Source organism: Pinus tabuliformis, chromosome 4_2 (assembly GCF_031772625.1).
Source record: "Pinus tabuliformis cultivar Carrire ecotype Pingquan chromosome 4_2, CPIR1, whole genome shotgun sequence".
Taxonomy (NCBI): Eukaryota; Viridiplantae; Streptophyta; class Pinopsida; order Pinales; family Pinaceae; genus Pinus; species Pinus tabuliformis.
Window position 1 is genome coordinate 815,563,507 of NC_142304.1, and position 288,358 is coordinate 815,851,864.

Consider the following 288,358-nt stretch of genomic DNA (forward strand, 5'->3'; position numbering starts at 1 on the left):
AGGCCCCTACAAGGGAACCTCAGTTTGACTTGGAACGCGCAAAGGAGACATTTATGGAAGCTAAGAAGAGCTTCGCAGAGGCCTCTACTTCAGGTAGTAAGGACCAACCAGAGCCAGGAATGGATCCTTCTATGCTTACTACCTTTCTAGAGATATGCATGAAATTGTTGCGCAATAATAAGGCGGTTAAAGGATTACAGGAGTTGATAACTAGGTGTACAGGATCAGGGGAACAATGTGTAGTCAAGAAACTAGGAAAGCATACACTGTGCACTGGGAGGGAGATGAGATTAACAGCGCAGATTGGTGAATATGAAATGGATCAGGTAATTCTAGACCTGGGTTCCGACGCGAATGTGTTACCAAAGCAGACATGGGAACACATCGGTAGGCCCGAATTGCAGTGGTCCCCTATTCAATTACGGATGGTGAACCAACAAAAGATCTTGCCCATGGGGAGGTTGCAAGGGGTGACAGTGGATATCGAGGGTTCAAGCACACAGATGAACTTTGAAGTGATAGAGATTGTCGATGACAACAATCCTTATCCTGCATTGCTAGGAATAGACTAGGCCACTAATGTGAATGGAGTCATCAATCTGAAGAAGCAGAAGATGATATTCGAGAAAAAGTCCCTTCGTGTAGTTGTTCCGCTAGATCCAGCCGAAGGTGCGTGCTGCATCGAACCTGTACGCGATGAGGACAATGACAATGAGATGGATTGCATTTACCAGATAACGGTGCAAGACCAGGGTTGGGTAAACCTGACTGCGGATGGGAGAATCTCATGGGAGTGTGATAGTTCTTGTACTTCAGATTCACATGAGGAGATAGAACGCTGGCATAATCGGTTGCATGAAGTGACAACAGTGAATTGCAACATGATGATTAGATCACTATGGTGCGTGACGACCGAATCAAGGGAACTACCAACATATGATTGGATAACAGGAGTGGATGAATTCTTAGACAAATTTGAAATTGCAGTACCGGAACAGAAACAGTATGATGCATTGGAATGGGATTTGCACGCGACACCCGCACGATGGTGGGGTACACATCAGAAGACTATGGGGAATTGGCGCAAATATAGAAGATGGATGCACTTATAGTTTGGAAGTTCCCAACATCGAACGCAAGACAGACAGCTAAGACAAAGCAGTTTGTGTGCCCACCTGTGTCGATGGGTACAGATCTGTGTTGTGCAAACACCTCCCAGGCTAAGGATCGAAAATCAGAACCCAGTGCGGCAGTAGGGAAGGCAACGCACTCCCCAAACAGTCTGCGATGGAGCAGTCAAAAAGCTCTGCAGAGTCATGAACATAGTTCACCAGGTGAGCTGAACCGATTGGGACCTGCGCGTACCAGTGGTTCGATGGGCCTATAGGACCATAAGAAAAAACCGGAGCATGAAAATGACCCCAACATTGACAAGACAAGATGAAACCAGGAGGGCAGAGAAGAATCCCCTAACTACAGCTCACGCAGTTGGGATGGGGCGCGAGGACCTGGGTAAAGGAATTAGGCAGTTACAGGAAGCCATCTGGTGAGGGAGCTTGAAACTTCGTGAACTCGATGAAGAGGGAGCATCGCTAAGGAAGAAAAGCGTGACATTGGACGAAGAAATTAGCGAACTGGAAATCGAAGTCGCACAAGCAGGCCACTAGAAACTAAGCATGATGGGATGAAGTCTAGCCGGCCCTACTAATGCATTAGAAAGAGTTGCGACCCTTCTATCATGGCTGTGACTGCACCTTACTAAATAGGGGAGCATACCATACAAAGAAGAACATGATGCATTATTGGACGCAAGGGTATTTGAAGGGTGCCTGTAGCTCGAGCTAGCAGAAAAATTGAAGCCTTGCATCAGGGGTGCGACCACCTGACTATTTGTAGGAAGCATAGTCTCAGCACTCCAGACAGTTGAAAGAGAGTGTGGGACTATAAAACAGTCTGTTAGGGAGTTGCGCGACAATAGGGGTGCGCGCAAGATCAATATGTCACAAGGGTTGTGGCTGCGTAGAAGGAGCTGCACCGTTTGCAGATAAACAAGGAAGTGGTTGTTGATGTCACTGTTCATGACAAGAGGTTAATTTAAGGCCGAAAGGAGTAGGTGGTGGGCCATTAAGACAGGAATTAAGAGCTAGATTCGAGATGATTTGTCGCCAAGAAGGTATTAATGACTCAAAATTGGAGGGAATGGGCGAATTCAAATTCAAACGTTACTATAAAATCCCTTGGGGTAGCCTCGAAGCAACACTTGGTTGTTTGAGATTTGAGCCAGTACCGAGCATTGAGCACCAAGCTACCTTTCCACCCATGAATACGCGACCGAACAAATCCAGTGTAGAAACAGTGACGCTACGAGGACCAGAGTGCGATTCGCAGAAGTAACCCCAGAACCTCGTGTGACCCAAGAGGAGCCGAGAGAGGCAGCAATTGCACCAGAGGTTCCCAAGTCCCCATGCACGTTGTGACTACAGAAAAACAAGCAGCCCATGGGGCCAGTCCGAGTGTCACCATGGAACCCACGATTTAGTCAATTATCAATGACAGAGAAGGGAAAGCTGTTTTCGTCGAAACAGAGGAGGAGGAGGAAGATTTGCAAGCCCTAATCACCCAAATTGAAGCATAGGATGATGAGGTGGAGAATGTTTCCCACATACCTTCAGTGATAAAGTTACCCCCCTACATCCCCCCATGGAAAGGGACAACCAAGATACCGAAGGACCTGGAGGCCACAAAGAGTGCGCTCCAGACCCCGCTTCTTCCGGACGAAATAAGGTTTGACAGTCCGCCGCTGGGATGGGTACCTAATATAAAGTTCGAAGATTGGGACCTCGTGGACAGCGAGAAGTTCCCACAGCTGGCCATGGAGCAATTATTGCAGCAAAAATGGTTACACGGTGTGGAGAAGGCCGGGTTACTACATTTGTAGTGGATACCCCACTACCACCGCACGTCCATCACGATCTTTGTCATTCGGAAGCTATTGTGTCTAGTACATGATGGGTATCTCTGGTTGGAGGAGCCGATTCCCATCACGGTCGACTTAATTCACTGGATTTCTTGGTTGCCCATCAAAGGAAACAATCCCGCAGCCATAGCAGGAAAGAGCGACGACTTGGCCCTCACAGAAGCGATGAAGGCCAAATATAAGTTGGAGAAGAGGAAGCGAGGGTATGTAATAGCAAGCATCAAGGACAAAGGGGTGCGCGTCGCCACCCAGCTGCTGGCTAGAAAGCTCATGAGGAAATGTCACGCAGATGAGGTGCCAGCATCTGTGATTGCATTGGCGAAGCAGTGTGCAGAGGGGTCCAATTCAACTGGGCGCAGTTTCTGCTGATGAATTTCTGAAAAATTGTCAGGCACGAAAGGATCTAGCCCAAACGTGGGTGAAGCTTCCCTTCATTGCAATGGACGATGCAATCTTTGATGTAATGGTGGCATGGTCTCTGGAGTGGTGCGCTCCAGACTTGGCAGAACTAGAAAAGATCGCAGCACAACAGCGAAAGAGGGAGACCAAGCTGCGCATCCCAAAGCTGGCAGAGAGAAAACACCAAGAACAGAAAGTGGCCACACATCGGAAGGTGGATGAGGCAACAACGACAGTGCAGATGGCAGAACCCACAACCGTGCCCACCAAGGAGACCGAGGAAGGTCAGGATATGTCGACGGAGGAGGACATACACGGGGAGGATGAGGCAGAGGAACGTACAACAATATTGACCCAACTTAAAATGTGAAAATTTAAAAAAAATGAAAAATGAATAAGGTGAAAGAAGAGAAAGGCTTCCCGTGCAGAGAGGTGATGCAAGTAACCCCGCCGAGGTACTGACTAGGCTCACTAGTAGAGGAGCGATGCTTGTGTTCCTGTGTGACTCCATCGGGGTACTGTCGTGGCCTGCTGGCAACAAAGCAACACCATAGATGAAACTTAAACTCTGACTATCATAATTCTTATGTACCAATAAACCCATCATCCCCAATCGAAACAACTATGTTGACTTGGCTTGGAATGTGTGTTGACCGACCAAGAGCATGGCAGATGCTACATCTTTCAATCAAGCTAGTGTGGAAACCAAGATGATCTAAGAACTGAACAATACTTCCGGAGGAGTTAGAATTGCTTTTCATGAAACAAGGTCCATTCAGAGAGCTGGAGTTCTACCAGTGTGTTGCCAAGTGTTGTAGCAGCTACAACCACCCTCCAAAATTTTGCCTTAGCTTCATTTTGGAGCCTCCCTACAAATTAGAAGCATGTCTTGCATTGTCCAAGTACATAGGCTTCAATTGAGTTTCAGTGGCCTGTCAGCCTGTGAATGTCAACTTGTTTTCCTCCCACCCACAGGCTATCATTCCAGACTTAGAATTTTTTTCTGGCTGAGATGCTCACCTTGAAGATTGTGTAATTCTAGAGGGGAACCAGCCTTCCCTCCAGAAATTACACAATCCTGCTGGGCTCCATAAATGCGCAATCCAGCAAGGTAGCCTTCCCTCTGGACACTGTGCAATCCAGCCCAACATTGGGCTTCAACTTAGAAATTGCGCAATTCTGACTAAAAACCAGGGCTTCAGTCCAGAAATTGCACAATGCATGAGGGACAACCAGTCTTGCTCAACCCAGAAACTACGCAAATCTCATCCCCAGGCTTGTAGACTGTTGCATGTGCTTTCAGGTTGACTAGTTCCCCCTAGGACTAAGCAATCCTAATTTGCATGCATGGGTTGCTTTTCCCAAAAAAGAAAAAATAAAAAAGCAAAAGAATCCCTAGATTTTAGGGATCCATTTTTAGCAGCTGGAGGTTACATGCAAAAGCCATTTTAGAAACCTCCCACCAAGTGTCGCTTTTTCCTAGATTTGTGGCATGCACATCATAAGCCTCAATATTATCAAAACTTATGTACCCGCTGCTACAGAGCTCATTCCTCAAATCAATATTGGAGCTTTAACATCCCACATCACATCTACGAGTCTTTGAAACATTTAGCTCAAATTTTTCGAGGTAAGTCTGCTTTTCATGTATTTTGTTATGTTTCTGTTGTTTTTTGTATTTCACTTTGTGTAAGTGTTGTCTACTTGGTTTCAATGAATGCTTATTGTCATTTTGATGCATGCTAGCTTGTAGAAGCATTGTTTCAGTTTTTCATTGCATCTCGCTACTGTCGCATGCATGACACTATTTTTTCACCGACGGTCGCCATTTCGGCGACCTGCTTCACACACATGCTTGTTTTCCCATTTTCTAAATATTTCACTCACTATTTGCATGCATGATCATTCACTCTCATTTGCATTCATCTTCACCATGCATTCAGACTTCTCATGTTTTCAGTTGCCCGTCAGTGGGTCTGGGTTTCCTTGGCCCAGACCTTGCCCTGGCTGACTAGCAAATGCACATTTCTAGAAGTGAAGGTTCTGCATTCCCTCTAGAAACTGTGCAAATCTGGCCCAACACTGGCCTCTAGGATTGCATTGCGCAATTCTAGGAGGCAATGTCTTTGCTAGCCCCAGAAATTGTGCAATGCAGTTAGCTAGTTTGCATGTCATTGCTCACTACAATTACTCATTGCGTAATTTCAATCCTCAACAGGCCAGGCTGGACTGTGCATTACACAGTTCCAGCAGTCAATCAGCCTCCTGACAGCCCAGACTGTGCCTTGCACAGTTTTGGTAGTCAGTCTCCCAGCCTCTCGGTGAAAATTGCGCAATCTTCACAATCAATCACAGAAGTATGTTGCATGTCAATCCTCCAATGTGTTTGGTTTTCAACTGACATATTTCTTGCCATGAGTGTTTCTATGTCTCCAGGTATCATAGGTGTTCATCTGCTACAGTTACATTGGCCTCCCAGAGAGCAGGGTCAAAGGACACCGTTGAGAGCGCAACCGGAGATGCAGTTGAGCGAGTGTCTATGAGCTTGCCTATCTATGAAGACACCAAGCTATTCATAGACAAGGATATCAAGATGAAATGGAAATGGCATCACAGAGAGCAACACCATCAACAACAGTAGAGGGTAGAAGATCTGCACATGACTAAGGAAGGAGGAATGTTGTGGACAACACAGACGCGAAGAAAAGCTAGAAGTGCAAAGCAGATCCACTTGTGATGAAAGCAGCTTTGGAGATTTAGGTTAAGAGGCGACAGCATGACAAGAGGATCACGCAAAGGAAAAGAGAGAAATAGAGGATGGAGGAAACAAAGAAGGAGTTGCAGGAGTTGAAGCGGTAACTCAGGGAAGAATAAGAGCTGCATAGAGGAGAGAAGGAAGCGCAACAGGAACAGGTATAGCAGGAGGCGCAACATGCACAAATTGATGAAACTATGCCCATACAGGTTATAGACCCATCCCAATAGTTGGCACAAGGCAGACAAGGTTAGCAGTTTTTTCGATCACATGCACAGGTGTTCAGTAGCATGGATGTCATTGTGCACACATATGTAATCCCATCCATTGGCACACTCACCGAAGCGAAGACAAAGAACCAAGTCCGATTGGAGCTAGACATGTACTTCGGCGAGTTGATGCACATAACCACCAGCACAAACTTGGAGATCAGTGCAGACACTATGCATCAATATGTTGATGGTCGACTGCACTCAAGACTATGATGCACATGTTATCAAATGAGTTGGACAAAGGAGCCAAATCAGTGTACCCAGATGCAATGGAGGCAAGAGTTTGCTTCCAAAAGGATGTCACCACAGAGTACATGAACACCATCATGGACTACCAAGCTTGGCATCAGTTCACCACCATTGACCATCACGGGGATGTCAAAGAGTTGGTCTTCCACAACTGTCTGAGCCTTAGTGATGTATTGCATGACTTACTCAAGCCTATTTTGTCTCACATGGGTACATGTGTAGATTGTAATGTAACATTTTGTAAAAGTGAAAGAACAAGTGTCAATAGTAGTTGAAGAGTCATGAGGGTAGGTGAAGAGTCACAAAGGGGAATGTCAAGGGTCACCCCACCCTTTTCTATCTATAGAACCTCATAACTCATTGTAGAGGATTTTGGGAGCCAAGCTTCCTATAGGTCTATCTTAGAGAAATCTTGGAGTGTATTATAATGAGCCTTGGCTTCTCCATAGTGCAAAGCTAGTATATCTCTTTGGAGGAGCAGGCGAAAGTGACTGTAATGTTCCATTATCGGGGCTAGTGGTGGTCATAGTTGTATGTATGATTGTAGCTTTCACTTCCTTAATATAATAGAGCCAACACATTTCATGCATATGTTGTTATTGTATTTTAGCTCTCTTGGTTACTCTAATGATATATGTATTTGTTGTTTACGCATGTATGTACAAACTTTTCTATATATGTTTGTATGAATCTTATCGAGATGTGATGTTGGTTTAACCATCACTTTGGATCGATGGTAACCTTCTTTCTAGCTTGTGATGTATCTCTCTCGTGTGTTCCCTTTCAAGCCACGTGTTGTCACAGGTTTCTAAGGGGTGCACTCATACCCCCAGTACGTGTGCTAGACCCATTTATGCACCTTCCTTGACTTATTGTGCATGTCACACCCTTGCTACCAACATGGACATCTTACTCACCTTTGCGCAAAATAGCAGTCAAGGTGATATCGTACTACCCCACTGCTGGGACTCCTACACCAAATGGTCTGAGATCTAGTTGGGACTTCTTACCAGGTAGATCCCCTAACATGTTGGCGGGTCCAACACCGTCAATAGGTGTATATGGTGGCTATTTCATTGATATTTTTGTCCCTATTATGTTGGTTATGTATGTGTTTTATGACAACAACCATGTGTGGCTCTCATCATGTTTTTACTTGTAATTGAAAGATCAATGTATCTATGACCTAATGGATGGAATGAAAGTTGATGTGTTGGGGCATCAATGGTTCTTAGCGATTCTTAGCTAAGTATGAGACCCCTATGCTCAGAACTATTATTTACACTTGTAGATTACGTATTCGCGATATGTTTGACGAAATGCCTGTCCTGGCTAGTAGGGGTCCAATCAAGGTCTTGAACAAGTATTTTCTTTAGTACTGTCATTCCCATGTTATTTTACTGATTTGAAGAGATGGTTCAATTATGGGAAATTACTTGGGCTCTAGGCTTGAAAAAGTGGCTCAAATACTGGAGTCATTAGCACAACACTAACAGATTTGGTCTCTCGTCACTAGCATTCAAGCCTGTGAGAGCAACTTTGGGTTTCTGGTCGCCCTCATGCCTATAGCATGGGAGTGACTAAGGCTTGAGTTGTCCAAAAGTTTAGTGGGAACCCAAGGCAAGTTGTCTAAAGTATTGGATTGGTTCATAAGGGTCATGTAGCTAGTGATTAATGTCTACATGGTGTGTTTCTGTTGTTTCCACTTCCTTAATGTGACTTAGGAGGTTGAATCATATCATAGTGGCCTCTTGTTGCATGTTAACCCCGGCTGGCCAGTTTCTTGGGGAGATGTGGGAGGAGTGTGTTACAAAACTATCCATTAATAAGTGCATGGAACATTTCATTCATTTAAGAAGGAACATGGTGAAGTGTAGGGTATTATCCATTATATGATGGTTTTGTTAATGTGAACAAAGCTCTTCCTTCTATTCACATGCCTCAACACTTAGCTTCACGTGATTTTGTATTCATGAGAGGTATTCCTCCTCAACACTATGGGATAATGGATATGAAACTTCGCTTTCCAATGTGGAGGTTTTAGAATGTAAGTTTGAATTAAATCCTAATGAATACTGGAAATTTGATATGGCTAATGTTCATGGTTATGTTTCTCTTTTGTAGCTCTAATAATTTTTTACCCTCATCTTTCATTTCATCAGATAAGAGAATTAACTTTTGGATTGCTGCAAGTTTTTATTCTTGGGATTTTAATTTGGTTCTAATCTATTTTACTAGGGGACCTATTCTATTCTTGTTTTGATCCTTCTTTTCACTCTCCTATTCTTTTGGGAATTTGTCTATGAGAATCTTGACCAATACTATGTAGAGACATTTTGGGATCAAGAGGCATTACCTCTTTATTATCTTGACTGACATAGCTATTCATGGCACCCTTCAAAACATGCCACTTTATCCCTAAACCCTTTGTGGTATATTCTATTTTTTCGACAATAGGTAACTTCCAATTATGTTTGCATGGACTGCTCAAGGAATGATTAGCACCTATTTTAGGCTCCAAGGATCTCAATAGAAATACAAGGGATAACTTATCTAGGGAACATTGAATATTCTATACTATAATTGTTCTTGCAATGTATGAATTTTAAGATGGATTACACAAAGCGACAAGAGATTCAACAAGGGATGAGAAGTCATGAAAATTCTATTCAAGTCAATGAATGCTCAATTATGGCTACTAGGTAGAACTCAAGAACAAAAAATGTTAGGCAATTTCTAAAATTGCTATTTATGGGCATTATAGTTGAATTAAAGTTTTAAGTTTTAGTATTGGAAGTTAAATGTAGCATGCTACAAAACATCGTAATCAATCTATTTAAAGAAGAACATTATGGAGAATCCAACTAGGTGCAATCCATTAATTCAAAATTTGAGGCTCTTAGGGAAGATGAAATATTTCACCAATTTCTAAAGAATGTGGAAATTGTTAAACTAGATTTAGTCTTAGCTAAAGTATCACTTGAAGAAGCTACCAATAGGAATGCCTTTTGTTAATCTTGCATGTTTTTAAAAGTATTTATATGTCTAGGCCTTTTTTGTATAATCTACAATATGACTGATAATAGAAGGTGTTTTCTCAACATTGCATGGATTTATCTATATGCTAGTAGAAAAAATTATGTTGTAATTTTCATTTAAAGTCTTTTAAAGCATACTATTGATGTAGATTTGATGTGATCTTTGTTGCATTTTTTGCATAATATAAATATTTCCTAGTTATGATTTAAAGACAAATTATGATTTAGGAAAGTTCTTGACATGTATAGATAAAATAATTGTAAGATATGAAGCATAACTAGAGGATGTGAAGTAGATATTTTGTTAAATTACATTAGTAGAGAAGAAAAATTTATTGAATGTGTGCAATCAACTAAATCAATGAAAATATATAGATATTATTTGTAGAAAATGGTGTTTTTCCTCAATTATTGAGGTTTCTCCCACTATAAGGAATAGCGTTAAGTGACTAGGATGTGTTCTTGTCTTGCATGAATAATAAATATATCTTATTACTGTGAGTTGTTCCCTTTTTTTCCAGTTGATATTGCTATGATCAATGGATTTTTAGTTAGTTTATTCTATTTAAGAGTTTGTGACTAAATTAGTATCCAACACAACCTATGCACCTAAATCCTAAAATATCATCAATCTAATAGCACATACAAACTTAGTTCTCTCATCAAGTATAGCTAAATTGGAGGAAAAAAGAGAGAATCTATTCCAAAAACCATATGTGGGTACAACAACATTCTCTCCAATTTTTATTGTTCACAACATTAGTTAGAGGACTCTAATTTTTATGCTATTTGTATAAGGACACAAGCCAGTAAGTCAACCCCATTTGTGACCTTACAACATCAAATGTTTCTAGTTTTAGAAGAAAATGCACCTTACCAAACAATTATGCATTCCAATATACTATATATCCATAGAAAGATTAAGTGACATGTAAGGCCACATCTTTGGAGGTATACAATTTTTTTTTTTTTTTTGTTAAACTACCGAGAGGGATAAATTTACTAGCAACAAAAAACACACATAAATACAATTTTTATCCTTGAAAACCCTAATCTAGGGAAGAACTATCTAACATAATATTCTATTAGTGTCCCTTGGCCAGTCTTCCAAGTAAGCTTTGACCGCTCACATCCTTGGCACATTACAAGATCAAGGATAAACTATTTTTCATTCTAGTTTTAAAACTATGAATATTTCTTTGGTTTCAACTACATAATGAGACAAGTTATTTATTTACAAACAAAAATATCTTTTCTTGACTTTACAACTGGTCATTCATATTAGACAATTATGATTGGACCACTATCCATTACATGTACTATAAGTCTATCACATTTCTTGTGGTTTCATTCTAATAGTTTGCATGAACCTTTAATAGTTCCTAAGAAAAAAAAACCTTATTTGCAATAGATCTATATTGTTTTCATCACATCCATATATATTTCTTTATCCTTAAATGGACCCATAATCTAGTGGGTTGCATGGAACTATTTTTGCCTATGATACATTCTTATCAACTTTTCACTAGTGTGGTCACATAATCATCCAATGTCATATACCCTCACAATTCGTTTTACATGTGCAACCTTGCCATGTGTATACATCTTGTAGAACACTCTAGAAATGGTATGTAAAATTTGTATTCATATAGACCAAGCTTGAAGTTTGGGATAGATTCAAACATAAGCATTCAATGTTCAATTATTACAACCTTATATTGCCCCTTTTCTTAATAAAGCATCACATGGTTGGATCTTGTAGTTAATATTGATCCTAAAGGCTCATTTTAGTACATTGGCTCCTTCATACCAAGCTATTATTTGGATGACTTCGTGTACCTACAATAAGGATCTAAAAATCCTTTATATTATTAAATCATGTTAGCTCCATACCTATGTATTTTTTACTTGAGCAAGTGTGAGATAATTATGTTAGTTAATGGACAATAATCTAATTTAGATGACTTGGTGTACCTACAATAAGAATATAATAATTCTTCACATTATTGACGTAGGTTAGTTCCATGCTAGCTAGGTATTTTATACTTAAGAAAGTGTGACATAATTTCCTTAGTTAGTGGACAATAATCTTTTTTTTTGCAACAACATCTAGTTCCATTACTTGTATGACTACTACTTCTACCTCTAACACAATGTGAATATTTTCTAGTCAAGGGGAAATGTTAATGTATGCATAGATATGGTTATGGATGACAATTTTTCATTCTTAGCCTTAGAGGGAGTTGAAGCATGCTTCCATTTGCCATCACAACCACTTCAATTGCAAATTGCAATTGATATCCAACATGGCACAAACCCTTTTTTAAAAATTATTGATATGGTATCCTTGATAAATCTATGAGAATATTATCACACCATATTAGACCCAATTTTCCTGTCATCATCAATAATATCTCTCATTTCTCTCAATCAACATACTTGTGACCTCTAGTAATCAAATTTGACTGTCTATTCTAATGCACTTGAAATTGACATGTTTCTAGAAATATCAAGAGTGGTGTATTCTATTTGTTCACTTGTATAAATATATATAACTTCCATATTTAAAGGAGAAGATGCATCAAACAATATAGTTCCATGCCCGTGTATCTATCAAATCAAAATCTCAAACTTTATTACAATTATTTCATAATTAAGAATTGCAACATTTCTTTACATCACTTCAACCCATATCGCTATTATAGCTCATTTGTGTACCAAAATGTGTATATTTGAGTCAATCTTTATGATGATTTGCATTATCCCTTTTAGTCCTATTACCTCCTTGTTTTCATGTATGTTTGAGTTTCTACAATGCATTTACTATCTAGCTAAATAACATAACTCTACAATCTCCATTGATATTCTTCCACAATGTTAATATCCTTCCACAATGTTAGTATCCTTCCAAACTCTTATCACTTTCACTTGGTCAAGTTTCTCTTTACAAAGACTCACCCATTGTGATCAAGAGCATTTTGGCTTGCTTGGTAGTTTTGTGTAAAGCAGCATAGTCACAATTTTTATCAACACCCTCATAGTTTAAGAGACTATGCACCTAGGATTAGTATTCCCATCCCAAGTGAATCATTGACAAATAGATAGAAGTGGTGAAATATATGTATATTTTCTTTGGATGTTTAATCACAAGCACCCATATGTTTAAGACAAAAACATTCCTTTCATGTAATATTTGACTATGATCAACACATGACTCATTATAGGCCATTTTAAGTCTTCTTTGGATTTCAACTTGTAGTGCCCATATAGATCACTAATCCAACTCCTTTAAAGATAAGAATTGTTCACTCTACATGTAGGAAGATCAGCAAAGCAATATGCTTCATGAAAAGAAAAAGAATCTTCAATACAAAGTTGATGACATTTTGCAATAAACCTCAAAGTATAAATAATAGCATGATAAACACCATGTCTTACACCATAAAAACAAAATTCAGTGCAAAAAAAACAAAAAACTCCATATACATATTGTGAGATCAGATTAGTACAATAAAATCCTATAATATCACCGAGCATCATAGAAAAAGTATGTTTAACCTTCACTAACTAATTATATATATATATATATAATATCCAAAGTTACACTCCTAAAATCTTAAAATTTTCTAATATTTAAATACAATGTATTACAATGCAAACATTACCTCTTATCAACATTAAACCAAAACAATATTTTTTATATATATATATAGATAGATAGATAGATAGATATTATTTTCTTAATTATTTCGAAAGTTGTGATTAGATGACACTTTTATGGTCAACTTGAGGGTGTGTGAAAGCCTAGTATCTACATAGTTTATAATACTTTCATGAGAAGTCAAGATCAATTTAAAGACTAGATTTCAAATTGGATAGAAATAAGAAGCATTTGAGTGGGCAGTACATTAAAAACTAATGAAACATGGGCCCAACTTTTTGTTTGCTCTTAAGGGTACCACATGTCTTATAACCATTGAATCCTATCATCACAACATTCCTTTAGTAGTGCAAATATGAGACTGTGATGACCCTAGTAAACTGCCAAATACAATTTCTTTTTATATTGAAGTGTCATGGCTTCTTATAAAGTCTTTATATATAATACTTCTTAGAAAGTCTTTATTTATAATACGAATGAAAGAAACTTTTATAATATAACTTATCACTTACTTAGGTTATCTTGTCTTTTTAATACTAGTGGTAAGAATTATTTAGATAGTTAAATATCTTAGATATGGTTCCCAAATTAATTATACTTAACCAGCATAACAATGCTGTTGATATGTGTTATGGGTACAAGGTTTTTTTTAACATACCTATCACAATTATTTCTATTTTTTTCTCCTTTGAAATCTAATTCTTAACATGATGTTGATAGTTAATATTTATTTTTGGCGTAAAGATTCCATGGCACATAGATATACATATTCTTTTTGAATTCCCAAAACGCACATTTTCCTCTTATTTTATTCTCGAGTCTACCAACATCTAAGAGTTGCCTAGGTGCAGGCCCTCACAACTAGCTTTGCAAATCACTCTCAATAATAATAATCTGAGTTTACATGGTGCAGCTTCTTTTCTTTAAAAAATACTATAAAAATAACTTGTTATTAAACACCTTGAGGGGATTAAGGTAATTAATAACTAATATAATTTAAAAAATTAAAAAATTTGGTTTGTAATAATAATTGATAATAGTTAGAAAAGGTTAATTAAGTTAATAGAAATAATTATTTTAATATTAACATAAATAAATAAATATTAAATTTAAATTTTTTATTATTATTAAAGATAAATGATAAATATAAATGTAAAAAGAAATTGTATTTAATTTTTTTAATATTTAAAATTAATTAAGAAAGAAAATTAGATTTATAATATTTAATTATTAAATAAATTATTATTATTTATTTTACATTTGAAACTAAGAATTAATTTTAAAAAATTACAGATAAGAATTTGATGATATGTTTGTTGAGTATATTTATCTTTATTTAATGTCGATGATGATGATGATGGTGGTGGTTAACGTCCGCTGAGACCAAACATTGGTCTATCGGACCTAAAGAAACAAATTATTTATTTGATTTAAGATTTTATTCCTATGCTCAAAAAGCTTGGAGAGAAGCCTCCCGAGCTCACTATAATTTTGACATTGTAAAAGGCTAGGAAGGTCAGTATTGTAACAAAGATTGTGAAACTGAGATCTAATGTGGTTGTACGCGGGGCACTCTAAGAGGAAGTGGTTTTCATCCTTGGTGTTCCTATTCTCACATATATGGCAAATCCTTTCCATCCATGGTGTTTTAGGAACTGCCCAACGACCTGTTTCACTATGGAGCTCATGAGAATTCGTTCTCATCTTTGCTATATTAATTTTCTTCTTTGAGCCAGTTAAAATAGAGAGATACTTTTAATCTTCTAGTGTGGGGTTGATGACCTTCTTATAATAACTTAATTTTCTTTTAGCCGCTAAATCTTTCTCACACCACATTTTTTCTTTGAATTTACAAGTAATAATATCTTTAATGTTATTAATATTTTGCAATGCATCATTCTCGTTGATCTCCCAATAGTTTAACCAGGCCCTTGTGTCTTTATGCCACCCTCGATTGAGCCTTAGGTGGTTTTGGTTGGAATTTAAAGCTAGCTTAGGAAGTCTTTGATCGTCTATGTTATTGAGTTTGTGCTTGTACAGTAGAAACCTAATCATAGCTAGGCGCTCAATAGGGGAAAGACCTGCTTTTATAAGGAGAATAGGATAGGGTGTATTACTTTTAATTTTCAGGTTATAAGTTATAAAACACTTCTGGATTTGCTCAATCTTTCTCCATGATTCTCTGGAGATGCTGTAACCCCAAACCTCACAGCCATATAAGATAACAGGAGTGACTAAAGTTTCAAAGAGGAACTTCTTCTTATCCCACATTACGAGGTTTGTTGTTTTACAATTATTTTCAAGACCAAAATAAGCTTTCCACCCCCCGTTAATCCTTTTCTCAATGCTATGGTTCTAGTTGAGCTTGTGATGAATATCAATTCCTAGGTACTTTTAAGAATACACTTCCTCCAAGTTATTATTGTCCTACATAAAATTAGCGTAAGTGTCCTTCTTGGATTTGATAATCATAACTTTTGTTTTGTTAGTGTTAGCAGTCATACCCATGGTAGAACAAGAATCCTTAAGAAGCTTGAGTTGCTTAATGATATTGTTCTTTTTGCAAGGTGCCCATAAAATAACTCTATAGAGATTAGTAATTAGTAAAATTAATTTTAATATATTAAAATTAGAAATTTAAATTAATTATGTTTTCTTATTAAATTAGTTATATTAAAAAAATTACAAATAATAATTTTTATGATATGTTTGTTGAGTATATTTATCTTTATTTAATGTTTATAATAACTTTATAGAGATTAGTAAGATTAATTTTAATATATTAAAATTCGAAATTTAAATTAATTATATTTTTTATTAAATTAGTTATATTAAATTCCAGTAAATTTGCATGATTGAATAATCTAGAAACGAAATTGTTATTATTATTTTTATTTTTATATATAATTGTTGGTATAGATTAAATGTTTAATTTATTAAAAAATATTTAATTATAAAATATGAGTTTTTAATTTTTTTATTTTAATCAAATAAATTTTAATATGATGATGATGATTAACATCTATTAAGACCAATGCAATTTACTAGACCTTAAGAAAAGAAAAAGAATCAAATTATGATTCTTTAAAATCTTGTTTCTCTGAGCAAAATGAAGGGAAAGAAGCGCTCCAAGATCACTATAGTTGGGCTCACTTAATAAGTCAAGGAAATTGAAAGTGTCGCAGATGTTAATGAATTGAGAGTGGATGTGAGTAAGAGCCGAGCAATCTAAAATGAAGTGTTTTTCATCTTCCACCTTCTTAGTATCGCAAATCTGACAGATTCTATCATCCTAGGGAGTCTTGGGAGTAGACCACCACTCAGTTTCACTTCGAAGCTTATGAGAATTAGTTCTTAACCTAGCGATGTTCATTTTTTTCTTAGTGCTAGTCAACACAGAGAGATAATTCTAGTTATGGGTTGATCACCTCCTTATAGTATCTTAGCTTCCTTTTACCCTCCAACTCCTTATCATCCCACAACTTGTCCTTAAAATTGGAGGTAATAGTATCTTTGACACTATCTTTGCTTCCCATGATGATCTCCTCCTTAATTCCCCAATGGTTGAGCCAAGACTGGGCATCCTTATGCCACCTGCGCTTGAGGTGAAGGTGGGGGTTTTGACTAAAGTTAGAAGCAATTTTTGGGAGCCTCTTAGATTCCATGTTGTAAAGCTTCTTCTTATACATTAGATATCTAAACATAGTCGTACTTTCAATGGGGGACATGCTAGCTTTGATCAAGAGGACATGATAGGGAGCATTTCTCTTGATCTTTAGGTTGTAGGTTATGAATTGCTTTTGAATCATCTAATTTTTCTCCATAACTCTCTGGATATACTGCAATCCCAAACTTTACATCTGTATAAGACAACAGGGGTGATGGGAGTCTTAAAGAGGAACCTTTTTATACTCCAAATGCAAAGATCGACTGGCTTACAATTGTTTTCAAGCTCATAATAAGCTTTCCAACCTCCAATAATCATTTTCTCGATGCTATAATTCTAGTTGAGCTAATGAATAAAGTCAATACCCAAATATTTGTAAGAAGAAACCTACTCTAAACAATAGTTATCATAGACGAAACTAGTGTGGGTGGTCTTTTTTGATTTAATGATCATGACTTCAGTCTTGTCGGTATTAACTATCATACCCATCTTGAAGCAGTAGACATGAAGAGTCTTAAGCTACCTGTCTAGGTCATTATGGATTTTTGCAAGAAGAATGATATCATCAGCATAAAGGAGAAGAGTAATTATTATACCACCAAGCTCGGTGCCCTTGCAACCTGCAGTTTCCAGACACTCCTCAAGCTTATCGATGTAAATGCCAAAAAGGGTAGGGGATAGGGGACACCCTTGCTTAACCCCGATATTGCATTTAATATCTTTAGACCACCCTTCGTTGGTCTTAAGCTTGGCAATGATAGTCTTGTAGAGGCGGATCACAACAATCCTCAGTTCAGGAGGAACCATGATCTCTTCAAGTCTCTCCCAGAGCTTATCTTGAGGAATAATGTGGACAACTTTTCCAAAGTCCACAAAACAACATAAGAGATCGACTTTACTATTGTGACATTCCTTTGTAATGATCCTGAGAGTAACAAGATGGTCGATAGTCGGGCGATGTCTCCTAAAACCAGCTTGCCCTTTAGCCCTTTTACCATGGGTTATGGGTTTCAAGCCAAAAACTAACTTTCTTTTCCAAAATGAGACCATATAGCTTGGCTAGGATGTGGCTAATCATAATGGTTCTATAGTTAGAGGGAACACTTTTGTCCCCATATATATATATATATATATATATATATATATATATATATATTAAATTTTGTAAATATGTTTTTTATATTTTAAATTTAAATTGAAAAAATTATAATAAGATTAATAATTTTATATATTGTCTATGAAGTTTTGGATAGACGGTGATTGGTTGCTTTTTTAAAACACTCCATGATGTGAAGTCATTGGTTCTTCAATCCTCCACCTCATTCAAGTAATATATTGGACATGATTGAGTTGTAGACCCACCAAGCTCACAAAAAATCGAATAATATATTAAACATGATTAAGATATAGTCCCACTAAACTTATATATATATATATATATATAAACATATTTGAAGAGTCCATTCAAATTATTGTTCAAAATAAAAATTGAAAATTACACCACCTTGTTAAATTTATTTTATAATAAATAAATAAAAACAAAACAAAACAAAATAAAATTAATAATTATACATTAAACATTCAAACTTTAGTCCTAATAATACCCCTATTTAAAAAACTACGTTTTAGAGACTAAAATGCTAAATTCAAAATACATTTTTATATTTAGTTGAATATTTTCCATGTTCCAGGTCAATGGTGAACTTGAAAAATCGAATAATATATTAAACATGATTAAAATACAGTCTCACTGAACTTTTATATATATATATATTTCTAAACATATTTAAAAAGTCCATTCAAATTATTGTTCAGAATAAAAATTGAAAATTGCACCGCATTGTTAAATTTATTTTATAATAAATAAATAAAACAAAACAAAATAAAATTAATAATTATACATTAAACATTCAAACTTTAGTCCTAATAATAGCCCTTATTAAAAAAACGACGTTTTAGAGACTAAAATGTAAATTCAAAATACATTTTTATATTTAGTTGAATATTTTCCATGTTCCACGTCAATGGTGAACTTGAAATTAAAATACTTTACAAAAGGATTAAGCCTAATTTAAACATGCACGTCAATGGTAGAATGAAATTAATGCCAAAAACAAAAGTGAATTTAGTCTAAACTTTCTACATAGTAGATTTATATATAAAATTAATAAGTTTATAACATTATAATCACATTAATATCAAATAAAATTTCTAAATTAACATTATAATTATATTAATATTAATTAATTATTTCTTTAACATATTGCTTATCTCATTGTAATATTTAAAAATAATATTATAACACAATCTTATTCATGTAAATGTAATAATTAAAAACTAGTATAACACAGTCCTAATCACGCAAATGTAATAACTAAAAAATAGTATAACATAATTGCGATCAAGTTAATTTAAGGAAAATAAATGTACTAAGGAAAAACACAATTTTATTAAGTTATTTAATTTTTTAAAAGTAAATAATATAAAAATTTAAATAATAGAATAATTAATTGTAAAAATTTATATATTTAAATAATTTTATTAATTTTAAATATATAATTTAAAGAAAAATTACATAATAATTTTTTTTTTATAATATTAAATTTCTTCTCATAAAAATAAAATCAAATTAAAATTTATAAATTATTAATATAAATAACACAAACTCTATTTCCAAAATTATAAATTATAAAGGATAACTTCTTATCTGTTTATTTAAGTTTCCTTCTTGTTTTTTTTGTTTTTGTGTTTTTTTTTTGTTAAAAAAACTTAAATAAACAGATAAGAATGGGTCATAGTCAATTCAAAATTTACTCAGTCAATTCAAACATTTAATTCAATATTTATTTAGTCAATTTAAACATTTAATACTGATATGAATTTGAAGAAAGATTTGGAGGTGGAGGAATTGCTCTGTCGAAAGTGGTCAGAATTTAGGTAAAAAAACTTCAAAAAAACTTGCAGTGATAGTAATTCAAAATTTATTTAGTCAATTTAAATATTTAATACTGACATGAATTTGAAGAAAGATATGGAGGTGGAGGAATTGTTCTGTCAAAAGTGGTCAGAATTTAGGTAAACAAACTTCAAAAAAACTTGCAGTAATAGTGTTTGAATCATGTTTTTATGGTGAAAATGGATTCAGCATCATCAAAAATTTGTGGGCACCCAAAATCTTGAAGTTTGACAGTTGTAACCTAGATTTAAATCTTGCTGAAATTTCTACAGCAGTGTCTGAATTATGCTTTTATCGTGAAAATAGATTTAACACAATAAAAAACAGCTAAGCAACCAAAATCTTGAAATTTAACGATTGTAACCTGAATTTACAAAAACCCCTACCAAATTTTATCGAAATCTTGCTAAATTTTTTATGATTTTCACATAAAAACAATCTATTTAAACTACTATATTTGGCCAAATAAATAAATATCAGAAAATACTAATTTAATAAAAATTGCATGTGCAAACTAAGAAAGTTAATACATATTTGATTATGTTATTTTATTTTAAATAAAACATAAATACATTATTATAATGCTCGAGAAAAATTATAAACAATTTATGCACCTCCCAGATTGGAGGGAGATTCCTTTACTCAAATCACAAGATTGAGCTATGGAATTATAACCACGTGGTTGCAGAACAAACAAATAGGACCACGCAACTTCGCCAGCTCAAACTTTGTTTGGGCAGGTCCAAATTTGTTTGGCCAGCTCAAACATTAATTTGAATTTGGACATGGTTCCTGGAAAATGATACTTTAGCAGAGAGATTGGCCTCGAAAAAAACGCCAAATTTGGCGGATATTTGGTCGTGGCCTTTCCCTTAAAGGCCCAACCTACGAGATGGCAATGACAGGAGCGGGGTGTCCGGACTAATATTTTGTTTTTACATGGGATTTTGGAGCTTGAGCATGGGGAATTGAACAATGTATCTGTAAAAGGCCCTGCTCCCGAGGACTGGTTCTGAGCAGCTTGTTTTTTCTATTATATTGAAAGGATGGGAGGGAGAGCAGTTTCAGGCCTGCGAGCCTATTCAAATAGTAGTAGAATTATTTTGAATAACGCGAAATCATCATCTTCATATAACTGTTTTTGAACATAGGTCTGCAAGGTTCAGCTTGGTGAGCATTTTCAGGATCGGGCAATGCTGCAAGGAAGCTCATAAGGTAAGGAGAACCAGATTTGAGTATTAAGATATTCATAAACAATAAGAACTGATTTGGGTATTGTGAAAAACATACAGTGAGTATTGAGTATGGTCTGGTATGTAGAATATAGTATGAGGCATGTAATTATTCATTGGTTCAGAGGTATTGATTGATCTATCATCTGTAATAGATCCATTCAGGCTTTTTCTACATGGACAGTGCAGAAAAGTCCCAGTCACAGGCACCATCCTCTGCTATTCATATTGGTCTTGACACTTCTCCTGCTGTTGTACTTGGCGGTGTTCAAATTTGTTCTCCTTCTAAAACCAAGCCTAGATTGAAGCCATTAACAGTGAGATTCTCAGATTTCCATCCCAAGAATTCATCAATCTCCCCACCCACGGCTTCATCTCCATTGCCTCCAAACTTATCAGATTCATCCCTATACAACTCCCCCACAAACTTCTCCCCTGCCTCATCAGCCTTCGTTTCGGCCTCACAGTCCCCATTCTTATCCCCAAGGCTTCTGCAATTGCCCAATGATTCTCAGTCACCCTTGCTATCACCAAATGCAGCAGGCCTATTATTGCAATTTCCCCATGGTTCTGCCTCTGAGTCCCCCTACTTGTCCCCTAATTCATCAGGCTTTCTGCAGTTGCGCAATGATGTTGAGCAGCAACAGCAGATGCAGCAACAACAGCAGCATCAGCAAGAACTAGAGTATTCCCCATTTTCACAGTCAGGTTCACATTCAGATGATATCCCAAGTTCTTCTTATACCCCCCCAGTAGAAAATGATAGTATCCATCTGGCAAGCTGTGTTCAAAATCACAGTATCCATCTAACAAACTATGTCTCTGAGGATTTCTCGGACGACATCCAGAGGTCTAAATCACAGGCAGCCTCTGATCATGCCCCTCCCCGTGTGTCATTTTCATTCCCTGTGCCTCGGATGTCCTTTGCCAAAGGGCCCATGTCTCCTCCTTCATCAAGCAAGCTAAGAAGCTGTGATGTTTACATTGGAATTCATGGGCAGAACTCGAAGTTGCTTCGGTTTTCAAAATGGCTTCATGCCGAACTCGAGCTTCAAGGCATAGCCTGCTTTGCAGCAGACAGGGCCCGGTATTCTGACAGTCAGAGCCATGACATCACCGATAGAATCATCTCATCTGCAACTTTTGGTGTTGTGATTGTAACCAGGAGTACATTCTTCAATCCTTTTGGAATTGAGGAAATCAGGGTGTTTTTGCAGAGGAAGAACCTAGTCCCAATATTTTTTGACCTTGCACAGTCAGATTGCTCCGCAAATGATATCATTGAGAAGAAGGGGGAGTTTTGGGAGAAGCACGGAGGTGAACTATGGAGGATCTGTGGAGTGCAGGAAAAGGAATGGAGGGAAGCTATTGAAGGACTTGGGAGAATCCAGGAATGGAAATTGGAGGCTAATAAGGTCAATTGGAGGAACTGCATTTTGAGAGCTGTTAGTTTGTTGGGTAGTAGGCTAGGGAGGAGATCAGTTGCAGAGAGGGAGAGGGTAAAGAAGGAAAGTGTAGACGGGGAAGAATTTCCTTTCCTGCGAAATACTGGGTTTGTAGGAAGGGAGAAGGAACTGATTGAGATTGAGAACATTTTGTTTGGAAGACATGATGATGAAGAGGACTTTCAATTGTCCTGTTTTGGAGGATACGAGAAGGATAGAGGGCAAGAAAGTGTGGAATGCTTCATGCCAAGAAGAAAAAGTGATGTGGATATGTGGACTAATATGAAGGGACTGGGCTTTACAGAGGGTTTTGTGGAGCGGAGAAAAAGTGATGCAGATCGATGTGCTTGGCTGGAAGGAAAGAAGGAGGCAGATACGTTAAAACATAAAAGTAGAGGGCATTTGGAAACAAAAAGATGCAAAGAGCCCACCTTAGAAGCTTGGATTGAGCCACCTCTAGAGCTAGTAAACAGAGGAAGAAGTCCCCAGAAATCACGTATTAAAGCAAAGTCAGCACACAGGTCAAGACATTGTCATAAGCACAAGGATGACAATACTAGAGCAGAATCTCGAAATCTGTCTTATGGCAGTGGGATTGCCTGCATCCATGGACTTTCGGGAATAGGAAAGACTGAACTGGCTCTGGAATTTGCTTACAGGAACTCACAGCAGTACAGGATGGTGTTATGGGTGGGGGGAGAAGCCAGGTACATTCGGCAAAATTTTCTGAATTTGTCTTTGCTTTTAGGCTTGGATGTTAGTACAGAGACCCAAATGTGTCCTGAAAAAGGCCGGATTAGGACTTTTGAGGAACAGGAACACGAGGCCTTACAGAGAATCAGGAGGGAATTGTTAAGAGATGTACCTTATTTGCTTATTATTGACAATTTGGAAAGTGAGATGGATTGGTGGGATGGCAGAGACATTTTGGAGTTGCTTCCTCGTACTAATGCAGCTACCCATGTGATAATCACTACTCGGCTTCCACATGTAATGAATTTTAAGCCTCTAGAGTTATCGTCTCTCTCTGGAGTTCAGGCAATGCTTCTGATGAAGGGGAAAAAGGATTTTCCTTCTCAGGAGTTGGATGCATTGAGAACCATAGAGGAGAAGTTGGGTCGGTTGACTTTTGGTTTGGGGGTTGTTGGAACACTCATTTCAGAGCTTTCAATTACTCCCTCTGCACTGTTGGAGGCTATCAACAAGGTACCCTTACGAGAACTAACATGGACCGTGAGGGATGATCCAACATTGAAGAATAATCCATTCCTTGTGCAACTTTTAGGGGTGATTTTCTCTATTCTTAACCATGCAAATAGACCACGGAGTCTGGCTTCTAGAATGGTTTGGGTTGGTGGGTGGTTTGCACCTGCTCCAATTCCAGTCTCCCTACTAGCCTCTGCAGCCCACAAGGTTTCTGCCAACGGAAGTGGGATGTATTTGCCAAAGAAATGCCTCAGACTCTTGTGTTGCTGCTTTTTAGCTTCTCAAACTAAGAGATGGGAGGCAGATGCTGTTGCTTTGTTACTTCGATTTGGCATTGCAAAGAAAACAAGCAGGCAGGGATGGATTCATTTTCATGAAATAATTCAGCTATATGCTCGGAAGAAAGGAGGTGTTCCAGCTGCCAAAGCTATGGTCCAAGGAATCAGGAAGAAGGCAATTGTTTCTGTTCACCCCGAACATTTTTGGGCAGCCTGCTTCCTTTTATTTTCTTTTGGGAATGATCCAGTGATTGTAGAATTCAAAGTGATGGACTTGATTTTGTTCATAAAGAGAGGAGTTCTTCCACTTGCAGTTCGTGCCTTTACAGTATTTTCTCGATGCCATGCTTCCATGGAACTCCTAAAGCTGTGCACCAGTGCACTGGAGGAAGTGGAGAAAACCTTTGTGTCACAGATTGAGGGTTGGTGTGACAGATCTTTGTGTTGTAAAAAAGGGGCTAATTCTGGTTATCATGTGGATGAGTATGTCTGGCAGGATGTCACGTTGTTGAAGGCCTTACTTCTGGAAACCCGAGCAAAGTTAATGCTAAGGGGAGGAAAATTTGATGCGGGTGAAGAATTATGCAGGACCTGTATCAGTATCAGGACAGTGATGTTGGGACATGATCATCCCCAAACACTTGCAGCCCAAGAGACACTGGCCAAGGTAGTGAGGTACAGAAGTAAAATTTAAGAATAGCCACACTGATTACTTCACTCGATATTGTACACATTTGTTGAGTAGTTTCTTCTAGACCTACGTAACTGTAACTTTGTTAATTTTTTGAGAGTGCTTGATGCATCAGCAGCCACATGGTTCAAATGTTTTTCCAATGTGGTCATACAGCATCCTTACCTATTGAATAACCTGTTATGGCTATTGAGAGGTTTCAGATAACTTTTCAAGTCACGAACTGAAGGTATTTTATTCATTGTCTCGGATCTGCTGTTGAGAAAAGTTCTACAGTGTAAACCTTCCATGTATCATTGTTCTGTTCTGTCAAAAATTAGTTCTTGTATAGGCAAAGTATTCACGTGTTACCAAGAAAACCCCATGAAGATACAGAGCAATTGACCAATTCTTGCTAATTTGATGATATGTTTTAACTGTTGATTGCTTTAGTTTATTTCATTGTTGACATGGTATCCATAGCACTTGTAACTCTGTAAGTTAAAGTGCTAAAGATTAATTCAATTGTTTTCATCCATGGTTTGGCATGAATTTGTGTTCATCCTTCTGTGATCTCATGTGATTTCCTCAGCTAGGGGTGACCAGAGTCTTCTGTTTCTTTGTTCATGGTCCTATGTTCATCTGTTTCACAAAAATGTTCTTGGAAGTTAACATTGTTGTCTACCTCTCTTCTGTGCTCAATTCTATCAATTAGCATGTATTGCAGTTCACACTTTTGAATGGGCTTATTCCCTCGTTTGAAATGGATGCATTCTTCAAATACCATTACGCTTAAGAAAGTGCATATCATTTTGTGGCACCTGACCTGTGCATGTAATAGGTAGACCTGTTCACTTGAACTCGCGTATGATGTTTATCCAACATGCTTGGACAAAATATCACCTATGGCATCAACTGAAGTTGTTTACTCGATTAGCATGGTCACACCTGAACCAGGTCTTAACATAAGGAATTGTGTCCCACAATCATATATTGTGCTGGAGGTTAGGCATCCCGCACAGATGGACTCAACAATCAACATCTTTGTAACCAGTCTGTGTGGACCTACCAGGGTAACCGACTAATGAAGACTTCCCAAACCACTGTGAGGCTGTGGGTGCTTAATATGCATGGAGTTATGTTTGAACTCCGAACCTCAACAACTCAATAAAATCTGTGGAAATGGTGTTCAGCAATCTGAAAATTCTAGAGCAGTGTCAAGTTTAGGTATTTGCCTTGCAGTGATAATGGCACCAATTCATAATTTCATTGACAGTTAAAGTTCAAGGTACATCCTGTCAGGAAATTCAGGTTTCTTGTGCCCATTGAAGCAGCTACCCCATGCATATTAAATGTACATGTGGTACTATTATTTGCATAACATAGTAAAGACCTAACCCACAAATGTCTCCCCTGTGGCCAGAGAAGATGATATAAACATTGGCTACCATATCACAAGCTAACTCGATCTATAAAGTTCCAAGCTTTTCCATCAAACTGGGGTGTTTCAAATCATTTTCTGTTACTTGTTAGAAAGCTCTCAGATGATTGTTAATAACTTGCAACACCATGCCAAAAGGGCATCCACCTGTTGTTAGAAATTGTAATTTTTAATAAATGCATCAATAAAATCCAACTGCATTCAACATTTTAATATAGATATATATAATATGACTTTGATCGAAATGAAAGTTGAAATATGCCATGTATAGGTGAACAAACAAAATCCTATTATAATAATAGAAATGAAAACATTAAAAAAATATACTATAATAATTAAAAAAATATAAGAAAAAAATAAGCTATTGTAAATTCATCTTAACCCAATCTATTAAGTATTAAAAAGTTTAAAGCTCCACTTTCTTTTGATCCTTCTATAAAACTAAGATTGAGATGAATTTAAGATAATGAAAGAATTTCAATTTAGAACACGAGTATGGTAAGAATTGACATTCAACCAAGAACAAAAATAGACATTAAACCTTATTTGTAGAGCTTTTCACGTCATGAAATGATTTCATTCTGGTATTATGGGTCTATGAATGAAATGTGTAAGGCAATTTAAGATAAAGCAGTAAGTTGGTTTGAGCATGAGTATCGGGGTCACTCCATATACCCAAACTATATACGTATGGATCAACTGCTTCCAATGAGTAAAATTATTTTCCTAAATGGTACATAATAAATATCATTATCTTTGGCCTTTTTAGACATTACCCATTTGACTTCTCTGCAGAGACATTGAATTTGCAATATGTTTATTGAAAAATATGGAATCTGGCAATGCCAACCTGGCATTTTGTTTCACTGTTGAGGTACAGAGCGTTAATCTGTCCACTTAGCTGTGGCTTGTCTCATCAGCATGGTATAAGTTTGAAAGGAACGAGGTCAGTGAGAATGGGTCTAAGTCCTGGGGAAATTTAGGTACCACAGAAATTTTGGTGGAATAGATACCTTTCCTTTAAGCCAAAGGAAGCATGCTCCATAAATCCACATCTCCATAGCAAAGGATCAACTGTGTCCAATGGCTAAAATTGCATTGCTGGAAAGATGGTACATAATAAGTATCTTTAATCTTTGGCACTTTCGTAGGTGCCCATTTTGTTTCTCTACTTTCCTGCATACCTTGAATTTGCATTATGTCATTGAAGAAGAAGGCATAGGCCAAGACAATCAATGAAGTTCCACTGTTGAGGTTGACAAATTGTCAAGTTGTCCACTAGTTATTATTTTCTCTGAGTCTCTGTTGTGTACGTCATCCATGTGGCATGGTTTTAAAGGAAAAAGGCTGATAAGGGTTGGTACAAGTCCCAGGAAATTTTGGTGTGTAATACCTAACACTTAAGCTAAGGAAGTATGCTCTTTGCAATGGAAACCCTCTGGGCACGTTTCTTGAGGCATTTCTAGGACGAGAGGAACGGGGAGGGGCAAGGAGGGCTGATATGAAAAGGATCACCTATTCTTGGAAACTGAAAAGAATTTCAGACCAAACAATGACATTTATCTGCAAACAGGGAACAGGGAACAGGGACTGTTCAGGCTTCACAATACCATTTCGGGACCTGTACCAGAGAAAGTCATTTTCAAATAATCATCAGATATTGCAACGAAAACAGCCTGTGGTTTAAGGTCATTGTCTACAATATAATTTCATGTGATGCCCCAGAAAAGAATTTAGGACCAGGCTTGAAAGGATAAGGTGAGGAGCAGGATATCGGATATCCAACCAGATTCAAACTTCGGCATTATGACCAAAAAGGTGCAGTCTTCTATGATATGTTGGCTCTGGCCTCTGGAGCCCATGTCAGTGTTCCCATGTTCGAGGAATCATGCAAGGTAGAGGACCCACACAAATCAGGTGAGTGTACTTGATTTTGAGAACATGTCCATTTTGGACAGAATAATGAAACTAATGTCAGTCAAAGTGGACAGTCTGAGTAGTTAAGCACCAACTACCATGGGTCCAACTAGTCTTAGTCAAATACCCAAAACCAATGGAGGCAGGTTATTCACGAGGTAGTCATTGCTGCATGGGGTCTCTGTATTTCAGTGAATTCCCCAAAAAGAGCACTCAAGGGAAGAGACACGGGAAGAGATTCAAAATTCAATTCTGCCGGGAGATGTTTTCTCCTCGAAAACAATGAAAATTCTGAAAATTCAGGTGTAATTTTGATTAAATCTGACTAAAGTTTTAGAAATCTAGGTTATAGTTGTTAATCTTCGGAATTTTGGATGTGGCCAGAGTTTTCAGAATTTTGGGTCATTTTAAGTGTGGCTTGAGTTTTGATGGAGTTGAATCCATTTCCACCATTAAAAAAATATAAAATATTGACAAGATTTAAATGAAACACAGTATTCATAGTGTTGAATCAATTTCCACCATTAAAAAACTATAAAATATTGACAAGATTTAAATGAAAAAACAATTAAAAAAATATAAAATATTGACAAGATTTAAATGAAAAACAGTGTGATGGTGTTGAATCAATTTCCACCATTAAAAAACTATAAAATATTGACAAGATTTAAATGAAAAAACAATATTAATAATGTTGAATCTATTTCCACCATTAAAAAAACTATAGAATATTGATAATATTTAAATACAAAAATTAGTTCCCACAAAATATTTTGCTTAATAATATTATTTTTAATAGAATAAAAGTTAAAATTTCAATGCATTTTATTGTCATTAATAAAAATAAATAAAAACAGTTTATATATTTAAAAAATATTTCAAACTCATAAAAATAATAATTTCATCTAAAATTATATTATAAAATTTTGATTTTAAAAAAATAATTAAACTTCTTCTCTTAACGTTTTGAAAAAACATCTTTATAGGACCAAACATATAATCAATTTCAAAGAAAAAATAAAATGGTGGTGTAGTTAATTTTATGTTTATCATTAGGATGAGGTGATATAATTTTTAGTGAATTATATATATATATATTAAGAATCCTGAAATATTTTAAGAAACTAATAAATTCAAAACCCTAAAATTTTTTAAACACTTAATAAATTTTGAAATTCTTAATTTATACAGATTTAAGAATTCAAATTTTCCATTCCACTTATTATTAAACAATTAAACAAACACTCATCAGACAAATATATTAAAAAAACATTTGAATTACACTCAATAAAATATGTTAACTAATTTGCCATTCCACTTATTATTAAACAATGAAACAAAAGCTCATCAGAAAAATATATAAAAAAAAAACATTTAAATTACACCCAATAAAATATCTTAACTTACAAGAGTGTATATACACAAACTTTTCAAATACAAAAATGTATATACACAAACTTTTCAAACAACAAAGTTAAACGTGATTGCCTAATAAAAATTACATTCCTTGCAACCATGACCCTGACTGAACTCGAGTAGGAGAGAATTTGGGTACAGTATAAGTAAATGAATTACATTTTGGATTATTTTATGACCCCAAAAGGACATAATAGGCATTGTCTGATACAGGGAGAATTTCTGCAGTGCGGAGTTCTTTATTTGTAAAAGCACATCTTTTGAAAGTGCATGGCCCTACTCTCACTTCACAAGTGAAATGGTTTGTCACAAGTCACTTCAATCAGAATACAACATTGCATAGGACTATTTATGTAATCATTACCAAAAGTGCACCAATAATTTGATAGTAAGGTTACATATTACTACATATAGTAGTTGTATGGTGGTAAATGAGTGAAATTTTATCCTAATTTGTTAGGAACAGAAAAATTTGTATATTTTTTTGTGGGCATTTTGTCACATTAGTGAATGGTATTTTGTATTACGATATTGAATATAAATGGGTCAACATGGATTACAATTAATTTAGTAGATATATCAAATGTAATATGTACTAAAAATATTTTATTTGCAATATATATATATATATATAATATATTATATATATATTATGTTTTTTTTTTAATATTTAATTATTTGAATTAATTTATTTAACTAAAATTTTAATTATTTTGATAGGTGTGTTTATTTGGAATAAGGTTTTTGTAATTTTATTTTAATTATCACTAATTATTAAGTAGATGATAAAGATTTAATTTTTATAAAAAATTTAAGGTTGGTATTTATCTCAAAAATAGTTATGTCATTTTTGGTTTTTAATTAAATTGATTAATTATGGTGTCATTTTTGGTTTTTAATTAAATTGATTAATTATGCAACCATATAAATTAAATGGTTAATAAATATGGATAACATCAATCCATAATAAGCATCAAAACACTTACTTCATGATGTTTTAAATAGTGTAGCATGGGAGGTATTCCCACAAGACTTGGGTACTAGGTTTGTGTGGAGAAAACCCACTTTGTGGGCAAAGTACCCAAACCATGGGTTTTGGACCCAAAGTCGTGGGCTTAGAACCCAAATATATCATCTGTTTATTCTAATTGTTGTGGAGGACACCTTTGATGAAAAAAGGGGCTCCTAAGGCAACATTAGAGACCCTATATATTGGAGAGACCATGGACGTCATTTGCAAGAGCAAGTGTGTGTCGTGTGAGCATGATTAGTCCATCTAAAGAAGTTGTAGTACCTCCAAGAGAAGGTCGAGTAGATATATGAAGGAAGACACATTTGTTAAAGTTTGTTTATGAGTGACATGGTTGGTAATTTGGAGTAGTTGTTATGCAACCAGATCACAAAACAGAAGAAAAGATAGATCAACGACTTGAAAATTAGTCTCTTAGAGGGGGGAACCTCCTTTATATCACATAAATGAACAATTATTTGATAACACAAATGACAAGACCTCCTTAATATATATAGAAGTCTAAGGGGTCACAATATAATCAGAACCTACATAACAATAATAATGTAAGGGCACAACAATAACAATAGTGGGCTTCTATAGGGCAAACTAATAACAATATGGGGGCTACATTGGCACAACAATAACAATAAGGGGGGTACACTAGTATTATAGGGACCTAACATGCCCCTCCTTAAAAAAGCATTTTCTTCAATGCTTGAGTAGTTATGGAAGCTTATGTATAAAATTCTCATCCTCCCATGTGGAATCTTCAGCAAATAAGTTCTTCCACTTAATAAGATACTCTGAAATTGATCGATTTCGTAGATATTGGGTTTTTCTTTCTGTGACTGCTTCAGGCTCTAATATGATTTTCCCTTCTTCATCAAGTTTTGGCAATAATGTTTGAACTAGGAGCTTGTCACCAATAACCTTCTTTAAGCATGAAACATGGAAAACTTGGTGTACCTGGGAAGATGCATGTAGCGCTAATTTGTATGCCATAGTACCAATCTTTTGCAACACTTTGTAAGGACCATAATAATTGGGTGATAATTTATTATCCTTCTTAGCTTGCTTGAGGGATATTTGTTGGTATGGTTGTAGCCTTAAAAATACCCAGTCGCCTACATCAAAACTTCTTTCACTGCAATGTTGATTTGCCTGTTGTTTCATTTGATTCAGTGCCAGAGTGAGGTTATCCTTTAAGAATTGGGGAACTTGTTGTTGATGCTCAATGTAATCTTCCACTGCTTGAACATTATAATTTTCTCTTAAAGATGATGTGATGGACGGTGTATGATATCCATAAAGTGTCATAAATGGGGTCATTTTTGCTACAATATGGAAGGAAGTGTTATACCACCATTCAGCCAGAGGTAACCACTTCACCCATTGTGTTTATTTATAAGATAAAAAGCAACGAAGATATCATTCCAAACAATTGTTCTATATCTCAATTTGCTCGTCAAATTGAGGTTGATAAGATGAGTTATGAGCCAATTGAGTACCACGACAAGAAAATAATTTTGTCCAAAAATTTCTAGTGAAAATGAGATCTATTTCACTTACAATAATCTTTGGGTTTCCATGTAGTTTTTGAATTATTTCCACAAATGCAATAGCAATTATATTGGCTTTAAAAGGATGAGATAATGCACAAAAGTGTGCATATTTAGTAACTCTGTCAACTACCACCATGATGACACTTTTTCCTTCAGACTTGGGTAAATCTGTGATAAAATCCATTAAGACCTCCTCCCAACATTGACTTGGAATGACTAAAGGTTGTAATAGACCCATGGTATTAATTGTCTTAAATTTATTTTGGTGGCAAACCAAACATTCTGCCACAAAATCTTGAATATCAGATTTAAGGTCATCCCAAAAACTTACTTTGTGGTAATGATCCGAATAGAAAATGGCATCCATGCATGGAATTTACTCATGGTATTGTAAGTGACATCCACCCATGGTATTCATTCACCCATGGTATTTTCCTATGGTATTGTAAGTGGCATCCACTCTTAGTATTCATTCTCCCATGGTATTTATCCGCTCATGGAATTTACCCATGGTATTGTAAGTGATATCCACCCATGGTATTTACCCACCCATGGAATTTACCTATGGTATTGTAACCAAAAAAGGATATAAGTAACAAGTCGCATTTTGTAAAAGGACATATTATCCACCACAATGTAAAATTTATGGTTATTATTTGTTTTAATACAAAAAAAAGTCTCTTTATGCTTTTGTTATTGTGTGCTCTCCTCTTTTCTTTTGACATTTCAATTTTTTTTAGATCTTGGGGGCCTTCCCCCAAGATATGGATCAGTGGTATCAGATTCAGGTTACTACTTCATGGGAATGAGGGTTTGACGCATATTTCAGTTTCAAAGTTTTGCAGGAATCTTCAAAAAACTTCATGCACATGCTACGACCTCCGCAAAGCACTTTCTTGGGCAAAGTAGGAAGTTTTTTTTTTTTTTCATTTTTTTGCAGGATTTTTTTGGGCAGCGAGTTTGCAGATCATATCTGAAACTTTTGGTGCAAAATTTATAAACACAAAAGTGATAGATCTGGATTCCTTGATAAAAAATACCCAAATTCAAAAAAGAAATCGGCTAAATCAGAGTCCAGATGAGGGAGATATCGTCGATTTAAAATCAGTTGTGTTGCAGAAAATTTTCGGACAATAATTCGTGGACGACGACTCTCCTATCATTTTTTGCAGTTTTTGTGCAGAATTTCAAAAACAAGTGTAGATCTGAGCTCCTCTTGAAAAATCACCCAACTTAAAATAAAAATTTGGTCAAATCGAAGTTCGGACGAGGGAGATATCGCTGATTTAAAATCAACTATTTTTTTAGAATTTTTGTGATGGCGAGACAATTGCAACACAAATATGAGTTTCCAGAGTGTTCAGATAGGGATTTCAATCACACGAGACGATGCAAAATGATCATTCTATTTCCAAAAACAAGTTACAATAAATATTTTGAGTTACATTCACTAAGTTATGCCCATTTTAAATTAGTTTTTATATCTGGAGCAGCATTCAGAGTAGGCTCCCCTTGGAGACATGTCCTCCCACCCCGCTTTATTAGGCACCTGCTTCACATTCATTAGTTTTAGTATAACAACATCCGACTTGGGTTCTTTGGAGACGTGCCCTCCCACCTTAGGTTATGTAGGCACCTGCTACTTTATCAACATTCAACATCACGGTTATGGGTCAACTGCACAAAATCCTTGTCATCAGAGTCCATTTTCTAGGCCGCACATTGTTAGTATCACAGTTGGTCACAAGCATTACAGGTTATCTCTATTCTCGGATCTTCGTTTGTCATGGTTATGGGTCATCCACAAGCCCCCACTTCATCGAAGTCCATTTTCTAAGCTGCACAATGTCAGTATCACAATTGGTCATAAGAATTACAAGGTATCTCTATCCTTGGATCTTCGTTCATCACAGTTATGGGTTAACCACACAAAACCCTTCTCTTTAGTGGCTCTTCATATTCAACATAGGCTTCTTAGGAGGGAACTTCACGCAATGTGGACCATTTTTTCTTAAGAAGGGAGGAATTATTTGAATAGAAAATGACATCCACCCATAGTATTCATTCACCTATGATATTTTCCCATGGTATTTTAAGTGGCATCCACCTTAGTATTCGTCTTCCCATGGTATTTATCAACTCATGGAATTTACCTATGGTATTGTGAGTGACATCCACCCATGGAATTTACCTGTGGTATTGTAACCAAAAAATGCTATAAGTAACAAGTCACATTTTGTAAAAGGACAGATTGTCCACCACAATGTAGTCTTTAGAGTTATTATCTATTTTAATAAAAAAAAAAGTTTCTTTGTGGTCTTGTTATTGTGTGTTCTCCTCTTTTCTTTTGATATTTCAATTTATTTTAGATCTTGGGGGACTCCTTCCAAGATTCGAATCAGGTAAGTTTTAAAAACCCTGAGTGTCCTCCTAAGGGGGAGGTGTGCAATTCCAAAAAAATATTTTATTTAAGTTGGGAATTCTTACAGAGTATAAGCGATCTTTGTACCATAATGAATCATTTTTCCAAATAAATGTATCATATGTGTTGGGATCTTGATGCAACTTTTGAATGAGTGTTAACACCTCTTTGCCCTTCTTCCATTCATCGCTTGCTTCAATTATCTAATCAAGTTGGATAATAGAAATGGCACAGATCAATGCTTCGACATCCTCATCCTTTCTTGAGAGTGCATCTACAACAACAATTTGCTTCCCTTTTTTGTAGATGATTTCAAAGTCATAACCCAACATCTTTGTGATCACTCTTTTTTGCTACTCTTTTAAAAATAATTTTATGTTCCAAAAAGTATTTAAGACTTTTGTGATTTGTTTTTACCTTTAAGTGTCTTCCCATTAGGTAAGGTCATCATTGCTTTAGTGGATGTAGTATTGCCAACATTTCCTTCTCATAAATAGGTTTGTGTAAATACTTTCCTTTGATTGGACAACTTTCAAAAGCAATGGGTTTTCCTTCTTGCATTAAAACAACACCAATTCCATTTCCTGAGGCATCACATTCCACAATAAAGGTTTTTGTGAAGTCTGGTGTAGCTAAGACCGGTGCTTGGCACATTGCCTTTTTAAGATGTTCAAAGGCCTTAGTTGCTTCTAGAGTCCAAGAAAATGCATTTTTTTTTTTTCTTCAGTAATGTTGTTAGAGACACTATTATTCTCCCATAATTCTTAACAAACTTGTGATATTACCCTGTCAACCTGAGAAATCCTCAAAGATGCTTTAGGTTTGTGGGGATTTTCCATTCCTTAATGACTTTAAAGGGTCTACCTTAACGCCCTCATGAGATACAATATGACCCAAATATTGCACCTCCTTTGCTCCAAATAAACATTTGGAGGTTTTTTATTTCTCCTCCAATAGATTGAGCACCCTGTCAACATGTTGAACATGTTCCTTCCAAGAATTTTTGTAGATTAGTATATCATCAAAAAATACTAACAATTTTTCTAAGAAAGGGATTGAAAATGACATTCATCAAACCTTGAAATGTGGAAGGTGCATCAGTAAGGCCAAAAGGCATGACCAAAAAATCATAATGACTTTCATGAGTTCTGAATGTTGTTTTTGGAATGTCTTCAGTCTTGATTCTAATTTAATGATATCCTGAATGAAGATCCAACTTGGTGAAGTAAATTTCTCCATGTAATTCATACAATGATTCATCAATGACAGGAATGGGAAAGTTATATTTAATAGTGAGCTTGTGTTGCTCCCTATTATCTGAACACATACACCATGATCCATCCTTCTTGTGCACCAATACTACTTGAGCAGAGAAAGAACTTTGACTAGGTTGAATTATACCCACCTCTAGTATTTCTGCAACCATACGTTCAATTTATCTCTTTTGGGCATAGGGATATTTGTAAGGCCTGATGTTTGGAGGAACACTTCCTGGAATCAAGTGAATAACATGATCATAATCACAAATAGGTGGGAGGCCTTTGAGAGTCTCAAATACATTGGAATGATTGTCCAATACTTTTTGGAGATCTGGAGAAATAGATGAAATCAATGTTTGAACCTCTAGTGAGCATAATTGTGCAATTACAACCCATTGTTTTTTCTTCAAAAGATTTGTCATTCCATTAGAGTTGATTATCTTCTTTGGTTTCCCTGCATTACCCCTTAATTCAATTTCCTTTCCTTCCCAAAAAAATTTCAAGAAAAGTTCTTGAAAATTAAAAGATATCGTCCCCAAAGATTGTAACCATTGGACTCCTAGTACAACATCAACACCACCCATTGGAATGGAAATCATTGGGATATTCAATGCATATTCCCCCATGGTTAGCTTGATATTGTGACACTTTCCAGAGAAATTTATAGTTCCTCCATGTGCAACCATCAATTCACACTCTAGCACCGGATATAGAAAGCAATTCAATTCCTTGGCTATCTTACAATGAATAAAATTATGGGTACTAACTAAATCAATCAACAATATTACCTTTTTCTTCTTGATATATCCTTCTATCTTGAGAGTTTGAGGAGTGGTAATTCCCACCAATGCATTACAAGATATGGTCAGATTCATTTCTTCTTTCTTTGGGTTTGGTTTCTGGTGTATATCCTCTTCTTTTGATATTTCTTTTTCTTTTCTTCCTCCTCTTCACAATCTATGTAAATTAATTTCTTCTTGGCACACTTATGACCTTTAGTGTATTTTCTATCACAGCTGTAACAAAGCTCTTTTTCTATTTTTTCCTCTAATTGTTGTGGTGTCAACCTTGTAGGTTGTGGAAGACTAGGAGAAACAACACGTCCATATTTATAGTTGTGAGTGGTAGACTTCCTTATTGCCATAATTTTGCTTTCAACTTTTCTCTCCACCATGTTGACAATGATGGACCCACCAACATTTAGGGGATCTTCCCGATATGAAGTCCCAACTAGACCTTACATTGTTTGGTGTAGGAGTCACATCTCGTATGATGGATTGGTTTCCATTATCTTAAAGATATGCCTTAGCTCTTGCTTGTCAACACGTGAGAGTGGTTTAATTTGTCTTCAAACAACGAGGTTCGTGTGCCTGGTGAGTGCTTAGTGCTGCTTGTGTCAAAGTTCTTTCACTGCAGAGGGAGAGGGTGGAAGTGAGTCTCAGGTTGAAAGGGAATAGTCCCAACTCTGCTAGAGGCACACAACACAATAGGACACGCACAACTTCTGGTGGAGTAGTCCTCACGGATGCGGCAGTAAAAAACACAGGGTGAACAGATAGCACATATAACACCCAACAAAATAGTCCACATGAGTGTGATAAGCGTTATAACAAGTTTACAAGAATGAATCTGTCGAGTGTCCAGTGGGATAGCCCACACGGGTGAGACATCGTTAGCAACTGGTACAACACATTTCCAATAGCATATCTACTAAAACAACCGAAATAGTTCAACTATCTTAGTACAGGTTAAAACAACATGCATTACAAGCATCCAAAGAATAGTCTTACAAATGAATACAATACATGTGTTAAAATGTGATGGCCTATTAACAGGCTTCTGAATTAAGCAAAAGTTCCAAGACACATCCATACACCATTACATCACTAACCCTGATAGCGGGGCGTTAGAGCCACTGCTCGCTCCTCAAAGGAAAGATTACAGACTCTTAAGGCTATGTGGGAGGAGTCAAGGTGAAAAAGTCTTTTGCATGCACAAATGAGGGGTATTTATAGCCAAAGGTAAAACTGGCCCTTGTGACTGTTCGACTTCCCTCATGACTGTTTGAATTACATGACTCTTCAACTTTACATGACTCTTCAGATTTACATGTGGGTCTCTTGGACTTCCACATTACATTACATTGATTACAACAGTGTGGCCCACAATAGTGATGTGGCTGAGATGACTCATGACATGACTCGACATGACAGTGCTGGTATGTTCATGTTGCTGGTGGCGTGCATGTCGAGCTACAGTGCTGCTGAGTGATGGATGTCCTCTTGGTGTATCATAGCTTCACCTCCGCATGGCAAGGTGTGCGGAGTCTTCGATGGTCTTGGTGTTGCATGTGCACATCGCTCCTTCATTTGTACTTTGGTAGCTTCATGTGTTTGTCCGTTCATGAACAAATCTCCTCGCATGCTTTCTTGGTTTGTTTATTCATGAAACAATCTCCTCGCATGCATTCCTCATTCATCTGTTCGCGAACGAATCTCCTCGCATGCATTCCTGGTTCGTCTGTTCATGAAACAATCTCTTCGCATGCATTCCTCGTTTGTCCATTCGTGAACGAATCTCCTCACATGCCCTCCTTGTTCATCCCATTCGTCGTTGCGTCATGTATCATCCATGTACCTATATTTGCAATCACTCATGACGAGACAACATCAAATCTAGAAATATCCTAGTCTACCATGATGCAATCTCATTCGCTTTTGGATGCAGGTGAACGTGAGAGAGGACAAGGCTTTGAAACTGTGCAAGGCGTATTTCAAGCCAGGATGCGTGCTCTGGGAATTACTGGTGAAAATTGCGCAGAGGTCATTGGGAGACTGAGATGGACAATCCGGATTAACAGTGACTGTCTAGGGGGATCTGGCTCGGCTGGAGGGCAGATCTGTGGAATTTTTTTAGGGAAGAAATGTAGGCAGCAGAGGGGGACTGGCAGCAAAAACAACACAATTTCTCTAGGCAGGTAGCAGTGGGATGTAGGAGGTTTCTTAGTAAAATTGCACAATTTTTCTAGGGAGTTGGTTGGGGGTTGTAGGAGTGATGTTGACAAAATCTGCGTAATTTTTCTGGGGAGTTGGTAGCAGGTTGCATGAGTGCTACTGGAAAATATTGTGCAATGCTGGGAGGCTAGCCTGTTGGTCATCCTTGCGCAGTTTCTAAGTTGAGTGGGATGCTGGGCAGTTGGGGAACTGCTCATGAAAACTACACAGTTTTCAGGGCTAGCAGTAGGCCAACTGACTTGGTGACTAGCTGGAAAAATTGCGTAACTTTTTTAGGGAGATAGTGACGGCCACAGGGTGTCTACCTGGCATGTCTGTACAGTTTATTTAGTCAACAGAGCGGGCATTCTTTGTAGATTTTTCATAATATTTTGGGGGAGTGAGTCTCGGGGTCACTTCCCAGTCAAACTCTCTGGTTAACTAGCTAGAGGCTCGGTTGATGTGCTTGCGGGAAACACAGATTGAAACGGCTTGCTAGGAAACTTTTGTGCTATTCTGGGTGACAGTTGATCAAGTCGATTCTAGGGTTGCACAGTGCAGACTGCCTAGGAGGAAACCTCAATCTCTGCGCAATTTTGGGTAGAAGTAGATAATCATTGAGAGCTGAAACTGCACAATGCATCTCAATGGATGTCCGGCTATTGGAGGATGGCCCAGTCGAAAAAGCTTCAACAAAATGACCAAGTGTGTGAATGATTGACTTTATACATGCATGACCTCGCGAACACACACTCAACATGACTTGACGACAAGACACCTCGAACCAATAAGACAACATACACTCAGTGTGACTGACCGATGATGTGAGCGACAAGCGCGACACTTGTGATAGATCATTGAATGACTGTGATGACGCTTGCGTGACAATGCATACAACTTCGTGTGTGAGTGTGATGAATGTTTACATAGCGGACACAACTTGAACACATGAAGGCAAACCTTTTGCATGGCTAGAACATGACTGCAAGCATGAAATTGTGACCAACATGCAAAAAGATGTCTGTTGAACAATCAAGAGAGGAGGGTGAAAAGACTCAACACGAGCTCACGGGATGAGCCCGAGTGCTTGCAAAAATCAAGGGAAAACCCAAGGAAGGCTCCAAAATTGGATGCAGGCCAAAATTTTGGAGGGTGTTGCAACTGCTACAGCACACCCTGAATGCCTTCTCTAATGAATCAAGTTCCCAAAGGAAAACCTCATGTTGGATGTTATCGTTTAAAGTCCCTATGAAGACATCAATCCTATGCTCCTTTGGAATATCAGTTATCCTGATATTTAATTTTTGGAAATCCTTAATGTACTCTACTACTGAACCATTTTGTTTGAGATTTATCAATTGGATAAAGAAGGTGTTTCTCTTTGTCTTTTCACAATGTGCTATCATTTCTTCCGTAAAAATTGACCAAGTGACAAGCAGTTTACGAGAACAATTCTATCAACACCATAGAAACTGATTGGGTTCTAAATACAAAGATGTAATATGTACCTTTTGTGTGTGTTGCACATTATGTAGATCAAAATATTGCTCCATCTGTAGTATCCATGTTATCGGATCCTTGCCATCAGACTTCTTCATATCGATCTTTGGAATGTGGTTGGTCTTCAATACAAAGTTAGAGTCTCTAAAATCATGATTAACATTCATTTTGTTCTCATCATGAGTTTCATGGAATACATTTTCGCCATTAGGAACCATTTCTTGTAACAACTTTGTCAAACCTTCCTTCAATCCTTCCATGTCTTCTTTTAATCCATCCTTCAAACCTTCAATTTCTTCTTTTAAACCATCCATCTTAGCTTTCGTTTCATTTTTGTTACTCTTTACGAGAGCGAATTTGTTGCACTTGGTCCATAATTTTGATATATCATGTTGCATTTGTTCCTCTTCTTCATGTGTCATAGTAGAGATTTATGGTTGCTTTTTGGGAGTATCCATTTTTTGTTTCAAGGAATATTGGAACCAAATCATGATATATATGCTTTACTATGCACTTTGAATTACTTCATATTGAATTTTTAAACAAAACTTATGCAAATTTAAAAAAATACACACATTTTTCTTCTTACTTTTTGGAGATTGATATCTAAACTGTTGTATCTCTGAAATTTTGGCCTCCCAAGGCCCAAAATTCTATCTTATTTTAACACACTAAGTCCACTTTAAAACGATACAAGTCAGACAAAGATCGGATTCTTCAATATAAATTTATGTCAAATCTCCCACGATGACCTGATTATGGATTAGTTCAATAGATCGAACCTGTACGAGATTCCACGCATCACTGTTTCAACCATCAGATCTGAAATTGATACACGAGAAGCTACAATTTGTACCCTTTCATTCACCTTTTACGAAATTCAATTCTTACGCTTGAGAAGAAAGTTATGACAATTTTCCCTAGGTCACTTGATTGATACTGAATTCTGGAGCATGCAAAAACCCTAACTTCTTCAGACCATATCTGAGAAAATATAGTGAGCCAAGATCTGGAATTTCTACACGAAGTTCATCAAGATTTTTCTCCATGTGGTCAAAATTGAATAATTTGAAGCTTTGTAGAAAAAACTTTATAGCGAAAACTCCAAGATGACCTGATTTAAGAAATGAAACCCTAGAATCCAAAGCTCTGATACCAAATGTTATGCAACCATATCACAAAACAAAAGAAAATGTAGATCAATGACTGGAGAATTAACCTTTTCGAAGGGTAACCCTCGTTTACATAACATAAATGAATAATTCTTGGATGATACAAATGACAATACCTCCTTGGTATATATAAGAGTCTAAGGGGTCACAATATAATCAGAGTGTACATAACAATAATAATGTAAGGTAACAATAATAACAATAGTGGGTTTCTATGGGGAAAAACAATAACAACATGGGGGCTACATGGGCACAAAAATAACAATAGGGGGCTACACTAACGATAAAAATAAGGGGGCTACATTAATAATAACAATAAGTGGGATAAACTAGTATTATAGGGACCTAACACAACAAAAGTCCAGTGAGGAGGTCAAGTCTGGTATTGAGCAGAGGGAGGGTCATAGTAAAGGGACAAAAGGTTCCAGGTTACTTCTTAGATAGGTTGAAGAACAATAGAGATAATTTGAGGTGACTCAGCCAGGTCGCGGGAGAGTGTACCCCAGTTGAGAGACCTCAGGGTCTAGGACAAAAAACTTGATGTTATGCAACCAACTCACAAATAGATAGAACAACGACTTAAAAAATATCTTCTTTGAGGGGGAAACCTCCTTTACATTAAATAAATAAACAATTCTTGGATGATTCAAATGAAAAAACCTTCTTTCTATATATAGGATTCTAAGGGGTCACAATATAATCAGAGCCAACATAACACTAATAATGTAAGGGCACAACAATAACAATAATGGGTTTCTATGGGGCACAATAATAACAATATTGGGACTGCATGGGAACAATAATAAAACTAAGGGGGATACACTAACAATAACAATAAGGGGCTACTCTAGTATTATAAGGACCTAACATGCCCCTCTCCTTCAAAAAAGTGTTGTCCTCAACGCTTGAGTAGTTTTGGATGTTTCTGTATAAAATTCTCATCCTCCCATGTGGAATCTTCAATGGGTAAGTTCTTCGACTTGATGAGATACTCTGAAATTGATCAATTTAGCAGCTGTCGAGTTCTTGTTTCCATGACTGCTTCAAATTCCAATATGATTTTTACTTCCTCGTCAAGTTCTGGCAATATTGTTGAACTAGGAGCTTGTCACCTATAATCTTTTTTAAGCATGAAACATGGAAAACTTGGTGCACTCGAGAAGATGCATGAAGCTCCAATTTTTATGCCATAGTACCAATGTTTTGTAACACCTTGTAAGGACCATAGTACCGTGGTGATAGTTTATTATCCTTCTTAGCTTTCTTGAGTGACATTTGTTTGTATGGTTGTAACCGTAAAAATACCTAGTCACCTATATCAAAACTTGTTTCGCTGCAATATTGATCTTCCTGTTGTTTCATTCGATTCTGTGCCAAAGTGAGGTTATCCTTTAAGAATTGGAGAACTTGTTGTTGATGCTCGATGTGATATTCCACTGCTTAAACCTTAGAATTTTCTCTTAAATATGATGTGATGGACAGTGAATGATATCCATAAAGTGCCATAAATGGAGTCATTTTTGTTGCGGTATGGAAGGAAGGTCATCATTGCTTTAGTGAATGTAGTATTTCCGACATTTACTTCTCATAAATAGGTTTGTGTAAATACTTTCCTTTGATTGGATGACTTTCAAAATAAATGGGTCTTCCTTCTTACATTAAAACAACATCAATTCCATTTCCTGAGACATCAGATTCCACAATAAAAGTTTTTGTGAAGTCTGGTGTAGCTAAGACAAACTTGCGATAATACCTTGTCAACCCAAGAAATCCTTGCAGATACTTTATGGTTGTGGGGATTTTCCATTCCTTAATGGATTTAATTTTGTTAGTGTTTACCTTAACACCCTCATGAGATAAAATATAACATAGATATTCCACCTGCTGTACTCCAAAGCAACATTTGGAGGTTTTTGCATATAATTCTTTCTCCTCCAACAATTTGAGCACCAAGTCAACATGATCCTTCCAAGACTTGCTGTAGATTAGTATATCATCAAAAAATAATAACACAAATTTTCTAAGGAAGGGTTTGAAAATGGAATTCACCAAACCTTGAAATGTAGAGGGTGCATTGGTAGGGCTAAAAGGCATGACCAAAAATTCATAATGACCCTCGTGAGTTCTAAATGTTGTTTTCGGAATGTCTTCAGTCTTCATTCTAATTTTATGATATCCTAAATGAAGATCCAACTTGGTGAAGTAAATTGCTCCATGTAATCCATCCAATAATTCATCAATGATAAGAATGGGGAATTTATCTTAATAGTGAGCTTGTTCAACTTGCTATAATCCGGACACATGCGCCATGATCCATCCTTCTTGTGCACCAATACTACTGGAGTGGAAAAAGAACTCCGACTAGGTTGAATTATAATGGCCTCTAACATTTCTGCAACCATTTGTTCAATTTCACTCTTTTGGACATAGGGATATTTGTAAGACCAAATGTTTGGAGGAACACTTCCTGGAATCAAATGAATAGCATGATCATGATCACGAATAGGTGGGAGGCATTTGGGAGTCTCAAATACCTTAGAATAATTGTCCAAGACTTTTTGGAGATATGGAGAAATAGATGATTTCGATGTTTGGACCTCTGGTGAGCATAATTGTGAAATTACGCCCCGTTGTATTTCTTTAGAATATTTGTCATGCCATTAGAGCTAATTATCTTTCCTGGTTTCCCTATGATACCCATAAATTCAACTTCCTTTCCTTCCCAAAAGGTTTTCAAGGAAAGTTCTTGAAAATTAAAAGCTATCATACCCAAAGATTGTAGCCATTGGACTCCTAGTACAACATCAACACCACTCATTGGAATATTCAACACATAATCCCCATGGTTATATTGATATTATGGCACTTTCCAGAGAAATTTACAGTTTCTCCATTTGCAACCATCACTTGACACTCTGGTGCTAGGTATAGGAAGAAATTCAATTCCTTGGCTATCTTACAATGAATAAAATTATGGGTACTACCCGAATCAATCAACACTATTAAATTTTTCTTCTTGATATGTCCTTCTCTCTTGAGAGTTTGAGGAGTGGTAATTCTTGTCAATGCATTACAAGATATGGTCGGACTCATTTCTTCTTTATCTAGGGTTGGTTCACAATGTATATCCTCTTCTTTTGAAGTTTCTTATTCCTTTTCTTCCTCCTCTTCACAATCTATGTAAAATAATTTCTTCTCATCACACTTATGACCTTTAGTGTTTCTATCACAACTGTAACAATGCCCTTTTTCTCTTTTTTCTTTCAATTGTTGTGGTGTCAACCTTATAGGTTGTGGAAGGCTAGGAGTAGAAACACTTCCATATTTATAGTTGTGAGTGTGTTGACGGTGATGGGCCCACCAACATGCAGGGGATCTCCCTAATATGAAGTCCCAACTAGATCTCAAACAGTTTGGAGTAGGAGTCCCAGTAGTGGGTGGTAGTGTAATGCCTTGACCACGGTGGTGCTTAGAGGTAAGTATGAAAACTTTGGGAGTGTGACCCTGTAGAGAATCAAGTGTGATGCATGCAGGTTCTAACACATGAAGGGGGAGAGGAATTGTGCCCTTTAGAAGCCTATAGTACTGTTGGGTTGTGTTATATTATTTCCATGATTAGCTTCCCTAGCTAAACTGGGGGGTTAGAGTGGGGGCAAAGCCCCCCTTTCGTTGTGTCAACTGCGTAGCAGGGGGGGGGGGGGGGGTGGATTTGAGGGGGGAAGTTAGCCCACCTCTACGGGGTCCGAGGCAATGCCCCGAGGAAATTGTTTTTGGACCCTAAATTAGGTGGGCAGACCTACCTATGGTTTTGTACATGGTTTTCGCACATGGTTTTCGGTGTGATGGTTTTTGGTCCATGTTATTGGATGTTTTGGCATGTATATATATGTATTGTAACATTGAAAGGAACATAATGAAAAATCAATTTGGTAGTTCGGGTTTTGGGATTTTGGGGGAAAATCTCTGTGTATATTTATTTTATGTGTTATGTTTTCACTATTGTTTATTTTTTGTGTTTTAGAATTCGTATGCAAGTAATTTCTGTATGGGGTTAAAACCTACATTTGGTATCAGAGTTGTTTTGGCTTCAAGGGGACACCTTTGTTGCTGAGGGGTTTCGCTCAGGCTTGTGGTAGACCCTGTTTAGTGGGAGATCTGCGGGATCTATTTTGGTGGTGAAAGAAGATGGCGAGCAGTGGAAAGATAGAGACCAAGAAATTTAATCAGAGTTTTGAGTTATGGAAACTAAATATGGAGGATCTGTTGGTAGATAAAGATCAGTGGATTACGGTAGATCTGGGTACTAAACCACCGAGAGTGTCCGATGAAGAATGGAAGAAGTTGGATCAAAGGCAAAGATCACAATAGATTGTGTATCTCAGATTCATTATTGTTGAATGTATCAGGGGAAGCTACGACTAAGGCTTTGTGGGACAAGTTAGGGACTTTGTACCAATCTAACTCTCTGGTGAATAAACTGTTCCTACAGAAAAAGTTGTATAACCTGAGGATGAAAGATGGAGACTCGGTGACACAGCATTTGAATGCATTTAATATTGTGGTAAGTCAGTTATTATCTGTTGATATTAAAATTTCATATGAAGATAAGTGCATAAGTTTGTTGTGTTCTATACAAGATTCATGGGATAGTTTGGTTATTGCAATAGGTAGCAATGCAACTGCCTTGCAGTTTGATGAAATAGTCTCACCCTTACTGACAGAGGAGATGAGACGGAAAAATATGGAGAGTGAAAATGGTGATGCCTTGTTTGTATGAGGAAGGTCCCATAACAGAAACAAAAATAGGTCATCGAGTGGGAGATCTAAATCTAGAGGGAGATCTAAATCTCCAGGAAAACTTGTAAAGGTGTGCTAGAAATGCAGAAAGGAAGGGCACTACAAAAGGGACTATAAATCTAAAGCTCCTGACAAAGGAAAGGGACTTGATGATGCTCCTTTTGCAGAGGCAAAAACCACCTCAGATGAAGGTGGGGATGTGTACTTGGCTTCTTCAAGTACACATGTAGATCATGAGACATGGTTGATTGACTCAGGTGCATCCTTTCACTTCACTCCCCATAGAGAGTGGTTCTACGAGTATGAGAAATATGATGGTGGTGATGTATTCTTGGGGGATGAAAGGAAGGCTAAAATCATTGGTCACAGAAAAGTTAAGTTGAATTTGTAAGGTGGAAGGATTAGAACACTTCAGAGTGTTCTGCGTATTCTTGCATTGGCCAGAAATCTGATTTCTGTAAGCAAGATGGATGATGCAGGTGTAAAAATAGTGTTCGAGAAGGATACATGCAAGATGGTTCAGGGAGCACTGGTATTGATGCGGGGAGTTCGGAACCCAATAATAAGGAAGTTTTGTACATCTGAGATGTGGTGTTCAGAGAGGTGAAATATGTTATTAAACATGAAGTCCAACCAAAGGAACCTGAGAAGATAGAGTTTGAGCTAAAGGGGGAAGAATCAGACTCTACAACAGAAGAGGAATTAGAAGATGAACATCCACAAACTCCGGTTGTGAGAAGATCAGTTCGAGAAAGAAGGCATCCAGATAGGTATAGTCCATCTGCTTTCTCTTCAAATTTTGCTTTATCTATTACTGATGATGATCCCAGAACTGTGAAGGAAGCAGTATATTCAGAGGATGAAAAACTTTGGAAAGAGGCCATGGTTGATGAAATGACATCTTTGCACAAAAATGAGGCTTGGGATCTGGTGGAGTTGCTGGTTGGAAGGAAACCCATTGGTAGAAAATTGGTGTTCAAGAAGAAGACAAATGCAAAAGGAAAGGTGGAGAAATACAAATATCAGTTGGTAGCAAAAGGTTATTCCCAGGTGTCGGGAATTGATTTTGGTGATATTTTTTCTTGAGTTGCCAAGGTGGCTTTTATTAGATTACTTTTATCTGTTGCTACTGCTTTTGATTTTGAGGTAGAACAGATGGATGTGAAGACAACATTTCTTCACAAGGATCTAGAAGAGATCTACATGAAGCAACCTGAAGGCTTTGTGGTGAAGGGTAAGAAAGAACTGGTATGCAAGTTAAAAAAGTCTCTGTATGGGTTAAAATAATCACCAAGAATGTGGTATCATCAATTTGATACATTTATATGAGGACTTGGCTTCACCAGAAGAAAAGCAACTCACTGTGTGTATTTTAAATTAATTGGTGACCATGTTATTTATTTGGTCTTGTATGTGGATGATATGTTGCTGGTTGGAAATGACAAAGAAATTATCCAGGATTTGAAGACCCAATTGTTCTCCAAATTCGACATGAAAGATCTTGGTGCTGCAAACTATATTTTGGGCATGGAAATTAAAAGAGATCGGGCAAAGAGGAAGCTCTGGTTAAACTAGAGGAAGTATGTTGAGACAATACTGCAGAGGTTTAATATGAAGGATAGTAAACCAGTGAAGGTTCCTATTCCTGTAGGTGTGAAGTTATTCACTGAACAGTGTCCCAAGACAAAAGAAGAGGAAGAGGACATGTCTCGTGTTCCATATGCAAGTGCAGTCAGTAGCCTGATGTATGCAATGGTCTGTACTAGACCAGACATTGCATATGCAGTGGGAGTATTGACCAGGTTTATGTCAAAACCAAGGAAGGAGCATTGGACAACAGTGAAGCGGGTTTTCAGGTATTTGCGTGGCACTAGTGATTATGGTTTGTGCTACCAAGGAAGACTAGGATTGGACAGAGTGGTGGATATTCATGGCTTTGTTGATGCAGATTGGGCTAGAGATCCAGATCAAAGAAGATCTACAAGTGGGTATGTGTTTAACCTATTTGGAGGTGCAGTCAGTTGGATGAGTAAGAAACAATCTGTAGTGACACTATCAACTATAGAGGCAAAATAAATGGCAGCCACTCATGTAAGCAAGGAAGCAGTTTGGTTGTAGATATTGTCTTCAAGTATGGGGTTAGTACATGGAGATATAAGGATAGACTGTGACAGCCAAAGTGCAATTTTCTTGGCAAAGAACCCTGCTTATCATTCAAAGACAAAGCACATTGATGTTCAGTATCACTTTGTGAGGGATATGATAGAAGGCAAAAAGGTGTTGCCGGTAAAGGTGGACACTTTGAAGAATACTACAGATTCATTGACAAAATATGTGAGCTCTGAGAAGTTCTCTTGGTGTAGAGAAACAATGGGCATTGTAGGGCTGGATAAATGACTAAGCTCTCTTGTGGTCCCCTGTGGAAAGAAAACAACAAGTGGGAGAATATTGGGTTGTGTTATATTCTTTCCACGACTAGCTTCCCTAGTTAAACTGGGGGGTTAGAGGGGGGTAGAGCCCCCCCTTCGTTGCGTTGATTGCGTAGTGGGGGGGGGGGGGGGGGTGTTTCAGGGGGGTAGTTAGTCCCCCTCTATGAGATCCGGGGCAACACCTTGGGGAATTTTTTTTGGGACCCTATATTAGGTGGGTGGACCTACCTATGGTTTTGTGCATGGTTTTCGCACATGGTTTTGGGCGCGATGGTTTTCAGTCCATGGTATTGGATGTTTTAGCATGTATATATACGTATTGTAACATTGAAAGGAACATAATGAAAAATCAATCTGGTAGTCCCGGTTTTGGTATCCAGGGCAAAAACTCTGTGTATATTTGTTTTATGTGTTATGCTTTTGCTCTTGTTTATTTTCTGTGTTTTAGAATTCATATGTAGGTAATTTTTGTATGGGGTTAAAACCTACAAGTACGCAACTTGAAAGGAACACACAAGTGGAATGACATCATAGGATAAAATTCAGAATAGTACATAAATTAAAGTGATGATTTAATCCAACAACACGCATTCAATAAGATTCGTATAATTTCATACAAAGTAGTTCATAAGAAAATGTGTAAGTTAAACAACATACATTGCTAAAGCAACTATAATAGTCCAACTATATTAACAAAATATGCATGAAAGCGTGTTGGCTCTGATATTATTATTATAAGTGAAATTTCCATCCATACATACACCATTGACGACCACTAGCCCCAATAGTGGAACATTACAATCAAGAACACCTACTCCTCCAAAGAAGTATACTCGCTCTATGCTATGGAGAAGCCAAGGTTCTTCAAAATACTCCCAAGCCTTTTCTAAGCCTAAGCCTAGCTAAAATCTTGGCTCCCAAAAGCCCCATCTATGAGTTATGAGGTTCTATTTATAACAAAGGGTGGGGTGACCCTTGACATTCCCCTTTGTGACTCTTTGACTACCCTCATGACTCTTCAACTTATTTACAAGTAACTCATTACATAACATGATGACCTTTCACATTCCACTAATGACACTTGGAATTTCACTTAAAACATATTTACAAATAATATTACATTTTCCACATGTACCCATGTGAGAAAAAATAGGCTAGAGAAAGCCTAACAAGACAAAACACTACGATTTTGAAGTTCGGGGAAAGACCAAATCGATAACCTCCACTTGGTGCTTCTCGTTCACATATTGATCCCAAGCTTGGTACTACATGATGGTGTCCCCAAACTATTTAATAGTGTCTTTCTGAAAGTGGACACTTGCCTCCATGGCATCCGAGTATATGGTCTTAGAACCCATATCCAGTTTGTTCTAAAGCATGTGCGTCATGGCGTTGACCTTGAAAGGACCACTAATGTACTTCTGCCTATTGTGTGCGTTCATCTCCAAGTCTTCCTTGGTGGCCTCTCATCTTATCTTCTCCATGTACTCATCGATCTCTAGCCAGACTTCATTCTTGGGTCTAGCATGGGTGAGGGAATCAATTGATGGAATCTTGTGCTTCCTCACCATGAAATCCAAACTATTGTACAACAACGCATATGAGGCCTATATGCTGTTGATGAATGGGGCGAGCTGCTCATAGTTCTAGTTCAACATCCATACCTTCTCTTTCTCTAGCTCTGCTTGTGGCTTCATCTTCTTTACTAAGTCAAGCGAGGTCGCTTTGTACCTCATTTTCCACTCCTGTACATGGGAGATGGTAGCATGTATGTTCTTGAGAGTTTGAACAAACTCTTTGCTCCACTACTGTAGGCCATGTACACATACAATTATTTTATGCACGGTGAAAAATCCATCAGAGAGCTTCTGCATGGTAACCTCAAGTGTTGATACTTCAGTGAGTATCACTTTCCTCATCTCTCCCAATGCAGAAAATGCATTATGCATTGATTCTCGAAGCTTTTCTACCTCTTACTTAGAAGCCTGCAAGTTCTTTGTTAGTTTTTCATTCTCGGTTGCCGGGTACTTAAAATTTGAGCTTGTTGCTCCTGTATAGGCCAATATGGGCTTCAGCAAGGGTAGTTGGATGCTTCTTGGTGTCTGAAACTATCACCCTTTCCTGAAAGTGATTCTTCCATGGATGTACAATCGTCTTCTACAGCTTGTCAAATGATAGATTGTACACATCCATGACCAGAACATCATCAAGGAGAATGGTATCTCCTCGCTCACTCGAGATTGGTTCTGACACTAGAGGTGGTGGATACTAAGAGATAACCTCTACTGCTCTCAGCATAAGGTCAGTATCTTCATTCTATGGCTCCCGTTCCAACTCCAAGTTTGTCACTTCAATCAATTGCTCAATCTACTGAGAAAGCTTTGCATCTAGTCACCCTCTTCCTCAGTAGCTAGTTGTTTCGACTCATCAACCTATATGGATGTTGTTTTCTCTATCATAGTGTCTAGCCTTTGTTCCTATTCTTGATTCTTCTTCTCTTCTTTTTCTCTCTTCCTCAACTCTTGTTCTTATTTCAACTTCTTTTTCGTCTCTTGCAACTTCAATGATGCTTCCTGCAACCTCTTCTTTTCTCTCTTTCTTCACTCTGCTCTCTTTATCTGTTGCTCCCTCTTTTCTTCCACTGCCAAGGCTGCCTTATCCAAGATAGGATCTGCCTTCAATTTACAACTTTTCTCTCCCTCTGGGTTCTCAGCAATCTTCCTCTTTCCCTTGTCCTGCACTGGATTGCTACCTATTGCTGCTATTGTTGTTTCTTCCTGGGCTGCTTCTGTCTACATAGCAACCTTCCAAGTTGTTTCTATATTGACCAGATCTTGGAGTTTAGAGTCATTGTAACAGTACCTCCAAGGGTCCTCCTTTGGCTAATAACATGTCCCATGGATCCATGGAAAATACATCCTCGCATAGTGGTCCTTACAAATACCATATGGATAATATGGATTAAAGTCTTTAGTGCCCAAATAAAATTTCACTATCTCCTTAGCCTCGACATCTGCATCCTTCAATATCTTAATCTCGTATAATATGATCTGCAAAGGAAGAGCGAGCCATGGTGCTTTCTTATTCCTATGTAGTCCTACTGACAACCCTGCAGAGAGGTGATATGAAACCTCTTGCATGATCATCTTGTTAGTGACATACCTTGGTAGATCATGTAAAGGCTTCTCTATTCCAAACACTCTGATGAAGGTTCCACCTGGTGAGGAATACCAATATGCAATGTTTACTATTTCCTCCACTGCTTCTTGGGACATGTAAGGTGGATCTTGCTCAAAGATAATCTTGTACAACAGGATGATAAAATGGTCAATTATCCTTGCCATCACTCCTCGATAGCTGCAGTCGGAAAGAAACTTGCAATAGATGTTGACGTCAGTCTCTTTCGGTGTCCATGTCTAGCTCATGCCAGGGAACTGCTGCTGGGCACATATTGCATCCAGTAAGTATGCAGACATGTAAAACCTTGCTTGCTCATTATTGGGCAGATTTTGAGTGTCAGTCACATGGATCTTCAACCGATGAGCCAACAAATTTGATTAGTTGAATAGCCTCCCATCACTCACCAACTGTTCTAGTACGACTACCCACCCTTCAGGAAAGGTTTTTGTGTTCTATTGACCATATATTCTGCAGGAAAAAGTTGATCAAGAATTGATAAGCCTTCCTGAGGGATTTTTTCTTGTAAACATGAGTGGGTGTTTGTATAAACTTTGACGACTCTTTCACCCAGCGCTTGAAGATATCTCTAGTGTTCAGAAAGCTATGGGTGGCATCGAAAAATGAGTCTAGGCACTTCACCAACTCAGGTAAATGATACATCTGTTGAAATTTCTCTGCCCTAAAGGTGGAAATATCTCTCCCTCTGGCACTGCTCAGTGTCATAGTCTTTTCATTTGTGTGTGAGATAATCTAGCCGATACTGTCCGCACATGGGAAGGTCGAGCCCCTGCATGCAACCTTGCATAAGCATTACCACTAAATACTAAGATAAATCAGCTGGTCCTCTAAATCTTCCTTGAAGTTCTCTGTGAAGGTATCTTTGATTTGTTGCCATGTCATAGTTCTACCCTTCTCAATGAACAACTGAGTATCTGCATAAACTAGTAGATCAACTGATATCTTATAAAAGGCTTCCCCAGTACTGCTCTTGATGGTTTCCTTTGATGCAACTCTCTTGGATGCCATGTTAACTATAACTGCTAGAGAGATGCTCAACAACTGCTGTATCTGCAGGACAAAGAGGACACTCATGGCGAGAAAATTTCAGCATAAAAAATAAAGCAACTTCAAGACAAGATCAAGCAACAAGGCATGCTCATGATGTGAATAATTGTGCAATTATGGTTGACGGAGGCCACTGGCTAACTATGGGAACTGCGCATTGCGCAGTCCCAACAGTCAGTTGGGAATCTTGATGACTGGAACTGCAATGGGAAGTTTAGTCTTGGACCAAGGCTAGGAGAGACTCTACATTGCGCAGTCTCAGTGGCCAAGTTGGGAAGCTAGCTCCTGGAACTGCATAGTGCACAGTTGTAGCCAACCTAGGATAAGCTGTGTGTAATTCCATAAGCCAAGGTAGAGGCCTTGAGCTCCCAGACTGCATAGTGCATGCAGTGAAGTGTGAGATCCAGGCAAGGGGAGCCCAACTCTGCACATGGGGAGTGTGAAAACAAGCTTATCTGAGGGATGGTGTGATGCTGAGTGCATATATGACTAATTTTTAATGCATGCATGTGAAACAAGTGCATGAATAAACCAAACTGAAGGAAAATGAAGCATGTGAAGAGAGTAGCCACAACGGTGACCGCTGGTGCAAATACAGGAAAACACATGCGACACTTGGGAAAGGCAATCTAAAACTTGAAACAACACTTCTACAAGCTATAAAAAGTTAAAATGCCGGAATTCATTCAAGGAAACAAGTGAAACAACACTCTCACAAGCTAAACAACAAAAAGCGACAGAAAAAGTGACAAAAGGCTAGAAAAGAAAAACTCACTGGGGAAAACGACTACGATCGCACCGAAGGTTACTTGATCTCCTCAGGAATTCCATAGCTCCAAGGCCAAATGTGCAAATGAGATCTACCAACGTTGATTAAATAGATTTGGTCAAGTTAGGGTTTATGATGTACATGCCAAAAATCAAGGAAAAAGCGACACTTGGCAACAACTTCCAAAATAACTCAAGTTCCTCCTTTGGGTTGCCAAAAAATAGATCCTTTTTTTTTTTTTTTTTTTTTTTTTTTTCCAGGAAAAACTACCATGCATTGCTCGGAAAGATTATGCATTTTGGGGTAGGACTATGTGACTCTCTAACTCATGTATTGCATAGTTTGTGAGCACAATGGGTTCTATGTAATTTTTGGCTGAGTGGCTCTAGGACGCCTCTTATGTTTGTGCCATTTCGCAGCTCAAGGTTGGTTTCCATCCAATAATGTGTATTTCCTGATCACAGGGCTCACTGGCAGTCTGGACTGTGTTATTCCCAAAATCAAGGCCAGTTACCCCCAAGAATTGCGTAGTTCTCTAAGGCAATCCCAAAATTGTCAAAGGACCAAGTCAATAGATCGACTTGTGGGTTATAAAATGAACTAAGTGAGAAACACAAGCTAGGATGAAAAGAATAAAGCTCAATCGAAGCATAAGTACCTGGATTAGTGCAAGTGAGCTATTGTGGTTTAGAAGGGAGGCTCCAAAATGAAGCATAGAATTTTTTTTGGAGGTTGGTTGTAGCCACTACAACATTGGCAACGCATTGGTAGAACTCCATCTCTTTGTATGCACCTTGTCTCATGGAAAGCGAGTCTAACTCTTCTGAAAGTATTGTTCAATTTTTCAATTGTCATAGTTTCTTCACTTAGATTGAGTTAAATATGTATCCCCTACCATTCTCTTTATCAGAAGCACACATACCAAGCCAAGTCAAAATGAGTTGTTTCGATTGGGAATGAGGGATATATAGATGCACAAGCAATATAGACTGCCAGAGTTTTAATTTTATCTCTAGAGTTTCTTTGCTGCTAGCAGGCCTGGACAGTACCCCGATGGAGTCACTTCAGGAATACAAGCATTTCTCCACTGGAAGCAAGCCTGGACAGTATCTCGGAAGAGTTACTTGCTTCACCTCTCTATGTAGGAAGCCTCTCTTTTTTTCCTTTTATTTTATTTTTCATTTTTTCATTTGTTCAAAGAACTGTGCATAGGCACTTATTTATTTCATGAGGCAAAAGATGGATCCTAACATATTGAGAGAAGAAGAGGTTATCCCTTCAGAGAAGGATATTTATACATACCTTTGACATACTTGTTAAGGTTTTCCCCCTCTCCTTACTCTACTTGAATGAGTTGACAAGGGTTAACTCAAAATAGAAAACCAATTAGAGTAGGTGGTACTATTTAAGAGTGAAAACATCGTGATTTCACCATGACTCTCTCTGAAAGGAACATTTTTTCCATCAGGCTATCATTGGCTAGAAGAAATGCAAGATTCACATAAAGAGAGGGAATATATAGATATCCTAGTGTTTATAGTTGTACAAGTTACTCTTAGATTTCACCTTGCATGTCTAAGAAGCCAAACATGGTTTCATGAGAAAACTAACCTACAGGTCCAAAACCAAACAAACAAAGGGAAGAAGAAAGACAAAGAAAAATAAAGTAAGCAAATCAGGAAACAAACTAGAAAAGCAAACACTACTCCTACTCCTAACCTAAGATGAGCATAGTCCAACTCACGTAAAGTGATACTTCCAATGTAACCATCAGCACATTGGTTGGCCCATGTAGGTAAGATCATGGTTGACAAGAAAGATACAACAATGTAAACCAATACGTTCCAAGCTTTAATGAATCCACAGAAAAGTAAAGATGGAAAGCACATGAAAGGCACTCTATGGACATATCATGGTGTCCTATCACATTGTGTGTGGAAGACAAGAATGTACACACCTTTGAACTTGAAAAATGTGCAAACATAAAGAAAGAAGAAAACTTCCATTTCGCAACAATGATTGCTATGTATGCCTCCTCCAATGCTTGAGCAATAGGATCGTGTGATTCCAGTGGAGGATGAAAAAAATGTGAAATAGATTGGTTTTCAGTGTGATCAACAAAGTGATGAGGATCATGGAGAGATTCAATAGATTTTTTATCAAAAGTGGAACTAACCTCAAGGCTAACAAGAACCTGGCATAACCATCAGCTCAGGTTAAAGTGCCTCGATAGCTTGAGGACTTTCCAATTCATTAGAAGATGGATCATCAAATACTGGTGGCATAGAAAGATCAACAATAGGAAAATCAAAATTGCGATTAGATGAATGAATGAAAAGATCATGACAAACATGATTAGAAAATTCAAGATGATGGATAACGATATCCTCATGGTCTGACGAATCGTACAAAGGGGATGATGGAAAATGAGAAATTTCACCGTCTATGTTTCCGGCAAGGTAAGGTGAGAGATTAGGAAGAACAGAGAAGATAAATTTGTCCTCTCCGCAATCCAATTAAAAACTGGCATTGCACATGTTCTGTGAATGATCATAGAGAGAGAGACATCCGAAAATTAATTTTCACAAGATGGAACAAAAATGGTAGAATCGTGGAAGATGTTAGGATAAAGTGAACGAGGTACAAACAAAAGGAGGTCATCCTTCAAATTCGGAGGATCAAAGGGACTGAAGGATGGAGGATGAGGAGATAAGACCACATGAAAACCATTGGGTTACAATCCAAATCTGTGTAGAAATCCTGAGATGGTGGGGTAGGAGGAGATGGTGACAGATCAATACGTGGATTCTCAAATTCTCCCACCTCGACCTGTGGAGCTAGAGTTGTTTGATGAGAAGGGGACATAGGGTGACTTGGGATAACAACCTTTTCCATCTCAAATTTAGAAGCTCTAACGCCAAGGTATGTTGGGATAGGTTCAAAAGATTATAACTCATGCAAATTCTGAGAAACGTGAACAAGATATTGAAATATTTCCTCCAAAAATTCCTACTCAACTTCATGTTAAGGAAATTCATAACAGTAGTGAAGAAAACGATCGTGAAAATCTTGAAGAGATTCATCAAGTGATTTTTGCAATTTTAACTTTTTTATTATTAAGGACTTTATGGTCATAAATAACGAAAGCACGACAAAACTCTCTAAACAAGTGATCAAAAGAGTGTATAGAGGCAGCGTGAAATGTGTGAAACCATTGCTTTGCACTCCCTTCAAACGTGAAAGAAAACAACCCACAAGAAATATCATTAGTAGGTACATCATACCAGTCATAGAAGCCAACAAACACAACTATGTGCCTGAACAAGGTTGTTCCATTCTAGCCATTGAACTTATATCTGGACAAGTCATCTATGGTGCTTGCCAACACTTCAAATAAGAAAAGTTAGAGAAACATGTCGAGGTTATGATTTGGACAAAAGTAATGAAATATGTGGAGGAATTCAAAACAGAATTCAAGGGATCAACTTGTCATCTAGAACTCCTTCTAGTGCAAAAAATATTGACGGTGTTAGACCTGCCAACATTCAGGGGATCTCCCCGATATGAAGTCCCAACTAGACCTCAAACTATTTGGAGTAGGAGTCTTAGCAGTGGGTGGTAGTGTAATGCCTTGATCATGGTAGCACACAAAGGTAGGTATGATAACTTTGGGTGAGAGAAAGTGTGTGACCCAACGAAGAGTCAAGTGCAATGCATGAAGTTTCTAACACACGGATGGGGAAAGGAAATGCGCCCCTTAGAAGCCAAGAATAGTACAAAAATTGAAAGGAACACACGAGGGGAATGACATCACAGGATAAAATGCAGAATAGTCCACAAATCAAAGTGATGAGTTAATCCAACAACACACATTCAACAAGATTCATACATTTGCATACAACATATTTCATAAGCAAATGCGTAAGTTAAAAAATATACATTGATAAAGAAACCAGAATAGTCCAATTACATTAACAACATATGCATGAAAGAGTGTTGGATTTGACATTATTATTATAAGTGAAAGTTCCATCCATACATACACCATCAACAACCACTAGCCCCAAGAGTGGAACATTACAATCAAGAACACCTACTCTTCCAAAGGAGTAAGTTAAAAAACATACATTGATAAAGAAACTAGAATAGTCCAACTACATTAACGACATATGCATGAAAGCATGTTGGCTTTGATATTATTATTATAAGTGAAAGTTCCATCCATACATACGCCATTGACAACCACTAGCACCAATAGTGGAACATTACAGTCAAGAATACCTACTCCTCCAAAGGAGTATACTCGCTCTATGCTATGGAGAAGCCAAGGCTCTTCATAATACTTCCAAGCCTTTTCTAAGCCTAAGCTTAGGAAACAACTTGTCTCCCAAAAGCCCCTTCTATGAGTTATGAGGTTCTATTTATAACAAAGGGTGGGGTGACCCTTGACATTCCCCTTTGTGACTTTTTGACTACCCTCATGACTCTTCAACTTATTTATAAGTAACTCATTACATAAGATGATCACCTTTCACATTCCACTAATGACATGGAATTTCACTTCCAACATATTTACAAATAATATTACATTTTCCGGATGTACCCATGTGAGACAAAATAGGATAGAGACAACCTAACAAGACAAAACACTATGATTCTAAAGTTTGGGGAAATACAAACTCGAAAATTGATGAGCCCCATAAATGGGTAATTATATGGGCTCATTTTTCCTCCTAACATAGTTTAATCAACCATTCTCTTAGCTTATTGCATGTTTTTTGGATTATATTTATGCTTATCGAGTGAGTTGGGTTGGCTATGTTGCCATGGAGTCTAATATGTGTTTAATGCAGATTTTTGTTGAATTTTGAAGACAAAGTCAAAGATTTAATGGACAATTGGCAGCAATAATTCGAAGTGGACAAGGAAGAGGATTTATAGGAGGCTATTCCCCTCATTTATGACTCCCCACTTCGAATTCTCCTTCATACAGCTCGGAGCACAAACAACCAAATCAATGCACTAGGAGGTAGCCGAGCAAGTGGAGGATAACTTATGTTTATCTCGAGTTTTGGGAGCCAAGCCTCCCTGATTTTAAGGAAGCTGTTGGGAGCTTCAATTGTATAAGTAGAAAGGCCTAGGGCCTCATTAGGAAGTTAGTCAAATTTTCAAATTTTTGTTGCAGCTTTGCTTTGCTCAACTTCGAGCTTACTTTTGTTGACAGTTTCATGTAATCCTATTATTATTTTGATAATAAAGATGAGATCCTTTTTGAGCTAGCATTGAGTTACCTCAGAGGGTTGAAGCTCTTGGGTTAGGGCTCAATCCAAGCAGCCAAGCTCCTCTTTTTTGTATTTATATGCTTTGTTTTAGTTTATGGTGATGAGCCCCAATTTTGGTACAATTTGGGCTCATTTTGGCCTATTCTACTTGCTCAAACCATTCATTTTTTATTGCTTATGCATGCATTTCTTAGTTTATTCATGTTGTTTGTAGGAAGAAGGGTAGGCACTTTATCTACGTGACTAATGCATTATGATTCCAGGTTTTGGCATTAAAAGGGAGCAAGAGACAGCGAAAAAGGAGATAAAGAGACAATGAGGTGGCACTGCTGGTTTTTAGGAGAGGATGTCCACGGTCTTGGGACATTCCTCGTGATTCCCACCAAGAACTCCGAGCTTCAATCCATCTCCCCTCCGAGCTTAAGAAGCAGCCAGCTATCCTACAGGAACAACAGTTATAACTGTTCTACAGGAACAGTAGTTATGACTGTCCTACAGGATCAGCAGTTAAACTCGAAGTTGGACAACCGAGCTCCTAAAATCAAGGATACTTGTTGGATCATCGTTTTTGTATAAGTATAGAGGCCTTAGCCTTGGATAGGTTGTTGAAACTCTCGTATTGCTATTGTAATTTTGGAGCACAGTTCAGTTTTCGTTCCTTTTTGTAAGCCAATTTGGCATGACATCAGATTATGAATAAAGAAGGCAGTTTGTGATCTAGTTCTGAGTTTCTTAAGGAGACTATAGCTCTCAGGTTAGGGCCCAACCTGAGAGCCATAGATCCCCTCTGCTGTAGTGTTGTTTCCATTTCATTTCAGCACTTTGAGCTTTTCATTTGCACATGCAATTCGAATTACAGGTTGTTAAGGTGGTCTTTTTCATGAGTTAGATAGGATTTGCTTATGGTGAGTTTGTTTACAGTTGTTTAGTGTAGCAGAGGATAGATATAGTCCATTGGAGCTCCAACAAAAAGGGTTGTTAAGGCTCACTGCCATCTCATTTGGGATTGGGGTGCAGTCCATGACTAACCACCAAAAACACGCATTTCTTTATCTCATGATTACTGCAAACACAGTCACGTTATGTTAGATGCTTCCTTGTCATTCACACCTGCACCACACTCCTTTACCACAGCTTCATGCACATTCTCCTTCGCGTTTTGGATTGCTGTTCATTGAATTTACAAGCACAGGTAGTTTAGGTTAATACATTTTCGGTTTGGTAACAGTCACAAGCATTTGTTTCACTTGCACTGCCCTCTCTCGTCCATTACTTCATTCTCCATCTTGATCACGCATGCAACACATCTCCTCGACCTTTACCCCGCTCTGTTATCTCCCAAAGTCTTCCACTCCTCACGTAACTTCATTTCCTAGCCTTTTGTTGACCTAGCCCTCTATCTTCCAACCTACTCCCTACACTCATTTCTCATCTCATTCCTCCACTTCTAGAGCCATCACCAGCCTCATTCCCACCTTGCACATCTCCCCCTACCATTCCATCACTCCTCCATCTCTTCAAACACTCACGGTAGGTCATCCTGTAGCAGTTTATAGACATCCTGTAGAAACCTCTAAGTATCCTGTAGGATCCCCTGCAGACATCCTGTAGGAGGCCACTCACTCGGTTGCTGAGCTCCTGAATGTGAGGAACCTCTGTGGATGGATGCTAAGGATCCCTAAGGACCTCTCCTAGCCTTCCCAACCTGTCCCACGTTCTCCTTCCTTCTCCATCCCATCTGCACAACCAAACCCTAATTAGCACACAATCACAATCATTCCCCACACCTAAAGGAAAAATACAAAAACATGTCTTTTATGATGCAAGCAGCTTAGATCCATGCATTTTCACTTATTAGAGGTAACAGCAGCATTGGTAGAAGTTTCCTTCACATTCTTTGCATTATAGAGGTTAGACTAGTTAAATTAGGGTTTCCTAGGTTTACATGCTTTGATTTGCTTTCAGTTCGTTTTTGTCAAGTAGATTAGTCTCCTTTGAGCTAGCTTTCGTCCATCATTGATAAAGCTTCTTCTGTGAGCCTATAGAAGTTGGCTTGAGCCCTAGCGGACTTGTGCCAGCTGACCAAGTGACAGCTGCGACAAGAGCTAGTACTTGTGCATACAACACCGTCGCTTCCAAGTTTGTACGAACTACCGGGTTGATAAAATGAGAGACAGGAAGCCCCAGGAGTTGTAGCATTATTGCTACAATACTAGAGCTCACCATATGGATTAGTTGTTGTTAGATAAATTTCTTTTTTGGTTAAGAATGGGTTGCTTTTGGTAATTTAGAAGGTTGTTTCCATTTGAGTTTTCTATAGCAGGTTGAACAGTGATAGAAAGAAAATACAAAAAGGCCATCAACAGAGCCTTGGCCTCCTTTCCTCCCTTTGGGACCATGAACTGAGGCCAAGACCCTCTTGCTGCCACAAAAACACAGATTTTCCTTCTCCATAGGATTTCTAGTGTTGTAGTTTGTTAAAAGGTTAATGCTTTGCTTTAGATCTATTTCACCATGCTCATTTCTATCTTTGCAATAAGTTTCCTTCCATGCTTTCTTTCCTTGTAGCATTTCTCAGCATTTACTTTCATAGATCAGAGTTTAGACTAGCTTGATGCAAAATTCCATTTTGGATGTACCTAGTTTCCTTGCTTGCTTAATCTCATTGTTTGATTTTTAGTTCTCTTGCAGCAAATCTCTTCTCACAACAAGTCAGCCAATCAACCATCACAATCTCTCTTTGATCTATGCCCCACAGGTTGCCCAAAGTTCCTCACAAACCTGCCTCAGTTTTCTGCACTTTTCCCATAGACTTTCCTCTCTTTCCTTGAACAATTCCAACCATCTTTCCCTCTCCCAACAATTCTTGGTGAACCTTAGACACCTTAACACATCATCCTAGCCTTCAACTACCCTTTCCACCCACTTTCCCACCTTCAAAACCTTCAAAACTGCTCTCGGCATCCTCCTATAGACCTCTTGTAGATCCCTTGCAACCTCCTGTAGATTTTCCTGTAGGCTTCTTTTTGAAGTCTGATTGCGGGAAAAGCCTCCAGAAGGCCACCCGAGACCTCCTAGGACCCATCCAAACCATCCTACATCTTCTCAAGTCCCAAAACCACCCTCCGTCGTCACCTAATTTGTGCCATATTCACAAACAAATAAATTATATGCATGACAATTTCACATAAAAATACATAAAAATCCAAAAGGATGTTTTTTTTCCTCATTTCCTTCTAGAAATAGTTTGAGTAGATGTTGTTTACTTCCTTGAGTAGGTAATGGCATTTATTTCATAGTTTTCATCTTTCTTTCTGCAAAAGTAGGATTAGTTGGTTAAGTAGGGTTTGCTAGGTTTACTTTACATTTCAGTCTTCTTTTCCTTTCTGCAAGTAGAGTAGCCTCTGTAGAGTAAGCTTTCCTTTCTTTCATCACATATAGAGCTTCTTTTGGAATTCATAGAAGTTGGCTTGAGCTCCTAGTGATCTTGCGCCAGCTGACCAAGTGACAGCTTGCAGTAAGAACTAGTACTTGTGCATACAACACCATCGCTTCCAAGTTTGTTATGAACTACCGAGTTGATAAGAGTAAAGTAGGAAGCCCAGGAGTTGCAGCATTATTGCTGCAATACTGGTGCTCACAACTTTTTGGCACCATTTCCAGGGAAGCGTCAGAGTATTTTGTGATTACTACTTTCTTCTATTTTCTATTGCAACATTCTGCTAAGTAGTTTATTTCAACAAAAGTAGAGTAGTTGTTTCTTTCAGTTTCCGCATTTCCCTGCTTTCATTTTCAATTTTGCAATTTCCATTTCAGCAAAAGTAGATTAGTCATTTCCTTGCTTTTAGTTCTACATTTCATTTGCTTTCCTTTTCAGTTCTGCAATTTCATTTCCCCAACTTCATTTTAGTAGAAGTAGATTAGTCATTTCCTTGCTTTTAGTTCTGCATTTCATTTGCTTTCCTTTTCAGTTCTGCAATTTCATTTCAGCAAGTTCATTTTAGTTAGTTGCAATTTGTTTGTTCAATCAATTTCAGTTTTGCAGGTACAAGCAGTGAAAAAACAAAAACCAACCAAAAAGATTTCCTTTCATGCCTCGTAGGAATAGAGATAATTCAGGAAAATTCTTGCCCAACACCCCCACTACATCACATAGCCAACCTTCTCTCTTCTTCGGTGGCAGTGATCAAGAAGAACCTTTAGGTGAACAACTAGAGATATTTGAAGAACCTATAGGGGAAGAAGAAGAAGAAAACATCCCTCCTGAGACAATGGCTGAAAACATAAATGCTAGGGGGAATGGAGAAAGAATAGAGGGTACCTTTCCCATTCGGGAGACCAATGGGGACACCAAAATGAAGAATATAAGTCCCTCAGCCCTACCTCACTTCCATGGTTTGACTACAGAAGATCCTGACACCTTCTTGTTTGAGTTTGCTGTCATCTGTTGAACCTATGACTATGCAGAAGATGAGAAAAAGTTGAAACTATTCCCTTCTACTCTCAAGGATGCAACATTGAGTTGGTTCATGGGGTTACCTGGAAATAACATCACAAATTGGGCTCAGATGCAACAGGCCTTTAATAGCAAATATTGAGACTACTGTAGGTCAAAAGATACCAAGGAAGAAATCTTCCGAATGACCATGGGAAGTGATGAATCCCTGGAAGATTATGAAGAGCAGTTCCAACTCAGTTACAAAAGGGCCAGGTGCACACTTGACCCTGAATCTCTGAAGTTGGTCCTGCTCAGGGGAATTCCAGAAGACCTCCTAGACACCCTCCATTTACTAGCTGGGGGAGACATCTACCAACTACCTTATGAGGACATAAAGACTGTTTTTAGAAACCATTATAGAGCAGCCAGAAAAAGAGGTAGGGGGAGTCAACCCATAGCTAGTACCTCCTCATCCAATTCATCCATCAAAGGTGAACTTGGAAACATGCTGGAAGACTTCAGGAGTGAGATGCTGTAGACTATTGCCATGCAAATGGATACCTTGCATATCAAAATGAAACAAGAGGAAGCAGAGAGGGCTTTGGCCATTTTTTTATCCTAGGTGTACTAGGAGGCATCCTAGGAATGAATGTCCATTGAACTCTTAGAGGTTTGTTTAGTCTGTGAAGAAGATCATTCTACAGATAAGTGCCCTTCCTTGCCTGGACTTAAAGCTATATACCAAGGGGCTGAAGAAGCCACTGAACCACTCTATTTCATGAACCAAAGGAGACTGCATGGAACTAGACCATACCAGTAGGGGATGCAAGGGACATCTCAGGCATAATACAACCCCAACCAAGTCACTTCCATACCTTCTTGGGGCCCTCCTGCTCATCCTTCTTGGTCCACGCCTCCTCCTTGGTCCTATCCATCTCAATATCATGCCCAACCAGCCGCTCATTCATTTCAATCCTATGCTCAGCCACAACCTCAGTGGAATGCATCTCATCAGAGGTGGAGGCCCCAGTACAACTCTCCTCCCACTCTTTTTCCTCCACCACCTGCTCAGCCATAACCATTGCCTCCTACTCCTCCAAGGCAATTAGGGTGAAAACCTCCTTGAGGCACCCTAGTTGTCTTTTCAAAAAAAAAAAAAAAAATAGAGAAAAGAAGAAAAAAAAATTTGAATTTTAATGTGCATTGTAGGTTACAAGAGGACCACAGGGAGAAGGAGAAGATGCCACAAAGTCTATTTCATCTCCTCCATACTCTTCTCCATCATTTCTGACCTTTCTTCCACCCCACTGTGTTCTTTTTTCAGAAACTGTGTGTTCTACAGGAGGCCCTGTGTTTTCTACAGGAGGTTCCTATAGAAATCACAAAGAGCCAGAAATGGTTCCAAGAAGCAGCTTGAGGGGCTGGGAAGTTTCATGAGGAGCATGTGGACCCTCCTACAGCTATCCACCCTCCTTGCCATCCATCCCACACCTGCACCACCTCATCATCATCATATTTTTTTCCTTCTTGTCGAAAAAAACAGAAAACAATTTTTAGAAAAAAATAAAAAATAAAGGGAGCAGCACCTCAAATCTCACCTACAGCTTACCAAGTACCTCTCCATCTCCATCAACATCTCTGGCATCATCCTCACTGCTCCCAGCACAAAAATCAACTAAAATTTTTAAAGGGAGAAGCAACTACATGAGCTCCTATAGGAATTCCTGTAGTAGTTGATCCCATTAAAATCAAGCCACAACAACAAAAGAAGTGCAACCAGGGGATTGAAGGAGACATCTGAAGCTAGATCCAGCTAGAGGATACCTACACAAAACAAACAACCACACATCAGAAAGAAGAGAGCATACAACAAAGTGAATACAGGCATGCAGCAGCAAAAGAAACCAAAATACCTCACAGCACATACATTCGACTCACAGGTAAGTGACTAACCCTCTCCTCTGTTGCATCTGTGTAATTGAAAAATATGCATAAGCGAATGAGATGGTTAGGGTTGAATGAGAAAAGGTGGCCAGTTAACTGGCCACCCTCATCCAGTTGACTGCGCTCATCCGGAGATGCCACCACACGTGTGCCTAGTCAACTCAGAGAAAAATCTAAAGGACAGGTAGTGGAGGGTATGCAAACTCCGATGCAATGATGGGAAGTGATTGTAGGAAAGATCCATGATGAAAAGGAAAGTGGGGACCAACGGTCCAAATATGGCAACATACATTTTTTCCAGCTCACCCCATCACCGGAAATATCTAAAAGAAGAAATAAGTACTCCTCCTCGAAACTCCTTCACCACATTTTCTTTCATTTCATCCTCGTCCACTTAGCTATAGCAAGATATTTGTCACCCCCATAGCCTCAAAACCATCATTTTCCATCACTTTCATCCATCCTACTGCTATCGGCGTTCTATAGGAGCACTTACAGGTTCTACAGGAGCACCTACCGGCAGTTCTATAGGAGGGGCAGTAAGCTGTTTTTAAGAAGAAAACACGGGGTTTTTTCTCGATTGATGGCTTGAGGAGGTAGGTTCTGTGCATACCCACCTTTATTATCAATATGTGCAAGGAATGATATAATTTTAAGGAGGAATTGAGTCCATAAAAGAAGAGGAATTCCATAAAAATTTTCTGTCTTTTTAAAAAAAAAAACACAGTTTTTCTCTGTTTTCCTGTTTTCTTCAAAATTCTTGTCTCCATCTCTACCTTGGGTGTTCAAAAGGGGTATAAGCACAATGATAGGGGGATTCATGAGGAAGGAGCCCACAAATTCAACCAGGCTCCATGAACATCCCGAAGTAGTAGCCATATTCACCAGAGAAAATTGGATGCCATTTTTTGAGAAATTCCGAGGGTTCGATGAAGAAGTGGCTCAGGAGTTTTCCCTTTCTTTAGTCCCTCACTCAAGGACCCATGCCACTATTACTTTTAGAGGTCTCTCCATGGAAATCACCCCAAAATTTATTAGTAGGGTCACCACCCTTCCTCTTGGATTACCTTAGAGCAAAGATGAAAAGCCAATTGGACAGTTTGCTAAGAAAAACTTCTTGCAAAACAATGAACATCTTGTAGAAGACAAAAATGGCATTAGAAGGACAAGCATACCTTACCCTTGGGATGAGGTTAGTTACCAAATTATCAAATATATTTCCTGTGAAGGGAGGTATAGCATAGTTTATGGCTACCATTTTAGACTTCTCCATGAGCTAAGATATGGCATGGACACTCCAACACCCCAGAAACTTAGCATTCCCTATTTTCTCCCGCAGTACCTTATAGATTCCAGCATTAAGTTGAAGGCAGGAGGTCTAGATCAGCTGGCTCACCATGGGTTAATTAAACTGTTAGTGGAAGAAGCCCTCCACACCTTCACAATCCCCATAGCATGGGAAATCTTCCGAAACATGACAACAGAAGATGATATAAAGGCCCTCACATATGATCACAGTCCTTATGATAGTGAGGAGGAAGAGTAGCAAGGGGGAGAAGGGGAGGAAATTGAGGAACAAGGAGGGAAGAAGGAAGAAACCAAAACAAAGAAGGAAGAAACCAAAACAGAATAGGAGGAAACAAAACCAACAGAGACAAAGAAAAAGATAGAAGGAGGAGAAAAAGGGGTAGAAAAGACAGAGGTGTCTCCTGAGACCCTAGAAAGAGAGGCAACAACTGCTCTCACTACCCTCAGCACCCCAATTAAACCAAAACAAAAGAGGAAGAGGTAGACCTCAATGTATTTCAGGGCTAGGAAGAGCACAAGGATTAAACAAGGGAAACCCCAACCTTCTTCTAAAATTCCCATTGTTATTGAAGGTTCACCCTCTACCCAAGGGAAGGAGTCCCCTTCCAAGGCACCTATCACTTATGAAAGGGGGACTCCTAGATCTCCCACATGGAAGGAAAAAGTAGAACTATAGGACTCAAAAACAGTCCTACAAGAGGCACAGACTGTTCTATAGGAGACCCTGTCAAGACTACAGGAGACAGAAAAACTTGAAAAAAGACTAGAAGGATAGTCACAGGGAAAGGAGGAAGCAACAAAGGCTCAAGAACTTGACCCCCAGCCTAGTTTGGGCTCTTACTACAATCTTCTTGAGGGGGGAAGAATCATTCCACAGAAATTTGCAATCCCACTTTTCTTTGAGTTGGAGAAAGAAAGAATAAGAAGCCATAGGTGGATGCAAATCGCCAAATCCAAGGGAGTTGAGGATATTGGCCATATGGAGAATCAACTCAGAGAAATGGGCAGAGAACTAAGTGCTGTCAGACATAGAGAAGCAATCACAAGAACTCACCTTCAAATAGAAAATGAATTGCTAAAAATATAGCTACAAGAAAAAGAGGCACACTTGGCATGCATGGCCAGCTGGTCCATAGAGGCACTACAATGCAGAACACCAGCAAAATCATATGGACTATACCTCAAGCACCAATGGCTACAGTTTCAGATAAAGACTTTGGCACAGAGAAGCACAATGCCTTTCCAAGATTACAGACAATTTATGGACCTATGTGACCAAATTTATTTAGAAGACAAGGCAAAAATAGCAGAATTCTATTTGCATAACATGGCCCTCACAGACATGAATGTGTGGGACCCCAATGCTAGGCTAGGGGACCTGCAACTAATGGCCATGGAATCATGAGGAATTAAGGGTAGCAGAGATAAGGAAGTTGGTGATAAAGGAGCAAAATGAGCCCCTAATGATCAGAGCAGAGCCATCAGATCCCATGGCTCTCATTAGCACACACTAGCTAATTGAAAATAATGCCCAAATTTCCCCTAAGTATATCAATGAACAGGCTTAGGCCATTGCACATTTTGAGGACATGGAAAGGTTACTTAGGGATGAATGTATTCATGCTTGTATGAGGAGGTGGAACACCCTACCACACAGTTTGCAGATCAGGGAGTATCACTCCCCAACAAGGATGAAAGAAGCATTAAGGAGAGTGCCACTGTACAAGCGCTCTATGCAGAATTTGAAGGTCAATTGGATTGGCCTCAAATTGAGTCCCCCACTGCTGCTAGGCATGCTAGAAGGCAGAAAAGAGGAAGAAGAGCAACAACAGTGGGAAGAGGTGGATAGAAAGGCAGGATTCCATGACAGAGAAGAGGACCTCACATCAGAAGCATGGGATGTCAGGGAGGCCACCAGGGCCATCAAAGATGAGGAGATGGACTAAGTTGCTCAGAGGATGAGCAACACCTTCAGTAGGGGGTGATGATGAGCCCCATAAATAGGTAGTTATATGGGCTCATTTTGCCTCCTAATATAGTTTAATCAACCATTCTCTTAGCTTATTGCATGTTTTTTTGATTATATTTATGCTTATGGAGTGAGTTGGGTTGGTTATGTTGCCATGGAGTCTAATATGTGTTTAATGCAGATTTTTGTTGAATTTTGAAGACAAAGTCAAAGATTTAATGGACAATTGGCAACAATAATTTGAAGTGGACAAAGGAGAGGATTTATAGGAGGGTATCCCCCTCATTTGTGACTCCCCACTTCGAATTCTCCTTCATATAGCTCGGAGCACAAACAACCAAATCAATGCGCTAGGAGGCAGCCGAGCAAGTGGAGGATAACTTATGTTTATCTAGAGTTTTGGGAGCAAAGCCTCCCTGATTTTAAGGAAGCTGTTGGGAGCTTCAGTTGTATAAGTAGAAAGGCCTAGGGACTCATTAGGAAGTTATTCAAATTTTCGAATTTTTGTTACAGCTTTGCTCTACTCAACTTTGAGCTTACTTTTGTTGACAGTTTCATGTAATCCTATTATTATTTTGATAATAAAGATGAGATCCTTTTTGAGCTAGCACTGAGTTACCTTAGAGGGCTGAAGCTCTTGGGTTAGGGCGAATCCAAGCAGCCAAGCTCCTCTTTTTTGTATTTATATGCTTTGTTTCAGTTTATGGATTAGTTGCTGTTAGATAAATTTATTTTTTGGTTAAGAATAAGTTGCTTTTGGTAATTTAGAAGGTTGTTTCCATTTGAGTTTTCTATAGCAGGTTGAATAGTGATAGAAAGAAAATACAAAAAGGCCATCAACAGAGCCTTGGCCTCCTTTCCTCCCTTTGGGACCATGAACTAAGGCCAAGACCCTTTTGTTGCCACAAAAACACAAATTTTCCTTCTCCATAGGATTTCTAGTGTTGTAGTTTGTTAAAAGGTTAATGCTTTTCTTTAGATCTATTTCACCATGCTCATTTCTATATTTGCAATAAGTTTCCTTCCATGCTTTCTTTCCTTGTAGCATTTCTCAACATTTACTTTCATAGATCATAGTTTAGACTAGCTTGATGCAAAATTCTGTTTTTGATGTACCTAGTTTCCTTGCTTGCTTAATCTCATTGTTTGATTTTCAATTCTCTTGCAGAAAATCTCTTCTCACAACAAGTCAGCCAATCAGCCATCACAATCTCTCTTTGATCTATGCCCCACAGGTCGCCCAAAGTTCCTCACAAACTTGCCTGAGTTTTCTACACTTTTCCCATAGAATTTCCTCTCTTTCCTTGAACAATTCCAACCATATTTCCCTCTCCCAACAATTCTTGGTGAACCTTAGACACTTTAACACATCATCCTAGCCTTCAGCTACCCTTTCCACCCACTTTCCCACCTTCACAACCTTCAAAACTTCTCTCGGCATCCTCTTGTAGATCTCCTGTAGACTTCCTGTAGATCCCCTGCAGCCTCTTGTAGATTTTCTTGTAGGCTTATTTTTGAAGTCCGATTGCAGGAAAAGCCTTCATAAGGCCACTTAAGACCTCCTAGGATCCATCCACACCATCCTACATCTTCTCAAGTCCCAAAAACTCCCTCCATCGCCACCTAATCGCTGCCACATTCACAAATAAATAAATTACATGCATGACAATTTCACATAAAAATACATAAAAATCCAAAAAGATGTTTTTTTCCTCATTTCCTTCTAGAAATAGTTTGAGTAGATGTTGTTTACTTCCTTCAGTAGGTAATGGCATTTATTTCATAGTTTTCATCTTTCTTTCTGCAAAAGTAGGATTAGTTGGTTAAGTAGGGTTTGCTAGGTTTACTTTACATTTCAGTCTTCTTTTCCTTTCTGCAAGTAAAGTAGCCTCTGTAGAGTAAGCTTTCCTTTCTTTCATCACATATAGAGCTTCTTCTGGAATTCATAGAATTTGGCTTGAGCTTATAGTGATCTTGCGCTAGCTGACCAAGTGACAGCCTGCAGTAAGAACTAGTACTTGTGCATACAACACCGTTGCTTGCAAGTTTTTTACGAACTACCGGGTTGATAAGAGTAAAGTAGGAAGCTTAGGAGTTGCAACATTATTGCTGCAATACTGGTGCTCACCAACAACCTCTACTTGGTGCTTCTCGGTCACATATTGATTCCAAGTTTGGTACTACATGATGGTGTCTTTCTGAAAGCAGACTCTTGCCTCCATGGAATCCGGGTATATGGTCTTGGAACCTGTATCCAACTCATTCTGAAGCATTTGCAGCATGGTTTTGACCTTGACAGGACCACCAATGTACTTCTACATGTTGTGTGCATTCAACTCCAAGTCTTACCTGGTGGCCTCTCATCTTAGCTGCTCCATGTACTTATCGATCTCTAGGCAAACTTGGTTCTTGGGTCTAGCATCAATGAGGGAACCGATTGATGGGATCCTATTCTTTCTCACCATGACATCCAAACTATTGTACAACTGTGCATATGCGACTTTATGTTTTTGATGAACGATGCGAGTTGCTCATAGATTTGGATCAACATCTGGACCTTTTCTTTCTCCAGCTCTTCCTGTGGCTTCATATTGTTTACTAAGTCAAGTGAGGCCCCTTTGTACCGCATTTTTAACTCTTGTACATGGGTGTTGACAGCATGTATGCTCTTGAGAGTTTGAACAAACCCTTTGCTCTGCTATTGTAGGCCATGCACAGGGACAATTTCTTTATACACAGTGACAAATATGTCATATAGCTTCTACATGGTACCCTCAAGTGTTGATACTTTAGTGAGTATCGCTTTCCTCATCTCCCCCAATACATAAATTGCATTCTGCGTTGAGCTTAAAGTTGTTATGCCTCTTTCCTGGTAGCCTGCAAGTTCTTTTCCAGTTGTTCATTCTCAATCGTTAGGTACTTAACATTTGAACTTGTTTCTCTTGCATAGGCCAAACTGGCTTCAGCAAGGGCAGTTGGATGCTTCCTGGTGTTTGACATTATTACCCTTTACTTGATGAATGCAAGTGATGCTTGATCATTTAGAGCTTCTCAGTACATGCAAGGTGGATCCTGCTCAAAGATAAGCTTGTACAACGGGATGATAAAATGGTCATTTAGCCTTTCCATCACTCCTTGATAGTTGTAGTTGGAAAGAAACTTTCAATAGATGTTGATGACAATATCTTTTGGTGTCCATGTCCAGCTCATGCCAGGGAACTGATGTTGGGCACAGATTGCATCCAGTAAGTATGCAGACATGTAAAACCTTGCTTTCTCATTCTTTTGTTAATTCCAAGCACTAGTCACATGGATCTTCAACTGATGAGCCAACAAATATGACCAGCTGAATGGCTTCCCATCACTCACCAACTAGTATAGTAAGACTAGCCACCCTTCAGGAAAGGTTTCTGTGCTGTCTTGACCATATATTCTACAGGAAAATATGATCAAGAATTGATAAGCCTTCTCGAGGGACTTTGTCTTGTAAACATGAGTGGGTGTTTGTCTAAAATTTCACGTCTCTTTCACCCAATGCTTAACTATATCTATAGTTTTCACAAAGCTATGGGTGGCATAAAAAAATGAATCCATGTGCTTCACCGACTCGGGTAAATGATACATCTGTTGAAAGTTCTCTTCCCTAAAGGTGGTAAGCTCTCTCTCGTTGGCACTTCTTAGTGTCATAGTCTGTTCATATGTGTGTGAGACAATCCAATTGAAAATGTATGAACATGGGAAGGTTGGGTACCTACAGGAAACCTATTATAAGACTAACCAATGGATACTAAGATAAACTTGTCTGTCCTCCAAGTCTTCCTTAAAGTTCTTTCGAAAGTATCTTTTATTTGTTGCCATGTCACTGTTGTACCCTTCTCAATGAACAAACGAGTATCTGCATAAACTGGTAGATCAATTGATATTTTCTCAACTGCTTCCCCAAGAATGCTCTCGACATTTTCCTTTGATGCAACTCTCTTGGATGCCATGTTAACTGTAACTGCTAGAGAGATGCTCAACAAGTGATGTACCTGTGGGATAGAGAGGACCCTCATGGCGAGAAAATGTCAGCTTAAAAACAAGAGAAACTTCAAGACACGATCAAGCAACAATCCGGGCTCATGATGGGAAGAATTGTGTAATTCTGGCCTACAGAGGCCACTGGTTAATTGTGGGAACTTCACATTGCATTGTCTCAGTAGTCAGTTGGGAAGCTTAATGACTGGAACTGTGCAATGCGCAATTCAGTCTTGGGCCAAGGCTGAGAGAGATTGCACATAACGCAGTCTCGGTGGCCAAGCTTGGAGGATAACTCCTGGAAATACACAATGCGTAGTTGGAGCCAACCCAAGACAGTATCTACGCAATTCCATAAGCCAAGGTAGAGGCCTTGAGCTACCAGATAATGTAGTGCATGCAGTGAAGCGTTAGATCCGTACAAGGGGAGCTCAGATCTTCTCATGGGGAGTGTGAAAACAAGAATATCTAAGGGATGGTGTGATGTTGAGTGCAAATTTGACTAAATGTTGATGCATGCATGTGAAACAAGTGCACAGATCAACCAAAGTGAAGGAAAATGAAGCATGTGAAGAGAGTAGTCGCAACAATGACCGTTGGTGAAAAAATAGGAAAACACATGCGACACTTGGGAAAGGAAATCTAAAACTCCAAACAACACTTCTACAAGCTAAACCAAGTTAAAATTACAACAGTCATTTAAAGAAATAAGTGAAACAATGCTCTCGTAAGCTAAACAAAAAAAAGCGACAGAAAAAATAAGAAAAGACTAGAAAAATAAAACTCACCAAGAAAAGCAACGATGATCGCACCAAAGGTTCCTTGATCTCCTCGGGAATTCCATAGCTCCAAGGTTGAATGCTTAGATGAGCTCTAGAAATGTCGATTAAATAGATTTGGTCAAGTTAGGGTTTACGATGCTCATGCCAAAAATCATTGAAAAAGCAACACTTGGCAACAATTTCCAAAATAACTCAAGTGCCTCCTTTAGGTTGCCAAAAATAGATCCCTATTTTTTAGGGACTCTTTTTGTTTTGTTTTTTTTTTTTTTCTTTTTTTCAGGAAAAACTTCCATGCATTGCCCAAAAAGATTGCACAGTTCTGGGAATGACTGGGCAACTCTCTAGCTCCTTCAATGTGCAGTTTCTGAGCACAATGAGTTCTACGCAATTTCTAGGTTGAGTGGCTCTGGGCTGCCTCTCATGTCTGCGCAATTTCCCAGATCAAGGTTAATGAGAATCCAGTACTACATATTCCTGAGCATAAGGTTCATTGGCAGTTAGGATTGCGTAATTACCTAGAGCAAGGCCAACTTCCCTCGAGAATTGCACAGTTCTCTAAGGAAAGCCTAGAACTGGAAAAGGACCAAGTCAAGGGATCAGATTGTGGGTTAGAAAATTAATTAAGTGAGAAACAAAAGCTAGGATGAAAAGAATAAAGCTTAGTCGAAGCACAAGTACCAGAATCAATGCAAGATGAGGTTTTGTGGTTTAGAAGGGAGGCTCCAAAACGAAGCATAGGAAAAATTTTGGAGGGTGGTTGTAACTGCTACAACAAAGTGGTAGGATTCCTTGTTGCCATAATTTTTCTTTCAATTTTTCTTGCCAACCTAAATGACTTCTCTAATGAATCAGGTTCCTAAAGGCGAACCTCATGTTGGATGTTCTCCTTTAAAGTTCCTATGAAGACATCAATCCTATGCTCCTCTAGAATATCATTTACCCTTATATTCAATTTTTGGAAGTCCTCAATGTTCTCCACCATTGAACTCTTTTGTTTGAGATTTATCAATTGGCTAAATAGGTTGTTTCTCTTTGTATCCTCATAATTTTCTATCATTTCCTCTATAAAAATTGACCAAGTGAAAAGTGGTTTACAAGAAAAAATCCATCGATACCATTCAAAATGATTGGAATCTAAATATAAAGTTGAAATGCATACCTTTTGTGTGTGTTTCACATTATGGAGATCAAAATATTGCTCCATCTGTAGTATCCATGTTACCAGGTCCTTGCCATCAAACTTCCTCATAGTGATCTTTCTAATATGGTGGGTGTTCAATCCAACGTTGGAGTCTATGAAATCTTGATTACCATTTATTTTTTTCTCATCATGAATTTCATCTAATACCTTTTCTCCATTATGAAGCATTTCTTGTAGCAACTTTGTCAAACCTTCCTTCAAACCTTCCATGTCTGCTTTTAAACCATTCTTCAAATCTTCCATGTTTCCTTTCATTTTTGCTTCTATACTATCCATATTAGCTCTAATTCCATCCCTAAAATCTTCCATGTATGATTTTAAAATATTCTTCAAACTATCCATCTTAGATTCCATTTCATTTTTGGTTACTCTTTGTGAGAGCGAAATTTGTTGCACTTGATCTCGCAAATTTGATATATCATGTTGCATTTCTTCCTCGTCTTCATGTATCATAGAAGATATTTTTGGTTTCTTACTAAGTGTGTCCATTTTTTTTGTTTTGAGGAATTTTAAAATCAAATAATGATATATATGCTTAACTATTCCCTTTGAATCACTTCAAACTGATTTTTCAAACAAAAGTTATGCAAAATTTAAAAAATACACACCTTTTTCTTTCTTTTTAGGAGTTAGATATTGCAACTATTGTATATGCATAATTTAGAATCTTCAAGGTCTTAAATTATGTCCTGTAGTAGCCCTCTGGGTCTTCTTTTCAACCCAACAAGTCATACAAATATTTTATTCTTCAAGAAAGAGTTATGCCCAATCTCCCACGATGACCTAATTATATACTAGTTCAATAGAATGGACTTGTATGGAGTGTGACATGTCATTGTTGTGACCTTTGGCCCTAAATATGATATTCAAAATACTATAGTCTGTCCTCTTTCTGTCAGTTTTTACAAAATTTAAATTCGATGCTCAGATATAAAGTTATGATGATTTTCCCTAGGTCACCTGTTTGAGATGGAACTCTGGAGCCTGCAAAAACCCTAACTTCCTCGGATCATATCTCCAAAAATGTAGTGAGACAAGATATGAAATGTGTACAAGAAGTTCATCAATATTGAAAATCCACATGGTTGCAATTTCATATTTTGAAGCTTTGTATAAAAAAAGTTATAGAGAAAATTCTACGATGTTAGGGTTGAAGCAGTGAAACCCTAGAATCCAAAGCTCTGATACCAAATGTTATGCAACCAGCTCACAAATAGATAGATCAACGACTTAAAAAGTATACTATTTGAGGGCGAAACCTCCTTTACATTACATAAATGAAAAATTATTGGACGATTCAAATGAAAAAAACTTGTTTTCTATATATAGGAGTCTAACGGGTCACAATATATCAGAGCCTACATAACAATAATAATGTAAGGGCACAACAATAACAATAGTGAGCTTCTATGGGGCACAATAATAACAATATGGGGACTACATGGGCACAACAATAACAATAAGGGTGCTACACTAAAAATAAAAATAAGGGGCTACAATAGTATTATAGGGACCTAACATCCGAAAACTATTCTAAGGTAGGTTGAGGATTTCTATAGGAGGCCAAGGGATATTTGACCTGTTGTAAGGATGGAAGAAATTACTTTTGTTGATTTTGGTGAACAACAATAAATCTGTGTGAAGTGGGTTGATGAAAGAAGTTTTCTAGATAAAATGAGTAATCTAACGACAAGTAGACTTAAAGGTTGATGTGTGCAGTTAATTGAAGGGTAGATTTACTATGAGTAGTGATTTGTATAGGGGACTATAAGAAGACATTCCTTGTGGTTTAAGGAGGTAAAGTAAATCCAAGACATAGATCAAAAGGGAGTTGATATTATGTGGACAATAGGATTAAAGGGTTGATTTCAAAGGGGTGACAACCAGTAAGTAAGTTGAGTGTTTGTCCTTGATTTGTTGAGAAGATTGAGAGTCTTAGAGAGAAAACCTCAAGCCCTAGTTTTATATTGTTTTATATTGTGTCTTGTCATCAGGTTTCATAAAGGGCCATGATCTCTAGTATGGGAGCCTTATGATTTTTTATTGAAAGACTAATAAAACAAGATTTGGGCCATCTATAAATCTGTGTACTTCATTATTTCACTATTGTTATATTTCCATTGTGTAAAGTTGTTTTGGTTGAACATGCTATTGGGTTTGTGTGTTAAGTTTAGCCATAGACCAGACCTAGGGTGTAACAAAAATTCAATATGGTTTCAGAGCTTCTTTGATGGGACAACTAAATAAAAGTGTGGACAGGAAGAAGCCTAAGAGGGAGTGAGTTGATTTTTTGTTGAAGGACTAACAACATGAAAAAGTTGATTGCTAGCCTGAGGTATGAGGACATGTTGGATGGGTTGTCCAAATATAGTCCTTGGAAAGAAAGGACCAGACTAATCTTGTTGGTGAATAAGACATGGGAGTTTGCTGACAAGGAGATTTCTCTTGCCAATATCTCCTAAAGAGTTGGATGAGTTTGAAGAGTTGGATGCGAAGGCAAAGCTGATCATCCTAGATGGAGTAAAGGATCACTTGATACCTCATCTTACTAGGAAGAACATTGCACATGATATGTGGAAGGTGCTTTAGGATTTGTTCTAAAATAAGAAAAAGAACCAATTGATGGTATTAAGAGAGAAGATCAAGAACACCAAGATGTTGGATGGCAAGAATGTGGCTTCGTATTTGATATGGGTTTCTTAATTTCACCATTATCTTAGTGCCATTGGTGATAAACTTCCAGAGTCAGCATTAGTGAGGATTGCCTTGAAGGGCTTTATCAAGGAATGGAAACCATTTATCAAAGGAATAGTTGTTTGTGACAAATTTCTAGATTGGAACAGGTTATGGGATGACTTCAACCAAGAGGAATTGCAAGACAAGGATCTTCATAAGAAGAATTTTGATGGAGAGAATGTGGCATTTGCTAATACGATGAAGGGCAAGGCAAAGTTAGACAATGGAAAGAAGGAGAAGGACTTTAACAAGGTGAAGTGTTTCACATGTTGCAAGCATGCTCGTTATGCGACTAAGTGTCTGCATCAAAAGAAAGGAGACAATGAGAAGAAGAAAGAGATTGTAATGACTGCTACATCTACATCTAAGAAGGATGACTTCGCAAGAAGGTTTGAAGAGGATTTTTCTCTAGTCTCTCATTTATTTGAGGGAACCATTGATGAGGGTGCATGGTTTTTTGATAATGGAGTATTGAGGCATAGGACATGATTATGGGAAGTATTTGAGACTAACCAAATGGGACTCTAAATTACATATGGAGGTTGGCAATCAGAGTTAAAAGGTTGTCAAAGGGTTATGTATGGTTCCATTCAGGATGGAGTCAGGAGGGCTGCTATGGGTCGAGGATGTATTGTAGGTACCAGAGCTCAAGAGTAACATGTTGTTAGTCTTAAGGATTGAGGCTAAGGGGTTTGAAGTAACGTTCCATGATGGAAAGGTGATGATTAAGCTGAGAGGTGCTAACTCCCTAGGAGTATTTATTGGAGTTAGGGAGAGTGATCTATACAAGTTGAAGGGAAAGCCTATAAATAAAGGGAAGAAGAAGGTTTCTGAGACACATAGGGAGTCGAGTGAGAGTGAGAGTTTGCAAAGTCAACGGGGGATTCTGCAACCCAAGAAGAGTGCAATATGGTCAGTGGGAAGTAAGGAGAATTATACAGTTGGCAAGAAGAAACCTTGGAATGGTTGAATGCCTATAAAGAGAATAAGAAGCAAGAGGCTTCTATTAGCAAGGACACTTCTGATGAAAGTGTTATTCATACTTTAGGTTATGCAACAATGATGGATGTCATGAATGGAGATTATGCTCTTGATGAGTTGCTTCCATGGAATGGAAGTGCCTCCCTTAGTAAGAGGGAATGTTGAAAATAGTGTAGCTTGAGAGGTACCCCCACAAGCCTTGGGTACTAGGTTTGTGTGGAGAAAACCCACTTTGTGGTAAAATTACCCAAGCCATGGGTTTTGGACACAAAGTCGTGGGATTAGAACCCAAAGATATCATTTATTTATTCTAATTATTTTGGAGGAAACATTTTTTGGACAAAAGGGGCGCCTAAGGAAACATTAGAGAGCCTATATATTGGAGAGACCATGGAGATCATTTTTAAGAGCAAGTGTGTGTCTTGTGAGCAATATTAGCCCATGTAAATAAGTCGTAGTACCTCCAAGACAAGGCTGAGTAGATTTGTGAAGGAAGACACCTATGTTGAAGTATCTGATATGGTTGGTAATGTGGTGCAACAAAAATCTATCAAGGAGGTTAAGTTTGGTTCTGAGTAGAGGGAGGGTCGTAGCCCTACTAAAGGGCTAACATTAGAGATTTTTTTAGGTAAAAAATGGGCCTCAAAACAAAAAATGTACAACCAAATCAACTTTATAAGAACCAATAGGATTCAATATGATGATGTCAACCATGGGGAATGAATCACCATTTTTGGATTAAAAAGGTAAAAAGATAAAAATAAAAACTTAAAAAAATAAAAATAAAAACTACTTTTTCAACTCAAATTTTCAACTTATCTCCCTACGATTTTACTTAAATTTCGAGTGGGAGCACTTGTTGGATGTATATTTTAATTTTTCATATAAGGAGTACCCATGTTGCAAAGTTTCAATAGACCCTACTACATGAAAAATGTGATATACATGAAAAAATGTGATCACAATCACATTTTTTCATGTATTTCAAATTTTTTGTGTGGTAGGGTCTATTTAAAGTATGCAACATGGGTACTCCTTGGATTCAAAATTAAATTCCGCATCCAATGAGTGCTCCCACTCGAAATTTGAGTAAAATCGTAGGGAGATAAGTTGAAAATACGAGTTGAAAAAGTAGTTTTTTCTTTTTTCCCTCCAAAACTTGGTGAAGTTATCTAATTTTATTTTATTATTTCCACTATTATTTTATAATATTCCTTAGGAGGTCCATTTTAGACCTCAAAATTTCTCTAATTAATGCCTCAATTTACTACTCAGATAGGCCAAAGAACAACAAAGGTAATATGAGGTGACTCAGCCAGGCCACAAGAGAGTATATCCTAGCCTAGAAACCTCAAGGTCTAGGAAAGAAGGTCTGAAAACTATTCTAAGGAAAGACGAGGATTTATATAGTAGATTGAGGGATATTTGACCTATTTTAAGGTTGGAAAAAATGGCTTTTTTTTACTCTGGTAAACAACAATAAAGCTATGCGAAATGGGTTGATGGAATAATTATGCTAGATAAAAGGAGTAATCTAACAACAAGCAGACTTAAAGGTTGATGTGTGTAGTTAACTGAAGGATATTTTTTTTGTGAGAAACTATTTGTATAGGGGACTATAAGAAGACATTCCATGTGGATTTAGGAGGAAAAGGATAGTCAGAACAAAGATCAAAAGGGAGCTAATCTTCTGATGACAACATGACTGAAAGGGTTGATTGCAAAGGGGTGACAACCAACAAGTAAGTTGAGTGCTTGTATTTGATTTTTTTGGCAGATTGAGAGTCTAACGAAGCAAACCTCAAGCCCTAGTTGTATATTGTGTCTTGTATTAGGTTTCATAAAGGTTCATGATCCCTGGTACGGGAGCCCTATGATTGTTTATTGAAGAACTCATAAAACAAGGTTTGGGCCATGTATAAATCTATGTACTTTATTGTTTCAATGTTGTTATATTTATGATATGCAAAGTTGTTTTGGTTGAACACTGCTAGTTTGTTTGTGTGCTAAGTCTAGCCATAGACTAGACCTAAGGTGTAAGGAAAATTCAACACATGATACATCTCACATTGTTAAAAAATTACAAATTCATAAAAACTAGCTAAATTATAACTTTATTTTAAATTATTATTTTTATTAATTATAAATGAATTAATATATAAGTTAAGCATATATATAGATGTAACAATAGTATTGACCATGGAGATTTAACCCCACTTTTCTATGGATAATCTTAATTTGTAAATAGGATTTGTTACAATACCATGTGCTAATACCATGGATTATAAATACCATATGCCTAAAAACCCATAACTAACTTTCCATATGACATTTTTTTTTAATTACTCTAGATGGGGTGACCAACACGATGGAGGGAGGGTGCAAGATATCGCCACCCCTCCTGGAAAAATGTGAGGGGACGTGGCATTGGCCCCCAAGGAGGTGTAATGACGAGTATGCACGAACCAATGGTTATGTCTATCTACGATTTAATTAGGTTGTTAATGGAGAATAGTGTGTAGGTAATGGATGGAGAGTTGATCTGGTGCACTTGTGTGGAATTGAAGAACATAATCATGGTGAAAATCATGTTAACTCCTTGGAAGAAGAGGGGGATCGATCAGTCTATGGGAAATTAGAAATCCGTGGAGAACCTTAGCACCCTCCTGGAAGTAGAAAGTCTAGTTGTTGGGGATCTAGGAAGGGAGGATACCTTTGAGGTACATGCGACTTCATATCCATGGCCTTGGATTGTGCGTGGTTAGAGAATTATGTTCTAGAAGAAGGGGGACTACAAGATTTTGGTAAATTCAGAGTTAAAGATTTTCAGAATGATTTTTTCTCCTAAGTTTCAGGAGATGATCTAGTAGGTGGGAAATTCTCTTGTGTGCTTTCTTGTGGGCCTTAAACTCTTCCCTCTCCCTTCTCGCAAGTCAACTAGGACCAACTGGATAGGTGGATGACTCGTGGTCTTGGTTTGGAGCAGAGATGCGAGTGGTCGAAGGTTGCATGGATGTTTCATTGTTACTAAGAATTGAGTTGAGAACCTGCAAGGTCATTTCTCCCTCTCTGTTTGTATATCCTCTGTGTTTGATATTCAACAAAAAATTATCCCCCCAGAACTGATGGGGCTTGTCTCAGTGACTTTTGAATGTAAGTAGTGGTATGGAAATGCTGGGAAATATGAGGGGGTGAGGAGTTTGAATTATGTTGTCTTATTTCAATAATCATTAGTGTATGTTTGTAAGAGTGGGGGGTACTTTATTTTTGGTCTTCATATCCTCCAGTATTTTAATAGTAGAGGGAGGGATTTTTCTCTAGTAGGTTGCATTTTTATTCAATTCTACGGTCTCAGTTTTTTTTGCATAATGTAGGAGTGAATTTATATGTATTGACCTTGGGTAGGGGGAATTGTATCTATATTGGTTAAATCCTGTAGCCATATAAGCAGTAAGAAGGAAGGGAAAGACTCCCATTTCTAGGGTGGGGAAGACCAGTTTTATGTTTTGGTGGTAAGGTCCAAGCTTTTTGGATTTTTTTTTGACTCTGTAGACAAAGATTTTGGAGATAGGGGAGGCCTCAATGTTGGTTCATTTGGTTTAATTTTACTTTAGGTGGAAGATAGAAGTTGGGTTATACAACTGATACACTTTTGTGCTAGCAGACTTAATTGTCATTTAGCAATCACTCACACCTACAATGCCTTAAATTGGATAAGTTTCACAGGCAACTCTCATAATCAACTCACTCGCATTATGGGATTATTTTGGATCTTAGATCACTCTTTGTTGGATGGGAGTAGAGATGGAATTGTTATCCATGACTAGTGAGTGGATTGGAAGCACATACGTCCCTTGCCTAATTGGCAGAGGGAGATTCAAATTCGTTTTGTGGAGCCTTTTTTCTGAAACAAGACATTTCTAAGGGGATTTTAGGGGCTAAGGGAATTAGGAAGACGAATCTTCATACATTGCAACAAATTTGGGACCAATCTACTTTAGTCAAGATGCCACATCAGTTGGCTAGAGTCCGTATGGGGGTTGCTTACTATCAGGAGAGAGCCCAAAGGGGAAAAACTCATAGAAACCATCAGTTCAAGACTTTGAAGGGCACTACAGGGATCTTACTATTGATCATATTCAGGAATAAATCACTAAAGTTGAGAGTAAATCACCCCTCAAACAGATCCTCCCTCTCTTGAATAAAAGTACTTGTGGAATGGGTTGACTGAATCCTTGATACAAGACACACTAGAGGGAAATTCAACTAATACATGCAAACCATTTATTTGCACTATCGGATGAGGTTTATTCTGGTGTTCACACTAGTAGACATATATGAGCATAAGGATGATGTGTTTCATTCTTTGGAGTGCCTCCATAGCCACTTAAACACCATGGATCACAAATTGGATCAAATAGAACAACACCTTGGTTTACGTCCTAAGGTCAACACTACTCACGAGAAGGGAAAAGAACCTATTTGGATTGTTGTTTATGATTCAGAGCCCTTAGAATAACTTCTCATGTCTTTGATTTACATGTTTTATGTTTTTCCTCTTTTTTGTTAGATCATCTCAAGTCTGAACTACGGGTATAATGTGTTTTTTGTATGCTCGTTTTGTTTTCTAGCATTTCAGTCCTCTCTTTGGAGGATTCTTTTCTTGTTATGGTCAAGAATCCACAGTGAGAGAATGACATCAGATATTAATTTTATGATGTAAATTGTTAGTTAGTATAATATTCACATTACAAAAAAAATAATTAAATTAAATTAATCAATTTGATTAAAAGGGCCAAAAGGGCATAAGTACTTTGGAGATAAATCTCAACCTTTGATTTGTGTATACTACTATGAATATTCTAGTATATTTTGTGGAAGTTAAATCCATACCATCCCCCTAATAATTATTGATAATTAAATTAGAATTCTAGAAGCCCCATTCCAAAATAGATAAGCCTATTGACGTAACTAAAAAAAATCCATATGAGCATATGCCATATAAACATGAATTATGGTTTTTTTGGGCATGCGGTATTAGTAAGCCATGATATTGGCCCATGATCTCATAAAAAATCCTATTTACAAATTAAAAATATCTTTGGTGAAGTTGGGGTGAGCCTCTATGGTTAAGAATCTTGTCACATGTGTTTTTTTAAATGTATATATGTTTATTAAGTGTGTCTATTTTAGAATAGGATTTCCAGAATTTTAATATCTATCTATCTATCTATCTATATATATATATATATATATATATATATATATATATATATATATATATATATATATATATATATATATATATATATAATGTAAACATATATAAATTTTAAAAGGCATGCAACTAAATTCTTAGCCATGGAGATTCATCACCACTTTACTATGGAGATTATTAATCTGTAAATAGGCTCTATTACAATACCATGGGAAAATACCATGGCTTATCAATATCATATTCCCAAAAAACCATACCTCGTTTCATATGACATTGTTTATAATGAATCAATTTAATTTAAAGAGAAATAATTACATAAATACATTGGAGATAAATCTCAACCTCCGATTTGTGAATACTACTATGAATATTGGAGAATATCTCATGGAGGTTAAATCCCTACCATCCACCTAATAATTATTGATAATTAAATTAAAATTCTAGAATCTCTATTCAAAACATACACACCTATCCACATAATTATTATGGCATTGTCTATACATTTTGGAGTTTTTAGTCGTAATTAAAAGACACATATTTTGGTGAAATGGTAGTATTTTTTTGTTGGGGCCACTCAGATTGTGAATAATTCACAAATCAAAATTGTGCTTCCAACAAATCCCTACTAGATTCTAGGATAATTCGACCAAAAAATATGCTAAAAAATGATTATTAGATGGATGGTAGAGATTTAACCTCCATGGAATAGTTTATAATATACTTAGTTTTAACCATACCTAAGGTTGAGATTTATCTCAAAAATATTTATGCCCTTTATGGCCTTTTAATTAAATTGATTAATTAAAAAGATATGAGCATGAGTTATGGTTTTTTGGGTCTGATGTATTGTTAAGCCATGTAATTGCTCCTAATTTATATGCTTTATAAATTTTTGAAGCATTATGCTTGTAGAATTTTATGCTGGTCTTTTGCAAAAACATTTCTAAAAAAAGAGGTAAAGCATGGAGCATCATGTCTATAAATATAATGTCCATTTAAGTTAAACCTAGCACAACCATATAAATTAAATGACTAGTGAACCCAATAAAAATCAAAACACTTGCCTCATGATACATCTCACATTGCCAAGATTAAAAAAATCATAAAAAATAACATCATCATTATGATATATATATATAGATATATATATATATATATATATATATATATATATATATATATATATATATATATATATATATAGAGAGAGAGAGAGAGAGAGAGAGAGAGAGAGAGATATATATAACAAAATTCTTAACCATGAATATTATATTTACCCTCAATTTATCATGGAGACTCCAAACAAGTAAATATGTTGTGTTACAATACCAAAAACCAATACCATGGCTTACTAATACCACATACCCAAAAATCCATAACTCATATCCATATGATTTTTTTTTAATTAATCAATTTAATTAAAAAGAAAGAAAGGGAATAACAATTTTGAGATAAATCTCAACCACTGATTCATCATTATTACTAATATTCCGCGAAGGTTAAATCCCTACTGTCCACTTAATAATTATTGATAATTAAATTAAAATTATGAAAGTCTTACTCCAAAATAAACATGTCTATAAAAATAAAAATAAAATTGTGCACTTTAAAAATAAGTAAGAGTGATTTATTTATTATTAAATATAAGTAATTTACATATTTATAGCCCCAAGGGTTAGCTCAATTGGTCTAGAGCTAGAAGTAAAGTTCTTTGATATTGTTGATGGTTGTTGTTGATCATAAATATCCATTTTCATATATGAAATATAACAGTAATTTTATGGATTAATGAAAATGGCACCATTTAGATGTGAGATTTCTTTTCTTTGTGTCAGAGAGATTATGAGTTTAACTATTTTGATATTCTCAAGGTGAGATACTTTATTACTTTATGTTAAAATTAGTTTATTTATATTTATTAATTTACTAATATTATCGTAATTGCTAATAATAAGATTTCATTCCTCGAGAGATCGATCCCTCCAGATATCAAAGACATATATTCCCTGCTTGTTCTGAATACTACCTTTTGTATGAGTATGTATGACAAGTTTCCATGGTTCAATCAATACAAGAAAATCGTAGACATATTTATTCCTAGGGACATGAGAACAACTAAACCGTGAGGCTTTGCATTTGTTTGCTACAAATTTGTAGATGATGCTTAGAATATTGTTGAAAGGCTTAATGGAAAGATCATTGATGGGAGCTATATTTTGGTCCAATTCATATAATTCGGTCCAAATGCAGAAAGAATGTGACCTGAAAATTATAGGGTTTTCAACATGACGGTGGATCTTGTTCTAGGCCCATGAGTCCAACTCTTGTTGTAGGCCCATGATTCTAGATTCCAAAGGAGCGTTTGGAGAAACAAGATCTAATTCCAGATCTTTGGTAATTTAGGGGAAATAATTCTAAAGGATTTATCTCCCAAGATACCCCAAGATGAAATTTCATATTTGTGGGACTCTCTGCATCATAGTGAAAGTTACAGATCTAGTATCTACACTCACTGCCATAATTCAAGAATGGATAGGAATCCCTATCAGTTTTATGTGGATTCTTCATAGAGGATGGAAACTTCAGGAGGGGAATTTACTCAATGGATGTGGCATTACCAAAGATGCTTCAATATCTCTCGTGGCTAGTTTAAATGGTGGTGACATGGGAAGGGGGGCACCTGTTTCCTCTAAGCCCAAGTGCTTTAAGGATTCCCTCAAGCCAAGACCCAGTCCTTCAATACATAAATATATCTCAAGGCCTGATTTCATTGTGGATCAAATAGATGATATCCTAAATATTAAAGCAAATATTCATGTCTCCTATGAATATAGCATGGATTTTGGGTTGCATGGTGTTATATGTCGATTCAACAGGTTCTAGACATCAACAACTGCACTTTGGAATTGGGTTTATCAAACCTAGACAATGAATGTAGATTTGTTATTTTCTTCAAAAGGTTTCTTTGTGGTGAAATTTAAGAATTTGTAGGATCGTGAAATGGATTTTAATGAAGGACCCTAGTTTTGGGGTTGAGTTGGGCTTTGCATGAAGCCTTATTTTAACTATTTTAACCCTATTTATACGCCTTCTTTTCCCATTCTTGTTTGGTTTAGGCTACCAAATATACCCCTTCATCCTAATATTTTGGCTGATATGGGTAACTCAATCAGCCACTTCATTAAGGCAGACACAAATAGGCTGGAAAAGGGTACTATTACATTTGCTTGCATATGTGTGGAAGTAAATTTCAGTTGTGTTGTTGGATAAAATCCTTCTTCACTAGAAGGTCATGAATTTTACGTAGCCATTGGATTATCAAAATACAATGTTCCATTGCATTCTTTGTCAATATCCAGGTCATCTACAAAATGTATTCCCTTTTTGTCAAGAGCGCTCCCCCCCTTTGACTTCTAGGAATAAACCTGGAGGATGGAATGACCCAAATTTTTTGAAGGATTCTAATAAATCTACAACGAACTAGCCAGATAACCCTCAGCACCAAAAATATTCTTTAGATAAATCGAGCCCTTCAGCTTCATCTCAGCCACATGCAACGCCATCACAACCTTCAAATGTTGGGGTCCACCCCTCGAAGAGAGCCATAAGATACCCAAATATGTTTTTAACTTTGTCAATAAGAGGACATAAATGATTCCATGAATCAAATCACTCAAATAGTGATCAATATGAAACTAAAAAGGAAAATCCCCTTAATTGGATATGACTCAAGAAAACACAATTATTGTACCATCTTCATTAGTTCCTGATAAATCCCTAGTTTGGATAAATGTCCATAAAAAAAAGGGAAAAATGGATCCTGAGATGGATCCATGATCATTCCTGAGTTCATCACCCACGATAGAAGTAATGTATGGGTTAGATAGTAAGACCATGGAGGTATTTAATGTATTACTATCTATTGTGCTTATTAGTGATGGAAAGCTTGATGTAATTGATATTTTGAGCTATTATATATATATATATATATATATATATATATATATATATATATATATAGTGGGTAATTTAAACCATATGAAAATCAAAAAAATATATTATAAAATTTCATAAATTATAATAATAATGATTAACTATGTATATCTTCAATTTCAAAATTCAATTTTTTTTGTGATCGATTTAAAATAATATTTAAAATAGCGTCTTCTTCTTTTTAAGAGACTACAAGAAACATAGGATGAATTAAACTAAAAAGAACATTTAGGGAGCCTTTTTCAAACCAATATACTTGATTATGCAAAAAGAGGTATCATAAGGCACAAAATGTCAATAGAATTTAAATAATTCATTTGAAGGTGGTAAGAATTATTATAATTCAATTGTACCATAAGTGAGGGAAACTATTAGTGGTTTTCATCTGCAAATGTGGGTTGACTCATTATTTCTATTCAAGGAAAACCATATCATCTGAAATGACCCACTAATGGTTCATGAGAGGGCAAACTATCATTCCTACTATATGCCTTTGGATTTTAGGTTTTCTTAATTTGTTTCCTTGTGTCTAAGGAAGAAAATATCTTAATTCATAAAAAAGTAGTGTTAGGTATTACTCTAGGACCACAAGTCATTTCAACGTAAATAATATTTGAAATAAGACTAGTGTTCCTTATGGTCATTGCTATTGTTGCCTTTAATTGAGTCACGTGCTTTCTAGTAGCATTTAAACTTAGTCCCATACATGAGGTTAGATACTATGTTTGACCTCTTTCTTTGGATTCTTACACACCTTGGGGATCTTTATATAAGATGGTTTTAATGTTTGAATTTCTAAGCCTCTAGTTCATTAAGTTGCTTGTCTATTCTTTGCTACATTTAAATAGTGGCCAATTCCTTACGGTATCTCACCTTACTTAGGGGAATTCCACTTATTCTCAGTTAAAGAGATACAATGATGTGCCAATGCATCCAAATATGTGATAGTGCCTTGGAATATGTGAGATGATCCAAATAAGGCTAAAAGAAGAGGCTTGGGAAGGAGGTACGTCTGGTGATTTCTTATAAGTAGGGTAGCCATTTTTAGAGAGGACATTGTGCCTTTAGAAGGCTTTTATCATATATATATTTTTAATTAGATAAAAATGGAAAAGGAAGTACCCAATAAAGGACCACCTTATGGAGGTTAGTGCGAATTGGTAAATCATAAAATCTTAACCCACTCCCCTTTATTGAGATCTTTATCCCTAGGGGTAGAAGGGCCTCGTTTCCAAAATATGGCCATTGTTTAATAATGATATTTGATTGAAAGATATATGAGCAGGCTTCCACTCATGCTAGATTACATGGAACTAAACGTGTTGTGCTAACAACCCATGTTGATCATAGTTTTAGTTAACTAACTAGAAGGTTATTCCTTGTCCATTTTTTTTTAATTATTTATATATTTTATAAATATGTTTTTGTAATATAACAAATAAAATATATATGAAAAATTATCCACATGGGACCATTAGTTTGATTGGTAAATACTTTTAATGAAATTTCAAGAAGATATCAGGATCAAATTGTCCCTTCAGGTGACTTTTGAAAGAAACAAGGTTTGGTCGGACATGAAGGCTCTTGTGGACATCTAAAACAATTTGATGCAAGATGTCCAAGGACACATGAATCTTTGCAATAACATTGGGAGTTCTCAATTTTCTTATATCAGTGGATAGGTAAGAAAACTATTATATCTTGCAGATATATGACATAACCTCTTGTAGACCCATTATATAGGGTTGAAAACACATCTAAGGAGAGATACCTAAGGGTTAGTTCAAATGGTTTGAGTCATCATGCCAAGAAGTATTGGTCAAGAAGTTCATAACTTTGAATCCAACTAGTTAGTCTCTTAGGGTGAGGAATACATGTTCTATGTTAGTGATATTTACCCCAACTCAATTCACAAAATTAAAGGAAGTTCTTGTAGAGTTTCCATTAGGAAGTTAACAAAAATGGGAAAATAATGTATGTTTTAACCTTGTATAATTAATTGTTGCAAACATATTCTTAATAGAATGGAAACGATGTAATGGTTCACACAAATTAACATGGAGATTTTACCCTGGAAACCCAAACAAATGAAACCAAAAAGAATTTTAATATATATTTCTTTATATTATTACAATAGAATATGTAGATCCCATAGCATCCATAAATCATCAATCCATTTATCTTGGATTATAATACAATTGTATTTCCTTAACTGAAATTATAAAATCATGGAAGGAATCACCATGTGCCATAAAACTACTAATAGGAAAAATTATGTGCCAAAAACTGCCAAAAATGGATGCAAAGTAAACACCCAATGTTTTTCGTGGGTGTTACTCTTGAACCCATGCATAGGGGGGTTTATGTCCCCATAAAATCCCCTGAGCAAGGGGGCATTCACCACCCTACGACCTCCCTATTGCACCCAACACAACATATGACATGTGTAGGTACTCATGCAAAGAATATAGAACATGCACAACATTTTCCCAGTTTCTTTTTTCTTTGCATACAAGAGGTCGCAGGAGTACATGTGTTGGGAATGGAATCCCCCAAGAATAGTTTTGGGGCTAAAAGCCCATGTTTTGGGTCAAATTTTGTAATAAAGTTGTAAAGTCTCCGCATTTTGTGGTCGCAGAACGCAAAGGTGTCATGAGTCATAAAGGGTTGTCCGCCCTTAATTTTGTAAAGTAGAGTCAGTTGTAAAGATCTACCCATGGTCTGCAGACTATGGGATTGTATAAAAAGAGCTAAGTAAGTAAGCTCTAAGTAGTCTTAATGAGTCATGAATTGTAGTAAGAAGTCTTGAGCGATAAGGAAAGAAGTCTAAGTTCAGGTCGTGGTGTAGGTAGAGGCTCTACAGCTGAGTGCATAGAGGCCTAGGGTAGAAGTCCGCAACTGAGTGCGTGGAAAAAAATAGAGTCTGTAATTGTCTGAAGATATCAATAAAGAGAAGTATTCTACAAATTCTGTATCTTTGTTTCCTGTTAATGCATCTTGTCATATTGTGTATGAATTTCATTTATAATACTTATGTGATGCGTGAATGTATGTAATTATGTTGGACAGGGAAAATTTTAAGAACCCCCCCAAATTTACATGTATAATAAATGGGCGAATCTCCATGGTATATAGGAAAAATGGAAGGTGATTTTATCAATAATATGATATGTATATATAATTTTTTGGCGAATCTCTCACCAGGCATGGCGAATATTTTACTCAATTATAAAATCTTATGTTTATTGAATACACAAATGAAATCATTGCATTTCTTTAAAATATCTTTTGAAATCAAAATTACCTAAATTACATATCGATAACCTAGTGGGTGTAGGATAAAATTCACCCATGCCATTCACAGAAAGCATGAGAAAACACCTAATACTATATATAAAACCAAGAAAAATTCAAATTCATCACTTCTAGGGACCTTGTAACCACCCTGCCAATACACAAGTATGTTCCTGTTTGCAATTAGAAAAATTACCCAAATTGCAATATGTTTACTCCACTTCTAGGGACCTCGTAACCACCTTGCCAATACACAAGTATGTTCCCGTTTGCAATTAGAAAAATTACCCAAATTACAATCTGTTTACTCCAGCATATGTGGGAAAGTTATAGAAGGATGACTAGTGCAATCAATCCATTCCTTTTAGCCCTTGATTTGTTTCAGTTTAAAACAGAAGTATACAAATATACTTGTCCAATGTCTATGCTTTAACCATTCACCTTAAGATGTTTTTACAATATAATTTCCTAAGTCTATTTAATATCTTCATTATCATAAAAACCAACCTATATCCATCTTAACTCCACATCTACCACTCTTAGGGGGATGAAATCTATTTATCCCTCTGAGCACTTGGTAGACCCAGAATTAAGATGGATCTAAGATATAATTTCCCCTTTAAATAGTCTATGCTCACATGAATACCATGGGTCAATACCATGGGTTATCATAAACCTAGAGCTTAAAAATTACTAATAGTAATTTATAAAAATTAATAAAATTAATAGTTGATTTTTATTTTATTTTTTATTTTAACCAAGCTAAAATGTTTAACATACATTAAATTACAACATCCATTTTTACTCTTGATCGGATCAAATATTTTTTCACTCTATGCTAGTTTGCATATCACGATATTTGATACCTCTCAGGGGTTAGTAGATCCAGAGTAAAGATGGATCTATGCTGGTTTAATTCCCCCATTTAAATAGGCTACATTCCAAGTGAATACCATGGGTCAATACCATGTGCCATTTTGGTGAATACCATGGGTCAATACCATGTGCCATTTTTATTTTTATTAATACTAATATTAGGGTTAATAACGTTTTTTTGCATGGTATTAATAACAATCTAGTCCATGGTATTTGTCCCATAGTATAAATATGAGGTGACTTATGGAGTAAATATAAAAAAATGTTTTATTTGTTTTCCATACCTCTCGTTTATTTATATTTTTATTAATTTACCATACCATTCATAAATACAAGGTGACTTATGGAGTAAATATAAAAAAATGTTTTATTTGTTTACCATACCTCTTGCTTATTTATATTTTTATTAATTTACCATATCTCTTTTACAAATATGGTATTTGGCCCATAGGATTCACTTAAATAAAACCTCTTTCTTGAGCCTTCATAAATAGAATGAGGGTTATGGACTAAATATAAAAAGAAGTTTTATTTATTTACCATGTGTCTAGTTTATTTATATTTTTATTTATTTACCATACCTTTTCAGTAAGTATAAAAAGACGTTTTATTTATTTACCATACCTCCACTTTACTTATATTTTTATTTGTTTACACCCTTGCATGTATATAAGGTGACTTATGGAGTAAATACAAAAAATGCTTTATTTATTTACCATACCTCTCATTTATTTATATTTTTATTAATTTACCATACCTCTTTTATAAATATGGTATTTGGGCCTTTGGCCCATAGGATTCACTTAAATAAAACCTATTCTTGAAAATGGGCGAATGGATTCACTTAAATAAAACCTATTCTTGAAAATGGGCGAATGGAAGGTTGTAACTCCTAATTTCAAGGGCTAAATTTACCTTTTTTACCCTCTCCCTTAAAATAAGGTGGGCTATTTGAGGTGATTTGTAAAAATGTACTATGATACAAAATATTCGCCCACTAAAAATTTAAAACCCTTTAATTTCGCCAAAGGGCGAACATTCGCCCCTAAAATCACCCCTAATGTTGGATAATTGAACGCAAATAAGGATATCTGTTTACGTGGTGCTAAGTATGATTATCTAATAAGATAAGTAAGATTCTTAAGATAACTTGGGAATATATGCAATACACTACCTTAGCAGTGCGAAAGTATCTGAACCGAAGGTTAGGGCTGCGTAAAGGTCACTCATACCCCTTCGCGGAGGTATTGAAGGGAGGAATAAGGGGCTAGGCAGATAAAGCCCTAGAACTTAACGACCTATGTGAAAGTAGGAATAGAAGGAATAAACCGACATCACGACCATCTCAGGGTGCAGAAACTTGGTTCCATCATACCCCCATACTACTTCAGGTGAGACTTCGGTCTGTGCTCCGTGGGCTGATGAAGAAAGGGCCAGTAGTGTAGGGATTTTTTTGGCTAACTGACGTTGAACTTGGGTTAGGCCCCACCAAGCCAAAAACATGATAAACAATCCAAGGTAGTAATGCCCATTGTTTCTCTACATAATTATAAATTCTTAGTGCTCACAATTTTTATTAATGAATATGCATCATTCTTCAAAGTGTCCACCTTTACTAGTAGCACCTTCTTGTCTTCAATCATATCTTACACAACGTGATACTAAACATCAATATGATTTGTTTTAGAATGATAAGATAGGTTCTTCACTAGGAATATTGCACTCTAGTTCTTGCAATATATATTTATATATTACTATATCAACATAATACTTGAACACGATCTTTATAATCATATTTCTTCCTTGCTTGCATGGGTGGTTTCCATATGATTCATATTTTGAAGTTGAGAGTGACAATATAGAATATATCTTACTTATCCAACTGATTTCTCCTCCAAATAGGTTATACACATAACCCACTTGTAGATCTTATGTAATCTAGATCTCCATCTCGATATGCATCAATAAATCCATGTAGGTCCAACACTCTATCCTATCCTAGTCTTCCTTAGTAGAATCATACAAAACTAGTAGTTCCCTATAAATACATGAAAACCCTCTTTACTGTTGTCCAATGTTCCTTCCCCAGTTTTGACATATACTTATTCAAGATTCCCACTGCATGTGCAATGTCAGGTCTAGTAAAGACCATTGCATGCATCAAACTTCCAACTACACCAACATATGGAACACAGGATACGTCCATGTCCTCTTTTATTTATTGGTACATTGATATAAAAATATATTTACACCTATAAGAATAGGGACCTTTATCTATTTACATTCCCTCATATTAAACCTTAGTAATATTGTCTCAACATACTTTGTCTAATTTAACCATAGTTTCCTATTTGCACAATCTTTTAATTTCCATGCTCAAATGAAATTTAGAACACCAATATCCTTCATGTCAAATTTATAGGACAACTAAGATTTCACTTTTTGGACGACTTCCTTTTCATTTCTAATCAACAACATATCATCCTCAGACGTGACCAAATAAATTGTTGGAAAATGTAACTAGTTTCGGTCTTCATAATTGTCATTGTACTCATGCCATTATGTATATATTATGTAACGAATTAAAGAATAATTTATTATTATTATTTTCAAGCATGGGTTTCATGCTTCTTTTAATTGATCAACTAGGTTAAGCATGCTTTTCATGCTTATAGGGTTTTTCATGTCATAAGAATAATTATCATGAGTCAAGAGAGGCAATATCATTTTTATAAGACTCATTAGGGCAAGTTGTAACATGAAAAAAAGTTATTTTTGTGTCAAATTTGTCAAAGTTAACCTCCAATACCAAGTTGTCTCTTCCCGTCAAAGTCGATCTAGAGAGGCCTAAATCGACCTCATGAGAAACATATATATAAGAAGACTTCGACTCATTTGAAGACATATATTCTAAAGTCCAATCTACAATAGAATAAGAAGGAAAACAAGAGAGAGGAGATTAGAAGACAAGAAGAAAAACCCTAGTGAAGGAAATAGGTTGAAATCTTAATTTTTTTTTTTCTCACATGTGTGAGGATTAGGGTTTTTGTTATGTTATATGGGGCCAAGAGTTGCAGGCCAAATTTTATGAAATTGCTGCAGGTCCGAAGTTCTAAAATTGGGATAAAAAATCTACGTTTTGAGCAAGTTTGAATAAGGTTCAACTCTTGTTTATTAGAGTTGACCTTGACATATTGGAAGGGCTTTGAAAAGGGGTTTACTTGGTGCTTGGAGGGGGTCTTTGTCAAAGTGTTTGGGTGTTGTAATTCTCATTTGATAAGATTATATAAGAAGAGAAGAGATTCTTTTAGGTTTTCCCCTTAGAGGGGTTTTTTCTTGGCTTGGAGCCTATATTTTGTGTTCTCTAACTTTTATGATCTTTATGGTTTATGCTCTTGATATTTATTTGATGAAGAAGATTTAATAAAGAACACGAAAAAGATAAATAAAGTCCACAAGTAATTATTAAGGATAAGGAGAAATAGTTGTCATACTTAATTCTCCAACATGTTATTAGAGCTAAGGTGAGGAAGGGAATGCAACTAGAAGAATCATTTGCAAAAGGACAAAAGGAAAGAATAAGAATACCTATTGAACTAGAAAGAAGATTACTACATAAAGCTTTCATTGAAGACCTCATCATCTTAAGAGATCAAGATCTCGTTAAAGGAAGGAAGGATGATCTCTTGTTGAAGGCTCTCTTGTGCACTACATCATCTTGAACAAGAACAATCAATCTTTCTCTCTTGAAAGATTTTAATCTCTCTTTGAAGGCTATCAGTTTTGAAGGATCATTTGAAGATGTCCATGGAGAAAGCATCATACAAGGTCAAGAAAAACAAGGAAGACAAAAATATTGGGAACATCATCCACTCTTTGAAGCAGCTTCAAGCTTGTCGAAGGCATCCTATAAGTCATTGCTCTAGGGAATATTTGAAGCCTTTTGAAGATTCTTGAAAACATACAAGTGCAAACACATCAATAAGTTTTTTATAATTTGGTCGTAGATATGAAGGACCTAAGCAAAAGGAGAAAAGAAGTAAACTTGTGTGACTTTTCATGACTGTTTGGAGGGCCGAGTTTCATAGTTTGTAGGTCGATGTCTGCGAGGATAAGTATGGGTGTTTTTTGTGCATATATGAGGTGTGTTTAGGCCTCAAACCTTTTTTTGTATTTCATATAGAAGAACACTCTCTTAAGAAGGGAAGAGAGGCCTAGAAAATCTCTGAAATCTAGGTTGCATACATAGAAGTGTCAGTGCAGTTGATTGGAGGAGAACATAGGTCTGTAAGGAGTGTTTTCACCAAAGTATTAGGGTTGACGTGTGCCCTAACCAGATTTGACAGAACTGAATGAAAATACGTTAGATTAGAAAATATCCTTGAAGAATAAAATATATAGAACACAGAAGTTAAATGATGAATATATTGCCACTTATATTATGAATATATTAGAAATAAGGGACCAGTTGCAAGGGCTTGGGGAAGTCATTTCTAATTCGGAGAGGACTACATGAGTGCTAAATTATTTTCCATCTGAATGGATTTTTTTTGTGACTAGTGCCTACTCAAGAAAAGATACTACTCCAATTGATGAACTATGGGCTCAATGTATCTTGGAATGAACTAGAATAAAGTTAAAGGATGACAGTGAATCAAATGAGAAGTCTCAAGCTTTTGTTGTAAATTCCAAGAATAATACGAAAGGGAAGTTTCGAAAGTCCAAAGGAAAACAAGTTATGTCCAAGATACAATGCCTTGGATGCAATGAGTATGGACATTTCAATAGGGGTTGTCCAAACAAGAAAAACAAAAAAAGGAAGGAAAGGAGTGAAGCTTACATAACTACAGGAAAAGGAGAAGCTAAGAAGAAGCCAAAAGGAGATCCCAAGGATATTTACTATTGTAGGAATCTTCGTCTCTATCAGGTGCATTTGTAATTTTTCTTTCCTTTATCATAAAGTAGAAGTTAGAGTAAGCATGCATAGTTGCATTCTTTAGAAGAAATCTTGACTTTTGTGAAGCGTGGCATCATAAAAGGAAGCATATCATGGTAGAAGAATTAGAGTCTACATGATCAATTTTCTTTGAAAAAATTCATCTAGCTAACAAGAATGAGAAGTTTTAGACCATCTTGCACATCATAGTTCATCCAAGTATTTTCTAACATAATGTTAGAGGTAGTCATCTTGCAGAAAGGATCATCAATATCCTACTATGAGAACCATCATTTAGGGAAGGTTCTTTAACTTAGAAGCATCATGACATAACTGGTATATATTCCATCTAGTATGGAAACAATAGTCTTGAAGGATGAAGGGATGATGATGGTCAAGTTGCAATTTGAGAGGAATAATTAAAGTCTTTCTCCTCTTAAGGGAAACTTATCTTCGATAAGGAAAGAAACAAGCTCATTCAAAAAAATGATGTCTAGATGGTCAAAAGTATAAAATCCTACAAGAATGTGCTCAATAACGTGAGCATGAGAAGGATTCCATGTAATTATGCAAGGAGATTGGCATGATTTTGAATGGTTAAGGACCAAGGCTCTTCCGCAAGATTATATGACTTAGAAATGATAATATTGATCAACATTGAATATGGTTTCCTGAAGGAAGAAAGAGAGTTGATAATGACAACTCCAAGGAAAATAAATTGCAACTTGTTGGTCTACTTGTTCCATGGGCACTTTGATTACAAGTGATTAGCATGGAGAAGGATGTTTGGTAAACGATGAAGATACACCATGTGAAAGGATGTTGATCTCAAAAAGGGGCATATTATTAAGTAATTTTGATATTGATGTTTTGTTTTTGGTTATCAAGTCGATATATGATTTTGCTATCTGGAAGGATATTCCAAGTATATCTACACCTGTTGGTTTTGGACTCAATTCAATAAATACATGGATGGAGTGAATGGTTTTGGTAATCCTTGAAGGATTGTATGGTCAATATGTTTACATCATCTTGGGAGGTCTCAGTATAAAGAGATAACTCGATGTTCAAATAAATGATGAATATTACGTTCATGTCTAAAGGGAGCTATGCCTAAGATTTACTTTGGTTTGGCTAAATATAATGCCTTTGTTGATGATGACTAGAGGAAAGTGATATGAAAGGTTGATGGCATGAATCCTGTCACAGTTTGGCTCTAGTATATTTAGGAAGATGAAATCTCAATTTCATGAAGATACGAAGAAGAGGAGGAGCCATGTAGCTACTTGAAGATCTCCATGAAGGACTAGTAGTTGATGTATTGATGAAGACACACTAGAAAGCTTCCCAATTGAAAGGAAGTAAAATAATCTCCTCTATGCTTTAGAGGGAGTAATAAGCCTCCTTAAATGTTTAAGAATGAGAAATAACCTATTACTCAGTCAATAGGGAATGAGGATCTCCTCTCTAGGTTCAAATGGTGTGATGTTAAAGACATTATATTCTCCATGTGTCATGCACTAGACTAAGACTAACAGTCGTAAGTCTTAGTGAAGGCACTAGGAAGGAGAATGGAGGATTGGATAAGAATCTAAGATTAATACTCCTTGAGGATATAGAATCCAAGATAGGAAGTAGTATTATTGACCTACGCTCTTTGAGGATTGGACTGGTATCCAAGATAAGAGTGGTCAAAGAGGATCAATATTCTTTGAGGATTGGGAATCCAAGATAAGAATAGTCCTAAAAGGACATACCTAGTGAACATTCAGATGGGGTATGTACCTTGAGAGGTAATGTGGTGTCTCACGTAAAGCCTCCTAGCATTATGATCTAATATAAATAGAGTTTGTCAAGTTAAGGACTTATTATGTTGAAAATGTCGGTTATTATGTTAATGGTTAATATGGCTTATCAATCCAACTCTTCTTATGAGAACTTTTTAGTTTGTGAAAATCCTTGTACCAGTGGCACATTTATGAATACCTCCCTATTTAAGAGGGAGTGTTGGAAAATGTAACTAGTTTTGGTTTTCACAAATGTCATTGTACTCATGTCATTATGTATATCTTATGTAACGAACAAAATACGAAAGAAACAATATTATTTTGAAGCATGGGTTTCATGCTTCTTTTGATTGGTCAAATAGGTTAAGAATGTTCTTCATGCTTCTAGGTTTTTTCATGTCATAAGAATAATTTTCATGAGTCAAGAGAGTCAATATCATTTATATAAGACAAATTTGGTCAAGTTGTAACATGAAAAAATAATTTATTTTTGTGTCAAAATTGTCAAAGTTAACCTCCAAGACCAAGTCGGCCTTACCTGTCAAAGTTGGTCTAGAAGGCTAATTTGACCTCATTAGAAACATATATATATAAGAAGACTTTAACTCATTTGAAGAAATACATTCTCAAGTTCTATCTATAATAGAATAAGAAGGAAAAAAGGAGCGAGGAGACTAGAAGACAAGAAGAAAAACCCTAACGAAGGAAATAGGTTGAAATATTTGTTTTTTGCTCACACATGTGAGGATTAGGGTTTTTGTTATGCTATATGGGGCTGAGAGTTGTAGGTCAAATTTTCTAAAATCATTGCAGGTCCAAAGTTCTAAAATTGGGAGTCGAAATATATGTTTGGCACAACTTTGAATAAGGTTTGACTCTTGTTGATTAGATTTGACCATGACTTCTTGGAAGGGATTTGGTGGGCTGACTTGATGCTTGGAGGGGGTCTTGGTCAAAGTGTTTGGGCCTTGGAATTTTCATTTGATTGGATTCTATAAGAAGAGAAGAGATTCTTTTGGGTTTTCCCCTTGGAGGGATTTTTCCTTGGCTTGGAGCCTATATTTTCTATTCTCCATCTTTTACGATATTTATGGTTTATGCTCTTGATAATTATTTGATGAAGGAAATTTAGTAAAGAACATGAAGAAGCTAACTAAATTTCACAAGTAATTATTAAGGATTAGGAGAATTGTTTAAATAGTTTCCATACTTAATTCTCCAACTTAAATAAGATGATCACCAACTGCGTTGAAATACACATAGTGATATGAGTTACTCCTTATGAATCCAAGTCACAATATAAATCAAATGTTTGATACCACATCATTGGTGATTTCTCTACACCATATAGGAAATTATTTATGTTGGCATTGATGTTAACAAGGTCATGGTCATGACGTTGCTTGTTATGTGTGATGGTTGGCCTTGATGTATGATAGTGAGATGGATTTGTTGGCATTGATGTCAACTATTGAGGTCATACACTTATGTAAACCTCATGTTGCAGATTGATGGACCATGGTGTGTGTTAGTATGTGTTTATATTGATGTTGATCTTATTGATGGTGACTCACTTGTTGGCATGATTGATCATGTGATGGCATTGATGGCCATTGTGGTAGCATGTTGGTCTTGGGGGAGTTGGAATTTTCATTGATGGACATGTCATTATGGTTTTTTGATGCTTCTTTAGGTTGAGGAGGTCGCTACATGTGATGATTAGAGAGCCATATGATGGAGATGGTTCATGGCACACTAGTTGAGGTTGTCAAATAGGTCTTCATTATTCATGTCTATGCCTATGAGGAGACTTGTTGTAGTGATGTGATGGCTTAACGATGATTCTATATAGGTTGCATAGGTGCTTGAGATGTGTCGCAGCTTGGTCAGAGGTCTGATGGATAGTGGAGGACTTGTTGGCAAAGTTGCAGAGGTCAACTTGGCAGTGACACTTGGGAGGCTTGTTTCATTTACTTTCAGAGGTGTCAGAGGCTATGATAGAGGTCTAGAGGCTAGTATAGATGTAGGGGAAGGTGATCCAATAAATGGAAGAGGTTATTGACTGAAGAATAGATTATTTACTTCAGTTTTATGCCCAGTTGTTTAGTATGGTGTTAGGATAGAAGTGACGGTTTTGGATTGGATTTTTTGGGAAAATGAATATGAATCTCAAAATTATGAGACATGGGTTTTGTGCAGAACGGACCAGATTATATTTTAGATGGGAATTTTTTCAAAATTAGGTCTAGATTGAGAGAAACCAAAGGTTCTTTTCCCAGCCACATGCGTAGAATCCTATGGGAGCGACTGGGAGGCTCTAGATGCTAGCTTGTAGGTTTGTGGGAGTATCTATAGCTCCATGAGGCTAGATTCTCATGTAGAGCAGTGCTAAGGGAGTGACTATGGGTTTTGGAAAGAAAATATTTGCATTCCTGACGTTGTTTGGAAGTTAATTAGCATGGAAATTCCCAGAGGCTTCCAAAATTAGTGAAAAAGGTCACAAATGTTTTGAAAATGTCCTCTCATGATGTGAATGCATTTAGTGCACTAGTAGTGACCATAGCAGATTTATTTGGTCCAATTTATGCACTCTTGATCTAGATCCAAGATCAATTTCTCCCTACGTGTTTTATATGCTTAATCTTGGAGCTATGTGATGGTTTATTGTGAGTTATTTGTGTTGATGAAGTTAGAGGTTCAATGTATGTGTGAAGAGAAGGTCGCATTGAGTGTTGATGCTTCAAATCTTCTGTAGATCCTAGATGCTTCGGTCTATGAGTGTTTATTACTGAGTAATGTCCAAATATGAAGAATATGTTCAGAGTAGATCAAATTTGTAGCTGCTGGTGAAGAGTTTGGTTTGATTAGTTATGTATGATGTTGGTGGAGTTTATGTTGGTGATTATCACACTTGTTCTTGCAGGAGTTGTTGATGCATTTAGCACATGGCCATGTGTCTTATGATGTTATTTGTATTATGCAGTATCATATTGTTGTGAGGGTTTGATCTATTCATAATTATGTGGCCACAATTTTGCTATTAGAGGGCACATATTTTGTGCATTTTCTTTACCTTGATTTGATTATGAGATCTTGCTACTGAGAGCATGTATGAAAAGTTGATTTCTTGTTGAGAATAATGTCTTGGGATCCAGTTTGAAAATACATGAAAGGAGGTTTGCATAGTGGAGAGGAGTAGTGACTTCATGAGAGAGGAGCAGTGATGGCGAAGCTTCAGCGAAAGGAGGAAGTTTCTCAATCCAATGGTGGTTGGATAGTCCAATGGTAGTTGGGAAAGGATCGATTGATCATGGTGGCCTTTAGTGGATGGTAGTCCATAGAGATCCGTATAAAACAGAGTATTCCAAGATGATCTAGTAGTGTCGAGTCTCCTAGTCAATTGAAGTTGGCGTTATGTATATGAGGTCGAGTCTCCATGCTGATGGGAGTCAGCACACTATTTAAAATATCAATTGCTTGACATAATATAAATTCAGAGTAGAGTAGCAACAACAAGGGTGGTTTTTCTCCCAGAAGGGTTTCCACCAGAAATCTTGTGTCTCATGTGTGATTGATGTGATGTGCATGTTTATTGTTTTGTAGTTGCTTATGGTTTCTAGTTATGTTTATGTTATGCACATGCTATGATGTTTATGAGTTGTTGCTAATATATGTGTGATTCAGTAATTGAAGTTAATAAAAGGAAAAAATCATATATAGATCACACTATTGATTCACCCCCTCCCTCTCAGCAGTAAATATATTTCCAACAATTTAGCCTGCATAGTTTCTCTTTCTTTCCCTTCATCACAAATCCTTCTTCATACTTCGTGTAGATTTCTTCTTCCATATCCCCCTATAGAAATTTTTTCCTTGTGCCGATATATTCTACTTCAAAATAAAAATAAATAGCAACAAATAAAAGAAATATAATAGAAGTTAACTTGGAAACAAGAGAAGAATTCTACTTTGGAATGTGTACATAAGAATGATAGCAAAATACCATGAGATTATCAAGAGAGGATTTATTACCAGTCCATACCTTATGTGGAGTCTTGTCAACCTACATTGATGAGGATGATTTATTTACCAGTTAAAACACAATGTCCATTTCCTTTCTGCAGAATTTGTATCCTAACCCAACACCATTGAACATGGTTCTTTCTATTTCTATCAGCATCATGTTCATCCTTTTAGCAACTCCATTATACTAAGGTGTGTATAGGGTAGTATTCTACCTTGGTATACCACACTTCTTATATAATTATTTTAATTATTTCTTGTAAAATTCTCCACCATCATCTATCCTTAACACCCTAATTTTCTTCTTTGTCTGATTTTCCACAAGAGCCTTAAACTCTTTAATTTTTTTCAAAGACTTTATATTTTTCCTTGAGGAAATAAGTCCATGTATTCCTTGAGGAGTCATCTATACATGATACATATTATATATATCTACCTTGTGATGGAACCAACATAGGCCCAAACACATTATTGTGCACTAGTTGTAATATTCCCTCTACCCTCATAGCACCAATGGAGAATCTTACCCAATTCTGCTTCCCATATAAGAAATGTTCATAGAAATCAAAATCCAGAGAGAAATTAGATATACCTTCTACCATACCATTACTGTGTAGTATGTAAAGGCCCTTCTCTCTAATACGTGTCTATATTTGATGCCACAATATAGTATTTTCTCCAGAGAGTAGGAGTTTTTCCTTCTTTAGGTCTACTCTCAGGAGAAATAGAACTATTGCACCCATTACTAACAATGATTCCTAGTAGCTTATATAAAGTTTTATTCTAAACTCCCCTCAACAATACAATTACTTCAAAACCATATTGCATATAACCTTTTCAAACATTATTTCTACACCTATATCACTTGTATTGCTTACAGGAATCACATTTATGGGCAATATTATGACGTGGACAACATTGAGTGTTCTAGCCCTTTCACCCATGATAATAAAATTTATTTCTCCTCATCCTATGGTTATGGTTGTCAAATATTCTACTATGAAAACACCACTACCATCATATATTTCATACTCACAAAACATTGTTATAGCCTTAAAAACAAGCCCTATTATCCTTTGAGGATCCACTCATATGAGATACTAAGAAACCACAACCTTTTACCTTGTCAGTTGAATTTTGAGCATGGTCACACCCATCCTTCATAGTAAAATGTGACCACTTGTAGACCACAAACACCTTCTCAACCTTCATAATTGATAATCCTGAGAAGAATGTGTGTGGGATAATAACCATACCTTGTGCACATCAACATGAACTTTCCTTCTAATTATGGCTTCATTCAATTCACTCAAGCCTTTAATCTCATCCATTCATCCAAAAATAGACCATCCTCCATCTATATAATGAAGGTCATACCAAGGGAAGATGAAGGAAGAAATATAGTAAGTTAATGTTGTCAATATTTATATAGAGGTTCAAGGAAAGGATCAAGATAAGAGGTCTTATAAAACATCAATTGTGTTAAGGTATAAAGTGGTTTATTGTACTATTGTCATCTTTATAATCAATATAAATGGATATGTACAATTTATCCCTCATCATTATATGTTAATTTCATGTATCATATATGATTTAAAAGATTAGATTTGTTTAGCTAACGATTTATTGTTCGAAGGAAGTTTGGATAATCATCTTTGTTATTTTGTGTCTAGGAAATGAGTCGAACAAGCCAAAGCCGATATCTCGAGAGTTGCTTCAATTCAAGCCATGCTAAAATGAATGATGATAAAAAGGTGCACCCCCTAATCTTCTCTACTTTAATGCATTTGAATGATTGTTTCTTTAAATATAAGATACCTCAGTATAATGTACTAAACCTCTGTCTATCTTGTGTTTGGACTCTCCAGAGGGAAAGTTCTCATGTCTGCAAATGATTTTTCTATTAGAAGAATTGAACTCCACTAGGGAGAGAAAATAAATTTTCTTTCCCTAAGATCTTGTTTCTTGGTTCCTTATTTTCCTAAGTTTTTGTTCTTGCTTTAGCCTGTTGTTTATATTGTATGGGTTAATAGTCTCACATTTTAAGTATGAACTTTTCCTATAAAATCACATAGTCACGGGTTGCATTCTCACACTAGTGCAATCGATTTGTGCCACATTTCTCAAGTGTGACCACCCCTATAGTTCATTGTTTAGGATTTTTCCTTCCTTAGGTTTGTTTTTTGTATTTTGAGCTTTTGTTGGCCCTCCCCTTCCAGGTTTTTGAGATGCTATGATTGTCCCATTGTAGATATTCTTCCCTTGCTTCTAAATATTTGAGTGAAAACACATGAATTCATATTTATGTTTTATAAGTTGATGATTTCTTTAGTTTGTGACTTTAGTTGATATTACTGTGAAACGGTCTTGTGTTTTCCCATTCTGAAAAGTCCTTTGCTTCTTTAGTGGTTTTTCTTTTCAAATCAATTTTTACGTTTTAGATCTCTTTCTATTTTATTTTTGTTGGATTCATTGAGTTTGATCTTGCATACACATAATGAAAATTTATATTATTTCAACTTTATCATCATGGTAAAATATTTTGGAGTGTTTTCCTTATTTAAATGTTATTTGAAATTTGTTTAGTTGCATAGTTAACAAAGATAGTTTTTTTTATCATTTCCTACAAGAAATTTTATTTTAGTTATTGGAAAAAGAAACAAAATAAATCATCCATTTTTTTAGCATCATTGGGATAGTTGCATTTAGATTGGTTGTGCATACATAGATTTTTGCATTGAAGGAAAAAATGATTTTTTCTATGTTTGTTTGACAAGAAAAAAAGAGAGACTATTCCTTACTTTGGATGGAGTTCATCGAATAAAAAAACTTGAATAGTTTCCATTCTTTGAATTCTTCTATTGTAAATTTATGAGTCATAACAACATTGATTTGCATGCCACTACCCTTTTCTGAGTAAGAAAAAACCACTAAAATTAACATTAATAAAATTTATCAAACATATTATTATTTTATTGGTAGCAGACCAACATTAACTTAGGATTTAAGCGTATTATATTAGGCTAGAAAGGAAACTCTCCAAGACCATAAATTAAATAATGGAATCTTGATTTATGGAGTGCAAATCCATTTATAGTTAGGCATTTCCAAGGAATCCAATCTTACATAAGGCTTAAACACTTTGTCATGTTGGAATTAGTGGAGCGATAATCCCACTTCATCTAATATGGTGCGGTCTATGCACATACAAGGGTATCTTTTGAGAGGTTGTAGTATCGATACCATACCTTTGTGTGTGGATCTGGCCCATCACTATTCCATGAGGTCATTTGGTTGTAGGTGGTAAACATAGTGGCCATAATCTTAGGGACCCTACATAGGTAAGAACAAGTGGTGCGACCCTTGGGAGAAATGTTGGTCAATACTCACTTGAAGCTCCCAAATAGTGCCCAATTTTTATGATGGATAATTGCACTAGGTGTTGAATTGTTGAGCAAGAGAGAAGCACAATCGTCCCTTCAAAATCTTCATGTTTGACTTGGGCCCTCATCACCTAAGCTCAAACTAAGAGAAGACCATTCTGATACATTTAGTTTTCTTGTTATATTTTTAGTTTTTTTTTTTAGTGTGTTCTCTTTGGTTTTGCATTTGCATTGGATTTAGCTTTCAAATTTTTTTTGGATCATACTCCAACTTTTACATCATGGTCAAACAAGCATCTTGTTGGTTGTGAAGACAATGTGGTCTCTCTCTCATTTTGGAAGAGCCAGTGGTTGTTTGATGGAGAGTGTTTCCACCAGAGCACACTCCCTTGGACCACTTTGGTTCCACACTACTAATTTAGGATGAATTCATAAAATTGATACAATTAAAGACATCTCTTCACCAAATTTTAACCCTCCTTTGAAAGACCCTTTTGGACATGTTTTACAAGTCAACTTGACCATGCCATGATATTTTTATTTCTTTCATCGCTACCCCATAATTTCAATAATGATCCAAACTTTACATTTAGGGATTTCCCCTCCCTCATTGGATAATAATATGGGAGAAGCTATGTTTCTCTCTCCTTTAGCATCACTCGGTGGGATTAGTGCTACTTCCACATTACCAAGTACTCCTAGATTTTATATTTGGGGGTAAACATAATTTTTGTCATTCCTAGCTATGAATATTCCTCTTACTTATACCTCGATGTCATCCATGGCATACACTTCCATGACTCTAGAGGATTTCCCTTTTTTACACCCATCAGAAGTGAACCCTTCACCTTCACTAATCCATTCATTGGGATATCATTTATTTTTCTTGGTCTTCCCCCAACCTCGTAGAATCACTTAATGGGATTAGGACCTATCCCTTAGGCAGATGGGGGAAACAAAAACTATTAAGGGTGTAACAACCCTTTTTTCTACCCCTCTTGTAAATTTCACTATGAACTATAAATCATGTAAATATTGAGGAAATGTAACACAATGACTGGGCTAGAGGAGTGGAAATAGATTCAGAGGTCTGAGGAGGAGGATTTCTAAGGTTGAGTGTAAATCCAAGCCACTACATTTATTTCATCCCCTTCCACCCTAATGAATTAATGGCCTTTCTGGTCCAAGCATAGAAGTGAAGTATGAGTTTCTTGATTAAAGTAGGATCCCATGCAACCCTTGTCTCACAAAACATGTTGAGAAAGTTAAAACACAAGGTTTAAATGGGAAGGACAAAAGGAAGATGTATGTGGAGATCATACATGCAAACAATGATATGAGAGGAGATAGACTCTAAGATATGTAGATATTTGGATAGATGGGAGAATATAGTTAGTTGTGTGTGGGGATCATGCCTGATAGAAATGTGGTGATTGTCAGAGAACTAGTGGAAAAAGAAGAATGAGGCTCAATGTAGGCACAAAAGCAGAAGCATAGAAGGGTGTGTGGCTTGAAGGAAAAGGAAACAAAATATTACGTGGAGACACAATGTATTCTTGATACCTGTAGGTTTAGTGGGTGGAAGCAATATGTGTTATGGATCCCTATGTAGCAGAGTGGTAACTCTATGTGTTTTGGATACCTATAGGGCTCAACACGTGGAACCACGTCTGTATGCCTGAGAGTAGATGGAGACATTGTGGGTTATGATGTACTATGATATTTAGCAGGTGGAGACAATGGGTGCTCTAGAATCCTCTAAATAGGTGGAAAAATTGTGATTTATGGATGCATATGTGAACTGGTTTATTGGAATTGGTGTGAATTCCCTTGAGCACTCCTCAAAATTTGAATCTAGCTCAAGCATGGTCAACTGCAAAAAATATTGTAGTGCAATGGGTCTATGCTTGGGTGAAGTGTTGAAGTCCCTCTCTCAATTGCCAATCATTTAAGTTAAGTAGATAAGTATACTTACTTGTACATACGTTGCACTATGAATGGCGAATGGTATTTTGATGTATTATAACAATGTATCTATCAATGTTATTTGTAAAGGAATGTGTTATTCTTGGTTGTCTTTAATGGGATGGTTATGTGAATGATTCTCATGGTTAAGATGGACTTGTTGACCCATGTGATTGTTGATATATTCCTTAGTTCTAGATATATATTTACATGGTATTTTATGAATGATTGATGTGCTTAGTTAACTCTTAGAGTGTGTGGACTCCATTGTTTGGCACGACCATGGATATGTGATTGCTTAAGATTATTGAATGTTTTTCCTAGTAAAGGATTAATGATGTAGCAATGTATGTGTTAGGTCCCTATACTACTAGTGTAGCCCATTATTGTTATTAATGAAACCCCCTTATTGTATTTTTGTGCCCATGTAGTCCCCATATTGTTATTATTGTGCCCCATAGAAGCCCACTATTGTTATTGTTGCAACCTTAGAATATTATTGTTATGTCGGATTTAATTATATTGTGACCCCTTAGAGTCCTATATATAGAAAGGAGGACTTGTCATTTGTATCATTCAAGAATTGTTCATATGTGTAATGTAAAGGAGGTTTCCCCTTGAAGAGGCTGATTTTGAAGTCGTTGAGCTATCTTTTCTTCTCTTTTGTGAGCTGGTTACATAACATTTGGTATCAGAGGTTTGGATTCTAGGGTTTCGCTGCTCCAAACAGGTCATCGTGGAATTTTCACTATAACTTTTGTTCTACGATGTTTCGGAAGTTGAAGTTAAAACCCATTTGATCCAAAATCTTGAGTAACCTCAGGTCCAACTTTAAGTTATTTTATTGCTATATTGTCAGAGATATGATCCAAGGAAATTAGGGTTTTTGCAGGCTCTCGAATTACATCTCAAACAGGTGACCTTGGGAACATCGTCATAATTGTCTCTCTGAGCATTAGATTGAAATTTCATAAGAAGTTAAAGAAAGAGGACGAAATTTAGTTTTATTTATTTATATGTTTAGGTCCGAAGGTCGACACAGTGACACGTGGCATGTCGTACAAGTCTGCTCTACTGAACCAGTCTATAATCAAGTCATCGTGGAAGATTTGGCATAACTCTTTCTTGAAGAATCAAACATTGATTAGACTAGTGGGGTTAGAAATATGACTTAGAGGGATACCACAAGACGCAATTTAAGACCTTGGAGATCTGAAATTACAAAGATACAACATATTCAATATCGATTTCCTACAAAGTGAAAATAGGTGTGTAGTTTTTTTTTTTTATAATTTGCATAAGTTTGGTTTGAAAAATTAGTTTGAAGTGATTCAAAGGGCATAATGAAGCATAATTATCATTAATTGATTCCCCTAAGAAATAAAATGGAAACACCTCGTAAGCAACCTGAAATCTCTACCATGACTCATGAAGAAGAGGAAGAAATTCAACATGATATATCAAAATTACGAGACCAAGTGCAACAAATTTCACTCTCACAAAAAGTAACATAAGCTAAGATGGATAGTTTAAAGAAAGGCATGGAAGCTAATATGGATGGTTTAAATAAAGGCATGGAAGCTAATATGGATGGAGTGGAAGCTAATATGGAAGCTAAGATGGATGGTTTAGAATAAAAACTAAAAGAAAACATTGAAGATTTGAAGAAAGACATGGAATGTTTGAAAGGAGTTTTGGAAAAATTGCTACACGAAATGCTTCCAAATGGTGAAAAGGTAGTAGAGTAAACTCACGATGAGAACAAAAGTAATGTTAATTATGATTTCATAGAATCTAATGTTGGATTGAAGACTCATCGTGTTCCAAAGATCTGTTGGGTGTGGAGCCTGATTATCTTCTTTATTAAGAGGTATTGCCACATTGGACCCCATTTCGTAATGTGGCGGCAACACCGCCTGTTTATGTACGCCGGCAGTGGGGTTCGGGGGGCGATGGCGGAAGTTATGTTTAATTTAGGGTTTTTTTTCCCTAGAAGACAACCCCTCGCTATATATGAGGGAATTGTATTGTGCCTATGTAGGTGTGTATTCTGAGTGAGAAAGAGAGAGGAGATTGTGTGAGAGCGAAGAGGGAATTACAACGGATCTACTGTAGGTTTTATCTCTTCTTTTTGCTGGATAATATAAAAGGAAGGACTATCTGTTTCTCGGTGGATGTAGCCCAAATTGGGTGAACCACATGTGACATATATCTATGTCTCTCTTGTTTTAATGTGTTTATATTTCTGCAATAATTTTATATGTTCCATTTCTCCGTAATATGTAATTTCTAACAAGATCGATATGAGGAATTTTGATGGCAAGGATCCCATAACATGAATACTGTAGATGGAGCAATATTTCGATCTCCATATTGTGCAAAACACACAAAAGGTATGCATTACAACTTTATATTTGGAACCCAATTAGTTTGTATGATATCGATGGATTTTCTCTCGTAAAAAAATTGTCACTTGATAAATTTTTGTGGAGGAAATTGTATCACATTATGAGGATACAAAAAGAAACACCTTCTTTAGCCAATTGATAAATCTCAAACAAAAGGGTTCAATGGTTGAGCACATTGAGGAATTCCAAAAACTGAATATAAGGGTAAAAGATATTCTAGAGGAGTATAGGATTGATATGTTCATAGGGACATTAAAGGATGACATCAAACATGAAGTTTGCCTTTGGGAACCTGATTCATTGGAGAAGGAATTTAGGTTGGCAAGAAAAATTGAAAGCAAACTTATGGCAACAAGGAAGTCTACCACTCACAACTATAAAGATGTAAGTGTTGTTGCCCCCTAGCCTTCCACAACCTACAAGGTTGACACCACAACAATTGGAAGAAAAAATAGCAAAATGGATTTGTTACAGTTGTGATAGAAAATGCACTAAAGGTCATAAGTGTGCCGAGAAGAAATTATTTTACATAGATTGTGAAGAGGAGGAAGAAAAGGAATAAGAAACGTCAAAAGAGGAGGATATACACCAGGAACCAAACCTAAAGAAAGAAGAAATGAATCCGACCATATCTTGTAATGGATTGGTAGGAATTATCACTCCTCAAACCCTCAATATAGAAGGACATATCAAGAAGAAAAAGGTAATAGTGTTTATTGATTCGGGTAGTACCCATAATTTTATTAAATGTAAGATAGCCAAGGAATTGAATTGCTTCCTATATCCAGCACCAGAGTGTCAAGTGATGGTTTCAAATGGAGGAACCATAAATTTCTCTAGAAAGTGCCATAATATAAAGCTATCCATGGGAGAATATGTATTTAATAGTTCAATGCTTTCCATTCCAATGGGTGGTGTTGATATTGTACTAGGAGTCCAATGGCTACAATCTTTGGGTACAATAGCTTTTAATTTTCAAGAATTTTTCTTGAAATTTTTTTGGGAAGGAAAGGAAGTTGAATTAAGGGGTATCACAAGGAAACCGGGAAAGATAATAAGCTCTAACAACATGACAAAGATTCTAAATAAATAACAATGGGGTGTAATTGCACAATTATGTTCACTAGAGGTTCCCACATCGAAATCATCTATTTCTCGAGATCTCCAAAAAGTTTTGGGCAATAATTCCAAGATATTTGAGACTCCCAAAGGCATCCCACCTATTCATGATCATGATCATGCTATTCATTTGATTCCAGGAAGTGTCCCTCCAAACATCAGGCCTTACAAATATCCATATGCCCAAAAGCGTGAAATTGAATGTATGGTTGCTAAAATGCTAGAGGCTAGTATAATTCAACCTAATAAAAGTTCTTTCTCTGCTCTAGTAGTATTGGTGCACAAGAAGGATGGATCATGGCGCATGTGTTCGGATTATAGGGAGCTCAACAAGCTCACTATTAAAGACAAATTTCCTATTCCTGTCATTGATGAATTACATGGAGAAATTTGCTTCACCAAGTTAGATTTCGTTTAGGATATCATCAAATCAGAATGAAGACCGAAGACATTATGAAAACAACATCTAGAACTCATGAGGGTCATTATGAATTTTTGGTGATGCCTTTTTTCCTTACCAATGCACCTTCTACATTTCAAGGTTTGATTAATTCCATTTTCAAACCCTTCCTTAGAAAATTTGTGTTAGTAGTTTTTTATGATATACTAATCTACAGTAAGTCTTGGAAGGATCATGTTCAACATGTTGACAATGTGCTCAAACTATTGGAGGAGAAAAAATTATATGAAAAAGCCTCTAAATGTTTCTTTGGAGTACAAGAGGTGGAATATCTGGGTCATATTGTATCCCATGAAGGTGTTAAGGTAGACCATAGCAAAATTAAATCCATTAAGGAATGGAAAATCCACACATCCATAAAGCATCTGCGAGGATTTATCGGGTTGATAGGGTATTATCGCAAGTTTGTTAAGAATTATGGGAGAATAGAAACACCTCTAATAACATTACTGAAGAAAGATGCATTTTCTTGGACTCTAGAAGCAACAAAGGCCTCTGAACACCTTAAAGAGATAATGTGCCAAGCACTGGTCTTAGCTATGCCAGATTTCACAAAAACCTTTATTGTGGAATGTGATGCCTCAGGAAATCGAATTGGTGTTTTTTAATGCAAGAAGGAAGACCCATTTCTTTCGAAAGTCGTCCAATAAAAGGAAAGTATTTACACAAAGCTATTTATGAGAAGGAAATGTTGGCAATACTACATGCACTTAAGAAACGGTGACCTTACTTGATGGGAAGACACTTCAAGGTAAAAATGGATCATGATAGTCTTAAATACTTTTTAGAATAAATATTATCTTCAGAAGAGCAACAAAAATGGGTCACAAAGATGTTGGGTTATGACTTTGAAATCATTTACAAAAAAGGGAAGAAAAATGTTGTTGCAGATGCACTCTCAAGAAAGGATGAGGATGTGGAAGCATTGTTTTGTTCCATTTCTATTATCCAACTAGATTGGATAAACGAAGCAAGGGATGAATGGAAGAATGACGAAGAAGTGTGGGAACACATTCAAAAATTGTAGTAAGATCCTAGTACATCTGATACATTTAGCTAGAAAAATGATTCTTTATGGTACAAAGATCACTTATATCCCTGTAAGAATTCTCAACTCAAACAAAATATTCTTCTAGAATTGCACACCTCTACCTTAGGAGGGCACTCAGGATTTTTAAAAAATTTACCACAGGGTTAAGAAGGAATTTTTTTGGGATGGCCTTAAATATGACATACAAAAATTTGTGGCGGAATGTTTTGTTTTCCAAAAAAATAAAGTTGAGACAATTAAGACCTCAAATCTGTTACAACCTTTATCCATTCCAAGTCAACGTTGGGAGGAGGTTTCAATGGATTTTATCACAGGTTTACCCAAGTCCGAAGGAAAGAGTGTCATCATGGTGGTAGTTGACAAACTTATCAAGTATGCACACTTTTGTGCATTATCTCATCCATTTAAAGCCAGCATAGTTGCTACTGCATTTATGGGAACAATTCAAAAACTACATGGAAACCCAAAGATTAATGTAAGTGACAAAGATCCCATTTTCATTGGAAATTTTTGGACAAAAATATTTTCTTGTTTGGGTACTCAGTTAGCTCATAGATCATCTTATCATCCCCAATCTGATGGGAAAACTGAGATAGTGAATAGATATTTGGAAGGATATCTTCATTTCTTTGTATCTGATAAACATACACAATGGGTCAAGTGGTTGCCTCTGGCTGAATGGTGGTATAACAGTTCCTTCCATACTGCAGCAAAAATGACCCCATTTATGACACTTTATGGATATCATCCACCATCGGTCAGATCATATTTAAGAGAAAATTTGAAGGTTCAAGCAGTGGAAGATCACATTGAGCATCAAAAACAAGTTCTCCAACTCTTAAAGGATAACCTCACTTTGGCACATAATAGAATGAAACAACAGGTAGATGAACATTGCAATGAAAGAAGTTTTGATGTAGGTTGCTAGGTATTTCTACACCTACAACCATACAAACAAATGTCCATCCAACAAGCTAAGAAAGATAATAAATTATCACCAAAGTATTATGGTCCATAGAAGGTGTTACAAAATATTGGTACTATGGCATACAAATTGGAGCTTCGTGCATCTTCACGAGTGCACCTAGTTTTCCACATGTCATGCTTAAAGAAGCTTATAGGTGACAAGCTCCCAGTTCAAACAATATTGCCAAACTTGATAAGGAAGGAAAAATAATATTGTAACCCGAAGTAGTAACAGAAAGAATAAATCGACAACTACAAAATCGATCAATTTCAAAGTATCTCATCAAGTGGAAGAACTTACCCACTGAGGATTCCACATGGGAGGATGAGAATTCTATACAGAAGCATCCAGAACTACTCAATCATTGAAGACAAAATTTTTTTGAAGGAGAGGGGCATGTTAGGTCCCTATATTACTATTGTAGCCCATTATTGTTATTAGTGCAACCCCCTTATTGTATTGTTGGGCCCATGTAGTCCCCATATTGTTATTATTGTGCCCCATAGAAGCCCACTATTGTTATTGTTGTGCCCTTAGAATATTATTGTTATGTCGTCTCTGATTATATTGTGACCCCTTAGATTCCTATATATAGAAAGGATGTCTTGTCATTTGTATCATCCAAGAATTTTTCATTTGTGTAATGTAAAGGAGTTTGCCCCCTCAAAGAGTCTGATGTTGAAGTTGTTGAACTATCTTTTCTTCTATTTTGTGAGCTAGTTGCATAAAAATATGTTTAATCATTGGACCTGATAGCATTGTGTGGGATCCATTCTAGGGTACTATATGTTGTTGTTGTACCTAAGTTGCAGAGTAGTGTTAGCCATGGCTTGGCTGTTTCAGTGCCTACCTATATGCACGTTGATCGATTTATTTATTGTATGATGATTATGAAATAAATCAAGATTATTAGTATTGGAATGAGGGTTTCATTCATGTAGGAGTCATTGTTCTGAGAAACACCTTGCTTCAAATAAGGTTTTGGAAAAGTCCCTAGAAATCACATATAATTCCTAAATCTATGTATTGTAAAGATCCAGACTTATATTCGAAGTTGAATGAGGCTTTAGTGCTAGTTTGTATTTGGGTCAGATACATTGTGGGGTTGGTGGATGTATTTGGGAATCCAAGCATCTGGGTCGTTAGCCCATTTTCATTTAAGAAAAGGTATGAGATTCAAATTGGTCTAAATATATCACAAAAAAGTTAGGACAAGTTATATCTGGGGTGGGGCCCATTTTAAGAGCCAAAGGAAAGGAACTGAATATGTACACATGATGGATTTCGAATGAATTATGGGGTGGGGCTTGTTATCACAATAAACATTTTTCATTTTTTATTTTTTTTTGGAAAATGCTAACAATTGTAGTGTCAGTATTTAAAATTGTAATAAACAGGGAAAATTTCTTGATAGCAGGGTTGTCAACATTTTTTGGAAATCTGAGTAAATAAGTAGATAAGTTTGTAGTCATTTTCCAAGCATAAAAAGAATTGAAATTCTACATTGGACCCTCTCCATTGGAAAGTTCTCTGAACAAGATTTCCAACAGTATGTGGAAGTCCAAAAATGGACTCCTGGATCAAAAGATATGGCCTATTGAAGTTTAAGGGTTTGAAAGCCTTTGAAAGGAAGGAATATCAGAGGCCCAGGGCACATTGGCGATCCATAGCATATCAAAGGTCCATGGAAAATTAGAAAATCGATGATCGGCACATCGGTGGATCTTGTATATCAACGATCACACATTGCACATCGACGATCACATATCTATGGCATATGGCATATCGACAATCAACAATCAACAATTGATGAATCAGAGAACGTGAAAACCTTTAAAAAGTTGGGATATGTGAGTGCCAATAGTTTTCAAACTACCAAGAAAGCATTGATAGTGTTAAACCATCAAGGAAAGCTGAAATAGGTTAACAAAGGATTTTCATCACAAAACCAAAGGTGGACGGGCCTTTTCTCTCTCCCCTAGTGGGATGCATGGAAAAATATGATTGGTTTCGATAAAGCTACATGGCATCTAATGTCAACATGACGTGGTAGTACAAAAGTACATGTGGTAGCCAATTTTGGCATTTTGAGGGGTCCTAATAGGGGAAATCAGGGTGACACATGTCACCACTCATGAGGTGCCATGTGGCAGTGATGACATAATATTGGAGGTCGGCATATCGGAGGTTGAGGATATTGGAGCTTTGTAACAGTTGCCACTTAAAACATTTCCAATTAGAGGGGGATCTAATATTAGGGATAGCGCAAAGTCATTAAGACTTAAAGAACTAAGAGATTAAAGCATTTAACAAAGGAAAATAGCCCCTCAAAACTAACTAAAATGCCTTGCACCTCAAGGTTAAGTCGATGGTCATTGCCCTCAGTCTAATGATAAAAAGTGTAGGCAGGGCTAAAGCAAAAGCAGCTAGGATAAAATCAGAATTCGTCTAAGTTACATTATAAAGGGGCTCTTATGGCATTAAGCCAATAATCATTGGCCCGATTATATAACAAAATAAATGCCAAAGGAGAAATCACAAGGGGCTAAAGAGTATCAATGAAACAATAAGGCAAAAATTTCTCCAATATCACCATACAGAGAATTGACGTATGAGTCGGCAACTGTTAAATCGTAGGAAAAGAGGGGAATGGTAGTTTGAAATGGACAGTAAAAAAGTTTCTGGGAAAACAACTACAACCACTCCAGATTCCAAGGTAAAAGATCAACATTAATGAACCAATTTCCATATTTGAAGTCTAAAGATTTTCCAGTAGAATTGAAGAAGAACGAAGGGGTAGTTTTGATGGATTATTATAGAGGGACCTGTTATGATAACAAAAATGATAAAATACAGTTTAGGGACCTGTTCTACTTTCAAGGGAGGCAGTTGACAAATATTTATTTTTTCCTAAATACAAATATATTTTCCTATAGTTATTCTAGGAAAGACAAAATATTTTAAGTTTATCTTTGCATACAGGGACTTGAGAGATATTTAAAATATATATGTTTAAGTAATTATGTGATGACTATTATTTTGCGAAATTTTATGTAAAGCACTATAAAAACAATTTATGAATATGTAAACAATGTTGTCTTTTATTGGAAAAACACTTGTAGCCTAAATATATTTGAGCAATCTTGAATGTATTCACAATGTTTAATGAGAAAGTAGTAGGAAATTCATGTGTTACATCTCCCTGTCATTATTTCTTTGTTATATAATTGTTTTATTCCATGTCTGAGAATGTTAGTTTATGAGATTGGATTTATTTGATGCTCCTCTCTTGAAATTATCAGTTAATAATATTTGTTATTCTAGCCATCTATAAACTTTGTTTTCCTTCAACCCTCTTTCTTCCAAACCTCCAAACAATCAAAGGACTTGTGACTTGTCATGCTTTGTACAACTTGCTCATTGGAGTTGTGATCTCATTTGTTTAATAGATGGACTCCAAGCCCAATGGTTTGGAAGATCACCCAACCAATTTCATCCATAGATATAAATATGGCCATTTGAACTCAATTGCACAAAACCTTATACTACAATGACCATAGGGTAGTTGAGTTTTATGGAGAGATCCCTCATCCGGTTGAAGAGCCAGCTTCAACCTAAAATAGGTTCAGAGGTTACCTTAGGGTTTTTCCCTGTAGCCAAGGTTTTCCTTGAGTGATAACCTTTTGGTGCCATTGTCGGGGAACGAAGGTGATATCATCCCTGGGAGAAAGATAAAGATCAAATTTGCTCTCTGATGGTGAATAGAGGAAAGACATGAAAAGGTTGTGCATCATTCGCTTGGCAACACCATTTTCAAAAATCTAGAGTTAGAAGCTTCCATGGTGACTCCATTGTCAGAAGGATTCATAGTTTAGATGATTTAAGGGTTATTTCACTAGGACAATGACTAACTCAGACGCTACTACTACTGTTTCAAGGTATGCAAGTTTATATTTTATAGTTATTCTTGGTTTTCCTAATCATCTACCCAAACATGAATATTTTCTAAGAAATGAACCAAAATTTCGTGGTGATGATTTGAGCTTGACTTTGAAACATATTGCAAATTTTCGTGACTTTAGTGATCTTCTTAAAGTCAAGTGTGAATACATGAGGTTATTTTATGACTCACTCAAGGGGAAGTACAAAAATTGGATTGAATATTTGTCTGTGAAGTCCATAACATCGATAACAAGCTTTTGGGTTAATATTTTCTTGGAAACATGGATGGAGAAAGAATAATCTGTAGTAGACCATGTTTCCATTCAAGGTTTTAAAGAATGGAATGATATGTACACTAATGAAGAAGTGGATGAAAACTTTTCTTCATTTTTGTATTCTTATTTAAAGTCATGAAAATGTAGCTCGAAAGATAAAATTTATTTTTTAGAAGAGTTGGCCAATGACATTGAAATGAGGGTTGGAGATTTAGAAGGTCAAAATTTGCAATAGATTTTTCCATTTCAGGATCTTTCTTTTGAAGTTTCATTTCAATAGAAGCAATGAGTTATATTTCCACCTCTTGGTTTTGAGAATGGAAAATATTATGACTTTAATCATGAGCTTGATAGTTCAAAGCTGAAGAAAAAGGAACAATTAGATCATCAGACAAGATGTGATTTTCATGTTTTCCAAGACCCCGTGGCTAGTCTGCTAGAATCATCTGTGATGGTAGAGTTTGTTTTGTTCATCAATAGAGGAATTGGATTCAGATTCCAGTTTGAGTTGCCATTTCTTAAATTTTTCTTTCTGCTTAAAGAAAATGTGAGAAAAAATTAGTTAAGTAACCATTTACTTGCATGGTTGCATTGGGTTTTTTATTTCACCTGATTGAGCAGATACTTTTAGTAGGTTAGAGTAGGAAATGTCATGTAATAAGTGTGGATTTTCAGTAGTGAGTTTTTCAATTTCCATTTTCAATTTGTAGTGTGTAATAGTGTGTGGATGAATTTTCTAAAGGAACTGAAGCCTGAAGAAAAGGCCCTAAGGTTCTACTGATATTCATTAGAAAAATAAGAAGTTTTTTAGAAATAGTTGTATATTCTACTTTCAAGTTCAGATTTTGTAATCATCTCTTAAAAATATGAAGTTCTATTTCTAAGTCAGTTATTCTTTTAACCAAATTTTGTAATGGATGAGGCAATTGGTCTATGGGGGGTTCTTGCTGCCATAATTGATCGACAACATCCCCGTGGAGCCAACTATTATCACAATAAAAATTTCGCATTTTTTAATCTTTTTTTGGAAAATGTTAACAATGTTAGTTTCAATATTTAAAATTGTAATAAACAAGGAAAATTTCTTGATAGAAGGGCTATCAACATTTTTTGGAAATCCGAGTAAATAAGAAGAGAATTTTGTGGTAATTTTCTAAGCAGTAGAAGGACTCAAAGTCTACATTGGATGTTCTCCATTCGAAATTTCTCTGAACAAGCTTTCCAACAGTATGTGGAAGTCCAAAAATGGACTCCTGGATCAAAAGATATGGCTTATTGAAGTTTAAGGGTTTGAAAGCCTTTAAAAGGAAGGAATATAGGAGGTTTGGGGCATATCGACGAACTAGAGCATATCGGAGGTCCATGGAAAATCAGTGAATCAACGATTGGCACATCAATGGGTCCTATATATCAGCAATCACACATCACATATCGGCAATCGCATATCCATGGCATATGACATATTGGCAATTGACAATAAGAAATTGGCAAGTCAGAGAATGTGACAACCTTTAAAAAGTTGCGATATGTGAGTGCCGATAGTGTTAAAACTGTCAGGAAAGCACTGATAGTGTTAAATCATCAAGGAACACTGAAACATGTTAACAAAGGATTTTATTGCAAAACCAGAGGTAGACGGGCCTTTTTTCTCTCCTCTAGTGGGATGTGTGGTGGAATATGATTATTTCCGATAAAGCTATGTGGCATTTGATATCACCATGACGTGGCAGTACGGAAGGACATCTGGCAGGAAGTTTTGGCATTTTGAGGGGTCCTAAGGGGGGAAATTAGTGTGGCACATGTCACCACTCATGAGGCACCACGTGGCATGGATGACGTGATATCAGAGGTTGGCGTATCAGATGTTGAGGATATTATAACTTTGTAACACTTGCCACTTAAAACATTCTTTATCAGAGGGGGCTCTAATATTGGGGCTGGTGCATTGTCGTTAATAATTAAAGAACTAAGAGCTTAAAGCATTTAACAAAGGAAAATAGCCCTCAGAAATGAATAAAATGCCTAGCACCTCAAGGTGAAGTTGATGGTCACTGCCCTTGGTCCTATGGTAAACAATGCAGGAAGGGCTAAAGAAAAAGGAGCTATGAAAAAATCAGAATTTGCGTAAGTTATGTTATAAAGGGGATCTTATGGAATTAAGCCGATAATCACTGGCCCGGTCATATAAAAAAATAAAGGCCAAAGGAGCAAGCGCAAGGGGCTGAAGAGTATTAGTGAAACTATAAGGTGAAAATTTCTCCAATAACACCATACAAAGAATTGAAAGTGTACGAGTCGGGAGTTGTTGAATTGCGGGAAAAGAGGAGATGGTAGTTTGAAATGGATAGTCAACAAGTTTCTATGAAAACAACTACATCCACTCTAAATTCCAGATTTTAAGGCTCAAGATTAATGAGCCAATTTCCAGATTTTAAGGCTCAAGATTTTCCAGCAGAATTGAAGAAGAACGAAGGAGAATTTTTGATGGATTGTTGCAAAGGGACCTATTGTGATAGCAGAAATGCTAAAATACAGTTTAGGGACATATTCTACTATCAAGGGAGGTAGTTGACAAATATTTGTTTTTTCTTAAATACAAATATATTTTCCTATAGTTATTCTAGGAAAGGAAGAATATTTTTAAGTTTATCTTTGCATACATGAACTTGAGAGGTATTTAAAATATATTTCTTTCTATAATTATGTGATGACTATTATTTTGCAAATTGTTATGTAAAGCACTATAAAAACAATTTATGAATATGTAAACGAGGTTGCTTTTATTGGAAAAACACTTGTAGTCTAAATATATTTGAGCAATCTTGAATGTATTCACAGTGTTTAATGAGCAACTAGTAGGAAATTCATGTGTTACGTCTCCTTGTCAGTATTTCTTTGTTATACAATTGTTTTATTCCATCTATGAGAATGTTAGTTTATGAGATTGGATTTATTTGATGCTCCTCTCTTGAAATTATCAATCAATAATATTTGTTATTCTAGTCATCTATAAAGTTTGTTTTCCTTCAGCCCTCTTTCTTCCAAATCTCCTAAACAGACAAAGGACTTGTGAATTGTCATGATTTGTACAGCCTGCTCATTGGAGTTGTGATCTCATTTGTTTAATAGATGGACTCCATGCCTAATGGTTTGGAAGATCACCCAACTAATTTCATCCATAGATCTAAATATGTCCATCTAAACTCAATTGCATAAAACCTTCTACTACAATGACCATAGGGTAGTTGAGTTTTATGGAGAGATCCATCTCACAGTGAAGGGATAGCTTCAACCTAAAAGAGGTTCTGAGGTTTCCTTAGGGTTTTTCCCTGTAGCCAGGGTTTTTCTTGAGTGATAATAGGGCCCTTGGTGATAGTTTGGAACAAATTTGGATGCTTTGTTAAGCAGTGGATGTGTCTAGGAATCTGGGTGATCCGGGGGTGATGTCAATGTGTGGTTGCATAAAGTATCAAATGTGGACTAGCATTAGATGTGGGCCAAGTCTGGATGTGCACGAAGAAACATGGAAATCAGTGGGTCTAGGGGTATAGAAGGTTTTTCAAGGTGAAAACTTTGTGTGCACTTGCATATGTGTTGTGGTTGGATATAAACGAAATTCATTGTAGAAAATCCTTGAAACCTTGTAACTAATATTAAGAGTAAATTGATATGCAAAATACACAAGATTTCTCTGACAAAATTCTATAGAAAGAAAAAAATGAATAAAAACATAATGGCACACACAGATCAATCACACAAGAAATTTGTCTGGGGAACCCAACTGGGAAAAACTCCTCTTGCTTGTATTATCAACTGAGAAATCTTATCTATTACAAATAATATGCTTCAAGCCTAAAGTCCCTACAATACTGATCAACTCCACTCAATAACTTCCCAACTCTTAGCCAAGTAAATCTAGTAGGAAGCTCCTATTTCATAGCACAATTCAGCCCCTAAAAATAGGAATTTCTCCTATTTCCTTACACAATTCCCAAGAGAAATAGGTCTACTCAATTCTCAAGCTTGTACAAAAAACCTATTGTATAATAATGAATTACAATTTTTCTTTCATCCAATCTCAATAGGAAATTCGAATTGCATGGCCTACTAGTGTTAATTTTAGCAGCTCCAACTAGTTAAGTGAGAGTAAGTTGAGTTAACAAAAAGTTAAATACCCAACTAATTCATAACTATCTCTATTCTAGAACTAGATATAAATTAACTGATAGATGCTAGAGATAACTCCACTAGTTAGCTAATTGTAGCCATCAACTGGTCCACAACTCACTAAGATCTATTTAACTCGAATTAACTAGCAATAAACTAGTGATAGGCCACATCACACATGTTAACTAGTAGCTAACTCAAATTTCTGAAAAATATTGAATTTGAATTTTCTTCTTTGAATAAGGCACAAGTCAAAAGAAGCCCTTCCTTGCTACAATTTTAGCACTCCCTCTTAGAGAGGAAGGGATTATGGACAACCCCAATCCTGCCTTTGTGAAACTTAAACTTGCCCCTTCATAGGGACTTGGTCAAGAAGCATGCATCCTTCTGCTCTGTAGGAATGTATTGTAGCATCAAAATCCTCCTATGCACTTAATATCTAAGATGATGGTAATTGATGTCTATATGCTTGGACCTATCATGAAACAATAGATTCACAGAGAGTTTTATGCAACTCTGATTATCATAGTGGATCAATGTAGGATCCATCCCTTGACTGAAGATTCCTACTAGGATTTTTCTCATCCAAATAGCCTTGCATGTTTCCAGACTAGCAACCATATAATTGGCCTCTGTTGAAGTGAGTACAACTGATCCCTTCTTCCTATTGTACCAAGAAACTACAACTGACCCAATACTGAAAACTACTCCTGAAGTGCTTTTCCTATTTGAGGGACTCCCTGCCCAATCTGCATATGTGAACCCTTGAAGCCTCACTCCATCAGTCTATCTGTACCACAATCCAAAATCTATTGTGCCTCTGAGGTATCTCAAAACATGTTTTGTAGCTCTCCAATGGACCTTGGAAGGATCCACCATGGACTGAATCAACTAGTTCACTACAAAACAAATATCAGGCCTTGTGTTCACCAAGTACATCAAGGACCCAATCAACTATTTGTAGATTGTACCATCTACTGCATTTGTTGTGGAGGCATCCTCCTTCCTCTATTTATTTTCTAGAGTAGTAGCCATAGGTTTGCTATCCTGAATGTGGAATCTCTAAAGTATCTTAGAGGTGTACTTTCCTTGTCCATGAAATATCTCTCCATCACTTTGCCAAACATCCAATCCAAGGAAATAGTGCATCACCCCCATATCCTTTCTCTCAAACTCTCGTGCAAGGTCCTCCTTGCAATCATGGATCAAACTTTCATCTCATGTCAGAATCAAATCATCCACATAGAGAACTAAGATGAGCAGACTACCATATACCATAATTTTGTATAGACTGGCATCTGCCTCACACTTAGTGAAGCCCAATCCTATGAGATAAGTATTAATGCAAGTGTACCATGCACGGGGTGCCTTCTTGAGCCCATAAAGAGCTCTCTTCAGCCTACACACATGCGTCTCTCTACTAGAGGTCTTGAATCCCTCTAGATACTCTATGTAGATCTCCTCCTCAACCACTCCATTGAGGAAAGTTGTCTTGACATCCATCGTGTTGTAGTGTTTTCTTCTCAATGATGTACGAAAAGAACCCACTTAAGATTGTGGATGACAAATAATCTGACCAATAGAAATGACTGCTGAATGTTGTAGATCTACAACTATTGATAGAAACAAAACCTGCCAAAATTCTGTTCTATGCTACGATCATAGTTAAACAATGAAAGAAAGAGTAAAAACCCAAAACATCCAATGGAAACTAGATATGTAAAGAATAATTTAATAATAACACCTGTGAAGAGAACATATAAATGTTACCAGTCCCCCTCTATGGGATGGGTTCTTCGCTATCCTCAAACGTCTTTAGCTTGTGTAGATTCTCTCTCCTCTATAATGTGAAAACCCAACAAAAATATGGTGTGCGACAATGAAAATAATAAGAGTTACAGGAATGAGTGAAACAATGAAAATAATCAAAAGTGAATAATGATTGGAAAACCCTTCTATTTATAAAAAAATATTGAGTTATTCTCGAATAATGAGCAATAATAAAATATTATTGATCCCATTCTTGGAATAACCACTTGGAATATTTTATTATATTTGTTTAGGAGGGAAAAAGTATTTAAACTTTTATTTAGAAACAATAAATAAGTAAATGATTTATTTATCATCTCAATGAATTAGTTAAGGAATAATAAACAAATAAGGATTTATTTAATTATTCCTATGGGATTTAGTCAAATTTAACAAAGAATAATAATTAATTAGTGATTATTTAATTATTCTTAGAAAAAATAAGATAAATAATGATTTATCTATTTATTTTTCATGATTGGGCCAAATTTGACAATGAATAATAATAAAAGAATGGTTCAATTAATTATTCCTAGAAGAAAATCAATAAATCATGATTTATTTAATTATTCTTCATCGGTTTAACTATAAATTACTTGACAAAGGTGGTTTATTAAGTAATTTCTCACAACGAAAGCAAGTTTACTATGGTAAAATTGGCTTTACATGGTGTACTTTGATCCATCTAGTAAATTAGTCTAGATCAATTTTTTGGTGATAATAGATTCCCCCCCAACGTACGAGTGTTAGGAGCAAAATGTATGACCGAAGTACGTTGTAAATACACAATCACTTAGACAACAAAGGGGAGTCAAGGAGAGAGATAGAGACCAGTGAAGTTGAATTTGAAAGAGGACAGGGACAGAGGGGGCGAGACTAATGCAAGTATCCTTTTAAGTTGTGGTACCAGACCTCAATAAGGTAGGGGAGGCATACCCATATACACCGAGATAACTTAGTGCAAAAATAATGGTTCGCTGAGAAATATAAAACTGAGCAATGAAGTACATGTTGAATGGTACATGACATGTTGGCATAACAGAGCTAGAAAATAATACAATGTGTCCCATATACATAATGCACTTGGAAAAAACATGAGCAAGGACTGAATACAATAATATTTAAGTACATGAGATACAAAGTCCCTTCCCTTAAGAAATGGGTGGGAGGGATGGTAGAACAACCGGAGAAGCCCTGTTGAACAGGAAAGGGCTTCGCAAAACTGAATTGATCATCTGAAGGAGACGTGCATGCTATGGACACTACAATCGGTAGGAACCGAACCCATCAAATCTACGGAATTTCATCTAAGGTTGTATCATAGTAGGTGTGCATCTGTGTAATGTGGAATTTTGCATCTACGGATAAACACAATTTCCCTAGGTGGGTAGCTACACCTAGAACAAAAGATTTAAAGTGATTAACCTTTTTCTATAGAAGATAAATAAGACAAGGGACCTACTTGTTATCTTTTTCTTTCCCTTTGTCTCCTTTGTTTGATTCCCATCGCTCCTTCTCGAACTTAATCCGCTCGACAAGTACCTGCAATCATAAACAGAGGACAAAAAACAATCAAAGCAAGAGATCTATCTACTATAAGAAAATGGAATTGAAAGAATTTACACATATAATCATCATACATAAAGACAAGAATATGGGAAAAGGTGTAAACAACTTTATTAAGTAGAAGGAATAATTACAACCATGAAGTCCGATCCATTATCACTCTTCCAGCTTGGGTTCCAACCAACATCACATCAAAATCACAATGCTTCGGTAGCATAACAATACTTTCTTACAATCTCAAACCTCACACCAGCAATATCTCCTTACAAATTCTCAAAGTCCAGCCCCTGATCCCTTAGGTGAGTGCTCAATTTATAGGAAAATGATGGTGGTTTGGTCATAAATGAGGGTATTGAATGACCTTCCAAACTTAGAGTTAGTTTCCATGGAGGAAGGGATGAGAGGATAGGAGGTTACTTAACTCATTCCCTATCCAATTTAAAGCTCATAGGAGATGATAAGTGTGGGAATCTTCTAGATGGCTCGAGAATATAAGAATATTCCCAAAACCCTATGATGGTTTCGCTCAATCTCGCCCAGTGCAGGTCAAAGAGGGCCTAAGTGCTCTCCAAAGCACCCTAACGTGGGCCTACCTGCACTGAAGTGCACTTACCCTTAACCAAGGTTGCGCTGGTCCCTCAAGGAGGCATTTCTGGAGGGCTTCAGGCCAAGAAACTCTCAGGCAAGGAGAAATTCAAAGTGTTGATTTTTCTAGGGCATGTAGCAACTGAATTAGGGTTTGATGAGCCCCAAAAGTACTGATCTAAATGATGGGACTAATGTGCCCAAATGGATCTATAACAGTTGCCCCCTAAAGCATGAAGTCGAAAAATGTTAATGTCTAGTGATATGCTTTACAATGTGATGAGGAGGTTGATGAGCCCCAGAAATGGGTAACTATATGGGCTCATTCTGCCTATTATTTTCATTTAATCCACCATTATCCATAGTTTTGTGCATGTTTTTGAATATATTTATGTCAATTGAGTGAATGGGGATAGTCACTTTACCACAAAGTCTAATGAGTGTTTATTGCAGATTTTTGGACATTTTTGGACCAAGACCATGCATTTATGAGCAAATTGGCAGCCAAAATCGAAGAAATGGAGCTGAGGACTTATAGTAGGGGTGTCTCCTACATTAAATGACTCCTTCCTCGAGTTGTCCATCAACAGCTCGGAGTACAACAACCCACAAATGATGATTTCAAGGGGCAGCCGAGCAGGTCTAGTGAAGTTGCTATTATCTGCAGTTTTAGGCAGCCGAGTTCCTAAAGTTTAGGAGGACTGTTGGGAGTCCTCACTTGTATAAATAAGAAGGCTTCAAGCCTCAGTAGGTTAGCCATTTGATAGTCTATTTTCGCACTTTAGTGCAGCCTTGTACTCAACTCATTTTCGAGCTCTTTTTGCAGACAATTTTGTGATGTAACTATTATTTTTTTGATCAATGAAGATGAATCCAGCTTTGAACCAACACTGATCTTTCCTAGGGGGCTGTAGCTCTTGGGGTTGGGCCCAACCCAAGTTCCCAGCACCTCCTTTGTGTATTTATATGTTTTTTTCTTGCATTCATGAAATAATTTCTGTTGTTTAGGTTAAATCTTGCTTTGTTACTTAGGTTGTTTTTGATGATTAGAATAGTTGTTCTTGCTTCAGGTTGATTAGATAGTTTGCTGCAATAATAGAAAAAGATCCACAAAAAGGCTACCAATTAGGCCTTGATCTCCTTTCTCCCTCCTTGGGACCATGAATTGAGACCAAGGCACTCTTACTGCCACCAAAACACTGTTTTTGCTTTCCAATGCAATTGCTAGTGTGAGATTTCGAGTTGGAGAAGTTGATATCAGTTGTATTTACATGCTTAGATATGTTCTTGTTTAGTTTCCATGGCTTTCTTACATAACTTCCTGTCCATAAAGTTCTGTTCAGCACTTTTCTGGTTTTTAGGTTAGAATTAGGTTAAAATAGGTAAAACTCTGTTTTTTTAGTTCTTGCTTGGGACAGTTTTGAAAAGTAAGTGTGCAGCTCACTTGTAGAACACTCTAGCTTATCATTCTTCCATCACACAACCTAATCCTGTCCATCTCTCAAGATTTCCTCCACTCATTCACCATACTTTCCCAAACTGCCCTAGTTTCTATGTTCTTGTGCAAGATTGCTTCCTTGACCTTTGAACAAATCCAACCATATCTTTCATGTCTGATCTTCATTGACAGAGTCCTAGACCCTTTGACACCTCCATCCAGCCTTCATTTCCATTTTCCCACTATTTTTCCACCTTCAAACCTCCAAAAACCACTTTCGGCCTCCTCCTGTAGAACCTCCTGTAGAACTTCCTGTAGATCCCCTGCAGCCTCCTGTAGAAGTTCATGCGAGTGATTTTTCGAAGTCTGATCATAGTGGAAGTCTCCAGAAGGGTACTAGGGACTCCTTAGGTCCTCTCCACACCTTCCCAACCTCCTGCAAAAGCCAACTCCATCTCCCTTCGCCACCAAACCTCTGCACAGTCACAAATAGTTAAAACACAAGCATAATAATTCTGCATAAAATTGCTCAAAAGTACAAAAAGATGATTTTTCCATATTTTCCTTCAGAAGTAGCTTGAATACATGCATTTTACCTTTTCAGTAGTCAATGGCATCCATTTCAGTAGTTTCATCTCTTTTCTTGCAAAAGTAGGGTTAGTGGGTAAAATTAGGGTTTGCTAGGGTTTGTGTTTCCTTTCAGTTTTCATCTTCTTTCTGCAAATAGACTAGCCTCTTTTGAGTTAGATTTCTTCCATCATAGTTAAAAGCTTCTTCTGAGAACTCATAGAAGTTGGCTTAAGCTCCTAGCAAACTTGTGCCAGTTGATCAAGTGACAGCCTGCAGTAAGAGCTAGTACTTGTGCATACAACACCGTCGCTTCCAAGTTTGTTACGAACTACCGGGTTGATAAAAGTAAAGTAGGGAGTCCCAGGAGTTGCAGCATCATTGCTACAATACTAGAGCTCACCATCTTTTTGGCACCATTGCCGGGGAAGCGTCAGAGTATTTTGTGATTACTGTTTTTCTTCTATTTTCTACTGCAACATTCTGCTAAATAGTTTATTTCAGTAAGAGTGGAGTAGTTGTTTCATTCCAATTCTACAATTTCCTTTCTACAAAAGTAGATTAAACATTTCCTGCTTTCATTCCAATTCCACAATTTCATTTCCTGCAATTTCCTTTCTACAAAAGTAGATTAGACATTTCCTGCTTTCATTTCAATTCTGCAATTTCATTTCAGCAAGCGTAAATTAGGCATTTCCTGCTTTCATTTCAATTCTGCAATTTTCATTTCAGCAAGGTTTATTTTAGTTAGTTGCAATTTGCTGTTCAATCCATTTCAGTTTTTGCAGGTACAAGCAGAAAAAAGAAACACAAAAATCACCCAAAAAGAGATTTCCTTTCATGCCTCGTAGGAACAGAGACAATTTAGGAAAATTCCTACCCAACACCCCCACCACATCACTAAGTCACCCTTCTCTCTTCTTTGGTGGTAGTGATCCAGAAGAACCTATAGGTGAACCTCCAGAGATATATGAAGATCCTATAACAGAAGAAGAGCAAGAAACCATTCCTCCTGAGACCATGGCTGAAAACATAAACGTTAGAGGAAATGGGGAGAGAATAGAAGGTGCCTTTCCCATCCGAGAGACCAATGGGGACACAAAGATGAAAAACATAAGTCCCTCAGCCTTACCTCACTTCCATGGATTGACTATTGAAGACCTGGATACATTCTTGTTTGAGTTTACTGTCCTTTGTCGAACCTATGACTATGCAGAAGACGAGCAAAAGTTGAAACTCTTTCCCTCTACCCTCAAGGATGCAGCATTACGCTGGTTCATGGGGTTACCTGGAAATAGTATCACAACTTGGGCTCAGATGCAGCAAGCCTTTAACAACAAATATCGGGACTACTGTAGGTCAAAGGATACAAAGGAAGAAATCTTTTGAATGACCATGGGAAGTGATGAATCTTTAGAAGACTATCTTTAGAAGACTATGAAGAGAGGTTTCAACTCAGTTATAAAAGGGCCAGGTTCACACTTAACCACGAATCTCTGAAGTTGGTTATGCTCAGAGGAGTCCCTGAAGACCTTCTAAACACCCTCCATTTGCTGGTTGGGGGAGACATCTACCAGCTACCTTATGATGACATAAAGATTGTGTTTAGAAACCATTCTAGGGCAGCAAGAAAAAGAGGTAGGGGAAGTCAACCTTTAGCCAGTACCCCCTTATCTAGTTCATTCCTTAAAAAAAAAATTTGCAAATCAGATGGAAGATTTTAAAAGTGAGATGAGACAGAATATTGCCATGCAAATGGATACCTTGAGAATCCAAAAGAAGCAAGAGGAAGCCGAGAGGGATTTGGCCATCTTTTGTCCCAGGTGCACTAGAAAGTATCCTAGGAACGAATGTCCATTGCACTCCGTAGAAGTGTGTTTTGTTTGTGAAGAAGACCATCCTACAAATCAGTGCCCTTCCTTACCTGGATTTAAAGCTATGTACCAAGGGGCTGAAGGAGCCACTAAACCACTCTACTTCATGAACCAAAGGAGGCCACATGGACCCAGACCTTACTAGTAGGGAATGCAAGGGACATCCCAGACTTATTACAACCCCAATCAAGCCACTCCCATGCCTTCTTGGGGTCCCCCTGCTCATCCTTCCTAGTCCACACCCCCTCCTTGGTCGTATCCATCTCAATACCATACTCAACTAGCTGCTCAATCGTTTCATTCTCACACTCATCCACAACCTCAGTGGAATGCACCTCATCAGGGGTGGAGGCCCCAATACAACTTTCCTCCCACTATTTTTCCTCCACCACCTGCTCAACCACAACCATACCTCCTGCTCCTCCAAGAAAACCGCAAATACCTGCTCAACTGAACCCAAACCCCAATAACAGACAGGTCCAATAGGTATATACTAGAGAAACAACATGCCCTACCTATGCTGTGGAGATTCAGGAGATCAACCTACGATCTGGGAAGGTCCTCCCAGACAGCCAACCTCCTCCTAAGGAGGATGAGGAAGAGAAACAGGAAAGTGAACCAAAATCCATTCCACCCTTTCCTGAGAGACTAACTAGAACCACACAACCGACCCCAGAAGAAACTGAACTTCTGGGAGAACTAAAACAATTATGTGTAAAAATACCACTTCTCCAGGCCATAAAAGATGTACCAATCTACAACAAGTTGATCAAAGAGAAGTGTTTCAGGCACCCAAGTAGGTGCAAGAGAGATGGCCCAACTATCAATGTCATAGGACAACTATCCGACCTGATGTTGGGACAAGTAATCTGTCCAAAATATTTGGACCCTGGGAGTCCTGTAGTCAATGTCCACATTAATGGCACCATAATCCCCCACACCTTGATTGATCTAGGGGCTACCATTAACGTAATGACTAGGGACACTATGCTCAAACTCAACCTTCAGGGTTCCCTAAGAAAGACCTCAACAGTACCGCAGTTGGTAGACCGCTCCACTGTGACTCCTAAGGGGATTGTGGAAGATGCCATGGTCTCCCTTGATTCCTTGGAGTACCCTGCTGACTTCTTGGTTCTTCAGCCAAAGGCAAAGCTCACTGGGTATCCTCTCATCCTAGGAAGGCCTTGGTTAGCTACTGCAGATGCTTACATCAGTTGTTGAATAGGGAGCATGACCATCAAGAATGGGCATATGTCCAAACAGCTAGTCCTATATCCTCTTGCCCAACCTCTGTTAGAACATGACTTACCTCTCTGGTTGGAGGAGGAAGATGAGGATGAATTCTACTTTGCACCGTTGTGCACAGTGGAAGCTACCAAGGGGGGTCCTCAAACCGAGGATGATATTATTGAGAATTTGATTCAAAATCCACCCCCCAGTGTGTTGTGATTAGAAGAGTTGGTGGGAGAAACCCAAGCCAATGCTTTAGTTGATCTCTGTGTGGCTGATGCGAACTCTCTCCGAGTTAAGAATGTGGATTTTGGCCCAGAAAGAACCTTGAATATCAACTCATCCCTATCCACCTCTCAGGAGAAAGAGCTGTGTAGCTTATTGAACAACCATTTGGATGCTTTTGCTTGGAGCTATAAGGAGATGAAGGGAGTCTAGCCTTCAGTATGTACTCATCATATTTACATTAAAGAAGATTGTAAACCAGTCAAACAGCCTCAAAGGAGGATGAATCCAGCCCTTAAGGACATTGTCAAAGAAGAACTGCAAAAGTTACTGGATGCAAGATTCATCTACCCCATCTCTGACAGCGAATGGGTTTCTCCTTTGGTGCTAGTGCCAAAGAAAAACGGGAAGTGGAGAATCTATGTAGATTATCGAGAACTTAACAAGGCCACCAAGAAGGACCATTTCCCTTTGCCTTTCATAGATCAAGTGTTAGATGGCCTAGCAGGGAAGAAGTTCTTTTCCTTCCTAGATGGGTTTAGCGGGTAAAACCAGATCCAAATCAGCCTAGAAGACCAAGATAATACCACTTTCACTTGTCCATGGGGTACCTTTTCCTACTGGGTCCTTCCCTTTGGGTTTTGCAATGCTCTTGCCACTTTCCAGAGAGCAGTACTGAGCATATTTGTTGAGCTGGTTCATGATTCAGTGAAGGTCTATATGGATGACTTTACCCCTTATGGTTCTAACTTCCAAGAAGCTTTGAGTAACCTAAGGAAAGTTTTAGCCAAGTGTATTGAAATGAACTTGTCCCTCAGTCCTGATAAATGTGAATTCCTAATGACTAAAGGGACCGTGCTAGGTCATACAATTTCTCAGCAAGGATTACAGGTGGATCCCAACAAGATTGCTATCATCCAAAGGGTCCCACCTCCTCAAAAGGTAAGAGATGTTCGGAGTTTTCTAGGCTTAGCAGGGTATTATAGAAGATTCATTAAGGATTTTAGTAAGCTAGCCTCTCCATTGTTTGGTCTTTTGGGAAAAGATGCTGAGTTCATATGGACTGACAATTGTCAAGAGGCTCTGGATGCCTTGAAAGGTAAGCTGATAACTGCCCCAATCTTGAGAGGTCCAAACTGGGCCCTACCTTTCCACATTCACACAGATGCCTCGAACAAAGCTATAGGAGCAGCCTTAGGACAAGTTGAAGAGAAGCTACCATATGCCATATATTTTGTCAGTAAAAACCTGTCCAAGGCTGAATTAAACTACAATGTAACCAAAAAAGAGCTCTTGGCTGTAGTCCATTCCGTAAACAAGTTCAAACACTACATCACTGGCTATCAAACATTCATACATACTGATCATGCTGCAATTAGGTATTTGATGAATAAACCTGATGTAAATGCTCGTATCATTAGATGGTTACTTTTATTGCAGCAATTTGATTTGACCATTGTTGATAAGTCAGGTAAGGAAAATGTTGTTGTTGATTTCTTGTTTAAACTAGATCTTCCTGCAGGTGAATAAGGAATGGTGGATGATCAAATTCCAAATGAACACCTATTTGCTATTTTAGTACTCTCCCCATGGTTTGCTGATATAGCAAATTATTTGGTTTCAGCACAGTTTCCGCCACACCTGTCCTCAAAAGAGAAGAGCAAGATCATGAGGAAAAGTGCCCCATTCACTTGGATTGGGGGAAATCTTTTTAAACTTGGCCCATATCAGATTTTGAGGTGGGAGGAGGAAGTTTTTGACATCCTCCTAACTAGTCATGATGGGCTCTGTGGGGGCCACTTTGCAGTAAAGCAAACTGCCTTCAAAATTCTGCAGGCAGGTTACTATTGGCCCACTCTTCATCAAGATGTCAGGAGACACATCAGCTAATGTGACCGATATCAAAGGAAGGGGAAACCTACTCCAAAGGATGAGATGCCCCTGCAGCCTCAAGTGACTTTCGAGCCATTTGAGAAGTGGGGCATGGACTTTGTGGGTCCTATCAACCCTCTTTCAAAACAGAAGTCTTATATCATTATGTGCATGGATTACCTAACAAAGTGGGTAGAAACAAAGGCAATCAAAGCAGCAACAGAAGAAAAAGTAGCTGAGTTTTTGAGGGAAAATATCTTCTACAAGTTTGGCTATCCAAGAGAATTAGTCACAGATCAAGGAAGTCACTTTACCTCTAATATGATTGAAGACCCGTTCACACATCACAAGATTAAGCACAGAACTTCCACCCCTTATCATCCCTAAGAAAATGGATAGGTGGAAGTCACTAATAGAGCTTTGGAAGGGATTTTGACTAAGGTAGTGAGAAACAGCAAAAAATATTGGGCAGACCAATTGGTTGAGGCCACCTGGGCCTATAACACTACTTGGAAAACCACCACAGGTTTCACACCCTATGAGCTGGTCTATGGGAAGAAGGCTTTGTTGTCCATAGAATTTGAATATAACACATTAAGGATGGTAGCTCAACTGGACCTAGATCTCAGCCATGCACAAAAGGAAAGATTGCTTCAACTAAATGGATTAGATGAACAGAGAATGCAGGCCCTTCTCCACTCAGAGGTAGTCCAACTTCAAAGAAAAATATGGCATGACTGACACCTCAAAGAAAAACAATTTCAGCCAGGAGATTGGGTGCTACTGTATGATTTGAGATACAAGGATTTCAAGGGCAAGCTGAGGACAAGATGGCTAGGACCATATACAGTAGAAAAATGCAATGACAATGGTTTAGTCCTTATCTGGACCATTGATGAAGAAGCCATCCCCATGCTCATCAACGGGCATAGATTGAAGATCTACAGGAAGCCCCTTTCCAAGCAGGAGTTCATTGAGACTCTGGGTAAATCAGTGTTGGTAGTGGAGCAGGTCCCTGTCTCCACTCCACCCACACCCTGAGCAAAAAAAAAAAAAAAAAAAAAAATGGAATAAAAGATCCCTGGGTGAAAACCTCTTGGAGGTGCCTAGGGCAGGCAGTGAGGGTGAAAACCTCCTAGAGGCGCCTCAGCTATCTCAAAAAAAAAAAAAAAAGAGAAAAAAAAGAAAAAAAGAGAAGGAAAACCTAACTTATTTTGAATAAATTGCAGGTTGTAGGAAGGTCATTGTAGGTTGCAGGAGGGTCGCACAAGAGGAAAAAGACATGGCCAAGCTGCATGCACCCTTCACAGTCCATCCCCCCATCATAGTTATCCTTTCCCAAGTTTTGGTCTCATCTGTTCTAAAATTTCGCATCCTACAGGAAACTCTGTGTATTCTATAGGAGGATCCTGTAGAAACTACAGAAAGGCCAAAATCAATCTCAGAAAAGGACCTGAGGGTTGGAAATTTGTCTATGAGGCTTGTGAACCTCCCTGCCACCATCCATCTTCCTATTTCGCCATTCCATCCCTGTACACCCACATTTCCACTTGTTTTTGTCCCTACACAACCACATACAGAAATTCTGTTTCTTTCATTCTGAAAACCCAAAAAAATAATGACAAATAAGAGCAGTAGCATTTTTACTCATTCCTACCTGATACCTTCCAGTTGTGATTTCTTTTTAGTCAAGACCTTCTTTAGCAGTTTTAGCCCTACTCAAATATTAGCTTGAATTTCAGAAGGAGAAGCAGCTACAGGAAATCCTACAGGATTCCTGTAGCAGCTGATCCCTTTGAAAAACATACTCCAGAGATAGGGTGAGTGCAGCAGGACGTATGAAACATGCAAGGAGCAATGTTTGAATGAGAGGTCATTAGCATAAGCCCAAGGCCAAGCATGCAGAGCGCAAGTAGCAACAACAATGAGGAAATGAAATGCCAAATTCCGAAATATGCATAACACAACAGCGACTGAGCAGGTAAGTGCCTACACCTATTCCTTGATTGCATCAATATTATTTCAAAACTGCATCAACTGTGGGAATGGTCATGATTAAATGGAATCGGTGGCCAGCTAACTGGCCACCCTCTTTCAGTTACACACCCTCGTGGAATTCAAATGAGCCCCGTCAAATTCAAAGTGCCGATCAGATACGCAACCAGCACATGTGGTATGTCAATTCGAAAAAAAAACATTCAGGACTGGTAGTGGTGGTGGCGTATAATGAGAGTAAGGGAGGTGATGGCAGTCATGCGGCATGCAGAACAATTATGACCATGACATAGGACCAACGGTCCGGATGGGGATAATGTACCCATCCGGCCACCTCACCTCCTCACCATGGATTACGCCAACAGTTAAAGGACAGTGTGGTTGAAGCCTCAACCACCCTTTGTTTCATTCTTCATTCACGACGTTCTCGACTGCAGTACTCACCTACCACTTCCAAAACAACCAACCAGTCATCTTCCGCCAGTTTTCTGCCAGTTTTTCAAAACCTACTCCTGCCTATCAGGCTCTATAGGAGCACTGCTGCATTCTACAGGAGCCAAAAGATTTCTATAGGAAGACTTCTACAGGAAGGGAAAAGAGTAGCTCTGCAGAAGGAAAACCTGAGATTTTTGTCAAAATTTGAGCTTGAAACGTGGTAGGTTCAGGAAGCCTCTATGCATATGACTTATTTGCATAAGGTGGTGGATTAAAAACACAACATTGGGTTGAAAGAAAGGAGAATGAAGCTTAAAAGTTAGCCTGTATATTTTCTCTGAGTTCTACACAGTTCTCTTTTTTCTTCTCTGCATTCGAAGTTTGTCTTCTTCTTTCTCGCATTCTCTTGCGAAGAAAACACATGCAACCGTAGAAACTAGCATGTGTGAAAAAAACCGAATTTGCATATCTATCTACTCTCTGAAAAAACCTTGTGTTATTTATCCTCTGTTCTATCAAAAAAAATTTCTTTCCAAAAGAAGAGAATCAAATTCAGGATAAAAGTAGTTTGAAACCGGGGAAATATTGCAATTTAATGTTGTAAGGAGAAATCACACAGGAAATTCCTTATTTGGTTTCAGAAAAAAACAAAATTCAGCTATCCCTCTGTTTTCAGTTTTGCCTGCTTTCTCACCTGAGCATTTTTAAAAAGCACTCAACACCATGCCAGGAGGTTTCATGAGAAAAGAACCTTTGAACTCCAGCAAATTGTATGAGCACCCTGAGGTGGTGGCCCTCTTCACTAGGGCAAACTGGATACCCTTCTTTGAAAGAATTCATGGATATGATGAGGAGGTGACTGAAGAATTTTTGATGTCCCTAAGACCCCATTTGAAAACACATGCTACAGTCAGTTTTAGGGGTTTGACCCTAGAGTTTACACCTGATTTCATCAGTAGAATTATAGGTCTTCCACTTGGGCTCCCTTGGAGCAAGGAGGAGAAAACATTGGGACAGGTTGCTAAGAAGACATTTTTTCAGCCTGAGGAGCATCCTGTAGAGGATAAAAATGGGGTCAGAAGGACAAGCTTGCCTCCTCCATGGAGTGAAGTCAGCTACCAAATAATGAAGTATATCACATGTGAAGGGAGGTTCAACGTAAGTTCTGGTTATCACTTCAGGTTGTTGCATGAATTGAGATATGGGATGGACCTACCTCCAGCTAGAAAACTCAGTCTCCCATATTTCCTCCTCTAGTATTTGATAGAATGTGGCACCAAGCTAAATGTAGGGATCCCAGACCAGCTGGCCCACCATGGACTCATCAAACTGTTGGTAGAAGATGCCTTACACACATATACCATCCCCATAGCTTGGGAAATTTTTAGGAATATGTCCAAAGATGATGACATAAAAAAATTGACTGAGGACATTAGCCCATCCAGCAGTGAAGAGGAGGAGCAAACCGAATAACTTGAGAAGAACAATAATGAGGAAGCACAAGACATTCAAACAGAAGGAAAAACAGAGGAGAAACAGGAAGAAGAGGAGAAATTTGACAAAACTACTACTGAGCCTAAGGCAAAAAAGAAGACAACCTCAAAAATAGAGAAGAGAAAAAGGACAAAGGCTGAGAAGAAAAAGCCCAAGAAAGCCCAAAAGAAGACTGCCATAGGCAAGGCAGGGACCTAGCAAGAAAAAGAGAAGACACCACCAAAGATAGCAAAGACACAAGCAGAAACATAGACATAGGAAAGGCTGCAGGAGATGAAGGAAAAGAACAACAGAAATAAACATCCCCTGAAACATTGGCAAGGGAAGCAGTAGTTGTGCTTGCTGCATTAAGCACACTAGCAAAACAAAAAGGAAAAAGAAAAAGGCAAACCTCTATGTATTTTAAAGCCAGAAGGAGCACCAGGATTAAAGTGGGCAAGCCCCAACCACCATCAAAGGAACCAATTGTCATTGAGGATACACCTACTGAAAAGAAGGCAGAATCTCCCTCCAAGATCTCTATCACCTATGAGAGAGGAAGTCCCAAAACATCCACCTGGAAGGAAAGAATCAAGTTGATGGACTCCAAAGCAGTTCTACAGGAAGCTAAAACATCTCTACAGGAAACACTAGCCAAGCTGAAAGAAACTGAAAAATTGGAAGAGAAGGCAGCATAACAGTCACAAGGGGAAGGAAAGGCCAAAGAAATACCTAAACCAAGCCCTCAACCTAATTTAGGCTCCTATTACAATCTTCTAGAAGGTGGGAAGATCATCCCACAAAAATTTGCTATGCCTCTATTCTTTGAATTAGAAAAAGAAAGGGCCAGAACCCACACTTGGATGAAAATTGCTAAATCTAAAGGAATTGAAGATATAGGGCACATGGAGGACAAGCTGAAGAAATGAGAGGGGAGTTGGCCATGGTAAGACACATAGAGAGCAGTAAAAGAGCCCAGCTACAGGAAGAAAATGAACTGCTGAAAAAGTAGTTACAACAACAGGAAATTCATAAGGGAGATAGGTTGTCCATCTTGGGAGGGCAGCAACAGCAAGAAGGTCCCCTAACAGACAATGAAGCAACAGAGAAACAATAGCAAGAGGGAGAGCCACAGGCTGATGTTGAAATGCTAATGAAACAGCTGCAAGAAAAAGAGTCTCAGGCAGCAGATGAAGTGCAGATTTTGAAACAGCAGTTGCAGGAAAAAGAAGCCCAAATGGCCTGCATGGCCAGCTGGGCAATGGAAGCCTTGCAATGTAGACAACCAGCTAGATCCTATGCATTGTATCTTAAAGACCAATGGCTCCAATTCCAAATTAAAACATTGGCCCAAAGGGGCACAATCCCATTCCAAAATTATAATCAGTTTATGCATTTATGTGATAGTAGCTCAGCTGAAGATAAAGCCAAGTTAGCAGAATTCTATTTACACAACCTGGCACTTCCTAACATGAATCTATGGGATCCAAACACTGCATTAGGAGACCTACAACTCATGGCTATGGCTTCTTGGTTGAGCCATGAGGAAAAGAGAGCAGTAGAAATTCAGAAGATTATGACCAGGGAGCTAAGTGAGCCCCTCATGATAAGGGCAGAACCAGAAGATCCCTCAACTCTCATATATTCCCACCGGTACCTTGCAGACAACCATTAGATTGCACTTGACTATGTTGAAAGGCAAGCATAGGTTATTGCTCACTTTGAAGATATGGAAAGACTATTTGGTGATAACTGCCTTCATTCTTGCACAAGAAGATGGAATACATTGTCCCATAGCCTAAAGATAAGGGAGTATCGTTCCCCAACTAGAATGAGGGAAGCTATGAGGAGAGTACCCCTATACAAACAATCAATGCAAAACTTGAAAGCCAACTGGATTGGTCTTAAGTTCAGTCCTCCACTACTGCTAGGATTGTTGGAAGGGGTTAAGGAGGAGGAGGAACAAAAACAATGGGAGGAGGTGGATAGAAAAGCAGGTTTTCATGACAGAGAAGAGGACATCACCTCAGAGGCTTGGGATGTCTGGGAAGCTGTTAAAGCTATCAAAGATGAAGAACTGGATTAGTTGCTCAGAGGATGAGCAACAAATTCAGCAGGGGGTGATGATAAGCCCCAGAAATGGGTAACTATATGGGCTCATTCTGCCTATTATTTTCATTTAATCCACCATTCTCCATAGTTTTGTGCATGTTTTTGAATATATTTATGTCAATTGAGTGAATGGGGATAGTCACTTTACCACAAAGTCTAATGAGTGTTTATTGTAGATTTTTGGACATTTTTGGACCAAGACCAGGCATTTATGAGTAGATTGGCAGCCAAACTCGAAGAAATAGGGCTGAGGACTTATAGGAGGGGTGTCTCCTACGTTAAATGACCCCTTCATCGAGTTCTCCATCAACAGCTCGGAGTACAAAACCAAAAATGATGATTTCAAGGGGCAACCGAGCAGGTCTAGTAAAGTTGCTGTTATCTGTAGTTTTAGGCAGCTGAGTTCCTAAAGTTTAGGAGGATTGTTGGGAGTCCTCACTTGTATAAATAAGAAGGCTTCAAGCCTCAGTAGGTTAGCCATTTGATAGTCTATTTTCGTACTTTAGTGCAGCCTTGTACTCAGATCATTTTCGAGATCTTTTTGCAAACAGTTTTGTGATGTAACTATTATTTTTTGATCAATGAAGATGAATCCAGCTTTAAACCAACACTGATCTTTCCTAGGGGGCTGTAGCTCTTGGAGTTGGGCCCAACCCAAGTGCCCAACACTTCCTTTGTGTATTTATATGTTTTTTTCTTGCATTCATGAAATAATTTCTGTTGTTTAGGTTAAATATTGCTTTGTTACTTAGGTTGTTTTTGATGATTAGAATAGTTGTTCTTGCTTCAGGTTGATTAGATAGTTTGTTGCAATAACAGAAAAAGATCCACAAAAAGGCTACCAAGTAGGCCTTGATCTCCTTTCTCCCTCCTTGGGACCATGAATGAGACCAAGGCACTCTTGCTGCCACCAAAACACTGTTTTTTCTTTCCAATGCAATTGCTAGTGTGAGATTTCGAGTTGGAGAAGTTGATATCAGTTGTATTTACATGCTTAGATCTGTTCTTGTTTAGTTTCCATGGCTTTCTTGCATAAATTCTTGTCCATAAAGTTCTGTTCAACACTTTTTTGGTTTTTAGGTCAGAATTAGGTTAAAATAGGTAAAACTCTGTTTTTTTAGTTCTTGCTTGGGACAATTTTGAAAAGTAAGTGTGCAACTCACTTGTAGAACACTCCAGCTTATCATTCTTCCATCACACAACCTGATCCAGTCCATCTCTCAATATTTCCTCCACTCATTCGCCATACTTTCCCAAACTGCCCTAATTTCTACGTTCTTGTGCAAAATTGCTTCCTTGACCTTTGAACAAATCCAACCATCTCTTTCATGTCTGATCTTCATTGACAGAGTCCTAGACCCTTTGACACCTCCATCCAGCCTTCATTTCCCTTTTCCCACCGTTTTTCCACCTTCAAACCTCCAAAAACCACTTTCGGCCTCCTCCTGTAGAACCTCCTGTAAAACTTCCTATAGATCCCCTGCAGCCTCCTGTAGAAGTTCATGCGAGTGATTTTTCGAAGTCTGATTGTAGTGGAAGTCTCTAGAAGGGTACTAGGGACTCCTTAGGTCCTCTCCACACCTTCCCAACCTCTTGCAAAAGCCAAATCCATCTCTCTGCGCCACCAAACCTCTACATAGTCACAAATAGTTAAAACACAAGAATAATAATTCTACATAAAATTGCTCAAAAATACAAAGAAATGATTTTTCCATATTTTCCTTCAGAACTAGCTTGAATACATGCATTTTACCTTTTCAATAGTCAATGGCATCCATTTCAGTAGTTTCATCTCTTTTCTTGCAAAAGTAGGGTTAGTGGGTAAAATTAGGGTTTGCTAGGGTTTGCGTTTCCTTTCAGTTTTCATCTTCTTTCTGCAAATAGACTAGCCTCTTTCGAGTTAGCTTTCTTCCATCACAGTTAAAAGCTTCTTTTGAGAACTCATAGAAGTTGGCTTAAGCTCCTAGCGAACTTGTGCCAGCTAATCAAGTGACAGCCTACAGTAAGAGCTAGTACTTGTGCATACAATACCATCGCTTCCAAGTTTGTTACGAACTACCGGGTTGATAAAAGTAAAGTAGGGAGCCCCAGGAGTTGTAGCATCATTGCTATAATACTGGAGCTCACCAAAGGTTCCGAAGTGGATGATTACCTACTTCGATTACAATACATAATATCATGATATTTTGATTTTTTCTCATGAATTGCTGAGGGAAGGCATACCCATGCTCAACGTATAAACTTTCATTACAAGTACATAAATAGTCATCTACAGATATAGACCCATGATTGAATGACCATTAATGTAAAGCTAATGTACGGATGATTTGGTACATTTCCTGAAATCGCAGTCCGGATGGATGAAACTAGATCTGGGGTCTTCTATCTCGTTCAATCGTTCGCTCAAGTACGAGTCTAACCATGTGAATATGTGATCTAAAGTTGAACATGGGAAGACACAATCTAATTACCAGCCAATGATGTAAGTTGTTACCAGACGCGAGAGAAATCACCGATAATGATAATGATCCTCAAGGTACCACAGTACATTCTGCATGGTGTGAATGGATGTTTTGATGTCGAACACCATATAATGTCTTTCGGTCAAAGGCCAATGATGTCAACCTATTGCCGTAAGCGAGAAACCTACCATTGATGTATTCAAGCCTCAAGGTACTAGAAGGGTGTTTCTAAGTCAATTTCTTGGATAATGTGCTGATCTTGACAAGAAGTGACTCGTCGCAGGAGGGCCTTGATGTATCCCACATAAACGACATGAAATGAGTGTAATGATTTTGGAGACGGAATATGACTAATGACACGATGTTCAGGAATGACGGTCATGAAAATGAAGATTTACGAGTATTTCAAAGGATGAATTTTAACTGAGTCACTTCTCTTGAACATGTTGGCGACGCTAAATGGATTGGTAGCATTGACCCAAAACCAAAGTAATGGATGGTATGATAGACCAAGGTATGATGACCATCAAGAAGATAACCCAACCCAAATAGTCACAGTAATGAAGTGAAAGTTTCATGTTCAGACCAGCTGCCATAAAGTGGTTTACCCCTTTTCCCATTTTCCCCAGTCATTGTTGACCAGTACCTCTTTATTTTTATCAAGCTTGAGGAGGATAACATATGCTTGTTGTATAATTCCACCCTTCAGGTGAATCCATCACTATGTGATGTTTTAACGAGTCTAGCGAAGGTGAAACTCGGCCTTGTCATGATGAACAAGTTTTTCGTTATTTGATGTTTTAACAAGTCTAGCGAAGGTGAAACTTGGCCTTGTCATGATGGACAAGTGTGTCATTATTTGATGTTTTAACGAGTCTAACGACAATGATAACTCAGTCCTTTTCATGTTTAGAGAGTTTGAAAAGGGACAAAAAAAAAATCCACAAGTTCTTTTTTGTAAGTTTGTCTCTCAAGTCCGAAAAAGCGTAAAACAATACAAGAGAGAACCTATTGATCATTTTCGATCAATGTGTTCATTTTTCGTAAATAATCTATCTCAGTCTGGAAAAGGGTTAAACTTATACTGAGTAGATTTTGTTTCCAATCTGTTAACGAGCTGAAAAGGACAAGTGCTTGGAAATATTTTCATATTTCGAGAGTCTAAAAATATTTTAAAGAGGACTCCAAGGGGGTTCCTTTTTTGATGTTTAATAGAGCTTGAAAAAGAGATAAAAGTATGCTCTGTGGTTAAGGTACAATTCACAATCGTACACGTCAAATTTTGTAAGTCAGCTGTAAATCTATTCAAAGCAACACTAAATGGATTAAGCATACCTATTTCATTGGTAAAAATAGGTAAATACTAAAGTTTACTCATTTAATGCTCATGAAATAAACATAAAAACAAGAATTTACCATGTTATTTTCATCATTTGATATTTACCATTTAGTTTGTGCTCTGACCCTAATTTTTACCTCGATATTCAGTAGTTGATTGTGAGAGATTCTATGGATCATTTCTTGTTCCGTCCGGACTAGGTAGGAGATCTACCCCTCTTCTTTCTTTTCATGTCATTATTTTACAGTTTCATGCAATTTTTTAGGGTTTTTAGGGCCCCTAGGGTTAGAAAATTTCACCTTGGGATTAACACAAGCTTCCATGTCAAAAACGATGTTGGGGAGCACCCGAACATAAGGCTAGCTACACTGCAGCACACAGTCTCCTTGCTTGGGTTGCGCTGGGTGAGTTTCACAAACTTGTTTCACCAATTTGGCCCAAAATTTCGCCAGTTTTTTGCATGAAAAGGATCCTAACTAAGCTTATGGTTTGATTTCAGGCTTTCATCGGATCAGAATGTCTATTACTTGGTGAGAAAGAGAGCATGAAGAACAAGACATGGTTGCCCTAAATAATCTGGGTACAGTTGAGGCCCTCAAAAACTGTGGGTTGCTCAAATACTTCAGGTTGTCTGGAATGAGGCAACAATTAGAACTATTGCAATTCCTAGTTCATGCATGGGATCCAACAGATTAGGCTTTTCACATAAGGGAAAAAGTGGTCCCTATTACCATCGATGATGTTTACTTTATTATAGGGTTGTCGAGACGTGGTGCCCCCATATCTCTTTCAAGTTCCTCCCATGGAGGGGAATCAGTGAGGGACTATGTTCAACAATTTTGTCAGCCAGGTACATAGCCTAGCAAGGACGAAAAGATAATCATCAAAGATATTCGTGATTTTCCTTTGATAACAATCCTTTTCACCATCACAAAGTTGGCAGGTAGTGTGACACTTCATCTGGAAAACAGATCATACATGCAGCATGCACTTGATTGTCTTGAGCCAACTTTATTCAACTAGTGTGAGGGAGTACTTTCTTCACTGAAAGAGCAGCTGACAAAGGTAAAGAGTGGTAAGACCAATAATTTTAGCTATGGATCGCTCTTAATTTCTTTTACTTAGAGAGAATTCCATTGATGCAACCCCAGCATATAACATTGGGTGTAGCTGGTCCTAGAGATCCATGGATGCAGAGGTGGGTCGAATTGATGCCTAGACATGTTGGTCAGTCATCGATTACATTTTCCACTGCATTCTTCTGTTGGTTTGATCAACAACACATTGTCATCGAGGAGCATCCATACATAGGGATGGATTTTTGTGGAGATCCAGAGTTAAGTCTACCGGTGGGCGTTCAATGGGGTGCTATAGGTAAATTGTTTTTTTGACCAGAATATTTTTTGATTTTTAAGTTTCTACATGTTTTTTTGTTTTGATGTTTCCAATAATAAACTAAAATTTTTCTCATGCATGCAGATGTTGGTACTGTTCGACCTGTGAGACACCAACAGGAGGCAGGTGGAGCAATGCGGAGAAATGTTGGGAGAGAAGTTCTCCAGGATTTGGATTTGGTTGAGACACTGGAAGAGTTGCAGGATCATGTAGAGGGATTAACCCTTGGTATTCTGGATGTCTAGATCAAGGAGTTACCTATGAGGCTACAACGCCATACTATTGGTGTTCTTGGCCGTTGGATGCGGCTCTTGCACATGATAGCTCAGGCTGTGACTTGTTATCATGAGCATCACTAGGTCTACTTAGAATGATTTTTACATGCATTTTGAGCTTTTAGGTCAGATGAAACATGCCCTGGACACAAATTTTGTAAAAACTTTAAAAACATCTATCTATTTTACTCTCAAATTTTTTATATATGGTTATGTGCAATCCCATTCAACTAATGATGTGAATTGAAAATTTACTTTTACATGTGTCGCAAATGTCTATTTAACACATAGTTTTCTAATGAATCGGTTAATGTGTTAAATTTTCTGCTAATATGTTGATATTGAATGTACTCAAAGTGTCTTTCCAAAATACGAACTCTAAGGAACATACGAAGAATTGTTGGGTTTCAGATGGTATAGATGTTTGTTAGTTGCAGTACGACAAGTTGTGAGTCCAGCCTAACAATGATTTGGCGAATGCCAAGTGAAATGGCATAAGAGAAAAGTTCGATCAACGCACTATACTCAACAATATTGTTCGTAGAATGACCGATACAAATCCCTTGAAAACTCACCAACTCGCCACTTGGAGTGGAAATGGCGCATGCTATAGAAGATAAGTTCTGAGTACTATGACTAGCACCATCAGCATAACCAACAAATGGTTCCAAAGATTCTGACATTTGCAACAAATGCAAGGTGGATTACTTAACCACATAAAAACGCTAAAAGGCACACTGACACACACACATGTAATTAAATCATATACACAGTGATTTTACTACACTTAATTAAGCATAGTAACGTTTGAGGTACAAACCGTTTTGGGGCTGAGACAATGGAATCCCATCATAATCCACCAACTCGTAGGCACCTTTTGCCAAAACACGCTTGACAATGTAAGGGCCCATCCATAGTGGTTCAAATTTTCCTACTTCAAGTTTATCATCTTCCTGATCATAAAGCAAGACCAGGTCTGCTTTCGAGAAAATGCGAGGCTTGACATTTCTGTCATATTGCGCCTTGATTTGTTTTTTATGCGCTTCGTTAGCCAATGCGGCTTCATGACGGGTTTCATCCAGATGGATGAGTTCTAAGAAATTCACTTCTTCATCAAAAGTGTCAGGTAACAGGTCAATCGCGAGTTTGAGAGATGAAATTTCACATTGTGTTGGCAAGATTGCCTCTAGACCATACACCAATTGAAATGGTGTGAATCCAGTTGCATTTCTCACCGAGGTTCGATATGCCCACAAGGAAGAGTACCGGATTAAAAGCCAGTTTCGTTTATGAACCACTATCATTATTTGAAGCATTCGCTTCAGGACTTTGTTGATGGCCTCAACTTGTCCATTCACTTGCGATAATAAGGAGTATAGCTATCATGCGACAATCCTAATTTGGCAGTTAACTCACTCATCATGTGATTGCGAAAATGTGACCCATGATATGTAACTATAGCCTGTGGTACACCAAACCGGACAACAACGTGGTTGAAAAAGAAAAGTGCAGATTTCTTGCCACTGTTTTTTAATGTTGGCATCGCCTCGGCCCATTTTGTGAAATAGTCAATGACGACTATAATGTACCCATTCCCCCCGCTGAGGCGAGGTTACATGTCATGAAGTCAATACCCCATTTGGAAAATGGTCCAACAACGATAACAGGATGCAATGGTGCAGGTGGTAATCTAGCTTTACGGTCATAAATTTGGCATGCATGACAGCTTCTGATGGCAATAATGCAATCTTTGAATATGGAAGGCCAGAAGTAATCACGAAGGATTCTCTGTGCGGTAGCATAACCATATAAGTGTCCACCACAAGCACCTGAATGACAATCATTCAAAACTTTCTCGGCTTCCTCATGAGTGAGGCACCTTCATAAAATCGTATCGATACCATGATGGTAAAGAGTGTCACCAACGATCAGATAGTCTTTGGCTTGGTATCGGATACGTCACTGTTGCAAGCGAGAGGTATTAGGCCGAAAATTTTGGGTTTGGAGACAAATCAGTATATCTCCATACCACGGGTCAGATGAAAAAATCAATAATAGAGACTCATCTAGAATTGATGGTTCTTAAGTTGAATCAATGGTATTCGAGGGAAGGTCGCAAAGAAGCTCGACGAACACAAGAGATTTCTTTGATTTATATTTGATGAATTCCAAATCAAATTCCTGCAAAATGACGATCCATTTTGATTCTTTTTCCCCCAATAATTGACGTGACAAAATATACGTCATAGGGTTGCAATCCAAAATGACAGTGGTCTTTCGAAGTAGGATGTAGTGGCGAAATCTCTGTACAGCTTGAACAACAGCCAGAGCTAACTTTTTGATGTAAGAGTACTTAAATTTTGTATCATTGAGATTGCAACTCAACTAATATATTGGATGTTCAAACCCATCTTCTTCTTGGACTAAATCCATTCCAATGGTTGTATCTACAACGATGAGATACATGAAGTAGTCGTTTTGATCATTTGGGGAATACATTAATGAGGCTCTAATCAAGGTTTCTTTAAGAGCATCAAAGGAAGCTTGCGCAACCTGATCCCAATGGAAGGGTATCCCATTTTTCAATGTTGGCATTATGATACATATGTTGTACTTGATGGCAACCCACTCATCTCAGATGATAAATTATAGTGCAGCAAAGTTCACGCACTTTCATGAAGATAAAAGTTTCTTTCATGTAGAGAAAAGTTCACGCACTTTCATGAAGATAAAAGTTTCTTTCATGTAGAGAAAAGTTCACACACTTTCATGAAGATAAAAGGTTCTTTCATGTAAAGAAAAGTTCATGCACTTTCATGCAGAGAAAAGTTTCTTTCATGTAGAGAAACGTTCACGCACTTTCATGCAAAGAAAAGTTTCTTTCATATAGAGAAAAGTTCAAGCACTTTCATGCAGAGAAAATTTCATTTCATGAAGAGAAAAGTTCACGCACTTTCATGGTTGGCTCATGGTATTAGTCCGACAATTTTTTGATCCTATGGTTTTGGTCCATGGTATTGCATCCAAAAGTGTTGACCCCAAGTATTGGGTTCATGGTATTGTGTTATTATGGTTTTGGACTGTGGTATTGTGAAAGGCCTAAGACTATAAAAGAGGAAGGAGATCATTTGGTAAGGCAATCAATCTGAATGAATTGAATATCTAATAAGTGCTAGATCTGAAATATTTGTGATTGGGGTTATGGTGCAGATTTGGATCTGAATGAAGGAGGAACCTTAGCACATAAAGAAGGATAAGTTCTATTGATGGGTCATAATCTTTAAGCTTGAATAATAGTATCTTTGTATGATTTTGATCTGTTATATGAGGCGCATGCTTGATCTATAAATCTGACAATCTGGGTTAATTAGTGTCTGAATATTTGAAAGAATGAATTATCCTTTATAGATCTGTACGCAGGTTCAGTGAAGTGAAAGAATGTATACACGCTGGTTCAGTGAATGAAAATGGCGTATACGCAGGTTGGTCCAAACACAGGAGCGTATGCATGTAGGTTTCAGGTTGTTGAAGTAGCGTATATCTTTTAAATTATGATCTAGCTGCCTCTATTTATTGTTGCAGTATTCTGGGTTCAGAATTTGGTGTGTGGTTACTATTACTGTGTTCTGGTTACAGCTGTCAGAGAAGTGTTTACTTGATTCAGTGCTAATTGGGGAAAAGGGGATTGTTTGATGCAGATATACTTGATGATTGATTGATGTTCATGGATCCAGTCTGGAAATTTATGAAACGAGGTCCCTGGAAGAAAGAGAAGGTTGTAGCCTTCAGTAGGCCAGCACCTACGTACTAGTATCTTGGCTAGTACAAGAGCTAAGGGGGTTTTAGCTCCCTTCTAGGAGAAGCTGGAGAACGAGAGAGGGTTGTAGCTCTCTGCAGGTTGCAGCCTGTGTACTGGTAAAGGACTACGCCAGTACATTGTAAAAAGAAGTTTCTAATTAAAAGAAGATAGAGATGAATTGCAGTAGGTGGTTTTCACCCACATTGGGTTTCCACCTTATATCTTGTGTTCTTGTGTGTGTGATAGTCTTCAGATCTGTTTTACTGTCTCTGGTTACTGGTTATTTGATTCTAATACACAGATTAATAATCAACTTCTGAAAGATAAAGTAAATTATAAGTTTGCATTGTATACGTGGGTTTCCTTCTACATAGTTGTGTATATACGCGGTTTTAATTAACTGAAGTAGCGTATATTATCTGGATTTGAAAAAGGGAATATTTGACTTGATAATACTGATTCACCCCCCTCTCAGTATTATTTCCAACAATTGGTATCAGAGCAAGTCCTTCTAAAGAAGCTTGATCGCTTGGAGGAAGATCCATCATCATGAGAAACTACGAGAGAGAAGCATCTATCAGGCCACTGACTTTTGACAGGACAAACTTCGTATATTGGAAGGTAAGAGTTACTGCCTATCTTCAATCTCTTGGTACAGAAGTTTGGGATATCATAGATACAGGGTACACTTTTCCATCAACAACTCCTACAGATCTGGCTGAGAAGAAGAAATATGAAACAAATGCAAAGGCTGTCAATACCCTATTAGGATGTCTATCTCAATCAGAATTCGTTAAGGTTATGCAGTATAAATTCGCAAAAGAAATATGGGACAAGATTGTTCTGAGCTATGAAGGAGATGAACAGGTAAAACGAGCAAAACTTCAAACCCTTAGAATTTAGTATGAAAATCTCCGAATGCACAATGATGAAAGTGTGGCTAACTATTTCCTTCGTGTAGATGAGATTGTTAATTGTATGAAAAATTTGGGTGAAGAAATAAAAGAGGCTGTTGTGGTTGAAAAGGTTCTAAGTTCTTTGTCCCCTAGGTTTGAATCTAAAGTTTCTGCAATAGAAGAAAAATAGAATCTACGAAACCTTACCATGTCTCAGCTGCACGGAATTCTGACTGCTTATGAAATGAGGAAAGGAGGACCATTAGACAGGAGAGAAGCTGCTTTCAAGGATTCAGGCAGAGGAGATTACTATGAGTCAGGACACGTGTCTGAAGAAGAGGAGGAATCAAATTTTGTCAAGAACCTTCAACGGGGTACTGGAAGATTCAGAGGTAAGTTGCCTTTCAAATGCTTTGCTTGTGGAAGAGTCGGTCACTATGCTACCAAATGTCCTCATAAGGATAAGATTGACAAGGGGAAGGAACCTATTAGATGGAACAAGAAACAGAATGTAACTAAGAAAAGTTACTACACTCATGAAGACAGTGATGGTCTTTCAAATAGTGATGAAGATGAACGAGGTAAGAATTATAAACTTTTAATGGCTTTTGAAGATGATAATTACATGGATGCTATAGATGAAGATGGTTTTTATGAAGAGATTTCTAGACTCAAAGTATGTTTAGAAGAGAAGAATGTGATCATTGATACTCTGCAATTCCAACTTGCTGAAAAAGAAAAATTTCTTGAGAAGTTACAATGTGAAATTGTTGGTCTTAGAAAAGAGATTGAGAAAACAAAGGCTCTTAATCTTAAATTTGTTAAAGGGTCTGAGACTCTAGATGAGATTATCAATGTGCATTGTTCCCCACTAATCAAGACAGGTCTAAGATATAATGAAGAAGCATCTCAAGCACAGAAACCATCCACCTCAAAAAGTTATCTTGATGCAGCAAGGAGGAATGAGCAAGAGCCCAATGGAGATCACCAGGTAAAACAGGGACGATTTACATCAAGAATAAACAAAGACTACTAGGTAAATCAGGGGCAATCCACCTTAAGGATGAACAAAAGCTACAACTAGCCACAGGTAAAATCTTCTCAATTTGCCTCAAGAATGGATGACAATAGAAACTACAATCATTTGGCTGGTCGATTTGATAATCGCAGGAGTTTCTTCAATGGCCAATGTTTCTCTTGCCATAACTTTGGCCACAAAGCAGCTCAATGTGTTGCCTATAAGACAATCATGACTAGAGAAGCTCAAAAACAAAGAAGTATGACTGGAATTATGAAAAGAACCTATAACAACTTTTCCGCCCTTGAAAATGAAATTGAATGTTCTATTTGTAATAACTTCGGTCATGAAGATTCTGAATGCAGGAGCAGGTTTTGGCAGACAACTCAGAAGGAACAAGCCTCAAGTGCCAGAACATGGAGAATGAAGGAACCACAACCAGAAAGATGTGGGATAGCCTTTTATGCAGAAGGACAAGAAAATCAATGGTACATCGACAGTGGATGTTCGAAGCATATGACAGGTGATAAGGAAAAACTTCAATCATATAGTGCTTTAGAAAAGGGAAAGAAAGTTTCTTTTGGAAATGATACCCCTGCAGTCATAAAAGGAAAAGGCACTGTTTAGTTGAAAGAAAAAGTCAAAGCTAGAAATTTTTTGTATGTTGATGGCTTGAAGCATAATCTACTGAGTGTCAGTTAGATGTGTGATCAAGGAACCGAGGTAATATTTCGATCAAATGGATGTAGTGTTCGTGATCTTGATACAGGAAAAACAGTGATCAAAGGCATAAGAACTCCAAATAATTTATACATATTTGAAGAAGGACAAAAACAATGCTATTTGAGCAAGAATGATGAACACTGGTTATGGCACTGGAGGTTGGGGCATCTAAGCTTTTCACAGATAAGGAAAGCATGCAAATACCAGGCAGTTCATGGTCTTCCAGACATCAGAATTCCAGACAATACAATATGCAAATCATGTTAGTTTGGTAAGCAAACCAGAACTAACTTCCCTGAGAAGGAAGGATCAGCGAGCAGGCCTCTTGAACTAGTCCATACAGATATATGTGGTCCATCTAGGACAATATCACCTCGAGGAGAAGAATACTTTATATTATTCATTGACGAATTCTCCAAGATGGTTTGGATAGGAATTTTGAAGCACAAAGACAAAGCATTCAAAAAATTCAAATCGTTCAAAGCCTTGGCAGAAAACGAATCAGATCACAAAATTAAGTGCCTCAGGTCTGATAGAGGTGGGGAGTTTACCTCAAATGAATTTTTCGATTTCTGTGAAGAACATGGAATAAGAAGGGAATTCTCTACAGCTAGGACTCCTCAGCAAAATGGAGTGGTGGAAAGGATGAACAGAACGGTTCAACAAATGGCTCGTGCTATGCTTGATGAGTCTGGAACACCCGCAACCTTCTGGGGTGAAGCTGCATTTGCTGCGGTTGTTATTCTCAACAAAACAAATGTCCGTGTAAACAACACTCAAACTCCTCATGAGCTCTGGTATGGTGAGACTCCTTCGGTAAAACATTTCAAAATCTTTGGAAGCAAATGCTATATTAAGAATAATGATGAACATCTTGGCAAGTTTGAACCTAGAGCAGATGAAGGCATACTTCTTGGTTATTCTCCCCACAGCAAAGCATATAAGTGTTACAATAAAAGACTTGGAAGAATTGTTGACAGCATTGATGTAGTGATTGATGAAGAAGGAAACATTCCTAGGCAAGTAAATTATGAAAATATCGAAGAGGATGAAGACTACCCTTCAAATCAGACTGATGATGAAGAAGAACCTCAAGAGGCACCAAAGGAACAGATAAGGATAGAAGAGAAGACTCCATCCAGGTACGTTCAGAAGAATCATCCAGAATCCCAGATTTTGGGGCATAAAGAGGCAGGTGTACAAACAAGAAGAACAATTGCAGAAGCCTCAAGCTATTTGGCATTGCTCTCCTCCACTGAACCACAAAATGTAAAAGAGGCATGCAAAGATGAATGCTGGGTCAAGGCAATGGATGAAGAACTTGAGCAGATCGAAAAGAATAACACTTGGGAGTTGGTTCCTAGACCAAAAGATAAGAATGTCATAGGGACAAAATGGATCTTTAAAAACAAGTTGAATGAAAATGGGGAAGTGATTAGAAACAAGGCCAGACTTGTTTGTAAAGGGTATGCTCAACAAGAAGGTATAGACTTTGAAGAAACTTTTGCTCCTGTTGCTAGACTTGAGGCCATCCGAATGTTCCTTGCTCTCTCAAGCTTTCAGAAGTTCAAAGTATTTCAAATGGACATGAAATCAACCTTTCTGAATGGAGACTTAGAAGAAGAAGTGTACATTGAGCAACCAGATGGCTTCATCCTTGGGAATGATCCAAATCTTGTATGCAGACTAAAAAAGGCTCTCTATGGTCTTAAACAAGCTCCAAGGGCTTGGTACTACCGTTTGGACAAATATCTTCATCAACAGGGTTTTTCAAAAGGATCAGCAGATAGCAATCTTTATATAAAAATTGAAAATGACAAATTGCTAATACTTGTTGTGTATGTAGATGATATTATCTTTGGCAGCAATGAAGAAGCTATGAGTCAAAGCTTTGCCTTGGTGATGCAGAAAGAATTTGAAATGTCTTTGCTTGGAGAACTAACATATTTTCTTGGATTGCAAATCCAACAAAATGAAGGCGGTATCTTTTTGTCTCAAACCAAGTATCTCAAGTAGATCTTGAAGAAATATGGCATGGAAGATGCAAAACCAGTATGTACCCCTATGGTTACAGGATGCAGCCTCAGTGCAAATGATGAATCAGCAGCAGTGCATCAACCAACCTATAGATCCATGATTGGAAGTCTTCTTTATTTGACAGGTACTCGACCAGACATCATGCATGCAATGGGAATAGTTGGAAGATTCCAGGCAAACCCTAAGGAAACCCATCTTTAGGTAGTAAAGAGAATTTTCAAGTATCTTCAAGGAACTCAAAACTATGGCTTATGGTATCCTAGAGATACAAATCTCACTCTACATGCTTATACAGATGCAGATTGGGCTGGAAGCGTGGATGATAGGAAGAGCACAAGTGGTGGAGCATTCTTTATGGGTTCCAGATTAGTATCTTGGTTCAACAAGAAACAGAGTTCGATTGCTTTATCTACAGCTGAAGCGGAATATGTGGTTGCTGCATCTTGTTGCACTCAACTCCTTTGGATGATGAAAACCTTGCAGGATTTTCAAATCACTTGTACACCACCTATCTCAATATTATGTGATAATACAAGTGCAATCAGCATTTCAAAGAACCCAGTTATGCATTCAAAGACCAAGCACATACCTATCAAATATCATTTCCTCGGGAACAAGTGCTGGAACAAAAGGTCAAGCTGGAGTATGTTCCCTCTAAGGAACAAGTTGCTGATATACTCACCAAACCACTGCCCAGGGAAACTTTTGAATACCTCAGACAGAAGCTGGGTGTAGTTGATGCATCATCTTGCTGTTAAATCTTGTCTGTTTCAGAGAAAAATGGGGGTACGCGAGTTGCCTAAGGAGGATCCGCGTACATACGCAGGTTTGTGTAGAGACAGTGGCGTATATGGAGGTTTGATGGATATCAGTAAGGACAGGCTCTGGTTGAAGATAATCTGGTATGGGTCTGACAGAGACCATCTGGCACAGGTTCAGGGGGAGCAGATAAACTTCTAATGATGCATTGTTGGCATTATCTCAGAAGCTTTTGGTTCTAGTTCACAACTGTTGTTGGATTCAGGTGGAACAAATGCAGAGGGAGAACAAAAGGAAATCATGGTTGCTGATCTGAATGGTGATTGACAGATGCTGCTGCTATCAACCTTGCTTATAGTCAGGGGGAGCATGAACAGCACACTTCAGCAGAGCAGAGACTTCAGCATGTACTCAGAGGAAGCATGGACAGAGTGGTACACCTTGGCATATACAAAGGGGGAGCTCATTCAGAGATTTCAGCAGGTACTTAGGGGGAGTATGGGCAGCAGAAAGTTTATCTAGGAAAGAGATTATCTTGGTCTGCCCTTTGCCCTTGATGACAAAGGGGGAGAGTGATTGGTTGTTGTTGCCATCAAGTCCAAAGGGGGAGATTGTTGGCATTATGATACATATGTTGTACTTGATGGCAACCCACTCATCTCAGATGATAAATTATAGTGCAGCAAAGTTCACGCACTTTCATGAAGATAAAAGTTTCTTTCATGTAGAGAAAAGTTCACGCACTTTCATGAAGATAAAAGTTTCTTTCATGTAGAGAAAAGTTCACGCACTTTCATGAAGATAAAAGGTTCTTTCATGTAAAGAAAAGTTCATGCAATTTCATGCAAAGAAAAGTTTCTTTCATGTAGAGAAAAGTTCACGCACTTTCATGCAGAGAAAATTTTCTTTCATATAGAGAAAAGTTCACGCACTTTCATGCAGAGAAAAGTTCCTTTCATGAAGAGAAAAGTTCACGCACTTTCATGGTTGGCTCATGGTATTAGTCCGACAGTTTTTTGATCCTATGGTTTTGGTCCGTGGTATTGCATCCAAAAGTGTTGACCCCAAGTATTGGGTTCATGGTATTGTGTTATTATGGTTTTGGACCGTGGTATTGTGAAAGGCCTAAGACTATAGAAGAGGAAGGAGATCATTTGGCAAGGCAATCAATCTGAATGAATTGAATATCTAATAAATGCTAGATCTGAAATATTTGTGATTGGGGTTATGGTGCAAATCTGGATCTGAATGAAGGAGGAACCTTAGCACATAAAGAAGGATAAGTTCTATTGATGGGTCATAATATTTAAGCTTGAATAATAGTATCTTTGTATGATTTTGATCTGTTATATGAGGCACATGCTTGATCTATAAATCTGACAATCTTGGTTAATTAGTGTCTGAATATTTGAAAGAATGAATTACCCTTTATAGATCTATACGCAGGTTCAGTGAAGTGAAAGAACGTATACACGCTGGTTCAGTGAATGAAAACGGCGTATACGCAGGTTTCAGGTTGTTGAAGTAGCGTATATCTTTTAAATTATGATCTAGCTGCCTCTATTTATTGCTGCAGTATTCTGGGTTCAGAATTTGGTGTGTGGTTACTGTTACTGTGTTCTGGGTACAGCTGTCAGAGAAGTGTTTACTTGATTCAGTGCTAATTGGGGAAAAGGAGATTGTTTGATGCAGATATACTTGATGATTGATTGATGTTCATGGATCCAGTCTGAAAATTTATGAAACGAGGTCCCTGGAAGAAAGAGAAGGTTGTAGCCTTTAGTAGGCCAGCACCTACGTACTAGTATCTTGGCTAGTACAAAAGCTAAGGGGGTTGTAGCTCCCTTCCAGGAGAAGCTAGAGAACGAGAAAGGGTTGTAGCTCTCTGCAGGTTCCAGCCTGCGTACTGGTAAAGGACTGCACCAGTACATTGTAAAAAGAAGTTTCTAATTAAAAGAAGATAGAGACGAATTGCAGTAGGTGGTTTTCACCCACATTGGGTTTCCACCTTATATCTTGTGTTCTTGTGTGTGTGATAGTCTTCAGATCTATTTTACTGTCTCTATTTACTGGTTATTTGATTCTAATATACAGATTAATAATCAACTTCTGAAAGATAAAGTAAATTATAAGTTTGCATTGTATACATGGGTTTCCTTCTACATAGTTGCGTATATACGCGGTTTTAATTAACTGAAGTAGCGTATATTATCTGGATTTGAAAAAGGGAATATTTGACTTGATAATACTGATTCACCCCCCCTCTCAGTATTATTTCCAACATTCAATAAATGAGTAAATACTTTATCCATTTCAACATAATTGGGAATGAACCTCCTCAGAAAGTTAGCCTTCCCTTGGAGTCTCTGTAACTGAAGTAGATTTGAAGGTGGATGCAAGTCAAGAATTGCCTGAACCTTAAGTGGGTCGAGTCGAATTCCTTCCTTAGACACTACGAATCCAAGCAAACAACTAGAATCAACACAAAACACACATTTGTGTGGATTGAGTCATATTTTGTAGTGTCGACACCATAAAAATATAGCTCTCAAATGCTACAGGTGATCAGTCGGCTTTCATTAATGAGCAGGTAAATTGTCATGGTATGGTTGAAGAATATGTTTGATATCATGGAAGGCATAATTCATTGCTCTTTGAAATGTTGCCCCTACATTCATCAAACCAAAAGGGAGTTTCCTGTAAGCGAATGTGCCCCATGGACAAATAAAGGTAGTTTTATATTGGTCCTCTGGGCAGATATTGATATAATTATAGCCGAAAAAACCATCCATGAATGAGAATATTTCACATCCGCCACATTCATCAATAATCTGGTCGATAAAGGGAGTGGGATAATCATCTTTTGGACAAATATGATTAACATCCTTATAATCGACACACACTCGTATTGTCCCTTGTTTCTTCATGACAGGAACAATATTGGAAACCCAATCAGTAAGAGGAACAGGGTAAATGAAACCAACATGCAAAAGTTTTTCAACTTGTATTTTAATGGCAACAACCTTCTTTGGATGAATAGGATGGAGGTGCTATCGCATTGGTTTGACATCAGGATACATTTTTATTTCATGTTCAATTATACTAGAGTCAATTCGTGGCATCTCCTCGTATGATCATACAAATATATCTTGGAATTCACGAAAGAGAGCATGGTAAATATCAAGTTCTGATGGAGAACAATATTTGCTAACATGAATGTTTTCTACAATGTTAGGTTTGGTCAAAATATTGATAGAAATTGTTTCTTCGATATTTGACAGGTTTCGCTCGGAATCTGCTGTATCTACGAAAACATAATTCGAAAGGAAATCAACAACTGAAGGGTGATTAAGTTCATTTGAATAATCTTCTATGTGATTTGGAAGATGGGAATGATGATGATAATCTTCCCATGGTTCTTCTTCCGTCATCATTGATTGGACGATTCCTTCATCAGTAGAAAATATACGTGAAAAAGGATCGGAGGAAGTACCATATTCTAATGAATGATCTACCCATACAATTGGTGAAGATGGATTTGGGTTTCCGCACAAGCCAAAAATATTGATTGCTATGCAAGCTCAATAGGGCTTAGCGACATGATTTCATTATTACTATCAACTTCAAAACTATTGGTAATCTTCCTTAAGTCAGATGAAGTGGAAGATATCATGTTGCAAGTCTCAACTTTTGCCACTTCCACCAAGTTTGATGGTGACGGTAGTGAAAAAGTACCCATTAGGGAAGGATCCTTGAAGAGACCTACACCAATGTTTTGAAGAGATAGCAGGGGTCAATGTACTAACAAAATGCTTCCAGTAGCCTGTGAACTAGAGGCAAAGAAGGCGAGTTGGTCGATAACTGTGATTCCACCCTTATGATGGAATGCAATCATACACAAGTACAATGAAACCACAAAAACCATAACATAAATCCACGGTCTTCCTGGCAAAATGTTGTAGTCAAGGGGTTCGTCAATTACCTCAAATTCAACAATTACTATTTTGCCTCCTAGTTCGATTTGTAGATTACTCAATATTCCACAAGGCGTATATGTGTGACTGTCAAAAGATTTTAACGTTGTTGGTGAACGTGACAAAGGCAGTGAGCCAAGTGTTTTCCAACAATTCATAGACATAATACAAGTAGATGCCGCCTCGTCAATAATGGTTTGGTGAATAAGTTTATTCAAGGCATTTACTTGAATAAAGAATGCTAATTGCGTTGGTAACTATGGCATATAACCCACATGGTTGAAAACCACAAGATTGGAATCAGTTGGATCGATTCCACCAATTGCTGACAACAAAGTCTGCTTTTGGGAGGGACAATTTTGAAGCACCTCGAGCGTCGACATAGTAGAAGGTGACTGAGCCAAATCTTATACTATGATATAATTCTGTGCAGCTCGAGCTTGAGGGTTAAATGTCGATTTATGTACAACTCCCTTAGGTTCTTTTATTGTTAACTCTGGTGCAATGGGTGGTGGAATAGGATCAGACGAAGTCGAAGTCGAAGAGTTAGGTTGATCAGCCTGGTTATTTGACAATGATGATTGATTTCCATAATCTTTACTTCGTGTTGACACAAAAACTTCAATTTTAGGCTTAGAGGCAGATAGCATAAGCACTTGGGAAGTGGAAGCATGGTATGTAGCAACCATATTTGTCTCTGGTTTTGGAAAAGGATCAGCCAATATCACGGATGTATTAGAAGTCTTCAAAAGCTTTGAGACTTTGAAGCAGCGAGGAAAATATCTCGTAAAATGCTCATCGTTACATATCAAACATGGGTAACGAGGTTTCCTAGCCGAAGGAGAGGAATCAGATGATTTCTCTTGAGGGGAATTATTTTGTTTCTTCTTGCTTTTCCCCTTTTTCTTACTTCCTAGTTGCTTTTCATTCTTGCCTTTGTCAGATGACACGTCATTAATTTTGGAAGCAAGAGTGTTATCAAGTGCATTCTGATGAGCTTCATAAAAGGGTAATTATATGGGCTCATTTTACCTCCTAACCTAGTCAAATCAACCATTCTCTTAGCTTATTGTATGATTTTCTGATTATATTTATGCTCATGGAGTGAGTTGAGTTAATTATGATGCCATGTGGTATAACATGTGTTTAATGTAGATTATTGATGAATTTTGAGGTCAAAGTCAAGGATCTAGTGGACAAATGGCAGCAGTAACTCAAAGTGGACAAAGGAGAGGACTTATAGGAGGGAATCCCCCTCATTTATTACTCCTCACTTTGAATTCCCCTTCATTCATCTCGGAGTACAAGCAGCCAAATCATGCGCCAAAAGGCAGTCGAGCAAGTGGAGGATGACTGATGATTATCTCGAGTTTTGGGAGCCAAGCCTCCCTGATTTTAAGGAAGTTGTTGGTAGCTTAATTGGTATAAGTAGAGAGGCCTAGGGCCTCACTAGGGTCAGATTTTTCTTGAAGTTTTTCTTATGTAAACTCTGCTCCAACTTCGAGCTCATTATTTTTGAGACAATTTCATGTAATCTTGTCATTGTTTTGATAATAAAGATGGAATCCTTTTTGAGCTAGCACTGAGTTACCTTAGAGGGCTAAAGCTCTTGGGTTAGGGCCCAATCTAAGCAGCCAACTCCTCTTTACTTGTATTTGTATGTTTTATTTCAGTTTGTAGATTAAGTTGCTGTTAGATGTATTTCTTTTATGGTTAAGAATAGGTTGCTTTTGATGATTTAGTAGTTTGCTTCCATTTGTGCTTTCTGTAGCAGGTTAAGCAGTGCTAAAGAGAAGATTCAAAAGGCTAGTAGCAGTGCCTTAGCCTCTCTTCCTCCCTTTGGGACCATGATTTGAGGCAAAGACCCAGATTTTCCTCATTCATAGGACTTCTAGTGTTTGCAACATTTTAGTGGTTAATAGTCTAGTTTTGCTTTGCTTCAGAACTTCTTCACCATGCTCACTTCTTTATTTATAGTATTCTTCTTTCATTCTTTCCTTTCTTGCAGCAATTATCAACATTTCCTTCCATAGATCATAGTTTATACTATTTTGATGCAAAACTCTGTTTTCCTAGATGCACTTATTTCATTGCTTGCTTGATCTTATTAGTTGACTGTTAGTTGTTTATGCAACAGATATCTTCTAGTAGCAGTCCAGCCTATCAGCCATCCCATTCTCCATTTGATCCATGCTCTACAGGTTGCCCAATTCTCCCCTCAATTCTGCCTTAGTTTTCTGCATTTTCCATAGAATTTCTTCTTCTCTCCTTGAGCAAATCCAATCATATTTCTCTCTCCTGATGATTCTTAGTAGACCCTAGGTTCCCTAACACCTCATTCCAACCTTCATCCACCTATTTCACCCACTCTCACACCCTCAAAATAGTGAAAACTGCTCTCGGCCTCCCCCTGTAGGCATCCTGTAGAATGTTGTTTTCCTCCTGTAGATTCCCTGTGTCCTCCTGTAGATTTTCCTGTAGGCTTTCTTTTGAAGGCCGAGTGTGGGAAAATATTCTAGAAGGCCACCTGACACCTCTTAGGACCCATCCACACCATTCTACATCTTCTCGAGTCCCAAAACCACCCTCCAACGCCACCTATTCGTTGCCACATTCACAAACAATAAATTGCATGCATGTCAAATCCACATAAAAATACATAAAAATCCAAAAAGATGCTTTTTTGCGTATTTACTTCCAGAAATAGCTTAGTTAGATGTTGTTTACCTCCTTGAGTAGGTGATGGCATTCCTTTCATGGTTTTCATAGTGCTTTCTGCAAAAGTAGGATTAGTTGGTTAATTAGGGTTTACTAGTTTTGCTTTAGATTTTAAATTTTCTCCTTTCTGCAGCTAGAGTAGCATCTATAGAGTAATCTTTCTCTCCTTTCATCACATATAAAGCTTCTTATAGAATCCATAGAATTTGGCTTGAGCTCCTAGTGATCTTGTGCTGGCTGACCAAGTGATAACCTACAGTAAGAACTAGTACTTGTGCATACAACACCGTCGCTTCCAAGTTTGTTACGAATTACTGGGTTGATAAGAGTAAAGTAGGAAGCCTAGGAGTTGTAGCATTATTGCTGCAATACTAGTGCTCACCACTTTTTTGCGCCGTTTTCGGGGAAGCGTCAGAGTATTCTATGATTACTACTTTCTTCTATTTTTTATTGCAACATTCTGCTAATAGTTTATTTCAGCAAGAGTTGACTAGTCATTTCCTTTCCTTTCAAGTTATGCATTTCCTTGCTTTCCTTTTCAATTCTGTAAATTTCATTTCAGAAAGAGTAGACTAGTCATTTCCTTTCCTTTCAACTTCTGCATTTCCTTTCTTTCCTTTTCAAGTTTTGCAAATTTCATTTCAGCGAGTTCATTTCAGTTAGTTGCAAGTTGTTTTGTTCAATCAATTTCAGTTTTGGAGGTACCATCAGTGTGGGGAAAAAAGAAACAAAAACCAACCAAAAACATTTCCTTTCATGCCTCGTAGGAATGGAGATAACTCAGGAAAATTTTTTCCCAACACCCCCACTGCTTCACACAGTTAGCCTTCTCTCTTCTTCGGTGGTTGCGATCAAGAAGAACCCTTAGGTGGACAGCTGTTGGGTGTGGAGCTTGATTATCTTATGTATTCAAAGGTTTCAACCAGATGTATACCCCAAGGACACTGTACACCCCTCCACACGTGGGGGGCTAATACCCCCTGGTTGGGGGGTCCGGGGGCCAGTGGTCCCCCGACAGGGGTTCGGGGGCAGCGCCCTCGAAGCTAAAAATAGATGTAAAATTGCCTTGTAAAAGTCTAGTAATTTCTAGTCAATCTGGGCCGTTCATTAGGCAGATGATTTGACGGTAGAAGTTATGTTTAATTTAGGGTTTTTCGCCCTAGAAGGCAACCCCTCACTATATATGAGGGAATTGTATTGTGTCTATGTATATCTATATCTGTATTCTGAGTGAGGAGGAGAGAGGAGATTGAAAGCGAAGAGGGTGTTACAGCGGATCTGCTGTAGGTTGTATCTCTTCAGTTTGCTGGATAATATAAAAAGAAGGATTGGTTGTTTCTCCGTGGACGTAGCCCAAACTGGGTGAACGGCGTATATCTGTGTCTCTCTTGTTTTATGCGTTTTCTGTGTTTATATTTTTGCAATATTTTATGTGTTCCATTGCTCCATAATATATAATTTTCTAACAACAGCAAGAAATATTTGAAGAACCTATAGGGGAAGAAGAAGAAAAAAACTTTCCTTTGGAGCCAATGGCTGAACACAGAAATGCTAGGGGGAATGGGGAGAGAATAGAAGGTACCTTTCCCATTTGGGAGACCAATGGGGACACCAAAATGAAGAATATAAGCCCTTCTGCCCTACCTCATTACCATGGTCTGACTACAGAAGATCTTGACACCTTTTTGTTTGAGTTTGCTGTTATCTGTCGAACCTATGACTATGCAGAGGATGAAAAAAAGTTGAAGCTGTTCCCTTCTACTCTTAAGGATGCAGCACTACGCTGGTTCATGGGATTATCTGGCAATAACATCACAACTTGGGCTCAGATTCAACAAGCCTTTAACAACAAGTATCGAGACTATTGTAGGTCAAAAGATACTAAAGAAGAATTTTTTTGAATGACTATAGGAAGTGATGAGTCCCTGGAATATTATGAAGAGAGGTTCCAGCTCAGTTACAAAAGGGCTAGGTGTACACTTGACCCTGAGTCTCTGAAGCTGGTCCTGCTCAGGGGAATTCAGGAAGATTTTTTAGACACCCTCCATCTACTGGTTGGGGGAGACATCTACCAATTGTCCTATGAGGACATAAATACTATTTTTAGAAACCATTTTAGAGTAGCTAGAAAGAAAGGTAGGGGGAGTCAACCCATAGCCAGTACCTCTTCCTCTAACTCATCCATTAAAGGAGAAATTAGAAACATGTTGGAAGACTTCAAGAGTGAGATGCTACAGACTCTTGCCATGCAAATGGATACCTTACATACGAAAAGGTAACAAGAGGAAGCAGAGATGGCTTTGGCCATTTTTTGCCCTAGATGCACCAGGAGGCATCCTAGGAATGAATGCCCATTGAACTCTATAGAGGTTTGTTCAGTCTGTGAAGAAAATCATTCTACAGACAAGTGCCCTTCCTTACTAAGACTTAAAGCTGTATATCAAGGGGCTGAGGGAGTCAATGAATAGCTCTATTACATAAACCAAAGGAGGCCGCATGGACCTAGACCATATTAGCAAGGGATTCAAGGGAAATCTCAGGCATACTACAACCCCAACCAAGTAACTTCCATACCTTCTTGGAGCCCCCTTGCTCATCCTTCCTGGTCCACACCTCCTCCTTGGTCCTTCACATCTCCATATCATGCCCAACTAGCCCCCCACTCATTTCAATCCTATGCTCAGCCGCAACCTCAGTGGAATGCATCTCATCAGGGGTGGAGGCCCCAATACAACTCTCCTCTCGCTCTTTTGCCTCCACCACCTACCCAACCACAACTGTTACCTCATGCTCCACCAAAGCAACCCAAAATGCCTACCCAACCAAATCTGAACCCAAACAACAGACAGGCTCAGCAAATGTATAGTGGGGAACCATCATGCCTGACTTATGCTATGGAGATTCAGGAAATTAACTTGCGATTTGGGAAAGTTCTCCCAGATATCCAGCCTCCACCCAGGGAGGTTGAGGAAGATAAAGAGGAAAGTGAACCTAAAGCAAATCCACCCTTTCCTAAAAGACTATCCGCAACAGTCCAGCCTACCCCTAAAGAAACTGAACTCCTGGGAGAATTGAAACATTTATGTGTGAAGATACCACTTCTCCAAGCTATAAAAGATGTTCCTATTTACAATAGGTTAATCAAAGAGAAGTGCTTTAGGCATCCAGGAAGGCGCAAGAGAGATGCCCCAACCATCAATGTCATAAGGCAATTGTCTGACCTGATGTTGGGGCAGGTAATTTGTTCAAAATATCTGGACCCTAGAAGCCCAGTAGTTGATGTCCACATCAATGGCACCATGATTCCACACACCTTGATTGATCTAGGAGCTGCCATTAATGTGATGACAAAGGACACAATGCTCAAGCTCAACCTCCAAGGCTCCTTGAGGAAGACCACGACCGTGCTACAGTTTACAGACTTCTCCACCATGACCCCTGAGGGGATTGTGGAAGATGTGATGGTCTCCATTGATTCTTGGGAGTACCCTACTGATTTCTTAGTTCTCCAGCCAAAGGCAAAGCTCACTTGGTATCCTCTCATTCTGGGAAGACCCTGGTTGGCTACTGCTGATGCCTACATCAGCTGTCAAGCTGGGAGCATGACCATAAAGAACGGGCATATGTCCAAGCAGTTAATCCTATATCCTCCTGCACAACCATTTCTAGAACATGATCTACCTCTCTGGTTGGAAGAGGAAGATGAGGATGAAGTCTATTCTGCACCGCTTTGCGCATTAAAAATCACCATGGGGTGAAAACCACAAGATGAGGATGATATGATTGAAAATCTGATTCAGAATCCACCTCCCAGTGTATCACCATTAGAGGACATAGTAAGATAAACCCAAAACAACCCCTCAACTAATCTCTGTGCGGCCGAATCCACTCCTCTCCATGTTAATAATATAGAGTTTGGCCCAGAGAGAACCTTGAAAATCAATCCATCCCTATCCACTTCCCAGGAGAAGGAATTGTGTAGCCCGCTGAGAAAACACCTAGATGCCTTCTCCTGGAGTTATAAGGAGATGAAGGGAGTGCACCCTTCAGTATGCACTCATCATATATACATCAAGGAGGATTGCAAGCTAGTCAGGCAGCCTCAAAGGAGGATGAATCCAACACTTAAAGATATTGTTAAGGAAGAAATGCAGAAGTTGCTGGATGCAGGATTCATCTATCCCATCTCTAACGGTGAATGGGTCTCTCCTTTGGTGCTAGTGCCCAAGAAAAATGGTAAGTGGAGAATATGTGTCGACTATCGGGAATTGAACAAAGCCACTAAAAAGAACCGTTTTCCTTTACCTTTCATAGATCAAGTGTTAGATGGTCTGGCAGGGAAAAAGTTTCTCTCTTTCCTAGATGGGTTTAGCGGGTACAATCAGATTCAAATCAGCCCAGAAGACCAAGACAAGACCACTTTCACTTGTCCTTGGGGTACCTATGCATACCGGGTCCTTCCTTTTGGTTTGTGTAACGCTCCAGTGACTTTCCAAAGAGCGGTACTAAGTATATTTTCTGAATTAGTTCATGATGCAGTAGAGATATAAATGGATGACTTTACTCCTTATGGCTCTGACATTTAGGAAGCTTTATCTAACCTAGGAAAAGTTTTAGACAAGTGTATTGAGATGAACCTGTCCCTCAGTCCGGAAAAATGTGAATTTTTGATGACTGAAGGGACCGTGCTAGGTCATGTAATATCTCAACAAGGACTATAGGTGGACCCCAACAAAATTGCCATCATCCAAAGGGTCCCACCTCCTCAAAAAGTGAGAGATGTCAGAAGTTTCCTAGGCTTAGCTGGGTATTACCAGAGATTCATTAAATATTTCAGCAAGCTAGCCTCTCCTTTGTTTGGCCTCTTAGGTAAAGATGTCGAATTCATATGGTTGGAAAACTGTCAAGAAGCCCTAGATACCTTGAAGAGCAAGCTCGTGACTGCCCCAATTCTGAGAGGCCCAAACTAGGCCCTACCTTTCCACATTCACACAGATGCCTCGAACAAAGCAATAGGAGTAGCCTTAGGACAAATTGATGAAAAGTTACCTTATGCCATATACTTTATAAGCAAAAACTTGTCAAAGGCAGAGTTAAACTATACGGTGACTGAGAAGGAACTCCTAGCTGTCATGCATTCCTTAAACAAATTCAGACATTATATCACAAGCTATCAAACTTTTGTGCACACTAATCATGCTGCAATTAGATATTTAATGAAAAAACTGGATGTAAATGCTCGCATTATTAGATGGTTGCTTTTAATGTAGCAGTTTGACTTGACCATTATTGATAACCCTGGTAAAGAAAATGTCGTTGCTGACTTTTTGTCTAGAGTAAATTTGCTTGCAGGTGAAGAAGGAATGGTCGATGACCAAATGCTAGATGAACATCTGTTTTCTATCTCAGTACTCTCTCCATGGTTTGCTGATATAGAAAACTACTTGGTTTTAGCACACACCTGTCCTCAAAAGAGAAGAGCAAGATAGTAAGGAAAAGCATCCCTTTCACCTGGACTGGGGGCAATCTCTTTAAACTTGGCCCAGATCATATCTTGAGAAGATGTGTCAGGGAGGAGGAAGTCTTTGACATCCTCCTGACCTGTCATGATGGGCCTTGTGGAGGTAATTTTGCAGCAAAAAGAACTGCCTTCAAGATACTGCAAGTAGGCTACTACTGGCCCACTATTCATTAGGATGTGAGGAGATATACCAGATAGTGTGATCGGTGTCAGAGGAAGGGGAAACCTACTCCAAAGGATGAGATGCCCATGTAACCTCAAGTGACCTTTGAGCCATTTGAGAAGTGGGGCATGAACTTTGTGGGGCCTATCAGCCCTCCTTCAAAGCAGAAACAATACATCATTGTGTGCACCAATTACCTGACAAAGTGGGCAGAGACAAAAGCAATGAAAGCAGCGATAGAGGAAAAAGTAGCTGAATTTTTGAGAGAGAACATATTCTACAAGTTCGGGTATCTAAGAGATTTGGTCATAGATCAAGGTATTCAGTTCACTTCCAATTTGATTGAAGACCTGCTCACACATCATAGAATGAAGCACAGGACTTAGACCCCTTACCATCCACAAGCCAATGGGCAGGTGGAGGTCACTAATATAGCATTAGAAGGGATGCTAACAAAGGTGGTGAGCAGCAGAAGAAAATATTGGGCAGACAAATTAGTTGAGGCTACTTGGGCCTACAACACAACATGGAAGACCACCACAGGGTTCACACCCTATGAGCTAGTCTATGGGAAGAAGGCTTTGCTGTCAATAGAATTTGAATTCAATACCCTAAGGATGGCAGCTCAGCTGGACCTAGACCTCAGCCATGCATAGAAAGAAATATTACTTCAGCTCAATGGATTGGATGAACACATAATGCAGGCCCTTCTCCATACAGAGGTAGTTCAACTTCAGAGAAAGATATGGCATGACAAAAATATCAAGGAGAAGCAATTCCAAGAGGGAGATTGGGCACTACTCTATGATTCAAAATACAAATATTTCAAGGGAAATCTAATGAAAATATGGCCAAGACCCTACACTGTGGAGAAATCCAATGACAATGGTTCAGTTCTGGTCAGAACCATTGATGATGAAGCCATCCCTATGCTTGTCAATGGAGACCGGTTGAAAGTTTACAAGAAACCACTCTCCAAGCGAGAGTTCATTGAAGATTTGAATAAGGCAGTGATGGTAGTGGAGCATGTCTTAGCCTCCACTTCACCCACTCACTGGAGAAAAAGAAAAAATAAAAAAATAACGACTCAAGTGAAAACCTCCATGAGGCGCTTGAGTCCCATCATTGGGTTGAAAACCTCTTCTGTGGCGGCCTAATGATGTCAAAAAAAAAGAAGGAAAAATAATATCCCTAGGTGAAAACCTCCCTTGGAGGCGCCCAAGGCAGGCAATTAGAGTGAAAACCTCCCTGAGGTGCCCTAGTTGTTTTCAAAAAAAAAAAAAAAAATGAAGAAAAAAGAAAAAGAAAAATGAATTTTCATTTGCATTACAGGTTTGCAGGAGGACTACAGGAAGCAGAAAAAGGTGCTAAGGGAGCCCTGAAACCAACACCAACACCTATCCTACTTTCCCATACCTTTCTCCATCATTCATGGCATTTCTTTCACTTCACTATGCTTCTTTTGCAAAAACTGTGTTTTCTACAGGAGGCTCCTGTAGGAATTACAGAGAGCCAGAAATGAGTATAAAAGGAAGTTTGAGGGACAGGGAAGCTTCATGAATAAACTATAAACCCTCCTGAAGTCTTCAGCCCTCCTTGCCACCATTTCCAATCCTGCCTCATAATCCCAAGAATAATTCTTCTTCCTGTCCAAGAAAAACACAGAAAAAACAGTTTCCAGGAAAAGAAAAAAACAAAAAATAAGAGAGGAGGCAGCACCATCCACCTCACCTGAAGCCTACCTATTACCTCTCCATCTCTATTTACATCTCTGGCATCATCCTCATAGCTCCAAGCATAGAAAGAAGCTGAAGTTTCAAGGGGAGAAGCAGCTACAGGAGCTCCTGTAGGAATTCCTTTAGCAACTGATCCCATTAAAATCCAGCATCAACAGCAAGAGAGTGCAAACATGAAGGTTGAAGAAGACACCTGAAGCTTTGATCTAGCCAGAGAAGAACCTGGACAAGACATAGCTACACATCAACAAATAGAAAACATGCATCAAAAGAAACAAAGGCATGCAACAGAGAGAGAGCCACAACACCTCACAACAAACACATCCGGATCTCAGGTAAGTAAGTAACCCGCTCCTCTATTTGCATTTGTGTAATTAGAAGGCATGCAAAAGTAATGATATGGTTGAGGTTGAATGAGGGAAAGGTGGCCAATTAACTTGGCCACCTTCATCTAGTTGACTCCACTCATTTGAAGATGTCACCCACACATGCGCACAGTCAACTCAAGAAAGATGTCAAGGACAGGTAGTGGAGGAAGTGTGAACTCCAATGCAATCATGAGGGATGATTACGAGGAGGGGCCATGATGACAAGGTAGGTGGGGACCAACGGTCCAAATATAGCCAACGTATACGTTGCCAGCTCACCCTCCATCACTGGAAATATCCATAAAGGGAAATAAGTACTCCTCTCCGAGCACTCTCACCACCTTTTCCTTCATTCTCTCCTCGAAACTCAGCTACAACAGTTTCTTTGTGCCCCCATAGCCTTGTAACCATCATTCTCCATTGATCTCTCCCATATTCCTGCTCTTGGCATTTTCTATAGGAGCACTTGTAGGTTCTACAGGAGCACCTACAAGAATTCTACAGGAGGGACAACAGGCTTCTACAGGAGGGGCAGTGAGTTGTTTGAAGGGAGAAAACACGGGTTTTAGCATGATTTTCGATCTGAGGAGGTAGGTTCCATGCATGCCCCCATTGAATATCAAAATATGCAAGCAGTGGTTTAAATTTGAAGAGGAGATAAACCCTTTAGGAGGAGAAAATACATAAAAGAATTTTTGCTTATTTAAAAAAAAAAAACACAATCTCCTCTGTTTCTCCGTTTTTCTAAAAAATTGTTGTCTCCATTTCCACATTTGGTTTCCCGAAAGAATATAAACAAAATTAGAGGAGGATTTATGAGGAAGGAGCCAACCAACTCCTCCAGGCTACATGCACATCCACAAGTGGTGGACATCTTCACAAGGGAAAATTAGATGAACTTTTTTGAGAAATTCTGAGGGTTTGATGAGGAGATTGCCCAAGAATTTTCCCACTCTTTGGTCCCTCACTCAAGAATACATGCCACTATCACCTTTAGAGGTCTTTCCATGGAGATAACCCCTGAATTTATCAGTAGAGTCACTACCCTTCCTCTTGGGCTGCCTTGGAGTAAGGATGAGAAACCAATTGGCCAAGCTTGCTAATAATTTTTTTTTCCAAAACAATGAAACCCCTGTAGAGGATAAAAATGGCATTATAAGGGCTAGCATACCATATCCTTGGGATGAAGTTAGCTACCAAATAATCAAATATATTTCCTATGAGGGGAGGTACAACATTGTCTATGGTTACCACTTTAGAATCCTTCATGAATTAAGGTATGGCATGGACACTCCAGCACCTTAGAAGCTCAACATCCCCTACTTCCTCCTGCAGTCCCTCATTGACTCCAGCACTAAGGTTCAAGCAGGAAATTCAGAGCAACTAGCTCACCATGGGTTAATTAAAATTTTAGTGGAAGAAGCCCTCCATACATTTACACTCCCTATAGCATGGGAAATCTTCCGAAACATGATAGCTGAGGATGACATAAAGACCCTAACCTATGATATCAGTCCTACTGGCAGTGAGGAGGAAGAGCAGCAAGGGGGAGAAGGTGAAACAATTGGTGACTTAGCAGAACAAGAAAGGAAGGAGGAAGAAACTAAGATGGAGGAGGAGAAAAATGAAGAAATAGAGTAGGAAGAAACAGAGCCAGAAAAAGAGGTAGAAGGAGGAGAGAAAGAGGTAGAAAAGATAGAACAAGAAGAAGTGTCCCTTGAGACTCTAGAAAGAGAGGTAGCAACTGCTCTCACTGCCCTCAGTACACCAATCAAGCCAAAACAAAAGAGGAAAAGGCAGGCCTCCATGTATTTCAGGGCTAGGAAGAGCACAAGAATCAAAACAAGGAAACCTCAGCCCTCTTCAAAAGTGCCAATTACAATTGAATATTCACCCTCTACCCAAGGAAAATAATCCCCTTCCAAGGAACCTATCACATATGAAAGGGGGACTCCTAGATCTCCCACATGGAAAGAAAAGGTAGAACTACAGGACCCAAAAACAGTCCTACAGGAGGCTCAGACAGTTCTATAGGAGACACTGTCAAAACTACAGGAGACCCAAAAGCTTGAGAAAGAAATGGAAGGATAGCCATAGGTAAAGGAGGAAGAAACAGAGCTACAAGAACCTAATCCCCAGCCTAGTCTTGCCTCCTACTACAATCTACTTGAGGGAGGAAGAATAATTCCACAAAAATTTGCAATTCCACTATTCTTTGAATTAGAGAAAGAGAGAATAAGAACACATAGGTGGATGCAAATAGCCAAATCCAAAGGAGTTGAGGATATTGGCCATATGGAGAACAAACTCAGAGAAATGGGCAGAGAGTTGAGTGCTATCAGACACAGGGAAGCAATTACAAGAAGCCACCTTGAAACTGAAAATGAATTGCTAAGGAGGCAGCTGCAAGAGAAAGAGACCCAGCTGGCATGCATGGCCAGCTTATCCATGGAGGCATTGCAATGTAGAACACCAGCAAAATCCTATGGCCTATATCTCAAGGACCAATGGTTGCAATTTTAGATAAAGACTTTGGCACAAAGAGGCACAATGCCTTTCTATAGGTTTTAACCCCGTACAAAAATTACCTGAATACGAATTCTAAAACACAGAAAATAAACAATGTGAGAGCATAACACATAAAACACATATACATAGAGATTTTCCCCTGGATCCCAAAACCGGGACTACTAGCTTGATTTTTCATTATGTTCCTTTCAATGTTATAATACATATTTATACATGACGAAACATCCAATACCATGGACTGAAAACCATCACGTCCAATACCATGGACCGAAAACCATCGCGTCTAAAAAACATGTGTGAAAATCATGCACAAAACCATAGGTGGGTCCGCCCAACCTAACATAGGGTGCAAAACCAAAATTTTCTAGGGCGCTGCCCCAGACCCCATAAAGTGGGGTTACGGGTACACCTCAAACCCCCTGTGACCACCCCCCCCCTTCTTACCCACGGTTAACTATGTGGGCTAGTTGTGGAAAGAATATAACACAACCCAACACTTTCCAAGATTACAGGCAGTTTATGCAATTGTGTGACCAAATCACATCAGAAGATAAGGCAAAGATGGCAGAATTTTACCTACATAACATGGCCCTCACAGACATGAATGTGTGGGACCCCAATGCCAGGCTAGGGGACCTACAACTAATGTCCATGGCCTCATGGATGAACCATGAAGAGTTGAGGGCGGCAGAAATAAGAAGGTTGATGATGAAAGAGTAGAATGAGCCATTAATGATTAGAGATGAGCCATCAGATCCCATGGAACTCATTAGCACACATAACCTGCTTGCCAATAATCCTTAGATTTCCCCTAGATATATAAGTGATCAGGCACAAGCCATTGCACACTTTGAGGATATGCAAAGGCTAATTAGGGATCACTATGTGCATGCATGCATGAGGAGATGGAACACCTTACCACTCAGTCTATATATCAGGGAATATCATTCCTCCATGTGGATGAAGGAGGCATTAAGAAGAGTGCCACTGTACAAGCGCTCCATGCAGAGGCTGAAGGTCAACTGGATTGGCCTCAAATTGAGCCCCCACTGCTGCTAGGCATGCTAGAAGGCAGAAGAGAAGAAGAAGAGGAGGAGTAGTGGGAAGAGATAGAAAGGAAGGTAGGATTCTATGACAAGAAAGAGGAGACCACATCAGAAGCTTGGGATGCTAGGGAGGCCACTGGGGCCATAAAAGATGAGGAGATGGACTAAGTTTCTTAGAGGATGAGCAAAACTTTCATTAGGGGGTTGATGATGAGCCTCATAAATGGCTAATTATATGGGCTCATTTTACCTCCTAACCTAGTCAAATCAACCATTCTCTTAGCTTATTGTATGATTTTCTGACTATATTTATGCTTATGGAGTGAGTTGAGTTAGTTATGATGCCATGTGGTCTAACATGTGTTTAATGCAGTTTATTGATGAATTTTGAGGTCAAAGTCAATGATCCAGTGGAAAAATGGCAATAATAACTCGAAGTGGACAAAGGAGAGGACTTATAGGATGGAATCCCCCTCATTTATTACTCCTCACTTCGAATTCCCCTTCATTCAGCTCGGAGTACAAGCAGCCAAATCATGCACCAGAAGGTAGCCGAGCAAGTGGAGGATGACTGATGATTATCTCGAGTTTTGGGAGCCAAGCCTCCCTGATTTTAAGGAAGCTACTGGTAGCTTCATTTTTATAAGTAGAGATGCCTAGGGCCTCACTAGGGTTGTATTTTTGTTGAATTTTTACTTATGTAAGCTCTACTCCAACTTCGAGCTCATTATTTTTGAGACAGTTTCATGTAATCTTGTCATTGTTTTGATAATAAAGATGGAATCCTTTTTGAGCTAGCACTGAGTTACCTCAGAGGGTTGAAGCTCTTAGGTTAGGTCCCAATCCAAGCAGCCAAGCTCCTCTTTACTTGTATTTTTATGTTTTATTTCAGTTTGTAGATTAGGTTGCTAATAGATGTATTTCTTTTATGGTTAAGAATAGGTTGCTTTTGATGATTTAGTAGTTTGGTTCCATTTGTGCTTTCTATTACAGGTTAAGCAATGATAAAGAGAAGATTCAAAAGGCTAGTAAAAATGCCTTGGCCTTTCTTCCTCCCTTTGGGACCATGATCTGAGGCAAAGACCCTCTTGCTGCCCCAAAAACACGAATTTTCCTCATTCATAGGACTTATAGTGTTTGCAACTTTTTAGTGGTTAATAGTCTAGTTTTTCTTTGCTTCAGAACTTCTTCACCATGCTTACTTATTTATTTACAATAGTATTCTTTCATGCTTTCCTTTCTTGCAGTAGTTATCAACATTTCCTTCCATAGATCATAGTTTAGACTATTTTGATGCAAAACTCTATTTTCCTAGGTGCACTTATTTCATTGCTTGCTTGATCTTATTGGTTGACTGTCAGTTGTTTATGTAGTAGATCTCTTCTAGTAGTAGGCAAGCCTATTATCTATCCCATTCTCCATCTGATCCATGCCCTACAGGTCGCCCAAGTCTCCCCTCAATTCTACCTTAGTTTTCTGCATTTTCCATAGAATTTCTTCCTCTCCCCTTGAGCAAATCCAATCATCTTTCTCTATCTTGATGATTCTTGGTAGAACCTAGGTGCCCTAACACCTCATTCCAACCTTCATCCACCTATTTCACCCACTCTCACACCCTCAAAGCAGTGAAAACTGCTCTTGGCCTCCTCCTGTAAGCCTCTAGTAGAACGTTGTTTTCCTCCTGTAGATTTCCTATGTCCTCCTATAGATTTTCCTGTAGGCTTTCTTTTGAAGGCTGAGTGTAGGAAAAGCCTCCAGAAGGCCACCTGAGACCTCCTAGGATCCATCCACACCATCCTACATCTTCTCGAGTCCCAAAACCACCCTCCAACGCCACCTATTCACTGCCACATTCACAAACAATAAATTACATGCATGTCAAATCCACATAAAAATACATAAAAATCCAAAAATATGTTTTTTTTCTTATTTACTTCTAGAAATAGCTTATTTAGATTTTGTTTACTTCCTTGAGTAGGTGATTGCATTCCTTTCATGGTTTTCATAGTGCTTTCTGCAAAAGTATGATTAGTTGGTTAATTAGGGTGTACTAGTTTTGCTTTACATTTCAAATTTTCTCCTTTCTGCAGCTAGAGTAGCATCTGTAGAGTAATCTTTCTCTCCTTTCATCACATATAGAGCTTCTTCTGGAATCCATAGAAGTTGGCTTGAGCTGCTAGAGATCTTCCGCCGGCTGTTCAAGTGACAACCTACAGTAAGAACTAGTACTTTTTCATACAACACCGTCGCTTCCAAGTTTGTTATGAACTACCGAGTTGATAAAAGTAAAGTAGGCAGCTCAAGAGTTGCAGCATTATTGCTGCAATACTGGTGCTCACCAAATTTGTAGTTTGATTGGAAATGGCAAGTGTTTGACCAGATGGTCTACCTGCCATTTGTGTGCTCGAAGAACCAATCACACCATCACTGGCATGAGAGTCCTTACTCGATGGTGGTGGAGGAATAGTGAAAGCTAGTCGGGGTGCATTCGGGATCTTGTCATAGAGCGTGCCAGACTGTGTATAAATCAAGTCCAAATATTGGGCATGAGCAATTACTTGCTCTTCAGTGACAACTCCACCTTTTGCCACATCCTCAGTGATAGATGGCAGCAAGGATTTTATAAACCACTCAGCTAAAAGCTGATCAGGAACATAAGTTTTAACCATTCGACGATGATGATGCCACTCATGAATATGATCAGAGATATGAGTAGAAGTAGTCCATTTAAATTTGGTTAATAGTTCTATTCTAGTTTCATATCATATGGGTAACTGGAAGTGGGTTAAAAATGTGGTAGCTAAGGTAGTGAAGTTATAAAAAGAATCTCGTGGTAACTCAATATACCACTTTGTAGCCAACTAGTAAGCGTTCCCTAAAAAGACGTAGTCTAACTGAATCATCATTCAAGGAGTTTGATGAACAACATAAATGAAAAGTCATGACATGGTTGGACGGGTCTTCTCTAGGTTTTCCATTGAATTTTGGAATATCGGAAAGTAATTTATGAGGAATCACCGACCACCAAGGTGCATAAAGAATTGGGTCATTGGTGAGCTGGTTTAGATCTGGTAATTCAAGTTTCGCAACGAAAGGCAACTATCTATTAAGGTCAGGTTGAGCATATCCAGGGTAAGATGAGATTGCCTGGAAAATAGGCCTTTTCATACTAGGATAAGGCACCTGCTGCTGGTAACCTTGATAAGGGTAAGTTTGTTGAGAAAATCCAGCATAAGGTTGTTGTTGAGCACCGGGATACATTTTCTGTTGTCCAAACCCAGCATAGGCTTGCTGAACAGGACTTGGATAAACTTGTTGCTAACCAAACCCAACATAGGCTTGTTGACCAAGTCCAGGTTGAGGTTGGTATTGCTAGAATTGCTGCTGTTGATATTGGGGCTGCCAAGGTTGTTGAAGAAAGTGTTGTTGTTATTGATACACTGGTTGTTGATTTAACGGTTGTTGCCCACCAATGTAAGCTTGACCAGGTTGTGAATACAGTAAACCAGTGTAAGTTTGAGTCATTCTAGTAAACAATAAACTAGCCTGAAGTTGTTGGACTCCAGACACAAGTGGCTATTGTAAAACTGCCTGAGAAGGCTGAATCTGTATACCTGAAACTTAGGGGTCTAAGGTTGAAGGACCAACTTGCACAGGTTGAGATACAACAATCTGAGCTTGTGATTGTGGTAAATCTGTAACAACAGGTGTTGTAGGTATGGATGAGAAAGATTGCATAGGTTTTGATGGATACATAAGCCTAGGTTGAACGAGCATTGTTGGCTGCCACTGACAGATAGTCATTCCGGGATGAACTAAAGATGACAACATACCAACGTATGGTTGCCCCCCAGAAAAGGGAGGATAAGGAGAATGTGCATATTGTTCTCCGTATGGGGGTAGTCCAGTGTAAAGCGGATACATAGGACGGTAACCAGATGAAGCAACTTGATATGAACTTGATGGGTCCAGGTGTTCAGTATCCGTTAATGAAGAACCAGATAAAATTTCAATAGAGGACATTGGTGAAGACCAAGGGCTAGAAGAAACACCTAAGTGGGTTCTTGATAAATATTGGTAACTCGATGGGATGGATTGAACACCATACAAGTGTGACTTAGGTGTCATAGTAAACATCGAAGAAGTTGCGACAGAAGATTCTACTATAGCCGTAACAGATGGTACGGTCAGGGATGTTGACTCTGCCATAGTCAAATGTCCAAATAAATTTCCTAACGAATCAATGGGTGTATGAAAGTAATAAATATCAAAAGGAGTAGCAAAATGAGGAGTATAAGGATACATGTAAAGCCCATTTCCAAAATGGAATGGAGTTCTGGGTGATTCTACCTCGGGTTCCTCTTCTATCGAAATAAAACCAGGTGGAAGAATTTCAACCTCAGGTCCGTAATAGATTTCTGGTATTTGTTGCTGAGATAAAGAGGAAGTCTCGACAGTTACAGATGTTTTAGGATGTACCAGTCGATCTTCTTCTAGTAAGGTAACAACTTCTGATTGTTCAACCTCAAGATCCAAATGTTCTAGTAAAAGAACAAGTTCATATTGGGCTTCTTGAACAACTTCTAGTTTAGAAGTAACTTCTGATTGAATAGTGATAGGTTCAGGATTAACTTTTGGTTGAATAGATTCAGGTTCAGAAGTAACTTCTTGTTGAACAACTTCAGGTTGAGAATCAACTTGTTGTTGAACAACTTGGGTTACCATTTCACTAAATTTAGTTCTAGTTTCCTTAAGTAATTGTGGAGATTCCACTTTAGTAACAGATGTACCAGTAACTGTAGGAGTAACTGGGGTCACAATACTTACCGGTATAGGTGGTTCTGGTAATTCAGATGAATGACCAGAAGTTTGTGAAGTATTGGGTCTAGTCAAACGAGACCGCTTCGACCGGATGGGTGTAGCTTCGGGCGGTAAAGGCGATTTACTCACTGCTCTCCACGAACGATGGGGTAAGGGTTGATTTTCCTACACGATTGTTGATTGATTTTCTTACAAAAAAAGAAATAAATAAAAAGGGGTAAGCTAGGAAAAAAGGTTTACCAAGCAACTGTGAACTGCAGAATACCTCCCGACGAACTGAGAAGTACAGGCAAGAAATCTCCTCGAATGTTGTGTTCAGTGTATCATAGTGTACAAGGTGGTCGACTCGGTTACCTAAGGATGGATAGCAACCTAGTGTTGTCCTCCCATATATACCCGAAAGTCCATGGAGGCTCAATCCGTATTAGCGATGTCTAATGCGAAACTGCACAGTGAGAGCATTCCTTTATACTTTATGTACTGTAACACTACCCTATATACCCTAAGGTACATGGATGAGCTACGATATACTCACGTACATGGAATGAGGTATCAAACTCGGAATGTATCGCAAACAAGTTAGTGACAACTGCTATGTTTTACAATGCCGGAACATGTCTCTGGCCTAGAACCTCTAAATGTTTTCCGTTAGGTGACAATGCTCCATTAGGTTAATTGGTATTAATTTTAAGTTGATCTTGATTAAGAATTTTCCTTTCAAGGTTCACCACGTGATGTATTTGAAATTCCTAGAATGCAACTAATATGATAAGAATTCTTTTCATTCAATTTTGACAATGAAAACCTTAGTTAGTAGGGATAGATCAATCAAATTCTTGTAATCAAAGAACAAAGAACACATCTAATGCAATTTCCCTAAACTATTCCTATGAGCACACACAAACTCTTTCAATGCACAATGCAAGTTTTTATTTTCAATTCCCTTAATGTTGTGATGAAAAAAAGGAAACTAATGCACATACAATCAATCAATCTTTTTGCAAGAATGAAGACTTTACGACAATTCTGTTTCGAAAGAAATGAATACTTTTACGACACTTTATTTTGAACAAAGATTAATCGACTATAAACTAAAATCGACAATGAATTGATAGTGATAAAGAAATAATTTAAGAAAGACTAAAAAATCAAGGAGAAAGTAGGGCTAGCAAAGGAAACACAAGTTGATTTTAGAGATATAACAATCATTGATCATTCAACAAACAGAAAAAGAAGGCAATTTGGGAAAAATCAAGCTAAAGAAGTGATTTTTGACCTAAGGAGAATCAACGTAGCCTTGAATCAGAGACAATGCACTTTAGAGCACTATCCTCAAGCCAGGGGTGCTCTGCAACACTCTATCTCTTGACCAGACCTGCGTTGGTGCCAGAGAGGCCATCCTAGGGGCTTCCAAGCACAATTTTACCAGAAACACTTCAAAAAAGGCTGAAACAAGATCAATGGAAGCAAGTAAAGTCTACTAGGGTGTACTAGGATGAAGGTAAACTACCTGGAATGATGATAATTCCCCAGTAGAGTCACCAATTTGTTATGTGGAATTTTGCATCTACGGATAAACACAATTTCCCTAGGTGGGTAGCTACACCTAGAACAACAGATTTAAAGTGCTTAACCTTTTTCTATAGAAGATAAATAAGACAAGGGACCTGCTTGTTATCTTTTGCTTTCCCTTTGTCTCCTTTGATTGATTCTAGTCGCTCCTTCTTGAACTTAATTCGCTCAACAAGTACTTGCAATCATAAACAGAGGACAAAAACCAATCAAAGCAAGAGATCTATCTACTATAAGCAAATGGAATTGAAATCATTTACACATATAATCATCATACATAAAGACAAGAATATGGGAAAAGGTGTAAACAACTTTATTAAGTAGAAGGAAGAATTACAATCATGAAATCTGATCCATTGTCACTCTTCCAGCTTGGGTTCCAACCAACATTACATCAAAAGCACAACACTTCGGTAGCATAACAATACTTGCTTACAATCTCAAACCTCACACCAACAGTATCTCCTTACAAATTCTCAAAGTCCAGCCCATGATCACTTAGATGAGTGCTCAATTTATAGGAAAAAGATGGTGGTTTGGTCATAAATGAGTGTATTGAATGGACTTCCAAACTTAGAGTTAGTTTCCATGGAGGAAGGGATGAGAGGATATGAGGTTACTTAACTCATTCCTTATCCAATTTTGAGCTCATAGGAGATGATAAGGGTGGGAATCTTCTAGATGGCTCCAGAAGATAAGAATATTCCTAGAACCCTATGATGATTTCAATCAATCTTGCCTAGCGCAGGTCAAAGTGGGCCTAAGTGCTCTGGAAAGCACTCTGACATGGGCCTACCTGCACTAAAGCGCACTGACCCTTGACCAAGGCTACGTCGGTCCCTCAAGGAGGAATTTCTGAAGGGCTTCAGGCCAAGAAACTCTCAGGGAAGGAGGCATTCAAAGTGTTGACTTGTCTAGGGAATGTAACAACTGAATTAAGGTTTGATGAGCCTCGAAAGTACCAATCAGAATGATGGGAGTGATGTGCCCAAATGGATCTATAAAAATCTGGGCATGTGGGGGCTACCTATAGGGCCACTCCCTCATGAGGTCTGAAACATCTCACACACACCTGGGAATCACTGGTTTAGTTTGTTGCATCACTAGACCATCAAGTGTCTGGAGCATGAACATGAAATGACCAAGTTAAAGGGAAATAATGAGACCTTCTAATCTATCCAAGGTGCCGAACAAGAATGGAAGTTGGAACCAAGATACACTTCCCTCTAGGTCGTTCTTCTAGAATAAATGAGCTGATGTCGACAGAATAGGGCCCGCGATAGATGAGGCAATAAGGATCCTCAACTAAAGCACGAGGGAAAATAATAATGTGACTGATGGAATAACACCAGGGATAATGGGAAAAAGTGGGACTGAGGGACAAACATATGACTACCCTTGTCAGAGCATAAAGTGCATGGTTGACCTGGCAGCAACTGACTCAACTCCGGAGGGGATGGGGATAGTATAACTGGAGGTCAAAATGGGCAACAAAGGATGAACGGTATGCAAATATGGATGGAATACTGTGACATGATATGATGGGACATGAAATAGACTCCAAGAATGCAAGGGTGACTCATCGCGGATGCTCTGAACAAGGGTGACTCGATGACGCTGCCACACAGACGAGGCCCAGTGGGGACCATGAAAACATGAGTAAATGATGGTTACTCATGACAAAAATTGACATATGGTACGACAAGTATTAAGAGGAGGTGGACCTCAAAGTACAAGTGTCTCTTTATGATGAGATTCGATTTTGAGAGACGACGAAGCGACATTCTTGGAAAAATGGTTTGTGGTGTAGTGTCAAATCATAAAACATTGAGGAAGACCCATTATAGAGCTTGGTGAGAGCTTTCCAAAGGTGCTGACGGTTCATCAAACTAAACTATGGTCTAGTCATAATGGGCGATAGAAAAATTGGGGATTTTTCTATGAAAGGACGTTTTCCCTCCAATCTAGATTCATTTGCTAAATGAGCTGTGGTGAATTTGGAGAGGAGGAAAAGGCTCTAAATCTTGTGGAGATCATAGCGGGCAAACTGACCATCGGAATCAAGATTGCAAATTTCAGGCAAGTGGCCTTACTTGCCTAAATATGGCCTTAATGCTTCTTATACCAATGGTTCTTGGTGAATAATTAAGGGAAGAAGAAAACGAGAATGAACTACTAGAGGAGGTCTAGAATCATCCTCACCCACGAAGTCAAACATGGGGAGTAGGTGGTAAAGGGGTAGAGCATTTGAAGATATGGTATCAAACATCTACGATATGTGATCTGCATATGGCTTGCCGGGGAGGTTGATAGGAAAAACTATCCAAGGAATGGGAGGATGATCGACCATATCTAGATTCGATGGGATCTAGGCCGAGACTTAATTGAGAAGATGGCTAGGGGAAAACCATCATGCCCCCAAGCTTGGGAGACTAATATAATATGCAAAGGTGGGAATGATGCCCCCTAGAAGGGGGATTTTTTGGAGTGCCATTGTGTTCTGAGTGCTCGAAAAAGGGATTAGAGCATCTCGAACCAACTTGACACGAGATCCTCCAAAGAAGATGTAGGGGCTTATGTGCCCCCCAGTATGCTATGGGTGTACTGGATGTATTTAGAGCTATGGTCTCAAAACACTTATATGATACATAATATGATTATGCATTTTATATGACGATGATGGTTCTCCATTTTTTTTATTTATGGTTGTCTTTTGTGGTATACATGTGATAAATGCCAATCTAGAATGTTGTTTGCAATGGTATCTACATAGTGATTTTGGGCTCTAGGCACATGACTGAAAGTAATGGTTTCAAATTCACGTACCAATAGCTTCACTCGTAGATATTTTCTAAATAAGACTTGGTTATGCACATGATACACACCATTCAATTGCATGACAAGTAGCAAGGAATCTAAATGAACATGAAGATGAAGGATGCGATGAGCGAGGGCATTGACTAACAAACCTATCACTGCATCATATTCGACCTGATTATTGGTGGTAGATCCAATCCACATGCCATTTGAAAGGACTAACGTATGGAATGGGGTGAAAATGACTGAGGCTAGATTCTGGGAGAAGTGAGTTGCACTGTTAGCATGGCTGATATATGGTGTGGATGATGGATCCATTTGAAATGTGCAAAAGACAATAGATGAGATGATGCAATCTACCTAACTTCATGGCAGAAATAAAGACATACTAATCAAAGGGATGTGCTATGAGAGAAATTTCTTGAGGTAGAGAGCATTGAGAGAATTAAGAAGGAAATGGTCTTCAAAATCCTCTAAAGAAATTCCTCCTTACTTAAGGGTAGGGGTAATCAAGGGTAGACATAGCTTCTATGGTGTTCTCATCGGGCTGGGAGATGGGTGGACGAGAGGAAGACTAACTACATGATGTGGTGACATTACCTGGTGCATCAACCTAAGAAATAAGGCTCACATACACATCATCTGGAAAGGTAGATGACGTGCTGGTAGATGGAGGATCTACTGATGTTTAGACCTGGGATTCTATCGAAAGAGGTTTGACAGAAGTGCATGTAGAAACCTCAGAAAGGTTTGCCTCCAAGGAACTCAAGGATGATGACAGGTAAAGGATATGTCCTGTGGTTTCTGTCATCTCGATATCCGAGGGAGGGATCACAATAGTGGGGCCAGAGTCTCCCTGTTCTTGTTTACTAGTGGCACCAGAATTCATGGTTAAAGGAGTAGATGATCCACTATGAGTGGTCTCATATTCGTGAAGCACTTCAATATAGTCACGAAATTCATCGAGATGAGGGAAACAATGGGAATAGTGACCATGATGATGACACAGGGCACAAGGGTGGTTTGTGCGCAGCGTTTTGAGTTTCTTGGGTGGGCCTGACAAGTTAACATGGACTTCTGGGATATTTGAATAAGGGAATGCTTCATGAACCAAAGGTTTGAGTCGAGGAAGTTTAGGAAAATTATTGGTGGAGTGCCCAATGACTTCACATAAAGCACACCGATGTGACAACTTTGGGGCTTTGGGGGCTGGAGAATTTTGGGTAGTCTAGTGCTTAGGTTTGTTCCTCTTAGCTTTTCCCCCCATTTTGGATGCTTTCACAACAAGAGCTGGTTCCTGTTGAGGTTGTGATGGAACTGAAGCAGTGAGAGGGCTCATGGGGACTGGTCAAATAGGGTCAAAGCATGATAAGGTCTTAGCTCACTAGGCGGAGTGTTCACTGGGGCATCTATGTACCAGACTGGGATCCCCAAAGTCATGTTAGGAAGGACCAACGAAGCCATGATAGGGACATAAAAAAATTCTTGGAGGGGGAAATAAGAAAGGTATATGTCTGGTAGGATAATATCCTAGTGGAATAGCTTCTGGATGGTTAAGGCCTGGAGGGAACATAGGAGAGGCACCCATGAATGGAGGATGTCCTTGGTAAATGGGTCCAAAGGGTTCAGCTGGAAGAGCAACTGCAGGATGCTGAGGAGCTGGTTGTTGATTAGGTGTACCAGACTGCTTAAGGGCAACTCGTGATGCTTGCAACATGCAAACACTCATGGAATTAGGTTCTGAAATGGGAGGGGGAGGACCAGAGCACCTAATAATGAGGAATCCTTATAGACTCTAGGCAAGACACTAGTGCAAGGAGTTGAAGATTGGTTTTCAGACATTGACGAGATGATGGACTTGGGGGAGGTCACGGATGCCATCTTGTAGTAAGTCAACTAATTAATGGTAATGATATTCCCTTCATGGGGGAAGCACATCTTGTGGAACACCACATACATGACAACTAACATGAAATATGCGTAACTACAACCTAAGAGGATGTTGTAATCGAAAGGGCATTAATTACGTTGATATCGACTTGGACAGTCTTGCCCACAAGGGTCACTGGACAGTTGCGGTACATGCTAAGGGGCTGGGAGGAGTGTCCATCCCAAGCATGCAAGATTATGGTGGAGGGGGACAACATAGGTGACTTGAGTTGTTTCCAAATAGCAGTGGACATCACAGAGGTGGATGCGCCTTCGTCAATAATGCATCTGGAGATGATGGCATTATAGACTCTAACTGGTATCTGGAAAGAAATAGATGAAGGCAATGGGGGATGCTCTGATGTATCAACCAGGAAGACAATCAAATTATCATTGGAAGGATCCACTACACTCAAGGCAGTTAGTAGAGCCTTCTTTTGGGAAGGGTATGACTAGAGGACTTCCAGTGTTAACATGGCGGCAAGTGATTGCACCAAGTCATCTACTATACTGTATGTACGAGAAGCTTTGTTAGAAGCTGCATTATGGCATAATGGTCCCCTTGGGATCTTGGCAATGGCCTCAAATTTGGGTTGAGGGATCTATAAAGGACCATTTGGTGTCGTAAGAGGCTCAACAGACACTTTGGCTTTGGACTTGGTAGCTGATGAAGTGGAGGGCTTCTCATATTGACGTGATTGAGTTTGTTGGTTGATATTGGAGGGGTTAACCTCATCAGAGTTCATCATCAGGATTTGTTAGTCACTGAGACTAGAAGGTTGGGGGAGGTGGGCTACTTGACCTAGACGGGGTTGAGTAGAAACAAATTCTTACTGAGGGAAAGGATTTTATGAGCACAACCGATTAAGGTCGCGCAGGGGACTGATGCAATTGCTGACCTCTAGAAGATGCTTGAGCAAGAGGGGACACTCATGTGTATAGTGTCCATGTACACCAAAACATGCCCAAGGCCTGTTTATACAAATAACTTTTTTCTGCTTGGGCTGGCCACCCTGTGGCTGGTTGTTGGTGTTAGGTTGGTTCCCTTGGGGTTCACTACACTGGTTACCTTGGTTACCTTGGTTAAACTTGTTACCCTTCCCCTTATTATTTTTCTTTGAATTTTAGGGATTGGTATCACTCTACTACTAAAACACTTGTCCCTGAGGGGGAAGTGGTTGTTGGGGTTGAGGATGCAAGGGAGGGCTTAGAGCACCAGGTTGTGCATAAGAAGGAGAAACAATTTGGTAGATGGGTTGGGGCCCTAGAAACATGTTGCTAGTAGGAGGAGCATAAATGTTGGAGGAACTGGTGCCCCCCTGCGGATAACCATAACTCTGCGAAGAATATGGTGAATATTGTGAAAGGGATCCAATGATACTGTTGACAACATGAGATTCCCAGGTGCATTGGATCTTCCAAGAATAGGGAGGTCTGGAATGACGGTATAGACATAAATGGATTGAGCATAAATCAGATCAGATCTCAAAGCAGTTTGGAGAGCTTCTTCCTGGGTATGAGGAAAATGGGACGCGACATCTTTTCCGATGGGGGATAAAAGGATCTTAAGAAACCAATCTAGATAGACATGGTCTTCGAAAAGTGGGACACGAGATGTGCTCCTCCTTCAACACCACTCTTGAACATGGTTAGAAAGGTGAGTGGCGGAGGACTGGCAGAATGTGGTCAATAGCTCCGTACCAATGTCGTACTGGAGAGGTAGTTGGAAATATGACAAGAACGCTTTAGCTAGCATTGCAAAAATAGAATGAGAGGTGGAGGGCTGGTCTACATACCATTTTACAGCGTCTCCAGTGAGCATGCGTTGGAAGAGCCGAAGACGAATGGAGTCATCAGTTATGGAGTTGGACGAAAACCACATGTGGAGGGATCGAATATGGTTGGTAGGATCATCTCCAGCAATACCCTTGAACTTTGGGATGTCCGAGGGTAGCTTAGTCGGCATAGAGGGCCAACCAACATCATGGTGTATGGCGTCATTTATCAACTGCTTAATATCAGGTAGACTTAACCCAACCATAAAGCGGAGCCTAAGGGCTGTTGGAACAGTTCCTGAGACTATTCTGCCTGATGTGACCACTGGTATAGCACCAGATCCCCCACCAATTTGTGTTCTTGCACCAGCTGTGGGTCTAGACATGGTGACGATATGTGGTGAAGGAGGCTTGGAATCATATGAGGAATCAAAAGATCTAGGAGAAGAGTCGGTATGGGGACTCAGAGGGCTATGAACTTGAACCTAATGGGAAGGAGTAATACGCCCAAGCGGAAATAGGGGTGAAGGCCTAATAGTCTCTATGACACACGCCTTGGTGGCACATTGATGATAAGATGCACATAACATGGAAATGGTGAAGGGAAATCAACAATATATCTTCTGTCTCTAATGTGGTGAGATAAATTTATTATGTTAAGTCTTGGCTTGGCGATATAAACCAAGCGACCTTCGCTTAAGGTGTGCTTCTGTGTGCAAGTGTATTAATTGATTAAGCCCAAATCGTGTTTGTAAAAAGGAAAAAATCTTGTTGCAAATAAACTGAAATAAATAACAAAATGATTAACTAAACCCCACCCAAATTGGTTTTTCAAACACTGTACTGCTTGGTGGCTAAATCAATGGGAAATACAATGCAATAGTCAAGAGATCTAGATGTCAGTGTGACTAGGATCAAGTGACTCTAAGATGCTGGAAAGTGGTGCAGCAACAACAAAAAAACAGAGGGGAAGATTGCTGCAAAAAGATAGGGAGATGAGTGAAACACCTAGGGAAACCGATGGGACCCTAAGGGAATGACCGAACAAGTTTAAATGTGAAACTATGGATGGTAGCAACCTATCTTAACAGATCTGAAACAAAAGGTTACATATCTAGAAAATGTGGCTGAAAGAACTACAAAAACTCGCACTTCTCACTCAGCTAAACTCCTCCTAAAAAGGTGGAAGTGTACTAGAAGCCCTAGGGGAGGCTAAATTCGACTTCGACGAGTAAAAAAGAGTGGATCAAGGCTTAAATGGGATGAGACAGAGGTTAGACACCCAACATAAAGCTCTAAGAAAAACCTAGAAACAGATAAGAGAAAAGCCCTAAAACCCAGAAATCACAGGTTCTGATCTATTTTTTGATGAAATCGCACTTTTTGGGCTGAAAGTTGTGTTCTGAAGCCCAGATCACACCTTTTGGGCTGAAAGCTATGTTTTGAAGCCCAGATCAGATCTTTTGGGCTGAAAACTATGATTTGTGTTTCGAGACTCCCGGTCTACAAATTTCAGAAAAAAGTGTCGCCTTTGTTGCCGCTGGTTCCTACGACTTGCGGAAACGACTAGAAAGCTTGCGGAAGTCATAAATTTATGAGATATACAGTTAAAACACTAGGAAACATTAAGAGAATTGAAAAAAGAAGAAACCTTAAGCTGAAAACCAAAGGTCACCCAAGTTTCTGGATCTAAAGTATAAAACCCAGTGGAGTCACCAATTTGTTGTAGTGTTTTCTTCTCAATGATGTACGAAAAGAACCCACTTAAGATTGTGGATGAAAAACAATCTCAACAATAGAAATGACTGCTAAACGTTGTAGATCTGCAGCTATTGATAGAAACAAAACATGCCAAAATTCTGATCTATGCTATGCTCATAGTTAAACAGTGAAAGAAAGAGTAATAACCACAAACATCCAATGGAAACCCAACATCTAAAGAATAATTTAATAATAAAACATGTGAAGAGGACAGATAAATGTTACCGGTGCCCCTCCATGGAATGGGTTCTTGGTTATCCTCAAATGCCTTCAGCTTGTGTAGAGTCTCTCTCCTCTATAATGTGAAAACCCAGGAAAAATATGGTTTGCGACAATGAAAATAATCAGAGTTACAACAATGAGTGTAATAATGAAAATAATCAAAAGTGAATAATGAATGGAAAACCCTTCTATTTATAACAAAATATTGAGTTATCCTCGAATAATGAGCAATAATAAAATATTATTGATCCTGTTATGCTCCTATACCAATAGGTGTCATATTTCATTATTGACTGGTAAAATCCCAAATATGTTCATCCTTTCCATGCTGCAAAGGTTCCATATTTTGAAAAAATAAAAAAAATTAAAAATGTAAAGAGGGTATGCCCTAAAAGAAAAATCAAATGGCAAAAAGAATGAATTGGTCAAAAAGAAAGGAAATGAACCCCAAATGAAGAAGATCAGGAAAGTCTGCTAGTCCAAAATGCCACTACTATTCTATTTTTGCAAAGAATTTCATTGTGTGCAATTAGTTGACTCTTGCCATAGTCGATGGATCACCAAACAGCTTAATCTTGGCCAGTTCATGTTTAAACTTCTTGTTTTAGAGATAGAGAATAAGATCTGTCCAAACAGTTCAAGCTTGGCAGATAAATAGTTAGATAGAGAAGCAAAGGTTCTCAATAGCTAAATCTGAGCCCCTGGAAGAAATAAGGGCAGACTTAGATAGGATGGCAGTTAAAAGAAAAGAAGAGAGTAAGGGTTTGCTAGTTTAAATGCACCCAAGGAAAAAGGAAGAAAAAATGTTAGGTATAATAGGCTGGGAAGGTAGTTTTGATGTTGCAGAAGTAGGCTTATGAGTAATTTTGTCTTTCAAAGGTGATTCATCTTATTACTATCATAAGTACCATGGAAACTATGTGGTGACAGATCAAATGAAGCATGTCTAACTTCCCTTCACTCTTCTCCAAAAAACACTTGCTAACCTCCCCCCAGGGATATTGAGATCTGTTTAATACTCTTAAAAACACTCCATTTCATGAAAAACCTAAGAAGTATAACAATCTTGCTTTGAAAAAAGAAACCACATTTCTTGTGTAAAAATCCTTTCCTCCCCTCAGCCTAAGTTATCACACTTTATAGCTTGCCGCCTCTTCATAAACCCATATTAACTGCTAACCATACTATATAAACCCCTATACTTTTCCCCCATGCCCGTACTATGTAAATATATGAAAAACCCCAAAAAAATTAATATCCGCCCTTGGTTAATTTATAACCATAACACTATATCAAAGGGGATTCAAGGTTTATCTGGAACCTGTGAATAACCCTATCAGCTACCTCGGGATTGATTAACTACCTGGGTTAATCAATAACCATATTAAACCCTCCCCGCACGTACATATGCCAAGTTTAATTAATATCTGGTTAATTAATGCTTTAAGCGCCCTGATAGCCAATCGCAATTGCCTCGGTATGTTTAAAAACACTATTTATATACGTGGGTCCCATGCCATACCTCAACGCCAGCTCTGTTGACTGCCAGCCGTTAGATCCGGGCCCGCTGATCGGACGGCCCATGATCATATCGCGGCACCCCTCCACATCGAAGATTAACGCCCGGGGAACGGTGGTATTCCTGCCGTACCGAGGACACGCGGCGCCCTCTCGGCATGCTCACCGCCCTCCCCAATGATACCACCTTGGTCGATAAGCGGTGCGGGCCAATACCACTTACCGCCCCCGCTAACCCCCGCTGACGTCATCACCACATCATCCACCACGTCACCTCCACATCATCTGCCACATCAGCCTCCGTACCTCGCTACGCGACAAAACATCACGTCATGCTGACGTCATCCAAAAAAAGCACCAAAAGCCCGCCAAAGCCAATATTTGTTAAAAAACCCATAAAAACTGTCATTTTCATTCATTTTCATTCGTTTGCTTCCCGAGACTGTGCATGCAAACTACGTCCAAAAAACTACAGAAGCTCCAGTCCGCCACCCGGCCAGCATAATCCGGCATCCCGCTCTACAATTCATCATCCAACCTGCAAGTTACGCTCGTTCGCCGCAAGAACACAGGTATTTACCTTATTCCACCTTCTGAACCTGTGTTTTTAGTTTTCCTCAGTAAAATTATACCTGTGAGAGCCAAATTCAAGAACAGAACAGTCTATTAGCCCGCTGAAATTCACCAGAACTCCCATTTTGCCCGTTTTTCCCACAGAAATTCAACTTACAGTTAAAAACACAGAGAATTGAATAATGGAAGCTCCCGTGGCCCTTAATGTTGCGCCTCTCAATGCACCTCATAAAGACCTGGAGTGGTTACCCTTGGCTGATAGAGATTTTCAAATCCAAGACTTAACTGGTGACCAAAACCACCTCCAAGCATTTTGTGAAATCAGGAACAATCACCTAAGTAACTCTGACCTCTATGGAATATGGGAATCCAACCTGCCCATGTACTACCTCCCCTCAGTCAATGTTTTTCCTGATATAATCCGCCTATGCTGTGCCAATTATGAACCTGCCCAAAGAGCAATCAAGACTCCATCTGGAACTATTCTCTTTTATATAACTCTTGAGTCCATAAATGAGATGTTACACTTCAAACCCATTCAGCCTCTGGCTCCTCTTTCTATGGGATTCTTGCTTGAGTAGGGCCCTAAAATGCCAAACTCAGAGATAACCTGCATTGCTCAAACATTTATGAGACCAGATTGCCAGCCCAAATTCCCACCTCCCTTTCTACATGTCTGGTTCAATAAAGCTGGAAGATTCATCATTGATATGATATCCTATGTCCTGGGATTCAAGACAAGTGAATATGTTGATGAGACCACCCTAGTTTTGTTGTCCATATTTACTCCAGGACAGCCCCCTGCTGTCAAATATGACTATGCTACTTTCATTGCCAACAAGATCCATGACCAATTCTTGAGTCTAGACAGAGAAGGAGTCTTCAAGTATACCTCTTATATATATCATCTATTCCTGTATTTCCAAACAGACAATTTTCAGTTTCCCATCAGAAAATTGGATTCTAAAGGAGAGCGGAGGTCTGTAATCTTTTGGACCTCAGTCTTCCACAATGTCCATGACTCCCCTTATACCTACTGTGAATTCATTGACTTGTTCATACATCCGGTTTCCTCTCTACTGATGAGAGCTCCTCCTCCTAGACTCTCTGGTGATATGCAAAAGATTTTACAGCTCTCCAAGAACTACAAAATAGGTGACTGGTATTTCTACCATAATCACACTGAGATCAGAATATATGGCTCTGAGCTGTGCCCTTATAAGCTACCCAGTATGTGCCCATGAGACTGTTTGCTCTGGAATATATCAGGCAAGTTAGTAGTGCAGATTTAACTCATTTTTGCAATGTGAAGAAAAAAGCTCAGCTGAGGATAAGGAACCAATTAGGCCCCTTTATCATTAACAAAAGGGAAGCATGGCAAGATGCTGATAAAATATTGGGGGAACAACTCAAATTAAAGAAGAGCTTTCGGTGGGTACCCTATGACCCAAATGGCTTTATCAGTGAAAGAAAAGTAAAAAACAGGCTATCAGCCTATAAACATTGTAGAATCCCTGAAATAGAGCAATTTGCTAATCAAGATGAGTGGGTAGAGGGCACATTGATAGGAGAGCTTGCTGAGCAAGAGAAAATGGAACAAGCTATGAAAAATCTGGAAAAGACTCTTGACCTGGACTCTTTTGGACAGGTATTTTTCAAGTTGCCTCAGCAAACCGGAGTGGGTACATCATCTACTGGAACTTCACAGCAACCTACCCAAGAAAGCACTACACCAGCTGCAGGGACATCAAAGGGCAAAGAAGTGCTAGATACAGAGTAGCACATAATGTCAAATCAACCAGCAAAATCAAAGGAACAGGGCCAAGTGCAAATTCCTCCTGTCCAGACCAAAGCACCAGAGATACCAGCATTATAGACTCCTCTAAATGAGGAAAGGGGCAGGAAAAGAGACAAAGAAGAGGCCACACCTGTAAGTGGACCAACAGAGCAACCAGGGGAAAAAAGGCAAAGAATAAATCCTCTATCTGAAGAGGAAATTATTGAGGAAACCATAGAAAGCCTAAGAGGCGAGAGGGCAACCAGCCCACAGATCTCCCCAGTAATAGAAACATCCACCAGCCCTCATAGGCAGGACCTAGAAAGGCAGCATAGTGTGGAAGTTTCCTCCACAAGGCCACAAAGCAAGTAGGGCTCTGAGATCAAAAAGATATTCACAGAGATAAAAGCCCGGAATGACCCACTGAGGCTGCAACTTTATAATCAGCTTCTCAAGATGACCCCCGCCAACCAGCAAAGGTTAATGTCTGCATATGACATTAAAGAAGGAAAAATGATCTTGAGCCACTTTAAGCCTAAAGTGCAGCAGCCACAGTCAGCAGCTGACTACATTAGAACAAATCTGGAGGTCCTTGCCAAAGACATTCATCCTATGGACCAGATTGAGCTGCATAAGCAAACTGGAGAGATGGTCTACTCTACATTGGCAGATAAGGCAATGTTGGCTTATAAATTGTAGAACTCATTGAACAACACATCTGCCCAACTAGATTTGGAGAAGGAATCTTCTTTAGCCAAAGACAATAGAATAAAGTCCTTGGAAGATATTATCATCGAGCTGGGACATGATCCCAAGGATGCCAAAGGCATAAAAGCATTGATGAAGAAGAAGGAAGAGGATATTGCTGCCCTCAGGAAACAATTGAAGCTGCCTACTACTATGCATCCACAAACTACAGAGGTTGTACAACAAAAAGCAGAGGAGGACATGATGGACCTGCTTATGAAAATGAATGAGAGACTAAGTGAGACAGAGCAGGAATTGGAGAAAGCAATAAGAGAGAAGCAGGGAGAGTCGACCTCCCAGCCACCTGAAGTAGCTCCAATAGTCACAAATGCCCCTCCAACATCAGCAACAGCAGCAGGTACTTCAGCAACAACAACAACAGCAGGCAGCAGCACTACCATGACCACAGAGGAGTTAATAAAAGCCATGGAGGAATTAAAACTCCAAGTATCAGAATTGAAAGAAGCCAAAGAGAAATTGGCAAAATTAGAAGTGAGTTATGACAAATCCAAAATGACTGTGGCAAAAAAGACAAGAGAGGTGAAAGCATTAGAGAATAGGGTAAAAGCATTGGAAAAGGACCTCTCTTTAGATAAGCCTCTGGGAGAAATCAAAGGCATTTTGTGGGCTAACATCAGTCAATCCATTAGTAATGTATGGAGATCTATTCAAACTATTTATGAGCAGATTGACTTGATAGCAGTAGCCCAAGTGGAAATTCAAAAGGCCAGAACTCTATTGGGACATATGCCCGAACAGGCCAACAGGCTAATCCATTTTTTGAACACTAAGACCAGTGAAGAACTAGTAGCACTAGACATTAGAGATAGGACAGGCACCATCCTAACAATCAAAAGAGTTCTGACCAAGAGAACCCTGATGTAGAATCTGGAAAGGAGGTGCCGGGATATGCAAGTGGAGATAGACTCTTTTATAGAAACATTTGCAGTTTTGCATGAAAGGGGATTGCCAAGTTTGTTGGGAAGAAATGAACGCCTGTTGAGACAAGTTGAGTACACGCATAAGTTGGAAAAAAATGTTGCTGATCAAGTAAATGCATCATCAAGTACTTCAGTAGAGAAGGCCCTTCCGTATGGCCAAACTCTCTACAACAACTTGGAAAATCTATTTTATATTGAGCATGAAGTGAAACATCTTTTTACAGTCCAGCCTAACTTCTTCAGGTACACAGACGCTGATGAGACTTTGAGAAAGCTACAAAGACATAATTTACCAGAAGAGCAGTGGTGGCAAAGCATGTTGGAAATCCTATAGGCATGTTTCAACTTTTGTTTTACCCAGGATACAACAGATACCATAAAGCGGAGGATAGGAACGGATAAGAGTCATGCGGGGCAACAGTCTATCAAATCAAAATTAAATACACCCGAGAAAGCTGAGGCAACAACGTGGAATATCAATGGAAACAGCCACCAGCCGACTCACTGAGCTTACAGTCAACACATCTCACCAACTGAGCAGCCAGCACAACAGCATTTACTTCTTCATTTATTTCTCCCTGTTTTCAAGATCATTTACTTCTCCTGTAAAGTAGGTAGAATGAGTTATTACTAGATATTATCTCTTTGAGATATTTTGTAAACACTTTTGTATAAATACCTCCCCAAGCGAAGTATTTTGGGTTGGTGATACATTTCTTAGACTACGCTGTAACTCTGAAAACCTTCTGAATACAAAAGCTGCTGGAATCCATTGTTGCTAGACTCTCTGGATGTGGAATTGATGGCAGAGGACTTGTTACAGAATTCTTGAATCATCTTATGGATCAATAAGTCCCTCTTACTTGTGTTTTCAATTTCTGTGTTTACTATATCATATATGTTTCATGATCTGAATAATAGAGAAAAAGAATAACTCAGAATTTGTTTGTTCGCACTCTGTGTTCAATCTCTGTTATTATTAATGTTTTCTTCAGAATTAGCATAAATAGGAATTCTTAACTGCTCCTGTTTCCCTTGGTTCTTACATCTTGAATATTAGCTAAGGAATTCTTAACTGCTCCCTAGCAATAATCATCCACTTTCCCTCTGTCTGCATGATGAAGGATTCTTAATTGCCCTTCACCCACTGACTCCATCCCATCTGATTCCAGCTTATAAATTGTTCCATGATTGATTACCTTGCTCTGTAGTACCACCCTCTGTCAAAGAAACCATATCCAGTAGTTCATCCTCATAGACTCCATTAGCCCAATGGACTGAACTTCTCAGATTTACACCCCTGTTCTATTGAATATCACCATCCAAAAACCAAACAAACCCTTGTTCTTCATAACTAGCCTAATATACCTCAAAACAATGCTAAATTATAAAGAGAGAGCCCTCTCTGGATGCAGATTGGCTAGAACCTGCATCTAAAATATTGGTCTGTGGTTACCTCGGCTGTATTCCCTTTCTTACAACTTTTAGGAACAACCTGAGTGATAACAGATCCCATTCTTGGAATAACCACTTGGAATATTTTATTATATTTGTTTAGGAGGGAAAAAGTATTTAAAGTTTTATTTAGAAATAATAAATAAATAAATGATTTATTTATCATCTCAATGAATTAGTTAAAGAATAATAAAAAAAACAAGGATTTATTTAATTATTCCTAAGGGATTTAGTCAAATTTAACAAAGAATAATAATTAATTATTCTTAGAGAAAAATAAGAAAAATAATGATTTATTTGTTTATTTTTCATGATTGGGTCGAATTTGACAAGGAATAATAATAAAACAATGGTTTAATTAATTATTCCTAGAAGAAAATCAAATAAATAGTGATTTATTTAATTATTCTTCATGACCTTAACTATAAATTAATTAACAAAGGTGGTTTATTAAGTAATTTCTCACATCGAAAGTAATTTTACTACGGTAAAATTGGCTTACATGGTGTACTTTGATCCATCTAGTAAATTAGTCTAGATGATCAATTTTCTGGTGATAATAGATTGTCCCCCAATTTACGAGTGTTAGGAGAAAAACGTATGACCGAAGTACATTGTAAAGACACAATCACTTAGACAACACAGGGGAGTTAAGGGGAGAGAGAGAGAGAGACCAGTGAAGCTGAATTTGAAAGAGGATAGGGACAAAGGGGGTGAGACTAATGCAAGTCTCCTTTTATGTTGTGGTATTGGACCTTACTGAGGTGGGGGAGGCATACCCATACCCTCCGAGATAACTTAGTACAAAAATAATGGTTTGCCCAGAAATATAAAGCTGAGAAATGAAGTACATGCTGAATGGTACCTGACATGTTGGCATAATAGAGCTAGAAAATAATACAATGTGTCCCCTATACATAATTCACCTTGAAAAAACATGAGCCAGGACTGAATACAATAATATCTAAGTACATGAGATACAAGGCCCCTTCCCTCAAGAAATGGGTGGGAGGGATAGTAGAACAATCGGAGAAGCCCTGTTGAACAAGGAAGGGCTCTGCAAAACTGAACGAATCAGCTGAAGGAGATGTCCATGCTATGGACATTGTGATCGGTAGGAACCGAACCCATCAACTCTGTGGAACTTCGTCTAAGGCTGTAGCATAGTATGTATGCATCTGAGCATGTGTGGGGCTACCTATAGGGCCACCCCTTCATGAGGTCTGAAACATATCACACACACCCGAGAATCACTAGTATAGTCTGCTACATCACTAGACCATCAAGTGTATAGATCACAGACATGAAATGACCAAGTCAAAGGAAAATAATGAGACCCTCTGATCGATCTAAGGCATCGAACAAGAATGGAAGCTGGAACCAAGATACACCGCCCTATAGGCCATTCTTCTAGAATAAATGAGCTGATGTCAATAGAATAGGGCCCATGATAGATGAGGCAATAAGGATCCTCAACTAAAGCACGATGGAAAATAGTAATGTGACTGATGGACTAACACCAAGGGTAATGGGAAAAAGTGGGACTGAGGGAGAAACATACAACTACCCTTTTCAGAGCATAAAGTGCGTGGTTGACCTGGTAGCAACTGACTCAACTCCCGAGGGGATGGGGATAGTATGACTGGAGGCAAAAATGGGAAACACGGGATGAACAATATGCAAATATGGATGGAATACTTTGACATGATATGATGGGACATGAAATAGAATCCAAGACTAAAAGGGTGACTCATCACGAATGCTGTGAACAAGGGCAGCTTGATGATGCTACCACACAGACGAGGCCCAGTGGGGACCATGAAAACATGAGTAAATAATGGTTACTCCTGAAAAAAATCGACATATGGTACGGCAAGTATTAAGAAGGTGGAACTCAAAGTACAACTGTTGCTTTATGACGAAATTCAATTTTGAGAGACGATGAAGTGACCTTCTTGGAAAGATGGTTTCCAGGTGAAGTGTAAAATCATAAAAAACTGAGGAAGACCCATTATAGAGCTCGGTGAGACTTTCCAAAGGTGTTGATGGTTTGTCAAACTCAGGGAAAATTTTAAGAACCCCCCCAAATTTACATGTATAATAAATGGGCGAATCTCCATGGTATATAGGAAAAATGGAAGGCGATTTTATCAATAATATGATATGTATATATAATTTTTTGGCGAATCTCTCACTAGGCATGGCGAATATTTTACTCAATTATAAAATCTTGTGTTTATTGAATACACAAATGAAATCATTGCATTTCTTTAAAATATCTTTTGAAATCAAAATTACCTAAATTACATATCGATAACCTAGTGGGTGTAGGATAAAATTCACCCGTGCCATTCATAGAAAGCATGAGAAAACACCTAATACTATATATAAAACCAAGAAAAATTCAAATTCATCACTTCTAGGGACCTCGTAACCACCCTGCCAATACACAAGTATGTTCCTGTTTGCAATTAGAAAAATTACCCAAATTGCAATATGTTTACTCCACTTCTAGGGACCTCGTAACCACCTTGCCAATACACAAGTATGTTCCCGTTTGCAATTAGAAAAATTACCCAAATTACAATCTGTTTACTCCAGCATATGTTGGAAAGTTATAGAAGGATGACTAGTGCAATCAATCCATTCCTTTTAGCCCTTGATTTGTTTCAGTTTAAAACAGAAGTATACAAATATACGTGTCCAATGTCTATGCTTTAACCATTCACCTTAAGATGTTTTTACAATATAATTTCCTAAGTCTATTTAATATCTTCATTATCATAAAAACCAACCTATATCCATCTTAACTCCACATCTACCACTCTTAGGGGGATGAAATCTATTTATCCCTCTGAGCACTTGGTAGACCCAGAATTAAGATGGATCTAAGATAGAATTTCCCCTTTAAATAGTCTATGCTCACATGAATACCATGGGTCAATACCATGGGTTATCATAAACCTAGAGCTTAAAAATTACTATTAGTAATTTATAAAAATTAATAAAATTAATAGTTGATTTTTATTTTATTTTTTATTTTAACCAAGCTAAAATGTTTAACATACATTAAATTACAACATCCATTTTTACTCTTGATCGGATCAAATATTTTTTCACTCTATGCTAGTTTGCATATCACGATATTTGATACCTCTCGGGGGTTAGTAGATCCAGAGTAAAGATGGATCTATGCTAGTTTAATTCCCCCATTTAAATAGGCTACATTCCAAGTGAATACCATGGGTCAATACCATGTGCCATTTTGGTGAATACCATGGGTCAATACCATGTGCCATTTTTATTTTTATTAATACTAATATTAGGGTTAATAACGTTTTTTTGCATGGTATTAATAACAATCTAGTCCATGGTATTTGTCCCATAGTATAAATATAAGGTGACTTATGGAGTAAATATAAAAAAATGTTTTATTTGTTTTCCATACCTCTCATTTATTTATATTTTTATTAATTTACCATACCATTCATAAATACAAGGTGACTTATGGAGTAAATATAAAAAAATGTTTTATTTGTTTACCATACCTCTCGCTTATTTATATTTTTATTAATTTACCATATCTCTTTTACAAATATGGTATTTGGCCCATAGGATTCACTTAAATAAAACCTCTTTCTTGAGCCTTCATAAATAGAATGAGGGTTATGGACTAAATATAAAAAGAAGTTTTATTTATTTACCATGCGTCTAGTTTATTTATATTTTTATTTATTTACCATACCTTTTGAGTAAGTATAAAAAGACGTTTTATTTATTTACCATACCTCCACTTTACTTATATTTTTATTTGTTTACACCCTTGCATGTATATAAGGTGACTTATGGAGTAAATACAAAAAATGCTTTATTTATTTACCATACCTCTCATTTATTTATATTTTTATTAATTTACCATACCTCTTTTATAAATATGGTATTTGGGCCTTTGGCCCATAGGATTCACTTAAATAAAACCTATTCTTGAAAATGGGCGAATGGATTCACTTAAATAAAACCTATTCTTGAAAATGGGCGAATGGAAGGTTGTAACTCCTAATTTCAAGGGCTAAATTTACCTTTTTTACCCTCTCCCTTAAAATAAGGTGGGCTATTTGAGGTGATTTGTAAAAATGTACTATGATACAAAATATTCGCCCACTAAAAATTTAAAACCCCTTAATTTCGCTAAAGGGCGAACATTCGCCCCTAAAATCACCCCTAATGTTGGATAGTTGAATGCAAATAAGGATATCTGTTTACGTGGTGCTAAGTATGATTATCTAATAAGATAAGTAAGATTCTTAAGATAACTTGGGAATATATGCAATACACTACCTTAGCAATGCGAAAGTATCTGAACCAAAGGTTAGGGCTGCGTAAAGGTCACTCATACCGTTTCGCGGAGGTATTGAAGGGAGGAATAAGGGGCTAGGCAGATAAAGCCCTAGAACTTAACGACCTATGTGAAAGTAGGAATAGAAGGAATAAACCGACATCACGACCATCTCAGGGTGCAGAAACTTGGTTCCATCATACCCCCATACTACTTCAGGTGAGACTTCGGTCTGTGCTCCGTGGGCTGATGAAGAAAGGGCCAGTAGTGTAGGGATTTTTTTGGCTAACTGACGTTGAACTTGGGTTAGGCCCCACCAAGCCAAAAACATGATAAACAATCCAAGGTAGTAATGCCCATTGTTTCTCTACATAATTATAAATTCTCAGTGCTCACAATTTTTATTAATGAATATGCATCATTCTTCAAAGTGTCCACCTTTACTAGTAGCACCTTCTTGTCTTCAATCATATCTTACACAAAGTGATACTAAACATCAATATGATTTGTTTTAGAATGATAAGATAGGTTCTTCACTAGGAATATTGCACTCTAGTTCTTGAAATATATATTTATATATTACTATATCAACATAATACTTGAACACGATCTTTATAATCATATTTCTTCCTCGCTTGCATGGGTGGTTTCCATATGATTCATATTTTGAAGTTGAGAGTGACAATATAGAATATATCTTACTTATCCAACTAATTTCTCCTCCAAATAGGTTATACACATAACCCACTTGTAGATCTTATGTAATCTAGATCTCCATCTCAATATGCATCAATAAATCCATGTAGGTCCAACACTCTATCCTATCCTAGTCTTCCTTAGTAGAATCATACAAAACTAGTAGTTCCCTATAAATACATGAAAACCCTCTTTACTGTTGTCCAATGTTCCTTCCCCAGTTTTGACATATACTTATTCAAGATTCCCACTGCATGTGCAATGTCAGGTCTAGTAAAGACCATTGCATGCATCAAACTTCCAACTACACCAACATATGGAACACAGGATACGTCCATGTCCTCTTTTATTTATTGGTACATTGATATAAAAATATATTTACACCTATAAGAATAGGGACCTTTATCTATTTACATTCCCTCATATTAAACCTTAGTAATATTGTCTCAACATACTTTGTCTAATTTAACCATAGTTTCCTGTTTGCACAATCTTTTAATTTCCATGCTCAAATGAAATTTAGAACACCAATATCCTTCATGTCAAATTTATAGGACAACTAAGATTTCACTTTTTGGACGACTTCCTTTTCATTTCTAATCAACAACATATCATCCTCAGACGTGACCAAATAAATTGTTGGAAAATGTAACTAGTTTCGGTCTTCATAATTGTCATTGTACTCATGCCATTATGTATATATTATGTAACGAATTAAAGAATAATTTATTATTATTATTTTCAAGCATGGGTTTCATGCTTCTTTTGATTGATCAACTAGGTTAAGCATGCTTTTCATGCTTATAGGGTTTTTCATGTCATAAGAATAATTATCATGAGTCAAGAGAGGTAATATCATTTTTATAAGACTCATTAGGGCAAGTTGTAACATGAAAAAAAGTTATTTTTGTGTCAAATTTGTCAAAGTTAACCTCCAATACCAAGTTGTCTCTTCCCGTCAAAGTCGATCTAGAGAGGCCTAAATCGACCTCATGAGAAACATATATATAAGAAGACTTCGACTCATTTGAAGACATACATTCTAAAGTCCAATCTACAATAGAATAAGAAGGAAAACAAGAGAGAGGAGATTAGAAGACAAGAAGAAAAACCCTAGTGAAGGAAATAGGTTGAAATCTTAATTTTTTTTTTCTCACATGTGTGAGGATTAGGGTTTTTGTTATGTTATATGGGGCCAAGAGTTGCAGGCCAAATTTTATGAAATTGCTGCAGGTCCGAAGTTCTAAAATTGGGATAAAAAATCTACGTTTTGAGCAAGTTTGAATAAGGTTCAACTCTTGTTTATTAGAGTTGACCTTGACATATTGGAAGGGCTTTGAAAAGGGGTTGACTTGGTGCTTGGAGGGGGTCTTTGTCAAAGTGTTTGGGTGTTGTAATTCTCATTTGATAAGATTATATAAGAAGAGAAGAGATTCTTTTAGGTTTTCCCCTTAGAGGGGTTTTTTCTTGGCTTGGAGCCTATATTTTGTGTTCTCTAACTTTTATGATCTTTATGGTTTATGCTCTTGATATTTATTTGATGAAGAAGATTTAATAAAGAACACGAAAAAGATAAATAAAGTCCACAAGTAATTATTAAGGATAAGGAGAAATAATTGTCATACTTAATTCTCCAACATGTTATTAGAGCTAAGGTGAGGAAGGGAATGCAACTAGAAGAATCATTTGCAAAAGGACAAAAGGAAAGAATAAGAATACCTATTGAAATAGAAAGAAGATTACTACATAAAGCTTTCATTGAAGACCTCATCATCTTAAGAGATCAAGATCTCATTAAAGGAAGTAAGGATGATCTCTTGTTGAAGGCTCTCTTGTGCACTACATCATCTTGAACAAGAACAATCAATCTTTCTCTCTTGAAAGATTTTAATCTCTCTTTGAAGGCTATCAGTTTTGAAGGATCATTTGAAGATGTCCATGGAGAAAGCATCATACAAGGTCAAGAAAAACAAGGAAGACAAAAATATTGGGAACATCATACACTCTTTGAAGCAGCTTCAAGCTTGTCGAAGGCATCCTATAAGTCATTGCTCTAGGGAATATTTGAAGCCTTTTGAAGATTCTTGAAAACATACAAGTGCAAACACATCAATAAGTTTTTTTTTAATTTGGTCGTAGATATGAAGGACCTAAGCAAAAGGAGAAAAGAAGTAAACTTGTGTGACTTTTCATGACTGTTTGGAGGGCCGAGTTTCATAGTTTGTAGGTCGATGTCTGCGAGGATAAGTATGGGTGTTTTTTGTGCATATATGAGGTGTGTTTAGGCCTCAAACCTTTTTTTGTATTTCATATAGAAGAACACTCTCTTAAGAAGGGAAGAGAGGCCTAGAAAATCTCTGAAATCTAGGTTGCATACATAGAAGTGTCAGTGCAGTTGATTGGAGGAGAACATAGGTCTGTAAGGAGTGTTTTCACCAAAGTATTAGGGTTGACGTGTGCCCTAACCAGATCTGACAGAACTGAATGAAAATACGTTAGATTAGAAAATATCCTTGAAGAATAAAATATATAGAACACAGATGTTAAATGATGAATATATTGCCACTTATATTATGAATATATTAGAAATAAGGGACCAGTTGCAAGGGCTTGGGGAAGTCATTTCTAATTCGGAGAGGACTACATGAGTGCTAAATTATTTTCCATCTGAATGGATTGTTTTTGTGACTAGTGCCTACTCAAGAAAAGATACTACTCCAATTGATGAACTATGGGCTCAATGTATCTTGGAATGAACTAGAATAAAGTTAAAGGATGACAGTGAATCAAATGAGAAGTCTCAAGCTTTTGTCTGTTATCTCGACATCGGGGGGAGGGATCACAATAGTGGGGCGAGTGTCTCCTTGTTCTGGTTGAATAGTGGCACCAAAATCAATGGGTAGAGGAGTAGATGATCCACTACGAGTGGCCTCGTATTTGCAAAGCGCTTCAAGGTAGTCGTGAAATTCATTGAGACGAGGGAAATAATGGGAATAGTGACAAGACTTCACACAAAGCGCACAGATGTGACAGCTTTGGGGCTTTGGGGGCTAGAGAAGCTTGGGTAGCCTTGTCCTTAGGTTCATTCCTCTTAGCTTTTCCCCCCTATTCGGATGCTTTCACAACATAAGCTGGTTCCTTTTGAGGTTGTGATGGAACTAAAGCAATGATAGGGGTCATGGGGACTAGTTGAACCAGGGTCAAAGCATGATAAGGTCTTAGCTAACCAGGCGGAGTGTTCATTGGGAGATCTATGTACGAGACTGGGATCCCCAAAGTCATGTTAGGAAGGACTAGCGAAGCCTTGATAGGGACAAAAAAATTCTGGAGGTTGGAATAAGATGGTATCTCGACGACAGGATAATGTCCTAGCGGAATAGCTCCTGGATGGTTAAGACATGGAGGAATAGTTCCTGGAGGGAACATAGGAGAGGCACCCAAAAATGGAGGATGTACTGGGGGAGTGGGTCCAAAGGGTTCAGCTGGAAGAGCAACAACATGATGATGAGGACTTGGTTGTTGATCACGTGTATTGGACTGCTTAAGGGCAGCCCGTGACACTTGTAACATGCAAACACTCATGGAAGTAGGTTCTGAAATGGGAGGGGGAGGACCAAGGAAAGCACCTAGTAATGAGGAATCCTTATCGACTCTGGGTGAGACACTGGTGCAAGGAGTTGAAGATTGGTTGTTGGACATCGACAAGATGATGGACTCTGGGGAGGTCACGGATACCCACTCATAGTAAGTCAACTGATCAATGGTAACGATCTTCCCTTCATGGGGGAAGCACATCTTGCGGAACAACACAAACATAAAAACTGACGTGGAATATGTGTAATTGCAACCTAAGAGAATGTTGTAATCCAAAGGGGAATTAATGACTTTGATATCGACATGGATAGTCTTGCCTGCAAGGGTCACTGGACAGTTGCGGTACATGCCAAGGGGCTGGGAGGAGTGTCCATCTGAAGCACACAAGGTGATGGTGGAGTGGGAAAAATCAAGTGACTTGAGTTGTTTCCAAATAGCAGTGGACATCACATAGGTGGATGTGCCTTCGTCAATAATGCATCTGGAGATGATGGCATTACAAACTCTAACTGGTATATGGAAAGCAACAGATGAAGGTAATGGGGGATGCTCTAATGTATCAACCAGGAAGACAATCAAACGATCATCAGAAGGATCCACTGCACCCAAGGCAGTTAGTAGAGCCTTCTTTTGGGAAGGGCATGATTGGAGGACTTCCAATGTCAACATGGCGGCAGGTGATTGCGCCAAGTCATCTAATATACTGTATGTATGGGCAGCTCATTTAGAAGCTACATTACGACATAATGGTGCCCTTGGGATCTTGGGAATGGCCTAAACTTTGGGTTGAGGGATCTATAAAGGAACATTTGGTGTCATAAGAGGCTCAACGGACACGTTGGTTTTGGACTCGGTAGCTGACAAAGTGGAGGGCTTGTCATATTGATGTGACTGAGTTTGTATGTTGATATTGGAGGGGTTAACCTCATCAGAGTTCATCATTAGAATCTGGTAGTCACCGGGACCAGAAGGTTGGGGAAGGTGGGCTGCTTGACCTGGATGGGGTTGAGCAACAACAAATCCTTACTGAGGGAATGGATTTGTGAGCATGGCCGGTTGAGGTGACGTAGGATTTGAAGGTGAATTTTGACCTCTAGAAGCTACTTGAGCTTCCCAAATTTGGCGCATCTAGGGTAAGAGGGGGCACTCATGTGTATAGTGGCCATGTGTATAGAATTGTTCATATGAATAGCCTTGTTCTACTTGGGCTAGCCACGCTGTTGCTGGTTGTTGGTGTTAGGTTGGTTCCCCTGGGGTTCACTAGGTTGGTTAGCTTGGTTACCCTAGTTACCCTAGTTACCCTTCGCCTTATTATTTTTCTTTGAATTTTGGTGATTGGTATCACTCTACTACAAAAACACTTGTCCATGAGGGGGAAGTGGATGCTGGGGCTGAGGATGCATGGGAGGTTGTGACACTAATGCTTGAGGGGTTAGAGCACCAGGTTGTGCATAAGAAGGAGCAAGAGTTTGGTAGATGGGTTGGGGCCCTGGAAACATGTTGCAAGCAAGAGGGGCATAAATGTTGGAAGAACTGGTGGCCCCCTGTGGATAGGGATATCTATGCGGAGAATATGGCGAAGAGTGTGAAAGGGATCCAACGATGCCGTCGACGGTGTGAGGTGCCCCCAGTGCATTGGCACTTCCAGGATGAGGGAGGTCTGGAATGACAGTATAGACATAACCGGATTGAGCATTAATCAGATCATATCTCAAAGCAATCTGGTGAGCTTCTTCCTTAGTCTGAGGAAAATGGGACGCGACATCTTTCCCAATGTGGGATAAAAGGCTCTTAAGAAACCAATCTGGATAGACACCATCTTCGAAATGCGGGGCATGACCTATGCTCCTCCTTCAATGCCACTCTTGAACATGGTCAAAAAGGCGAGTGGTGGAGGAATGACAGAATGTAGGCAATAGCTTCGTACCAGTGTCGTACCTGAGAGGTAACTGGAAATATGATAAGAATGTTTTAGCAAGCATCACAAAAATGGAATGAGAGGCGAAGGGCTAGTCTAAATACCATTTTGTAGCGGCTCTAGTGAGCGTGTGTTGGAAGCGCTGAAGATGAATGGAGTCATTGGTTATGGATTTGAACGAACACCACATGTGGAAGGATCGAACATGGTTGGTAGGATCTTCTCCAGCAATACCTTCGAACTTTGGGATGTCTAAGGGTAGCTTAGTCGGCATAGAGGGCCAACCAAAATCATGGTGTATGGGGTCGTTTATCAACTGGTTAAGATTCGGTAGAATTAACCCAACCATAAAGGGGAGCATGTCACCACTGGTATAGCACCGGATCCACCACCAGTTTGGGTTCCTGCAATAGTTGCGGGTCTAGACATGGTGACAATATGCGGTGAAGGAGGCTCGGCATTAGATGAGGAATAAAAAAAACTAGGAGAAGAGTCAGTATGGGGACTCAAAGGGCTATGAAATTGAACCTGACGGGGAGGAGTAATACATGGAAACTAGGGCTGAAGGCCTAATAGTCTCTGCGACACACATCTTGGTAGCGCAATGATGATAAGACGCACGGAACACGGAAATGGTGAAGGGAGATCAACAATATATATTTTGTCTCTTATGTGGTGTGATAAATTTATTATGTTAAGTATTGGCTTAGTGGTGTAAACCGAGCACCCTTCACTTAAGTTGTGCTTGTGTGTGCAAGTGTATTAATTGATTAAGCCTAGATCGTGTTTGTAAAAAAGAAAAAAGCTTGCTACAAATAAACTAAAATTAACTAAACCCCACCCAAACTAGTCTTGCAAACACTATACTACTTGGTGGCTAAATTGATGGGAAATACACTGAAACAGTCAAGATATATGAATGTTAGTGTGACTGGGATCAAGTGACTCTAAGCTGCTAGAAAGTGGTGCAACAACAACAAAAAACTAGACGGGAAGACTGCTGCAAAAAGATAGGGAGATGGGTGAAACACCTAGGGCAACTGATGGGACCCTAAGGGAATAACCAAACAAGTTTAAATGTGAAACTATGGATGGTAGAAACCTATCTTAACATCTCTGAAACAAAAGGTTACATATCTGGAAAATGTGGTTGAAAACGCTGCAAAAACTCAGACTTCTCACTCATCTAATCTCCTCCTAGAAATGTGGAAGTGTACTAGAAGCTCTTGGGGAGGCTAAATTTGACTTCGACGAGTAAAATAGAGTGGATCAAGGCTTAAGCAGGATGAGATAGAGGCTAGACACCCAGCACACAACTATAGGCAAAACCTAGAAACAAATATGAGAGAAACCCTAAAACCCAGAAATAATAGGTTCTGACCTATTTTTTGATGAAATCACACTTTTTGGGCTGAAAGCTGGGTTCTAAAGCCTAGATCACACATTTTGGGCTGAAAATTGTGATTTCTATTCTGAGACTCCTATTCTGCAAACTTTGGAAAAAAGTGTCGCCTTTATCACGACTAGTTCCTGTGACCTGTGGAAATGACTAGAAAGCTTGCGGAAGTCAGAAATTTATCAGATCTAGGGTTAAACACTAGGAAAAATTAAGAGAATTGAAAAAAGAAGAAACCCTAGGCTGAAAACCAAAGGTCACCCAGTTTTCTAAATCTGAAGTATAAAACCTAGTGGAGTCGCCAATTTGTTGTAGTGTTTTCTTCTCAATGATGTACGAAAAGAACCCACTTAAGATTGTGGATGACAAACAATATCAAAAATAGAAATGACTGATAAATGTTGTATATCCACAACTATTGATAGAAACAGAACCTGCCAAAATTCTGATCTATGCTACAATCATAATTAAATAGTGAAACAAAGAGTAATAACCCTAAACATCTAATGGAAACCAAATATGTAAAGAGAAATTTAGTAATAACACCTGCGAAGAGAACATATAAATGTTAACAATCCCCCTCTATGGGATGGGTTTTTGGCTATCCTCAAATGTCTTCAGCTTGAGTAGAGTCTATCTCCTCTATAATGTGAAAACCCAGCAAAAATATGGTGTGCGACAATGAAAATAATCAGAGTTACAATAGTGAGTGCAACAATGAAAATAATAAAAAGTGAATAATGAATGGAAAACCCTTCTATTTATAACAAAATATTGAGTTATCCTTGAATACTGAGCAATAATAAAATATTATTGATCCATTCTTGGAATAACCACTTGGAATATTTTATTATATTTGTTTAGGAGGGAAAAAGTACATAAACTTTTATTTAGAAATAATAAATAAATAAGTGATTTATTTATCATCTTGATGAATTAGTTAGGACATAATAAACAAATAAGGATTTATTTGATTATTCCTAAGGGATTTATTCAAATTTAACAAAGAATAATAATTACTTAGTGATTAATTAATTATTCGTAGAGAAAAATAAGAAAAATAATGATTTATCTATTTATTTTTCATGATTGGGTCAAATTTGACAAGGAATAATAATAAAACAATGGTTTAATTAATTATTATTAGAAGAAGATAAAATAAATAGTGATTTATTTAATTATTCTTCATGGGTTTAACTATAAATTACTTAACAAAGGTGGTTTATTAAGCAATTTCTAACAGCGAAAGAAATTTTACTATGGTAAAATTGGCTTTACATGGTGTACTTCGATCCATCTAGTAAATTAGGCTAGATGATCAATTTTTTGGTGATAACACATCTAGTAGATCCTCCACCCCATTTTTGCATCTAGTGCAAGTATGGCCCTCATAGATGAGTACCTTACCATTGGGGAAAAGGCATCCTCATAATCAATCCCCTCAATCTGAGAGAAGTCATTGGCCACAAACCTGGCCTTGTACTTCTCAACACTACCATCAATTGCATGCTTCACCTTATACAACCACCTCGAGATAATGGTTGATATTCCCTCAAGTCTAGACACAACCTCCCAAACATAATTCTTCATGATGGAGTCATACTCCTCCACCATTGGATCCACCCATACTTGGTCGGAAGCAACCACTTCAAAATAAGATGGCTCAAAATATATCAACTTTTTCATGAGAGCCATGTCTCCTATGTATCTATCTGGTGATCTCCATAGTGTGTGTGAGGAACTAAGAAGTCCAACCTTCTCTTGAGCTTCCTGCACCAATATGTCAACCAACCTAGTCCTCTTCCTCCCTTTTCTAGGATTCAATGTGTGAGTGGGTGCTTTCACTCATCCCGTTCTTTGATCCTCATCATGTTCTTGCTTGACCTCATCCTCTTGGAATGATCTTTTTCCTTTAGGCAAGGATTGTCTTTGTGAATCTAACTAAGGCTCCTCTTTGCGAGCTAGAAGCTCCTCATTTGGTGATATGGTCAACTCTCACTCTAGAGAACTCCTCATGGATTTCTCCTCATTAACTCTCACATCCCTTCTCAAAACAATATTTTTTAGAGAGGGAATGTACACCCTGTAAACATGTGTTGTCTTAGTATATCCCATAAAGAACCCCGTCTTTGCAGTAGGCTCAAACTTGTTTATGTCATCTTTCGGTACATGAGAATATACCATGCATCCAAAAATGTGAAAGTGGGAGACATCTGGCTTGCTCCCAGTGAAATCCTCCTCAAGTGTAATCATCCCAAGAACTCTATGAGGACTCCTATTTTGCAAGTACACAATTGTGTTGCACGCATCTGCTCACAAGAATAACGGAAACCCCTAATCATGTAACATGGCTCTAGTAGCTCGAATAATACTCTTATTCTTCCTCTCTACAATGCCATTTCTTATAGGGTTATGGGGTGTAATCAATTCCCTCCTAATTCCCTCCTTGGAACATAAATATTTGAAGGAATTTGAGATATACTCTCATCCATTATCACTCTATTGATGGTGCTGGACCTGCCAACATTCAGGGGATCACCCCGGTATGAAGTCCCAACTAGGCCTCACATCGTTTGGTGTGGGAGTCCCATCCGGTATGATGGCCTGGTTTCCATTGTATTAAGGATTTGCCTCAACTCTTGCTTGTCAGCACAGGAGAGTGGTTCGTTTTGTCTTTGAGAAGTGAGGTTCACGTGCCTGGTGAGTGTAAGTGTACTTGTGTCAATGGTTCTTTCACTGTGAGGGGAAGAAGGTGAAGGTGAGTTCTAGGTTGAAAGGGATCAGTCCCAACTCAGCTAGGAACACACAACACAAAAGGGCATACACAACTTCCGACAGAGTCGCCCGCTCGGATGTGGTAGTTACAACATACAAGGTAAGATAACACATACAACACTCATAGAATAGTCTGAATGAGTGCAACGGTTGTTACAACAACGTTTAGGTAAAAGTTTGTCTGATGCCTAGCAGAGAAGTTGACATGGAAGGGACAACATTAACAACATATACAACACATTTCCATTAATAGATTATGCATTACAACAAATAAAATAGTTCTAACATAGGTTAAAGCAACATGCATTACAAGTCTTAAAGATCAGTCTTACAACAGATAAAATACATGTGTGAAAATGTGTTGGCTGATTAACAGGCTTCTGAATTAAGCGAAAGTTCCAAGACACATCGTTACACCATACATCACTAACCCTGTCAGCGGGGCGTTGGAGCCACTACTTTGATCCGGATTTAAATAGGAATGCAACAAATTATAGAGATAACCATAAACATAGAGATGCAACAGAAATAATACTTCATTTCATTAATGTAAAATACTAAAATATGCTTAGAAACAGAAATGGAAATAAACCAGCTAAGGCGATGGTAGCTTATCTCTGAGAAGAGATGTGGCAGTTACATGCCTCTGAACTGTGTTACAATGAGGCTCGAAGGCCTATTTATTGTTGAGAAACAATGGAAAACCCTTAACATCCCAAAACCTAACCCTAGAAGATGAAATGCCATATTGTGGGCTCCGTTTTGGGTAAGTTGGTACATCAACTTCTCGGGGTCGTAAATTTGGCACCCGATCTTTGTTTGACGTGTACAATAGCTCATTAGAAAGATCTATCTGAGCACTACAACTTTGGGGAGGGAAAAAAATGTCGTTTAGGGCCTCAAAATGGATCCAAAAGTTCAGGACCCGAAAAACTGCTAAAAATGGTAAATTGTGCTACAATTACGAAAACTGAAAAACTGAAAGAGACAGTTGTGGGGGTCCAAATGGGATAGGTGGGTGGCCACCAACATCCACCTGGATCATTCCTCTCCCCTTAGGAGGCAATGGTCCCCATTGCATTGAGTTCCTCCATCTGCTGAACTTGGTCCCTAGTGAGCTGTTTTGCAATCTTTGATGTGTCCAGTAATGGTGGGAAGCATGGTTGAGGGTGGTACACATTGAACACTTTGTGTAGGCGAAGGAATGGAGGAATGCTGTGCTCCAAAGAATTGTTGCCCACAGCCTTGGTAATGCTGTAAGGACTATGTCGGAGTGGTCTGAGCTTCTGATGGGCTCGTGTAAGGCATTCTTTCTGCATATGTAACCAAACTTTGTCACCCACCTGAAACTTGTGTGGTGGTCCTATGGGTGAGGACAAGCTATTCCTATGTTCTTTCATGATCGTATCCTTCTACTGCTACTGCTGCGTGGAGGAACCCTTCATGGGGGTCATTGATGTGGCGACGATCTTCCCCTTACTTTGGGAGCGAACCAGACATAAAATAAATTTCCTAGTCTCTGAGATGAGCTTGCCGCCTTTCTTAGCAGCAATCAAAGAGGTGGTGGTAGGTGGGGCTAACTCCAATATCCTATATAATGAATTACCCAAAGAAATAATAACAGCATGAGGCCTTGTCTCATACATAGCATGTTGCCTCCACAAGTATGGCTACCCTAATAATACATCACAAACATCCAGAGGTGTAACATCACACAATACCTCATTTGTGAAGGGCTTGATGCTGTAGGGAAGGCGACACTGCTGGCGAAATCGAAGATCTCGTCCTTGGTGAAGCCACCCAATAATGTATGGTTGCAGGTGTGGTGTAGTTGGTAGGCCTAACCGCTTCATGACCTCTGCTGAAATAAGGTCCTTTTGGCTTCCACTGTCAACAATGAATTGCAGCGACGAACCCTTCACCCACATATGTGAGTGGAAAAGATGCTCCCCCTCCTTTGGATCTTCGGGCTCATTCTTCTGGATCTTGGCAGTGGCAACAATGGCACTGGGCTCCACATCAATGATTTTCTTTCCTTTGCCATTCCCCTTGCCAGGTTCTGAATCAGGGTCGAAACATGCATCTGATTCGGAAGCCTTCAACTCGGCCACCAGCGATTGCTTGGTCCTACACTCACTTGTGTTGTGAGTGGGGCTCTTGTGGAACTCACACCACTTTCCTGTGTCCTTCTTCGACTTCGTGGTGTTGTTATTTTCTTGTGGCTTCGACGGGTTGTCTTGGGTCACCCTGCCTTGGCTTTGTCTTTTGGTCTGCGGATTCACAGATCCAAAGTCTCGCTTCTTTTGTTTGAACTTCTCCTCGATTTTAACAGCGTATCAGTACGCCTTGCCAAGCGAGGAGATGTTCAGGGACTCCATCTCTTCTTGGATGTATCTGTGTAGGCAATTGCAGTATTTGAGTACCAGATGCAGCTCAGAATATTTGATACCCAATTGTGTGCGAAGGGTATGAAAAATGTTTGTGAACTCTGGCACATCTTGGTCCCTTCCCTACCGCAGCGTGGTCCACTTGATGTATTTGTCTTCGTAGCTTTTGACAGGGTAATGCTACTCCTTAATGGCATCTCGGAATGAATTCCAAGTGGGTGTGGCTGAAAATAGTGAGCCCGTAATTTCATCCTTTTACTCGCAGTAGGTTTCCCACCAGTCTTTGATGTGGGGGGCTTCTTTGAGAAGAGCGAAAACAATCTTTTCCCGACTCGAAAATTCATGAACAGAAAAATACCCATCTAGCAGATTTAACCATTTATCTATAGCATCTGCGTCTATTTGACCCTCGAAGATGGAGATTTCAAGATTAAGTTGTACCTTAAAGGGTGTGGCATTTCCAGAGTAGCTGTTGGAAGCCGATGCATCACCTCTGGGTATCTGTTGAAGAATCTGTGCAAAGTTGTCCATCATTGCGTTCCTTTGTCGCTCGAGGGCTTCTTCAAGCAAGATTTTGATAGGATCTCCTGCCCCCTCATCTTTCTTGTCTTCCGCCATGGGAGGCCCTCGGGATTTGCGAGGCTGATCTTGCAAAGGTTCAACCAGATCGAGCCCTAACTCCCTATATCCTAACTTCGTTGGCAACATGCAAAGAAAAATAGAGAAAAGCATACCACTTTGATACCACTGATCCGGATTTAAATAGGAACGCAACAAATTATAGAGATAACCATAAACACAGAGATGCAGCAGAAATAATACTTCATTTCATTAATGTAAAAATACTGAAATATGCTTACAAACAGAAATGGAAATAAACCAGCTAGGGTGATGGTAGCTTATCTCTGAGAAGAGATGTGGCGGCTACATGCCTCTAAACTATGTTACAATGAGGCTCGAAGGCCTATTTATTGTTGAGAAACAATGGAAAATCCTTAACATCCCAAAACCTAACCCTAGAAGATGAAACGCCAAATTGTGGGCCCTGTTTGGGTAAGTTGGTACATCAACTTCCAGGGGTCGTAACTTTGGCACCCAATCTTCATTTGATGCGTACAATAGCTCGTTACAAATATCTATCCGAGCACTACAACTTTGGGAAGGACCCATGTTGCTCCCAGATTTCCCAAAAAACGTCGTTTAGGGCCTCAAAACGGCTCCCGAAGTTCAGAACCCAAAAAACTGCTAAAAATAGTAAATTGTGCTATAATTATGGAAACTAAAAAACTGAAAGAGACAGTTGTGGGGGTCCAAATTGAGGTGGGTGGCCACCAACATCCACCTGGATCATTCCTTCCCCCTTAGGAAGCAATGGTCCCCATTGTGTTGAGTTCCTCCATCTGCTGAACTTGGTCCTTGGTGAGCTGTTCTGCAATCTCTGATGTGTCCAGTAATGGTGGGAAGCATGGTTGAGGGCAATACACATTGAACACTTGGTGGAGGCAAAGGAATGGAGGAATGATGTGCTCCAAAGCATTGTTTCCCACAACCTTGGTAATACTATAAGGACTATGTCAGAGTGGTCTGAGCTTCTGATGGGCTCTTGTAAGGCGTTCTTTCTGCATATGTAACCAATCCTTGTCACCCACTTGAAACTTGTGTGGTGGCCCTGTGGGTGAGGAGAAGTTGTTCCTGTGTTCTTTCATGACCGTATCCCTCTGTTGCTGCTGCTGCGTGGAGGAAGCCTTCGCGGTGGTCATGGATGTGGCGATGATCTTCCCCTTTCTTTGGGAGCGAACTAGATAGAAAATAAATTTCCTAGTCTGTGGGATGAGCTTGCTGCCTTTCTTAGCAGCGATCAAAGAGGTGGTGGTAGGTGGGGCTACCTACGGTATCCTATCTAATGAATTACCCAAAGAAATAATAACAGTGTGAGGTCTTGACTCATACACAACATGTTGCCTCCACAAGTATGGCTGGCCTAATAATACATCACAAACATCCAGAGGTGTAACATCACATAATACCTCATTTGTGAAGGGATTGATGCTGTAGAGAAGGCGACACTACTGGCGAACTTGAAGAACTCGTCCTTGGTGAAGCCACCCAATACTTTACGGTTGTGGGCATGGTGTAGTCGGTAGGCCCAACTGCTTCACGACCTCTCCTGAAATCAGGTTCTTTTGGTTTCCACTGTCAACAATGAATTGCAGCGACAAACCCTTCACCCACATCTGTGAGTGGAAAAGACGCTCCCCCTCCTCTGGATCTTCAGGCTCATTCTTCTGGATCTTGGTGGTGGCAACAGTGGCGCTGGGCTCTGCATCAATAATTTTCTTCCCTTTGCCATTCCCCTTGCTGGGTTCTGACTTAGGGTCAAAACATGCATCTAATTCAGGATCCTTCAACTCAGTCACCAGCAATTGCTTGGTCATACACTCACTTGTGTTGTGAGTGGTTCTCTTGTGGAACTCAAACCAGTTTCCTATGTCCTTCTTCAACTTCGTGGTGTTGTTCTTTTCTTGTGGCTTTGACGGGTTGTCTTGGGTCACCCCGCCTTGGCTTTTTTCTTTGGTCTACAGATTCACAAATCCAAAGTCTTGCTTCTTTTGTTTGAACTTCTGCTCGATTTTAACAGCGTATCGGTACACCGTGCTGAGCGAGGAGATGTTCAGGAACTCCATCTCTTCCTGGATGTATCTGTGTAGGTAGCCATGGTATTTGAGTACCAAATGTAGCTTAGAATCTTTGATATCCAACGGTGTGCGAAGGGTATGAAAAATGTTTGTGAACTCTGGCACATCTTGGTCCTTTCCCTCCCGCAGCATGGTCCACTTGATGTATTTGTCTTTGTAGCTTTTGACAGGGTAGTACTGCTCCTTAATGGCATCCTAGAATGAATTCCAAGTGGGTGTGGCTAAAAATAGTGAGCCCGTAATTTCATCCTTCTGCTCGCAGTAGGTTTCCCACTAGTCTTTGACGTGGGGGGCTGCTTTGAGAAGAGCGAAAAAAATATTTTCCCAACTCAAAAATTCATGAACAGAAAAATACCCATCTAGCATATTTATCCATTTATCTATGACATCTGCATCTATTTGATCCTTGAAGATGGGGATTTCAAAATTAACTTGTACCTTAAAGGGCGTGGCATTTCTAGAGTAGCTATTGGAAGTCGATGCATCGCTTCTAGGTAGCCGCTGAAGGATCTGCGCAAAGCTATCCATCATCGCATTCCTTTGCCAATCGAGGGCTTCTTCGAGCAAGATTTTGATAGGATCTCCTGCCCCCTCGTCTTTCTTTTCTTCCACCATGGGAGGCCGTCGGGATTTGCAAGGCTAATCTTGTAAAGGTTCAACCAGATCGAGCCCTAACTCCTTATATCCCGACCTCGTTGGAGACATGCAAAGAAAAGCAGAGAACAAGCAGACCGCTTTGATACCACTGATCCAGATTTAAATAGGAACGCAAAAAATTATAGAGATAACCATAAACATAGAGATGCAGTGGAAATAATACTTCATTTCATTAATGTAAAACACTGAAATATGCTTACAAACAGAAATGGAAATAAACTAGCTAGGGTGATGGTAACTTATCTCTGAGAAGAGATGTGGCAGATACATGACTCTAAACTATGTTACAATGAGGCTCAAAGGCCTATTTATTTTTGAGAAACAATGGAAAACCCTTAACATCCCAAAACCTAACCCTAGAAGATGAAATGCCAAATTGTGGGCCCTGTTTTGGGTAAGTTGGTACATCAACTTCCCGGGGTCGTAACTTTGGCACCCAATCTTCGTTTGACGCGTACAATAGCTCGTTAGAAAGATATATACAAGTACTACAACTTTGGGAAGAGAAACATCAATACATGAACCCATGTTGCTCTCAGATTTCCCAAAAAATGTTGTTTAGGGCCTCAAAATGACTCTGGAAGTTCAGGACTCGAAAAACTGCTAAAAATAGTAAATTGTGCTACAATTACGGAAACTGAAAAACTAAAAGAGGAAGTTCAGTTCCTTGCTTGAATGTTGGAAGGCTTGACAATCCTCTGTTCACAAAGGCGCATTTTCATTGTGTTCATCCACTTCGCATGTTTCATTCATTCGTCCGTTAATGAACTTATCATTATGCATGTGCTCCCTTGGTTCATCCCATTCATCGTCTTGCCATGTTGGTTGGTTTACCTATACCCAAAGTCATTCATGACGAGATGACATCAAATCCAAAACCTCCTAGTCTACCATGTCACATGATCATTCAGATGCAGGTGACTGAGAGAGGCAGCAAGGTTGTGATGCAAGATGATGGCTCCAGGCAACTGCTGATGAAAACTGCGCAAGAGTCACTGAGGGATGGAGATAGACAATTTGAGTTGACAGTGACTATCTGCAAGGTCTAACTCATCTGGCAGGCAAAATTGCGCAAATTTTGGGAGGAATAGTTCAGGCTGTTGGAAGGCAAGGTAGGAATGCTCTGTGCATTTTCTAGAATGAACGGGCCACGGGGCTGGACAACTAGATTTGCGTAATTTTTCAGAGGAATGAGTTGGGCTGCATGAAGGTTCAACAAGCAGGGATTGTGCATTTTATCTAGGGAACTACCCAGGAGGCTAGCAGCCAAAACTACACAATTCCAAAAGTGAACTACCAGTCGGCTGCTTGGGTCACTAGAAGCCAAAACTGCGAAATTCCTAGAGGGAACTACCAGTTGGCTTACTGGGAGACTAGTAGTAGAAACTCTGCAATTCCTAGAGGGAATTGGCAGTCTGTTGCTAGGGGCTGGTGGCAAGGAGAATTGCACTAAGGCTGAGGGGTCGGCCTGCTGATCATCTCTGCACAATTTCTAAGCTGAGATGACTAATGGGAAGTGAAATTCTTGCTCATGAACACTACACAATTTCTTAGATGAACAGTTGGTCGACTGTCGGCATGACCGACTGGGAAAACTGCACAATTTTATGAGGGAGACAGGGATGGGCACTTGGTTTCTGCCTAGCCTATCTGCACAATTTCCTTAGTCAGTTGAGTGGGTGATGTCAGTGGTCTCTGTGTAATTTTTAGGGGAGTCAGTCTTGAGGTGACTGCCGGGTCCGACTGTCCAGGTGGCTAGCATCAGAATTGATTGGATTTCTTACGAGAAGCACAACTTGAAAAGACTATCTTGGTGCTTTTGTGATGTTCTGGTTGACAGTCGACCGAGTCAATGGCAGGGTGATGGTCTGGCTGTCAAAGGGGAGTTAGGTCATCAGAACCTTTAGCAAAAATGGCTGTGTGTGAACAATCGAAAGATGCATAGGTGATCACACAAACACACACTCACATGACTTGATGGAAAAATGACCAAACCATCCAGACACATATGTTCAACAAGACTGACCGACAGTTGAAGTGACAAGGGTGACACTCATTGATTGTTCATTGATCGAGACGATTCTTGCGCGAAAGTGGATGTGACTCCATGTGTGAGTGTGACAAATGCTTTCATAGCGAACACAACAAGCACATACGAAGCGAATACTTTGAGCATAACCAGAACATGGTCGCAAGCATGACTTAGACATCAACATGCAGAGACTTGAATGCAATGAACAAGCAAGGCAGATGTAAAGACTCACATGAGATCATGGAGTGAACCCGAGTGTGTGCAGTCATCAAGTGAAACTCTTCAAGGGAGGCTCCGAAATTGGTGCAGGCCAAAATTTTGGAGGGTGGTTGTAGCCGCTACAACACTTGGCAACACACTGGTAGAACTCCAGCTTCTCTGTTTCGATTCATTGCTAGCACAGGGCCTTGGTATTTCGGGGAGTATTGAATCATTGTGCGGGTTACTTTAGCTTCCCCACTTACCCCATGGACATACGTGGTTCACCCTTTGCCAACTCAATCAAACACAATCAAAATTTTAGCTTGAATCTCAGTGTTTCGAATCTGAGAAGGGTAGTTTAGCTCGCGAGTTGAATATTTTTAGAGTATAAGTTTTCATCTATGGTGTTGCTTCGCTGCCAATAGGCCTAGATAGTACCCTGACGAAGTCACACAAGAAAACACACATTGCTCCACTTCTAGCGAGATTGGTCAGTACCCCGGTGGAGTTGCATGCATCACCTTTCTACGTAGGAAGCCTTTCTCTTCTTTCACCTTTGTATTTTTCAAGAGGACTGTGCATAGGCACTTATTTATTTTTGGGGCAGAAGAGGGATCCTAACTTATTGAGAGCAGAAGTGGTTGTTCCTTCAGAGACGCATGTAAGACCTCTGACATAAGTTTGCTCATTTAGATTTTCCCATTCTCCATTTCTACTAGTTGGAAGAGCTTGAACACATAGAGAAAAAGGCTAAGTACAGGCATGGGGCTTCCTAGTGTGGACATAGGTTCACGGTTGGACCAAAACTTCCCTTGCAGATGGTTCATATTTTCCTTCAAGACCTCATCGGCCAAAGGTTACAACCAAGCATAGAGAAGACAGACACAAGACTGTTGAGAATGCAACAAGATGATGGAGCTTAGTGGAAAGAGGTCGCCTTCACTAAGTGGGCCCGCAGGCTATTTTTGGTGCAAAGTCTATTTTTAGACATATGGATCATGGTCTATGAGTTGCAGGATGCTATTTGTGGATGATTGGTCATGTTGATAAAAATAGATGGACTTATATTTTTAGACATATGGGCAGTTTATATTTTTAGACTGCCAGGCTAAAAATAGAACAGTTGAATATTATTAGCTCATAATAATATTTGGACTATAAACATTATCTTATCCTCTTGGAGCACTTCAGTTTGAGCTACAGATGTGGCACATGTAGCTGTTAGAAGGAAATACACTTTTCTTATGGGTCATTTGAGCTACTGCATGCAGGACTTCGGTTAGAACTCATGTGGTTGAGTTTGGTGGAGTTGATGGAGTTGTGTTCAGTTTGACTTGGTTAAACTAGTTGCTAAAGAATACACTAGTGATGAGTTGTGTGAATTAATTATTAATTAATTCACTAATTATTAACTCATAAAGCAACTAAAGAATACATCAGTTAACTCAATGCATGTACAGTTCAGTGGAGACAGGTGTTAGAGGTTGAGATTGTTATCAGTTGTGACTATAGTTGTGCATGAGATTTGCACATGCATGGATGGAGATTGACCATGAGGCTTGTGTAGTATGACCAAGGGAATTCGAATTCACAGGGTGATTGATTCTCTTGCAGGATTGCGCAGTGGAGGCAGGCAAACAGTGGAGGAGATTTGAGGCTTCAGATCTAAGCTAGTTTGTTTGTAACAGTTAGAGATAGTACTGAGTACTTGTGAGGAGTATTGTACTATGTATTGTTACATGTTCTCTATCATTATAATATACAGATAGTGTGGGGTTTTCAGCTGTATGCTTTCCCCGGATTACATATTGTGTTAATGTGTGCATGCGATTGATGTTTCATTGTTTTTATTACTGCTAAATTGATGATCAACGTAGAGGAGGTTATGTATTATGCATGTGTTCTGCAATAGTGTATAATTGGGATAATCTCTGTGAATAAGTGTCATATTATTCAAAATTTCTACATGGTATCAGAGCTGTTGATCATTAGATCTATTATTCAGAAAGTGTTTACATTTTATTTCTTCAGGCAGAGTCTGTAATCGGGCCAGGTAGTCTCTGGACTCATCCTTCCTTTGGAAGGTGAGATATCCGGTAAAAGCCCATACAGTCAATTTCTATACGAGAAATACTTTGTTCTCACGAATTTTAGATTAGAGGCGGTTGAGTTTTGAGTTGGTGGAATTCGAATTTGCAGCAGTGTTTTCTTGGTATCAACGTGGCAATGTCTTTCAACGGATTGCGATTGGAGTATGCTCTTGAGGGTAGCTCGAACTATATTGCATGGAAGGACAGGATGGAGGCGGTGTTAGATGACAATGGGCTGAAGGAGTTCATAGAGGCTAAGGTCCCAAAGCCTACTGATACTGCGCAAGTTGATGCTTGGCAAAAGAAGACATCAAAGTGTCAAAGGATTCTGTTGGAGGGCGTGAAGGATCACATTGTGTCCAGCCTGCATGGAAAGGCTTCTCCATACTTGATATGGAAAGCGTTGACAGATCTATTCCAAAGCAAGAGTGATCAGAGGAAGCTGGTGCTCAAGGATAAACTCAGAAACATTAAATGCGAGAAGGGAGACAGTATGCCCAAGTATCTCACGAAGTTCACTCAATGCAGGGATGAGCTGGGAAGTGTGGGGGTGATTGTTGATGATGAGGACTTGGTGAGCTTGGCTCTCCTTGGTCTTTCGAAGAGTTGGCATTCCTATCAGGACTCTGTCAATGGTCGGGAGAAATTGCCAGGATGGGAGAGACTTTGGTCAAATCTTGTGCAGGAGGAGATCAGGCGGAATACCAGGGACGGATCTTCATCAAAGGCAACTGATGAAGAAAATTGCGCTTTGGCCGCCAAAGCAAAGAAGGGGAAGAACAAGAAAGCTTCTCATTCTGGTGCGAAAGGCAAGAAGCAGGACATGTCCAAGGTGAAGTGCTTTCACTGTCACCAGCACGGACACTATGCCACAAATTGTCCACAGAAGAAGAAAAATAAGCAAGCTGCTAGATCTGCAGCGGGAGAGGCCTTAGCCTCACAGTTTGAGCTTGATTTTTCATTGATCGCATGCTTGGTATCAAGTGTGATGGGATCGGTATGGTTCTTGGATAGTGGTGCGTCTTTTCACATGATAGGAGATCAAGATTTGTTTTCTGATCTGGAGGAGAAAGATCTTGGAGTGCACATCGAGATGGGCGATGATGGTAGATACAGTGCGACCGGTATCGGTACCATTTCCTTTGAGAGGGAGTCTGGTAAACCCTTCATATTGAAGGAAGTGATGCATGTTCTAGGATTGAAGAAGAATCTTAGCTCTTTGGCGATGTTAGAAGACAAAGGATATGATGTTGTTTTTAGGGAGGGAAAGGCTTTCTTGCGCAGTAAGACAACTGGAGAAACCCGGAAGATAGGGGTTCGAGTTAGGAACCTTTATCAGTTGCATGTAGATGGCTACGTAGCAATGGCATGCAAGGCAGAAGGATTGGTGAGCCGGGATGATGGCGAGCTGTGGCATAGGAGATTGGGTCACCTTCACCATGGAGCCTTGAAGATACTGCAACAGATTACTACAGGGCTTCCTAAAGGCACTCTTGCGCAGTAAGATCAGTGCAAGGGTGTACTTTGGGAAAGTTTGTGAAAGCCACCTTTCACGAGAAGGATAGTTGCACCACGACGATCCTTGAGAGAATTCACACAGACGTGTGTGGAACTTTCTCAGTAGCTTTGACAGCAAAACACAAGTATTATGTGATCTTTGTTGATGATTTCTCTCGAAAGTGCTGGATCTTCTTCATGCAGAAGAAGAGCGAGACATACTCAAAGTTCTGTGAGTTCAAAGCACTGGTCAAGAAGGAGTCGGGGAAGAAGGTGAAGGCTCTTAGGAGCAACAATGGTGGTGAATACATCTCTGGTGAGTTTAAGGACTTCTGCAGTGCAGAAGGGATTCGAAGAGAGCTCATAGCTCCCCATAACCCACAGCAGAACGGGGTTGCTGAGAAGAAGAACAGAATGATCGTGGGTGCTGCACGGGCGATGTTGCATGAACAGGGCCTACCCCTTCACTTGTGGGCGGAAGCATGCAATACTGCAATATATGTGCAGAACCATTGTCCTCACAAGATACTTGGCATGAGTACATCCGAGGAGGCTTATTCTGGTAAGAGGCCTGATATTTCTCATTTGAGGATTTTTGGTGCTAACGTTTACATGCATGTGACGAAGGATGCCAGGAAGAAGCTAGAGCTGACTACAGAGGTTGGGATATTTTTGGGGTACACTGATATGCCCCACAACTATCGTGTGTATTTGCCAGACAGTGGCAAGACTGTTGTGCGACGGGATATAAAATTTTAGGAGGAGAAAGCCATGAAGTGTTTGCTTGAGAGGGAGCCACACTTGCATGCAGATGAGGAGCTATTAGTTCCTAAGGATGAGCTTCAGGATGTGGATCAGCCACAGGACGAAGTTCATGGAGTGGAAGAGACCACTCATGCAGCGCCAACCATCAGAGGGCGAAAGCGCTTGACAGAAGCTGAGCGACTGGCTCAAGATGCAGAGAAGGTTGTAGGACCACCTACAGCTCAACGTAGACAGAGACAGTCACCTGATCGGTACACTGGATACATGGCTCTTATGAGAAAATGTGTTGTGACTGAGCCATCCTCTTTCGAGGAAGCTGTGGAGGATCCCGCATGGGTAGATGCCATGGTGGAAGAGTATGATTCGATTGTCAGAAACAGTGCATGGGAGATTGTCCCAAGACCGGAAGGGAAATTAGTGGTGGGTTCGAGATGGATCTGCAAAGTTAAGCAAGCAACTGTCAGGAGTGTGGAGAAGTACAAGGCAATATTTGTTGCCCGAGGTTTTTCACAGATAGAGGGGATCGATTATGAGGAGACCTTTGCACCTTGTTACACAAAATATTGTCACCATGACTATTTGCAGTCAGTGTGGGTCTATCATCACTCATACTATCCTCCTTTGCAAGTCTCAAACCTCAGCTCTTCATCTCAGGCTTTAAAAATGAGAGAAAGTCCTTGAAAATCAATAAAGCTCTGGTTCCGCGCTTTCTCTTACCATTACCTGCAGTCCCGCACCCCTTGGTCATGTTACCTGCGGACCTGCCCGCTCTGTCTCTAAAGGAGTGGGTGCGGAACCCTGTGAAAGTAAAAAAGGCACAAGTTTATTCTTAAAAACTCACTTTGGGTTAATTCTGGACGCTTCTAGAAGGAATCTTGACTTGGATGGTTCGCTCCTAGGTGGTTCATGCATCCCATAACTAAATGAGCTAATCCCTTGATGAGAGGAGCTTATCCCTTTGAAGGAGGGCTCTATCCCTTTGAAGGTGGACCTAGTAACTTCCCTCCATTGCACTATAAATTAAGGCATTGGGCTGGTTGCTAGGGAGGTTGAAAGCTGAACATTTTTTAGGGTAAATTCTGTTGGAATTGAGACTTCCTAGTTAAGCTTGAGAGGAGAGATTACATACGTTTTGGCTTCTTTGGGAAGAGAGTGAAACTTGTCAAAGTAGAGAAGATTCTTGCTGGACCCTGGGAGGAGCTTGTACAACATCAAGGCACCAAGGTTGTAAAGTTCTTCTTTGATTAAAGTTAATACAATCAGATTCATTTTTCTCAATAAGTTGTCTTCTATGATTTATTTCATGAATTCCTTGATCATCATGATAAATATGCTTTATTATATTGGCTTTTTAGGTGCTATTTAATGTGTGTGCTTGTTTGTGTTTGCAGATTCTTTAAAAGGGAGCTCATTTGGATCAATGGAGCGTGGCTTCCACAAACTAGCACTGGACCTGAGGTAGGCCTAAAACATCTACTAGCCTTTATTTATAAATTGCATATTTAGAGAAAGATAGAATTTGTTTGGTTTGCTTGTCGCTAGATATCATTAGATACTAGGGAGGTTGGTCTTGTCCACAAGAATGACTTATCCGGCCGACAAAATGGCGACTCCACTAGGGACTTGAATTTTTGGTTCTTTCCTTTGCTTTTACTTTGACTTGAGAAACTGTTTCTCTGTTTCTGGTTTTTGCTTGATGTGTGTGGGATTGGGTAGGTTCTGTAGATCTTGAATTATTTTTTGTTTTTCATGCTTTTGGAAGAGGACCGCACCCTTTTCTTGTAACACAGTGCGGACATCCCCGCACTTTTTCTTTACACACAGAGCGGTACCGCACCTGGGTATACTGGGGGCCTGCGGACCCTGTCAAAATTTTGAAAAACTTGAAATTTTCTCATTCAGTCAGCTTAGGATTTGTTTATGTGTTATTAGCCTCTGCCCAGATCTGCACGTGTCTTGTCAGAAACTTTTCGTAGGTTAATTCCTTTGGCATTTAGGTTTTAGGTGAAATTTCTAGAAGCTTTGTGTGCCTGGCTTGATTTTTGTTTGGTCGTTGTAGTAACTTAGAGCTTAGAAGCCTTAGAAACCTCAGATCACCCTGGTTTTTGCTGGTCTTCTTATGAGTCTGACCAATTTGTAAAATCTGCCTTTGTTGAGGAATCCATCTTGTTTTTCTCTTTGCGAAGCTTCGAAAGAACTTGTTTTAAAAGTTTTGATTTTCATTTTTAAAAAAGAAAACAAAAAGCTGGTTGTTTTTTGATTAATTTGTGATTCTAGACAAATTAGTCCTTAGTTTGCTCATAACTAAGTAAAACATCCTTGAAAATAAATCTTGTAAGCTTTTACTTCAATTAGCTTTTTAGAATTTATAGATCTCAAGATTATATTTTTCAATAGTTTTGAGTGTTTATAAAAATTAAAAATTAAAAAAAAAATCTCTTTTGAAAAAGTTTGTTTTTGTAGTATTTGAGTGTTTGAAAAGAAAGGGAAATTTTCGTGAGCATAACTAGTTGTCTCGTTTTTAAGTGTATTGAAAAAGACAAAAATCTCTTCTTTTTATTTGTTTGTTAAGGAAAGATTTGTTTTTTCAAGCATTTGCATTCTCAACTCTTTCTTTAGCTAGAAGTTCATTGAAGAGAAAGGATTGTTTTTCATCTTAAGTGCATTTTTAGTGATTTGGAGTCGAGTCTTCACACCATAAAGTTTCATCTCCGCACCTTTTGACTTAAGAAAAGACCAATAAAAATAACGCTTAAAGTAAAATCTATCTAGTAATCTTTTTATTTCTAGGGCTCTTTATCACCAACATAGCTTAGGCTAGTATCTTCGAGTAGGGAGTAATTAACTCTCCAGGATAGTAAAACAAATAAGTAGCTGTATCTTGCGGTAGGAGATAAATTCCAATTGTTACATCTATGCTCTGGGAAGCTCCTCTTAAAGGAGTCAAGCACGAGATCGTGTCTGAACCAGTGGGGTAATCAATCCTTCCTCATTGGGAACGATACAAGATATACACGTATTAAAAATGGTAAACCTCGGATTAACCATTGTCGAGGAGCTTGGGGTCACTTGTTGGTAAACCTTAGATTATGTCAAGGAGCCTTCAAGGGGATTGAGCTTGCTACTCTGCCCTTGCGTGTGTATCGGATCACAGACTATTGCCCCAGGTATATTTGTTTCTGTTGGTAACCATAGTGACCATATTCTATAGGATTCTTTCCTAAGGTGACGGTGGAGGGAAGATCCCACTGTACCTGGAGCAGATGTCGGCTAGACTCACTTGGATTTTCTGGGGGGTTCTCTTCACTCGAGATGGTTTAGTGGAGAAACTTGTGCCAGTCTATTCATTAAGCAGGTTGCCGGGGTAACTGTTCCAACCACCATTTCTGTATTGAATTCTGCGACGTTGGATTTCATCACCAACTATTGTTTTCGGTACGGAAAGTTACTGTTTGTGTGTGGTTTGACCTCCTAGATTCTTTAGGCATGTGATTCAAAATTGTTTGGTTCTTTAGAGACTTTAGGTGGTTTTCATTGAGATTTTTCTTTGTTTGCGTGTGAAGTAGTTAAAATATTTAATCATGGCTGAATTACCGAGGAAGTCCCGTAGACTTCGGGGCCAACCTCCTGAGTTTTCACCGAGCCAGCTTGAAGGGCTACGAGCCCTGGTAACTCCTAGTGATAGTAGAGTTGGGTCACCTGAAGAAGGAGAGTCTTCTTTAGTTGTACATCCTGATTATCAAGTGCAAGCACCAGAGTATATTTTAGAACCTGTTTCTTTTTCCGAAGTTACTGGTAGTTTTTCTTCTACTAGTGAATTAGCCAAGGAACCTGAAATATCTGAACCTGAAACTGAACCTGCTGCTACTCCAACATCAGGATTTTCCTCTCCAACTTCCAGTGGTCCTGGTTCACCCAGGGTAGAAAGAGTCATTACCCAAAATCTTCCTTCTGGACTTATTGCTATTGAAGAACTTGTTACTCCGGAAGAAGGTATACCTATCCTTGAAAATCAACCAGCTATAGAACTTAGGGAGCGTGAATCGATCTTTTATAGTCCACCTAGGAGGGGTGCTTGGTATCTTTCATTGACTAATTTTTTGGAAAACCTGGGACTAAGTTTTTCACCACCTCGCATTCCTTTTCATCCAACACCTAGGGGTTATTATCCTCCTTTGAATATGTCGAGACAGTCATCTATGTTTTCTCAATCTCCAGAAACCTTTTTATATGGCGGTCCTTCTATTCCCTCTGGGTATCAGTCACTTACTGGTACTTTTTTGGGAGCATCTCCTCAACCTATTGAAAAAGGGTTATTAACTGGTAATAACGGAACTAAGCCGTTGAGTGTAGAAGATATTCTTATGATGTCAGGTACCATTCCAAATCCGCAACCTCAAGGTGGCCAGTTACCACCTGGGGGCAGCCTCAAGGTCCTCAATTATCGCCTGGGGGGCAACCTCAAGGTACCCAATTACCGCTTGGGGGGCAACCTCAAGGACAGTACATACCTACGGGACAATATATTCCTCAAGGTTAACCCCAAACTCAGTATGTACCTCAAGGTCAACCCCAATATCAATATGTACCTCAAGGTCAACCCCAGTATCAGTACGTGCCTCAAGGTTATCAACCTCAAGGTTAGTACCCAACCCAAGGTTTCCAACCACCTTCCGATCAGTCATTTGTCCAAGGAACTGGAAATGTACCTTTGAATTATCAACCCTACCCTCAACTCGGTTATGGTCCTCAATATGCTCAACCTACTATGGGTCCGTACCCCGGAATGAACTTAGTGTGGGATCCTTCTCAATCACAACAAATCTTGCAACCAAATGTGAAGTTGTCATCTCAATCTGGACAACCCTTGGTTTCTGGTTCAACCCAGCAACTTGTCCAGCCTACTATTCAAACTTTTGCACCTTCTGTAGTTTCTCAGCCTGGGCCTAGTTCGCCTCAAACTCTGCCTCAAACGACTGTTGCAACTGCTGCAACATCTGTTCCATCTACCCCACCTACTTCTGGAGTATCGACAGCTCCGGTTTCTACTGTTCCTGCATCAACTCCTCAAGCATCTTTACCTCAGTCTGGACCCACAATTCAGACTTCGGTTCAAATGCCTGTAGGACAACCTGGTCCAAGTACGGTTGTCACAAGTCAACCTCAATTTACTTATCAACCGTACCAAGGACAGTACCAATTCGGTCCTGCTGTGCAGTAGCCAGTTTATCAGTATCAACTGTACCCTGGATATACATATCAGCAACCTCAACAACCCCAGTACAACCCGGTTAATCCTGGTTTTCCGGGAGGATATAATATCCCAAATGCAATTCCAATTCCTAGTTATCCTGGATATCCTCCTCCTGGGGCTGGTCTTATGACCCAGGGTTTCAGGGACCCTAATCGTCAGTTACCGTTCATTGCAACTTTGGACTTGCCTGATTTGTCGCGCCTTATGAACGATCTGATAAATTATCTTCTGTTTTGGCCGCAAATTCCGAATAAGTTGCCTAGTGATATTCCTAAGTTTGAAGGTAAATCAGGAGAGGATCCGTCGAACCATGTGATGACTTATCACCTCTGGTGTGCGTCTAACTCCATTTCAGATGATTCAATCCGTTTAAGGCTTTTTCAACGCACTCTAATTGGTCTTGCGGCAAAGTGGTACATTGAGTTACCGCAAGCCACTTTTTATAATTTTAGTCAGTTAGCTAGTTCGTTTTTAACTCATTTTCATTTTCCAGTCAGATATGCCAATGGCACGGAATTATTAACTTCATTAAAACAGTTAATGTCCACTCATATTTTAGATCACATTCATGAATGGAGACGTCGACGGCGTTTAGTGAAAGTTTTTATTCCGGATCAGATCTTAGCAGAATGGTTTGTCAAATCTTTATTACCGAAAATCACTGAGGATGTAGCTAAGGCAGGAGTCGTTACTGAAGAGCAAGTAATTGCTCAAGCTCAGTACCTTGACTTAGTTTATATGCAGTCAGGTACGTTACATGAGAAAATCCCCGACCTTCCTAAACAAAATCAAATAACTGCAGCTCCTTCAGGGTCTCATGCCACTAATGGTATGATTGGTACAGTTAATACCAAAAGTAAGAAGAAATCTTCCAAGAATTCTTCTCCTATCATAACTTTACCAGATTCCCCGACAGGAGATTCTTCCACAGAAATTTCTGCCGATATTCATGTTGTAGAGTCATCTACGACCAAATCAAAATCCGACAGTAAAAAGAAAGGGAAGAAGAAAAATAAAACAGATAAAAATTCGAAAGAGAAACCAGAAAAAACGGAATCTATTGATGAGAAACGTAAACCTCGTTATCCTTGTCTCATTTGTGACAAAGAGCATTTTACAAGAGACTGCCCTCATCGCACTGAGGTTGCGAAAATTGTCAAAGGTTCTCAAACGCCTGCTGTTTTGAAGGATCCTTTTCCTAGTCAAGACAGTAAGATGATAGGTTCTTCCTCAAATGCCTCAGAAGAACCCATAATGATGATGTCCCATGTTAGGATTGTGACACGATCGCAAGATTATGGAAGTAAAAGTCCTGTTGGTGGTAAGGAAGTAGAATCTTCTAATTCGAACCCATCAACTTCAACTCCCGGTTCCGATCCACTACAGATCGAGAAACCTAACCCAGACTTAGTAATCAAACCGCCCGCCAAGGGTATACTTCGAAAGTCAGCTTTCAATCCACATGCGAGAGCTGCTCAGAACTATAACATTGTTGAAGATTTGGCTATTTCACCTTCAGCAATGTCGGCTTTGGAAGTGCTGCAATCATGTCCAGCACAGCGTAAATTGCTATTGTCGGCTATAGGAGCTGTTGATATTTAGGACTCGAACCTTATAATTTTCAATCTAGAAAATAGTACACCTCGCTTACCTCATCAAATGGCTTTCCAGATTCCAGTGATAGTAAAAAAAAGACCTTGCTATAGGACTGTGATTGATGAGGGAGTCTCAATGTGTATTATGTCGATCCAGTGTTGGAGATCGCTTGGTTCTCCTACACTTAATAAATCCCTGATGATTCTAAAGGCCTTTGATGGCCATGGGTTCCATCCTTTTGGCATTCTATAGGATTTACCTATAGGGGTTGAAGGTAAAACTGTTAATCTAGATGTGGAGGTGGTTGATGCCCCTCTAGATTACAACCTTCTCTTGGGTTGTAGTTGGTCTTATGCTATGACTGCTGTTGTTTCATCGGTCTTTCAGCTTATAAAGTTTCCTCATAATGGAAAGATCGTAACTATAGACCAACTAACTTACTTTTCATCCGACCCAGCCTCTTCTGAAAGTATCCAGCATGTCGGCAAAACAACTATCCCTTATAAGGATGTTGGAGTAGGACTAGTTAAAGATTCTGGTTTACTAGGAACTTTTTCCTTTCCTCCTCCCAGCGTATCGCCTTCTACTACAACCATTCATATGATTTCATCAGACACCATTGTTTATGATGATCCTTGGATTGTACCTTCCGAATCTGAGATAGATTCATTTGGTGATGTTATGCCTTTGAGTCCATATGAAATTGTGTATCAGGCCGTACAGTCATTTTCTGACCCTTCTTCAACCGAATTTGACTTAATGAATGTGGTCCATGAAGAATCACTTTCAACATCGAACTCAGACTCAACAACGTTTTCCGAACTTGTTCACACTGATGAGCAAATTTGTGAAATCCTGTGTGTTGATGATTTACCATGGGAAGATCTTCGTCATAGATCTTCGTTTTTACCTGAGATTGATCACTTTGAAAATGATTTTTCATCTATTTTTACGACTGATTATGTCAAGGAACCTCAGAATCCAATGAAAAATCCTGATTCTGAGTTAAATTTGGGAAATATTTCTCGAACTATTCCTATTGACATTTTGGTTAAGCCTGGGATTGTTGAAAACATTCATATAGGTGCCTCTTGTATGGAAGATGAAATTCAAACATATAAGGCCCTATTTCAAGAATTCCGCGACGTCTTTGCCTGGTCATATGAGGAAATGCCAGGAATTGACCCAGCGATTGTTGTTCATGAAATCAAAATTTACCCGGATGCTAAACCCATCCGGCAACGTTTGCGTCAGATCCACCCGCGAAAAGCTGCTGCTATTAAAGCAAAAGTTGAAAAATTACTTAAAGCAGGTTTCATTTATCCAATTCTGTTAACGGATTGGGTATCGAATATTGTCCCTGTCAACAAAAAGCAAGGGACAATAAGAATATGTATCGATTATAGGGATATAAATCGAGCCTGTCCAAAAGACAATTACCCAACTCCCTATATCGATCAAATCATTGACGATTGTGCTGATAGTGAAATATTCTCCTTCATGGATGGTTTTTCTGGTTATAATCAAATAAATATTCTACCTGCCGATCAACCAAAAACGGCTTTCATTTGTCCATGGGCGACATTTGCTTATTTCAAATTACCTTTTGGGCTCAAGAACGCTGGTGCAACTTTTCAAAGGGCCATGTCTTACGCATTTCATGACATCAAGCACATTGTGCAACCCTATCTCGATGATTTACCTGCTCATTCATTACATCGAGCCAATCATCTCATCCATTTACGAGCAATCTTTATGAGATGTAGGCATTATCGAATTAGGTTGAATCCACACAAGTGTGTTTTCTGTATAGAAACGGGTCGGTTACTAGGGTTCGTTGTTTCGAAAGCCGGCATTCGCGTCGATCCCTTGAAGGTTGAAGCTATTGTCAAATTGCCTCCTCCTTCGAGTCTTCGCCAACTCCAAAGTTTGCAAGGGAAAGCAAACTTTTTACGTCGATTCATTCCTAACTATGCTGAGATCACAAAGGGTTTTACCTGGTTGTTGAAACAGAATACTCCATTCTTTTGGGATGAGATAGCTGACAAATCTTTTGATGCACTAAAACACGCGTTGACCCATGCACCGTTATTGCATCCTCCCAACTACAACCAGGACTACTTCTTATTTCTCGCCGCCTCGCATTCCATCATCAGAATGGTGTTAGTTCAGGAAGATGAATTCGGTAGTGAACATGTGATATATTACCTTAGTCGAACCTTGAATCCAACCGAGCTAAAATATTCACATGTGGAGAAATTGGCCCTGGCAGCTATTCAAGCTATCCAACGTTTTCGTCATTACATTTTACTACACAAAACTACAGTAATTTCCGATTGCAACCCTATGATCTATATTTTGACCAAAAAATTGCTAGGGGGCAAGTACTCCAAATGGATTGTGATCCTGCAAGAGTTTGACTTGGAATTTGAAAAATCTAAGTCAAAGAAATCTTTAGTTTTTGCGGAGTTAATGTGTGACTTCTCGCGTGCTGACACTGAAACTGTGGCGGAAGAGCCCATTGCGGATGAATCCTTGTTTCTAATCAGCACTTTAGATCCATGGTATGGGGATATCATAGTTTATCTCCAAACCCAATCCTTTCGGCCTGAAATTTCAAGACCTCAGCGTCAGAAAATACTATTCCAGTCCCAACAATTCAAAATTATTGGAGATACACTTTATCATCGTGGGGCGGACTCTATTTTCCGATGTTGTTTAACTCATGAGGAAGCTGAAAGGGTTCTAAATGACTGTCACTCTGGAGCGTTGGCGGTCATATGTCTGGGTTTGCCACAGCCCAAAAGATACTGTGCGCTGGCTATTTCTGGCCATCTTTGTTTAAAGATTGTATTAACGTGGTCCGAAAATGCCACAATTGCCAAATTTTTGTTCGAAAGATGCACGCTCCACCTGCTCCTCTCCACCCTATAATTGCCGTCGGTCCTTTTGCGAAATGTGGTATCGATTTTATTGCATGTAACCCTCACTCGGTTGGGGGGCATGCGTATATTATCCTTGCGGTAGATTATTTTACCAAGTGGGCTAAGGCGATGCCTACATTTGAGGCAGACGACAAAACTACTGCTATTTTCATTTTCAATCATATAATTGCTAGGTTCGGTGTTCCACAAGCAATTATCACTGATCATGGGTGTCATTTTTGAAATATTATGATGACTGAACTAATAGACCAACTTGGTTTGTGTCACGATAGTTCAACTCCATATTATCCATAGGCTAATGGTCTGGTTGAAGCCATCAACAAAATTCTAGTCATCATGATCCAACGAATCATTGGGATTCATAGGTTGAATTGGCATAACATGCTATTTTCAGCGCTTTGGGTGTATCGAACCTCAGTAAAAACGTCAACCGGTTTCACTCCTTTCCAACTAGTTTATGGTTTGGAAGCTGTGTTACCCATTGAATGCGAAATCCTGTCATTGCAAATGGCCATAGAATTACTTCCAGCCACTTTCGAAGAGGAGAAACCTTTGTTGTACTTGGCTTAGCTAGATGAGAATCGACGTGATGCTGCACTAGCAATCAAAGCTCATACCAAACGTATTAAAGCTCAGTATGATCGAAATGTTACACCTCGTAATTTTTCGGAAGGAGACCTAGTCTTACTGTATGATCAAGCAAATGATAAATTAGGCACTGGAAAATTCATACCCATGTGGCATGGTCCTTATGTTGTTAAGCGAAAGCTGGCAAAAGGGGCCTATGAATTGGTAGACTTTGACGGGGTCTCTTTAGGTAAGCCCAGAAATGGTCTTTACCTGAAGAGATATTATGCTTAAATCTGGGTGTGGATATTTCTTAGTTAGGTTAGTTTTTCTTTCTAGCTGGTGTGTTTTAGATTAAAAAGTGTGCTTAGCTTAGAGAGTGTTTTTGTCATTATTCCTACTTATCTTGATTTTACTCTTGATATTGCAGATGTTGACGTCTCTCCAAACATACATTGGTTTTGCTGATGGTGCTTATCGTAATACACGGAACATTTATTCCGCAGCTTGGGTTATCTATTCGCCCTCTGATGAGTTGGTATCTATGCATGGGGTAAGCCTCGGTCAAACAACGAACACAATTACAGAGTATAGTGCAGTGATTGAGTTATTATCTGAATCCATCTCATTTGGGATTCGGAGTTTGATTGTGAGGTTAGATTCTGAACTCGTTGTGTTACAACTTAATAGAGTATATGCCATTAGAAATCCAGTGTTATTGAGATTATTTTTGAGAGTTCGTCTCTTGGAATGTGAATTTAACTATATTGAATATCAACATATTCCAAGATATTTAAATACATTAGCAGATGCAATTACTTCTCGAATGTTAAGTAGACATTTGCAGTAATAAAGCAAGTAAATTTAAAAACATTCCATAACATGTTTTACAAGATGAGCCAGTAATAGTGATATAGCATAGCATAGAAGTGTATCAAATATACATCGTCTTCGATCATAGGTTGATAAACACCTTATGATCAGCAAAATGATAGTACAAAAAGCAAAAATGTCATATGAGTCTACAACAGGCGATCATCCTATCACTGGTGATGATCACAATAAGTAACCACTGTACGGGCCACCCTACAAAGGAACCTCCTGAAAGGTCCTGGGACCCCAATCACATAGTGCTGTAGCCTAAGAGGAATGTCATCTATGCTGGTCTCTGGAATGTCTGCTGTCAAACGCTCTAGATGGTTTTCCAATTCGGCTAGGGTCTCTGTAGATTCGTCTTGTGGGGCTGGTGCTGCTGCAGCTGGCTGTTTCCTCTCATAAGGCCAGAGAGTGGCTAGTCGCCATGGACCTACATCTGCATTTGAAACTTTTTACTATCAATTTTGAGACGATTTAAAAACAAAAAAAACAAAAATTAATTAGAAAATTTTGAAAATGATTTTACCTGAGTCATCCCATTGCTCTCCTGGTGGAAGAGCCATGTCTGGGTCACCACAATAATCCATCCCAGCATAAGGAAAATCCTGAATAGAAAAAACTTGGTTCTCCAACCAATGAAAATACTCAGGAGGAAATCGAACAACCTTTGAACCCTCCTCAGGATGACGAGCCATAACTGCAACCCAACGCATCAGTTTGGGCTCTCGGGGAAGTCCAGCTCCAACTGAAAGATGCTGTGGGACCAACATTGGGACCCTCTCTAGACCAAAGCTCACAACTAAAGCACCATATCCAAAGTTCTTCAGTTGTCCGTTCTTTGCTCTAGTCAGTTGGCCTTTTACATTAGCCAACACAGCCTCGCACCAGTTGAAGATGGTGCCTCGAAAGCAGTCTACTGCCATCCACATTTGGGATCCAATGGCCACATGTAGTGCTGCGCTTCCGCAGAGCCTGGTAATAGTAAATGCAATCACTTTGAGTTCAGGACGAGAGATGGTTTTGATATCAATCCCTTTGTCTCTAGTTTGGTCGTTACAAAACTCTAGCCGGAGGCTATCGACAGACTGGCCACCTGGCCTAGTCCCAAATATAGTCAAATGTTCACCTCTCTTAGGCAAACCAGTCAAAAAGTAAATGTCTCCCAGCTCCATTTCGAGCTGGTGGTCACCAATAAAGAAACACTGGTCCTGTACATTCCACCTGTCTACCAGCCACTGCAAAAAGTCCACCTGGGCCCTCATGCCAGGTATGTCCCAGAATTTGAATAAACCGCATGCCTTCAATGCATCAATCGAAGGTTGATGATTAATCGCGGTGAGATCCACATCCTCGTGCTCCCATTCCCGCTAGTCAAGCATGATGTATACCCTACATTCAATAAAAAGGCGGATTAGAATATTTAAAATTAAAGTTTTTGGGCGGAATTTGGAAAGTTTAAGTTTAAAAACCTATGATGCGGGGACCGCACCCTCTATGTTAGAGACAGTGCATAGGTCCGCACTCTGCCTTAACAGCAGGTGTGGGCCCCTGACTTTTTTCCTTTTACAAAAAAGTCAGGGTCCGCAGGTTTCCTATACTGCGCCTGCGGACCCCCGCGCGTGGGTTTTTAACCTAAATATTTCCTAAAAATGAAAATAAAACCCTAAAAACAAATTTCAAACAGATGAAATGCAAGAGTAAGATGATGTGGATTACTTGGAGGTGACGGTGTTCGATTCCAATGGACGGATTTTCTGCAATCTTCATGGGAAGTTTCTTACCAAAAGCTCTCTTTTCTCACTTTGAAGTCAAACGGTAAAAATGAATTTACAAAAGCCTTTTTTATAAGCTTTTTTGAATAAATGAATTTTTAACTTGTTTATTTTTCACTTTAAAGAGGTAACTTTTGAAGCATTTTTATTTATTTTAAACAGGTATGAGTAATTTTTGAGTTTTTGTGTAGGATAACGGATTTTTCAGGCAAAATTGGTCATTTTTGACAAAAAACATTAGAGTCACCTTTAAGCTCTTTTCTGACTCCTAAAATATGAAAAGATTGCCGAGTTTTTCTTTTTAAGCTCGTTAAAACGGAATTAAAAAGACGGTCCACTTACAACCCTTTTCTGATCGTAAAAACATGAAAAGATTGCCGGATTTGTTTCGTTTCAAATTCGATATTGGTTATAAATCGACGTGTCATTGATAACTTTTTACTTTTTCAGATCAGAGGCACTAATTATGAAAAGTACTCCTTGATCGTAATGGTCAAGTGGTTCTCTCAAGTATTATTTTATACTTTTTCAGGCTTGGGAGACACAAATTTACGAAAAAGGACAACCATGGAGTTTTCTTAAGTTTTTTTAGTCTCTCTAAAATTGAAAAACGCCGAGTTTCTCCTATACTGGACTCGTTAAAACTTAACAGTAAAGGACTTGTTCAATTACAAATAGGAACAGACCACTCCTTCTTAGGGTTCGAATTTAAACTAAGTTGGACTCATCCGAAGGATGAGCTTATAATCAAGCAAATGTTATCCTCCTCAAGCTTGTCAAAAATAAAGAGGTACTTGCCAGAAATGGTGGGGGAAAAGAGAGAAAAATGAACCTGTCTGTCATTCTTTGTGTCTCAGAAAAACATTTAACCACTCTTGAACACGACACCTTTTATTCACCTGGGTTGGGAAATCCTTCGCCTAACAGTTGATCAAACCATATTGAATGTTTCTAATCGGTTTCTGGGTATTAACTTTGGGTCAATTGTCACCAAACCATCTGTTGTGTCGTTATGTGTTCAAGAGGTCAGTGCAAATAAACCATTCATCTGCAAAATATCTGTCATCCATCTTGACCATCCCTGAGTCAGTCCTTGCAACTATATTTCTTCAAACTTGATCTATGATTTCGTGTTGTGGGCTTGCCTACGACGGATCGCTTTCTATCGACTTCAGCTCATTATCTAGAAAGATGATCTAGAAATCGTCAGTACCTTGGGATCTGCATGCCTCAATGGCAGGTTTCTCGCCTTCGACGACAGGTTGCATCATTGACCTTCGATCAAAGGATTCTGTGACATGTTCGACATCAACACATCTATTCACATTTCATGGATTGTACTGAGTACTTTGAGAACCATTGACATTAATGGTGGTTTCTCTCACACTTGTTAACAGTTTACATCATTGACTAGTAATCAAGTGGTTTCTACCATGTTCGACTTCGACACATTCATTCACATGGATAGAATCGTACTATTTCGGGAAGTAGAAATCAAGACCCTGGATCTAGTTTCCACCATCCAGGCTGCGAGGAATTTTGTATTCATTATACAGTGGACTATTCATAAACAGATGGTTGCATCCATACTATGTCTACATGTGTCTATACTTGTGATGTATTGCAAGATCATTCCTATATCAGAGCAATTTAGTTAGTTTTCTAGTTAGTTTTGATCTGAGTATGGGAATGCCTACCTCAGCGATGATATGATCTCATATATATATTTTGTACTAAATGTTTTTACAGGTTCCAACCAGGCTCACCACAAGATGATCCTTGAAATGATAAAGTACTTCACTCTTCTTAGATGATAAATGAAATCCTCATCTACTATAGACTTCGCACTTTAGGGGGCAATCTGTTACACAAAATATTGTCACCATGACTATTTGCAGTTAGTGTGGGTCTATCATCACTCATACTGTCCTCCTTTGCAAGTCTCAAACCTCAGCTCTTCATGTCAAGCTTTAAAAATGAGAGAAAGTCCTTGAAAATCAATAAAGCTCTGGTTCCGCACTTTCTCTTACCATTACCTGCGGTCCCGCACCCCTTGGTCATGTTACCTGCGGACCTGCCCGCTCTGTCTCTAAAGGAGTGGGTGCGGACCCCTGTGAAAGTCAAAAAGGCGCAAGTTTATTCTTAAAAACTCACTTTGGGTTAATTCTGGATGCTTCTAGAAGGAATCTTGACGTGGATGGTTCGCTCCTAGGTGGTTCATGCATCCCATAACTAAAGGAGCTAATCCCTTGATGAGAGGAGCTTATCCCTTTGAAGGAGGGCTCTATCCCTTTGAAGGTGGACCTAGTAACTTCCCTCCATTGCACTATAAATTAAGGCATTGGGCTGGTTGCTAGGGAGGTTGAAAGCTGAACATTTTTTAGGGTAAATGCTGTTGGAATTGAGACTTCCTAGTTAAGCTTGAGAGGAGAGATTACATACCTTTTGGCTTCTTTGGGGAGAGATTGAAACTTGTCAAAGTAGAGAAGATTCTTGCTGGACCCTGGGAGGAGCTTGTACAACATCAAGGCACCAAGGTTGTAAAGTTCTTCTTTGATTAAAGTTAATACAATCAGATTCATTTTTCTCAATAAGTTGTCTTCTATGATTTATTTCATGAATTCCTTGATCATCATGATAAATATGCTTTATTATATTGGCTTTTCAGGTGCTATTTAATGTGTGTGCTTGTTTGTGTTTGCAGATTCTTTAAAAGGGAGCTCATTTGGATCAACGGAGTGTGGCTTCCACAAACTAGCACTGGACCCGAGGTAGGCCTAAAACATCTACTAGCCTTTATTTATAAATTGCATATTTAGAGAAAGATAGAATTTGTTTGGTTTGCTTGTCGCTAGATATCATTAGATACTAGGGAGGTCGGTCTTGTCCGCAAGAATGACTTATCTGGCTGACACACCTATTGCAAGGTATTCTTCCATACGGACGATTCTTTCTCTCTCAACGTAGATGGGGTGGCACATTCATTAGATGGATGTGAAGACTACGTTCCTCAACGGAGTCATTGAGGAGGAGGTGTACATAGAGCAGCCCGAAGGTTTTGAGATCTTCAGCAGCGAGTCACATGTGTGCAGGCTCAAGAGAGCGCTGTATGTGTTGAAACAAGCACCATGTGCTTGGTACACACGGATAGACAATTATTTCACTGGACTTGGATTCTCCAAGAGTGAGGCGGATCCTAACCTATACCAGATTGTGGTGGAGGGTAAGTTGCTTATCATTGTACTTTATGTAGATGATTTGATTCTAACAGGTGATGAGCTGTTGATACTTTCATGCAAGGATGATCTTGCTAATGAGTTTGAGATGAAGGACTTGGGCCTCCTTCATTATTTCCTGGGATTGGAAATATGGCAGTGCAGTGATGGACTATTTGTTTCTCAGGGTAAGTATGCTCGGGAGATACTGGAGAAGTTCAACATGCATGGCTGCAAGCCTGTTGATACTCCTCTTCCTGGAGGCTGGAGGAAGGAGGATGCTACTTCAGCAGAAGTAGTGGATGCCACTATTTATCGACAGTTGGTGGGGTCGCTTATGTATCTAGTCAATACACGACCCGATATATTCTATGCTATTAACCAGATTTCACAAGCTATGGTTAAGCCAACCAAGCTCTTCTGGAAGGCAGGCAAGCATGTATTGCATTATCTTAGAGGCACATCGGGATATGGATTGTGGTACAGACAGGAGGATGAGGTGAAGCTATGTGGCTTCACAGATGCGGATTGGGCAGGGAGCCCAACGGATAGAAAGAGCACATATGGAGGGGTCTTCAGTATCGGGTCGACAATAGTTTCTTGGTACAGCAGGAAGCAGAGATCTATGGCACTCAGTTCAGAAGAGGCCGAGTATATGGCAGCAAGCTTGGTTGCATGCGAGGCTATATGGATGAGGAAGATCCTGGTCGAGTTGTTCGGTTCTCACTTGGAGCCTACAGTGATTTATTGTGATAACCAGAGTTGCATTAAACTCTCGGCTAATCCCGTATTTCATGATAGATCCAAGCACATTGACATCAGGTACCATCATATCAGAGATTGTGTGCAACAGAGAATCATGTTACTTTCATACATTCCAACGGAGGATCAGGATGCTGATATCTTGACGAAGGCGCTCACCAGGAGCAAGTTCGAATACCACCGAGGCAGGATAGGGGTTGCTAATAATCCATATATTGTTGAGAGGGAGTGTTGAGAATGCAACAAGATGATGGAGCTTAGTGGAAAGAAGTCGCCTTCACTAAGTGGGCCCGCAGGCTATTTTTGGCGCAAAGTCTATTTTTAGACTATGTCTATTTTTAGACATATGGATCATGGTCTATGAGTTGCAGGATGCTATTTGTGGATGATTGGTCATGTTGGTAAAAATAGATGGACTTCTATTTTTAGACATATGGGCGGTTTCTATTTTTAGACTGCCAGGCTAAAAATAGAACAGTCGAATATTATTAGCTCATAATAATATTTGGACTATAAACATTATCTTATCCTCTTGGAGCACTTCAGTTTGAGCTATAGATGTGGCACATGCACCTATCAGAAGGAAATACGCTTTTCTTGTGGGTCAGTTGAGCTATTACATGCAGGACTTCAGTTAGAACTCATGTGGTTGAGTTTGGTGGAGTTGATTGTGGAGTTGATGGAGTTGTGTTCAGTTTGACTTGGTTAAACTAGTTGTATTTTAGTCTAACTAAAGAATACACTAGTGATGAGTTGTGTGAATTAATTATTAATTAATTCACTAATTATTAACTCATAAAGCAACTAAAGAATACATCAGTTAACTCAGTGCATGTACCGTTTAGTGGAGACAGGTGTTAGAGGTTGAGATTGCTATCAGTTGTGACTATAGTTGTGCATGAGATTTGCACATGCATGGATGGAGATTGCCCATGAGTCTTGCGTAGTATAACCAAGGGAATTCGAATTCATAGGGTGATTGATTCTCTTGCAGGATTGCGCAGTGGAGGCAGGCAAACAGTGGAGGAGATTTGAGGCTTCAAATCTGAGCTAGTTTGTGTGTAACAGTTGGAGATAGTACTGAGTACTTGTGAGGAGTATTGTACTATGTATTGTTACATGTTCTCTATCATTATAATATACAGATAGTGTGGGGTTTTCAGCTATATGCTTTCCCCGGATTACATACTGTGTTAATGTGTGCATGCGATTAATGTTTCATTGTTTTTATTGCTGCTAAATTGATGATCAACGTAGAGGAGGTTATGTATTATGCATGTATTCCGCAATAGTGTATAATTGGGATAATCTCTATGAATAAGTGTCATATTATTCAAAATTTCTACAAAGACTGGCCAAGTGCTATAGTGTCACAAGTTTCTTCCAATTTCAACCACATACTCTATTCAAAACCCAGTACATGGTAGTTGGCAACACTTATTTCCGGAAACAAAAATAGTAATATATCAAAAAAAAGAAAATGAATATGAACATAAATAGTAAGAAAAATCAAACAAAGAATAAAAAAAGATAATAAGAAAAACAAACTAAATGAAACAACAAGCAGCAAGCAGACTATGTACATGGCACAGGTGCGGCCTGACCTACTGAAAATAATGTTTGAGATCTTGGCCATTGGCAGGAAGGTTGTCAATCCTCCTGCCCAGTGATTGAAAATGATACATGTGTGGGCCAAGCTTCTCGTAAACTAGTGCAAGTCCACCAGAATTTGCTACCAGAACCTGGTGTCATTCCAAAAGACCTTCAAGTGAGGACAACACCATTGTTTTAGGTACTGTGTGCAACATGGGCTTGGATGATGGCACAGGGTAGTTGTTTTTATTCCGGGAAGGGTTCAAGTTTCTGAAGTCGATGTGTAAGCATATTTTCCCATATTTCTTACGTGTAAGATTTAAATTAGAAAACCAAGTATGATGACGAACTTTGCAAGTAATCCAAACACTTAAAATGTTAGTCAATCTTTTCGGTGAAAGGAGTGCAAACAACATGCATGTGTTACCTGTTCTTTGCTGCAATGGTTTGTCTCCTCCTTTACTTAGAATCTCATGTTGGATTGCTCGCATGTGGTGTGTACTCAGGTCATCATCTACTCATGTAGACCCATCCTGATACTGTTTGATCAAGCGGTCAATGATTTGTCACTGCTATAGTGTGTAGCTTGTACTGAGATTGGCCATCTTCGGATCGTGGTAGGTTCCCAAGTTGCTTTGTTTGTTCATAGTGTTGGTCCTTTGTGTGTTTAGCATGAGTGCTTCATACTTAACATTGTTGTTTGTGTGTTCGAACTTTAAAAAGCTCGAAATCATACATTGTCCATTGTTCTGGATGATTGAGATACACTTGTTCCTTGAGCCATCATGTGTTCTCGACTTGTCAAGACTCATAGCCCACAACTCATCTGTACATGGACCATTTGGCGTGCTGGTACTGCTGCTACTACCATTGTTTCTACTAATACTACTATTGGTAAAACAAATTGTACAAGTTTCATTATCATCAGTTGAGCGAGGAAGGGGTCCCAACTGCTTGTCTGATGAGGTTGGAGTTGGCCATGCAGGATAAAACTCCAATGTATTTTCCAAGAGGCAGTTTCCAAACATGAGTTCTGCGAAGGCCAACAGTTTGTTCTCACCGTTAAGGGGAGTGACATTGTGTTTCATATGCCTCTTGGATAACACCTATATTTGGTTGCATCTACCCTTGTACGGAAGCCACATGTGAGACCAATCTGTAGCAAAATATCCATCTAGCTTGCTAGACCAATCTCTGCTGAGTAGTAGACAATATGTTTCTGGGATGCCTACAACCACTATGTTGATGCATTGGTGGACTTGACCTTCATGAGATAGTTAGATGATCACGTCTCATAGTTCACTAATGGTTGGTACCGATGTTTGATCAAGTTGGATGATTCACATGGATGTTTCACTCCATCGTGCATTTATCTTTTTTCCAATGGAGAGCGGCATGACGTTGGCTGCCACACCAGAATCAACTAGACAGTTGTGAACATTACAGTTGAATATTTGAAAAGATAACATGAATGGGGGGCAACTTGAGTGTGCTTCTTCCATCTGGAGTGTATTGAGCATAGTGGAAAGTGATCCAAGAGGTGTTCTTGCTCCCTTGCTGGTAGAGGTTGCGCTATCTATTGATGTCTGTCCCATTATGCGCGACAGAATATCTCGCTGACTCTCGATCTTAGCCAAATCAAACAAACTGATGTTTGCTTGAGTTTTCTTCATTTCATCAACAATGTTGTAGTCTAGAGGTGGTTGAATTACCAAGGTGTCCGGGGTAGAATAGATGTTCGTGTTGTCCGGTGGGGTTTTTTGTAGTTTGCTCCTCATGGAAGTACTCTTGCCTGCCACTGTCTTCTCGGACTTGTCTTGTGTTTTCTGCTTTGGGGTGGTTGGTGGATCAGTCTTCCTTATTAGCAGTCTAATATTCTCTTGCATTTCCCCAGGTGTAGGGGGAGTCCCTTTACTTCTAAGATTGTAATGGTCATTTTGTCTTGGGGGATGCTTCTTGGTGTTTGTCTTCAGCATTTCTTGCGGGCACTGATATTCGTTCACCACATGCCTAGAACTTGATGCTGCAACAGGTGCAATACCTTCGTCATAATATCTGTCATTCAACTACTTCTGCATACCACTCTCTAAATTGAGTATATGACTGTATACCAAGCTTCTGACTCACTTCTAATTCAAACAAAAGTTCTCAAGGTGATGTTCTTCATGGAACGAACAGAACTCAGGATCTACGCACTCATCGACATTGAACACAGAGCTTTGCGCATTTTCTTGAGTGGACTAGTTGCTACCTGATGAGTTGCTTCCCTGTCTTTGTCTAGGCAGATATCTCCTTGCAAATGTGTCTATTTTCTGTTGTTTAAGCTCAGACACTTCAGTTGTTAAGTTCTTGATGAGGCGAGTGAGGGTTTCAATATCATTTGCTTCCTTGTCTCTACCCTTGCTCGCCATCACTTGGGACTTCCTACTTATGTCTTTGGAGTCCTTTGCTGGTTCATCATCCTTGATGAGTCCAATCACGTGCAGGTCTTTTTCGACAACAATAGCCTCTTTGCAGTTTTCCAAGAGTGTTGGTTTCACAGCTCCCTTGATGAACTCCACAATGCTGGTCGACAGTGCGAACCTGTAGTAATCAACAGTGATGGAGTCATGAGGTTTGGTGCCTGTTGCCAATTTTTTCAATATGTGCGTAAACCTCTGGTTGAAATATTTTACCTTTTCTTTCCCCTCCATATTCAAGCTACCCAATTCTTTCAGTAACATAGCTGGGGTCTTGACATCAACAAAATTTTCAAGGAACATGTGTTTGAATGCACCCTAGTTTTGTATGGAGTTTGGTGGAAGGTTGTGATACCATACAATTGTGCGACCGTCCATGGTACATGGGAACAATCTACAATCTATGTCATCATGTCGTACCTCTAGGGTTTGCAGCTGTAGGTAGAAGTTGTCCAAATGATCTTCCGCCTTCACCGTGCTGTCAGGGTTGAACTTAATGTTCTTTCTCTCCGTTCTCTTCAGCATCTTGTGCAGAATAGCAAGGAGAGCCAATGGTCCCTGAGTCATCCATTCAAGATTTGGGTCAGCCATCTCTTCACCTTCTTCATCTTATTCCTCTCCTTCAGAGTCTAATGGTTCCAGATCTGAGTCTGTCAGTTTGTCTCCGCCTCCACCTCCTCCGTTGCCTTCCCCTCTGCCTCCTATACCAGAGTTCGATCCCAAGATCACAAGAGTGCCTTGTTCATCTTCAAGGAAGATTGGAGGTTCCTCTCCATATTCAATAGCTTCCTCTAGACTTTCAAGCATGTCAAGGACTACTTCTTTCACCGATGATACAACATCTCATGTGGGAGTGGCTTTTGGCTTCCTAGATGTGTGTGGAAGATGTTGTACTCTTGGGATCAGTCCGAATTCTTTCACAAACTGGCAAGTGATGGGACAGACAGGGCGAAGGTGTTGATATGAAATCTTGTGTTCAATTCTAGGAGGTGAGGAGTAACCAATTTTAGAGTCAAAGAGAGGGAGTGCAAGTTACTTCCTTGACTAGATGATTGATGAGTGAGTGTGAGGGGAATTTCAAACATGTACAACTGCCTGCTCTCCTTCTAGCGCCAGAAATGTTGACATTGCTGGACCTACCAACATTCAAGGGATCACCCAGGTATGAAGTACCAACTAGACCTCACACTGTTTGGTGTGGGAGTCCCATCTGGTATGATGGCCCGGTTGCCATTGTCTTAAGGATTTTCCTCAACTCTTTCTTGTCAGCACAGGAGAGTGGTTCGCTTTGTCTTCAAGAAGTGAGGTTCACGTGCTTGGTGAGTGTAAGTGTACTTGTGTCAATGGTTCTTTCACTGTGAAGGGAAGAAGGTGAAGGTGAGTTCTAGGTTGAAAGGGACCACTCCCAACTCGGCTAGGAACACAAAACACAAATGGACATACACAACTTCCGGTGGAGCAGTCCACTCGGATGCGGCAGTGACAACATACAAGGTAAGATAACATGTACAACACTCATGGAATATTCTGAACGAGTGCGACAATTGTTACAACAAGGTTTAAGTGAAAGGTCTGTCTGATGTCCGAAAGAGCATTTGACATGGATGGCACAACATTAACAACATATACAACACATTTCCATTAATATATTATGCATTACAGCAAATGAAACAGTTCAGATGTAGAACAAAGGTTAAAGAAACATGCATTACAAGTGTTAAAGATAAGTCTTGCAACAGATACAATACCTGTGTGAAAACATGCTGGCCTGTTAACAGGCATTTGAATAAAGCGAAAGTTCCAAGACACATCATTACACCATACATCACTAACCCTGTCAGCGGGGCATTGGAGCCACTAATTACTCCTCAAAGAAAAGATTACAGACTCTCTTGGCTATGTGGGAGGAGCTGAGGTGAAAAATCCCTTTGCATGTACAAATGAGGGGGTATTTATAGACAAGGATGAAACTGACCCTTGTGGCTATTTGACTACCCTCATGACCATTTGACTTCCATGATTCTTCGACTTGCATGTTGGAAGGCTTGATAGGCTCCTTTGTTCGCGAAGGTGCATGTTCATTGCGTTTGTCCGCTTCACATGCTTAGTTCATTCGTCTGTTAGTGAACCTGTCATTCTACATGTTCTCCCTTTGTTCACCCCATTCATCGTCTTTCCATGTTCATTGGTGTACTTGTACCTGTAGTCACTCATGACAGGATGACATCAAATCCAAAGCCTCCTAGTCTACCATGACACATGATCCTTCAGATGTAGGTGACTAGGGGAGGTAGAAAGGTTCTGATGCGGGATGATGGCTCTAAGAAACTGCTGATGAAAACTTCGCAAGAGTGACTGAGGGATGGAGACAAGCAATCTGAGTCGACAATGACTGTTTGCAAGGTCTGGCTCAGTTGGGAGGAAAAATTGGGAAAATTTTGGGAGGAATAGTCCGGGCTACTAGAAGGCAAGTCAGGCATGATCTGTGATTTTTCCAAAATGAACGGGAAGCAGGGCTAGATAACCAAATTTGCGCAATTTTCCAGAGGAACGAGACGGGTTGCATGAAGGGTCACCAGGCAGGGATTGCACAGTTTTTCTGGGGAACTGCCCAGGAGGCTTGTAGCTAAAACTACACAATTCCCAGAGGGAACTGCTAGTTGGCTGCTAGGGTCACTGGTAGCCAAAAATGTTCAATTCCTAAAGGGAACTGCTAGTTGGTTACCCGGGAGACTGGCAACAGAAACTGCATAATTCCCAGAGGGAACTAGCAGTTTGTTGCTAGGGGCTGCTAGTAAGGAGAACTGCACTGAGGCTAGGAGGTCAGCCTGCTGATCATCTCTGTGCAATTTATAAGCTGAGCTGACTGATGGGAAGTGGACAACCTTCTCATGAAGACTACATAATTTTTGAGATGAACAATTGGTCGATTGTTGGGATGACTGACTAAGAAAATTGTACAATTTTCTGAGCGAGACAATGACGGTAACTTGGTGTCTGTCCAGACTGTCTATGAAATTTCCTTAGTCAGTCAAGCGAGTGAGGTCAATGGCCTCAGTGGAATTTTTGAGGGGAGTCAGTCTCAAGGTGACTGCTCGGTCCGACTTTCTGGGTGGCCAACATGAGAGTTAATTGGATTGCTTGTGGGCAGCGCAACTTGAAAAGACTAGCTTGGTGCTTCTGTGCTGTTTTGGTTGAAAATCGAAAGAGTCAATGGTAGGGTGATGGTCCGACTGTTAGAGGGGATTCAGGTCGTCAGAAACTTGAGCAAAAATGGATGTGTGTGAACAATCGAAAGATTCATAGGTGATCACACGAACACACACTCGCATGACTTGACGAAAAATGACAAAACCATCCAGACACACATGTTCAACAAGGCTGACCGACGGTGTAAGTGACAAGCGCGACACTCATGATTGATCATTCATTGATCGAGACGATGCTTGCGCGATAATGGATATGACTCCGTGTGTGAGTGTGACAGATACTTTCATAGCAAAAACAACAAGCACATACAAAGCGAAGACTTTGAGCATAACCAAAACATGGTCGCAAGCATGACTTAGACATCAACATGTAGAGACTTGAATGAAATGAACAAGAAAGGCGGATGTAAATACTCACACAAACTCACGAAGTGAACTCGAGTTTGTGGATCAAGTGAAACTCTTCAAGGGAGGCTCTGAAATTGGTGCAGCCGAAAATTTTGGAGGGTGCTTGTAGCCACTACAACACACTCCTTAGGGACTTGATTTTATTCCCTGTCTCATTTTTAACTAAGGCCTTGAATTCCACAAACTTGGAATAAACCGCATCTTTCTTCTTCATGAAATAAATCTAACACTCACAGGAAAAATCATCAATGAAAATTATATAATACTTGTTCTTACTGAGTGAAACTATGGTGAAGGGTTCACAAACATCTATATGAACTCTCTCCAGAATAGCTCGAGCACTGCTATCTCAACCCTGAAAGGAAGATTTAGCATATTTTCCAAGAGTGAAACCCTTGTACACATCATGCTTCTCAAGAGTGCTTTGAGGTAATAGAATGTTGACCTGCTTGAGTATATTCAAAATGCAATGATGTATGTCCCTTATGATTGTTCTAAAGCTCTCGAACATCTCTGCCTTGAACAAAATTTTCCTTGCTTCTCAAGGTTGCACATGCATATACCTCCAATTTGTAGAGGTTTTTTATCCTGACACTAATCTTCTTAACCTAATCTGAAGTACACTTTGTCTTCAAGGACTGCTATTGAGACAAGGTTTTTCTTCAATCCTAGAACATACGTCACATTCTTGAGATGGAGGAGGGAACCAGACTCCCTCTTAATTCTTTCTTTACCGACTCCTTTGGTCATAGATTTGCCATCATCTCCAATATCAATATGGAGTTACATGTCTTTCTCCTCCAAACTACTGAAAATTTGTTTGTTCTTTGTTATGTGGAATGAATCCCTTGAGTCAATATACCACACACTACCTTAAACTGAGATTTCCATGCAAGCTATTAGAGAGAAATCCAATTCAAACTGAGAGGATAGAGCTTCTCCTCCTGTTGTTGTTGCAACATTCTTGTTAGATTTTCTCTTTGGACATTTTGTAGCATAATTCCCAAATTCATGGCAATGAAAACACTTGATCTTGCTAAGATCCTTCTTCTTCTTGCTTCCATTCTGACTAGATTCAGGCTTACCTCGTGCCTTATTTCCATTTGATTTCTTCCCTTTGCTAGCTAGTGCAAAATTCTCCTCCTCATCGGTCCTTACTGAGACTCCATATCTTGTATTCCTCCTTATCGCTTCCTGCACGAGATCTAACCACAATCTCTCCCAATCAGGCAGCTTATATCTTCCATTCACAACATCCTTGAAACTATGCCAAAATTTTGGAAGCCTAAGAAGAGAAAGGCTAAAAAATATTTGGTGATTTTTGAGATAACCTCCAAGTTCACTTGAGATAACCTGGATAGATATGTAACAATGGACTCATACTTACCCATTTGAATGCTCCTCAATTTGTTCTTCAAAGAAATATTTCTGGCATCACTACTTCTTTCGAAAAGATAAGTAAGGCCATTCCACATCTATAATTTTGTCTCCATCCCATGCAAATTTGGAACAATATGTTCTCTAACTCCTTCTAGGATCATCCTCCTAGATTTAGCAATAACCTTCCTACATTGAGTTAGTTGTTGTGAATCTGATGCGGGAGGTTTAGGAATATCAGTATTGATGTATTCCAAAACTCCATTATCATCTAACATAGCCTCCATTCTATCCTTCCATGCATAGAATTTCGAAGTCCCTTCTAGGGCATGCTCTATCCTCAAACCATAGATTGACATGATTCTCGCACTTGTAGAATTCCTACACCAATTGATATCATCTTCAAAGCACTTTGAATCTAATCAAGGAACTTGGTATCTACCTTGTTTTTAGCTCTGATATCATGTAGAAAATCCTTTAAACCTTGCAACTGTGAATGAGATTAAATTGGTCTACAAAAGACATTAGATTTCTATACCAAAATTATGTGGAAAGAAAACAATGAATATAAGAAAAATCACACATAGATCAATCACACATATAAATTTATCTGGGGAACCCAACTAGGAAAAACCCGTCTTGATTGTATTATCAATTGTGAAAACTGATCTATTACAAAAATCAGCTTCAAGCGTGAAGCTCCACAATACTGATCAACTCCACTCAAGAACTTCCCAACACTTAGCCAAATAAATATGCTAGGAATGTTGTATTTCCTAGCACAATTTAGCCCCTAAAAAATAGGGAAATTTCACCTATTTCCTTACGCAATTCCCAAGAGAAATAAGCCTGCTCAATTCTCAATCCTATACACAAAACTTGTTGTACAATAATGAATTACAATTGTGCCTTCATCCAATTTGAAAAGGAAATTCGAATTACATGACATACTAGGGCTAATTTTAGTAGTTGCAACTAGTTAACTGAGAGTAAGTTGAGTTAACATAAATTCAACTACCCAACTAAAATCATAACTATCTATATTATACAACTATAGATCAATTAATTGAGAAACACTAGAGATAATCCACTAGTTAGATAATTTTAGCCATCAACAAATCCACAACTCATTGAAAGCCATCTAACTCAAATTAACTGAAAATAGACTAGTGATAAGCCACATCACACATGTTAACTGAGATCTAACTGCTATTTCTATGTGACTAAATTTGAATTTTCATCTTTGACTAAGGCAAAAGTCAAAAGAAGCCCTTCCTTACTATAATTTTAACATTCATGATTTGCACGAAGAGGATGGGCCCAATGGGACCCATGAACCAGGTTGATGTGGCAAGTGCCATTAATGTATTGTTGAGACCATGTGAGTTCCATGTAGGCATCACAAATGATGTGGAAAATCCATGTGGACTACACGTGGCAACATATTGCTAATGTCGCGATAGATAATTGGTAGATATTTAAATGGGCATAACTTTTGATTTAGGCATCAGATCATGATGGAATTTATATCATCAAAAATCTCTTAATGAGATGAACACAATGGTGTTATCCAAAGTTAATTATACTAAATTTAGGAAATAATTATAAGTTTATAGCCCCATATTCATAATGAGACCATGGAGGTCGTTTTAGTTGAAAGTAACACCTTCCAAGGCCTTGGTATATCTAAGGGGAGGTGAGAGGCAACATTGCATGGGGGAAAAATCTATAAAACCTCATAATTTCTTGGCATCACTCAACTATTTATGGGAAATCCAATTTTCAAGGGTACCTTTCCTCTCGATAACTTTCCAACACCAAATATATATCATTTTGGAAACTTTCAAGCTTTAGACACCCCTTCTTTAGAGGTGCTAATACCAGTAATGGAACCATTATGATTAGGAGGAACTCTCAAGGGAATTTATTCCTTTCCATAAAATTTTCATGCCAATATTTTCTTATTCTGTAATTCCAACTCAACCCATAACTGCTAACACTCCTAGTTTCTATAGAACCAGAGCCCCAAATGCTCAACCTAGATTTCGAAATCCACCAACCCTGCCTTTTTCCACCTCTTAGTTACTGTTTCTCTTATCTGTGGATCTCCCAAAATTATTTAAGCTTATCAATTACCATATATATCACAACTTACTATGGCCACCCATACTACACAAGGTTCCTTCTAACATTCCAAAATGGAATGGAAAACTAGGTGAGAACCTGAAACCTCGCATCACTACTTATCATTTGTGGTTCTTATCCAACTTGTTATTTGATGGTAATATTCATTTATTCCTATTTCAATGCACACTAATAACAAATTCCTCCAAATGGTACTTCACACTTACTCATGCATCTTATCAAGACTTTGTAATGCTTATGATGGCCTTCTTACCTCATTTTCAGTTGTTAATTCATCAAGCTACTAAGACCAACATTTTTTCATGTTTATGTAAATATAACTCCACCCACATATCTCATTGAATTCATGAGTGGATACAAATATTATGCTTGTTTCATATGGAAATACTCAATCACATATTTCAAGACTAGTTCACTTGGTCCTTGGTACCCAAAATTTCCTACGATGTTGCCATCATTGGCACAACAACCAAGGAACAAGACATTATGCATGCCCAAAACCTCAAATTCATTTACTCTCATTCAATAAATTTGAATGATATAATACTCAATGCACTATTGATTACTATAGATCCTCCCAAACCATAACCTAACCCCCTCATTGATGATGTGATGTGATCAATTTCCACTGATTTTGTAGGCCAATTGGTTTCTCAACTAAGCTAAATGGAAATGAATTATTCTATTGTAACCAATGTTCCTTCCACTCTAAAGTCATGAACACCTCCAAAGACCTATGAGATTAATGTCATTCATTCCATAAATCTAAAATTCGTACAACAACTTGGAGTTTGAAAAAAGAACAAATCTTAAATCCAACCTTCTCACAAAAACACACCACCCAATCATACCTATTGTTATCACTGAAAAATCATACACTCAATTACACTAGGTAGGATTCCCAACACTAAATCATAGCATGTGTAAGTGTACTAGTAAATGTTGGAAAATATCACAAATAAGCAAAAACCAAGATTTCTAAGGTTTCCATTTAAAAAATCAATCTATGAAAAGTCACTTCAGCAATTTTGCATGGATCACCATGGCTATTTATTTAATAGGCAACAAGGTCCATATAAGTAAAATATTAGTAGTATGTGAGCCAAATAACATTAAATTGGAAACCACCTACTATAAGGATAATGCCAACTAGCTCAGTCTCGAGCCAATACACTACTGAAGTGGCATTAAGGAGCCTCCAAAGGACTCCCTTTCTCTCCCATTAGTTTACTCATAAATGAGCCTAAAAAAAAAAATTGCTAACAAAATTAACTTTAAAAGAACCAATAGGATTCAAGATGAAGATGTCATCCCCAAGGGAAAATATTTTGGAGGAAAAGAAGAAAACTACAATTTTTTTTTATCATATTTTTGGCTTATCTCCTTATAGTTTTATTCAACTATCAAGCATACACACCCATTGGATGCGAAATTAAATTCCACATCCAATTAGTACCGACTTTTCATACTTCTATGTAGACCCACATCGAAAAAATTGAAAATAAATGAAGGAAGCACGCAATATTGTTTATTGAATAAAACATAAAACATGTTTTTTCACCCTTGGAGGGAATTCCCACCCTTGGTTTTTTTATTTGTTTTATGTATTGATACTTTGTTTTACATATTTTATTACCACCTCATCATTCATATACCCGTTCAAGCACCATAGGGGACCATTTAGCTCTCATCGCTCTATACACCTTCAAGGCCTCCCACCTTTTGTAGGAGGAGTGCCAAGACTTGTAGCTTCACCTACTCAATCTTCCTCTAAAATATCACCTCTTGATCTAAATTTGTTAGCTCTTCCATAATCCTTGGTGCCACTTTTTTAGGAACCTCATTACCTGAAATTATCCCTTCATCTTGCACAAGTCATATTAGTATGGAAAACACCACACGTGACCTCCCATTTTTTGCTTCACCGAACCTCACAGTTTTTCAAAGCTAAAAAATTGACCCATACCCCATGATGCTACATGGAAAGCCATGCCTCCCAAATTTCCCTTAGATATACAAAAATTTGAAGGAAAATCTGGGGAAAATCCTGCAAATGATGACCATTTATTTATTGTTCTCTTCTAACAACATCATTAACGACTCAGTTCGACTGAGGATCTTCCAATGCACCCTCACTGGCCCTTTGGTTAATTGGTATTTCAGTGAGAATTTGAGATCACACAACTCATTCAAATTCCTAGTTCAGTCATTTCTCACATTTTTCAAACTCCATGTTTGTTATGACAATGGGTTAGAATTATTGTCTGAGTTTCGACAAACATCTTCCACTCAAATTAGCGGACTACATCCATGAGTGGCTTAGATGTAGCACTATCTACAAAATTTTAAATTCCCAAATCAATTGTCTTAGAATTATCTCTCTCATCTATATTTCCTGTTGATTTGAATGGAAAATGGCATCAACCCATGGATATTAACCAAGGTATTGTAAGTGGCATCCACCCATGGTATTGTAAGTGACATCCACCCATGGTATTCATTCACCCATGGTATTTTCCCATGGTATTGTGACATCCACCCATGGTATTCATACTATAAGTAACAAGTCGCTTTTTGTAAAAGGACAGATTATCCACCACAATGTAGCTTGTACAATTATTCTCTGTTTTAATAAAAAGTTTCTTTGTGGTTTTATTTATTTGTGTTCTCTCATTTTCTTTCTGGCATTGCATTTTTTCAGATCTTTGGGGCCTCCCCCCAAGATCAATTTCAAGTTTTTAGATCTTGGGGGCCTCCCCCCAAGATCCAGATCAGTGGTACCAGAGCAGGTTATGATTCCATGGGAATGAGGGTTTGATGCATATTTTAGTTTCAAAATTTGTAGCAATGTCCAACAAACTTTAGGCATGTGCTACGTCCTCCACAAAGCATTTTCTTGGGCCAAGCGGGAATAATTTTTTTTTTTTTTTTTTGCAAGAATGTTTTTGGGCGAAGAGTTTTCAGATCAGATATGAAATTTTCGGTTCAAAATTAAAAAAAAAAAAATATTAGATCTCGATTCCTTGCAAAAAAATACCCAAATTCAAAAAAATAATCGGCTGAATCAGAGTCTGGATGAGGGAGATATCACTGATTTAAAATCCGCCGTGTTGCAGAAATGTTTCTGATGGAAATTCATGGACGACATCTCTCCTATATTTTTTTTGCAATTTTGGTGCAAAATTTCAAAAAAGTGATTTTATATCTGATCTCCTCTCTGAAAATCTCTCAATTTAAAAAAATAATGGGTTGAATCGGAGTTCGGATGTGGGAGATATCACTGATTTAAATCATCTACTTTTTCAAAACTTTTGTGAGTACGGAAAAGTTGCAGCACGAATCTGAGATTCTAGAGTGTCTAGATAAGGATTTCCAACACATGGGAAGATGAAAAATGGTTCTTATATTTCCAAAAATAGTTTATAACAAATATTCTGAGTTATGTTGACTAAGTTATGTCCATTTTAATTCTGGAGCAGCATTCAGAATGAGTTTCCTTTGGAGACATGCCCTCCCACCCCGATTTAGCAGGCACCTTATTCACATTCATCAATTTCAGCATAGCAGCATTCATCTTCGGTTCTTTGGATATGTTCCCTCCCACCCCAGGCTATGTAGGCACCTTCTACTTCATCAACAACCAACATCACGGTTATGGGGCAACCGCAGAAAATCCTTCTCATCAAAGTCCATTTGCTAGGTCGTACACTGTTAGTATCATAGTTGGTCACAAGCATTACAAGGTATCTCTATCCTCAGATCTTCTTTTTTCATGGTTATGGGTCGTCCACAAACCCACACTTCATCGAAGTCCATTTTCTAGGCCACACACTATTAGTATCACAGTTGGTCACAAGCATTACAGGGTATCTCTATCCTCGGATCTTCATTCATCATGGTTATGGGTCATCCACGAACCCACACTTCATTGAAGTCCATTTTCTAGGCCGCACATTGTCAGTATTACAGTTGGTCACAAGAATTACAGGGTATCTCTACCCTCAGATCTTCGTTCATCATGGTTATGGGTTAACCACATAAAACCCTTATCTTCAATGGCTCTTTATATTCAACAAAGGCTTTGCAGGAGGGAACTTCATGCAATGGGGACCATTGCTTCTTAAGGATAGAGGAATGATCCAAATGGAAAATGGCTTCAACCCATGGTATTCATCCACCCATGTTATTCATCCACCCATGGAATTTAAACATGGTATTGTAAGTGGCATCCACCCATGGTATTTATCCACCCATGTTATTGTAAGTGACATGCACCCATGGTATTCATTCACCCATGGTATTTTCCCATGGTATTGTAAAATCCACCATGGTATTCATTCACCCTTGGAATTTACCTGTGGTGTTGTAACCAAAAAATACTATAAGTAACAAGTCGCATTTTGTAAAAGGACAGATTGTCCACCACAATTGAGCTTTTACAGTTATTCTCTATTTTAATAAAAAGTTTCTTTGTGGTTTTATTTACTTGTGTTCTCTCATTTTCTTTCTAGCATTGCAATTTTTCAGATCTTGGGGGCCTCCCCCAAAGATCCATTTCAATTTTTTAGATCTTGGGGGCCTTCCCCCAAGATCCGGATACCCGTCATAGCAAAGGACATTTCCACCACCATGCCATAGGACAAGGAAGAAAAATAAACAAAGCTCAAAAATTTGATCTTATTTATGCATAATTAGGGTATCTTTACACGGTAATCCATGATGCTACACAAACAATGTTGATGGATTAATTAGGTCCATTACCAGTGGCAACAACAACAAGGGAACCAAATTCCCTATCAAGGAAATTCATATGGACCACCTCCTTCATTCATCTATGTAGGTGAGACGTCACCCATCCCATCAACCGCCATGACAAGGTACTATCATAGTACTCTTGCTCATATTAACAACCACGCCATGTAGAAGGTACATTATCCTATGCATATTTTTGATGGTATGTCAACATCCCAAGATTCTTATGGAAATTCACCATAAGTAAGTCCATATTTCCCTTTCCAAGGTCAACAAAAACTAACCCCCTACATCCTCAATAGAATGATGAAATCAACCTCTTTTTAGCCTTCTTTACACCACCAAAAACAAGCATTTGAATAACTCAATACTACTAACACATCCAATAATGGGAAGAAGGAAGGAAAGAACAAACAAAATGGAAACCAGGGGTAGGGTAGGAATCCACAATAATAGAATGTGTAGGGAAGGGGAAATTCCCCTATTTATAACCAAATCCAAACCAAGGCCCAAACAACCCATAGAAACAAGGAAAGAATAGTGTTTTATATACTCGTTATGCTTACACTCTTTATGGTGAGTATGGAAATCACACCTAACATTTCCCTCAATTTTCCAAATTCAAACACTTGAAGGAGGATCTGGGTAATCATAGTGGCGAATTAGGAGGTAACCAACAACCCACAGTACTACAAAACCCCTTCCCACATCAAGGGATAGTTATTACCTTACAAGATTATGGACCTCCTAAATTCTAGAACCTTGTAATAGGAAATTCCAAGATCCTACCAATTGAGACATTTACATAAATGCAATAGATATCTTACTAGAAACCTATAATCGGGACTATGGATCTCCTCCTAATCCTAACTCCATCATTAGCAGATATAATTCCATTTAATACAATCCCTTACCTTAATGATCTTGCAACCTCCCATAGATCCAATTTATAAGTTCATTAAAGGACCCTTAAGATGTGGCTCACACAATGGAAAGACGACACATAGTTCTAACATTATCGACAACCTTATATAGTCCCATATTTCCATGCCAACTTTGGAAGTGATTCAAAGATGTCCAAATCAAAGGAAGGTTTTGATATTAGAATTAGGCATGATCAAACCTTTTGATTCCTGCTTGATTACATTTAATTTAGATAACCTATAACCATGACTCCCATTGCTAGTTTCTATCTAGATCCCAATCGTTATAGGTAACATCAAAATACATCGATGCATCATCAATGAGGGGGCATCTACATGATTCATGTCCAAGATGGTATGGTAGAAATTGGGAACCCTTGAGCTTGTAACTTAATCTATCTCCTTGAGAGCATACAATAGTTTCCCTTTGCAAGAAAAAAGACTCATTCACAGCATCCCAGTGGAAGTCATTGGTAAACAAATTTGTCTTAGATGCCCCCCAAGACTAAAACATTTGGTTTGGACAAATGTACATGTATACCATGAAGGTTGTAGCATATTCAATCTTTCACACTATGAGATTTAACCATAATGGAAAAATCTTAACCATTGACCAATTAACAAACTATGAGTTGAGGGCCTCGCCCTCCCCTAACGATGTGTTTTCATTCATGCGATCCCAATAAGAACTAGTCCCCTCTTTCATAGAATTTAGGCTGATAGTTTTTAATGATTCCACTCTCCTTGGTACATGCCTAGGTGATGCCCCTATCATGCCTTCTCCCATTTTTTCTCCATAATGTGTATTAATCATCTCCTTGGGTGAATAAACATAGGACAACCAATCAACAACCATGGAATCAGATATGGTTTAATGAGTGATATGAAATTTTTATCCTATACTACCACTCAAAATCCATTCCTATGCACTTTGTTATCACTCCGTAATTTCCCGGGCCGTAAAGGAATTACAGAGGCAACCAAAAAACCACTTTTAAGTTTAGAAGCTAGCCCTTCTAAACTCAGATAAGGGTCTCTGTGTTAGATTTAGCTTTGTTGCTTTAGGATTTTAGACAAGATATAAGGTTTAAATTTTGGTCTTTTGAATTGTTTCGTTGAAATTGTAGGGAAAGGCCATTGGGCGAATGGAGTCAAAGGCCTTAGGTTGATCAGATGCAAAAATATAAAAAAAGATGTAACATGGAAATGTAGGTAGGCTATTGGACCTTAGTGGCTTTATGGATTGATATAGAGGAAAAGCTTAAGGTTTGATTAAACATAGAGCGGTTAAGAATTCTATATTTAGTTTTAGTTTGAAAACATAGATATTGCTTATAAGCCAAGAAAAAGTGTAATTAAACAAATTCAATCTTTCATTTTATTTTGTTGACACCTAATCATAGGGATTGGGTGAACAATTGTAATTAGTGTAAATAAATAATAGAGAAAATGGAGAGTCATCGGGAGATGAATTGAACATGTTATGCTCCTATACCAATAGGTGTCATATATCATGATTGACTCGATAAGCTATGTAATATGTTCATGCCTTTACTTGTTGCAAAGGTTTTCCATATTGTCAAAAAATCAAAAAATTTAAAAAATGTAAAGAGGGTATACCCTAAAAGAAAAATCAAAGGGTGAAAAGAATAAAAAATATGGTCAAAAAATGAAAGAAAATGAACCCCATCAAAAGAAAGACCAAGGAAAGTGTGCAAGTCTAAATGCCACTACTTTTTACTCTTGTGTAATAAACAATTGTGTGCAGCTTGTTAACTTATGCCACAATTGATGAACAGTCAAACAGCTTAAGCTTGGCTAGTTCATATTTGAATTTTATGTTTTAGAGATAGAGAATAAAATCTGACCAAACAGTTTAATCTTGGCAGATAAGTAGATAGGTAGAGTGAATAAAAGGAGCTCAATAGTTTAATCTGAGCCCTTGGATGTAATAAGGCTAGATTTAGATAGATTTCTCCATGTAAAAGAAAAGAAAAGTTTGATAAGGGTTTTCCAGTCTAAGTGCACCCAAATAAAGAAGAAAAAATGTTAGGTTAAAGTAGGTAGGGTAGGTAGATGATGTTGCAGAATTACATGTGATGGATAATGACTGTAAAATGTGTTAATCTTTACTTTCATCACAAGTACAAGGTGTTAGTGTCGGTCTTGAGCCCTCCATCGGTGATCAAAAGCTCTTTGCATATGCATAGGTAGGTGTCTCATCAGTGTCAGTCTTGCATCCCATTAGGCATGCCATAACACTGATGGAGGAGCTGGTCTTTTGTTCCCTTCTTGGTTTTGCTGGAGCAGGTCATGTCATTTAATGAGCTTGTGTTATACTTGTTTATTTTGGTCTTGAGATCCCAAGTCTTAGGTCTAGGGTTTTAAGTCAAAAATCACTGCAAGGTCATGAGTCAAAGGTTCATGTGCCCAGCAAACCAGAAGGAAGCATGTACATATGTTTCATTAATATTTTTCATCAGTTGCAGCTCATTTATACCTTGGTTTTAAAAAACTCTGTTTTTAAACCCAAGGTCATGTGAAATTTGCAAAAATAAAGAAAATTCTCAAAATTCTCCAAAATGCCGGCAATAACCCTGGTTTCCTCACTAGCATCCCTCAGCTGGCTAACCTGCAAAAAGAACGGAGTTAAAACATTCAAAAGGCCAAAATCAGGACAAAATGAACTCAAAAATAGTGTTAAAATGAATGCCAAAGCAAAAACATTACAAAGTGGGTTTGGTAAGTTAATTTTTTCAAATTTGGGCATATAAAGGCCAAATTTCCCTCTAAGGAGCCTCATTATGCATTTGAGAGCAAGCAAACACACTTGAGAGGTCGAAGAAGGCGATTTGCAGCACAATTGGGTATTTTCCTGGTGCGCGACCACTTAGGCAGGGTGCGCGACTACTTGGGTGGGGCGCGACCACTCAGCGCAATTTTTGCTGTGTAAATTTACAAGGGCGCGACCACTCAGCAGGGGCGCGACCACTCATCACGGGGGCGCGACCACTCAGGTCGATTTGCCCAGGAACCTCCAAAATCGACCCAAACTCTCTCTCATTCACTCAATCGGTCGAGGTAGGGTCTCTTTATACATTTGAAAGCTAGAGATATGAATTCATGGGCTTGATATGTATGTTATCACAGAAAAAATGCATGGAGAAAGGATAGGAATGATTGTTTGTGTTGTAGGCATTATGCTAGGGTTATGTTTGTTTTTCAAGGTTTATAATTCCTTTTTCCCTCCTTGGTTTCCCATTTTGGTTCACAAATGTCAGTGTGTCTCTCTCTTTTATCTCATTTGCAAACTATACTAAAAATCCCATCCCAAAGTTCCTAAAACCCTAACCCCTCCTCAAAACCCTAATGCCTATATACCCTAATCAAACCCTAAAGAATTATCACACAGCAGTTAATAAAACAAAAGATATATAAAAACACAGCAAAGATAAAAAGAAATGTTATGAAAAAGAAAAGAGTATATATATATGGCAAATGCATGTGCATGTTCGCCACAAAAACAGAGTCAAGTATTACCATGCCATAGCCTAGCCACTACAAGAGCAAAAAGACATATTGTTGTGTAAAAATCAGAGGCAAGGATGCTGTGTAAACATTCATGCCAAAATCAACAATATACAGCTGTACATGATGCTCAAAATGGACAGTTTGCTGTGATAGGGTTTGCACAGGAACAATTGTTGCATCTCCCCAATTTTAAACTCTGTTTTCCCTACTTTTCCCTTCATTAAAATCCCAGTTCAATTGCTCTATTCCTTCCCTAAAAATCCCAGTGCAATTGAAATCCCTCTTCCCTTTTGTCAACATGTAACTAAAGCCCCTTTTTCCCTCATGACAAATGCAAACTAATGCTTTGTTTCCCCTGAGCATCAAAAGCACATAAACTTGAAAAAACAGAGTATGCTTATAAAGTACAGTCAAAGACAAATTAAAGGAGCAGCCTGTTGATGCTAATGATTGATGCTACCCCATACCCCTATGATCATGCTGTCCTTTACCCCATGTTAAAAAAAAATATATTGTCCTTTCCCTTGGTGATCATTACACATATTTTCCCTAATAAAGTATTTATTTGCAAATGATTTCCAAATGATAAGAGATGAGGAACATGTTTGATATTTTGTGAATCAGTCCTTTAAATTCCCTGTTTTTATATATTTCCCTTTCCTTATTAAAAGTCCCCCCCCTAACATTTCCTTCATGATTTTTTCCCCTTGAAAACAGCATACTTCTCAGCATTTTGCAGGCAGGGCAGCAATCAGTTGTGTTCTTTTTCTCCACCTTGCTCAATAACATCATGTCAACCACTGAAACTAATGAGCAAGGTGATGACCGGTCTTCTTCTTCGGAGTCTGAGGTACAGAGGCCTCAGAAGAGTGGTAAAGGTGGTCATCATAAGAGAGAAGAGCCCACTTCTCTAGCAGAGTTACAGGCTTGCCCTTTGGCAGTGACTTTTTTCCGGTACATGTCATGTCTTGAGTTTTGTGAGAGGCTGGCCCAGATTCAGCACCACAGGGAGTTGGCCCGATTATTTGTTTTGCACCTTCATGACGGGCAGGTCACTCTTGCAGGGGTGAATTTTGTGTTCTCTCCTGAGATGATTTCAGAGGCTACCGGGATACCCAATGTGGGTGAGGTGTGGCCAAAGCGCAAGATGCTGGACTATGTATATTTCGAGCCATATGTCAGGCCAGCATTCATGAGTCATTTGTCGGGGATCTTTCCTTTCAGGTTCCTCCGGGCGGAGTATGCTTCTATTATGCGGCTTATCATGCACTACTTCACATGCGAGGGGAGATTTTCTCGGGTCTTCTCTTATCACATTCGCTTGCTGATGCACTTCACCCGGGTGAGGATGATGAACATCCCAGTTTTCTTTTTCCATGATATTCAGAGGATGGTGTCAGTGTTCCAGAGGCGGTCTCCAGCTCAGCAGTATCGGAGTTTGTGCCATCACGGTCTTATCCAGCTTATTGTTGCCCATCAGTTGACTCAGCAGGGCATTGCATGGGCAGACTTCATTTCTCGGGATTTCTTCACAGAGCCACAGCCAGAGCCACAGCCAGAGCCATAGCCAGAGGTCATTTTTGAGGAGGGAGGTCCTTCACATCAGCTTGAGATCACTGTTCCGAGACACATGGCTTCCTCACCTCGCCTCACTTATCAGAAAGGCCCGAGGGCCTTGTTTGCAGCAGCTCGGGGAGTACTTTCTCCACAGCAGGTGGAAGGGGTCTCGCCATCATCATTAGCTACAGGTCAGCGAGTGTTATCTCCACATCAGGTGGAAGGGGCCTCGCATTCTTCATCAGTGGTACGAGAGGGCAAACAGCCCATGACAGAGGAGGAGAGAGCCATTGACATGCCGGTTGACATCATTGATCTTAATGCTCGCTCCCTTACATCAGATTTGCATGAGATCATCCGACAGAGAGAGGCGGAGAACCTCGTGTTGCAGCAGAAGCTCCAAATGGCTCAATGGACCATCACTTATCTGGAGCAGCGCAACAGACAATTAGAGGCGGAGAAAGAACTTGATGAGCTATGGAGGATCCGCGGTAATAGAGGCTTGAACCGTAGGAGGCCCGGTGACTTGCTGCCCAAGGAGAGGGAGTCCATGCTTATTCGTGTGAATGCACACTTGGAGAGACTGTTGGAGAAAGCCAACAAGGACAAAGGGCTGCTACGAAACATGAAGAACCATTATTGGGCAAGGTTACAAGTTTGTAAGGCAAAAATGAAGATACTCCAAAGGAAGTTGTCCGAGGCCCAAAGAAGACCAACCCGCTCCATATCTTGGCTGAGGCATCACTCACTCACCATGATACTCATTAGTATCCTCCCAGCAGCAAACACAAGAAATTTTGAGGATTTTGAGGCATTTTTGGCATTTTTTGGCATTTTACAGGTTTTGGTCATTTGAGTGGTCTCACCCCCCGCGCGACCACTCATGGGGACAACTCAGATTGAGGAAAACTCTACATATTTGGATTTTTCATGACAAAATACACTTGGATATGGATGGGTTTTAAATTTTATGGAGATTTGGGCCTCCAAAAGCTCAAAATACATGCAAATTTTGACTTTCTGCCCCTTTTTTGAGTTGCAGAAAGCTGCCTTGGGAGAAATGATTTTTGAGGGGTCAAATCAACTCCAAATTAAGAAATTCCACTTGGGTTGGAAAGTAGACTCCCAGACCTTTCCAATGAGCTATCTTGCACCTGATGTGGACACCAGGAAGGCCCTCAAACACAGCTTCCAATGCGCGCGACCACTCCAAGGCAGGGGCGCGACCACTCAGGGAAATTTTGCCAGTTTGACCATTTCGGCCTGCAAAACTCAGTTTTTACTATGGTTGACTTTTAATGCTTGTAAATGATGGATTGTTGGATAATTTTCATGGCACATGGATACATTTACTCTCCTTTAAAACTTCTAGAAGTTTCTTTGATGTAAATAGTGAATATTTAATGCATGAATAGGTTTCCTAAGTTTTAGAGGCAAGTTGTTTTCACTGCCTATTATCTAGTGCTCAGTTTAGAATTAGTTGAAACAGCTCCTAGGAAGCTGAGCTCGACCCCTAGAGGTGGGGAAAGGAGTTAGATCATCTATATTATGCCTTCTCTTGCTCGTTTTCATGGTTGGACTCTTGAGGGAGAAGCTCCTATTGTATATTTTACTTGTATCTCTGCAATTTGAGGAAAGGGAAGACCAGGGTTTTGCAGACATCATTGGGATTCTTGTGGACTATTGTGTTGATGGTGTGTTCTCTTATTGTAATTGTAAGTGTGTTTATGTGTTCCATCTCTTTCTTTACTGCAGCTTATTAAACAAATGAAGTGATAAATTTTGAATTCATGCTTGCCATGCTCAGCTTTCAAATTTGTTTAATGTTTATGTTTTCCACTGTCTAGAGAGGATTCAAAGTCATTGTTTGCCCTTTTTAGCTTCTCTTTTTTCTTCTTTGATCATCCATCTCAGCTTAAGGCATCAGCACAAACTCCTTCCTTGCCCCAAAGACCCACCTGCAAAAAACTGAGCTCAATCCCCACACCCTGAATTGCACTCCCTCCAATTGCCACCAAAAACCCCAAAAACTTTAAATCAACCCTCCTTATCAGTTTACTAGCCTAATATCAGTGTTCCTAATTGGGTCAGCTCATCCTATTGAAAGATCTACCGAGTTTGACCGGAGAGAGCCTTCTCATACCCCGTAGGGCTAGCTACGAGGTGAAATGGTTTGATGTTGCCTTGAAGGTTTACCTTCTTCAGCCTAGGGTGAAATCTCAAGCGCTAACACAAGGCACACTTTACACTGGAAGCATTTCAAGCAAGGCAAGGTCAAATAATTAACTCCCCTTCTCATCTTTCTCTAAGTTTTCATTAATTCCCTCTAAGTACTAAGGCATTTGCTAAAATTAGAGGGGCTCAGAGCATTTCTCTGACTTCTGGAGGGACCGGACCCTCAGCCCAGTAATTTAAAAGCCTAAGTACTTAAAACCATCCGTAAGTCATTCATTTACTTTCATAAGTCTTTTCCTAAGTAAAATCCTATTTTACTTAGGAAAATTACACAATACCCCATAAAAACTAAAAACCCTTTTTTCATTCAAGCCTAAGTTAAATACAAATTTCTAATGTTTTATTTGGCACTTTTCATTACATTACCATATTAACTATTAACTTATATTATGTAACTCCCGCACAAAAATTCACCCTATCCCGTATTATTTAAACTATTAAAAATCCCAAATTTCTATATATCCCTCCCCTTTGGTTAAGTTATAACCATAAATACATTTTAACCAGGATTAACTAGTTAACCCGTAATTAGTTAACAACCCTAATCCCCGCTGCATTATTAAGGGATTAATTAACCCTCACGGTTAATTAAGAACCTCCCCGACTTATCATGCCGCCCCCGATATAATTAATTAAAACTTAATTGGGTTGGGCCCGCTGTTGTTAAAACCCATGGCATCGTGCCTCCCATCAGTCATCCGATCATGCCTCCCACATCCAACGGCTATCATCAATATCGTGCACCCCTTCATGACCGCGCGTTAGCGTGCGATCACTAAGTGGTTTTCTCCCCGTACCTCCGCCACACGTCACACATCCTATGGAATCGCTTGCTCCCGACTAATTACTGCACATCGCCAAAAGCGGTGCAATGTGAAACCGCTTACTGCTTTACCACATACGACAAAAATGTCACTTCACTCCCTGTTGACGTCACCCGTCTGAAAACCAAAAACCCCCGCCAACCCGTGACTTTGTAAATAAAACAAACAAATGTCATTTTCATTGTTTTGTACCGTAAACTTGTGCTCCCATGCAAAGAACGTTGAGTTCAACTGTCTGAGGTTTTCAACTGCCAACTTGCTAAAAAAATTGCAGCTGATGTAGCCCAGAGCCTATTAGCCACTACCAGTACCTGTTATTTCACTGTTCATTCCCCAAACATAGTTATTTATCTAATTTCTGCTGAAACCTTGCAATTTCTTGTTTTACACTATAAATTCCATAGAAAAAGACCCAAATTCGTTACAATTCAGTCTTTGTTTTTATCATATAAGTTTCCAGACCCTTTGTTTTGCCCATTTTTTTTATAGAAAATCCACTTTTCCGTCTGAATCCCCAAGAACCAGACATGGAAACCCCTGTGGCCCTGAGTGTTGCACCCCTAAATGCTCCACACAAAGATTTAGACTATCTGCCTTTGGCTGATAGGGACTTCCAGATAAAGGACCTCATCATTGACAAAAATCACTTGAGAGTCTTTTGCCAAAGCAGGGATGACTACTTAAATGGCTCTGATATCCTAGGACTATGGGAATCCAACCTTCCTATGTATTTTCTACCCTCAGTTCGTGTTTTCCCATAAATAATTCATCATTGCCTTGCCAACTATGACCCCAGTCACCGAGCAGTCATGTCCCCGAGCCAAAACATTCTTTTTTCAATAACTACCGAGTCAATTAATGAAATGTTACAATTTCATCCCAGTCAAGCTATGACTCCCCTTTCCATGGGAGATTTACTTGAGAAATCAGTTAAATTATCCCAAGAGGAACTCACTCGCCTCTGTCAAATTTTCATGTCACCAAAACATCAGCCTGATGGCCCACCTCCTTACATGCAAACCTTTTTCACAGATATGGGACAACTCATAATCGACATGATATCATCAATAATGGGTTTCAATACTAGTGAATTTGTTGATGAGTTAACCCTAGCAATGTTGTCAATCTTTACTCCTGGACAACCCCTTGCTGTCAAATATGACTTTGCCTCTTACATTGCTGACAAGATTCATGACCAGTTCATGAGACTGGAAAATGAAAGAGTTTTCAAGTACTCCTCCTTTATATACCATCTTATGCTCTTTTATCAATCAGACAACTTCCCATTCCCTATCCTGAAACTTGACACCAGAGGAAATCCAAGGTTTGTGATCTTCTGGTCTGTAGTCTTCCATGATTCCTTTGAAACCCCTTATTCCTATAATGAATTCATTGACCTATTCATTCATCCAGCAACTACCTTGTTAACAGGGGTTTCCCCTCCCAGGATCAGTGGTGATATTAGAAAGACTCTTCAACTTTCTAAACAGTACAAAGTGGGAGATTGGTACCTTTATCAGAACTTCACAGAATTCAGGATATATGGTTGTGAGCTTGCCCCCTTTAAATTACCAAAATATGTCCCAATGCAACTGTTTGCATTGGAATACTATAGGCAGATGTGTAATGCAGATTTGATCCACTTTACCAAAGCCAAAAAGAAAGCATAGCTAAGGATCAAACATCAAATAGGCCCTTTTGTCTACAATAGTAGAGAAGCAGGGGAAGCAACAGAAAGAATTCTAGAAGACTACCTTAGATTACAAAAGAGCTTTGGTTGGGCCCCATATGACCCTCAGGGCTTTATCTGTGATAGAAGAATGAAGAATAGGTTGTCTCCCTACATGCATCATAGGATCCCAGAAATTGAACAGTTTGCCAATATGGATGAATGGAGAGAGGGGACCTTAGTAGCTACTGAGAGTGAGCAGGTGAATATTGAAAATGTAATGAGAGATCTTGAAAAGACTCTTGACTTAGATTCTTTTGGGTAGGCACATAATGATAGTTACAGGAAATCAACATCAGGAATAAGTACCTCAATAGCTGGGACCTCTGAAAGACACTCACAGCAGACCAATACACTAGCTATAGAAACATCTAAGGGAAAGAAGCTAGAAACCAGTACACAGGCTACTGAACAATCTACAATGTCAAAACAGCCTGGAACTTCCAAGGAACAGGCCCAAATGCAAACTCCCCAACTCAAGTCAATGTGGGAGAACCTCCAATCTTGCAGACTCCTCTGAATGAGGAAAGGAATAAAAAGAGAGACAGGGAAGTAGCTACCCCTGCCAGTGGACCCTCAGAGCAGCCTGGTGCAAAAAGGCAAAGGTTAAATCCTCTTTCAGAGGAGGAATTTTTTGAAGAGACTACTGATAGTCAAAGGAAAGAAGGAAAAGATAGTCATCAAACATTCCCAGTAGGTGGAACATCTACTAGCTCATAGAGACAGGAGCTAGAGAGACAACAAAGTGCAGAGGTATCATCTTTCAGACCACCAGGAAAGGACACTTTAGATATCAAGAAGACATTTATGGAAATAAAAGCCAGAAATGATCCATTGAGGATTCAGGTTTACAATCAATATTTGAAAATGGCTCCCACTAATCAAAACAGATTGATGTCATCCTATGACATCAAGGAAGGTAAAATGATAATGAGTTATTTCAAGCTCAAAGTGCAACAACCTCAATAAGCAGCAGACTATCTCATAACCAATTTTGAGGTTATGGCAAAGGATATTCATCCTTTGGATCAAATTGAATTGCACAAACAAACTAGAGAGATGATTTATTCCACCTTGACTGGTAAGGCTATGATGGCCCAAAGGCTGGAAAATTCTCTAAATAATACAACTGCCCAACTACAACTGGAGAAAGCCTCTTCACAGGCTAAAGACAACAGGATCAAAACATTAGAAGAATTGATCATTGGGTTGGGTCATGATCCTAAAGATGTGAAGGCTGTACAAGCCTTAATTAAAAAGAAGGATGAAGACATTGACACTTTGAGAAAGCAACTGAAATTGCCACCTTCAAGGCACCCACAAACAGCTGAAGTTATACAACAAAGAACTGAAGAATAACTAATGGACTTAGTTCTGAAACTTAATGAGTAGTTAAAGGAAACTGAAAAAGAGTTGGAGGAATCATTGAAGGATAAGCAGGGAGAGTTGACCTCTCAGCCTCCCAATGTGATTCCAGTAGTTTCTACTGCAGTCCCTTCCACCCTTGGAACAACTCTAGCACCTAATGTTCTAGAAATCACAACAGAGGCAGTAACAGCAACAACAACAATAGGTACAACACAAACAGGAATTTCAGGTCTCAGTCTAGATGGATTAGTAAAATCAATGGAGGAAATGAAGCTCCAAGTTACAGAGCTGCAAAAGGTAAAAGAACAATATGCTACCTTGGAGCAAAGGTATGATCTCTCAAAGATAAATGTTGCATAAAGGACAAGGGAAATTAAAGGATTATAATAGAGAGTGAAATCATTAGAAAAGGATCTCACATTTGATAAACCTTTGACAGAAATTAGGAAAATTCTTTGGGCCAACATCACTCAGTCAATAAATGATGTTTGGCCATCAATCCAAATAATTTTTGAACAAATTGATTTAGTAAAGGTAGCTCGAGAAGAAGTTCAAAAGACAAGAGCAGAATTAGGAAATATGCCTGAAGAAGCCACCAGGCTCATACAGTTTTTGAATACCAAGAATAAGTACCAGCTTGAAGAACTGGGCATTCAAGACAGAACAAGAACTATTCTAGAAGTCAAAAGGGTTTTGACTAAAAGGACTCTGATGCAAAATCTAGAAAAAAGTTTCCATGACATGCAGGAAGAAATCAATGCTTTCATGAAGAAATTTGATATTTTGTAGAGTAAAGGGTTGCCTAGTCCTTTAGTTATTAATGACAAATTAATGAGGCATATAGATTATGTGGAGAAATTGAATCAGTATGTAGGAAACTAGGCAAGTTCATCAACAAGTGCATCAGCATCAAAAGCATTGCCTACAGGTAGAGTTCTCTATGACAGTCTAGAGAACTTATTCTATGTTGAGCATGAAATAAAACACTTGTTTCCAATTCAGCCTACCTTTTTCAGGTACACCAAAATTGATGAGACCCTGAGAAAACTTCAAAGAACCAGAATACCACAACCACAATGGTGGGAATAAATGTTAGAAATTTTGTAAATGATCCTTGGTACAAAGTAAATTTTGGTTATTTACTACAGTCAATCATGGTAAAGAGGATAAACAGAGGCCAAACAGGTAAAAGAGTATCAGAGCAGGTAAAGAGTATTAGTGAAAACAGGGCAGCCAGCACAAAATTACAAAGAAGACAGCAACATGCCAAATCATAGGGCCTGCCTCCAGCACATTCATAAGAATAGGAACAGCACAACATCAGTTTGCCTTTTCTTCTATCTACGAGACCATCTATCTCTATTTTTCTTGTAACTTATTGATAGTCATCCTAGAATATATTTCACTTTGTTATGAGATATTTTTTGTAAAGTTTTTTGTACAAATACTCCCTCAATTGGAGTATTGTGTGTGGATTCTTAGACATTGCTGTAAAACTGATTATTTTGGAATAAAGTGTTGTTGGACAAAATTTTGTATGGCTAGCTGGATGAAGAATTAATGCAAAGGATTTTTCACAGGATTCACGAGTTAGACACTGGATCAATAAGTCTTCTATATCTCATGTTTTAAAGTTTTCATGTTTATTATATCAACTATGTTTCATTTCTGAATGATAATGAAAAAGAATAATTCAGAAAGTGCTTGAGTGCAATCTGTTTTCAATAGTTTTTATTCTTAACATTTTCCTCTAAACTAGCATAAACAGTGAATTCTTAATTGCTCTTGTTTCCTAGTTTATTCACTTTGATTATTTGGTAAAGAATTCTTAATTTCTCTTTATTGGTAATCATCCAAGTTCCGTCTTTTAAATATGTTGAAGGATTCTTAATTTCCCTTCATCCCTTTTGAGTCCATTCCATCTTTTTTAAGTCTCTATTTGTTCCCTATTTAGCTACCTTGCCCTGTGAAACCATCCCTTGTTAAGAAACCAAATCTAGTTAAGCCATCTTCTTTGACTCCATTAGCCCAATGGCTTAAACTACTCAGTCCTACCCCTCTGCTATTGAATTTCACCACCAAACACAATCAAAATCCCTAAACTTTCATAACTAGCCTAATATCTTTCAAAACAAAGCTAAAACTTAAAGAGAGAGCCCTCTCTAGGTACAGATTGGCTAGATTTTGTACCTAAAAGTTGGTTTGTGGTTACCTCGGACCCCTTTCCTCTTCCCAACAACTTCAAGGAAAATCCGAGTGATAACAGAATAGTCACTCCCTCTTGTCTATAATAAGAAACAACCTAAATGAATAATACAATTACATTTGAGGAGTTACCTCCTGGTTTGACATGGTATCAGATCCAACGCCATTTTTGGCTTCCCTCTCTACTTTGTAACTCCCTTCTACCTATTCTGCTTATGTTCTGCCTATTTTGCAGAACTCACCTCTTGCAACCACTCCACAGGTGTGCCTCTGTCAAGAATTTGATAACGGTTCTACAAGTTTTCCCCTCTCTGGAAACTGTTGTGGCTGGTTATGTGAGGCAACTACTCCATGGTATTGGCCCTCCACCTTCCCTTAAAAAAAAAAAATCATGGGTACCTGCTTTGACACAGAGTTTTAGACTGTGACTCTCAGATTGACAGTGAAGAAAACCTGTAGATTACATGCCTTATTATCTATTTTAATATGTTTTTAAGTGGGTTGTACTGGTGAATTTTGAAAGAGGCATTTTATTTGAGTTTGAATAGGATGTTTTTAAGTGAGCTATACTAGTGAATTTTGAAAGAGACATTTTATTTTGTCAAAAATGTGCTTGTTTTCATCAGAGATACAGGTCTGAAATGTGTGCTTTGTTGATAGTTAGACATTGAGGTTCAATTTTTGTGTGGACCATCTCTAAATCGGACCTTCTGAAGTGGAAGCCTTACATATGTACTCACCTGTTGGGTTTTGTGAGCATGTCCATACCTTTGTTATATACATTCAAATTGTAGTTTTTTTTTACAAGCAAAAGTGCAATTTCTTACAGGTTATTGGCAGGAGAACTATATTTAAAAAAAAAATGCACTCATTAATATCTATTGTGGGAGTGATCCTCAATGGGAAGGAAAATTATCCTGAGTGGTCTCGGAAAATCAAACACTTTCTCATTTTTAATGAGCTGTGGAAAGGAGTGTGTGTTGGAAATAGAGATAAAGAGCCAAAACAGCTTACCTCAGATAAGGAATTCGCCATTTGGGAAAACAAGAACAACAAGGCTTATGCATTGATTGCAGCGTCAGTAAATGAAGAGGTGAGTCGCCATATTTCACCATTTTCAAATGCTTTCTAAGCCTTACAAAAACTGAAGGAAATCTATGAGTCACACTCTACACTTGAAGTTGTTCAACTCATGATTAAATTGTTCACCCTTGAATTAGAAAGTGATGATCCTCTTGCTCTTGCATCAGAAGTAAAATCTATTATGCATGATATCAAAGTCACTAATGTTGAACTGGACATTCCTTTGATAGCTTTTTTCAAGGAACTTTATATCGCTTACTCAAATTATCTTGAGTCATTGCAAGCAAATGGAAATCTCAAAGATATTACCTTTGACTCCCTTGTGAAAAAAAATGCTGAAAGAGAGAAAGCTTCTGGGAAGAAGACAACTCCTCAGTCTTTTGAAGAGGCTATGTGCCTTGCACATAAAGAGAAGAATCTTGCTCAATATTCTTCTAGAGGAAGAGGTGGTCGAAGACGAAGAGGTAGAAATTTTAGAGGCAGGGGGGAGACACTTTCAAGGAGAAAAGTCATATTTGCACTGCATATGCTGCAAAAGAGATGGATCACATGATGCATCCACATGCAAGTTGCCTTGGGATAGAATTGAGCATGAAATAAACCAACCCAAAGGTAAAACTAATGACAAAGAGAAAGGTAAAGCACCTGAATTTTCTCACTATGTTGTGGCACACTATAATATTGGAGTAAATGAAGACTTATTTAATGCTTCACTTGCTTCTTGGAAAAATGATTGGTTGCTTGATTCAGGAGAAACTTGCCATATGACTTTTAGAAGAGATTTTTTTGAAGAATTTACTGACAATAATGATGGATCAGTATACTTTGTACACAAATCAAAACTCAAGCCATTAGGGCTTGGTACAATCAACATTAAATTTCCTGGTCTTCCAGACTTTCTTCTGCATCATGTTTTATACCTCCCATAGCTTAGGAGAAACTTGTTGTCCTTGGTCCACATCCGTTAGCGAGGACACTCCATTCATATGTTTGATGGCAATCTTGAGGTGAGAAAAGCATCATACCACTCACTTTTCATGGCGGGGATAGAAGAAGAAAGGCTTCTCAAGCTGCAGGGTACCTCTACTCGTGCACAAAGTTTCTCATACAATTCTCATTATGAACAAGGTACATTTCCATCAAGTTTATTATGGCATGCTAGATTTGGACACATGAACTATGACAACCTCCGCTTGTTGAAGAAAAATGGTGTTATTGGTTTGCCTACAATTCCTAGGAAACTTAAGAAATGTGATGCTTGCATTCTAGGAAAGCATAGAAAACAATATTTTCATGATTCACATTCCAGAGCACATAGAAAACTTGAACTCGTTCATTCAGATTTATGTGGTCCAATTCCTGTTCCTTTTGCAAATGGAAATAAATATATGATGACATTTATTGATGACTACACCAGAATGTGTTGGGTTTAGTTATTGAAGAACACATCTAATGCTTTTCAAACATTCAAGAACTTTCATACATGGATTGAAAATGATGCACAATCTCATATTGGCTCTATTCACACTGATAATGGAAAATAATACACTTCAAATGAATTTGAAAACTATCTTCGCCAACATGGGATCAAACATCAAACAACTATGCCTTATAATCCCCAATAGAACAGAGTAGCTGAAAGAATGAATAGGACAATCTTCAATATGGTGCGTTCCATGATGTTTTTCAAAAATGTAAAATTGATGTTTTGGGCTGATGCATTTCTATGTGTTGTATATGTAAAGAATAGATGTCCATCTAATGCTATTAGAAACAAGACTACTTATGAAATATGGTATGGGCACATTCCTTTGGTAAAACATCTCAGGGTCTTTGGTTCCACATGTTATGCCTTGATACCAAAGGTACATAGAAAAAAAATTGGTGCAAGAAGTCGTAAGTGTATCTTCCTGGGGTATTCAAACACCTCCAAAGCATACTGTCTCTATGATGAAGTCAATTAAAAGTTTGCTGTCTCTAGACATGTAATCTTTCTTGAATCATCCAAAACTAACAATGTTGTTGAGCGGCAACTTGATCACTTGGATAGATTCACAAATGAAAAATAATTTCAAGAATTTGATAATCCAATTCCACATCTTGAAGGGGGGATTCCTATACTAGAGAAATCTGTGGAATCTTCTTCTGAAGCACTCTCTCCCCTGCATGAAACTCCAACAACGGATGATAATTTGAGTGATGTTATTGACAGAATTGGGAGACTCAATCTTGATTCAGTCCAAACTCAATCAATGGAGAAGCTTGCACCATCTTAGAAAGGTCCCCCAAAGTGGCTGACAAAGACACTTGAAAGTGTTCATCCTTATGAGGTTGGAAAGACAAGAACTAAAAATTCAACCCGACAAAATGGAGGTGATGTAGATGACTCTGATTCACCTATTGATATGGATGTTTCTTATGATTGTGAATTGAATTTGTCTATAGATTTTGAACCAACTTCCTTCAAAGAAGTTGCTTCTCATGATGAACGTAAAGAAGCAATGCAAAAGGAGTATGATGCCTTGATAAAGAATGACACTTGGAAGCTGGTTGATCCTCCATTGGGAATCAAACCAATTGGCTGCAAGTGGGTCTACAAGAACAAGTATAAAGCTGATGGCTCACTTGACAAGCACAAAGCCAAGCTTGTGGCAAAAGGTTTTTCACAGAAGGAAGGGGTCGATTATGAGGAGACTTCCCCCCCCACAACAAAATGGGCTACCATCCGGACACTCTTTGCCCTAACAACTCAGAATGGTTGGAAAGTCCATCAAATGGATGTAAAAACTACTTTCTTGAATGGAAATCTAAAAGAGAATGCTTTTATGTCCCAGCCTGAAGGATTTGTTGTAAAAGGACATGAACATAAAGTATGCAAACTTGTGAAATCCTTGTATGGCCTCAAACAAGCACCGCGAGCCTGGTATGAAAAACTAACTGAGCATCTTCTGAAACTCAATAACAAACATTATGATCTTGATGATGCAACTTTTTTTATCAAGAAGGTTGGAAAAAAAGTTGTATATCTTGTGGTATATGTAGATGATCTTTTGATGACAGGGAACAATGTGAGCTACATTGCATCCATAAAGAAGGAATTGAGGAAAGGCTTTGAAATGACTGATTTGGGATATGTGCATTACTATCTTGGTATTGAAGTAACTCAACATCTGAAGTCCATATTCCTTTCTCAAAAGAAGTACATTGGAGATCTTTTGAATAGATTTGGCATGACTGAATGCAATCCTCTAACTACTCCAATGGAACAAAACTTAAAGCTCACATCCATTGAAGGAAAAGAATTTGAGGATGCAACAAAGTATAGACAACTTATAGGAAGTCTCAACTACCTAACTACTACCAGACCAGACATTTCGTTTGCTATTGGAATCCTCTCTAGGTTTATGCAAAAGCCTTGTGAGGGGCATTGGTCTGCTACAAAAAGAGTTCTAAAGTACTTGAAGGGAACTCAATACTTTGGAATCAAGTATACATAGGTGGGCGACTTCAGCTTGATTGGATACTTTGATTCAGACTTCGATGGAGACAAAGAAACCGAGGTATCTACTTCAGGTTATGCTATGAGTCTTGGATTAGGAGCCGTCTCTTGGAGATCGCACAAACAATTAGTTCCAATAGATTCCACAACAGAGGTAGAATGTGTGGTAGCAGTTGAGGCAGCAAAAGAAATTGTGTGGCTCAAGAAAATTCTTGAAGATTTGCACGTAAAACAAGTACAATCGACTCCACTCATGATTGAAAATACCTTGAAAATAAAGTTGGCCAAGAACCCAAAGTTCCATGATCGAACGAAGCACATCAATACAAAATATCATCTAATTCGACATCATGTTAAGGCCAAAACAATCCATCTTCGCCATTGTTCCACCAATGAGCAGATTGTAGACATCTTCACCAAAGTGTTTGGAAGAGAAAAGCTTGAAAGATTCAGAACGATGCTTGGACTCACCAACATCCCTTCAGATTAAGCGGGGGGGGAATTTTGACACCTAGTCATAGGGATTGGGTGAACAAATGTAATTAGTGTAAATAAATAATAGAGGAAATGGAGAGTCATCAGGAGATGAATTGAATACACTCCCTCTTGTTTATAATAATAAAAAACCTGAATGAATAATACAATTACATTTGAGGAGTTACCTCCTGGTATGACATATTTAAACAATATAGATCATAATAACATATGGGGAACAAAGATACAACAAATTTACAAAAGAAAAACATCACCAGCCTACTTGAAACAAGAATCCTGGAACATATTTCTGCATTAAAGAAATGATCACTTTCAGCTCATTGAACAACTTTACATCAAGATCATGCTTTCTTCATCCAAGTTCCAACATTGGTACTTCAATTTATCAAGTACATATACAAAATTATCAAAAAATATCTTGAGTGAAAACCTTAAGATATTTTACAAAATATCCTAAACTATTTTTAAAAATAGAACAAAAATATAGATCACTTTAAACTGTTGAATCTGATCACACTATCTTAGAGGGCTGTTGTTGATGACTGGGTCTGGAAAATTTCTTCTCGGTTACTAAAGACAAAACTTCTTTTTACTCCAAGAGTTGACACAACTGGTCCCTTCTATCTTCATCTGGAATGGGCATTTTCACCAGCTTTCTATAAGTTTCATCTACCTCCATATATTTCTAGAAAGTTGGTTTGACCAAAAATAAATGCTTCACTTTAGCCCTGACAAGAAAATCTAATTCTAAAGGATCCATGAAAGCTTTTACTGTGATTGTGCCTTTGATAGTAGAAAACTTTGATTTGTACCGGGTTATTGAGTATAATTTTTGCTAGTAATCTATTAGAGGCACTAACTTTCCTCCAATCCCCTTTAGTCCTGGTAGTCGTTTTAAATGTAATACATTGAATTTCTTATGGAACTTTTAGATGTTGGTCTCCAAATGTTGGCACTTGTTTTCCAATTGTACTAGTAAATTCCTTTTAGTAAGGACTCTCTTGACTTCCAAAATAGTCTTTGTTCTATCTGCAATTTCAAATTCTGCTAACTCATCCTTCGTCTTTGAATTCAAAATTTTAGTTAAAGTATTAGCTTCCCCTAGCCTCTGTCCCAAGTTGTTTATGAATTCTTCAATTAGCCCCTTTGATCTCTATATTAAGTCCTCTTGTTCAAAGATTATTTCAATTGAAGGCCATATTTCTGTGATGGCCTCATTGATTTCAATCCATATACTTTCTTTTGCATGTGGTAGTGTTTGAGCCATTACAGACACATTTTCCAGCCACTAAATCTTTTGGGTTAGCCTATGATATTTTTGTAGCCCTGCTATAAATGAATTATCTATGTTTAATTTATGCTCTTGTAAGGTTTTAAGTTGGGCCTTTAATTCTTCAATTTGTTGCCCTCTAATAAATGGTCTTCCATAGCTTTAACCAGTTCATTTGAGAAATCTGTGGTTTGTGCTTCTGTTGTTGTCGATGTAGATGCTCCTGCTATGGATGCATATGAAATAGGGACTATTGTCCGTGGAACTATTTCTAGTTGTGAAGACTGCTCCTTTTCCTTCAACAATCTTTCCATCTCAACCTCCATGTCCTTAATTTGGCCATTTTGTTGAATTACGATTTTGAACATGTCCTCTTTTTCCTTCTCAAGCTCCCCAACTTCCTTAGTCTGTGGGTCTTCTATAGAAGGAAGCTTGAGCTTCTTCTTGAGTGTTGCAATATCAACATTCTTCCTTTTTACAATCTCTTATGTTGCTTTCACATCATTGGGATCATACCCTAGTTTGATTACAAGGTCTTCTAATGATTTGATTTTTGTATGTTTAGCCAGAGATGAGTTATTTTCAAGTTTTAATTGAGATTGTATATTGTTGACTGGGGCTTGAAATTTGGATGTTGTCATGGAAATATTGGTTAGAGTAGAGTATAGAATTTCACTAGTTTGTTTATGCATGGCTATTTGGTCAATGAGGTGTATCTACTAGGCATCAAAGGGAAATATAAACTTCTTGTAATCAGTTGGATTTTTCGGAAATGGGACCTGTGCTTGAGGGAATTCCATTTGCATTTTCCCCTTTTCTGTGTCAAAGGTTGAAATAATATTTTGTTGTGAAGAAGCTATCTACTTCCAGAATTGGGATTATGTGGTGGCTTTGAGCAGTTCATTTTTCCTCTTGATTTCTTTGAATTTGGAAAAAATATTTGGTTCAGCTTGGTCCTGAACCAACTCTATTGTTTGAACTGTATCTGGGGGATCTTGGGAAGTTGAGGAAGATGGAGATCCTGTGAGGATATCTTCTTTCCTTGTAGAGGCATGAGGGCCTGTTAGCACCATGGTGGACTGCTTATCATCCTCCTGCAGAAAAAATAGTGTAGGATTAGTCTTTTGCTTCTTCTTGTATATATGAAAATCTTTAAATCCAATCTTTTTCACTGAAGGGGAAACATCCTTTCTTTTCCTCCTGTCCTGTTTCTCTTGAGCTACTGGAGTCTGTGAGGTAGTTGTGGATATCACCTACTCTTCTGCCCCCTATATAGTATTCTCCTCCCACTGACTTTGATTCATAAATTTCTCTATCTCTAGTCTAGGAAATGATGCCAAAGAGATCATATGACCAGGTGAAACTCAACTTGAAATTCATTTTCTTAAGAAGCAAATCTGGCTCCTTACTTGTTGCCCTAGTGTTACATATAAATGGTCCAACCTTTGTCTTGATCTTAAACTGAGACTTCTTCTTTGCTACAACAAAATGGAGATAATCCATATTCATCATTTGTATTATATATTCTAATGATAAGATCCTCATGGGGACAAATTTTGGTAGCATGTATGGTGGAAATTCACACCCATAAACTCTTATCTTGGTATAGTTTTTCTACAAGTACCAATCTCCTACCTTAGTCTACTCATTGAGGTGAAAAATTCTATATATTTATGGTATTATCCTAGGCCCCACATCACTGTTTAGCAAGCAGGAAACTGTATGTAGAAACTGATCTACAAATTCATTGAATGTAAACTCATTGGAATGCTTCCTTGTCAAGGAAGTTCAATGAATTATTGATTGAGAATTGCCTTTCTCATCTATTTTTTGGAATGAAATCTGGAATCTCTTGGCCTGGTGAAATAAAAATAGATACACTAACATAGTAGCATATTTAAACACTCCCTCTATTGATAATTTCAGAAATTGATCATGAATTGTATCTGTTAGGAACTAACTATAGTTGAAAATGATAGAAGTTTTCTCTCATGTGGAAAAATCTGATAGAAAACCTAGGATGGGCTCATCAACCCACTGATCAGATTGATAGCTTAAAAGGAATGATACTAAAGAAATAATATGCTTGGTCATGTCTGGAAACATAGAAGATGGGTAAGGTGGATTATTTTTTGGTAGCTCAACATCTTCTGGTAAGAAAATTTTAAAAATTATAGCTCTCTATGGGAAGGTAAGTTTTTTCCATGAGGGAATCTACTGAAAATGGGCTTAGAGAGTCATTATTTTGATTGACTCAGGGGCTATGTTGAACAAAATGTCTCTGTTCCGAGCGACAACTATCGCCTGACTAGGAATATACCTAAACTAACACTAGGAGACAAATTAAGGGAAATGGTGTGTCTGGGGGAAGACAAATTGGGGTAGAAGAGAGTCCCAGAGACTCAAGTCATCACTCTGGTCTAAGAAGTTTTTCTTTAACTAGTTGTGAAGTTCATATAAGTCGAATTCACAACTGGTTTAAGCAATTTTCTACTCCTGGTCCAGGTTTATGACTCGGGGTAACATGGGGTTTTCCTCAATATTTTTGGACTTTCCTTTAGGGGCCATGATGAATAGAAAGAGGAAAAATTGGAGTTTTCGAATTACCTGGGAGAATGGTTGGAGACTGGTGGCCAAATGCGGACTAGTAATTGGCTGGATATACAGGTCACAATGGTGGTCTGGATCATTGTAGCAGTGGCAGGTTCTACTGACTTGGTGCTGCAATAGGTTCTGGTGTACAAGCGAAGCACTATAACAACTCTGATACAATTGGCACCTTGAAACAACAAAGGAAACTACATAACGAGTTTTCGGGGTAAATATAGGCAAAAGTGATTTACTGTTGTAATTTAGCAGTTGGAGGAGCGGGTCCGTTGTCGCGGGAATGGGTAAAAATTAATTGCTTAACGATCTAATGCTGAGGTGGCAGCAATGTATTGGGTAGAAGCGGTTTCGAGGGGTTAATCTGGTGGAAAGATAGTAGGTGAATGGGAGGATTCCATGTAGTGGCATGGTGTCGAAGCAAGGTGGGGATAGGAGGGCCACCTAGCAGAAGGGGAATGGAAGGGAGCGAAGCAAAGTCAATGGTCGTGGGAATATGCAGGACACGGCGGGTGGTTTTCGGAGGGAGGGGAGGGTAGTAGAGGGTTTTAGGAGGGGGGGTAAGAAGCACCTGGGAGGCCACCACTTTGCAAAAAACGGTAATTGGTTTCCCCTTTTCAAACCCACCCCCCCCCCCCCCCGTGATTAAACGTCAGAGGAGCTCAGGTGGGGGGGGGGGGGGGTCGAATGCGGTCACCCCTCTTTGATCTGGGTGGGGTGAATCGTGGCTGCTCACTTTTGCACATTGTTTATTATAAATAAAAAACTTCATATTCACCAAATAAATTTATTACAACCATATTAATCACGCTTATAAGATGTGATTAATTAATCTTAAACATACTTAATTAACCTTAATGAGGCATTTGGACTTGCAAGTGCATATTGATTTTTTCTAAGGTTATTCATCATTTTCTTTTTTTTTTTTTTGAAAAATACATCTATTTTTATTTTTAAGTGGCATTTAGACTAACTCAATGATTGGGGCTATTTTGATTCTTTTTTATTTCTTTCATTTTTTTCATAATATATATTTTTTATTTTTCTATCCCCTTTCTTTTCTTTTCTTTTCTTTTATTCTATTTTTTCTTTTTCTTTTATTTTGAAAATAATTTATAGAAAGGAAAATTATTTACAATAATCATACTCATGAAAATTCATAGATAATCAACTTATGATCCTATAGATTATAGGACCCTAACAGTGGCTCCAATGGGGATGGAATGCTCCTTGTGAGATGTCAAGAACGTTGTAGATCAGTAGCCTTTATCCATTGGGCATGGAGTCCTTATTCTGTAGATAAACTGATTACTTGTTGTTATTCTTAAATATGGGTAACAAATCACCAGAAGCTCAGGGCCTTCTCTTTGGGCTTCAATTTTTGATGTTAGCCACCTTCACTCTTGCAGTAGAATAGTAAAATGATATATACAATGATTCTAAATGAAAATTGATTTAACTTTGAGGAAATTAGTGTTTGAGAATTCTGCCATTGACAAGTCCCCTGGGTAGTGCTTCTCTAGTCAAGTCCTTCAAGAAAAATGCATTATTTCCTCGGAAGGCTACAAATTTGTAGGGTCCTTTCCACAAATGATCAAATTTCCCATGTTTTCCTTTGTCCTCATTCCTTGAATCCCGTTTCAATACTAGATCCTCTAGTTTAAAATCACCTACCTTAGTCCTTTTATCATGGATCTTTTAAATCTTATCCTAAATGATATGAGTTCTATTGTAGACTTCCTCCCTGGACTATTGCAACTGTATTGATTGATTAATTCTTCTTTGTAAATAATTGGTTTCTACTTGAGATTCTTGTAAAAATTTCAACACAGGAAATCTGAGAGAAGTAGGAAAAACAAAATCAACTCCATATACTATTTGGAATGGAGACATCCCAATATACATTTTGGTACTAATTCTGTCAACCCACAACACATTGATCTTTCTATGTGAGGATTTTTTATTCTCTTGCAATATATTTTTGATGATGTTGACTAAAATCTTGTTGGAGGATTCAACTAACCCATTTCCTTGTGGATAATAGGCAGTAGAGTGTCCTAAATTTATGTGGTACTTGTTGTAAAAATCAACCATTTTCTTTTATTTAAAGGTAGCAACATTGTCAGTGATAATATTATGGGGGCATCCAAACCTTGACAGAATTTTACCTTCTAAAAATTGTATGATGACCATGTTTGTAGCTCACCTAGTTGGGATAGCCTCAATCCACTTAGTAAAATAGTCAGTGGCCGTTAAGATCCATGTATGTTGAGTTGAGGAGCTCGGATGGATTTCTCCAATGAAATCTAGGCCCCACTATTGGAAGGGGACCTCTACTAAAATAGGCTTTAGGTATAGGGGAAACAACTTTCTTTTACCTTCAAAAATTTGGCATTGATGGCATGTTGAGACTTTCTTGTACACATTTTCAAATAAAGTGGGCCAGTAGAAACGAATTTTGAGGATTTTTTTGGCTATGGTTTTCCAATATAAGTGTCCTCCATAGTCTCCTTGATGGAATTCCTGCATCATATTATCAGCTTTATCCTTTAGTAAATAGTTTAACAAAATACCTCCAGCATCTTTCCAATATGTATTTTGATATAAAATGCAAAATTTCATAGCTTTTAACTTAGGACATCTAGCTTTAGTTTTAGTTAAACCGAGAGGAGATTGTAAATTCTGTAAAACAAAAATGATATATGCATACCATAAAGAGGTAGAAAATGCTTCTAAAATCTATGGAGTCACCTGCTCTTCCTGTTCATCAAGAGAAGCTATGAAATTTATGTCAAGAGCATGGAAATTTGACTCGGCCATTATCTTAGCCAATCCCCTCCCTTTAATAAGCTTGGTAGGTTTTATTTCAATATCATACTCTAGGATGACTGCTCTCCACTTGCCTCGTTTTCCATCGGGATTTTTTTGTGTATGAATATATTTTACCATAGCACTAGGAACATAAGCAATGATGTGGGAATGTTTTTGGATTATTGGGCCCTGACCCAGGTTCAGAAGAGTTATTAGCCAAACAAATCCTGCAGCTACCGGCCCTTTCGGCAACAACCCGCGGAGTTCGGACTGAGGTCTCACCCGAGGTAGTAGGGGAGGGTGCTGGAACCAAGTTTCTGCACCCTTGGGATGTCTTGATGTGGTCTGGAGGGGTCACAAACCGTTCGGTGGCCTCGTGCCACTTTGGATTGTTATCGAGCTTCCGCAAAGATCTGCGTGGGTGTACTTGCTTATTAATGAAATTATTATAGATCTGATCTTCTTGGTATAGTATTTAAGCAAACATTTAACAATAAAACCCAATGCATGCAATTATAACAACAAAAGATATAAACTCATATAATAGATGCATAAACTAGAACATAATAGATCCGTGATACTTCAGAAACCACTTATCTTTATTAAAATCTTCTGTTCATACAACAAGATCTACCCTGCGCACTCAGCTGTAGGGGCCTGCGCACACAACTGCAGACTCTATCGGGCCTCTACGCACACAACAGCAAAGCCCGTATCTATCTACTAATGCCCTTGACTTGGACTTACAGACACAAATAGTATTGTCTTCACAAAACCATAACACCAAGATCTAAGAAAAAGACTTCTCAAAAACTGACCTCTAGCCATAGAGCCTTGCTCTATTTATACATTCCAATGGTCTGCGAACCATGGGCAGGCTGACTCTCTTCCTATTATTTTACATTATTCTTAGGTGGACAGCCCTTTGACTTGACTCATTACAATTCACGCTCTGTGCACTTCGCGAAGTCTTTACTATACTTTTTTCCCAAAACTATGGACTTAGGGTCCCAAAACTGTTATGCGGGGCCTCCGCTACCCAACAGGCCCCCAACAGGCCCCCAACACAATCAACGTGATTCATCCCAAGTCACTCGATTGGTGCAGCAATATTTGCGCAAAGGTCATGCAACAACTTCTGTGCTTCGCTTACACTTGCAACAAATTCTTCCGCCATCTTTTGTACTTGTTATACGCGAGCTGTTGATGTATCAGTAGTTGCCTGTCTGGTTGCATATGTTGCCTGCATGTGGGCCACCTTTTGCTCGATGGTGGTGGAAACCTCAAACGCCTCATCAAGCCAAGGCTGGATCCATTCTTTAATTATTGCTGCTTTTTGCCGAGCGGTGTTAGCCTGTATCTTAAGAACCTGAGCCTCCCTCATTTTGGCCAACCGCTGCGCAATAGCAATTGTTTGCATGGTCCCCCTAACATTATCATAGGCTTGCTGTAGCTCCCTTGCCTCTATTTCCAACTGTTGTAAGGTTGGATACTCCTGTAGGGACGTGAGCGTAAGAAGTGATCGATCCAACACATTGGAGCACTCCTGCATAACACATGCTATTATTTCTCGTCCAGATTGAATGAGGCCTCTCTGCTGTTCGGTGACCTCCGGTGGTATAGATGGTTGTGCATTGCGTTGCAGCTCTGCGATTTGCAAGTTGAGAGCCAACTGAATTGTCGCAGCCTCCTCCTTTGCTTCGCGGAACCCACTAGCCAGCTTGTGGATTTGTATGCCAATAGGCAACTCGGCCGCAATCTCCAGCTCAGGGGTACACGAACATGCTTCCCCTACAAGTTGCTCCAACTGCTGACTCTATGTGACTGCTTCATCCTGTTGGATGCTCAACTATTCTATATTAATTCTCTGTTCACTGAGTACCTGTTCTGCACGTCCTTCCCTGGTGTAGAGCTCCATCGTTGTGCTATCTTGGAGCTGGTACAAGCTTTCACGTGGGAGAGTAGCCAAATTTAATCCAAGCCCCGTAAGCCAGCCCACCATAGCTCTGTCCACCACGTTTTCTATTATCAATGCTCCTACTGGGATCACGATAGTATTAGCCATTTGGGCCTTTAGCAGCTACTCAGTGATTGACATACTCGTAACTCTACGAGTAGTGATGGTTCCTAGTTGTGAGGCCCGTGTCCCAAGTTCCGTATCTATGCACGGAGTGCCCCCAACACAATCTGTTGCTTCGACATGGCCTCATTGATTGCTTCCCAGGTGACTTCATGAACTGTGTCCCATATGTCACCTAGGTCACCCTCAGTCAATGTGGTCAGTTCTCCGTCCCATTTAGACGGTTTGGCCTTCTTCCGCGGCTTCGTCCATTCTGTCGGCTACGCCATTTTAAGGGCACACCCGTGGTGGTTAGCAGTGTTCCTTCCATCCCTATATTCGTGGTTGTCTTTGTGGGCACCTTCGGACTGCTTTCATCCTTTTTCGTCGCAGCCCCTTGTGTGGGTGTTTTATGTGTAGAAGCCTGCGCTACCTCTCAGGTCGCTTGTACTTCTGCAGCGTGCTATTCATTCCTCTTTTTCTGTGTTACATGCTTAGCTTCAGCCTTATGATTTTGGATAGTGGTCTCATCGCGCCCCACCGCGTCGGGTCCGCACCACTCTGGTGGCCAGGTATCCAATACCACAAAGATAGCCTCGTCAATGGCAATGAAAGGGAGTGTGGACCACGTCTAGTCTGGGTCCTTGCATACCCGGATGTATACATAGTGCATGTCTGCCTTAAACTCGATGATGTTCTTCACACTATCATATGTCTCGTCAGACAGACAGGGTTGCTGGTTGATCCATTGTCAGACGTTTGCTTCCATTAGTATCCAGAAAATCTTGATGCCCTAGATTCTTGCAGCATCCCTTGTTGCCCAGAGTGACGCGTATTTGGCAGCTTCTAGCCAATCTTGGTCCAAGGAAGGGAACTGGCTGTCTTCGAGTAGTTCACTTGTAAACAACATGATGGATAACAGCAACCATGCATAGTGGAAAGTCTTACCTTCTTCTTGGACCTCCCTGCAGTTGGTCAGGAATTCGTCGCAGAGGAACTGCACCCAATTGAACCATTCCCCTTCTGCGCACCGCTCCGCTAGCGTGACGACTATTGCTGGGACCTCGTTGGCACAACATTTCCGCATCACTTTTCCTGCCAGCAACTGGGTAGCAATGCGAACCCCTTTGTTCAAAATACTGTCAATAGCATACCCTCACTGCTTCTTCTCCAAATTGTATTTCTTTTTCAAGGTTTTCGTCATCGTCACATCGCCACTCATAGAAACTATTTCCATGGGGTCCCTGCCTTCATAGGGAAGCTGCGTGATCTTGTGAATAAGTTCAGCCATGATGGGAACGGGTTTGTTTATCCATAAGTATCCATCGTGTACCAAATAGAGCAATTGTCGGATGACCAATATTGTGATGGGGGGCCGTTGAAAATGTGGAATGGACAGGAGACAGAGTAACCCAACTTCCTCCACCTTTTGCAGCCACTTCCTCGGCTGGAGTGTCGTAACAGTTCCCTCCACACGTTGCTTCATGAGTTTGCTGGTCGCCAAATGGGGAAACTTATCGGTATCTGCAAGGTCCCAGTCTTCAAACTTCATGGTCAAGATGCGGCCGGTCACCGTTCCTTTGAGTGGCACCTCTTTAGGAAGGGACGGGGTGATGAGTATGTTATCAATGTCATCCAGATTTGTAGGGACCTTAGCCTTCCCTTTGCTTGGAGGAACATACTTGGGTCATCTTATCGGCTGGATATTTGCTTCGCATTCTTCATCTGGTTCTATTTCTTCAACATAGGTCAGAGGTACCTCTTCCTCCTCGTCTCTCTCAATAGTAACAACTTTGCTCTTTTCTTCCATTGTGAGCTTGCTAAATCGTAGATTTCGTAGCGACGTCCTTACTGGTCCGGTATCTAGGGATCCTTCTTGGTCCGTAGTGTCCTGGGTGATTTAGGGATTTCGGCTGCCTGTGGTGTATGATTCTATGGAACCTCCTTGGTGGGGGTTATCGACCTAAGGAATGACTCTCACAATTCCTTTGGCAATGCCTGAAACCATGGGCTTTCTTTCATCAGTTTTTCATTCATCTTTCTCCTCTCAGCTTGAACCCAGGGCATCCTATTCTTCGAATGATCAAGCTTTGTTGTGTGCCCCTTCACTTTCTTTTTATATACGATTTCAAATTCAAATTCGGCATTTCACCCTATTCATGGCTCATTAATGCGATTTCCGCAGTTACCCCTATGCCTTAACTGCCCGCCGCCCACTCCTCGGTGTCTTAAATGGGACATCTTGTCATGAACAGTAACTGCAACGGTCACCTTCCATCCCTCCCACATGGTAGCGCAGCCCTTGGTACACTGATGCATTCTATGTGTTTGACTGGCCTTGTGCGCCACGATCTAATCACGTAGCTTTCCTGCAGCCTGTTTTATAGTCCCATGCCCTCTTTCAACTGCGTGGAGCACTGAGACTGGGCCTCCTACAGATAGTCAGGTGGTCACACCTATTGTGTGAGCCTTCCTTTTCCCTGCTAGCCCGGGCCGCAGGCACCCTTCGTGTATCTTCGAATTGAATAGCTTCTTGCAGTTTGTACTCCCTTGTTCAGTAGGGTGCAGTCGCAACCATGATAGCAGGGTCACGGCTGGTGCCAAGATCGTAGGAGGGCCGACCCAGTCTGGTTCCTTCCCTCATGTGCTCGCACTATCTGTTTGTGGGTCTCCTATTTTTATTTTGTCAATTTCTTCATCCAGCCTCGCGCTTTTCCTTCTTAGCCTTGCCCCTCTTTCCTCTAGTTCATGAAGTCTCAAGCTACCACGCTGAATGGCTTCCTGCAACCGCCGGATCCTTTCATCTAGGTCTGTTTGTTTAGTTCGAACGACAGGGGCAGTGGTCGGGAATTTCCCTTTTCTTCCCGTCTGACCATGGATAGAGTTTCCTTGGCACACCCTGCTCGGTTTATGGTCTTATTGGCCCAGCAAACCCTGGTTACGTGCATATTCAGTTGGGTCGATGGGTGTGCAGCATACCACTATGTCCACCATGGTAGATGGTTGGCCGCCCTGCTCCATCGTGGCTGCCCTGGCTGCGTTCGCCATGCACGTCCCCCAATCCATACCTGGAACCACCTTCTACCTCCGCGCTCATCTCCCCCATCTTCCGTTGTGCACACCACCCTGGTGTGATTGCCGCGTGTGGTGCCTCTTCCATCGCCCCCTGCAGCTTCGGCCTTATGATTGAAGTTCCACTAGGAGTGACAAAATCCTCCTCCTTTGTTGCGCCGTTGTCCGCTGGCTATTTCCATGCCTCGGTTGTCATGCGTCATAGTGATCTAATCATCATGTTACAGTTGAGTGTTGTGACTTCGTGCAATCGGTTCTGCCATCGTTCGATCTCCTCATCAGAATTCGAGGTGCAGGAACTATCGCGCTCCCATGAGATTCTTCCATTCGCTGTGGGATTCACCTGATCTTGGTCTTGTGCTGTTATCTAGTAGATGCAGTCCAGCTCATCGTCACTGTCCTCGTCGCGCACCGGTTTGGTGTAGCATGCTCCTTTAGCTGGGTCCAGTGGAACTATTACCCGGAGTGACTTTTTTCGAACGTCATTTTTCGCCTTTTTAAGTTGATGACCCCATTCATGTCCGTGGCCCAATCTATTCCTAGCAATGCAGGGTATGGATTACTGTCATCAACAATTTCTATTACCTCGAAGTCGGTTTGTGTACTTACGCCTTCAATGTCCACTGTCACCCCTTGCAGTCGGCCCATTGGTAAGATCTTTTGTTGGTTGGCCATCCTCAGTTGAATAGGAGACCACTGCAGTGCGGGCCTACCCATGCGTTCCCACGTTTGCTTAGGCAACACATTTGCATCCGACCCTAAATCTAGAATGACCTGGTCCATCTCATACTCACCAATTTGTGTTGTCATTCACATCTCCCGTCCAGTGCACAGAGCATGTTTTCCCAGTTTCTGGACTACGTACGGCTCCCTCGACCCTACGCACTTAGTGATCAGCTCTTGTAGTCCTTTAACAACTTTATTGTCACGCAACAACTTCATACATGTCTCTAAAAAGGTAGTAAGCATAGAGGGATCCATTCCCGGCTCAATTGGGTCCCTTCTACCTGGAGTAGAGACTTCCGTGAAGCTCTTCTGAGCTTCCTTAGGCGTCTTCTTCACCTGTTCCACCTCAAAGTTAGGTTCCCGTGTAGGGGCATCACGACCCTTCTCATCTTCTACAGACTATTTCCGCGCATCTCCCCTGGTAGTTGTGCCACTCCTTAGTACCATGTTTACGCTGGGGTCCTCTTTGCGCGGTTTTGACTTCATCATTTGGACATTTTGAGTTGGAGTGGGCTGTAATACCCCCTTTTCACGCATCTGGGCAATTAGTGTCAGACAGTCTACCATTTCATGGTCAAACTTCTCACAGTAGGGACACGATATTCTCATAGGGTTAGTATAATCGCGAGTGTAATGCCCTGGCCCACCGCAGTTATAACAGATCAGCTATTCATGGCCCCATCCAGGCCCCATTCCTCTTCCTCATCCACGTCCTTGGAATCCCCCACGGGGCCCTGCGGCTGGGTCGAAACCCTGCGCCTCAGTCTGCATTCGATAAGCTGGGGTCCTCTCCATCATTAGCTCGTAGCTTTGACAACTTCACTCATTGTGACCTATTGACCTACAAAAGTTGTAATAGAGTTGTTGCGGAGTCTAGGTATAATTCTACAACTGGTGGCAGTTGTTTATTGCGTGCTTTCCTCATACTTGAAAAATCACGCACCATAGGGCAGGCGCCGCATCGGCCCCCCTCCCACTAGATAATTCGAAAATATGGGACAATGGTCTTTGTCGTGACCTTGACCTTTGCATTTGATGCATCCTACTTTTGTGTGGTCGGGGCACCCTTTCATGCTTCAAGCTTTGCATTTCTAAGCATAAGTTTTGTAGTTGCGCATGGATTTGCTGAACTCCCAACCCCAGATCCTGTATTGGAGTTTCATGCAACCTCATCGCTGTCTCCAATGCTTTAGCTTGGGTTGAGATCTTTTGCTGTGATAGCGCCATCCTCAGATGTGGTGTCAATGATGCCACAAACCACACGTAGTGCTGCACATCTGTCAGCATCATATTTTCCTCACGGATTGTACTTTTCAATCTCTGATCCAGATCCCACGGGGTTTCACCAGGCATCATCGCAATCTCCTTGAATCCGATGATCGACTGCATTTCTAATTTTGGTTGGCTAAATTCTTTGTTCAGCGCGTCTTGAATTGCTACTATTCCTGCATTCGGGTGATCGCTAGAGTACTTTATATACCATGTCAATGCGCGGTCCTGCACAGTGCTCACCAGAGAAGCCTTTTTGATGTTCTCATCTGTTATGCCTTGGGCTTCCCATACAACCTTTACCACGAACCAGAACTGATTTAGTTCCTCATTTCCTATGCCTCTAAGAATCGGCAACTTGATCACACCTACCATCTATACACTTGGTGGTGGCACCGGTGGGGTGGGTGAAGATGGGTTGGATGTAGGTGATGGCGTGGATGGCAATGGTATTGGTGGAAAGTGCTACTTTATCGGACTGCGCTTCTCGGAGAAACCCTTCAAGCTCCTCCTCACTTTCTTGTGAGAATGAAATCAGAGGATTGTTTTCTAATCCTTCAGTCCCTCGGTAGCCTCTTTCGCTCCTCGTTACCCCAGACATCAATGGATGTGCATAACCCGTTTTTCACATAACAACATTTTAATCCAAGTATTCAATGATTTGATGTACTTACCCCGCGGCCCTTGGAGAAAGTGCCTTTCTGCCTCGCTGTAACTCATAGTTGTGTCTATCGCGAACTCGGTTATAAACCCTCCTATTACTCGATCCAACCAGTGATCTACTGCCTGTGCGATTTTGTCTTCAGATGCTTCCAGCCTACGCACCAACTCTGGAGTCCACACGATGGGCTGATCCAGTCTGCACCTTCCCTGACTGTCAGCTAGCCTCGTGATCCACTCATATAGTTCTGTTGAAAATGACGCAAAGAAGATCTCGTGGATTTCTGTGTATATGTAGCGATCCAACCACCTTTCCTTAGATATCTACGGATTTCTGTTTTCTTGTACCACGAACTCATG

The 288,358-nt window shown here is 38.8% G+C and overlaps 1 protein-coding gene across 1 annotated transcript; it reads left to right on the top strand.

Moving 5' to 3' along the window:
* The first annotated feature begins 20,863 nt into the window (after nucleotides 1-20,863).
* LOC149172176 (uncharacterized) lies at nucleotides 20,864-25,292 on the top strand. Its single transcript, XM_089424222.1, has 2 exons — nucleotides 20,864-21,189; nucleotides 21,362-25,292. Exon 2 carries the CDS (start codon nucleotides 21,383-21,385, stop codon nucleotides 24,827-24,829), a length of 3,447 nt encoding a protein of 1,148 aa, XP_089280348.1. The 5' UTR covers nucleotides 20,864-21,189; nucleotides 21,362-21,382; the 3' UTR covers nucleotides 24,830-25,292.
* Nucleotides 25,293-288,358: the final 263,066 nt, after the last annotated feature.

What these genes read in the sequence shown, in the direction of transcription:
- LOC149172176 (XM_089424222.1), top strand. Translation starts at nt 21,383, where the DNA reads ATGGACAGTGCAGAAAAGTCCCAGTCACAGGCACCATCCTCTGCTATT.